The following is a 232,159-nucleotide window of genomic DNA, read 5'->3' as shown; positions in this document are numbered from 1 at the left end:
TGCCCCACACCCAGACAGGAGCAAGGGGCTCAGGGCCAGGACAGACCCCGGGCCCTCCTCGTCCCGGCCCAGAGGTGTTGCAGGCGGTTGGTGCAGTGCGCTGACCCGGCACACCATGCACCCAACAGCCCCATGGAGGTGCTGGCAGGGCAGGCTGGCTGCTCGCACTGTGCCAGATGAGGCACCGCCCGTCCCGCTGCGGCGGGCACACGGCCACCGCCAGCCTCGTGCCGGCAGCGAGCTGCTGGCTGCCTGCGGGGACACGGAGCCAGCGGCACCGGGGGGCTGAGCACAGAGCCCACGGCCCCGTGAGACAGGGGGATGGGGCCGCACAGGCACAGCGCCCTGCAGAGCGGGCAAAGCAGGGCTGTGCCACAGGGAAATAAATAAAATAAAATAAAATAAAATAAAATAATTTTAAACAAATCCCACAGGGGCGACCCTTGCAGCAGGGCCCTGTGATGTGTGACCCCGTCCCCGAGCGCGAGGCTCCGTTGCGGGCCCCGTGGCGGCGGCGGGGAGCGGGGGGCGGCCGGGCCAGGCCCACACCGAGCAGGGGGCCCCGGGGCAGCGCGGGCACGGGGCGGGGGCGGCACCGGGACGGGCACAGGGACCGGGGGGGCTTCACGGGGACAACACCGCCGAGCGGGCACGGCCCAGCCCGTGTGGACGCCCCAGTCCCGTTCCCGTTCCCGGTCCCGTTGCCGCCGCCTCAGGCCCGGTCCCGCTCCCGGCGCCGCCGCTTCCGCCCCGCGTCACGTGACGGGCGCCACCCGGCGCGACGCCGCCGCTCAGGGCCCGGGCGCCGCTTCGTGACGTCACCGCGCACGGCCCCGGCACCGCGCGCCGCCTCCGCGCCCCCTCCGCGCACGAAGTAGTCCCCGCCGCGCCCCCCCCATCCCGGGCCGCCGGGCGGCGCCGAGCGGGGCCGGGAGGCGGCGGCCGGGGCCGGGGCCGGGGCCGGGGCCGGGCCCGGGCTGAGCCGAGGGGCGCGGGGCCGCGGCGGCGAGCGTGAGGCGCGTGTGCGGGCCGGTAAGTAGTCCCGGCTCGGGGCGCGGCGCGGTGAGGCCGGGGGATGGCGGCCGGCGCGATGCCGGGCCCGGCGGGGGCGGCCCCGCGGCGGCGGCGGCGGCCGGGGCCGGGTGAGCGCGCGGGCGGGCGGCGGGGCGGCCCCGCGGCGGCGCCGGGAGCGGGACGGGCCCGGGCCCCCCCCCGCACGGCCCCTCCCCCGCCCGGGGCCTGGCGCCCGGCGCCCCGGGGCCGCCCCGCCGTGTGCGCGCGCGCGGAGGCGGCGGGGGGGGGGCGGGAAGATGGCGGCGGGGCCGCGGGGCGCGGCGGGGGCGGGGGCGCGGGGAACGGGACCCCCCGGGACCACCCCGGGGCACCCCCGGGACCCCCCGGCCCCCCCTGGTCCCCCCCGGTCTCCCCCGGGCCGGGCCGGGCCGTGGCGGGGTCCCGGGTCCGGTCCCGGGGGCTGACGGTGCCGTTCCCCCCGCAGGTCGGGCCTAGGCGCGGGGGCGATGGAGCAGCGCGAGGTGCCGAGCAGCAGCGACGCGGCCCCGCGGGCGGCGCGGGAGGAGCCGTCCGAGAGCGGGCTGGGCGTCGGCAGCTCGGAGGCCGTGTCCGCCGACAGCAGCGACGCCGCCGCCGCCCCCGGGCTCCTGTCCCGGGCCGACGACTCCGGCGTGGGGCAGAGCTCGGACAGCAGCGGCGGGGCCCTGGTAGGCGGCGGGGGCGGGCGGGGAGGGGGCCGGTGCCCGCCTGGATGGGCAGGGGGGGCTCTGCCCGGCAGCCCCGGGGCTCGGGGGCTCGGCAGGAGCTGCCCCGAGGCCGTCCCGGGGCTGTGCAGGGCCTCGCGCTGGCCCCCCCGGGAGCCCCCCCAGCAGAGGTCTCTTGGCTGATCTGTTCTGGCCTCGCTGTTGTCCTTGCCCAGGAAGAGGTGTCTGAGAGCAGCTCCAGCACAGATGCGATTCCCCGGATTTACCTGCCGGATTCGTCCTCCATTGCCCAGTCCACCTTGGTCTCCAGCGTCTCCACTGTGAGCCAGTCCATCATGGTGTCAGAGTCCCCGCAGGTCCTGGTCCACTCCAGCGTCATCACTGATGGGGCCACCATGGTGTCGGACTCCACCGCGTCCACCTCCTCGGACCTGGGTTCTGCCATAGACAAAATCATCGAGTCCACGATTGGGCCTGACATCATCCAGAGTGAGTGCGTGCTCCCAGCTGCTCGCGCTGGCGGCAGATCTGTCAGCTGTCCCTGCACGCAGGCGGGTTGGGGCCATGGGGCTGGGAGGGTGAGAAGAGCTGCTGCTGTGCCACACCTTGGGAAAACAGACATGGGAGGTGAGGGGAAATGTGTGTGTACGCACCTCATTCAGCGAGGGTCCCTTACCTCGCCTCGCCTCAGCAGCTGGCAGGTTTCTGAGTTGCTCCTGGCTGGGTGGCAGCGTTGCCTCTGGCTGACCTCCCTGCGCCGTTCCCATTCCTGTCTGAACTCGGGAGTGATGCCTGCCGTGTCAGCTCTGCAGCCCCACAGCCAGCAGCTGCCATCCTTTTATCCTTTCCTCTCCTTTCTACCCCCAGGCTGCATAGCTGTGACCAGTGCCGAGGATGGGGGAGCAGAGACGACCCAGTACCTCATTCTGCAAGGGCCTGACGATGGTAAGGGTGCATGCGGGGTATTCCAGTGGTGGATTTCTCTGCCTTTGAGCCTGTTCCCATTTTGGCAGTGGGTTCACAGTAATGAAGGAAAAAAGACAAACCATGGGGTATTTTTTGAGAAAGCGTGTGCTGCTGGGGGGATGCTCCCAGCGGGATGCGGGGCAGGGTTGGGGCCTGGAGAGGACACAGCCTCCATAGAGGCACCAAGGATGTGCTGACTGTTGGCAGCCTGTTACTGAGCTCACGATCTGCTCCGCGGCTGAGCTGGTTCTGGTGTTGCAGGTGCCCCCATGGTTTCCCAGATGGCCACCTCTGCTCTGGCCAGCAGCTTGGCAATCGAAGCTGTGGCCGACGGTCCGACCTCCACGTGCCTTGACCAGCCGGGCCCCTCGGAGCCGTCGGAAGCGCTGGAGCTGCGCATGCAGCCAGACCAGGTCCGAGAGGCAGACGGCGGCGAGGAGCTGGAGCAGCCGGACATGGAGACGCTGGAAGAGATGATGGAGGTGGTGGTGGTGCAGCAGTTCAAGTGCAAGATGTGTCAGTACAAGAGTGTCTCCAAGAAGACGCTGATCAACCACATGAAGGAGCGGCACTTCCAGCCAGGTGTGTGTAGTGCTGCCGCTGCTGAGGGCCGAGGGAAAATTATTGGGGAAAGAACTGAGAGGGGGAATACGAGTGCAGAGACCCGTGCTGTTACTCGGTCAGGTAGAGACTTCTCCTTCTGTTTTCTGTGGCAGTGGGTTCAGCTTTGGCTTTGAAGAAAGGACGTCCGCGAAAGGGAGGTTCTGCTGCAAAGACTGCGGAGGAGGAGGTCCCAGAGGAAGAAGAGGAAGATGACATCATGGATGCTGGAGCTATTGATGACCCCGAAGGTAGGACTCGTTCTCGCCATTTTTTACATAGCTTAGCTTTTCCCCTCATCTCTCTCTGATGTTTGGGGCCACTTGCTTCCAGAGGACAGTGACTATAACCCAGCCGAGGATGAGCCCCGCAGCCGACAGCCCAAGTACAGCCGCACCGTTCCCACCTCCAGCGAGGAGAGGCCGCGGCGGCGCCCAGGGAGACCCCGCAAGTTTCCTCGCCTGGAGGACGCGTCCCAGGACGTGCCTGAAGGTGAGCGGGAGGCAGCAGCCCTTTGCTGGGTCGGAGCAGAGGGTGGCGTGGAAGCTGCTGGGAGCCCACGGAGACGGTGTGTGACAGTTTTGCTGTGTCCTGTTGAGTAGGAGAGGAGGTGGAGCCCTTAGTGACGTCCCAAAGCACACCCGGCTGTGAGCTGCAGAATTCGGAAGCAGCCAGTTCCTCTGGCCTGGAGAACGGGACCAGTGAGAGCCTAGCAGAGCCCAGCATCAGCCAGTCTGACTCAGAGAACAAGGACCCTTCCTCCAACACTGGCCCCGAGGAGGCAGACGTCGTCCCCAGGAGGCGAGGCCGGCCCTCCCGACGCTTCCTGGGCAAGAAATACCGCAAGTACATGGGGCGCAGGTGAGGGGTGTGTGCCGAGCCAGTGCTGGGCCCTCTGGCCTGTGCCCAGGGCCGGTCCAGCCCTCGTTTGCCACCACAGCTCTGATCCCAGCCCCGTGTTCGCAGGTACTACTACAAGTCACCCAAGCCCTTGATGAGGCCCTACCTTTGCCGAATCTGTGGCTCCCGTTTCCTCACGCACGAAGATCTGCGTTTCCACGTCAACTCACATGAAGCCAACAACCCGCAGCTCTTCAAGTGTCTTCAGTGCAGCTACCGCTCCCGGCGCTGGTCCTCCCTCAAGGTGAGCACTGTCCTGTTCCCATGGCCGCAGAGGGAGGCTCATAGACACGGGTCTCACGGCACCCTCCCTGCTTCTTGCAGGAGCACATGTTCAACCACGTAGGCAGCAAGCCCTACAAGTGTGAGGAGTGCAATTACACCAGCGTGTACAAGAAGGATGTCATCCGACACTCCACAGTGCACAGTCGGGACAGGTAAGTGAAGTGAAGCCCTAAAGAGCACCTGGCAGCCTGGCCAAACAGCGCTAGTATTGCTCCTCCTGCCCTGGGGGTGCAGTCATGGCTGCCCTTTCCCCTGACCTCTGCCCCTTTCCAAAATTGGTACTTTTGGTGCTGAAGGTACAAGGGAGCTCAGACTCGGGATCTGGTTGATGAGGGGATTTTCTTCTTTCTTTTTCAGGAAAAAGAGAGCTGATCCGGTGAGTTTGAGTTCCCCGTTGGCACTGTTATGTGGGAAGAGGCATGTCTGGGTCTTCCACAAACTGGGTGCCTCGGTGAAGGCAGTGTTTCTGGATCAGCCGAGGAAAGGCAGCCCAGGTCCTGTGGTGGGGAGAGGGGCAAGGAAGTCAATGACCCCCCTTGGCCCTCATGAGCTCATCTTTGTGCTCTCCCTCAGCCCCCAAAGCTGAACTCCTTCCCGTGCCCCGTGTGCAACCGCATCTACCCCATGCAGAAGAGGCTCACGCAGCACATGAAGACGCACAGCACGGAGAAGCCACACATGTGTGACAAGGTGAGAGGGTGGCCCTGGGGGGGGCTGGCAGCGAGTGGGGCTGGGCAGGAGGTGGACGCTGCTTTGCTTTCTTCCACTGCAGTGCGGGAAGTCCTTTAAGAAGCGCTACACCTTCAAGATGCACCTGCTGACACACATCCAGGCCATCGCGAACCGCAGGTAGGAGCCTGGCCCCAGCTGCTGCAGGTCCTGGTACAGCCAGCACCCCGGGCTGCCCCACTGGGGGTGGGCAGGAGGGCCCTGCTGCCCGTGGGACAGACGGTGCTGTCCTGGCAGGTTCAAGTGTGAGTTCTGTGACTACGTCTGTGAGGACAAAAAAGTGCTGCTGAACCACCAGCTGTCGCACATGAACGACAAGCCCTACAAATGCAGCTTCTGCAAGTACTCCACCTTCCGGGAGGACTTCCTGGTCTCTCACATGGCTGTCAAGCACACGGGTGAGAAAAGCTGCCCCCTGCCCCCTGCCCTCCTCCACCCCTGCTTCTCCAGCATGTGGCCGGGAGCGTGCCTGCTCTCCTGCTGTCCTGTGGGGACCCCTCCTGAGCCCTGCCTCCCACAGGAGGGAAGCCGTTTGCCTGTGAGTTCTGTCACTTCACCACCAAGCACAAGAAGAACCTGCGCCTCCACGTGCACTGCCGCCACGCTGACTCCTTTGAGGAGTGGGCTCAGAGGCACCCTGAGGAGCCACCCTGCCGCCGTCGCCCCTTCTTCACCCTGCAGCAGATCGAGGAGCTGAAGCAGCAGCACAGCCAGGTGCAGGCCCCGGCTGAGCCTGAGGCCAGTCCGCCGGTGAGTGCCGCTGCCGTGCCCTGGCTCCCTCCCTGGGGCTCGCCTGCCCCGGCCGTGCTGCAGCGCTCTGCTCTCTCTTGCAGGTCCCTCTTGGCCCCATCACCTACCAGGCAGTTCAGGCTGTGCCTGGAGCAGAGCCGCCCATCCTTTCACAGGATTCCCTGGAGGGAGCCACCATCATCTACGAACAAGGTGAGCTCCCAGGGAAGGTGTGGGGATGAGGAGGAGGTGGGTGAACGCTGTGCCTGACCCTCACTCTTGTTTCTGACCTGCCAGGCGTGGCTGGATCGGCAGAACTTGCCACACAGACTGCCCTGGATCTTCTGCTGAACATGAGCACTCAGCGAGAGCTGGCCACAGGCTCGCTGCAGGTGAGGAGGGCTGAGGGAGGCCGTGCCTGCTGCAGGGCACACCACAGTCTGCAGTGCCCAGCTCCGCTGCCCTTCAGAGGAGCATCGTGCAGAGCCTTGTATTCATCTGACTGACTTGCTGTCCTCCCCCGCAGGTGGCAGTAGTGAAGCCAGATGACTCAGGAGAGGTGCAGACAACCTGTGAGCCACAGGCACAGGAGGAAGGGGCAGAGCTGGATTCCTCTGAGCAGCAGCAGAAGTTGGTGACGCTGCACATGGCAGAGCCTGGGGAGACATTGGTGCAGGAGGCTTATGAGGAGGCGACCCTGGGTGGCTCAGAGCTGCAGCAGATCACTATCCCCTTTGGTGGGACGACAGAGTACAGCATCATCACGCCCATTAGTGAGGAGATCCAGGCTCCAGGCACACTGTACAGGTCAGCTCTACAGGAGGAGCGGGGAGACAGAGGCACCTCTGACCTCGAATGAGGAGACCTCAAGTGGGGAGGGGGCTGAGGCAGACCCGCTCTGACCCTGTCGTCTGCCAGCGGTGAGGAGGAGAGCCCTGCAGAGACGTCCCGTGCAGTTGTGGTGAGCGAAGCTGTGATGACAGAGGCTCTGAAGGACCATAACAATCACTACATCATGTCACCTGGTGTCTCAGGGAGCCAGCTCCATCACATGGAGGTGAGGAGGGGGGGCTTTCTCTCCACTTTGGGCAGCAGCGTGAGCGGTTGTGACTGGTGTTTCTTTCGTAGCCCCTCAGTGGAGATGCTGCCTTTCCCTTGCCAGCAGAGGGCCAGGAGGCACAGGCAGCCAGCGTCAAGTGGCCCCTGGTGCAGTGTGTCACCAGGCAGCTCCAGAAGGACTCAGCTTTATCCCCGACCTCCGAAGGGCAGGAGGGCTCATCCCCAAAGGTCAAGTGGCCTGCACTCCAAGGCATGGCCAAGAAGCTCTCGTGCAAGGTTTCTACAGCCAAGAAGCTCTCGTGCAAGATTTCTACAGCCAAAAAGTTTTCATGCAAGATTTGCACAGCCATGTTCACAGGGAGAGCAGAAATGGAGAGTCACAAGAGAGCCCACATTGGGCCCAGCACCTTCAAGTGTCCCGACTGTCCGTTCACTGCAGCCCTCTGGCCGGAGGTCCGGGTAGGTACCCGGGGTGGGATGGAGCAGCCCTGGGAACAGGCGGTGTGGAGGAGCCGGGGCCTGACCGTGCCCTTCTCTCTCTGTCTCCAGAGCCACATGGTCCAGCATGCCAGCCTCCGGCCACATAAGTGCACCCACTGCAGCTTTGCCTCCAAGAACAAGAAAGACCTGCGCAGACACATGCTAACACACACCAACGAGAAGCCCTTTAGCTGCCAGATTTGTGGGCAGAGGTGGGTGAATGCCGCTGGGCTGTTGCTGCTTCTAGAGATCCAGTAGAGCTGAGGTTCGAGAGGAGTTGGGTGGGATATTAGCAAAGAGATGGCTGCACTGACCTTACCCCCAACATCCTGTTTGAGGAGGCTTGGCCCTTTGGGATCCTGCTGCAGGTGGTCCTGGTTTAGTCTCCAAGGAACTTCTGCATAGGGAGGTTTGGTACTTGGGGGGGCAATGGAAAAGCTTTAGGATCTGAGACAGGCCATTTCCTTGGACGTGTTTGTGGTACCTGTAGGCAGGTTCTTCTCAGCACAGAGGTCCTGCGCTGCCCGTGACAAACTCCCCCTCGCTTCCCTTTTCTCTGTAGGTTCAACCGTAACGGGCACCTCAAGTTCCACATGCAGCGTTTGCACAGCTCGGAGGGGAAGAGGACGGGGGCACCTGCGGCTGCTGCCCAGCAGACCATCATACTCAACAGTGACGAGGACACGCTGGCCACCCTGCAGAGTAAGATGTGTCCGTGCCCTGACCAGGGTGACCTGCAGGTTTCCTGCAGCCAGAGCCCTGGGTGGTGCTTCACCCAGCCTGTGGGCTCTGCAGGGCTGGAACTGGTCCGGGACAGGTTCCTGCTGAAGGTTAGGGTTGCCAGTGGCAGCAGGACCCGGTGGGTGCAGAGGCAGTGTCAGTGTGCTGTGGTCAGCCGCAGGGGCGCAGTGCTGGGAGCAGTCCCGCACAGGCAGTGCCTGCTGCCAGCCGAGGGGCCCGGTGTTTGCTGCACGTGGTCCTGAAGGGCTGGGTACGTGCAGGTAGCAGCGAGCGGTGCTGCCAACAGCTCACAGCTGGGCTGGGAAGTGGAGCTTAGAGGCTGGGGTGGAGGTCTGGGTTTTACCCATGGTGGCTTCTAGGTTCCTTCGTGTTGGGAGAGTTTCATTTGGCCTCTGCCCTCAGCGAGCAGAGCCGAGGGCCTGTGCTGTCCTCCTTGGGCTGGGCACTGGCAGGAGCCAGCAGTGTCCCACCAGCTTTCTCCCCGTTCCAGCGGCTCTGCAGTCGGGCCAGGCGGTGCTGGCTCCTGAGCGGCTGCAGCAGGCTCTGGGGCAGGAGCACATCATCGTGGCTCAGGAGCAGAGCATCACGAGCCAGGTGAGTCGTGGCCTCACCGCCCCGCGCTGCCCGGCCGCTGCCCGTGTGCTGTCTGGCTCCCTCCTGGCAGGGGGCCGGCCCGCACTGAGGCTGGGCTCACTGCCTGACAGGAGGAGGCGACGTATATCCAGGAGATCACAACCGCTGACGGCCAGACAGTGCAGCACTTAGTGACGTCTGACAACCAGGTGAGGGGGCTGCACGAGTCCCAGAGCACACGGAACCGAGATGTTCCACACCGCTGCAGCAGGGACAGAAACAGCAGAGAGACCTGGGGAGAGGTGGGGGGGAAAAGCCACAGAAGCCAGAGGAGAACCGGCCCTGTTGTGATGCATGCAGTGGGCAGTGGTGACCTGTTTGGTTCTGAACCCCTGTGCTTGCAGGTTCAATACATCATTGCCCAGGATGGTGTACAGCACTTGCTTCCCCACGAGTACGTTGTTGTCCCAGAGGGACATCACATCCAGGTAAGCTTCAGGCTGGCTGCTCCCTTGGCACAGTGCATGGGGCTGGTGAGGGACCCGTGCACAAGGCTGGGCCTCCTCCTCCTCCTCCCTCTGTGCCTTGCTGTGTTCAAGTCACAGCCCTGGGAGGCAGGGAAGCCTGCTATCCCCAACCCAGCCTTACCACAGCTCTCATCCTTAGGTACAGGACGGTCAGATCACCCACATTCAGTATGAACAAGGCAGCCAGTTCCTCCAGGAGCCACAGGTAAGGCAGGTTGCTGGAGCTGATGGGGTGCAGTGAGATGGGCTCTGAGCATGCAGCTGCAGAGGGAAGGATATGAAATAGAAGGTGCAGGATTAGTGGTTCGCTGCAGCAGCTGTGGCCAGGGCAGCACTCCAGGAGGGACACTGTGCAGTCCTGGACTCTCCTCTGTCTTCTCCCTGCAGATCCAGTACATGCCTGTCTCACCTGAGCAGCAGCTGGTCACCCAGGCTCAGCTGGAAGCAGCTGCACATTCAGCAGTCTCAGGTAGGACCAGGGTCCCAGGGACAATCTCTGGCTTTGCTCTTGCCCTCCTCTCTTCCCCATGTTCCCAGGGTGCCAGTCCTGCAGGGGGCTGGGTGTGCCCGAGGCTGCTCTCTCACTGTAGCTGGCAGGACCCCTGTGCCCTGGGATGGGGTTGGCTGGGTTGGATTGCCGTCCAGCTGCCTGTGTCCCTGTAATTCTGGGAAGCCCCTGGTGTTGGTTTCCGAGGGGAGACCTTTGCTGATACCAGCCCCCTTGCTCTGGGAGCAGGGTGCTGCGCTGGGTGGTGCAGCTTGTGTGTGTGCCCCTTCCCTGGAGGCAGGGGGTGAGCGTGGAGGGGGCCCCGGGCACTGCTCTGCCCTGCCCTGCCCTCGGGCACAGGGCGAGGAGCCGCTGACCCCCTCTCCTCTGCAGCAGTGGCTGATGCTGCCATGGCCCAGGCGCAGGGCGTGTTCACCACGGAGGCCACAGCCGAGCAGATTCAGCAGCTGCAGCAGGGAATCCACTACGATGTCATCACGCTGGCAGATTAACGCTGGGGACAGGCCTGGCCGACGCTCAGGGACAGCCGTGCTGAGCAGGACAGCGGCACCAGGCAGGAGCCTCTCCAGCCAGCAGTTGCCTTATCGCTTTGGGGCTATGAGGGACGTGCCTGAGTGCACGCCAGCAAGGGTGTGCAGCCACTCTGCTGCGTGCAGCCGGGGTCCTGCGCATTGTCCCTGGCCCAGGGAGCTGCCTTGAGCAGAGACTGCTGCAGCCACGGCACCGGGACGGGCTGAGCAGGGGCAGCGCTCCCGGGTAGCCGGTCTCTTTGCCTGTTGCACTTGATGGTCTGAAATCCCTTTCCCTGAATCATGTCTGTGTGGGCCAAACTCAAATCAGTGTCTGCCTGGACCCACGGATCCCGGGAGAGCTGTGGGGCTGAGCACAGCCACGCGGTACGGTGCGAGACGTGAGGCGTGTTCGGCCTCAGCCCGGTGCTCCCCCTCAGCAGCCTTGGCCGTGGGTCCTGGCACGAGGGCAGCCTTCCCTCCTTTGGCTCCTCCGGCCTGCAGGCAGGCGGCAGTAGGGCTTTGGACTGGAGGAACCCAAAATAGGAAGAGGCAGGGGTTGGAATATGTTCTATTTTTCTTCTGAAGAGGGTTGGACTCTGTTGCAGAGTTGGTTTGTTAGTGGTTACGGGAGGGGTTCGATTCTGATGTTCTTGAGTTTTGAATATGTTATGAATAAAAAGGGATTGGAACCTGTGTCTGTGCTGCCTTGGGGTCTGAGCCTGCCTTGGCCGGGGGGAGGCAGCAGCCTTGGTGCTGCTCTGGGGGCAGGTCCTGCCTGACGCAGCCCTGTGCTATCGCTTCTCCCCACCGCAGTGACCTTGACTCCTGGGAAGTGAGCTGGGCAGCTGGTACCAGGGTGGGCTCGGGGCCGGAGTCATGAAATTAATCGAGTGGTAAACAGCCTAAATCCCGTGTAACTCTGTCCCAAACTACAAACGCTGCCCCTCCCTGAGCGGATTGTCTGGAAGTATTTACATGTGATTATAACAGCTAATCTCAGAGTTTTAGTTCTATGCTTTTGCATTAAACTGATTATCTGCAGAGGGGAAAAAGGCCGGGAACCACCCAACTTCAGCAGGAGCTGCACTGCCTGAGCCCTGTGCCCGCTGTGCAAGGGACAGCAGAGCTGGGCTGTGAAGGGGGCCGCTGGCCCAGCACCAGGGCTCCCACTACACCCAGCCCCTGCAGTGCCTGGGCTCTGCTGCCCCTGCCAGCGGCGCTGCTCCCTGCTCATCCCCTGTCCCCGTCCCCCAGTACTGCGTGCTGTCCCTCCTGCCAAGCTGTGCAGCCAGGCTCCTGGTGGCCAGCAGCCCATGGGCTGGCAGTGCCCTGCCACGGCCCTGCCCTGTCCCAGCCGGGCAGTGTCCAGCTGTGCTCACATCCCCCTGCGGCCGTCCCTGTGAGCGCTGTTGCTCAGTTCAGACCTGGCCATGCCCGCCAGCTGTGCCTGGGGGCAGCCACAGCCCTCCCCGTCCAGCTGTGCCGCGCAGGGTTAACACCGCAGCAATCCACAGGCGCTTTCCTAGATTACAGCCCCATTATCTAATAAAGCGGATCCGCAGCGCCGCTGTGCTGATCAGGGCTGGCGGAGTCCCGTGGGGACAAGGTTACGGGGCTGTGGGGGCAGCGTGGGGCCCGGCGGGCTCCCCGTGCACCCCGGCTGTCCGGCCCCGCTGTCCCCTCCCGGCGGCGCAGGCGTCCTGGCGGCCGTGCCTGGGGCAGCCGGAGAGCACGGGGCACAGCCCGAGGTGGGGATGGGGCTGGGGCAGACGAGGCCAGGGCGCCAGGGCCCTGCTCGTGGGGGCTGCGGGTGCTGGGTGGGCTCAGCCACGGGGTGCAGTGGGGGCTCGGGGCCAGGGGTGGGCACTGGCTCGGGGCACCTCGGCCCCGTGGCTCCCGCTGTCACCGCAGGCCCGCGGGGAGCCCGGGGGTGCTGCGGGGCTCATTAGCCCCAGTGACCTTCTCCTTCCCGTCCCCAGCCAGCGCTAAGCGGGTTTGTTACATATTTAATATCCTGAGAGCGTTATTAGTCGGTATTTAACGACGGATACAACCTGTGGGATAATCCGTCTGGGCGGGTGGCGCGGAGCAGGAGTCGGGCGGCTCGGGGGGCTCCAGGGACCTGTGCTGCTGTCCCCCCCCGCCCCCCGGCCCCGGAGCCTGCGGGTCCCAACCAGACAAAGGGTCCTGGGGCAGCGGCAGGGCCCCTTCCCCTTCCCCTTCCCCTTCCCTTTTCGTCCCTCCCGACAGGATTCCAGCTGCGGCCTCCTGCCAGCGGTTGCCTCTTGCACAAGGCCCGAGGCGGCGTTAACCATTTCCTAACTCGGGGCTGGGAGCGCAGTGAGGGCGGCCAGCACCGAGCGAGGGCCCCGGGCCCAGCAGGGAGCAGGGCGATGGCTGCAGGGTGACGGAGCGGGGCGCAGGGCGGCCCCAGGGCAGCGGGGCTGGGGCTGCGCTGCCCCCTGCTCGCTGCTGACCCTGTGCCCGGCCCCGCAGGCCGAGCCGTGCCGAGTGCCGGGGACACGGCGCTGAGGTTGGGCGGCCCCCGAGCGTGGCAGCGCCGGACACGGTGGCTCTGTGCCAGGGCTCCCCAGCGGGGGCTGAGGCCCTCGGGGCTGTGCCCCCCCAGATCCTGGTGACGGACTTCAGCGCGGCGGTGAGCAGGGGGAGCAGGGCTGCAGGCACCCCACGGGCTGGGGCAGGGCTGTGAGGGCTGTGGCCGGGCTGTCCCTGGGGCTGTCTCTGGGGCTCCCCCCGCTCCCACGGCCACGCTGGGGCTGGGGGACGCCCACGCGGGCACAGCCCCTCACCGAGCCCCTGCTGTGCCTGGGCCAGAGCCCCGCGGGCTGGCACTGCCCTGACCCACAGCCGGAGCCGGGCGAGGAGGACGGTGAGCAGGACCCCCGGGAGGCATCCGAGGATGGGAGCAGCAGCGTGGGCGCCAGCCCCGTGGCCGTGAGTGCTGGGCTGGGCCTGGGGCTCGCCGGGGGCCCCGGGGAGCGGTGCTGAAGGTGTCCTGCAGCTGGACCCGGTGGAGAAGGAATGGCTGCAGGGAGCAGCCGGCGGGGACCTGCCCGTCCTGAGCCACCTCCTGCAGCAGGAGCCGGCCCTGGCCACCAAGAAGGTGAGTGTGGCACAGGGCCGGGCTGAGCTGGGCTGCAGGGCTGGGGCTGCGGGGCTGACCTGGCCTCCTGCCCCCCCCCCATCCTGCAGGACTTCACCTCGGTGAGTGCTGGGCCCCCAGCACGGCCCCAGAGCCCCCAGCTCCCGACCCCAGGGTTGGGGGGAGATGGGCGCCCGGGGGCACCGCAGCTGCCCCGGGATGGGGCAGGTTGTGCTGCACGGCATCGCGGCGCCCCATCCTGCCCCACCCCACCCCCTGCCGCCCCCCGGCACTGACCCCTGCCTCTCCCACCCGCTGTGCTGCGCCGCTGCCGCCATGGTGCCCAGGGGGTGAGTGGGGGCTCGGGGCTGCTGCGGGCATGGGGGAGATGCAGGAGGGGCCGGGGTGGTGGGACAAGGTCACGGGCAAGAGGACGGGGTCGGGAGGCACGAGGGGCCATGGAGGGAATGGGGCCGTGGGAGGGATGGGGGTGGGGGGTGGGGATGCTGTGGGGAGGGAGGGGGTCAGGAGGGGTTGGGGGCCGGGGTGCTAAGGGGCCAGGAGGGGCTGTGGGGCTGGCAGCGTGGTGGGGAGAGGGCAGAGTCCATGAGGGAAGGGGTATGGGAGGACAGGGGCTGTGGGGAGGGGACGGGGCACTGGGGGAGCCAGGGACTTGGGGGGGGGGCATGGGGCTGGGCGGGGAGGGTGCGTTTCCTTCAGTGGCTGCAGCCGATGTCCCTCTGCCCACCGCTGGCCCCTCCACTGTGGCTGCCGCCCTGCCCCACGCAGTTTGTAAGTCCCAGTCCTTCCTGGCCTCACGCTGCCCCCGAGCTGCCCCTGGTGGGGCTGAGCAGGCTGGGGGCGGACGGGGGAGCCCCCCCTCACCCATCCCATGTCCCCCATGCTGCTGCCCCTGGCCCTGCACCCCCACCCACCCCGCAGACCGCACTGCACTGGGCAGCGAAGCACGGCAAGGAGGACATGGCCACGATGCTCGTGGGTGCTGGGGCCGACATCAACATGCGAGCGGTGAGTGGGGCGCGAGGGGTCCCGGGCTGGGGCTGGCCCTGGGGCGGGGGCACCCCCGTGCTGACGGTGCTGACGGTGCTGACGGTGCCTCTCCTCCCCTGCCCCGGCCGTGCCGCATCCAGCACGTGAGTACAGGCCCCGGCCAGCGGTCGCTGCTGGGCCTGGGGGTGCCGAGCACTTCACACCTGGTGCCTGGCTCTGTGCCCACAGCCTCTCTCTCCCCCGGGCAGGGCGTGAGTATGCTCGGCTGGACGGACGGACGCGCTGCAGGACTGGCCAGGATGGGGGGCACGGGGGGTGGGAAGGGGCCGGGGTGTCCCCAGGGCGGTGGGAAGGGGTGACCCCGGCAGGGTGGTGGCAGCAGCAGGAGGTCCCCAGGAGGGTGTGGGGTGGGGGGGCTTTGGTCTCTCCTCCTGGGAGCAGGCGGTGCTGGGGGGCCACGGCACAGCCCCGTGCCCCCCCCCGGGGCCTGGTGTCCCCCAGGGTTACACCCCCCTGCACATCGCCGCGCTCCACGGCCATCGCCAGATCGTGGAGCTGCTCGTCGAGCGCTTTGGTGAGCGCCCTGCCTGAGCCCCCAGCCCACGCCCGGGGCTCTCGGCCCCCCCCAGGTCCCAGCAGGGTCACGGTGTCACCACAGCCCGGGTCCCTCTGGGACTGGCCTGAGTGGTGTCTCAGGGCATCAATCCCGCAGGGGCCAAGCAGAACCTGAGGGACTACAGCGGGCACCTGGCCGGGCACTACCTGGGCTCCGTGGGGACACTGGACGGGGACCCTGACACCCCCCGTAAGAGCCCGCCCGGCTGGTGGGGAGCCCCCCGGGGTGGGATGAGATGGGGGCATGGGGGCCATGGGGCAGGGGGGTCTGCGGTTGGGGGGGACAGGGGGAGGTGTTTGGGAACATGGGGGGCACACAGGTGGGGGTGCTGGGGGGCATGGGGGGAACACGGGCTGGGGTGTTTGGGGTCGCGGTGGGGGCACAGGCAGGGGGTTTGGGGCACTGGGGCGGGGGGGTGTGGTGAGGGGGGGGGGAATCCTGCAGATGCTGATGGGCTTGGCCCCAGAGCTGCCCTTGGGCCGGGGTGAGCGCGGCTGGAACCGGCGGCTGGGCTGCCTGCTGCTGCCCAAGGCCGGCGGGGCCGCGCGGCGCCGCTGGGGCTCGGCCGAGGACCTCGCGCAGCCGGAGGAAGAGCGAGCCCCAGCGCAGCTCCTCGCGCCCCCCGCGTCCTACCGGGCCGTCCGCAAGTTCTCCCGCTAGCACAGCCCCGGCCCCACGGTGCCGTGGGGGGCTCGGGGCCCAGGATCGAAGACGGGGCCGGGCGCTGCCTGGCTCTGCAGTAAAGCTCCGTGTGCACCGCGTCCCTGCTGCTGTCCCTGTGTGCGCCGTTCCCTTGGGGCCGTGGCCACGCGTGGGGCTGGGCAGCACGGCCCCACACAGCGCCCCTGCTCGTGGGGGCTCTGCACAGGGCTGGGGGGGTCCCGCTGTGGGTGCTGGGCACACCGCGGCTGTGCCGTGCCGGCCCCTGCCCCATGGGAGTTGGTGCGGGGGGTGAGGGGGGCACCAGCCACTGCCCCAGATCCGTGCTGCCGCTTTAACGGGCGCTGCCAGGGCGCTAATGCCCCCTAATCAGCTGTCCGTCACCGCAGCCCCCAGACCGATATAAAACGCCCCGCAGCAGCTCCCGGCTCTGCTCCCGCAGCATGGCAGCTCCTCAGGGACAGGGGAGCCCAGGCCAAGAGCCGGGGGGCTGCAGGGGGCCGTGGGGAGCCCTGCAGGGACCCCCACCAGCCCTGCTGCCCTGCCCCTACCCCCTGCTGGCCGGCTACAGCCTGCTGCCGCCCCCCCTGAGCCTCTTGGCGCCCTCGGTAAGTGATGCCCGGCAGCTCCCGGGGGACCCCTCCCCGGTGGGGGGCTGAGGCTGGGCCCCACCGCCCTGCTGGTGCCGCAGCCCCGCACCCTGCTGCCCCCGGCACCTTGGGGTGTGCAGTGCTGGGCAGGGGAGGGTGGGGAGGGATGCACGGGACCTGCCCCAGCCTGAGCGGGAAGGGCCAAAACCTCCACCCCGAGACCCCCACCTCTGTGCCTCCCCCTGCCACAACACCTCCGTGCCCCCAGGTCCCACCGGCCTGCGCCGTGCCCCCGGGGCTGCTGCCCGGCACCGGGCTCTGCCCCCCCTGCTGCCGGCAGCCCCTGCCCCTGGAGCCAGGGCGCGTGAAGGCGACCACGGCGCGGGAGAGCACCGGGGCGCTGAAGGCCTGGCTGGCCCAGCACCCCCGGAACCCCTACCCCAGCAAGGGCGAGAAGGTGATGCTGGCCATGGTGAGCCGGATGAGCCTCACGCAGGTCTCCACCTGGTTCGCCAACGCCCGGCGGCGCCTCAAGAAGGAGAACAAGGCGGGCTGGGCAGCGCGCAGCACCTCCGACGGCGAGGACAGCGAGGGCGAAGGGGCTCTGAGAGGGACCCCCCCCGGCTCCAGCCCCGGCCCCGCGCAGGATGGAGGTGGGAGCAGCCCCACTGCGGGGCCGGGCCCTGGGCAGGGCGAGCGGCTGCAGAAACCCAAAATCTGGAGCGTGGCGGCAATGGTGGCGTCTGGCCCTGGAGAGAGTGGGGGAACTGCGGCGCTGCCAGGGCAGGAGTAGGGGGGGCTCGGTCCCTCCTGCCCCTGGGGTCAGGCTGCAGCAGGGTGTGTGTTGCCAATGAATGTTCGTGCAGCTCGGACCCTGCCCCGGCCCCTCTGCCCCACACAGCCCCCCTGGAGCCTCCTGCACCCCAGCCCCTGGGGGAGGAAGAGCCCTGGCACCTCCCAGCACTTCAGTGCCTTCCTCCCCCATTCCAGGTGTCCTGGGACCACCGAGGGGCTGGGCTCAGGTGGGGGCTGTGGGGGCGGATGCACTGTGCCACAGAACGGGCACACGGGAACCACCGCGCACAGGGGATGCGGGAGGGAGCAGTGAGCACAGCCCCGTTGTGCACTGCGACAGCCTCACCCCATGGGGCTGCCCGGGGCCCTGCCCCATGGCAGCTGGGGGCAGCTCTGGGGGGGCCAGGTGGGGCTGGGGGGGCCTGGCTGGGGAGGGGAGACGGGAGAGGGGAGCGCAGGCCCTGGAGAGGCCCGGGCACGGGGCAGGGCTGCATGCTGGCTCTCACTGTTCCTAAGGACTGGGAAACGGAAATCAAAAATAGACTTTGCTCTTCTCGATAAAAGTAATAAAATGGTTAGCGGTGTTAAATTAATCCTTACAAAACAAAACCCAAGGAGGTTAAATACAGCCCGGAGGCTCCGCATAAAAACCACAACGACTACAAAACAGCTGCAAAGACGTCTTTACACACCAAAGAACTCCTCTCCTGCGCTCCTCTCCTACACGGTAACACAGCGGCGGCGAACACGGGACTCACACACGTGGAAAAGAAACGCGGGGGCGATGGGAGCAGCCCTGCCAGGAGCACGGGCGCCACGCACACTATTTACACTATGGACACGGAGCTGCGCTGGGGCCAGTCCGGCCGCGGGAGCCCCCGCGCTCTGCCCGCGCTCCTCCTGCCGGCGCCGGGGCCCCTCCGTGGCACGCCCGGCCCTCCGGCCGTCCCTCCGGCCGGCCTCCTGCTGCCCCTTCCTTCCTCGCTTCCCTCCGTGCTCGGGCGCTCGTCCTGCCGCCCACGCGTGGCTCCCTCGCCCCGCGGCGTGGCTGCAGCCCAGCTCCTCTCCCGGCCGGGGGCTCCGTGGCGCTGCCGGGCGCGGGCAGCGTGCAGTTCGCAGGGCGAGGCGGTGCCGTGGAGCCGCCGGGCAAGAGTCCCCCGGGCCGGTGCTGCGCAGCCAGCAGTCTCTCCGCCTGCCCTGGCGAGCCTCCTCGGGGCCGCCGGCGCCTCCCCTGCTGCCTCTCACCTCTGCACCTCAGTTGGCATTCGGCTCCCGGCTGCCGCTCTGCTCGCGGCCCAGCTCCCGCTCCTTGTCGCAGGAGGACGAGGACGACGAGGACGAGGAGCTGAGGGTGCGGCCCGAGTGCTTGTAGGCCGCAACGAGCTCCTGCAGCCGCTCCGGCGTGGGCTCCCACTTGGCAAAGCCTGCGCTGTTCTGCAGGAAGAGGACGGCGGTGTTGTGCACGGCCTTGTAGTACATCTCCTCCCTGTGAGGGGGACGGCAGCCGCCCGGCCTCTCCCGCTGGGGCCAGGCTCAGCTCCTCACTAGGCTCAGCACCCAGCTCTGGGCAGCTGCGGGGCGGCAGCAGCCGTGCCGAGGGACGATGCCCCAAGGTGCCCCGAGCAGCCTTGGCCCAGCCACGGGGCCCGGCCCCGCAGGGTCAGGACGAGGGGAAGGCAAAAACCTCGCGGCACAGGCACTGGCAGAGGCTGTAGGAGATGCAGAGGAGGAGGGAGGCGGGCAGGAGGCTGACCAGCGCGGCGCCCAGGCTGTGGTGCTCGGTGAGCAGGAGGTAGATGCCGAAGGGCAGGGAGCTGCAGTAGAGGAGGCAGAGCGTGCCCAGCAGGCAGCGGGGGGCTGCTCGCCACGTCCACGAGTGGCCCTTGGGCGCAGGGCCGCGGCTGGGCAGCGTGACCGGGCTGCTGGGGCCGTAGAGCTGGACCACGTCCAGCCCCCCCAGCCCCTCGGGCGGCACCACGTCCTCGGGCACCTCCAGGATGGTGACCACCAGGCAGTCGGAGCTGGGCGAGGGCTCCGCCAGGGGCTCCAGCACGCTGGGGCAGAGCAGGACCTCGGGCGTCGCGGGGGGGCCCCGCTTCTGGGCCCGCTCACGGCACGCCAGCCCCTCGCTGTCGTCCTGCAGCCACTGCGCGTCCCCGCCGGGCACCGGGCTGTGCCGGCGGCAGAAGGGGCAGCAGAGCCGGCGGGGGGACGCGTCCCCCAGCGCCACCATCTTGCGCAGGCACCTGGCGCACAGGCGGTGGCCGCAGCGGAGCAGTTTGGGTCTGCGGGCGCGGGCGTCGTAGCGGCTGTAGCAGATCTGGCACTCAGGCTCGTGGGCCGCCAGCGCCGGCGGCTGGGAGCTGCCCCGCGTGCCGTCCGCGTGGGTCATGGCTCCAGGGGGCTGGACGGGGGCTGTGGGGACAGGGGGGTCCCGTGAGCTGCACGCCGAGGGGGGTCCCCAGGCCCTGCCGCACCCATGGGCAGGGGCAGCTCAGCCCCTGGGGTCTGCAGCCGAGGGCACCAGCGGCAGCCCCTGCCCGGGGCCGGCTCGTCCCAGCTCTCCCCACAGCTGGTGCCGCCTGCGCGGGGGCTCGGCCCCTCTGCAGCCCCCGCGTCCAGACGGGGAGGAAGGGTCTGTGCCGGGGGCTGGGAGCTGCCTCTGGAGCCCCTCCGCAGCGCAGGGTGGGGTTCGGGGTCCTCAGTGCAGCTCAGCCTCCCCTCCCCCACAGGTCCCCCCCATCCCCTGAGCAGGGCTGGCCGCAGACGCTGCGCAGGGACCCCTGCCCCTCAGCCCCCCCACCCCCCCCGGGAGGCTCCGGTGCCCTCCCCTACCTGCGTCCTGTGCCGGGGCTCCCGGGGGGGATGCGGCCGGGTGCCGGGTGCTGGCGGCGCGCACCCCATGGAGAGGCGAGGGGCGCGCTGCCCGGCACGCTGCGGAGGCGGCCGCGGCGCAGGGACCGCCAGCACCCCCCGCATCCTCCGCAGCGTTGGCCTGGCAACAAGCAGCGGGAGGAGGATGCTCGGCGGGGCCGGCGCTGGGCTGGTGCTGAGCCCCCCCCCCCGGCCAGGGGGTCCCCGAGCCCCCCAGGGCCTCAGCAGGACCGGGAATGGGGCGTGCGGCTGCCGGCACCCCGCGGCTCCTTCCCCGCCGGGGCTGCCCCTGGGACCCTCAGCCCGCAGGAGAGCTGCTGCTAAGGGGGGGGGGGGTCCCCTGAGCCACCCCCGCTCAGCCCCGGCAGCCAGGAGGGGATGGCCACCGGTCACCGGCCACACCGGGCAGCGGCTGCAGCACACAGCAAGGGGCGAGCTGGGAACAAGCCCAGGCCCCGCGGGGGGCTCCGGCCTCTTCAGCGTCACGGTCACGCTGTGGTTGCTCTCAGCCTCCTCAGTGCTCAGGCTGGCCCGTCCAGGCTGGTTAGAGAGAAAAATATTTTATTTTCTCCACGCAAGGCTCTGCCTTTTCATTGTGCTCCTGGGAGCTGCCCGGGGAATCACCGCCCACGCCGCGGTGCTGGATCACCAGCACAAACTGCTGGGAGCAGCGCGCGGGGCTGGGAGGCAGCACTTGGCGAGGGCAGGTTCGGTTCAAGGGGCCAAAGTCTGGCACGGTTTGAAAGATCTTGGTTCAGGAGAACAGGACCATCCCCAGCTCAGCCTCCCTGGTCCTCCTCCAGCCTCCTGCCCCTTCCCAGCTGGGGCCTGGACCCATCACCGCAGCTCCCGCTCAGCCGCGGGCACGGCCTTGGCTCTGCCCAGCCCCAGGCTCCTGCTCTCTGTGCCCTTGCCGCAGGCCCGCTGGGTGCCGAGCAGTGGCAGGCGCTGCAGGACTCCCCCGGTGGGAAACGGGCCCCCTCCTGGCACCAGGGCTGCTCGGGGGGCCCAGCCCAGCTGGTGCTGCTGCCCCACGGGACGGGGTCAGCCCCACACCCTGCTGCTTGTCCTCGGCCCTGCAGCCGGGGGCTCCCCCAGCACCCTGCAGGCTCCCTGCAGCCCGGCTGCCCCCAGGCAGCTGCTGGAGGCCAGAGGTGCACAGGGAGGGCTCGCGGGGCTGAAGGGAAGGGGCAGGAGACAGAGCCCATGGGGCCAGCAGCAGTGCTCAGCCCTGCTGCTCCATTCTGAACCACATTTATTGAACGAGGTGTTCTGGAGGAAGCCACACAAGGTGAGGTGCCATGGCCACAAGTCGCTTGCAATTAAATACTTACTGATGTAATTGGCCACCACCTGGGGCAGGAAGACAAACGACTCCTCGTTCTGCACTGCTGGCATAGATGAAGAAGCCGCTGACACTTCCCAGCATCAGTGTGTGTCGCTGCTCACCTGCACGGCAGGAACAGCTCGCCTTGGGGCAATACAGTGAGTGAAAGGGGAAAATGCTTCACGAGCCGCTTCCTTCTGGGCTGCAGTTCCCAACCGCCCTGAGCAGCATTGCAGGAGGTCAGCGAGCTCAGCTGGAAGCGCCCCGGTGAGCCCTGAGGACGCCAGGGCTGAGCTGAGCAGTGAGTGCAGGGCCAGCCCTGGGCTGCTGCTGCCAGCTGGAGGGACACGGGCACGGTGCAGACCCCGCGTTCATGGCACTGCCTCATCTTGGCTTTAACAAACCGTGCTGTTTGACCCACGCGGAGGCCTACACGGGAGAAGGCAGTGCCAAGGGTACAGGGCTACACCACTCCCAGGCAGAGACAGCTCACCCCAGTGCCGTTTTCCTCTGGGAGCCCAAACCCACGCAGGGAGGATTGATGCTTACAGCCTGCACAAACACAGAGCCTCCAGGTATAAAGCTGTGTAAAGCTGCTCCTCCCAAGCCCCAGAACAGCTGGGTCAGAACCTCCACTGCCTTGAGCTGCCGGGGCCAGCCTGGCCGCAGGAGCCCCCAGGCTCTGCCTGAATTTCTCCTGAGCGAACCAGGCTCTGTCTGCCTGCTGAGGAGGCCGAGGGAGATGAGCAGCTGCTGGTCTCTTGGAGGGCTGATACACAAAAGGCAAAGCCAAACCCTTCACAGTGGCAGACAATGAATCAAGAGGGTAACAGGCAGACTTTTAGGAGACTCAGGCTGGCCCTTAGGAAAGAAAAGCCACCGAATGGCAGGGCAGCCCCGACCAGGTCACGCAGAGGCTGCGCCACCTCTGTCCTCGGGTGCTTTCAGCAGCCTGCTGGAACCGCAGCACCTGACCCAGTGCTGGTGGTGAACCCACGTGGGATGGCTGCACAGCAAACCTCGAGAGGTCCCCTTCCACCAGATCTCATGAGCAGCAGTGAGAACGGCTGATGACGGTGATCTGTCCTGAAGAGCTGCTCGTCTCTGGCCGGGTGTTTATGCTGTGTCTCCATTAGCTCGCTGGCTCAGGCGAGAACAATTTTTAAAGCTGTCTCCGTCCGGCGCCACCTCCCTCTGCTTCTGCCACCTCCCCCTGCCCCCCCCCTCGGGCCACCGTGGCCTTAAGCTGCTTTTATCAGGCCTTTGGCAGAGCCTCTCCTCTTCTCCGTGCCATCAGTCCCCTTCTCCAAGGCCTGAGGCTCCTCTACACCGCACAGGTCCTGCTGCCGTTCCTCCAGGTGGACAAAGGTATGAGAAGATGGCATCCCGGTTCTTCCAAGTCCTTGAAAACCTGCCTCCCTTCTGCTTGTGGGATCTGGAGCTGATCTCTGTTACAGACTTTCTGTGCCATCACAACACCCAGCGTAGTCTTCCCCTCATTGTGGCATTTGTTGTCTTAATATTTGGACAAAGCTACCCATATTTTCATGACCAGCAACCGTGTCTTATTAGTCAGAGTACCTTCTAACACTTAATGTTCTGGGTCTTACACATTTTCCAGTATTTTTCTAGTGTACTGTAATTGTATCAATTTGTCAGGGAGATTCAAAGGATGAGTTCTGCAAAAAAAAAAAAAAAAAAGAACCCAAAACATTTTTCCGTTGTTCAACCGGAGAGAGACTGAGGCAAGGGCCGGGGCTGACCACAGACCCACGGCTGACAGACGAGGAAAGCCACGGACACGGGGCAGAGCTGTATGCTGGTTTTAATGTTCCTAAGAACTAGGAAACGGAAATCAAAAATAGACTTTGCTCTTCTCGATAAAAGTAATAAAATGGTTAGCGGTGTTAAATTAATCCTTACAAAACAAAACCCAAGGAGGTTAAATACAGCCCGGAGGCTCCGCATAAAAACCACAACGACTACAAAACAGCTGCAAAGACGTCTTTACACACCAAAGAACTCCTCTCCTGCGCTCCTCTCCTACACGGTAACACAGCGGCGGCGAACACGGGACTCACACACGTGGAAAAGAAACGCGGGGGCGATGGGAGCAGCCCTGCCAGGAGCACGGGCGCCACGCACACTATTTACACTATGGACACGGAGCTGCGCTGGGGCCAGTCCGGCCGCGGGAGCCCCCGCGCTCTGCCCGCGCTCCTCCTGCCGGCGCCGGGGCCCCTCCGTGGCACGCCCGGCCCTCCGGCCGTCCCTCCGGCCGGCCTCCTGCTGCCCCTTCCTTCCTCGCTTCCCTCCGTGCTCGGGCGCTCGTCCTGCCGCCCACGCGTGGCTCCCTCGCCCCGCGGCGTGGCTGCAGCCCAGCTCCTCTCCCGGCCGGGGGCTCCGTGGCGCTGCCGGGCGCGGGCAGCGTGCAGTTCGCAGGGCGAGGCGGTGCCGTGGAGCCGCCGGGCAAGAGTCCCCCGGGCCGGTGCTGCGCAGCCAGCAGTCTCTCCGCCTGCCCTGGCGAGCCTCCTCGGGGCCGCCGGCGCCTCCCCTGCTGCCTCTCACCTCTGCACCTCAGTTGGCATTCGGCTCCCGGCTGCCGCTCTGCTCGCGGCCCAGCTCCCGCTCCTTGTCGCAGGAGGACGAGGACGACGAGGACGAGGAGCTGAGGGTGCGGCCCGAGTGCTTGTAGGCCGCAACGAGCTCCTGCAGCCGCTCTGGCGTGGGCTCCCACTTGGCAAAGCCTGCGCTGTTCTGCAGGAAGAGGACGGCGGTGTTGTGCACGGCCTTGTAGTACATCTCCTCCCTGTGAGGAAAGACAAGAGGCGCTCAGCACCTCCCCCTGGCCCACCAAGAAGGCACACAACTAAGGGGAACACCTTTCCTGGCACCTGCCTCTCCTCTTCCTGCGTGTCGTTCTTAGGACAATTTTTCCTCCCCGTCCTTCATTGTTATGAGAAAGGAGGAAGCAGACTGAATGAAGGCAGAGGCTCGCTGTGTTTCAGAGAAGCACTGAGCCAAGCAGCTCCCTGGCCAGCAGGTGCAGCAGGACACTGCTGTCCCTGAAGTACTCAGTGAGAGAATGCATCTCACAGCAACCCTGACCAGCTTCAGAAAACTTGGCATTCAAGCACTCGTTGCTTAAACCAGCCGTGCCTTGAACTTGTTGCTTAAGCAGCAGACCAAGGGCCACTTGCCCCACTGAGGGCCAAGATCCTGACTGCTCCCTCTGCTTCCTTCAGAGCGGTGCTGAATGACCGAAGCACTACGGCATGTGGGAGCCCAGGAAAGACTCCTCAGCTGTGGCTCACCAGAGTGGAGAGCTGGTAGAGGGACACAGGCGATCACCACAGCACCAGATGGGATGAACCGTTCAGGCTGGACCGAAGGAATACCTCACTCACGAATTTTTTAGTGAAATACCTCAGCAGTCATTAAATGTGTGCAAAAATCCACAACACTCTGGATTCCACAACTCCTCTCTTAAAAATGCAGGATGATTACGCATTGAATTTTTCCTTGCCTCTTCCCTACTTTGCACTGATTTCCACTTGGGCTAGGATGTTTCTGTCTCATGGCTCTCCTAAGAGGCTGCTCATCAGAAACGCATCCCCAGAAGGACCCCAGAGGAAAGCCTACTTTTTGCAGACGTGCTGAGACCCGCTGCGGTACTCGTGATCGAAGGCTGACAGGATGAGCTGGTGCCGCTTGAACTTGCTCTGCTCCATGCGGGTCAGGGCTGGTGTAGGAGGGTCCCTCCACTCAGGGATGAAGACAATGAAGGAAAGGGGCTCACTGGAACTCTCCAGCAGTTTCTAGTCCAACAAGAAAACAAAACCCCAGTTAAGCAGTGAAATGCCTAATGACTTCTACAAGAAACATTTCTGCTTCCAGAGCAGTGCAGCAGCAGTCACAATCCTCTGCCCTCCGAGTAACAGCCCTGTTATGAGGGTACAAGAGCAGTGGGGAGCAGAGGACGACTGCACAGCTCCGTTCAGAACATGGGTGAGCGAACATACCTCAAAGTGAGAGACCATGGCATCCATCAGCTCCTCACAGAATGGAGGATTTGCCTCAAAAGACCCACTTATAGGGAAGAAATCCAGGCACGGGCTAGAGGGAAAAGGCAAAGATCCCTGTCAGAGAGGCTAGAATTCTAACTTTCATACCTTAACAAGCAGCCATTTCATCAGAAAGGACACTCATGCTCTCAGAAGGCCTGAATTCCCAGCAGCATGAGGCCTGCCACTTGTGAATAACAGAACTGTCACTGGGGACATATTCCAGCTGCAGCTGCTGAGTGCTGACTGCTGATTCAAGCTGATTGCTTTGGGCTCAGTTCTCCCTTTCACCAGAATAAGGGCAAGCACTGACAGGCTCACAAAGTGCACCGTGTGGGGACGGGACACCTCCAACCAGACCAGCAGCACACTCCTGGCTGCCCCACTAGGTCCACTCGCTGCCTTTCAGCAGGCCCAGAGCACACAGCTTCCTGCACAGGCACCACTCAGCCTGCTACGGCCATAAGCTCCCAGAGCTGTCAGCCCTGTCCGGAGCCATCGCACCGCACACGCACCCACACAGACACGCAGAAAAGGGCACTGGAACGTAAGACTCACCCCCTGGATCCAAAATACCCGTCTGTATCCAAGAAGGCCGAACAGTACTGTTTAAAATAGCAATTCAGAGGCGAGGCAAAGCATTCAAAACTCACTCCAAAGAGCTTGTGGAGGGCTTCAAAGACGTGCACGGGCAGTGCCCCCTGCAGGCCAGTTCCTTCATACAGACCCACACCAAACATCATCTGAGGAGAGCAAATCCCGGTGAGAAGTGCCTGCCTGCACTTGCTGTGCCTTCTGTTCCCTTCACTGAACACAGACCAAGGGCCACATGTCCATGCACCCACTCCTCTAGGTATGCAGGGCCTCCTCATCCTTTCTCAAATTCGTGCAGGTCCCCTGCATGTACCCAAGAACGCTCTTTAGATACTTTCACTAACTCAGGCCCCACAAAGCAACTGTCAGTTTTTACAGACTCCCCACGAACCTTCAGTTAGCCCCCACGGCGATGCCATGAACTACTGAAGGTTTTTTGTAACGATTTATCTTCATCCCCACCAAGGTCTCCCCTCAAGATCACAACTGCTCCCCAGGCTACACTCCTACCTCAAAACAATGGGGGCAGACAACAGCCCCCACGGGAGCCGTTTTGTACCAGGCTCCCAGAGTTGTGGACCTCCCAGAATAATGACAGCCAAGTCCCCACTATTACTAGGGCTTTTTGACACACAACTGTGATGAGACAGTACCTGGTATCGACGGAGAAGGCACCAAACCCTGGGCAGAAACTTTTCAAAGCCAGAGTCATCAATGCAACTGTACCGATAGAGGAGCCACTGGAAGAGAAAGCCCAGCCATTAAAAAACAGCGGCACCCACAAAGGTCGGACAGGCAGCACACAGACACGTCATGGCATGAGAGACGGTGACGTACAGAGGAGCAGGTGGGGCTCTGCACAAAGGTTTTTCAGCACATCTGCTTTTACCACGTGAACGAACCACCAGCTATTTACTAGCATGCAGGAATGCAACACATCAGCAAGGGCCTCTCAGCAAGGGCAGCCTTCTTGTGAGTACAACCATTCTTGCTACACAGCACGCACCCAGAGCACACACACAGCGCCTTTTAAGTGCTCCCAGCAGAAGGCTGCCCCTGACTAAGAAGAAGGAAGCTGTGCTCGTGCCTGCTACTACTCGGGCAGTATCAGGCAGCCCCCCCCAGGTCAGCGCTCTGCCCTGCTGCACAGTCCCTCCACTCAGAGCAAAAGGAGAAACGGAAGCTCTCACCAAAGAGCGCTTTGCAACGACAGTCACGCAGGCCTGCAGCCAGCCCTTACCAGCTTGCTGAAGTAGTTGCGGCTCACTTTCACCATTTCCCCCTTGTACCGCACACATGCCACATTGTTTTCCATGTGCATTTCCACACTGGGGAGTGGAGGGGAGGGGATGGCCAGTCGCACTGGGTAACAGTACACAAGCCTGTCCTGGACTTCAGGAGCTTCTACCTCAGCTACAGAGAATAAAGATCAAGGCAGTCCGTTAGAATCCAAGGACATCTGGAACAGATCTTCCTTCCACCTCAAAACAAGTAGTGACAGGAGTAAGGCTAAAAGAGCAGAGTCCCCCCCAAAACGCAGCAGTGGCCCTTCACACACAGCATGCAGGCAGCCACCTAAGATCAGAGCTGATTCCCCAAATTAATCCTATCAAATGCTGCTGGAGCATGGAGAGGATCCATGTCCCAGTATTTCTCCATCTGTAACACAGGAGACCTGTAGACTGTACACAACCATGCCAGCATCATAAGGCATGTTCTGCATGAGTAAAACAATTTCCTTGTCATTACTGTTATTTCAGTTTGTCCCAAACTCATTCTAAAAACGGTAAACATTTCCAGGCTGTCAAGCGCAGGAGGCAAAGGAGCCTTTCTGCCACCTTGTGGTTAACTATTTTGGACAGCAACTTAGCCTCAGCTTTGGCAGAACAAAAAGAGCTCATGGAAAAGATCAGCTGGATGGAATCGCAATCAGGTGGGAAGACAGGCAGCAAGAACAAGCGGCAAAAGAAAGACACTGGGGTCTGGAAGGAGTGTGTCTGAGGAGAGCTAAGGCTCAAAGGCAAAAGGGAGGGTTAAAGAATGGTAGCGATGAAGGAAGCAAGGACCAAGGAGTAGGAGAAAGGTTTACTGTGTACCAGATATATTGTTCTCTTTGAGGATGGCAAGATGCTTCTCCCGGATGCGCTTGACGTATTCGAGGGATATGTAGTAAATCTTACTGCAGATGCCTTCCACAGAGTCCTTTGCTGCAGCAGACACGTGGGGCCCACACTGCTTGCGTAAGTGCTCCAGGCGGTCCTGCATAACCAGAAGAGCCCCTTGCACAAGGCACCTCCTCACTCTCCGGAGCTATGCAGAATGACCGTGCCTGTGCCACTTCCATGTCACAGACCAGAGGAAGGCAATCGCAGCCTTCTCAAGCTCCTCTGCCTGGCCCTGACCACCCCATCTGTCCCTCGGCTCACTGCGCTCAGCTGCACCGGAGGGATACTGACCATGTAATCCTCCTTCGAAGCAGAATGGTCCCGTCGCAGCCAGCTGAAGGTGTCCTCCACGTTCCATTTCACCACCTTCCTGCTGTCTGGTGATGCGCTCCTGCACAAAACAGACAAGTGCAACTTAACCCAGAGGGGCCCGGCGATATATCCAGACTACCACAGTGATCCATCAGTGGGGGAACACAGCTGCTGACACATCCTCAGGGCCCTCGCCTGTCACTCCCCTCCCATGATATACGTGGTGTAATAAAATACCATTCTAAGTTTGTTTCTCTTTACTATCAGGAGGGGCCCAAGCACTCCTGTATTATCTCAGGAATAAATGACAGAAGGCATTCCGTATTTAGTGTCACACAGCTTCTGGCTCATCTCTGCATACATTCACAGCTTCCCCATGTTTGATTTCATGACAACATCACTAGCAAAAGATGCCTCCACCACCACCGTTTTTCTTCCATGTGTTCTTAACCTTGCTTTTCCTCTGTAAGATAATGACCTATCCAGAATAGGGCGGGACACTGTAGCTCCTCCTAGAAGTTCCTATAAACTTTTTCCCATTTCTGAAAGTGACAGCACTGCGAGAGGAACTCCCACCTGGATTCAATAAGCCTTTTTGCAGCCTCAGCATACTTGAAGAGCAGTCTCTTGGCTTCCTCCCGGAACTTGATTCTGGATAGCCTGAGGCAAGTATAAATTCACACGCATCAGTTTCACGGCTGCCATGAAGACCCAATCCAGTTCACAAACTTTATATAAACAGCACCTTAACCACTTCGTCAGTGAAAGTGAAATACGAAAGCAGAAATCCGCAGCAGGTAAATCACTGGACTAGCCCAAGAAAAGAACAACCCAGAAAGTTGTCCTGTCTTTCAACAGTACCTGATGGGAATGTCATTCATGATTTCTCTGAACATGGAAGGTGACACTACTGGCTCGCAGTCACTCGGTAAAAGAGGGTCTGTCCCTTTATCAACCACCTTCCTCTCCAACATCCAGCGGTTAAAAGACTCCCTTGGGGGGTCAATCCCTGGAGAAGCATAGAAAAAGGGTCAAATCAATATGAAGAGATGCCCAGAAGCTCTGACAAGAATCAACACTGGAGGTCAGCTTAATGAGTTTACAGCCTTAAAACAACATCAAAGAGAATGTAACCATCACAAAAACAGGAGACCACAGGAAAGAGACAGATGCGAACCAGATGGAAGAACACCAAGGTACCGTAGGACTGAGAAGACAAATAAGGGGAGCACAGCAGGAACTTACCTTCTCGCTGCTGGCAGAGCTCACGATAGTGTTGCCGCAGCTTGAGAATGAGCTGGGATCGAAGCAGCTCCACCTCGGGGTGTGGAGAGAGCACTTCAGACGGTGCCCTCTGCTTAATCACTGCATTTGTCTGAATATCCAGGTCCCAGTATACTCTATGGCAGAAAAAAATGTCAACCTGATGGTCAGATCACTGGCTAATTATCAAATATTGCTTCTAAAGATGCTTCCTGGGGCTGTTTTACCAACCAGGAAATCAAACTATCAAGATTCCTTGCAAAGACACAGGAGACTTGTCACGTCCCTCAGGTTCTTCTTCAAAGGCATTTAGAAAATCAGCTGTCTCTAGCCTACTACCAAGAAAAGAACAGAAGACAAATGGACACAACTCACTCAGTTGGTCGTAGAAGAGCCGCCTGCTGTTTATCTTCAGGTGAAACACACCATGCCTTCAAAACAGAGGTTCCTGGAATACTGGGAGAGATGGGGACTGGCTGAGCGGCTGGGTTCCCCGGAACATCCACCTGGGCGTGTAGAAGATGAATTACTGCCCCACAGAGAAAGGCAAAAGGGAAGCGTCCCAGCATACCCAACAACACCTCTCAGGATACCCAGTTGTCCTGGCTTCAGTTAGAACAGAGTTAATTTTCTTCCTAGTAGCTGGTAGGGTGCTATGTTTTGGCTTAGGATGAGAAGAGTGCTGATAACACCCCGATGTTTTAATTGCTGCAGAGCAGTGCTTACACCAAGCCAAGGACGTCTCAGCTTCTTGCTCTGTCCTGCCAACTTGCAGGCTGGGGGTGCAGCTGGAGCTAGGAGGGGACAGACCCAGGACAGCTGACCCAAACTAGCCAAAGGGGTATTCCATACCATCTGATGTCATGCTAAACAATATATAGGGGGGGCTAGCCAGGGTGGGGGGCCGGACCACTCGGGCAATAGGCTGGGCATCAGTCAGCGGGTGGTGAGCAATTCCATTGGGCATCACTTGTTTGTACACACTATTATTAATAGCACTATTATCATCATTATTGTTATTATTATTGTTATAATTATTTTCCTGTCTTAATAAACTGTCTTTATCTCAACTCACAGGCTTCACTTTCTCATTTCTCTCCCCCATCCCAGAGAGGGAGGCTGTGTGGTGTTTAGCCGGGTTAAAGCACAACAGCAGTGAATTGGCAGGGCACGTTCTGCCTGCACTTAGCCGGAGTTACCAGGGACATACACGTTAGCAGGTTATGACTGAGAAACATGGTATCTCTCAACTCCCACACTCCACCTCAGGCTGTAAGATAAATGGCAAATGAGCAGGACCTGGGTCTGCTTCCACTTCTGTAACTCTGTAATTCTGGAGCGTGAACTGTTACAGCTTGAGTTATACCACAGTGGCCTGATCTCGCACAGTTCAAAACAACAGCTGCAACCTTAAACATCCATCCCACAACACCAGACCCACCTTGGGCTTTTTCACACTGTTGCCACTCGGGGCAACCTCCTCAGAGAATCTCCTCTTCCTTTGCTTGCTGTCCAGGGAGGTCTCTACCATTCCACCTTCCAGTGGCATAGGAGCCGCGTTCAGTCCCAGAGGGTCTGACTAAGAGTGTCCAAACAACAACAGCACTTATTAGTTCACCAGCTGCCACTGCAGAGTACCAAAGGCAATAAAACTTCTTAACTTCCCTTTTCACTGCCACCGGCTCCCAAGTGGACAGAAATAAGGATACCAATACACCTGCAGAAAGCTGAAAAATTCCCTTCTATGCTTCTGTCCGCATGGTTTATTTGGTTTGTTTTTTAGTTTGAGATTTAGGTGAGAAAAATACCACACAAGTCTCCCAGGTTGAGCATTCTTTGAGCAGTGTACTACACCTGCAACAGCACTATCAGAGCATTCACCTGGATGAGGAATGTTCCCTCAGAACCAAGTCAGATGCTGGACTTGGAGAAGAGCTCTGAAGGTAAAGAGGGCCCTCCCCTCCCACCCAGGTAATCTCAGATCCCAGCAGAACACCCACCCCAGTGTCAGCACAACCTCCTGAGGTACGCGGTTACTTACAATGACATCATGCTGTCCCAGAACAGGCATTTCCCACAGAGACTGGTTGGTGAAGCGATTGAAGTAGTAAGGGCGATTCTCCCGTTTGCTCCAGCACTTCTCCCAGCCAGCCTGCACCAGCTCATCTGAGAGGACAGGAGGAGTCAGGACAAGCCCAGTCCTGAGGAGCAGCCGCACTCCTCACGTCCCCGTCCCTATCACAGCACGCTCTGAAACATGCACCACTCCTAACGCTCTCGGCAGCCCCGTTCCACCTTCCCTCCCCTGCTACCCAGGCCCTGCAGAACTCCGTGCCCGGCCTTCGCAGAAGCAGAGCCAGTACCTGGGAGGTCCTGCACCAGTCGCATCGGTTTGGGGGAGCTGGGCTGGTTCTGGTTGGAAGTGCCAGGTGAGTGACTCATTAGAGATGCTTCTTCCGCGGGGCTTCCGTGATTCTCATTGGCCATCTCTCAGCAACCACACTAGAAAAAATACACAAAAAGTCCACGTTACAGCAGGAAAGAGCCCAGATTCACTTGGCCCACTCAGCTGTAACAGCCCAAGTTCATTCTCACGATAACACGACTTGAACCAGTGCAAACACTGAGGCCTGAGCAGTACCTGCTATACTGGGTACAGCTAGCTGTAAGGGATGCTGAGCCATGGATGCTCAGGGAGCTCTTATGGACAGCACTGAAAATGCTCCCCTTTTCCAGCCAGAGCTCTCCTAGACGTGCAGCATTTCATGCCATTCAGCAGGACTGAACACTTAAGAAATAAAAAACTCTTCTGAGAACATCTACTGCCTTCCACCATGCCAGCACTGCTATCCATACTGCTCTGTTATCCTTTGAGACAGTTAAAATCGGTATTTACACACAGGTAACTGCACGTAATTTAAGCAAAAGGCATTAATTAAAAAGCTTCTGCTATACAAAACAACCCCAGTGCTTCACTAATGACGACTGTGGTGGCTCACAGAACCACAGGCCAGGAGTGAGGAGCTCCTGAGTTATTTTCCTCGTTCTGTTCCAGCCCCAGACTGTCAGGCCTCAGCCAGGCTATTTCAGCCTTTGCTATTTTCTCATTTGCATAACAACAGCTATACAAAATAAACTCCGTTGAAACAGTAAAGCTTCTCTTCATCATCATTTAATGTTCCCAGCTGCAGAACAGCCAGGTTTCTCCTCTCGTATTCACCCCTCTTTCCCCAGGGAAGTTTCTGAAGCGGCACTGTTGAGTCAGTCGTTACAGACTGCTCCTCTCTGGCAACCCCAAACACGCTGGCAACAAACAGGGAACAAGGCTTCAAATACCTGCTAGCTCCGTGCTGTCACCCAGCTCTATCCCGGCCTTTGGAGGCCACCTGCACATCAGTCAGAGCTGCAGGAGCACAGTCGTGCATTAAGTGTTTCTAACGGGTCTGAGGAACAGCACCAGCAGGAGGCCTCCTTGTATTTCACCTCTTAAGTAAAAGTTCTGCTTTGTGCCCTGAATTATTTTGAATTTACCCATCCCTACTCCCCATCTCATCCAGAAAAACCCCACCAGCTGTTCCAGTAGTGCAGAACAGCAGGAGCTGACAACGATCAGCAATCAGCAGGGAGCTGGCAGGCTCTACAGCACTGACAGCGAGAGCAGCGCGATGCACAGCGGGGCTGAGGAACTCTAGGTCCTTGGAAGATATTTCCCTCTTCCTCAACGTCTCCATCCTGCCCTCAGCGGGAAGCAAGGCAAGGTGCAGGGCGTTGCAGAACCCTGGTGTGGCAGCCTCTGCTCACAACTATGGAGATAACAATGTCCAAGTCCACAGGGGAAAGCACCTGCTGCACAGCCCGTGCCCGATCGCGTTTAATCACCTCAGCTCTGGTGTTGCACAACGTTTGTTTACTGACACTTCCTCCTGAACTCCGGCCCTGCCGTGACCCTGCAGGCACCCTGCAGCTGGCTGCCACACGCAGCACGGCCACCCGAGACAAGGCCCAGAACACATCCCAGGCACTGGGTGCAGGACAGCTCAGCACAGACCGAGGGTCCCAGGCTGCACCTTGTGAGCCCCGTTGCGTGTTTCCCGTGCTTCAAACTTTTTAAAATGTGTTTAGCCCCTCCTCCTTAAAACCTATTGACACACGCAGCCGTCACCGTGTCTCGCACATCACAGACAGCCCGTTACAACGGATCCGTACTGACGGGGCCAGAACTCCCGGCATGAGCCACGCACGTTCTGTAGGAATTACACAGTGCTGGGTACTGAGATCTTCCCCGATGGGACAGCACCCGCCACGTGCAGCAACTTCCAGAGGTTCTTTACCACTGATAGCTCAAAGAGCTGACAGACAGGGCTCGTTGGGTTTGCCTTCTACCATTTGTGGATAAAGCAGAGGAGGGGAAGGGGACAAGAAGCTTTGTCACTGTATCAATTTTGATGAGCATTAAATGCAAGCATCCTTAAGCTCTGGGAAAAGGAATAAAGCCAAGGGACAGCATGCTGACAGGAGGAGCTCTGCTTTTACGCAGCTACCGTTGTGTCTTAGGCAGCGAGAGGGACTGGGCAATCACTCTGTGGTGGTTATGGCATTGTTTATACCCCGCAGCGAGGCACACAGCACTTCAAACAGCACGGCACCGGCCCTGCTCAGAGAGCTTACAGCCCAGGAGCAGCAGCACGGCCAGAGAGCACAGCCAGGCGGCAGACAACACAGAGCAGAGCCGTACAGCGGACAGGACCGTTCCTGGTACCCACTGCAGCAGGGCAGGACTTCAGGCAGGACGGGAGCAGCGCAGACAAAGGCGAGTGGTGGCAGCCAGCGGGGACGCAGCGGCTCCTGCCCTCAGCCCCGCTCCGAGGGGACAGGGACTGCTGCCTCCCGCCGGCACTGCTCCCTGCCCTAGTGCCGATCCCCGCGCCCGACTGCCCGGGGCCGAGGCAGTGAACGCACCGGGCACCGAGGGGCCGCTTGGGCCGGGCAGGAGGCGCTGCCGCAGCCCCGGGGCCGCCCCCCGGAGGCGCTGAGGGGCCGGGCCTGGTGAGCAGCCGCGGGGCCGAGCGGGAGGAGCGGGGCCGGGCGGCGCCCCAGAGGCCGGGCGGTACTTACGGGGCCGGGCTGCCTGCCGGGACGCGGGGCCGTCGCTCCGTGCTGGCCGCTGGCGCCTCGGGGCCGCATCCTCATAGCGGGGCGTCCCGCGCCTGGCCCGCGGGGGCCGCTGCGGAGACGGAAACAGAGACGGGGACGGGGACGGGGACGGGGACAGGAGGGCGCCGTTAGGGGGCGGGGGCGGGGCGGGGGCCGCCGGGGCGCGCAGGCGCGGCGGCAGCGGCGGGAGCCCCGCACCGGGCGGAGCGGAGGGGCCGGGAGGGGCCGGGCCGGGCCGGGCGGCGTCGGCCGCGCTCTAAGATGGCGGCCGCGGGCCCCGCGCCTCCCGCCCCGCCCGCCCCGCGCCGCCCCCCGCCGCTCCCCGCCCCCCGCCGGCCCCGCGGCGGCGCCGCTCACCTGGGCGTGAGGCCGGGGCCTGCAGGCTCCGCGCAGCGCCGCGCTCGCCGCCGCCGCCCCACCTCCGCCTCGCCCGCCCCGCCGCCGCCATCTTGCGCCGGGACCGCGGGCCGCCGCTGCGCAGGCGCGGAGCCGCCCCGCCCTCGGCACCGCGCAGGCGCCGCCGCCGGGACGCGGCCCCGCGCAGGCGCACGGCGCCCCCCGCGCCTCGGCCCCGCCGCACCGCGCCTGCGCAACGCGCGGCCCGCGCTCCGGCGGCCGGGGGCGGCGCGTGCGCAATGGGGCGGCGGCCCCGCCTGCCCCGGCGCCATCTTTACTGAGGGGCGGCGGCGCCCGCCCTGCGCTGGGCCGGGCCCGGCCGCTCCCGGGGCCGCCGCGTGGCGGGGCCGCCCCCAGCCCCCCCCCAGCCCCCAAAACCCCCCCCCGGCCGCAGGGCGAGGCCCCGGGGGCTGCCCCCGCCCCCCCCCGGTCCCGCCCCGCCCCCCCCGGGGCAGCCGCTCGGACCGAGCCCCGGGGGCTTCGTGACCCCCCCCCGGCACCGGGGGCTCTGAGCGGGGCCCCGCCTGGCCGGGAGGGGGCACCGGGAGCGGCCCGGACACGGACAGACACAGAGGGACAGTCAGACACAGACACAGACACGGACACACGGCCCCCACCCCCCCCACCCCGCAGCTCCCAGCCCCGGGCCCCCCCCGCTGCCCTTTGCCCCCGCTCCCCGGGGCTGTCCCCGGCCCTGCCCCGTGCCGGTCCCGCTGGCGCAGCAGTTCTGGGCCGTGCTGTGTCAGCAGCCCCCGGCCCGGCCGCAGGGGAGGGAGGAGGGGGAAGGGGGCACCGGGGGGGGGGCTGTGGGGGGCTCCGGGAGCACGGAGCCCACAGCCCGGTGCCTTGGAACCCAACGGGGTGTGCGGCAGGAGGAGGCTGTGCCCCCCCTGGGCCCGGAGCTGCTGCTGTGTCAGCCCCCCCGGCCGCCCCCACCCCAAGGACAGCGCCTGCTGGGTCAGGAGGGCAGCGGGGGGGCTGTGGGGGTCCTGCTTTGTGCCCCTCCCGGTGCCGAGCCCCCCCAGGCAGCCAGCAGCAAGCCCTGCAGCCCCCAGGCTGTGTCCCGGGAGCGGCTCCGAGGCTCTGGCAGCTGCTGCAGCCTCCCCGCTGGGCTCCCAGCACGGACGGGCACAAAGCAGCGTCCCCCAGCCCGGGGCCGAGGGTCCTGCCTTGCACTGCGGCCCGGGGCCGAGCCCACCGGGCAGCACCGGGGCTGGCAGGAGCCTGGCACCCATGGGGTGGGGGTGGCACTGCCCTGAGCTGCCCTGGCCAGGCCCCACGTGCGGGGCTTCACCACGCGGGGCCGAGCAGGGCCGGGATGCCCGGTGATGCTGAGGGACCTGGTGGTGGCTGCCCATACGGGACGGGGGCACACCGGGGGTGCTGTGTGCCTGGTGGGAGCGGGGCCTGGAGCTCAGCCCAGGCCCGGGGGGTCCGAGCCGCCCGCTGGCTGCGGGTGCTGGCAGGGACCCGCGCTGTGGGGCCGGCAGCCTCCCGTCCCGCTGTCTCCTCCCCGCTGCAGGCCCACAAGGGGTGGCGGCTGGTGGGCTGTATAAAGGCAGGGGAACCTCAGCCAGCTCAAAAGAAACTCCTGGAGCCACTGGTGCTCTCCCTCCCTCCCTCCCTTCACGTGATTCAGCTTCCCCACACCAGGGAAGCCGGGGACAAGTCACTGTAAGTACCCAAACCCAGCCGGCTTTGTGTCGGCCGGGCCCCCCCGGCCGTGCGTGGCCCTCGGGGGAGGATGGAGGCTCTGGACCCCGAGCAGGAGGGGGCTCGCCCTCCTCTGCCGTGCAGAGAACCAGGCAAAAACTCTGTGGGGAAACCCTGGACGGTCCCACAGCCCTGCAGCAGCCCTGCCTGCCGCTGCTGGACGGGGAGGCTCCAGCTCCCGTCCCGTCCCAGCCCGGCACCCACAGGGCTGTGGGCAGCAGCACATCTCCTGGGGGGCGGCCGGGGTCTGCCCGTGGCTGCTGGGGAGGCCCCAGGGCCAGGCTCCCTCCCTGCGCCGTGCTGGGCTCCCCGCTGCCCCACCACCCACGGGGCTCGTGCCTCGCCCTGTGGTTTGGGGCCGGGCGCTGCAGCCACCGCAGGAGCCGCCTGGAGCACGCCCTGGGGGTGGGCAAGCCCCTGGGTGCATGGGGGCGGCCGGGGGAGCACCCCGGGGAGGGGGCTGCTGGCCCGCGGGCACTGAGGTGATGGGGACCTGGGGGACCTGGGCAGCGCTGGGATTTCGGGGTGCGGGGTGCAGCGCAGCCCTGGGGTGGTCCTAGGGTCTGGGGTGCCCCCACGCCACGGGCAGGGCAGGCAGCAGCCACATTCCCCCCCGGGTGCTCTGTTCCCCCCGGGACCGGCCCACGCTGCCCCCTGCTCTGCCTCCAGGTGCGAGATGGCTGCCGGCAGCCTCCTCCTCCTCCTCCTCCTCCTCCTGCCCTGCCTGGCCACAGCCTCGCGCAGCCCCCCCGGCTGCAGGATCCGGATCACCTCCAAGGGGCTGGACCTGGGTAAGGGGCTGGCCGGGACCCCGCTCCCGGGGCCTGGGTGAGAGGCAGGTGTTGGGTGCCACCCCAGTGGGGGCAGCGGGTGAGGAGCCGGGGCGCGGCCGGGTGGGCGACGCTGCCGGGGCACGGCGCAGCCCCCCCCGTGCCAGCCCGGCCTCGCTCTGCGTTGCAGTGAAGCAGGAGGGGCTGCGCTTCGTGGAGCAGGAGCTGGAGAACATCACGGTGTCCGACCTGCACGGGCAGGAGGGGCAGTTCCACTACAACATCAGCCAGTGAGTGCCGCCCTCGCCCCCCGCGCGGCGCCCCCCGTGCCGGGCTCACCGCCCCCTCCCCGCAGGGTGAAGGTGCTGGACCTGCAGCTGCCCTTCTCCGAGCTGCGCTTCCAGCCGCGGCAGCACCTCGCCTTCGACATCAACAACGCCTCCATCAGCCTGCGCTTCCGCCGCCAGCTGCTCTACTGGTTCTTGTGAGTGCCCCCCCCTCCTGCCCGCCGGGCCACAGCCCCGGGGGGGCCAACAGGCACCTGGAGCTGCTCAGAGCTCCGTGCTCCTCCCGTCTCTTCCAGTTACGACATCGGGTCCATCAATGCCTCTGCTGATGGCGTCCACATCCACACGGTGCTGCGGCTGGCCAAGGACGAGGTCGGGCGCCTCAAGATCTCCAACATGACGTGCAATGCCTCCATCGCCAGGATGCACGCGGGCTTCTCTGGCACGCTCAGGTACCCCCGACCCCGCCGTGGCGGCCGTGTCCCTCTGCCGGGCACTGGGCTGGCTCTGCCTGCACCCAGCTCACCCCGTGCCAGCCCCCCGCGGCCAGGCCGTGCTCTCTTTGAGGCACAAGGGGTGGGGGGACAGGGCTGGAGGCTGCTGCAGAGCTGTTGTGTCCTGCAGGAAGGTCTACGAGTTCCTGAGCACCTTCATTGTCACGGGGATGCGCTTCCTCGTCAGCCAGCAGGTAGGGATCGAGCGGGGATGGGGCACGGAAGCGACGTGGGGCCCTCCCTGGTCCCGCAGCAGGAGGGGCTGCCCCCAGGGAAGGTGCAGGAGGGCCCCGGTCCCCAGCCACACCAGGAGCCCTGGCCCCACCGCCGTGGTTCCCCTCACCCCAGCCACGTCCCTTTCAGATCTGCCCGTCCCTGGAGCACGCCAGCCTGGTGCTGCTGAACTCGCTGCTGGACACGGTGCCAGGTGAGCGCTGTTCTGTGGGACGGGGGCGAGCCGAGCACAGCCCCGCGGGGTGTCCTGCAGGCTTTGCCGTGACAGAGCCTCTTCCTGGCAGTGAAGAACTACGTGGATGACCACATTGGGATCGACTACTCCCTCCTGCAGGATCCGTCCGTCTCCCTGGACACCCTTGACCTGGACTTTAAGGTGCGCACCAAGTCCTGCCCTGCCTCCCCCTGCTCCCCCCGAGCCGCCCCGTGCAGCACGGCACCGGGCTCGCTGCGCTACGGCTGCAGAAACCTCTGCTGCTCACACCCCAGGGCATGTTCTTCTACCGTGGGAGGGAGAGCCAGGAGCTGGAGAACCACGCGGTGGAGCCGGTGATCAAGGAGACCGAGCGCATGGTCTACGTCGCCTTCTCCGAGTACTTCTTCGACTCGGCCATGCACGCCTACTTCCAGGCGGGCGTCCTGGCCATAGAGCTCGAGGGGGAGAAGGTGCAGAGCGGGGGTCACCACTGGGCAGGGGCTGGGGAGGGGGGAAGCACCCAGCGGGAGGCAGGAGGTGCTGCCCGGGGAGCAGCTCTGCCGGGGGCAGCAGTAAGGGCTCTCAGCCAGAGGTTTCTGCTCCCTGCAGGTGCCCAAGGACCTGGAGGTTTTGCTGAGAGCCACCTTCTTCGGGACCATCTTCATGCTGGTGAGGGGAGCTCGCTCCCGGGGTGGGCAAGTCACGGGGGGGCCCTGGGTGTGTGGGGACACGGCCGTGCCCTGGCTCACCCGCTGCCTCCCCAGAACCCTGCCGTGGTGGATGCGCCCCTGCGCCTGGTGCTTCAGGTGTCGGCCCCTCCCCGCTGCGTGATCAAACCCTCGGGCACCTCCGTCTCCGTCTCTGCCTTCCTCAACATCTCGCTGGTGCCTGCGGGCCGCCCTGCTGTGCAGCTCTCCAGCATGGCCATGGTGAGCGCTGCCCCCCCCCCCCAGCACAGCCCCCGGCACACAGGGCAGGAGTGCTGCCCCCTCAGGAGGGCTGCGGGTCCCAAAGCAAGGGGACAGCAGGGCCCAGGGGCAGCAGGGCTCCCACGCTTCTCTCTCCCTAGGAAACGAAGCTGAGCGCCAAGGTGTTCCTGCAGGGGAAGGCGCTGCGCGTGCAGCTGGACCTGCGGCGGTAGGGCCCGCGCTGGGGTCCTGGGGGGGCTGCAGGGATGAGCCCCTTCTGCCCTGGCTCACAGCAGCTTTCCCTCCCGCAGGTTTCGCATCTACTCCAAGCAGTCAGCCCTGGAGTCGCTGGCGGTGAGCAGGGCTGGTGACAGCCCGGGGGGGTCCAACCTCCCTGAGCAGCCCCCAGCCACAGCTGGGAGCAGCAGGGGGGGAAGGGAGGGGAGCCCAGGCCCTGGGAAGCGCAGGCACAGCCTGTCCTGCCAGGCAGCCCCCCCGCTGGGTGCTCACCCTCCCTCCTGTCCTCTCCTCTCCCGCAGCTGTTCTCGCTGCAGGCCCCGCTGAAGACCCTGCTGCAGCTCACCATCATGCCCATCATCAATGGTAAGCAGCCCCCTGCCCGCAGCGGCTGGGCTGGGGCAGGGGCACGCTGCTCACTGCGCCTCCTCCCCGCAGAGAGGACGAGGAAGGGGGTGCAGATCCCGCTGCCGGAGGGCATGGACTTCACCAGGGAGGTGGTCACCAACCACGCGGTGCGTGAGTGCAACCGGGACATCCCGGACCTGCGGGAGGCACCGTGCCCGGTGGGGCGCAGGCACAGGCAGCCCCGGGCTGATCGGCTTCCCCTTCGCAGGGCTTCCTCACGGTGGGAGCCGATCTCCACTTCCAGAAGGGGCTGCGGGAAGTGATTGAGAAATACCGCGCCGTCCCCACGACCCCCGCAGCCCCCACCTCGCCCCCCGCAGCGCCCAGCGCAGGGCCCCGCCAGCCGTAGCTCCCCCTCGCTCCTTCACGCTGGACAGATCCCGGGCTGGACCCGAAGGCTGTAGGTAGGAAGCGGCCCCCCCAGCACCACCAGAACATCCCGCAGGGCCCCCGCGCCCTGGTGGGTGGCAGCAAGGCGGAGACAGCTGCTCTGGGAACCCCTGCTGCACCCCCTCGTTACACTAATAAACCACTCAACGCCAACCCGCGCTGCCTCGCTGCTTGGAGGATGAGCCCACGGCTGCCAGCCCTGGGGGAGAGCCGAGAGAGGCAGCGCTGCTCCCCCCAGGAGGCAACACAGCTGAGAGCAGCACCAGAGGGGTCTGGAGCCGCCGTGCGTTCCCTGCTCCTGGGGGTGGCCGAGTTCTGGGGAGCCCCAGTGCCCCTGCAGGGAGGGTGCAGAGCCCCAGGTCCCACAGAGCGCAGCAGCACCCGGCTCTGCTGGATGCTGGGCGAGGAGCAGAGCGCCTGAGAGAGCCAAGGAAAGCAAAGCGAAGGGGAGCAGAGAGGGGGGAGCAGCTGGTTAATGAGGAGCAGAACAACCTCGTTCAGAGAGTTTATTGTGAGGTCCCAAGAGCACTGCGTGCCCCAGGCAGGGGATTGTCTTCACTGTAAGTCACCTTCCGCTGAGATCTGAGAGTGGGTTCGGGGGGGGGGGGCAGGAAGCCCCTGGGGGGCAGCCCCCACCTGAACTGTGCTTAGCAGGGAGCAGCTGGCTCAGAGCCCGCCTGGGGCAACGTGCGTGCAGAGGCTGCAGTGCGGAGGGGAAGTGGCAGGGACTGCTCCCAGCCCAGAGGGAAGTGACTGCCTCCAGGGACAGACAGGAGGAGAGAGAGGAAGCCACAGAGAGAGGCAGCTGCAGGGCCCAGCAGGGAGGGAGCCCCGGGGACTCCTCTCCCCCCAGCCCGCAGGCAGCCCCCCTCCACGCCGCCTACCCCGGCTGCCGTCCTGCCAGGCTGAGCCGCGTCCCGCCAGCAGCCAGGGACTGGTTCTGTGGCACAGCCAAGCAGCAGCGAGGCCGAGCCATGCAGGAGGCAGCCGGCGCGTGCAGGCAGCTGGGAAGCACCACGCACAGCCGGGGCAGCTCCTAGAAAGGCTCATTCTTAATGAAGCGGCTGAACATGGTGAAGGCAGCGAGGGGCTGGTCCGTGGGCACCATGTGGCCGGCTCCCTGCAGGGAACAGGCAGGAGGAGGGGGGTGTCAGTGCCCCCCCCCAGCAGCGAGCGCCGCTCCCCCCCACCCTGCTGCCTGCCCGCAGCACGGCCAGCAGCCCCGTGCCCCCGCTCAGCAGCTCCTCGCAGCCCTACCTTGACGGTGAGGAAGGCGATGTTGGTGAACTCCTTCACAAAGCCCCCGATCTGGTTCTCGCCTCCTACGGTGTAGAGCCAGGGCCGGCGAGCCACCTGCACCTGGGGCCGGAGGCAGCAGCACCGTCAGCACCCGGCCCAGCGGCTCCCCCCGCTGCACTGGGCCCTGGGCAGCCCGGAGCTCCCCGGGGCTGGTGCCGAGGCTCAGCCCCTGCTCTGCCCGGTTACCTTCTGGCACAGGGAGTCCACAAACCACTCATCCCCCAGGAAGTTGCAGGCCATGTCGACGTCCCCGTTGTACACCAGGATGCGGTATTTCTGCGGAGCAGGAGGAGCTGAGCACCGCGCAGGGCAGCGGCCCCGGGCAGGCAGGAGGCCCCGTGGGGAGAGCTGCCCCCCCAGCACGTACCATGGCTCCGAGCAGCTTCAGGTACTGCTCGTTCATCTGCATGTAGAGGCGCTTGTAGCTGCGGTTCACCTCGAAGCTGGGGAAGAAGCGTCAGCACCAGGCAGCTCCTCGCCCTCCTGGCCCCATCCCGGCCCGCAGCTCGCTCACCTGCACACCTGCCACTCAGGGGCCTCAGGGGGGATGTGGAGAGCCTTCCGCACCTCCGGGGAGTTCAGGTACATGGTAGGGGCGGTGGAGTTGGTGCACGGCGGGTCCATGCGCACCTTCTTACGGGCTACAGGCATCCGGAACAGGTTCTGGAAGGGGCAGGAGAGGCCCTGCAGCAGCTGCAGCTCCGCGCTGCTCCTCAGGAGGGGCTGCTCTGCCCGCTCAGCCCCCAGGCAGCACGGCCAGGCAGAGGGTGTCACAGCCCCGTGTCACAGCCCCGTGTCACGGCACCAGGCTCACCTGCCGCCAGGAGAACTTCAGCGGCATCCGGATGAAGGAGTTTCCCAGGTCGTGGGTGACGAGGTAGTCGCCCTCGTACCTGCAGGCAGACCAAGCACGGAGTCAGGCTGAAAGCTCTGGAGCAATGAGGGGCTGGGGAACAACCTGGGGCCCCCCAGGGAAGAGGAGGCCCTGCCAGCAGGTCCCTGCCCGCCCCACCACGACCCTGCAGGCAGGGAGCCCGCACGCTGCAAACCAGTGCCCAAGGACTCGGCTCTGCTGCTGCGGCCGCTCTCACCTCATGCTCCCAGGGACACCGCCAGCACACGGGGCGTAGAGATTGTAGATGTTGAGGCCGGACTCCTCCACAATCTGGATCATCTCCTCCATCTGCAACGAGCCACAAGAAGGGCTTGGGACTGAGCAGGATGCTTGAGGGACAGGAGCCACTCACAGGCACTGGAGAGGGGCACACGCCCGGGGCTCTGGCTCCCCCACCTTGAGCGTGCAGTTCAGGTTGGAGTTGTCGTGGAAGTTGCACTTCCCCTGGGAGCAGCAGAAGGTCTGTAAGTCCTTCCACAGCCTGCGGGCAGAGACCAGAGAGCCTGCAGCAAGCTGCCAGAGCTAACACCAACACCAACCAGCAGCCACGGCCACGCTGCAGGACCTCTGCCTGCCCTGTGGGCTGGCAGAGCCCCGAACAACCACAGCCCTTGGGGCCATGCAGGACGAGGGGCCACCCCCACAGCCCAAGGATCAGCCCAAGCCAGGGATTGCCCAGAAGGCAGGGAGCCTGCCCGTCCCCCACACCGCTCACCCAGCCGGCCCTGCCCCACGCTGTGCCCCCCTCCTGCTCTCCCAGGGACAGAACCAGCGCCAGCGCTCCCCCAGCCCTTACTGGGTTCCCAGCAGGCCGTGGTAATAGGCGAAGTAAACCAGCGAGTTGTCATTGATCTCATAGGAGGAGAGGCCGTTTCCCACGGCGATTCCCTGCGAAGCAAGAAGGAAACAGCTCTGCGGCGTCCCGGCTCCCCGCAGGGCGGTCACAGCGGCCCCAGCGTCAGGCAGGAAGCAGATGTGGCCCCAGCTGTGTCTCTGTTTACTCCACGGTGGGGAACAGGAAAGGTTGCGGGTGCCCGAGCGCTGCCCCGGTCCCACGCAGCAGGGACACATCCGCCAGCGGCTGCTGCCAGCACCCCAGGGGAGATGAAAGGCAGCGGGGCCAGGCCCTGGAGCGGGCCCCACGCTGCAGCTGCCGGCCGGGCCCTGTGAGGCCGTGCCGAGCCCCCCGCCCCCAGCCCCACGCAGAGCGGTGCCGCTCACCTTCAGGTTGAGGCTGGGGTCCTGCATCACCCACTCGGCCAGCGTGGGGATGTAAACCCCCCCGTAGCTCTCCCCCGTGAGGAAGAGGTCGTTCTTGGAGTACTCGGGGAAGAGGCGGAAGAATTCCTTCAGCGCCAGGTAGTTGTTGTGAGCGACCTGCAGGCACAGGGGGTGAGCACAGCCCAGAGGGGCAGGCACAGGGCCGGGGGCTCCCAGCAGCCGGGGGCACTCGCCTCAGTGTCGTTGGTGGCGTACTTCTTGTCATCCGAGTACGAGAAGCCAACGCCAGCCGGGGACTCCAGGTAGAGCATGTTGGCAACCTGCGGGGACAGCGGGGAGCTGCGGGACAGGGGAAGCCCTCCCGGCTCCCGGGGCTGGGGCAGCGGGCTGCTGGCCTTCATCTACAGCCGTGTTTGTGTCTGCAGCACCAGTGCTGCACTGGGGGGCCGCGGGGCTGCCCCACTGGGAGCGGGTTTCAGAGCAGGGGGGGTCGGGCAGAGGGGGCTCAGCCCCGCCGGAGGGCGGCAGGAGCTGGCCCGGAGCCGCCCGCGCCCCTTGCAGGAAGCGGCTGTGACGGGGCCACTCCCTGCTGGTGCCCTGCCCGTACCTTGTTCCAGGCGTACTCGTTGTACTTCAGGCTCACCCCGTCGGGCTGCACCTGCGGGGGGGATGCAGCGGGGGCCGCCGGTCAGCGGGCACGGCAGGGCCGGAGCCCCCCCCCCCCCCAGCCCCCAACCACCAGCACTGACCAGGAAGGGGCCGTGCTCCTTCAGGAAGCCCTCCATGGAGCTGCAGCCGGGGCCGCCGTTCAGCCACAGCACCACGGGGCTGCCGCGGGGGTCGCTCTGCGCCTCCACGAACCTGCGGGAGAGCCCCGGGAGGGCACCGGGGAGGCACCGTGAGCCCCCGCACGGCCCCGGCCCTGCCCGGGGGGTGTCCACCGGTGGGTCCCGTCCCCCCCCCCCCCACGTACCAGTAGTGCAGGCGGGCGGTGGGCCCGGCGCGGAGGTGTCCCGAGAAGTGCCGGAACGCCGCCTGCTTCGGCAGCCCGGGCAGGGCGCGCACCTCGTGCTCGGGCGGCGCGGCCAGGCCCGGCCCCGGCCCCAGCGCCAGCAGCGCGCACAGCACGGGCACGGCCGGCAGCATCTGCGGGACGGGGACACGCGGCTGGGGGCGCGCACGGGGACCCCCCCAGGCCGCGGAGCCCCCCCCATGCCCCGGCCCCGCCGCCCCCCCCCCCCGCTCCCGGAGCCCCCCCCGGTCCCGGTGCCCCCCCGCTGACCCCGCTCCCGCAGCGGCTCCCGGCGGCGCAGCGCCGCGGGCACGTGACAGCCGCCCATATGACCCCCGCCGGTCACGTGCACGGGGAGTTGGGGCGGGGCTCCGAAGGGGGGCGGGGCTCGCGGCGGCCAATCAGCGCGCCGCCCACCCGCCTGGCCCCGCCCACCCCCACGCCGCGCGCGGGTCCCGAGCTCGTGGGCGCCGCGTGACGCGGGGGGGGCACCGGCACGGAGCGGGGGCGGCCCCGAACGGCACCGGCACCGGCACGGCACAGCAATGCACAACCCAGCACGGCAATGCACAGCCCCGCCCGGTCTCCCCGTGGCAGCCCCACGCGTGGGCTCCGCGCCGCGGGACCGGGCCCAACCCCCCCCGGGCCGGTGCCAGACCCCGGTGGTGCCGCGGCTCCGGGACCGCCGCCACAGCGCCCCGGGCAGCGGCGGGGCCGTGCGGCCATGCCCCGGGACAGGCGGCACCGGGGGCGGCAGGGCACGAGTGGGGGAGCACGGAGGGGTGGGGGGGGAGGGGGTGGGTTGGGGGGGGAGGGGGTGGGTTGGGGGGAGCACCCCCGGTCCTGCTCCCGGTCCCGGTCCCGGTCCCGGCCCCGCCGCCCCCCCCCCCGGCCCCGAGCACTAGGACCCCCCGGCCCCGGCCGGCAGCAGCTGCCCGGAGCCGCCCGGGCCGGGTAAAAATAGCGGCGGGGCCATGGCGGAGCCCGCGGCCCCGGGGCGCCCCCCCGCCCGCTTCCACCGCGTGCACGGCGCCAACGTCCGCATGGACGCCGCCCGCACCCGCGCCACGCGCGTGGAGAGCTTCGCCAACGCGCTCTGCTTCAGCCAGGAGCCGCTGGCGCCCGGCGAGATCTTCCTGGTGGAGATCGAGGAGAAGGAGCCGGGCTGGTGCGGGCACCTGCGCGTGGGGCTGACGGCCCACGACCCGCAGAGCCTGCCCGCGCTGCCCGAGTACTCGCTGCCCGACCTGGTGAGCCTGGGCGACTCCTGGGTGTTCGCCATCACCCGCAGCCACAACCGCGTGGCGCCGGACGGCGAGGAGGCGCCGCGGGAGCGGGGCCCGCTCTGGGCGCCCGAGCTGCTGATCGAGCGGCTGCGGATCCCCCGCGACAAGCTGGTGGGGCGCAGCCGGCCCGGCCGCTACAGCCACGTCCTGGACGAGCTGTACCGGACCAACGCGCTGCCCCCCACCGCCCGGCGCAGCCGCATCGGGGTGCTGTACGCCCCGCGGCCCGACGGCACCGCCGACATGCACATCGTCATCAACGGCGAGGACATGGGGCCCAGCGCCCGCGGGCTGCCCGCCGCCCGCCCGCTCTACGCCGTGGTCGACGTCTTCGCCTCCACCAAGAGCGTCCGGGTGATCCAGGTGGAATACGGCCGTGGGTATCTGCCCCCACGGGCACAGAAACCGGGGGGGGGGGAAGTGGTTACCCCACGGCCTCACGGGCAGTGTCTGAGCGGGGCACGGGGCGTGGGGCACAGGGAAGCAGGTGGGGGTCCCTGCAGAGCACAGGTGGGACCCCCGGGGACCACTCATGGGTAGCTTCCATGGGCTGTGCCGCACCGTGCTGGGGCTGGGGGCATGGGAGCAGCTCCCCCATGTGTGGGCATGGAGCTGGTGGCACTGGGGCAGAGCCAGCCTGAGGGTCCTGTCCCGTCCCGTCCCATCCCGTCCCATCCTGTCCCGTCTCGTCCTGTCCCACGGGCACGAGGCAGCCGGGGCCGGGGCCGTGCTGCTGTGGCACGTGAGCTGCCAGCCTGCGGTGCCGCCCGCACTTGGGCAATGTCCGGGCATTCCTGGTGGTGCCAGCAAAGGCATCCCAGGCAGGGTGGGGAGGGGAAGCCCAGCGCGGTCACTGGCTCCTGCGAGCACTCAGGTGCTAATTAGCACCACGCAGGAAAAGCCAGCACGTGCTCAGAATTACGTGAGACGTGAGCCAGAAGGAAACCAAGCTCCTGGCTGGGCCGCCCTCACGCTGCCTTCCCCCGGTGTTTTATATAACTGGGAGATAATCGGCTGCCTGCATCACAAGGCCAGAGACAGCTCAGCGAGACACCAGCCCCGGGGCAGGCGGCCTCCTGCACCCAGCACCTCTCCCACTGGCCCAAAGTTCAGCCGCTGCCATCCCAAGGCTGAACCCGGCTGCGCGGGGGGTGACCGGCACCCAGCTCCCTGCCGCAGGCTGCTGAGCTGGGCAGGCCGTGCTCCCTGCCCTGCGCAGATTTCGGCAGCTGCTGTTGCTGCAACACTTCCTCTGGGTTTACAAATCAGTTCGGGGGCAGACAGTGAAGTGAAACCCAGAGGGGAGCAGCCGGAGCGCAGCACTGCGAGGGGGCAGGGAGAAGGGAGAGGGCAGGGAGCTGCCGGGGCCCAGGGCGGCTGCAGCTTCTCACCGAGCACTCAGCGCGCCGCAGCCTCGTGGCCCTGGCACGCAGAGATAAAGATAAGCGCTGCCGACGTCCCAGAGCAGCACAAGGCCAGGAGCCGGCGCGGCGCAGCAGAGCTTGGCTTTGCCTGCTGCTGTCTCGAGGCCCCGGTGGCCACGTGAGAGCGAGGGCAGCGTGACGCCGTGGGCAGTGTGACACCGTGGGCTGTGCTCCTCCTCGTGAGGAACCACGACCCGCAGGCAGCGAGCCAGCTCCGGGCTGTGTCGGCGAGCGGGGGCCACCCCACACCCACACTGCTGGGGGCCGCCGCGAGCTCACAGAAGAGGAACGGCCGTGTCACAGCGCGGGGCAGGGGCCGAGCCCCGCGGGAAGGCAGGCGGCCCAGAGGCATCATGTGAGCCGTGCTGCGGGCAGGCTGCCGGAGAAGTTGCTCACGCAGTCTGGCAGGCGTGCAGGCCACCCGGGGGATGGGGATGAAAGGAAAACACCGCGCGAGCCTCGGGGGGCCCACGTGGCAGCCCGGAGAGAAAACAAATGCAAAACAGCCAGAGTCGGGCAGCAATTAGGGTCAGAACTGCGGAGCTCTCCAGCTCTGCCCCTGGCTGGAGCGCCCGGCACAGCCCGAAGCTCTGTGGGCGAGAGCTGCCCTGCGGCACGCAAACTCCCCAAATGCTGCCCGAAACCACGGGGGCAGCGGGGAGCCCCCCCCACAGCCCTCTCGGCACACGGCAGCCCCAGCCCCTGCCTCTTTGTGCTCTCTCGCAGTGCCCTCGCTGCAGACGCTGTGCCGCCTGGTCATCCAGAAGCACGTCGTGCACCGCCTGGCCATCGACGGCCTGGACCTGCCCCCGCCGCTGAAGCACTTCTGCAAACACGAGTGAGGCGCCCGCACCCCACGGGGACCTCCCCCCCCTCTCCGGGTACGGCTGCGCTCGGGGGCACCGCGGGGCAGAGCAATAAACACAACGCCTCCAGCCACCGCCCGAGCAGTGCTGGTGCGGGGGGCTGCGGAGGGGGAGCGGTGCCAGGGGGGGACCGGGCAGGGGGTGCGGGCGCTGTGTGCTCGAGCAGCTCCTCCTGGAGCCCTGAGCGGCTCCGAGCACTGCTGGGGGCCGGCACCAGTGGCCCCGGTGCGGGGTCCTGTGTCTGGTGAGACACTGCAGCGCGCACGGGGCTGCCCAGGAGGTGTGGGTGCTGCCGCAGGGTGTCCTGCCCGGCCCCGCTGCCTGGCCTCACGTGGAGGTAAATTACAGCCGGGCCCTGTCCCGGCCACGCAGTTTCGCTCTTGGGAAAGATGTTTACGCTGAGAAGGGGATGACTGATTTCCTGTGCTCCCCGTGAAGGGTGGGAGGGCCGGGCGCTGCCCCACGTGCAGGGAGCAGCCCCTCGGGCGCACGCCGTGGCCGTGCAGCTGCTCGCGGCGGGAGGTTGGTGCCCGCTGTGTCCCCAGCTGCTGGGTGCTCCGGGGGGAGCCCAGGGCCTGACCCCCATCCCAGTCCGCACCGCGGGCTCTGGCTGCGGGCCTGCACAGACCTTACAGGCAGCTCCCAACTGCAGCTGGTGCTGCCTGCACAGAGCCGCACGGAGCCATCCCCAAGGGCAGGGGGTGCGCAAGGCGGGCAGGGCGGCAGGCAGAGCCTCCCAGGCAGAGCCTCCCGGTGGAAACGCAGCTGTGAGCTTGGAGCAAGGTGTGTTAGGAAACACAGCGCTATGTTTAGACAGCCAGATTTGATATTATCAGATTCTGTTACAAAACCTCGTCTGGGAGGAAATCCCCGGCCACGCGGCACTTCCAGCGGGCCAGCCCTGAAGCCGAGGTGTTGGCGGGGCGCTGCTGGGGGCAGCACGGGGTGAGAGCCCCGCAGCACGGTGCCACTGCCCCCCGCTGCCACACAGACCCCACGGCCACGGGATGCCACCCACTGTGCCCACAGCCTCGGGATGGCTGCACCAGGGGGAACCGAGCTCCCCCGGCACAGGGCAGCTGCCTCGGGCCGGGCACAGCCCCGTGTGCTCTTTTTGGTGTTTTTTTGTCCCCCACCCCCATGTTCAAAGCTCTGCGCTTTGCCGTGGCTTTGTTTGCACGGCTGTGACCCCCAGCGGCTCCCTGCTTCCACCCAGCGCGGAGGCGGCCGTGGGAGGGAGGGCGGGTTCCATTCTGGTTCCATTTTCGGAGGAATTAAGAGCAGCTGCCACGGCCAGACAAACAACCTCCCCGCCCGGGCAGCGCTGCCAGCACCACACATTGCCACCCACAGGATCCCGGGCACAAGGGCTCACACCTAACTGCAGGGCAATGAAATTAAACGAGAGATGAAATTAGAGAGGCAGGAGGGGGTGTCAGAAACCCTGCCGCAGCCAGGAGAGGCCCGGCTGCCCCGCTGGCAGGGGAGGGGCGGCCGCAGGGACACGGCAGCTCCCGGGCCGGTTTATTGGCGTTGCACAACTCGCAGCTGGGTGCTGGGGGACCTGCGGGCGCTGGCCGCGGATCACTCAGCTCCATCACACGCTGTTATCCCCTCACCTCCTGCCCCGCGCCACCCCGGGCTCGCTGCCAGCCGCGTTTCCTGCTGTCGGGTCAGCGGCTCCGTCCCCGTTACGGCCCGGTCAGGGACTCGTGGAGCTCCTCAGGCTGATCCCTGCCGCGGGGAAGGACGCCGCCTTGTGCCGCCGCCTTGTGCCGCCGCCTGCCCGGCCCCTCTGGCTGCGAGGCGTTTCTCCCCGAGCCCAGCACAGCCGGGCCGTGCAGGCCGGGCCGCAGGAGCCCGGGCTGGGCCCGCCCCGTGGGCATCCCCAGGGACCCGCCCGGTGCCTGCCGGCTGCGCTGAGCCGCCGCGGGGCCCCCCCGGCTCGGTGCAGCCATCCCGGGCTGCCTGAGGAGCCCGTCAGCCCCTCGCTGCCTCCCCTCGTTGCCCCTCGGGGCGTTCCGCAGCCCCGCCCGGCTGCAGCCCCAAGGGCCCGGGAGCACCGAGCGCTCAGGGACCGGCCCTGGAGGAGCCCCCGGGAGCTGCAGCCGCGCCCCGAGCCCCCGCGGGACTCCCGGAGGCTGCGGGCGGGGCTGCAGAGCCCGGCACCGAGCCGCAGGGGGCGGCCCCGGGCCCCTCGGGCGGCCCCGTGCTGCCGGCGGGGCCCCGGAACCGGAACCGGAACCGCCCTGGCCGCGGCCGGAACCGGAACCAGAACCGGCACCGGTACCGGGTCCGCCGCGGGGGGGCCCTCTCCCCGCACGCCCCGCCCCCTCGCGGGGAAGCCGCCAATCACCGCCGGGCACGCCGTGACGTCACGACGCCGGCAGCGCCCCCCTCAGGCGCTCAGCAGAGCCCCGAGCACCGCCCCCGGTCCCAGTCCCGCCCCCCTCCCGCGGGCTGGCCAATCACAGCCGTGCTTTGCAGATTGGCAGCTCGTCCGCCAACCGGCACCACGCTTTCCTCCACCCTCCCGCCGACCGACAGCGCGACGGACCAATCACGCGCCGCCCCCGCCGCGTGGGCGGTGCCTCCCGCCGTGCCGGCCGTGCCGGTTCCGGGTGGCCGCGGGGATGGCGGAGGCGGGCGGGGACCTGCGGGGAGCGCTCAGCGACACCGTGCTGAGCCTGGAGCGCCTGGACACCGACCTGTTCCGGTGCGCGGGGCCGGGCCGCTCCCCCCCTGCCGCCCCCCCCCGGCCCCGCCGCCCCCCGCTGACGGCGCCGCCGCCGCTGTCCCCGCAGGGGCCGGCACCACTGGGTGCCCGCCACGCGCCGCCTGTTCGGGGGGCAGATCGTGGGGCAGGCCCTGGTGGCGGCCGCGCACGCCGTGAGCCGCGATGAGCAGGTGCACTCCCTGCACTGCTACTTCGTGAGGGCAGGTGGGAACGGGGGGCACCGGGGGAACGGGAGAGACACCGGGGGGACCGGGGCGGAATGGGGGGAACGGGGGGACCGGGGAGAAATGGGGGACACCGGGGGAACGGGGGGGCTGGGGGGCACTGGAGGGGAACGGGAGGGAACGAGGGAACCGGGGGGGCTGGGGGGGGTGGGGGGGACCGGGGGGCACCGGGAGGAACGGGGGGGCCGGGGGGGAAACGGGGGGGAACGAGGAAACCGGGGGGACCGGGGGAACGGGGGTGGAATGGGGGGAACGGCGGGCACCGGGAGGAATGGGGGGCACTGGGGGGGAACCGGGGGCAACAGGGGGAACGGAGAGCACCGGGGGGGGCCGGGGGGAAACGGGGAGGCCGGGGAGCACTGGGGGGAGCCGGGGGGGAACGAGGGAACTGGGGGGACCGAGAGGAATGGGGGGCACTGGGGGTGAACCGAGAGAGCCGGAAGGAACGGGGGCACCGGTGGGAACGGGGGAGGCCGGAGGGGCCAGGGCTGAGACCCCCCCAAGCGGTGCCGCTGCCCGGGGGGGGCCGTACCGGTTGGGGCACCCCGAGCTGCGGCCGCCGCACGGTGCCGGGGCTGTGCTGTGTGTGCCAGGGGACCCCGCGGTGCCGGTGCTGTACCAGGTGGAGCGGACCCGCAGCGGGAGGAGCTTCTCGGTGCGCTCCGTGAAGGCCGTCCAGCACGGGCAGCCCATCCTCATCTGCCAGGCGTCCTTCCAGCGGTCCCAGCACAGCCCCCTGCAGCACCAGTTCTCCATGCCCGCGGTGCCGCCGCCCGAGGAGCTGCTGACCCAGGAGGAGCTCATCGCCAGGTTCCTGCAGTGAGTGGGGTGCGGGGGGCGCGCGGTGCCTGCTGCTGGGCCTTGGGGAGGTGCGGGGGCAGAAGCGGAGGGGAGAGGATTGCGGTGACGGCCTGCGGAGTTCTCAAACGCACAGGATGGGGCCGGGACCGGGACCCTCCTGCCCCCCTGGGGGGCCCTGGGCTGAGTCCGCTGCTGTCAGCCCTGCCCTGGGCCTTCCCAGGACGCGGGGCACTGAGGTCACTTCTCCGTGTTGTCCGAAGGAATCCCAACTTGGCAGAGAAATACAGAAGGCGCCTCAACAAGATCCAAGCAGAAAATGTGCCGATTGATATCAAACCCGTCAACCCGCCGGATATATTCACCACGGAGCAGCAGGAGCCGAAGCAACTCTTCTGGGTGCGAGCCCGCGGCTACATAGGTGGGCACTGCCCTGAGGGGCTCCCAATGCTGCACGAGCCGGGGGCTGGGGCTGCGGCTGCACAGCACGCTTGTGACAGGGCTGGGGGGGTCGCGGATCCCCGCTGTGCCCCAGGGCTGCGGGAAGCCTGGGGATCTCGGGGCTGAAGCACCACGGGGCAGAGCCTGACACGGCGCCCGTTTGCCACATTGAGCCAGGGGCACAGCGAGGGCAGTGGGTATAAAGCTGCACGGTTCTGTTGGGTAACAGCCGGCCCTGGGGACACGGAGCTCAGAGCCACAGCTCCTGCCCAGGGCTGTCCCGCAGCACCGTGCTGGTTCCTTGCAGGAGATGCCGACATGAAGGCGCACTGCTGCGTGGCCGCCTACATCTCGGACTACGCCTTCCTGGGCACGGCCCTGCTGCCCCACCGGCAGTACAACGTCAAGTTCATGGTGTCCCTCGACCACTCCATGTGGTTCCACGCTCCCTTCCGCGCTGACCACTGGATGCTCTACGAGTGTGAGAGCCCCTGGGCGGGTGAGTCCTGCCCGGTTCCTGGGCACCGCGTGGCCGAGGCCGGCCCTGCCCCGGCGGGGACCCAAGGGCTCGCGGTCTGACGGGCGCTGCCTGCAGGTGGGTGCCGAGGGCTGGTGCACGGGCGCCTGTGGCGCAGGGACGGGGTCCTGGCTGTCACCTGCGCGCAGGAAGGAGTCATCCGGGTGGAGCAGAAACCGACCCAGAGTAAACTCTAGCCAAGGGCGCCGGCGGCAGCAGTGGCACCAAGCTCCCTGTGCCGGGGCTGAGGGCTGCGGAGGAGCCTGCACCAAACTGGCCGTGGGCGAAGGCGGAACCCCGGGCAGCAGAGGAGGGAGCAGCAGAGAATGGGCTGCGGAGCCCGGCCTGCCGGAGGGCTGGTGCCAGCACCTCGGTGCTGAGCTGGACCTGCACGGGCGGCACTTTCACCGCCTGTCAGCGTGTAACGTGAGCTCAGCCAGCCTTCACCCAGCGTAAATAAAGCCATCACGTGAACGGGCGAGCCGTCCCCTGGAGTTTGTCCCCTTGGCTCTGGGCGGCTGCGTGACTCCGAGGGAGCTTCTCGTGGCAGGGCAGCGTCAGGGCTCTGCGGGTGGCTGTGCCCCACGACGGATGGGGTCAGAGGAGGGGAAAGCGCAACCGTGACAATCGTTGGCTTCCCCTTCTCACTTCTGCTCACCTCCCCGTGCCCTCATGGATGAGCTGCTGCTGCTCCTGCTGCTGCACCTCGGCCTCCTCCTCAGGGCTGGGTGGGAGAGGGGCCCCAGCAGCCGCAGTGAAAGGGAACGAGGCCGTTCCCACCTCCTGGCCTGGGAGCCGTGAGAGCTTCCCACCGATGGGTGCCCCCGTGCCGTGCCGGAGGGGGAAGTGAAGCTGAGCAGACACAGCAGGAACCCCTGCTCTTTTTCCTACCAAGACTTTATTTAATAAAGTCCTTTTTATTATGTGTTACTGGAAGCTCCTGGCCAGAAGCCTTCCTGTCCCTTTTAACGTGCTGCCTGTGCGTGCCGGCTGAACCCCATCTACCTTGGGCAGCCCCCGCAGGGAGCAGCCGGCCCCCCGGCAGGTGGTGCGGGCAGCGAGCACCCAGCGCCGGAGGAACTGACACAGAAATGCATTTTCGAGGGGCAGCTCCCAGAGGGGCTGGCCCTGCTCCCAGCCACCACGCGTGGGTTGTGCCGACACCGCTCTGCCTCCGTGCCCCATCCTCACCCTCGCTGCCGTGGCTCCCACCCTGGTGCTGCCGCCGTGCTGCCCCCACGGACCCTGAGCCCGGTGCCGGCCGGGGCCTCACTCGAGAGGCTCCTTGATCAGACACTCCTTCAGGCTGGGCTGCTGCTGCAGGGGCAGCCCAGCCTCCTGCAGGCCCTGCAGCCGGGCCTCCGAGCGCCGCTTGTCCTTGCCCACCTTCCAGGCCAGGTGGACGTGAGCCTGGAGGAAGGGCCCCAGCAGCGGGTGGCTGTCCTGGGCCTCCAGCAGCTGCAGCGCCTGCTCGCAGCAGCCGTGCGCCTCGCCCAGCTGGTCCAGCTCCTGGTGGCACACGGCCAGCCCGGCCAGTGTCAGGAGGAAGCGGCCGGAGCCGCAGACCCCCAGCCGCTCCTGCAGCCGGCAGGCGTTGGCCCAGGTGGCCAGGGCCTCGCGGTACATGCCGGTGCAGGTCAGGCGCTGGGCGGCCCGCAGGTCCTGCAGAAAGAAGAACTCGAGGAACTCGGGGGAGCGGCGGATCTCGGCGATGGAGTGCAGGTGGGACAGGAACTGCTCGAAGGCTCGGCTGCGCTTGGCGATGGTCTCGGCCGTGAAGTTGCGCCGCAGCCTCTTCCTGGGGAAGGCGATGCCGGCCATGTCGCAGCCGAAGCGGCTGCGCAGGCGGCGGTTCAGCCGCTCGAAGTCCGAGTAGCGCCGGGCAATGGTGGCGGGCGCCTTGTCGAACTGGCCGGAGCGGATCAGGTAGATGGTGTAGAGCTGCAGGCAGGGAGCTGGGGGTCAGGGGGGCGCCGTGGAGGGGGACACGGCCTCCCGGTGGGGCCGGGACACAGCCAAGTGCACGCAGCAGAGGAGCCACTGGGACAGGGACAGGGACAGGGACAGGGATGCGGTGCCCCGCGCCGCCCTGCCCCGGGGCAGGGTTTGGCCCAGCAGAGCGAGCAGGCCCAGCCGGCTGTAGTTACCTGAGGCTCATCTGAGCCGCCAGCACCATCAGAGCAGCACAGGGAGAGACAGAGAGAAATCAGCGCCCACCCGCCCCGGGACGCCCGGCCGCAGGGGGCCCCGCGGCACGGCCCCGAGCGGGGCGCACTCACCACGTACTTGGAGGAGCGCTCGCTAACCACGCTGGCGCTGGTGACCTCGAAGAGCAGCCGCTGTGGTGCGAGGCTGCTCCGCGACTTCCTCCACAGCTCCTGCAGCTGGCGGGTCAGCAGGCTGCCGCCGGGGGGCTTCGCCGCCGCGTCCCACTCTGCGTGGGGACAGGGGCTCAGCGGGGGCACCGGGCCGCCCGTCCCCGTCCTGCCCGCAGGACACGGCCTCACCCCGGGGCTCCGCGTCCCGGCACCTGCCTCCGTCCTCTGCGCCCGCGGCCTCCCCCGTGGGCTCCGTTGGCTCCCCCGGCTCCTCGCCGGTGCCGTCCTCCTCGTCCTCGTCCTCGTCGCCGTCCTCGTCCTCGTGGCTGGCGAAGCTCAGGGTGCCGCTGAGGCGCGTGGACAGCCCCTCGGTGTCGTCCTCCAGCTCCGAGCTCTCGGGGCAGTCCTCGGCCTCGCCGCCGTCGTGTGCCCGCTCCTCCCTGGCGCCCTCAGCGCCCAGCGCGTGCCGCAGGCGGTGCAGGATGCGGGCGGCCATGCCCACGGCCGGGGGACGGCGACGACGGCTCGGCCCCGGCCGCCCTCGCCCGCCGGGACGGGCACCGGGCACGGGGCGGCTCCGGAGCGGCGGCGGGACCCGGCCCCGGCCCCCCCCCCCGCCTGCCCGGAGCCCCGCTCCCGGCGCGGTGCGGCCCCGGCCCCCCCCTCCCGGTGCTCCCGGTGCCCCCGGTGCCGGTGCCGGGGCCCCGCCGCCCTCCCCGCGCCGCGCCGGGCGGTGCCGAGCGATGGCCGCTCCGCCGCCCGTCCCGGGATCCTCCCTGCGCGGCTCCGCCTCCGCCGGGAACCCGGATCGCGGCGGGGCTGGCACGGCCCGGAACGGCCCCGAGCAGCACCGGGGCCCCGCTCCCCGCACCGCCACGAGCGGGGATCAGCTCCCCGGTACCCCAAATACCCCCGGTGCCACAGTGCCCGGTGCCCTCACACCCTCACACCCCAAATACCGCAGTGCCCCCGTGCCCCAAGTGCCCCCGTGCCCCGATCCCGGGTCCCTGTCCCGCGGTGCCGTGTCCCCAGCAGCCCCCGGGCAGCCCCGGCCCCGCTGCCCTTGGCCCCCGGCCGGGCTCGCCACGCGCCCCCACGGCTGGGCTGCAGCCACGGCCGGCGTCAGGCGCTCGCCCGGCCTTATTTAGGGCCATTCCTGCTCCCTCCTCGCCACTTTCTTGGGAACGTCTATTAATATCGAGGAACCGGCCCAGCTGCTGCCATCGCTCTGCGCCCAGCGCCAGCACCCCGCACCCTGCCCGGCTCTGCTGCAGGCCCGGGGTGCCCCAGGGCCGCCCCCGGTACCCCATGTCGAGGGGCGCACCGGGGGGCTCGGCTCCCGTGGGCAGCAGGGGGGTCCTGGCAGCCTCCCGCCCCTCCCCAGCACCGGGGAGCCCCCCGGGCCTGGTGCCGTGCTGCCTGCACTGCCCTGAGCCCTCCTGGAGCCCCACGGGGCGCGGGCCACTTGGCCAGCGCATCCCCCGAGCCGTTGGCCCTGGCAGCGGGACCCTGGCAGGGGCTGCGGCACTGGCGCCAGCTCCCTGGGCTGTGCTGGGAGCCTTCGAGGAGGCCCCGGGCAGGTTTCCACCCTGCCGACGGCACGCAGCGGCGCTGCCTTTTCCAGCCCCGTCTGTGATGAGGGAGGTGGGTGCCAGCAGTGCCAGCACCCACCGTGGGGGCCGGGTGCTCCTCGCCCACCCCGGGGCTGCACAGCCCTGCCATGGCCCAACCCTCATCGGGGGCTGGGGGCTGCAGGGGGCCTGCCCAGCACCAGAAACAGGGGTGAAGGGCAGGGGTGGGGGTGGCAGGCAGGGGTGGGCAGCCGGGGTGCTGCGGGGGGCGAGGGAGGGTACGGAGCCCGGCCCCTGAGCTGGCCGCCTGCCCCCAGCGGTGCCGCGGGCTTGGCGGGGGCACGTGTGGTGCCATCGGGCCGTGCCCATGGTGCCGGGTCCGGCACGGCCACGCCGGGGAAGCCCCAGCCCCGGTGTCGGGGGGATGCCCCCGCTTGGGGGCTATTTTTAACCCCCTCCTTGCTGAGCTGCCCCAGGGCGGGGGGGCTGAGCAGGGGACGGAGCCACGTTCCTGCCAAGGCTCCGGTGTCCCTCCCCGCAGGGCTTGAATTTCTATCCCGGCTTCAGACCCACGTTTAATCCCCAGCTCTTGGCCAATAACGCTTTGGCTAAATTAGGTAAAATGAGCCCGTTGCCAATGAGCGGGGCTGGATTTGCACCGGGGAGCTGATAGGCTGCCGGGCTGGGGGGCCAACGGCTGGGGGCACGGGGACACTACAAATTGGGGAGCCAGGGAGCTTCTGGGGGCTTCTGGTGCGTGCGGTGGTGACACCCTAGGGGAGGAGAGCAGCAGAGATGGCGTCAATGGTAAGAGCCTCGGTGGTGCCGCGTGCCGGGGCGAGCTGCAGCTGGGCCAGGGGCGCTGGGCACCGCAGGCACCGGGGGATGCGGGGCTGTGCCAGGGTGCCCCTGCGGGAAGGTCGGTGCCATGGGCTGCAGCTCCGGAGCTGGCCAAGGCGGGAGGTGGCAGGGGACATTGGGGCAGCGCAGGGCCCCTGCGGGACGTGCACTGGGGAGAAGAGGGCACTTGTTTGCCCAGGGAGCGAGTGGGTTCCTGGGGACATTGGAGCACCCCGGCCGGACCCGGGCTGTGCGAAGGCGCTGAAAGCTGAGCGCTGGGTCATGCGACACCGCCGCGGCCCCGCACCGCCCGCGCCTCCAGGAGAAACCCGATCCTGGGCCGACAGGTGCCCGTGGATGCAGGCTGCTGCTTCCTAAAAGGGGAGCCGAGGAGATCCCAAAAATAGTGCTGCGTGCCTGGGATGCCAAGGCAGCACGGGGGGGACGGTGGCCCCTGCGTCATGGAACCCCCAGCGAGCAGCCCTTGCGGTGGCTGCGTGGATGCTGGGCGGCAGCTGAGCCCTGGGGGCTGCCCGGGGCCATGGCTCACCGCGGGCATGGGCAGCACCATGCACACCACTCCCACCTCCATCCCAAATGTCGTAGGGTGATGCTGTGCGAGGGCTCCATGGGGAGGCCAGGGGGTCCAGGACCTGACCCTGGGCAGGGCCCCGCTGCAGAGCCCCTCGTCCTGCTGCCCCCAGGCAGGGGCGTGCGAGGCTGGCGCTGACCCCTTGGCCCCTTGTCTTGCAGACGGACCAGCAGGCGGAGGCCCGCGCCTTCCTCAGCGAGGAGATGATCGCTGGTGAGCGAGGGCAGCGCCAGGGAGCGGGCTGGGGCCCGGCGGATGCGCAGGGCCAGGGCCCACCCCGGTGCCCGAGGCCCCAGCCCCGACCCCCCCCATCCCCACAGAGTTCAAGGCTGCCTTCGACATGTTTGACGCGGACGGCGGCGGGGACATCAGCACCAAGGAGCTGGGCACGGTGATGAGGATGCTGGGCCAGAACCCCACCAAGGAGGAGCTGGATGCCATCATCGAGGAGGTGGACGAGGATGGTGAGCGGCGGGTGGCGGGTGCTGGGGTGGGTTCCAGGGCCGGTGCCCTGACCTGAGCCACGCTTCCTCCCCGCAGGCAGCGGCACCATCGACTTCGAGGAGTTCCTGGTGATGATGGTGCGCCAGATGAAAGAGGACGCCAAGGGCAAGTCCGAGGAGGAGCTGGCCAACTGCTTCCGCATCTTCGACAAGTGAGTGGGGCGGCGCTGCCCGCGGTGCCTGCCCGCGGCGGGCGAGCGGGGCCCATCCTGGCCGTGCTCTCCCGCAGGAACGCGGACGGCTTCATCGACATCGAGGAGCTGGGCGAGATCCTCAGGGCCACCGGCGAGCACGTCACTGAGGAGGACATAGAAGACCTGATGAAGGACTCAGACAAGAACAACGACGGCCGCATCGACTTTGATGGTGAGCGGTGGCCCTGGCTGCAGCGGGCTGTGCGTGCAGAGCTGCGGGGGCTGACGGCGCCGCTCTCTTGCAGAGTTCCTGAAGATGATGGAAGGCGTGCAGTAAGGGACCAGACATTCCTCGGGCCAGCCGCTGCGCCCAGCCCCGCTCCGCCGCCGGGGGAGCAGCCCCGCCGCAGCGCCTGGCCCCGGCCGCCCACACAGCGGGAGCCCTGCCCGCACCGGGGCCCTGCTCTCGCCCTGTGGCCAGCGGCTGAGCTTTTCCTCGACGCTGTCAGATGTGGTTTATGGTTGAGCCTCATTAAAAGGGGAAAGGCTGAGCTGCCGGTACAGGATCATGCTGGGTTTGCACAGGGAGGGTGCTGCGGTGCTGTCCCCAGGGCAGGGGGGCGCAGGGATCCTCACAGAGGGGTGCACCGTGCCACACCATGCCGTGCCGTGCCCCACACCACGCCGTGCAGTGCCCCACACCATGCCGTGCCGTGCCACACGGTGCCGCCTGGCTCACCACAAGGCCCTCACGCTGCAGGGCGGCGCGGGGCAGCGGTTCCCACGGGCTGCTGGGCAGGCGCCAGCGCTGAGCTCAGAGTTTCCATGCGGAGCAGCCGCTTCCCACAGCAGCGGGACGGGGAGCGCGGCCCCATTCCCACAGGCTGGGGGTCCCGGCCGGCAGCGCCTGTGGGGCTGCTCCTGCCCACTTCGTTGGGAGCATGGAGGATGCAGAGGGGGCAGCATCACCCCGGGGCCCTGTGGGCCTGCAGGGAAGGAGGTGTGGGAGCTGGTGATAAGGTGGGGGAGAGCAGCAGCCCCCCCAGCAGGGGTTAAGGCGATGCTGGAGCAGCTCCATCCAGGGAGCCCGAGCCAGCCCAGCCCATGCCAGAGCTCCCCGGGGACCTGCGGCCTCGCGCAGCCTCTGCAGCCGGGGAGGAGCGCAGCCATGGGGGCGCCAGGGGCGAGGGCAGAGCTCCCGGGTTCAGGAAGCGCCCAGTGCCCGTGGGGAGAGCGGGACCGGCCCCACACAGGGCCCTGCTGCAGAGCCCAGCACGTCCCCGCGGAGCCAGGGGCCACCACAGCCAGGCTGCATCCAGATCCCTCCCCTATGGCACCAGGACGAGGGGCTGCGTGCGGGGCACGGGGGGCAGTGGGGACTTGCGTGGCCGCCCAGGCTGCTCTCTGCAAGGCGGCGGCTGGGCACCGGCAGCTGGTGCTGCAGCTGGGGGGCAGCGCCGACGGCCCCCGGCTGCGCGAGGAGCGGCGCGGGAGGAGCGCGGAGGCGCGGGAGCTCAGCGCCGGTAAGGGACCCGCACGGCGGGCGGGGGGCACGCAGGGGGTGCCCCGGGTGGAGGGACAGGGACCCCCTCAGCGCCCCCCGTCCCACAGGGCTGCGGAGCGCGCTGCTGGCGGGGCTGCGGCAGGCGGCGAGCCCCGAGGAGCGGCGGGAGCTGGAGCGGCTGTGGGTGCTCTTCCTCTCCGCCCTGGAGCTGTTCCTGCAGGACCTGCGCCAGGCCCAGCGCCTCTGCCGCCTCTTCTCCCTGCAGGGGGGCGGCGCGGCCCTGCTGCGCACCGGGCTGGGGGGCCGGCGGGGGGGGGGCCCCGAGCAGCCCCCAGCCCCGCCGTGCCTGGAGGAGGAGATGGAGCAGGTGAGGGCCGTGCTGGTGGAGATGGAGAGCACGGCCAACATCCCCCTCTGGACGGTGGAGGCCACGCAGGCGGCAGGGCCGGGGGGGCCGGGCGCAGCCCCCACATCCCAGGGGCCGGGGCCTCGTGCAGGGCCCTGCTGCAGGGTCCTGTGAGCCGGGGCAGCAGGGCCAGCCCCCCACACTGGACCCCCGTATGTCCCCACCACCCCAGGAGCTGTCCTGGGGAGTGTTAATAAAGCCCCCCCGACCCCACAGGTGTCCACGTTCCTTCCTCTCCCCACCACGCTCGCAGGGGGGTGTGGGGCTGCTGCCTCGGGGATGGGGCAGCCCCCCCACAGCAGCCCCCGCCCCCAGCGCAGCTGCCCAGCACCGCGGGACCTCTGAACGCAGCAAAACCTTCAGGCAGACGGGGGAAGAGTTATAAACATGCGTTTATTTATACATTAACCGTAGCTCGGACTCCAAAATTAACTTAAAAACAGCCTATGATACAGAACAGCGGGGGGGGGGACGGGGACAGGGGGCGGTGCAGCAGGGGTCAGGTTTCCTTGCTCTTGGCCTGCTTGGCGTACGTCTCCCGCAGGTACTTCTTGAAGGCTGCGGAGAGAGAGGGCTGGGGGCTCAGGGCCGGGGGGGGGGCAGCAGGGCAGGGCCAGGGGCTGCGCCGCCGCCCCCGGGGGGCACTCACCCGCTTGGTTCTTCCACAGCTCGGCCGCGTGCGTGTTCAGGGGGCTCTCGATGTTGGGCTCTGTGGGACGAGGGCTGGGTGAGCGGGGTGCCCGTTGCGGGGGTCCCCGTCCCGCCCCGTCCCCGCCCCGTCCCCACCTGCCAGCAGGCTCTGGATGGACAGCAGGATGGTGCGCACGTCGTACAGCGCCGACCACTTGTCCTTCAGGATGTCCAGGCAGATGTTGCCCTGCGGGTCCACGTTGGGGTGGTAGCAGGGCGTGAGGAAGCGCACGGTGGGCGCGTTGTAGGGGTACCCGCTGGGGAACTCCAGGGACAGCTTGTAGCGAAGCTCCTCGTACACCTGGGGGCGGCACTTAGCGGGGGGGCGGGGGGGGACCGGGAGAGGGGAACCGGGGGGGAACGGGAGGGAACCGGGGGGGGTCCCGGGGGGTCCCGGGCTGCCGCTCACCGTGCCGGCCGCGCCGTCGATGGTGCCGATCCAGCGGAAGAGGTTGTCGGACTCGGGGAAGGCGGAGATGCCTTTGTCCCCGGACATCTGCGGGGCAGCGCCGTCAGCAACCGGCACCGGCACCGGGACCAGCCCCGAGCCCCGGCCCCGGCCCCCCACTCACCATCAGCGTCATCAGCTCCTGCTGCAGCCTGAGGGGGAAGCGGGCGGGTTACGGACACCGGCACCGGCACCGGGCGGGCAACCGCGACCGGCACCGGGCCGTTCCCGAGCCGTTACCGGTACCGGGCCGTTACCGGGCGGCCCCGGGCTCACCTCTTCCCCACCGAGCCGCGCGCAGCCGGGGGCCCGGCCTCGGCCCCTTTCCTGGCGGCGGCTCCGTGCGCGGCGGCGGGGTCCGCGTTCTGCGAGGCCATGGCGGCTCCGTGCGGCTCCGCTGCGGCCCCGCTGGGTGCCGGGCCCGGCCCCGCCCCCTTCCCGCGCCCGTTTGAATGTTTCAAACCGGCCCCGCGCGGACCAATCGGAGCGCGGCAGCTCCAGCGCCGGCCAATGGGCGCCCGCCGAGGACGCGGTTGCCGTGGAGACGGAGTGAGGCCCCGCCCCTCCCCGCGAGGCGCAGGCGCAGAGGCGCGGCGCAGTTCCCGCCCCCGCGAGCTCTTAAAGGGGCAGGCGCAGGAGGCGGGTGCGAAGCAGCGGCTTTATTGGGGGGGGGGGCTCAGGGCGCGGGGGGGCCGTCGGGGGGCGGCGGGGGGGGGTCGCCCCCCTCGCGCAGCGTCTCCATGTACTTCTGCATCTTCTCCGTCATCCACAGCGGCGGCACGAACGGCTTCAGCTCCTCCAGCCGCAGCTCGCCCGAGTCCCTGCGGGCACAGCACCGGGTCAGCGGGAACGGGGGGGGGCACCGGGGGGGGGGCACCGGGAGGGGGGCACTGGGGGGGGAACTAGGCTGGGGAGGGGGGTGGGCACCGGGCTGGGGGGGACACCGGGCCAAGGGGGGACACTGGGCCAGATGGGCACCGGGGGGGACACTGGGCTGGGGGGTATGGGGGTGAGCAGGCACCGGGGGAGACACCGGGGGGGGGGCACCGTTAGTGGGCACTGGTCATGGGGGGGGCTTAAGGGTGAGGGGGCACCGGGGGGGGCACAGGGCACTGGGGTGAGGGGGCAGCAGGAGGGACACCGGGATGGGGGGGACACCGGGGGGACACCAGGCCAGGGGGGGCACACTGGGCCAGAGGGGCACCGGGGGGGCACCGGGCTGGGGGAGGGCACCGGGGGGGCTCTGTGCCGGGGGTCCCCTCACCTGTAGTCGTCGCTGGCAGCCAGGTCGCGGATGTCCTCCTCCAGCAGCAGGTAGGCCTGCGCGGGGCGAGAGGGGCGCTGGGCACGGCGGGGCAGGGGGGGGGCAGCGGCACCGGGAGCGGCCCCCCACCTCCCCCCTGCCCCCCAGCAGCACACCCAGTGGGTGCCCGGGGTGCCGAGCACCCGGCAGCGCCCCTGCCCCTGCCCCTGCCTGTGCCTGTCCTGCCGGCGGCCTCCCGCGGCGCGCGGCCGGGCCGTACTCACCATCTTGCCCCCAGTGGCCCTCATGTGCTGCTGCTCTGCCAGCCAGTGCTTATCCTGCGGGTCGGCTGCGTACTGCAATAAAGCAGCGAGGGCCTGGCTGAGCGCGGGCGATGCTCCCCCCCCACCCAGCTCGGACCCCCCACCTCTTGCCGGGACGGAGCCCAGCCCGCGCTCGGGGGCTGGCGGAGGGGGGCACGGCCCTGCCTGGCCTCGCCCTGGCTGCGGGCGGTGGCTGTGTGGCCGTGTGCCCCGGCGGTGTGCCCTGAGACGAGACGGGGCCGTGGAGGAATCGCCGAGCGAGACAAAGCTCCCGGCTCCCATCACTGACGGCTGCCGAGAGAACCCCGAGGAGGAAGCGTCCCGCGGCAGAGCCTGACCTTAAAGAGGTGGGGATGCTTGATGTAGAGCCGCCCTCTTGTTCCTCCCATCCCGAGAGCTCTGAAAGAGGAACACGAGGGGGGCGTTAGAGCCGGGCGGAGGGGGGCTGCGCGGCACGGGGACACCTCCTCTCCTCCCCAGCCCTTCCTACTGCTTCCGAGGCAGAGAAGTGAAGTGACGGAGGAGTCTTACGGGCTCCTGCCTTGGAGACACCACCCTCCATCAACAGGGCCGTTCCTTACTTGTTTGCTCGAGATCCCAGCACAAAGGTTGTGGTTTCAGTCAGTCGGGATGGATCCCACTACAGAGCAATTGGAAAAGGGGCAGCATTAGAAATGAAGCTGGTGCCGGCCAGTGCTCCACGAGCCTCGGCGCTCAGACGGGGAACCTCAGAACCGCCCCTCGGCTTGGGAGGGAGCCACAGACCTCTGGATTGCCTCAGAGGAGGGAGCCTGCTGCTATCACCCTGCGCTGATCTAAGCGGTTTCCCCCAGGGGAAACACTTGTGGGATCCTCCTGGCTACTGCTACGGCTCGCCTGGGTCTGCTAACAGCTGCACACACCACAGAGCTACGGGCTACAGTGTCTGGAGGAGGCAAGAAAGGCTCCCAGGCACTTCTCTTCTCACTTCTCTCCCGGCACTGCAGCAGCCCGGCAGGGCACAGCCCCGGGCCTGTCCTGAGCTGCCACCAGGCAGGGCTCTGCGGGAGGAAGCGAAGGGGAGGAGAGGGTGAGCCCAGCGGCGTCGGCCAGCCAGTACCTTTGGTCCATCCCTTCTCACGGGCTCAGAGACTTTGAGCTTCCACCTACGGGGAAGGAAAACGAAGTAAGGGTGGGTCCCGGTGGGGCAACAAAGACACCGCAAGCTCCCAGCAGCAGGGATCTGAGCTCCAGCCCTTCCAGACCCCCTCCCACCTCCCTGCAGTGCCTGCCTCCGGACCCTCACCTCTGCTGCACATTCTCTCTCTCCCCCCAGCTGCCAGGGTCCCCCCATGACCCACCCATCTCACAGCCCCCTGAACCACCCATCTGGACCCGTCCCAAACTGCTTCCCGGCAGGGCAGGCCTCTGCCTCCTGCAGCTCTACCTCAGCCCCAACCTTGCCCTCTCACGCCTCCCGCACCTCCCCGTGGTGCCGGGCAGGAGCTCCGGGCAGAGTTTCCCTGCTCCCTGCCTCAGCCGGCCTCGCTCCCCCCCACCCCCTGCAGCTCGGGGCCGTACTCACGCAGCCATGCCCGAGACCCCGCGATCATTCGACAGGCTCTGTCCTGGAGGCCGTCCCTTTCTCTGCAGGGAATAAAGTCTCTCATCAGCACGAGGGGAGAGAACCCTTTCGTCTCTCTGTCCCCTCTTTGGGAAGCCGCTCTTTTAACTGTGTGCACTAATGCTGGCTGGCACTAGAGCAAGCTCCTCTGAGCCATCACAGAAGCTGCTCACATGCAGCGAGGAACAGCCAGGAGCAAGGCTCCAGCCTTCCCAAACATACAGTCCCTTGGGGAAAGCTCTCCTACCTTTTTGGGAACGGGGCTTCCGCGACGGTTCAACTCCTCATCCAACTGCCGGGCACGCTGGAAGAGGAATGTGATAACAGGGGCTGTGCCTGGGGGCTGCGGTGCTCTCTGGGCTCCCCCTCCCACCCCACCCAACGCTCCCAGCTGCAGCTCCTCGCAGCTGCTGGGCAGGGAGGTCTCGGTGACAGCCCCACTTTGCTGCCCTGCAGCTTTCTGACACAGTGCTGCGCAGCCCACCTAAAGCCCACCCCCACTCCTCTAATCTGACAAGGAACAGGCAGAGAACGGAGCAGTTCCAGCCCCTCCACCTGCTCCTCCCAGCTCCTACACATCACTGAATCTCTGGGAACGACGACTTTTACCTTTGGTCCTGCCTGCTCGTGGGGCAGCCTGGGCACAACCTTTTTGCCGTCAGAGAACAGCAGCTTGGCCTGCAGGAGGAGAAGGGGGGGGGGTTAGCTGGCTGTGGGGACCCGGCAGCACCCCCTGCTCTGCCCTGTGAAGGCGATCTGCGTGCAGAGGTCGCTCTGAGCAGAGGGTCCCAGCCAGGAGACGTTTCAAGGCTGTGGCTGGGGATCTCACACCCGGCCCACCACAGGGTGGCCACCACAGAACCCAACGCCCCGGGGGTGGCTGCCCCAAGGCTCCCCCCACCCTGTTCTCAGCGCGTTGCCTCGCTCGCTGCGCCCACCTGCTCCAGGCAGCTCCGGCACGTCTCCTGGATGAGCTGCTCGGGGTCCACCTCCTCCCCGACGTTATCGCGCACGTTGGCAGCGGCCTTCTGGAAGAACTGGGGGGGCGGCACGGGGTGGGTGGTGGTGGTGGGGGGGTGAGCACCCAGCGGCCCGGCCGGGCCAGCAGCACGCAGCCCCCCGCGGCTCTCACCTTCATGTACTTGTTGAAGACCCCCCGGATCTCCTCGTTGATGCTGGGCTGCAGCACGGCCCGCAGCAGCTCCATGGACACGGCCGGGTCGGTGAAGCTGCGGGCGGAGTGGGGGGGTCAGGAAAAGGGGGGCGGGGTGGGAGGGGGCGCGGGGCCCGGCCGGGCCGCCCCCCCCTGGCCCCCCGGTGCCGGTCCCCCGGTGCCGGTGCCGTACCTGGTGGTCATCTGCGAGCGCCGGCCGCGCCGCTGGACCTGCCGGTGCTTGATCATGATGTTCCAGGGGCTCTGCGGGACATCGCCGTCAGCCGCCCGCCCGCCGCCTCCGCCGCCGCCGCCCCGCCGCACCCCAGCGCCCCCCGCCCGCCTCACCGAGCCCCCCGGCTGCTCCTCCGCCTCCCCCGGGCCCTCCTCGCCCGGCGGCCCCGGCTGCTGCTCCGCGTCGCGGGCGGCGCCCATCGCGCCCCGCTCCCGGCCCGCGGCCGCGCGGCACCCGGAAGGCCCCGGCCCCGCCTCGGGACGTCATCGGGCGGCGACGGGCGGAAGCGGCGTTGCCATGGCAACGGCACCGGAACCGCCACCGCCACCGGGCCCGGCCTCGGCCCCGGCCCCGGCAGCCGCTGGGTGCGGCTGAGCCTGCTGCCGGGACAGGCAGAGTGCTCGGCGGGCGTGGTGGTGGCAGCAGGGTGGCTTGGGGCTTCCGAGAAAAAGAAAATAAATAAAATAAAATAAAAAAATAAAATCAATAAAATAAATAAATAAAATAAATCAGATAAAGAGACTCAGAGACACAACATTGAGGCCCTCTCGCCGTGTGCCCAGGGGCTGCTGCAGGGCTGGTGAAGCCCCGGCTGTGTTTTGGTGCTGCCACTTCCAGAGAATCAGCCCCAGACCCCCAGCCATGCACCTCCCCTGCCTGCACCTGCCTGCGGCGTCCCCCCTGCCTGTGCAGTCAGACTGCTGCACCCGGTGAGGTTGGGCGGCACAATCTGCCCCTGCCGTGTGGCCGTGCCAGTCACCGTGCTGCCGCAGCTTCATTTTGTCAGTATCGGGCTTTTTACACACAATCCTGGTTGCTCCAAGTTATTAGCAACTTTATTTGCACAATCAGGGAATGCACAGAAGATTCTGTTCTTCCCGAGTACCTCCTGAGCTGGTTGGCTCTCGCTCGGTAGTTTGTGCTTTGTTCCTTTTTTTTCTTTATTTATTTTTCCCTGCAGTAGATGAGCAGCAGTGGATTTGTAAAGGAGCAAGGACAGTGCCCGTCGAAGCAGTGCCCCTGGGAGCCCTCCTCAGGGAGCTGCCGCTCAGGTCACACCGAGAGTCCCGGCTGCTCGCACCGGCCGGGTTTCACCCCGCGCCTTAGTCATTATTTGAGGTAGGGAGGAAGTAGATAGGAATCTGTGGCTAAGGAGTAATGGAGATAATTGCAGAGTTGTCATTACCGGCCCCTGCAACGTCTCATCCGGGGTGCTCGGGGCCGGTGTGTGTCAGTGCCGGCTGCGGCCGGTGCCACCGCTGGGTGCTCGGGTCCGGCAGCGTGCCAGGAGGAGACCGGGGAGCTGCAGCCACCGAGGGGCTGCGCAGGGGCTGATCCAGTGCTCTGGAGGCTGGGGAGGGGCTTTGGGAGGCAAATCTGGCACACTGTGTGTAACCTGGCTGTGGAACTACTGCAGCGAGACCTGCAAAAGGGGCCTGGGGATTTTTGGGGATGGATTTTCCAAGGCTCCCCGCGGCACCTGAGCCATGCTGGGGGTCCCTTGGCAGCACCACGTGCCCGAGGGTGGTGTGGGAGGCAGCAGGGCGCAGGGGTGGCACGGCACAAGGCCCTGCTCAGCACCGCCGGCTGCAGCAATGGGGGCACCTGCCTGGGTAGGGCCTGGGGCTGTGACACACGGAGTGCGGGAACGTGGCAGACACGGGAAGTTTGCGGGGAAATAGCACGGGAATTGAGTCACGGCCACAAGGAGAGGAGGAAACCTGCACTTAGAGCAGGGAGCCGTCCTCCCACGCAGGTTGGGCAGCACGGGCCCTGCACCTGCCCACTTCCAGGCATGCAGTCCCCGCACTGCCCCGCACGTCACCTTCTGCAACTGGCCGTGCTGCGGCACAGTGCTCTGTCTGACAAGAGAACTTCTTCCAGCTGTTTGTAAAGTATAAAAAATCACAAAGCCAACAGTGCAAATGTGTGTGCATGGAGCGCTGAGCTCCTTGGGGCGATGGGACGCTGCTTCACGCCTTCCAGGGCACTGCCTGGAGCCGGGAAAGTGCCCCAGGGGGAAAGCACTTTTGGCATCACAAACACCCGCAGAGGGGAAGACGCCTGCGAAGAACAAAGAACGGACCAAAGTGAGCCTCGAGGGAGAGCCAGCTCACAGCCTCGAGCAGCAGTAAAGCCTCCAGGGGCTGCCTGCAGCGTGCAGCTGTGCTGCCCAGCATCCTCTCCCACTGCTCCGTGGCAGTGCAGCCGGGTGCCGCTGGTGTCCTGAGTGTCTCCGCAGTGAGCGGCGGTGTTGTGACGGGACGTGGGACGTGGGAGGTTCCCGGGGCCGCCTCCTCGGCCCTCGCCGCCTCTCCCGGGGGGGAACCTTAAATCCCCGCCCGGCGCCACCCGGGCACTCGAGCTGGCAGCATGTGGGCGAGCGGCAGCCTCCTGCTGGGGCTCCTGGCCCTGAGCACCCCGCTGCGCGCCGCGCCCGCCGCAGGTGAGCACCGCACGCCCCGAGGAGACAGCCTGGGTCTTGGGAGTTGTGTGCCTTGGTGTCTGCTTTAACCCCGGTGTTCAGGAGAGCTTTCTGCCGAGGCTTGCAGCCCTTGTGAGGTTTAACCCTTGCTTACGGCTTGGGATCTTTGAGTTCTGCCAGGTGTTAAAAGCCGGCCAAATCCTGCTAAGGGTGCCTGCTGCGCTCCAGCCAAGGCTCCTCTCGCATTCTCTGACATCCTCCTGAGGCTGCTCCTGGTGCCATCGGCTGGGATGGGTACCGTGCTGAGCACCAGGAGGGTGCAGCCTGGCGCTGCCCAGCCCCAGCAGCTGTGGGGCTGGGGGCTGCTGGCACCGGGGGTCTCTTTTTTGGGGAGTGCCCAGATGGGGGATGGAGCCTGCAGCCACGGTGGTGCTGGGGAGCTGCTCCCCGTGTCTCGCCGGGCAGAAGCAGCTCCCGTGGCAGAGCCCAGGGCTGCCGTGGGCTGGACCAAGCCAGAGGCAGGAGCGAGACGAGACCTTGGCTGGGCAGAGGGTGGCTGAGGGGGCTGTCACCCGCGGGGGCCACAGCCACGACTGCTTTGCTCTGGGCATTTCTGCATCCGAATGGAAGCAGGCAGCTGCTAGAGCCTGCGCGGGGCAAGTGCTGTGTCCACACATGGGGGTGTCCCCGCGCACTGGCTGCACCTTGGCTGCCCGCTCCCTGCTCGTGGCACGCTGCAGGCACGGTCACAGCCACCCCCCGAGGGGAGCACGCATCTGTAAGGGGAAATTCCCTCAGAACAATTATTTTTCATTCCCCCCCCCCCCTTTTTTTTTTCCTTTTTCTTTTTTGTCTCTTCCCCTCGGGAGTAATGGCGAACTTCCAAAGAAATGAAAATTGCATTTCTTCCTGAGTGAACAGTGAGCTGATTTTTAGAGCAGTGTTTAAAATTCCGCTGAGCCTTTTCTTCCAGCATGCTCCCGTGCTTGCTGCCACTTGGGCTGTTTTATTTTAAAGCTTAAAGTACCGGGCAATAACGGCTCAGCGTGGGCCAGATGTGCTGCTGCTCTGCGATGAGGTGCTGGGGCCATTGCACTCTAATGGAAACACGTCTGCAGAAATGTCTCCATCGTTTTCTGAACGTTCTTCTCTAGAAACCCAAATTTCTTTTGGTCTCAGTTACAGGCTGTTTTAAAACTCATGCTATAGATTACCTTTTTTCCAGCAAGCCAGTGGTTTTGATGCCTTCATCCTAATACTTTGGTCCCGTTCCCTGTTTTAGAGATCTGCCAGGTGATGCACGGCAGCAGCGAGTTGTGCGCTGCAGCTCCGTTTCTGGGCTGGCTTGTTGCTGCTCAGCAGGAAGGTGCCCGTGCTTCAGAAGCACACTTAGGAACGTGCCCGTGCCCTGGCTGAGCACCTCACCCCCTCACTCTGTGTCTCTGTGTTGCTGCTGTCCGCATCTCACCCCCCTCCCGTTTCCTCCACCCCTCCTGCAGGGGATGCCCAGGTGGCTCCTGCTGGCACCTGGGGGCTCTCCGGGTGCTGACGGCCCCGTTCTCTTCCCACCCAGGGGTGCCCGGAGCAGCCTCCGCCGTCCCCGCGACTCGGCCGTGTCCGGAGGACGCCCTGCACCGGGAGGAGCCCGGCCCCGCAGCCGGGGGGCTGCAGCCGGGGGCAGAGCGGGGCAGCGCGGAGCAGCCCCCGCACGGGGCATGGTTGGGGACCGGAGCTGAGAGTGGAGGGAAGCCCACGCCGGGGAGCAAACCTCTGCTGCGGGAGAAGCCAGAGACCGGGAGGAAACCCGGTGCGGGGAAGAAGCCGGCGTGCGGGGGGAAGGCGGAGGCTGGGGAAAAGCCAAAGACTGAGTCAAAGCCAGGGGCAGGGGGGGGAACGCAGAGCGCGGGGAAAACGGAGAGCAGGGAAAAGCCGGAGGCTGGGGGGAAGCCGGAGGGTGGGGAGACAGCTGTGGTGGCAGAGAAACCAGAGGTGGCAGGGAAACCAGAGGCTGGGGGGAAGCCGGAGAGTGGGGAGAAGCCCGAGGCGGGGGAGAAGCCCGAGTCTGACCACGGAGACAGCGAGGAGGGCGACGACAGCGACGACGACGATGATGATGATGACGACGATGAGGAGGAGGAAGAGGAAAAGAGGCATGAACATGAGGGTGAGGATGATGATGGCTACGATGATGATGATGATGACTACGATGACGATGATGATGAAGATGAAGGCGAGGGTGGCAATCGCTATAGAGAGGATGACAGATACAGTGACGATGATGATGGTGAAGAATATGGTGGGGGTGACGGCAGTGACGACGCTTGGTGACCGATGCTGCAAGGCCAGGAGCACCTGTGCCGGGTGGGCGTGTGGGGCAGCAGCCCCCTGCCCCCTGCCTTCGCCTCTGCCTCGCTCTGCCAGGGCTGGTCCTGGGCACCAGCGTCGCCTTGGGCAGGACCTTCTTGTTCCTAATAAACCCCCCTTGGGCCACTGGCTCAGTACCTCAAGCTGTCCCTTGTCACAGTGCCTGCATGGCACGGCCACCTGGGGCAGCCCCAGCCCTGCCCAGGAGATGCCGGAGCTCCCATGCCGGGGCTCCTTCACGGAGACGTGATTCGGACACCGAGGCAGAGCCCCAGGGGCAGCGCAGCCCAGGCTCACGTCTGGGACCAGCAGAGCTTCCCCGGGCCAGGACAGCCCCCTGTGGGGTCCCCACAGCCCCCTGAGGATTCCTGGCCCCAGGGCACCTCCCAAAGCAGCCGTGCTGGCAGGGCTCAGCCAGGTCCTGGGCACAAGCCCGTGTGTCCCTTGGAGCCTCGCTGTGCCCGCAGCACCATGACCACAACTCGCAGCGGGGTCAGGAGCTGGGAGAGCACCGTTCACAGCGCTCAGGTGCGGCTCCAACACAGCCCCTGGTGCCCGGAGGCTCTGGGGTCCTGCCTGCAGCAGCTGGAAGCCGGCTGGTGCTGCGAGAGGAGCCGTTCCCAGCTGCATCCGTGCAGACACAGAAACACCCCGACATTTCACAGCCTGGGCAAGCAGCAGAGCTGAACCGGGGAGAGGTTGGAGCTGGTCGTGCCCCCTGGGGCCACCCAGGGCCCGGGACAAGCTCCAGGGACAAGGCCGAGTCCTCTGTGGGGACACAGTGGGGTCCTGCCGGGCGTCTGCTCCAGGGGGGGCTCTGGGAACAGAAACGAGACTGACACAGCAGGAGCCACCAGTGCTCATTGCGGACTGGGTTTACTGGAAAGGAAGAGGCAAAGGAACAGCCGTGCCTGGTGCTGAGCTGAGCGCGGCGGGAGGGGATGGGGGTGTGGGGTGCTCGTCCTGCAGCCCAAGGATGCCTCCGTGTCCAGCTGTCCGGCTGTCCGTGTGTCTGTCTGTCCGGCTGTCCGGTGCCAAGCGGCTGCACAAGCGGGGTCCTCAGGGGGGGTCCAGGTGGGATCTAGGTGAAACCTGGGGAGAGGCAGGAGTGTCCCAGCCCTGCGGCATGCCGGGGCCCTGGAGGGCCCGAGCCTGCTGGGCTGTGAGGTTTGGGGTCACGCAGGGGGGCACAGCTGCGCTCAGCCCTCTGCGTGGGCACCCCCCACGGACCTGTCCCCCACTCACCTGAAGCCACCAGCCGGGCCCAGAGGCAGCAGAGCCCCAGGAGCAGGAGCAGCGACAGCACCCGCATGGCGCACGGGGCTGGCAGCGCCAGGCTGCTGCGAGGTGCAGGCAGGGCTTTAAATCCTCCCCGGGACGGAGGTTGGTCCCCGTGACCCCGTCTCTGCCCCAGCTCCATCTGAGCGTGACCCCCCCGTCCCCTCCCTCCTGTGCCGGTGCTGCTGGACGAGGCTCAGAGCTGGGACCACGGCGCAGCTGCGTGCCCCCGGTGCTTGGCAGGGGGCTCTGAGCGGCCCCAGGGGCTGTGCTGTGCTGAGCTGAGCCGAGCCGTGCTGCAGCACCCACAGCACCCACGGGCACCGGCACAGCCGTGAGGGTGGCTGGGGGACAGGACAGGGCTGGGGGGACAGCGAGGGCTGGGGGGACCCCACTGCGAGGCAGCTGGAGGTGGCTCCCAGGCCAGGCGGTGTGGAGCGGCCCGTGGTGCCCTGGCAGCTCTCCGGGCATTGTTCTGCCACCGGGAACAATCGCTGGCTCCCGAGGGACGTCCTGTGACTGGACATGGTCCACAGCCCCACAGCCTGCATCCGTGTCTGGGGACTGAGCCTGGCCCAGGAGGGACAGTGGCCACCAGCCCCACACCTCGGTGGGGCAGTGGGGGCGCAGAGCAGGGAGCTGGAGGCTGCGTGGGGACAGGGGCTCTGCCTGGGCACCGGTCCTTGCCTGAGTCCCCATCACGGTGCCCGAGCTGCCTCTCGCCTCCCGCTCCCGTCCATGGGATCCCGGGATCGGCCACAGCTCAGCCACCCGGTGCTGCTGTCCCCGGGGTCCCAGTGAGCGTGGGGCTGCGAGCAGCCTGGTGGAGCAGCCCTCACCGTGTGCGTGCCCACGTGCCCAAAACCGAGGCTGTCCGGGATGTGCCGCGCTGGGGCTCTGCCCTTGGCTCTGCCAGCCCCATCCTGCCTCGTGCCCGGGCCAGGCAGCGGCAGCACCACTGGGTGGCACAGCCCCAGCACCGCCGGGTGGCACGGCCCCAGCCCCAGGCCCTCCCCGGGAGGTGCCGCATTCCTGGGTGCTCCCCGTGCCGCCCGGTCGCTGTTGCTGCCGGGGCGGAGGTCCGGCCACGCTCACCCCGCGCTGCCGCCCGTGACTCAGGCTGCGCGTCCCCAGGGCCAGGGCAGGACGGGGCCCTCCACGCGGCTCCGTGGTGCCGGGCCTTTGGCTGTGTGGTTCCCCCACATCTCCCCCAGGCTGACCCCCGCCGTGTGCCCCAGATCCTCCGAGCATCGCCGCTGCTCGGCCCCGGCTCCATCACCCCCCAGGGGCTGCAGTGCAGCACGATCCCAGCCGGAGCAGTCATCACCTGGCTGGAGGAGATACCGCGGGGAGATAGCAGCAGGAAAAATGTAGCCTGGTGGATTTTGGCTTCGTGACCCTGCCCTGCTGCTGGGCGTGGGGCTGGGGGTTTCTGTGCAGCCGGGGCATTTCCTGGGCAGCTCGGGGCTGAGAGACGTGGGGAGGGCAGCACCGAGCTGCAGCCCTGCCAGCACCAAGCTGGGGGCCGGCACGTCCCCACTCGTGTCCCCCATCCCTGGGCTGGGGCCGTGGTGAGGCTGGGCTGGGCTCCAGCCCCGCTCGGGCTTTGCCACGTCTCTGGTGTCTGAAGCCTGGGACACTGTGGGGGGGTCTCTGTCCCTGGGGTCTGGGGGGATGTTACTGAAAAGCTGCGGGGGGGAGGTGAGGGCAGGTCGGGGGCACCTCCCTCCGCACCCCACCCGGCTCCAACTTTCCTGCCTCTCCCTGCAGAGCTTTCCTCTCTCTCTGCTTCCCCGTGGGACAGTAATTACAGCAGCAATTAGGAAGACAATTATTCCTGCTGAATGGGAAGAGCTTAATCTGCTTCTCTCTCACTTTGCTGGTTTCACCCCACGCCCGCCCACGTGCGCTGGGTGCTGGGGGCCCGCCTGCCCCGTGCCCCACGAGCCCGGTGCCCTGGGCAGCAGCCACCCCGCCGCCAGCACCGCACCCGGCTGCGGGGCCGGGGGAGAAGGAGGGGACCCGAGGCCCGGAGGGGCCCATCCCCGGCTGACGGCTGTCCCAGGGCCGCGAGGGGCTGCGTGCGGGCACCGCGTGTCCCCAGCCTGGCCCTGGCGCCCCGGGGCCGGGTGCCCGGCGGGCTGCAGCCTTCCCGTCCTACCGGTCCCCCCGGCTCCAGGGCTGCGGCCGGGATGCTGCTGGGGAGGCTGGGCCCTGCCTGGGTGCGGCTCGTTACCCAGGGCAGGAATTAGCAGGGCTCGGGCGCCTGCCCTGCTCCCTCCACCCTGCCGGCACACCTTAAATCCCAGCCTGACGCAGCCGGGGCCCAGAGCCGGCCACGCAGGGCACCATGGCGCGGCGAGCCTGCCTCCTCCTCCTCCTCCTCCTCGCGGCCCTCATCCCCCTGATGGCACGGGCCGGCCCGACCCCGCGTGTGCCTGGAAGATCGGAGCCGGCGATGGGGATGGGTGAGTGCTGGGGCACGTCCCGGGGGCAGGGATGCTCGGGGTGCCGCTGCTCCCCACTGCCCAGGGCGACCACGGGGCTGGGGCCATTGGGGTCCTGCTGGGGTCCCGGGGGGCTGCTCGGCCCCTGCTCCCTGCCCCTCCCCAGCATCCCGGCCGCTGTGTCCCGCAGAAAAGCCTGGGTACTGCTACCACATCCCCGAGGTGGAGGACCTTCTGGACAAGGACTGCAGCTCCTGCCGCCAGGACACCTCGTGCTCCCACTGTGCCGGTGACGCCGACTGCCCCGGTGCCACCAAGTGCTGCCCCAGCAAGTGCGGCTACACGTGCCAGGAGCCGGTGCTCGGTGAGGGCTCAGCAGCGTGGGGCGGGCGGGGGGCTGGTGCCGAGCCCAGCAGGGTGGGAAGGGCTCCCCGGTGAGCGGGGCTCGCACAGCCCTCCCCGAGGGCTGCCCCTGAGCGGGTTGGGGGATGCGGATCCCTGGGGAGGGTGGGCGCGGACCTGGCTCTGGGAGGGGATCGGTGCCGGGTGGGGTGGGACCCCCGCACAGATCACTCTGCCGGGCTCCTGGGGGCTCGGAGCAGACCCTGCCCCGTTGGGCAGCGCTGAGCCTGGCGGGGTCCCCGTCCTCACCTCACCTCGGCCCCTGCGACCATGCAGATTTCTGCTACCTGCCCTCCGTCTGCGGGAACTGCAAGGCGCTCTTCATCCGCTTCTTCTACAACGCCTCCAGCCAGCGCTGCGAGGAGTTCATCTACGGCGGCTGCGGCGGCAACAGGAACAACTTCGAGACCAAGCGGGAGTGCTTCCAGGCCTGCTCCCACATCAGGAACCGGCCGCACCGGCAGAGCCCCCCCCGGGCTGCGGGGCCGCTGCTGCCCCCCAGGGCGATGCTGGGCCCGGCCCCGCTGCTGACCCCGCGCCTTTCAGCCCCCGGTGCCCGGTAGCACCTCCTCGCCCGCACCCGGCCCCTGCCAGGCAGACACCACTGCCTGTGGGCACGGCCCCATCCCCGTCCCCATCCCCGCAGGGAGCTGTTCCCCATGGGGCTGGTGGCAGCGGGTGCTGCTGCCCGTGGTGGCTGTGCTGGGGACCGTGGCCTGCCCGGGGACAGCTGCCTGCCCGAGGGCAGGGCCGTGGTGCGTGCAGCAGCCTGGCTGTCCCCTCCTGTGCCACCGTCATCGTCGTCGTCATCATCATGTCCTGCCTGGAGCCCAGCCCGTCGCCCGGGGCTGTGGAGCTGTCAATACAAGGACAGGTCCTTTGATGAGCAGGTCTGGGTCTTGTCCTTCCTGCCGCAGGTCTCGGACCCAGCTACCCCAGCACAGCTCCTAAATTGGTTTCCGCTCCCAGTTGTGCCCTCAAGCTGCAGATGTGACCCGGCTGGGCCCTACAGCAAGCAAATGGTGGAGAAACCTCCCCACCTCGCTGCGGGGTGGTCCCTGTGCTGCCCCCAGCTCCGGGGCTGGCCGGGCAGGGCTGTGCCCACGGTGCATCACCGAGCTCCTGCGGCCCCAGGGGGTCGCACAGTGTCCCCTGCCCTGGGTGCGCCCCAGCACCAGGAGGGGAGAGCCCCAGCCCGTGCCCCTCCGTGGCAATGCGGGGGCTGTGCTGGGGGCTGCCCCGGGCCAGGCTTGCAACGCGGAGACGTGGAAGCAGCCGGAGATGGTGAGCACGAGCTTTATTGCTGGCAGCGGCAGGAAGGGGACAGGCCAGTTTGGGGCTGTGGCCACCCAGTGTCCCGGAACAATGGCACCTTCCTGCCACGGGGCTGCTGCTCTCCCGTCACACAGCATCTGGAGGGGAGGATGTGTTTTGGGGAGCCCTGAGGCTGCAGGGGCGAGAATCAGCAGCCAGGGTCATAGCCCCATGGGGTCTGGGCATGGCCAAGAGAGCTCCCTCCTGCTCCACGTCCCTTTGGGTCCCCAGGCCCCAAAGGAGCGCTGCTGCCCGGAGCTGGCTCTTGCTGCCCCCACGGTGACACTGAGCTCGGCCCCCCAGCGCTGTGGCCCTTTCTGCCTCCCCCCGGGGCCGATGTCCCGCTGTGCCTCCTGGTGACGGCACCTGCACTGCAGCCTCCTCACTGTCAGGAACCCGCTGCAGACACAGCCGCAGCCGTTGCTGCAGCACTTGTGGCCCCAGGGACACTCCTCGTCAAAGCTGCACAGGTCCCAGCACGTCCCACCTCCCCTGGGGATGGGGCACGCTCCCACCCTCCCTGCAGGGCAGAGTGCCTGCCGTGGGGCACCCCTCAATGTTGGGGCACCCATCTGTGGGGCACGGCACTGCGGCCCCCAGGGCTGCCAGCTAGCACCCACCTCCAGGGACGTCCCTGCAGACACGGCCACAGCCGGTGCTGGTGCACCTCTGCCCCTGGGGGCACTGCAGGTCGGTGTCACACTCCTGCACGCACTGCCCGGGGGCTCCGTCCTGGCTCTCTGCGGGCACAGCCGCCTGCGGTCACCCCCAGCTGGCTGTGGGGCCGGTGTGTCGCTGCCCAGCAGGCAGAGTGCTCCCCGCTACCTCCGGGCACGGCCACGGCCACGCACGCCCAGGCGCAGCCGGAGCTGCAGCACTTCTGGTCCCGCCGGCAGGCGCTGTCGTCCAGGCACTGGCTCCTGTGCCTGTGCCGAGGGTCCCCGCACGGCTCAGCCTGGGGGCACTCCCCGGGGTGCTCTGTGGGAGGGGGGCAGGGTGAGGGCAGCCCCCCCGGCTCCAGAATTGCTCACGCTGCTGCCCCGTGCCCTGTGCCCGGTGCGGAGCCGGGGGCTGCTGGTGGTTACCCCTGGCAGGGCGCGTGCAGCGCATGGCGCAGCCGCCGAAGCAGCATTTCTCCTGCCGGGGACAGTCCCTGTCGTGGCCACAGGCGTCCTCCTCTGTGCACGGCTCCGGTGCCTGCCGTGGCCTCACCTTTGGGCACTGGCCGGGTTTGTCTGAAAGAGAGGTGGGAAGGGGGCAGCGGAGCCACGGGAAGCTCTCCCATGGGGAGCGGGCTTGGATGTCGCTGTCCCGGCCCCGTGGGGCCCCTCCGATGGCCGCAGCCCCACACACCGTGCCCTGGGGAGGTTCGAGCTGGGCCCAGGCTCCCCACGTGCTGCAGGGGCTGGGCAGAGCCTGGGCCCCGCACCCGGCCCCGTGGCCGTCCCCTCACCTCGTTCAGGAGCCAGGCAGACCCGGCCACATCGGCGGCTGCTGCAGCACTTCTCGTCCCCCGGGCACTGCCCGTCCTCTGCACAGGAGGCCTGGCACGGGGCCTGGGTCCACGGTGCCGCCTCGGTCAGGGGGCAGATCCCCGGCTTCTCTGCAAGGCAGGAGGCAGTGCGGCTGGGGGGGCCTGGGGGCCGTGATGGGGGCCCAGCAGGGTGCCTGGCGGCTCCAACCTCGGGCTGGGCGCAGGCACATGGAGTCACAGCCGCGCAGGCAGCATTTCTCCGCACCGGGGCAGTCGGCGTCTCGCTGGCACCGTTCCCTGCAGTCGTAGCTGGGGAACAGCCCCGCGCTGGCCGGGCAGAAGCCGGCCTTCCCTGCAGGGCAAGGAACGGGCTGGCAGCGGCACAGGGTCCTGTCCTGACCCATCCCATCCCATCCCACCCCATCCCATCCCATCCCATCCCATCCCATCCCATCCCACCCCATCCCATCCCATCCCATCCCATCCCATCCCATCCCATCCCATCCCACCCCATCCCATCCCCGTCCCATCCCATCCCATCCCATCCCATCCCACCCCATCCCATCCCCGTCCCATCCCATCCCATCCCATCCCATCCCATCCCATCCCATCCCGTCCCATCCCGTCTCACTGGCCGGGGCTGGGGGCAGACACTGGTTCCCACAGCTGCTGTTGCAGCACTTCTGTGAGCCGGGGCAGTCGCTGTCACCTCCGCACTCCTCCTGGCACGGCCCCAGTAGCCCCGGCAGCCCCGCCGGGCACTCCCCAGGTTTGGGTTTCTCTGGCAGAGCAGAGCGGGTGTGAGGCTTCGGCACCCCTGGGTGCTGGCAGGACACAACCCACTGCCCTGCCCTGCCCCGGGGTTCTCCAGCCACACACCGCCGTCCCCCCCCTGTCCCGTCCTGCAGCCCCCAGCCCCACCATGCCCCACGGAGCCCAGGGCTCCCCGGCCCCTCACCGTGTCCCAGGCACGCCTGGTGGCATGCTGCCCGCGTCCCGAAGTTGTTGGGGTTGCCCCCGCAGCCGCCGTAGGGGAACGTCCCGCAGCGCCCGGAGGTGACGTTGTAGAAGAAGCGCAGCTCGTGGCCACCGCAGGGTCCCGGTGCAGCGGGGAGGTGACACGTGTCTGCGGCACCGCGCCCTGAGCCATGCCCGGGACCCCCGGGCAGTGCTGGGAAACCTGCCTGGGCCAGACCCCCCCCGGGCCGTGCCCTGGACCCCTCCTCGTGCCTCATCCCAGCCCCCCCCCCCAAGCTGCTCCCTCCTGGTGCTGGGGGCCATGGGCAGGGGGCTGCCTGCGGGGCGTGGGGAGCTGCGGGGACGGGGCAGGGACAGGGACAGGGATGGGGCTGGGGGCCAAAAGGGGCCAAAACTTCATCAGCAGGACGCTGGGGGCTGTGCCGGGGATGTACCTTCTGCAGGAGGGGTGCAGCGCAACCGGCACCCATGGGGGCAGCACTTGTGCCAGCCGGGGCACAGCGAGTCGTTGGTGCACAGGGGGGGCTCCAGGTGGAGGCAGTGCCTGAAGTCCTGGGGGCACGTCCCCGGCTTCTGTGGCTCCCCTGCAGCAGGACAGGGGGTGTCGGGGCAGCACCAGCTGGCTGCAGCCCCCTCAACCCCGCTCTGCTGCGGGGTGGGCACTGGGTCCCCTCCATGGGGGACTGGGGAGGGGAGCGCAGCCCGGGGGGGGGGGCTGCAAGGGCGCTGCTGCAGCTCAGCCTCTCAGGGGTGGCAGCCGAGCTCAGGGGAGGCTCTGCACGGGCTCCATGCAGTGGGGCCCCTCCAGGTGACAGTGAGGGACATCCCTGAGCACCCCAACCGCCACGTGCACCCCTCCCCTGCCGCCTCTCCTTCCCACGGGACAGCCCCCATCAGAAGGGCTCTGAGCCACCCATGGTGCACAAGGGGCCAGGGACCCCCAGCACTCCCCCCTTGTCACCTCGGTGCGTCTCCTCCGCCTGGCTGAGGCTCCAGTCCACCTCCCCGGGGGGGGCGAAGTCGCTGCTGCCGCTCCCCAGCGGCGTCACGCAGCCGAGGCCGCAGCCGGTGAAGCAGCATTTCTGCTCCGGGGGGCACCCTCTGTCATCGCTGCAGGCGTTGGGGCACGGCACGCGGCGGGGCCCGGCCGGGAACCGGGGACAGGCACCGGGGTGGGCTGGGGAGAGGGGCAGCCTCAGCGGGGGGGGGGCCGGGTGATGCCGACCCCCCCCGGCCGGCTGCGGAGCCGGGCACCGTGCCTGGGTGCTGGGTGCCGGGTGCTGGGGCACGGCCACGGGCTCGGGGCACCCTGCGCTCCCCTTGGCTGTGCCGGGAAAGCCCCTGCCCTTGGCCACGGCTGCCCACGCCTGTGCAGGGCTCCTGCCCGCTGTGCGGGGGCTGCCTGGGGGGGCAGCAGTTTTTGCAAACATCCCTCGGCTGCTCCTGGCAGCGCTGCGCTGTTTGGGCTGCAAACAGAGACGCTGCTGGGAGGTTTCACTGCAAACAGCAGCTGCTGGGCCCAAACAAAGGAAACCTCCCCTTGTCAGGAGGCGTCAGGAGAGCGCTGCACTGGGCTGCTCTGCCCCTGCTTCGTCCCCCGCAGGGCAGGACGGGGGCACCTGGGGGGGCTGCGTCCACCACGAGCTACCTGCAGGGCTCCCCGAGGCAGCGGGGCCGTGGGGTGGGCTCTGCAGCCTCCTGGGCACAGGGACCCCCTCCCCACGCTGTCGGGATGAGGGCTCACGGCAGCACGAGGCGAGGAGGGACCCAGGGGGCAGGGGGCAAGGGGAGCTGGGGTGCGAGGAGCCAGCCCCGGGTTGCCCCTGCCCAGCTGCTGCTGGGTTTGCCCACGGGTACTCACCTCCCTCCTGCCCTGCTGCGGTGCCCGGCTCTGCCCTGAGGATGAGGAGGCCCAGGAGGAGGCAGAGCCCCGGGCTCATGGTGCCGCCGGGCGCTGGCACAGGGCTGGGTTTAACGTCTGTGGCCGCGGTGCTGGGGTGCAGGGTGGCTGCCCCGGGGAGGAGGGAGGCTCCCAGAAGCCGGGCGCCCTGCCAGCCGGGACGCTTATCTCCAGCTGCACCACGCTTTGGGGTCGGGATGACCCCAGGGACAGGGCAGGGACAGGACCCGGGTGGCTGAGGTCGTGCGGGTGCTGCCCCACGGCGCAGTGCCCTGTCCTGGGGTCTCCTGCAGCCCCCCTTGCCCCTCACCCCCTGAGGGTGGGGGCCATGGGTGGACCCCAGGGCTCAGCCCCCGCTCAGCCCCTGCGGTGCCGCCCCGCAGCCCGGCTCTGCCTCCCTGCACGGAGCTGCTCGGGGCCAGGGGAGCCCTGGGGAGGTGTCAGGGTGATGGGTTGGGCTGGGACCAGGGGGGAGCAGGGCCTGCGGGGCCCTGGCACGTGGGGGCTGCTCCCTGCCCCTCTCCATGCTGGGCACTTCGTCTGCCCTGCCTGCATTTCCAAGCAGGCTTTCACACTCCGGGATGTAAATGAAGCTCGGTGCAAGGAATCCGAGTCAACAGGTTTCTGGCACTCCTGTCCCTGACTGCCGGGACGGCCGCGATGTGTCCTGGGACCCGCCGGGACGGTCACGGGGGGTGGGGGTGCCCGGGAGGCACCCACGTGGGAGCGGAGCCTCTCCCTGCCCCGCGGCTGCTGGAGCTGGGCACCCAGCACGGCACCTGCCTGCACCCCCTGCCTGCACCCCCTGCCTGCACCACGTCCCCCCAGCAAACCACGGGGACTGCCCACAGCCGGGCTGCCAGGAGCTGCTTTATTCGGTCTCGGTGCTTCCAAGCGGAGCGGGGGCACCTGCGCCTGGCATGGGCCGGGCAGGCGCAGCGGGAGCAGGACACGGGGCTTCACCTCGCACCTCGGGCTCGTCATGGAGACGCGATGGCACGGGCTGGGAACGGCCCCAAAATGACAGCTCCCGGTGCCGCCCTCCCCAGCCAGGGCTAGGCTGTGCCTGGAAGGGACGCACGCAGTGGTCAGTGCAGGATGAGCACCCCTGTCCCCTGCGCAGGGGGAGCACGCTGCCTCCCCTCTGCCCCCCCAGGCTGAATCTCTGCAGCCTGGCCCCCCGCACGGTGCCGGGCTGCTGGGGCCACACCATGCCTTCCCCTGCGGGCAGGGTTTGGGGCTGGCCTTACCCTGCAGCGGGGGGACGCACGCCCGGCCGCAGTCCCGCAGGCAGCACTTGTGGCTGGGGGGGCAGTCCTCGTCCTGCAGGCACAGCGTGAGGCACTCGCCTGCTCCGACACCGGCGGCTGCGGGGGGGCAGAGCCCCGGCCGGGCTGGGGGCACGCAGAGGGAGCGGGTGAGGGAGCTGCCCTGCCCAACGGGGTGAGCCCCTCGCCCCCAGGAGGGGCAGGGTGAGGGGCAGGGTGAGGGGCAGCTCCCAGAGTTCTGGGAGGGTGAAAGGGGAGCAGGGAGGGCGTCAGCGTGGCAGGGGACAGGATGGGGACGTGGCAGGGTCTTGCCCCCCCCGTGGCACTGGTGGCTTTACCCTCGGTGGGTGCTTTGCAGACGTGTCCGCAGCCGGTGGAGCAGCATTTCCTCGCCCCCGGGCAGTCGCCGTCGGTGTCGCACAGCTCCTGGCAGGGCCCCAGGGAGCCCCGCAGCACCACGGGGCACGCACCGGGCTTTGCTGCAAGACAGCGGCCCCGAGCACCGTGCCCAGCCGTGCCCATGATGGGGCCACAGCCTCGGGGTCCATCCAGCCCCCCCATCCTGCCCCCCATCCCAGCCCGGTGCCAGCCCTGCCCTCTGCTGTCCCGTGGGTCTGCTCCTGGGGGGCACGGAGGGTTGGGGCCGTACCCGGGCAGAGGCACCGCCTGGGTACGCTGTGGCACTGGGGAGGAGCCGCGCACCCCCTGCCCGCAACCAGGGGGCTGCAGGGTCTGCGGGGGGGTGCACAGGTGTGCACGGAGCGTTCACACCGAGCAGGGGGTCTGGGGGGGTACCTGTGTGCGGGGAGGTGCAGGCCAGGCCGCAGCCGGAGAAGCAGCACTTGTGGTCCCCGGGGCAGTCCCTGTCGTCAGCGCAGCGGCTGGGGCACGCTGCTGTGCCGCGCCGCGCTCGCTTCCGAGGGCAGAGGCCGGGTTTGGCTGCAGGGGGGCAGAGGCTCAGGGAGCAGCTTGGAACCCGCTGCCCCCCCAGCACCCCCGTGTCCCTGCACAGCGATGGGGGGCTGTGGACCCGTGGGTTTGCCACACGGCATTTGCAGCCCAGGCTCAGGCAGGGACAGCTCCGCCGGCCACCATCCATCCCCCTGCCCCGCAGGGTGCCCGCGGTGTCCCCGGGGGCCAAGGGGCCGGTGCCTCACCTGGCTGTGCGGGCAGGCAGCGTGCGCAGCAGCTGTGGGTGCAGCACTTCTCCGCAGGGCCGCAGGCGGTGTCGTTGCTGCAGCTCGCCCCGCAGCTCGCCCCGCTGGGGCCGGCACGGGGGCAGTAGCCTGGGCTCTCTGCAGGGGGAGACGCTCGGTGCACGGCGTGCCGGGGAGTGGGGGTCCCCTGGGCACCCCACCGGCTCCTGCAGCCGGCAGCCCCCCGCACCCCATCGCTCGTGTCTGGCCGTACCTGTGGCGGGGAGGAGGCAGGCGCGGACGTCCCCGCGGCGGCAGCACTTCTCAGCCCCGGGGCAGCTGTGGTCGGAGAGGCAGTACAGCCTGCTGGGGCGCGGGGGGCTGCTCCCCGCTGCCGGGCACTCGCCTGCTTTGCCCGGGGCTGGCGGGGTGGCTGGCAGCCTGCGGCCCCGCGGGGCACGGCGCGGCAGGGGGCCGGCAGTGGGGGCAGCGCCATGGTCCCCTGCTCGGGGCTGCTGGGCTGGGGAGGGGGGAAGCTCCACGCACAGGGCCAGGAGCACCAGCACCAGGGTGCCAGCACCTGGCATCATGATGCTGGGGGGAGCTGTGCTGCTGCGCCCCGCCAACCGGGATTTAAACCCTGCTGGGTGGGGGCTGGCCAAGATGCTCCGTCCTGTGGGAGTGCCGGGTGGGAACAACCTGGCCTGGGGGAGATCCCAGGGCAGTGCCGGGCTCCTGGCCTGCAGCCGGCGCATCCTCCGTGCGCCCTTTCCAGGTCACTGGTGACCCGCGAGCAGCCGGGCTGGGGGGTGTGGGAGGCGCTCCCCAAACCCTGCTCCCTGCAGAGCCCCAGCGTGGGAACGGGACGTGGGAGAGCTGGGGGAGGCTGTGCCTGCGGTCCCCACCGTGCCCACCTGATCCTGGGGGGCCGTTTGGGCTGGTCTGGGGGCTCCTCAGCTCCTGCTGGCTCAGGGAGCTGGAGCAGGGTGGCTGTGAGAGGGGCAGGAAGCCAGGGCTCCTGCGGGGAGCCTTGATGTGCACGGGAGAGCAGGGCAGGAGCAGAAGGGACCAGGTCTGAGCAGGCTGGGGGCGGATGGGGCAGGGGCAGGGGCAGCACAAGGGCAGGGTCAGGCAGAGATGGGGCAGGGACGTGTGGGGTTCCCTGCTCGTGGCTCCCTTGGGCTCCTGCCATGGGCAGAGTCCTGCTGCAGGGCTGGGAGCGCGTGGAGCAGGCCTGGGGGATGCTCGTGCCATTGTGAGCACCAGCAGCACCCGGGACCCCCTGCCACACATTCCCACCTCCCCGAGCCACTGCAGAGCAGAGATTAGCTCTGCTCCGCTGCACCTCATGGCCCTGTCTGAGCACGTCTGCTAACAGCCGGGGGGGATGTCAGAGAGGCTGGGGCTGGGGGCAGCCCTGGGCAGGGGCACAGGCTGGGGAGCCTTGGAGAAATGGGGCCTGGGCTGGCCCAGAGCCCTGGGCTGCAGGAACAGTGCTGGCTTGGGGTGGGCGATTGGCTGCTGAGACCCCTCCAGAAGCCACCTCTGCCAGGAGCCAGCAGCAGCTGTGCCGATTTGGGCACATTTGGGCAGGATGAGGCCAGGAGCAGTGGAGCTGCTGCCTGGCCAGGAGCGCAGCGGGATGGAGACGCGGCCACGAGTGCAGCAGGGAGAGGCTGCTTTATTGGTCAGGGCACGGGGGGCTGCGGCGCGCCCCGAGCCGGGCCCCAGGGAGGAAGCTGAGGCTGAAGGCTCTGAGCTGGGAGCCCAGCCAGGGGGCAGGAGGGCGCGGGGGGCCTGGACGTGCGGGCATCGCGTCGGGCAGCAGCTTCCCTGTGGCTGGGCTGGCAGCAGGAGGCTGTGCCTGCAAAGGGAGCAGAGGGCTGTCAGGGGGCTGGGGGAGCGGGTCCCGTGCCACAGGAGCCCCGGGGCTGAGCGGGTGCCCGACTGACCTCAGTAGTGGGGAGTCACGCAGGAGACCTTGCCGCAGCCGTTCCTGCAGCACTTGAGGCTCCCGGGGCAGTTGGAGTCCGTCTTGCACTGGTTAGCGCAGAGCCCCAGCATGGGGATCCCTGGCTTCACGGGCGGGCAGGTGCCGGGCTTCTCTGCAATGGGAAGGGCGCAGCGTGAGACCCAGCGGCCGCAGCAGGGGCAGGGCTGGGCGCTGCAGCTCCCGGAGCCACGGGCACGGCCCCGACCCTGCCCACTGGCACCTGCAGCAGGGGGACCCCAGCACAGGCTGAGGGCTCTCCCAGCCCGCAGCTCTGCCCCTTGGTGCTGCCGCCAGCCTGGGACCCCTGGGGACGCACAGAGTCGCCCCCCGGTGTGGCGGGCCCCACGCTCAGCCCGTCCTCGGGGGCGCTCGGCTGGCACAGAGCATGGAGCCACGGCACGGGGCCCCGGTGGTGCCTCAGCCCCACTGTCCCCTGCTTTTGCCACAGAGAGCCCCAGCCAGGCTCTCGTGGTGCATGGCCTCAGCGGGGGCACGTGTCCCACGGGCAGCCTGCCCCGTGTGGGGCTCCTGCCGTGCCGCCCCCTGCCTGCTGCTGCCTGCTGCAGGCTCTCAGCTCCGCACGGTGCTGTCCTGTGCTGCGGCACGGCTCAGCCAGCTCCGTCCCTGCAGGAGGCGATGGAGGTGCCACAGCCCCTGGTTCACGTCCGAGCCCTCGCATCACATCATCATCATCATCACATCACATCACATCACATCACCACATCACATCGTCATCGCGCCCCAGCTCCTGTGTCCGTCTGCCCAGGCTGCTCTCGGGCACGGTGAGCGCACCCCAGCAGGTGGCTGCAGGGCTGGGGATGGTGCCGCTGGGAGACGCTCCCCAGGCTGAGGGTCGGGAGGTGGAATAGTGCAACGTCCTGGGCTGACGTGGCTGAGCAGCCAGCGGTCCCCGAGGGAACCCCCCGTGCTGCTGGGAGGAGGAAGGGGCGAGCGTGGCCAGCACCAGCCAGGGCAGGGGGTGCACTGTGCCAGGCGGCCGCCCCGCCAGAGCACACCCTGACCCCGCAGGGCCCCGCAGCCGTGCTGCAGCCAGACACAACAGGAGCCCAGGCCCCACGCTGCTGCCAAGCCCCGGGAGCCCCGGTGCTGTCAGCTGCCGGGAGCAGGGCTTGCAGCAGCCCCGGGGCCGGGGCGGGGGACCGTTACCGTCGGGCTCCTGGCAGGCCGTGCCACAGGCCGCCGGGCAGCACTTGAGGGTGCTCTCGCAGTCGCCATCGGACTGGCACCCCACTGTGCAGTTGGCTTCCTCTGTCGCTGGGTCCGGGCACACGCCGGCTTTCGCTGAAAGGCAAAGGCACACGGTGTGGGTGGGCACGGGGCTGCTGGCCCTGCAGCGGGGCAAGGGCTGCCGGCTGGAGGAGGGAGATGCTGCTTCCAGCCCCTGGGCTGGCGCCAGGGATGCTGCTGAGCACGGCCCTGCCGGGCGCTGGCTGGGGTCTCCGGCCCTGGCCCCCATCTCCAGCAAGGCCCTGGGGCTGGGAGCGATGCCGGCTGCTCGCACGGGGCCGGGCCGGGCGCTCATACTCACTCGTGACATTCTGGGCGGATGCTGGCGGCAGCTCTGCCCAGAGAACCAGGAGCCCTGCGAGGACGAGCACGCTGCTGGCCTTGGGCATGGTGCAGGGGAGCCGGCTCTGCGCGTGCAGGGCCACCCCGCTGGGCTTTAAGCTCCTCTCCAGGTGGGGCCGGCCAGGCGGGAGGGGACTGCCTTCCGGGTGGCTCATAAGGAACTGGCCTGGCCAGGCTCCCCCTTCGAGCCGTTGCACAATCCCCAAGTATCAGGTATCTGCTCGCTCCTGGCTGCCGACCAGGAAGTGGAAGCCTCGAGCAGAGCAGGCGTCTGGCCGAAAACTTGCCCGGCAGGAACAGCCGCCAAGCGCCACCGCTGCATCGCCCGCTGCGGCACACAGGGAGCCCCCGGCCGCCCCCAGCCCTGGTCCTGGGGGGTGCTGAGCGGTGGTGACCCCGCTCCGGGGTGCTGCTGGTCCTGCAGCATGCAGCTGGGCTGTGCTGGTAGCAGCAGCAGGTGTGGGGCACGCGGTGCCCACGCTCCGTCCCGTCCCATCAGCGCCCCAGCAGCAGCCGCACGCTCGGGTGCAGCCCCCGGCTGGGCTGCGGCTGCCCTGCAGCACGGGGAGCTGGCAGCTTGCTCGGGGCTGTGGCTCTGCTGCCCCTGCAGCCCCCCCGGCTGCTGCTCCAGCCTCTTGTTTTTGCACAGCTTTTCGCTACTTGACTGAAGAGCCCTTCAGGCTGCCCTGCACCTCCTCGGGAAGGCGCCTGGCACGTGGGGCTCGCTCGTGCCCCTCCTGCAGCTCCGTCCCACCCCAACGCAGCCCTGTCCTGCAGCTCCCCGCTGCGCCCATGGCCTCCTGCAGCCCCGGGGAGTCAGCCTGGCCTGGCGGCAGCACTGCTGGGGGTGGCAGGGAGCGGGCCCCCCGTGTGCACGGTGCTGCAGGCACAGCGGTGCAGGGGCTGAGCAGCCCCAGCCCCCTCTGCCGCACACCTCCTGCAGCCCACACGCCGGCTGTCGGCTGGCAGTGCCGGGCAGCACCAAGCCAGGCTCTATTTGAGCAGGCCCAGCGAGCCAAGCAATCGAAATCACCCCGCGTGGCTGCCCGGCCCTCATCAGCGTTTGCTGCTCAGCCACTTCGTGGTCATCTCCAAGAGCAGTGGGTTTAATTCCCTCGGGGTCTGGCACTGTGCTGGGGGCCCCAGGGACCCTCAGACCCTTTGCTCACAGCTTCCAGTTTGGGCTCAGAGCGTTTGGCTCAGTCACAGGTACGAGGTGAGGCCCCTGCACGGTGCCAGTGCTGCCTGGCTGCAGGGCTGGGGCTCTGCTGCTCTGCCGGGGGGGCACCCAGAGCCTCCCCGGCCCTGTCCTGGGCACAGCCCCAGCCTCTCCTCCACAGGGTGGGGGGTGAGTGGGGTCCTCCTGCAGGGATGTGCCCTCAGCACCGCATCTGCACCGCGGGCAGCCCCAGCTCTGGGCTGGAGCATCCTGGAGCCCCGTGCAGGCGCAGGGCCGTGAGGGCTCAGGTGGTCCCTGCTGCAAGGTCACGAGCTGTTTGTCTCGACCAGTGTCTGTTTCCAAGTAATTTAACCCCACAGTCAACAATGCGGCAAGGTGTGGAGCTACAGTAAATCAGTAACTGTTTGCGTTTGCCTGCGGTCCCCTCCCCAGCGGGGGTGTTTATGCAGTAACAGGAGCCGGTGCTGACACCAGAGCCACGCTGCCTGCAGGATGCTTGCAGCGGGGGCAGCCCTGGGGCACAGCAGGGACAGGGCCACGGCCGTCAGCCTGTGTCCACCAGCCTGCACCCTCCGGGCCCTCCTGGGGCTGGGCACAGCGGGGCCGGGCAGGGGCAGGGCGCTGCTGCAGGTCCAGTGCTGCCCACCCAGCAGCTCCAGGGCCCCACCGCTATCCACGCTGCTGCACCTGTGCTGGAGCTGCCAGCAGCGCCTGCCTTTGAGGTTTATCACCCTGTTCAGTTGGCTGATCCTATAATTGCTCTTATCGTTCCCTTTGGCTCGTAAAGTCTGCGGAGCGCAGGATTTCCCGGGTACTGGTGGTGAGCGAGGTGGAGCTGGAGGGCTGCGAACGTGCAGATGCCAGCAGACAAACTGCAGCACAGCAGCCACCACCGTGGAGGACAGGAGCAGGCGGGAGCCCAGAAATGCGCTTGTGGCAGGGGACAAGGGGACAAGGACTTGTGGCAGGGGACAAGGAAGAAACCGTGGAGGGAGCCGTGGGGAGCAGGGCGAGGTGCCTGCAGGGCTGCCTGGAGGCAATACCTTGACCCCCGCGGGACTCTGTGGAGTGCCCGCTCCGGCTGGATCTGCCTGCAGCCAGCAGCAGCAGCTGGAGGGGGGCTGAGCGTGCTGCTGTGGGGCTGGGCGGCAGGGCCAGCAGCTGCGCTGGCTCCAGCCCACGCAGTCGGCATCGTGTTCCGGGAGATAGAAATACTTCGGCTCCCACCGCCCACGCACCACATTCGGGATGCTGCCGTCCTCACCCCTGCTCTGCCAGGAGCTTCCTCGACAGAGGCTGAGGACAGCCCCGATGGTTCAGGGGGCTCCTGAGGCTCTGGCAGGGAGCCCTGTGCCGAGGCACGTCCCGGGCAGGATCCTGGCAGAGGGCTCAGAGGCAGCAGCCCTGCGCCCCAACCAGCACACGGCGTTTCCCACAGCAGCGGGTGGCAGTGCCCTCGGTGCAGACCCCACCACACACCGTGCCCAAGCCCCTGGGTGCCTGCAGCCACTCTGCGGGTGGCAGGGAAGGTGCCCAGGTCTCCTCCCTTGTGGGAGCACGGTGAACAATTAAAGGGGAGCGTTGCTGCACCAAGCAGGGTGCCCCAGGGTGGGCAGGGGCACGGCGTGGCTGCACGGCAGCTGCCTGGCTTCCCCACACCAACACAGGGGGACAGGGCGAAACGCAGACACCCCCTCCTCTGGGCTCTGGCCCGGAGCTTCCTTAGTGGAGGACAGCTGCATTCACGGGGATGCCTGGGGAATTCTCTGCCCCTCTGGGGCCGCCTGTCCCACCATCGAGGTGCAGCCACGGGCAGGAGGGCTCCCTCGGTGCTCCCGCGGTCACCAAGCCCTCCTCGCCCCTGCGCTGCCCGCACGGCACAGACCTTGGTGGTCCCCTCAGGGCTGCGGAGCCCGCAGGCAGTGCCTGGCCCCAGCCTGTTGTGGGCTCTGCACCACCACGATGGTGCCACCTGCTCACCCAGCCCTCAGCCTGGTGTGGGAGCCCAGCCTGTGCCAGCCCCGCTCTGCGGCACCCCGAGGACCCCCGCACTCACCCATGTACTCGGTGGCTGTGGCAGCCGGCTGCAGCTGCGTGCACAGGGCAAGGATACCCACGAGCAAAATGCTGGTGGCTTTCATGGTGCTCCCCGAGGACGCCGACGGCTGGCGCGGGTCAGCAGGGGTTTATATCTGTGTGGGGTTGGGGAGGGGCTGCCACACACATAACCTTTGGGTACTGAACCTCTCCGTGCGTTCTGCAGCTGTGCCCGAGGCAGCAGCAGCTCTGCGTCGTGCTATTACCTGAGAAATCATTTACTATGGCCCCATCCCAGCCCCAGCAGCCAGGCTGCAGCCAGGGTGGGGACACGAGCACCCAACAGGCATCCTGCCCTGGGGGGGGAAACATGGGCCATGAGCCAGGGCCCTGGGAAGCCCGGACGGAGGGGCTGGAGCTCTCCAGTTTGGAGAAGAGGTGACAGAGGGGACAGGAGGGCAGCCAACAAAGAGCAGTCTCCTTGCCAGAGCTGTGGGACTCATCATGCAGATGTCAAATGTTGCCCAGGTCTGGAAAGAGCTGAGACAAGTTTATGGGGCAGGGACCTGGTGTGGGACTGTAGGAGGACACGCACCCCGAGGTGGTGCCATGCTGGCTGCATGGCACAGGGGCGTTTTGGGACAGAGAGGCTGGGGGTCTGCCCCGGGCTGTGCCCACCCTGCAGAACCAGTGCCTGCGTGCCCCAGCCCGGTCCTTTTCCCCCATCCAGCCACATCCACCTGCAGAGCCACGGGTGACCGACACCTCATCGCTGAGCGTGGCCCCAGGGGGAGGACAGCGTGGGAAGCCGGTGTGACGTGCGAGGCTGGGAGCACCCACTCACCCTGTGCCATGCACCCTGTGCACCATTCCTGCGCGGGAACAGGCAGCTGGGTGCCGTCACGCCGGCGGGCTGGGCGCGGGCAGCGGCAGGGCCACGTCCCGGCAGACGGCGCGGCTGGGTGCTGCGGCGGGGTCACCACCGGGGCTGCCGCTCACCCGGCCGTGCTTGGGGACGGGAGGAGTGGGGCAGGCAGGGAGGCTCGCGGGTGCCAAGGCGGATGCCGGCTGCAGGGGCTGCCCCAGGGCGCGTACTGCTGCCTCCAGACACCTGCGACAGGGAGGGGACGCCCAAGGGTAACGGCGCAGGGAGATTACAGGGAGCCCGGCGCAGCCAAGCGTGCAAAGGGTGAGCAGCACCAAGGACGAGGTGTGCTCCATGCCTGCTGGGCCCTGCGGCACTGTGGCTGCTGTCTCTGTGGTGGGAGATGCTGCCGAGGGTGCGCAGACCCACGCAGGGACCTTCGTGTCCCTGCCAGGCGCTGCACGTGGTGCCACGGCCGATCCGCCCCCAGGCTCCTCTTGCTGGTGGTGGCAGGGCTTGCCCGTGGGCAGAGGCACTTGGCTCACTGGGCTCGGCAAGCAGGAGCTGTGCAGGGGCTGGGAAACGAGGCACACACACCGAGAGCAGTGCCCCCAGCATGGCAGTGCACGGGGCTGCAGGTGGCACCTCCGGCCGCGGGGCTGGGTGCAGGTTTGGGGGCGCAGGTTTGGGGGCGCAGCTGGGCAGGTGGGGCTGTAACGAGGCACTGGGGGGGCAGCCTGAGGCTGCGGTGGATGGAGAGGGGCAGGACCCGGCTATGGCCAGGCGCACAGGGCTCTGGTGGAAGGGGCTTGTTCCCTGCCCCGGGTGTGCCAGGGGAGCGGTGCTGGGCACGGGGAGCGAGGCCTCGGCTGGGGACCAGGTGCGTGGGGTGGGGGGGAAGCGCTCCCTGCCTGGGCTCTTCGCAGCCCACCTGAAAAGAGGCATCTTTGTGCTGGGGCCGAGATGATCTCTGCTGTCTCCCGGGAGGGTTACACCTTCCCGATCGCATTTCCCTGCTGGGAAATTCCTGTCCTCAGGCTCCGAGCAGCCAAATGCGCTCGTTGCTGGAGGGACTGGGTCTGGCACAAAGGACCCCCGGAGCAAGGACCCCGCGGCCGGCAGCGCAGCCCCAGCCCCGTCCCTGCGCACAGCCCCGCGCTGCCTCCGGGGGCTGCGGGGCCGGGGCCGCCGTTCCCGGGGCGTGCGGCTACCGGGGGCGCTTCGCAGCGTGCCCGAGCCCCGCAGCTCGCGGTGCCGGGAGGCTCCTGCGGGTCCCCCGGGCCGTGGGGCCCCCCCGCTGCCCTGCCCCGGCCGTACCGAGCCGTGCCCCGGTGCTGCTCGCCCGCGCCCCGCTGTGCAGCCGCCAGGTGAGGCTGTTGCTCCGCCAAAGCGGGCGCGGGGGCGGCGGGGGCGCTGCTCGGCTCTGCCCGCCCGTGCTGGGCCGTGCCACGGGCTGTGTCCCGGGCCGGGCTGGGCCGAGGCGTGCCCCGTGTCCATGTCCCACGTCCCATGTCCCGTGTCGCGCCGTGCCCCGTGCCCGGCCGTGCCCCGTGTCCCTTGTTCCGTGTCCCGTGTCGTGTCACATCCCGTGTCGTGCCGTGTCCCGTGTCGTGCTGTGCCCGTGCCGGGCCGTGCCCCGTGTCCCGTGTCCCACATCCCGTGTCGTGACACATCCCGTGTCGTGCCATGCCCCGTGCCGTCCCGTGCCGGTCCGTGCCGTGCCCGGTGCTGTCCCGTGCCGGGGAGGGGCAGGACCCGGTGCGCGTTGCGCAAGGCCCGGGGCAGGGCTCGGGGCTCTACAAAAGCTCCGCGGGGCGCGGGTGTTGCGAGGGTAGCGCCATGAAGCCGGGGTCGCTGCTGTCGCTGCTGTTGCTGGTGCTGCTGGTGGCCCTCCTGGCCCCGCTGGGCGAGTGCCGGTTGGACCCGGAGCTCGTCCTGGCAGGTGAGCCCGCGGGGCTGTGCGGTGGGGACATGGCCACAAGGAGCAGGCGGTCCCCGAGGTCTTCTCCAACCCCAACGACTCGGTCATCGTGTGGCCCCTCTGCCCCTCGCCCCCCGCTCAGGGCGAGGCCGTGGGGTCAGAGCTGGGGACACTGCGTCCAGCCCGGGCTGTCCCCACTGCTGGCACAAGGGGAAAACCTGCTCTAGACCCCAAAGCCAGCACGTAGGGCAGGTGCTGCAGTGCTGGAATACGGGGGGGTGGCGGGTTTGGAGCACCTCCAGTGGCTCCCAGAGCAGCGGCGTTTCCAGCGGGCGCCTTGCATCACCTCGTGTACCCGCACTGCTGCTGGGCACAGGGTGCCAAGGGCAGCACGAGATCTGCTCTGTGAGCTGCTGCTGGCTGCAGGGGCCAGCCTGGGGGGCTGTGCCTGGGCTGGGGGCTCTGCCTGCCTGCTGTAACCGCCCCCCCTCACCCTCCCAGGGAAGTTTGGCGAGTGCCCTGCGCCCAGGAGGACCTCCAGCACCAAGTGCGGCAAATTCTGCTCTACGAATGAGAACTGCCCGGGCAGCGAACTCTGCTGCAGCAATGGCTGTGGAATGGAGTGCAGGATGCCCATTGGAGGTGAGGGGGTCCCGTCCCCTTGCAGCCCCCTGTGGCCCTGAGGGAGCCCGTGCTCTGCTCTCTGGGTGGGGGTGAGCCGGGTGCTGCCAGCCCCTGCACCCCGTCCTGGCACGGGGCTGGGATGCGCTGGTCTGGGCTCCTCCGAGCTCTGCCTGCGGGGGCATCCCCCACGAGGGCTGGTGTGCGGCCCCTGCACCCCATCTCCCCCACTCTCAGCCCCTCTGGTGGGGGGGACCCAGGGGTGCCCGCTGCTCCCTGCCTGCAGAACCTGGGGCTGGGTTGGGCTGGGTGTGGGTGCGGGCGGGGAGGGGCTGGCAGGGCCCTGACCCCACCGGGCACCCCCAGCCAAGGCAGGTTTCTGCCCACGGGTGAACTCCGACATGATGAGCATCTGCCTGGTGCAGTGCAGCAGCGACAGCGACTGCGAGGGCAACGGCAAGTGCTGCAGCATGGCCTGCCACGTCCACTGCACAAGCCCGGTGCCAGGTAAGGGTGGCCAGGAGCCTGGCGGGAGGGGTCCGTGGCCCGGACAGACCCCGTGGACACAAAAGTCTTTCTCCTTCCCCGCAGCCAAACCAGGAGTGTGCCCCAAGAGAAGGTTGCGGTACACCTTACTCCCTTGCAACAGCACCTGCAGCGACGACAGCGACTGTCCCGGCAGAGACAAGTGCTGCTTCACGGGCTGCAGCCTCGGCTGCATGGCCCCGGCCAGACAGAGGGGCTACAGCCCCGCTGCCTCCCTGCTGGGCTGGGGCTGGGGCTGCCGCCAGTGTCCTGCTCTCATCTCCAGCCCCGTGCTCCGAAGTGACATCTGCCACTTGCCCCCGGAGCACGGCCCGTGCAGGGGCCTCTTCTATCGCTACGCCTACAGCCCTGCCACGGGGACGTGCCGGCTGTTCCTCTACGGCGGCTGCAGGGGGAACGCCAACAACTTCGAGACCCTGGGGGAGTGCCAGCGGGTCTGCCAGCGGGGTGAGAGGAGGGCGCTGGGCTGGGCTGGACTGGGCTGAACTGGGCTGCCCCTGCCCAGGGGCTGGTGGCAGGGTGGGAGCGTGGAGCCGCGTTGCTGCGCAGCCAGCTCCAGGGAGGTGTGGGTGGGGGCCAAGCAGCAGTCCTGAAGGATGTGAAGGGCAACGGAGCGTGCAGGCGGCTGCTGCTGAGAGCTGCTCTGCACGACCCCACTGAAAGCACCCCCACAGGTCCTGGCACTGCGGTGGTCCTGGGGCCACCCACCCCTCCCTGTGCCCTGCTGCTCCCTGGGCCGCTGGTGCCTGGGGTCAGCTCTCCCCAGGGGTCTCAGCCTCGAGCCTGCGGGCGCTGGGCAGCCCCGAGCCCCTTCCCGCCCCCCACCCGCCTGCTGCAGCCGGGCTGTGCCGTGGTGGGACCCCCCCTGCCCGCAGCAGGGAGGCAGTGGCTGCGCACTCAGGGACCCCTGTGCCTTTCTGCTGGGTGATTTCCATCAGCACGCAGCCCCGTCCTGGGAGCTGGGCTTGTCTCTGGTGAGAACTGGGCGATACTGTTAGTAATAATAATTTCGCAGCCTGATTATCAAAATTAAACCTGCCAATCCACGGCTCTCCGCCTGCACAGGAGGGGCGGAAAAAAGGCGCCCTCCTTGCAGGTTGCCTTCCCCTTTCTGTGCCCAACGCTTCTGGCGCGAGGCGTGCACCGGGGGGGGTCTGGAGGGGGAGGCAGCACCCTGTGGGTGCTCGCTGGGTTGTGACACTTGTTTCCTAGCACAGCCACGGGCGGTTGGGGCTGTTGGTGGTTGAACGGCAGCCGTGGCCGCTCCCTTCCCCTGGCACCGTGGGGTTCCGGGGAGGCTGTGGCACAACAGCGGGACCAGGAGATGCTGCTGCCTCCTCGGGGCACCCGCTCCATGTCCCTGGTGGGCTGGGGGCTGGAGAAGGGGCAGCCCCGGGGTCACTGTGCTGGGGGGGAGCTGTGCTGCAGCCTGGGGCTGGCAGCAGCCCCCACAGCCCCTCAGCCCTGCCCTCACGCCCTGCTCACTGCCCTTCCTTTCTTCCCAGGGAGAGCCAACGAGTGACCCCGAGGGACACACAGCCCGGCCATGCCTGCAGCGGGGTCAGCCCCTGCCCCCTGCCCTCTCAATAAAGCCGCCAGGACTCCTGGCTTGCAGCATCATTGCCATCTCTCTCTTGCCTTCCCACTGCGTCCAGGGGCCACCAGTGGCACCACCTGGCCCCGTGCTCCCCAGCGCCGTCCTGCTCCCCCTACACCCTGGGGAGGCTGTGGGGATGGGATTCAGCCCCCCGAGCCCACCACAGCGCAGGGCTGGCGGTGCTGTGCTGGCACGGAGGCTGCTCTCCAGGCAGGCGAGCTGCTGGGGTGGGGGGCCACGGCCACGGAGTGGCATGGGAGGGACGAGCATTGCTCACGGACACCAGGGGCTGGTGCCAAACAGGGGGGCAATGCCCAGGGCTGGGCACAGGGATTGCCTCGGGGAGGTGCATTTGGGGGTGCAGGGGGTGGGCTTGTGCTGTGTCAGCCCCACAGCACACAGACACGGCTGGGCCTGTGCCCTCCCCACGCCACGCCAGCTGTGACCACCAGCAAGCTCTGCACACAGAGATGGTGAGGAACTCGAAGCAGAAAAGACGAAAACCTCCTGGAAGTGCCCATTCATTACCCAGCTCCCTCTCTCCTGGCTCCTGCTCAGCCCCAGCCTGGGCTGTGGTTGCTCCTTGGTACGGGGCTGGTAGCCCGGGGACAGCTCCTGGTGTCCCAGTGCCAGCTCCTGGTGTCCCAGTGCCAGCTCCCAGTATCCCAGTGCCAGCCCCAGGCTGTGGGCGCAGCGCAGGGATCCCAGCCTGCACACTTGGCGCTGCGTTTCCAAGGCACAGGGAAGGAAAATGAGAAGGGACCACCCGGGGCTCCAGGGCCAACTCGTCGTGGTGCTGTCATTGAGCCCCGCGTGGTGCCAGGGGGCTGTGGGGGGGCTGCTGGCACCCCGTGCTCGGCGCCCCCCCTCAGTGCGGCTCCAGGGGGTTTGATGGCAGCGGCTGCCCGGCCGCCTGCGCAGCGCGGTGCTCGATAGCAGCTCTAATAGCTGCCATCCGTAATGGGGGCTTGGGGCCGGGCAGGGGGGGCCGCGGCGGGCGCTGGCTGCCCGCGGGCTGGTGGCAGCCCTGGCCCCGTGCCACGCGGCGCGGCCCCGGCCAGCGGTGTGGCCACGCGTGGCGTGCCGGCTGGCGGCGCGGGGAAGGCGGCCTCCCAAAATGGGGTTTTTATTACAGCCATACATCACCGCGGCGGCCTGATGTGGGCAGACGGCGGTGATTTTTCTTCATGGTTTACAGACAAATGAGGGGAAGGAAAATTGATGTGAACTTTGCTATAGTGAGAGGTCGGCTGTGCGGGCAGGGAGCCGGCGGCGCTCGGGCTGGGGGCTGCGGGGGCCACTTGCCAGCCCCCCCCCAGCTCAGTGGCTCTGCCTGCAGGACAGACGGACGGGAGCACCGGCAGGACCGGGAGGCACCGTGTCCAGGCTGGGCACCGTGCTCGTTCCATCCACACGTGCGGGGTGTGCGGGAGAGGCTCCACCATTGAGCCCCCGGCCCAGGGGGTGGCTCCCCCCCACCGCTGGGGGCTGGAGGGTGACCGGGACCCCAACGTCCCCGGCCCCATCGACTTCAGGGAGGTGTCTGGGGGCGACGGGCGGGCAGGGTTATTAATTCCAGCGGACGTTCATTATCACTGCAGACGTGGCTTTGATGTGCAGCCCCGGGCTGGCTGTTGTCACAGGCTTTGGGTGAGATCTTGATTGCCCTCACCACAATTAAAGTCGCCTCCAAACACCGCGGTCCTGCCTGGCATAAGATAACAGTTAATACCCGCAAATAGTGACTATCAGCTTCTCCATAAGGCCCATAAATATTAATACAATTCTAATTAGTTCCTTTAAATACATTGCCTAAATTAAGCATTTCCTCAGCAATAAATCAGCGGAGCTTTGGCATTCTGCTCGTGCACACTCAGCAGATCGCAGGCTCGCCCCAGGTCCACACTGGCCCCCGTGGCCGACCCCTGCGTGCCAGGGCTCGGACTCTGCAGTGACCAGGGGCTGTGCGTGGTGGTGCTGAGCTGAGCCGTGCTGAGCCGTGCCGTGCTGAGCTGTGCCACACCAAGCCGTGCCGTGCCGTGCTCAGGAGGAGCTGCCGTCCCCCTGCAGCGTCACCCAGAGCCCCCCAGGCTGGGCGGTGCCGCAGGGGTCCCGCTGATGCCTCTGGCAGGATCCTGAGGCAGCGAGCAGGGGAGCCCCGTGCTTCAGCCTGGGCTTTGTCAAGTGATTGCGAGAGAGGATTTTCAAATATAAAGTATCTCCTAAGGACTCCAAAGTCACTGCTATAAAAATAAACCAACGATTAGATTCAGAAGAGGAAAGGGAGCCCAGGCTTCGCTGTACAAGCAAGAAGTGCCCTGTGACCTTAATCAGGAGTAATATTATTAATACATTTTCCCCCAGGTGCACCCGAAGATTTGCATTTCCAGCAATTTGCACAATAATGAGGCGAGCTGACCACGCTTCACCTCTGCAGCAATCACCTCCAAATCAGTGGCAGCGAGCCGCCGAGCTCATTTGGAGGCTCGCGGGCTGCAGCCGCAGCTGTGCCTGGCGTCCCCAGCGCGTCCCTTCCTCCTGCCGCGGCTGGAAGCGCCACGCGTCCCCCCCCCGCTCTCTGGTGCTGGTGGCACTAGAACAGAGCAGACACCAAACCTGTTTGCTCCGGGAGAAATTAATACAGTGTGAAGCCTGTGGTGGGTGATTTAAGAACTGAATTTAAAATCTCAACACAAAGAGATTTTTTTATAAGGTCAGAAGAGAGATTAAATGCTACAGACAAGCACGGCGCCTACCACTTCAAGCATTGCTTTCACCATAAATATTTGGGGCTGGTGCCGTGTCCCCACGCTGCCCGCATGGCTCAGAGCCCCCTGCCCCAGATGGGGCCGTCCTGGGGCAGCGGGGGGACACGTTGCTGCGAGTGCAGGCAGTGAGTGATGCGATGGCAGCCCTCCCTGTGCTGATGTCCTCGTGGGCACGTCCTGAGACGAGGCACAGCCGGCCCGAGGAGGGTGAGCACAAAGCGCTTCTGTGCGCTCTGGTGAGGAGCTGGAGGCACCAGTGTGAGCTGGGGCTGGGGGGGCTGCACTCCCTGGGTGCGGAGAACGGGGTCAGCTGTGGGTGCCGGGGAGGCCCTGCCCGCTGTGCCCCCAGGGCTGGTGCCCACCCGGCCTTCCCGGTGGTGCCAGCTCCCCACGGCAGGGCCCGGGATTGATGGCGAGAGATCTGGAAGGCTCCAAACGCGGAGGTTATATGGCTGCGACACCCCCATCCATCACGAGGCGCTCATTATTAAGTAACACCCTGCACGCCGGGCTGATTTCACACCTTATCTGAACCCAGCAGCTGTGCCCTAAATCCTCAGCGCCGCGACTGTCTGGAGGAATTCGGTTGCCTGTGTTTAAAATTAGTGTTAGCATCTATCATTTCCCCACACCAAATGGCTTCTGTGTCGGCGCTTGGCAGCACTAATCTGTCACCGGGCTCTGTGCTGCCCAGCTCCGTACCCTCTCCGTCACTGTCACAGGACCCCTCATTGGCAAAATGTCACCCAAAGGACAAGTGCCACAGCTTGGCCTCTCCCTCCGCCCCTCTGCTCCTCCGTGCCCATCACCGCGGCCGCCTGGCAGGGCTGCCTCAGGCTCCAGGCTCCCCGGCACCGGTGGTGCCCCCCCTGGACAGCCCCTCCGTGAGTGTCTGGGGCTGCCCCTGCTGCTGCCCCAGCTCGGTGGGGGGCTGTGGCAGAGCCCCCGTCTGTCCCCAGCTCCCGCCGCCTCCCTGGGCCCCCCAGGCTGGGCAGCTCCAGCGCAGGGTGCGGGATGCAGGGGGGGTCCTGAGCCGGGGTGCGAGGTCTGGCAGCGGGGGCTGCCGAGCTCCTGCAGCAGCAGGGAAGTGCCATAAATAACCTCCCATTAGCGCGGCGGCGCTGTGCTGAGTGACTGATTTTGCTGGCTACATTACGGGCTTCATAAACACAGTCGTTTATTCCCAGCCTTTGCTCCACCGCCTCCGGCACCGGGAGCTGCGCTCGCCTCTGCTCGGGCAGCGTCCGCAGCCCCGGTGCCGTGCTGGAGCCAGCTCCTCGTGGGGCACAGCACACGGCCCCCGGAGCAGCACTGCCGGGGCTTGCCGACACCGTGGGTGAGAGCCGTGACTGCTCCCTGCGGTGTGGGCACCCCGGCAGGAGCCAGGTCCTCGCCCAGAGGGATGGAGATGGAGTCAGGCAGCGCCGTCCCTCGCCAGCTGCTCCAGCCCTGCCGCAGCCGGGCACACGGTGCAGGCACAGCCTGCCAGCCCTGCCCTGGGCCCTGCAGCTTCTCAGCCCCTCACTCCAGCTCGCCGCCTCCCGTGGGGGCCGTGGTGCCGCGGTGCCGGCCCCAGCCATGTGGCCGGGCCCCTCCTGGCCGCTGCTGCCGGCGCCTGGCGAGGAGCCGCTGCCAGGCAGGTGATGCTGGAGCTGTCGGCGTGATGAAAAGCCTCCTGCAGCAATGCAGATAACATACAAGCACAGGTCAGGCGAGGCCCGTGTAGCCCATCCATCAGGCCCAGCAGCTACAGGCGCTCCCCGTGCCACCATCTGATGCATGTTATCTGGCACAAATGCGTTCCTTCCCCCAAGGTTAAACGGATGAGTGAGGTTCAGGCAATGACAGCTCTGCTTGCCCTGCAGAGGCGATAAACGAGCTGGAAGAACCAGAGGGGAAAAAAAAAAGGTTTGTGTGCTGTCAAATGCTCCTTTTGATGGTGCCAGCCCGGGCACTCTCCTGCAGGGTGCTGGCACAGGGCTGGCGGCAGCACGGAGCCGTGCACAAGGATGGGGACCCACGATGGGGACCCACGATGGGGACCCGCTCCCAGCGATGAGGACCGTCACAGTGCGGCCGTGTCGCTGCCGTGTGATGGGCAGGTGAGCGTGTGGACGTTTTGGCTGAGCCCCCTGCCCCGTGCAGGCAGCGCTGCAGGCACAGATGGGTGGGACACGGTGTGAACGTGGTGAGGTGGAACCGCTGGGGAGGGGGCCCCAAGGTCTGAGAGCTGGAACCCCAGGAGAGCCAAGGGTGGGGTCTCTAAACACAGCCTGGCGCTGGGTTTCCCCCACCCGGCTCTTTTTGGCTGCTGGCAGTTTTGCAGCGAGCTGCTGGAGCCCCACTGGGGGGTGGTGGTGGCCCCGTGCTGCTGGAGCCCCCATGCCCGGGGCATTTTTGCCAGCTGCAGCACAGCCGCCGAGGTGCGTGCGGGGGGTGCCTCCCGCGCGGCATCGCCCCGTCGGGTGCCACTGCCCTCGCTCAATGTCACACTTGGAGCCTGTCAACGTGAAAAAAGGTTTGCATCCGATAAGCGATCGGGCTGTCAGCTGCGGAGTGCTGCTCGCTTGTGATTTACTGCAGCGTCGCTAACGGAGCACAGATTTTTCTTAATCTAAATTGAAAACTACTCAAGTAGAAAAATAATTTCATTGCTTCATCTCGGAGGGGCGGGGGGAAGGCAGAAGTGTTGTGCCGGGGCTGGCTGGCCCGGGCCGGCTGCTCTGTGCTCGTGGCTTGGCTCCCGCGCCCTGCGCTCCGGTTTGGCCCCGTGCCGTGAGCCCCCGGCACCAGGAGGAGCAGCAGCTGCGTGGGCTGCGGCAGTGAAGCCCCCTGCGAGCCCCCACCTCAGCCTGGGAACTGCTGGCACCCCCGGGCGAGGGGCTGCAGGGGTCGTGTCCCTGCCGATGGGGCGTGGGGGAGGCCCTGGGGCTGCCCCGTGGGGACACAGGAGGGGGCACGTCCCCGTTGTGGCATGGAGGTGGCGCGGAGCCACGGCGCCTGGCCGTGCCGTAGGGCTCACCGTGCTGCAGGGCTGGGGAGCAGTGTGGGGAGGCCGAGTCCCGGGCATGCAGCTGCCTCTGATCTGCCCACGCAGGGCAAACATCGGCCCCAGCAGGAGGGTGAACCGTGCACGGCAGCGTCATGGGGCCCCCGGGCAGCACCGTCCCCACCACGGGCTGTGGCAGAGCCAGTGCCTGAGCTGCGGCCAGGGTCTTGCTTTCACCAGCGTTAGAGTCCGTGTGCTTTGCTGGCACAGAAAGTGTGTCTGTCTGCACCCTGCTCCCTCCCAGCCCCTCATTAGGGGCTAACAGTCGTTAGCAGCGAGCGTGGGCAGGCAGACGCACACATGCCCGACCAGGCTGCCACACGTGGCCCCCCCGGTCCATTTTAATTTGCAGCACTAAATGCCAGGAGGGGCCGCGGGCAGGGCTGGGGCTCGGCTGCAGCACCTGGGCAGGGCTGGCCCTGGGCAGGAGCGAGATTTGGCCGCTGTGCTGTGGGGGGAGCCGGGAGGGGCTGGGGGCACAGCCAGGTGCACGCAGGCGCAGCCCAGGCAGGCGCTGCCTCGCCGGGAGATCGGCAATTTGGAGCGTGAGCGAATTCTGGGAGCGTTTGCTGAGCTGGATAATAACGTGCCCAGTGAGCTGCATCCCAAGCACGCCGCCAAATTAAAGAATTTTTTTTTCCCCTTTAATTTAAAAGTCACCGTTGGGAAATCTCCGTCGGCCTCACCAGTGATTTCCCCCCAGGCTGGCTTTCTGGAGAAATCTTTAATTTTGATTGTCACACTTTCTGGAGTTTAACTCGGGGAAGCAGAGCCATAAATAAGGTGCCACTTCGGCGCCAGGCTCCAGCTGTGCCGGGACAGCGAGCGGCACCGGCGCGGGCAGGCAGCAGCCGCGGGCAGGGCAGGCAGCCCGGCCGTGGTACCGGCATCCCCAGCCCCCCTCCCCGGCACCTCGCCCCCGGCCCCCTGCCCGCTGGCCAGCCCCGCACACCCCAGCCTGATTTCACAGGTCGCTGCCCCTTAATTAGCTGGGCCCTGTTACCCCCCTACTGCCTGCAAAACCGCAGGTTGATGAATTTCTCATTAGCCTCAATTCCACAGCTGGCTTCTCCCGCCTGCACCGGCACATCCACATCGCCCTGCGGTGCTGGTGGGCTTGGGGCGTGCTCTGCCCGGTGCCCGGCACCCCACGGGCACGGTGCCCGGCTGTGCTGCGCCACGCTGTGTGCCCGCACCGTGCCACTGGGCTCTGAGGCTGGCACACCGGGCACAGTGGGGTCTCTCCATTTGCTGCAGTGCGTGCGGTGGGGCCGCGGCTCTCTGTGAGAGCAGCCGGAGGCACAGCCGGATCCTACAAACCAGACGTGGTGCGGGCACAGGGCGGCGAGTACGTGCGAAGGCTGCTTCCCAGCCTGGCTCCGTGTGCCGCTGCTCCCCGGGGCTGCCCCAGCCCCATCGTGGTGGGGCCGGCCCGAGGGGGCTGCGAGGAGCCCCCCACAGCCCCTCTCCTCTCTCTGTGTGGGTGAAAGCTGCTGGCGGCCACAGGCAGGGTTTTTCCTCTCCCGTAACGAGGCCTTGGAAAGGACTCGCACAGCTCTACGGGCAATTAAGAGAAAGGGAAAAAAACACAAGCGCCTCCCTTTCGGCACAGAGCCGCACGCGGTGGTGCTGGGGTGAGCTCCGGAAAGGTTACAGCCCATTTGCATTTTACCCTTCAGTAATTTCAACACTTACGGGTGCAATTAAGAGGCAAGTCTGGAGTTATGAAGCTATCAGTGCGGAGAGACCTGAATACTAACAAACTCCTGTACGCGCTCACCATCCCGGGCCGGCTGATTTATCCGTGATAAAGCTGCTATAGTGCCAGCAGATTTCCATCGGCCGCAGTAATGGGCCTTGACTACATTAAAGGCACATCTTTTAGCTTGTCGGAGAGCCCAGCCCTCCCGAAGCCGTCGGCGCGATGGGCTTAGTGCTCCTCAGGGGCCGCAGCAGCTCCGGCTCTGCCGGGCCCATGGGCACCAAATCGAGAAGTTTTGGTCCAGTTTTGACTTTTGGAGGAACGGCACCGGGATGGGACCGTTCCTCTCACTGAAATGAGAGGCTCCATCTCCTGCGGCAGCGCAGCCCGGGGCAGGGGGCAGCTTTGCCATGGTCCCCCCACACCCCCCTGCCTGGGGGACACGGCCCCTGCCGAAACCCGGGGCCTCCTCCCGGCTGTGCACAGCGGCGGGCTCGGAGCCCCGCGGCCTTCCCCTTTAAGCTTCATCCCCATTTAATTGGATACTTTTGAGCCCAGGCTCATGATTTCTGCAGCAATTTGGTGTGAGATTTCTTTCTTTCCCTCCATTATCCACTCTGATTAACTCAGCTGCACCTGTCAGCTTTTATTCTGCAGCGCGGGGAGCGCTTGCGAGGCCCTGTTAAAATGCATGAGTTTTATCACATTCACTCCTCCCCGGCCAGCGATGCTGAACCGGCGGCTGGGGGGGGCTGCGGTGGGGCTGCGCTCAGGCCTGGATGAAGCCGGTGCCGGGGGGCAAAAGCTCGAGGGCCGAGTCCCTGCTCCCCACACCCGGCCGTGGTGCTGCGAGGGGAGCCTGGGGCAGTGGGACCCCCCCCAGGACAGCAGCGGGCAGGGGCCTGGCCCCGCAGAGCCCCCGGCCCTGCAGAGCCCCCGGCCCCACCGCCACCACCCAGGGGTTGCTCAAGGGCTGCGGATTTTCTGCTTGGGAAATGCTAATTTAACATTCCAGTTATAACTTGTTCCCTTTTTCTCATTTTAATAAAACCGAAAGCATCCGGAAACACCGCTGCACCCACGAAAGAGCAAGATCTGACATAATTAAAAACTGGCTTCAATCAGGCTGTTTTCCTAATGGTTTGTCACAGCAGCCCCCGCCGCCCCGCGCCCCCCCGCGCCGCCAGCCCCCTGAGGCATCATTTACATTTCTTAATAACCCCTCATTAATATGCACGGCGCGGGGAGGGCCCTAACGGCTGAGCGCACAGCACTAATTCAATTTCAGCGGGCCGCGGTGTGTTTAGCTAATCACCGGGGGACCGGGGGCACATGGATTTATTCGGAATTGGGGCTCGGGGTGCAGAGCTGGGGGGGGGCTGCTTCACTGAGGGGTCGGGGCTCTGTGGGGGTGTCCTGGGACCCCGTGGGGTGTCCCCGTGCCCTGTGCCCGCACCCCCGGAGCCTGTGGGGCAGCTGCTGCCGCCCCCCGGCCCCGGGCTCGGTTTCGTGTTTTTATTTCACCGTTTGCCCCCCACGCCCCCGGCCCCCCGCGGGACCAGGCGCCCTGACACGGCTCCGGGGCTGTGGTACCGGGCAGCACCGGGCCTCCGCGCCCTGCCCTAAGCCCTGCGGGTACGGGGCAGCCGCACCGAGACCGCGGGGACACGGAGAGGGGCCGGGGGGGGTGGGCACAGCACCGGGACCTGCTCGTGCTAGGGGTGGGGGGCGCCGCTTTGCGACAGTGTGGCTGTTTTGCGACAGTGTGGAGCCGCTTTCCGGCAGTGTGGCGCCGCCCTCGCTTTCCGGCAGTGCGGTTCCACTCTCGCTTTGCGGCAGCGTGGCACCACTTTGCGGCAGTGTGGCGCCGCTTTGCGGCAGCGCCCTTCCCGCCTCGCTTTCCGGCGGAGCGGCGCCCCGGCAGCGCGCCTGCGCCGCTCGCTTTCCGGCGCGGTGTCGCGCGGCCCCGGGGCTTGGCGACAGTTGGGCGGCGGCGGCGGCGGCGGGGCCCGGCCGGAGCCATGGACGTGGGGGAGCTGCTCAGCTACCAGGTACCGGCACCGGGCACCGGCACCGGGCTGCGGGGAGTCCTGTGGGTGCAGCTCCCTCAGTACGGGCAGGCTCCGGCCTGTGCGCGGTGCCCAGCGACGGGGCCGGGCTGAGGCGGGGGAGGCGCGGGCTGGCCCTCAGGACGGGGCCCCTCACACCGGGCCTGGCTGCGTGGCACTGGCAGCACAGCGCGGCCCTGCTGCCCGCAGCTCGGCTCTGCCTTCACAGCTCTCCACACGCGATTTTCCTGTGGGCTTTTCATTATGACATTAGAATGATGGCTTTTCATGTTCCTTTACCTGAGGTGAAGAACACTGAAGAGTTGTTGTTAATGGTGCTGTCACTTACTTGCTTTGCAGCACAATTTATACCTCAGCCCTGTAAAGGTAAATCTCTGTTGAACTTCTGTTGTTGATGTTTCAATTTGCAGTCAGGTTCCAGGTTGGGTTTCTGCTTGTTTTTCTCTTGTTCTGCAAATGTGAAGCTTGCAGGATTCCCTTTGCTGAGAAGGGAGGCACACCGGCAGGCTTTGGTCGTGCTGGTTTCTGTGCAGCCCTCTGCCAGGGGAGCTGCTCGTGGCACCACGGGGCTGTGCCCTGCGGAAGCTGCAGGTAGAGATCTGCTGCCAGGTAGTGCAGCGCTGCCTTTTCTTGCTGCTGAGCTTGTTCAGGAGCTGTGGGGCAAAACATTGTGTGGGTTTCAGCTGAGTATTGAAGATGCTGTCCTGGCTGTGTGCGCTCCCACCTGACAGCAAACAGAGATCGTTTCACATCAGCAGAGGGGAAAATGCTGCAGGTTAAACGTCAGACGTCAGGCGCCGCAGGGTTCAGGCTTCCAGAGTCAGGCAGAACGGTGAAAGGAGTGGAGAGACAGGAGGCAGGCGAATCTGTCTGTCAGGATCTCTGATCCTGCAATAATGCGACCCCTTTCTGTGGAGCTGGAACGTAGAAGCAGGAGGTGGACACCGCAGGTTTCACCAGCGCCCGCGCAGTGAGGGGCCTGGGGGCTTATGAGCCAGCTCCTGACTGCTCCAGTTTTGTCTGTTCTAAGGTTAGCTGCAGCCGAGCTCCAGTTCTCTCCCCTCAGCTGGAGACGTGTGAGGGTTTGGGACGTCTGCATCTGTCCTTGCTGCGGGGAGGCAGCGGCTGGCAGAGGGGCTGGGCGCTGGGCGCTGCCTGATTTTAGTCTCTTGCTGCAAATGAGTTGGCCTTCTCGGCTTCCCTCAGCAAAAAGCAACCCAAACCCCTCCTTTATCTTGTATTGCTTCAAGTCTGTGTCCTCTGAATGCCCAATCTGTGCCCTTGCCTGGTCAAAAAGCTGTTCTGCCCCGGTGCCAACCCCGGGAGACCTCGGGCACCGTGCCGCGGGCTGGCACCAAGCGGCTGTCGGAGCAGGGAAGGAGCCTCCTGCAGCGAGGAGCTACAGAGCAGCAGGGTCCTGCACCTGGCAGCTCGTGCAAAGCTCAGGAAGCCATAAACTTTATGTGGAGCTGCAAAACACTCGCAGATGGCCTAAACTGCTGGTTAAATCCTGCTGCTGCTCTGCCCAGAGAGACCGTGCCCAGATCCCCGGGCCTGGTTTCTGATTCCAGCAGGTGGCTCGGGATAAAGCCAGCTCCGGCTGCTTTCAGACCTCTCCCTCAATTCTCTGGGGAGGGGGTAAAGGGAACGATTTCAGCTCTCCTTGCCGTTATGTACGGCTTTGGTTCTGATTTTGGTGTGGTAACTTTGATGTGGGATGGGGAGAGGAAGCTTCAGGCTTTGCTTTCCTGCCTTTTCCCGAGCCGTGGGCTTCTCCGGGTGGCAGGCTGCCTCGAGGAGCTGTGCCCGCAGCCTGGGGGGAGGAAAGGGATTAGTTCTCCTCCAGGAATAACCTGTGCCGTGCGGGTGCAGCCTGCGCAGGCTCTCGTTGCCGTTGCCCTCAGTGGTGTGATGGGATGTGCTCGGGCTCCCGGAGGCCCCCGGCTGTTCCTCCAGCCGCTCCTGCAGCTGGCAGTGGGCCGGGCAGGTGCCGTGCTCCAGGAGCAGAGACTAGAAGACTTGGTGGGAGCTGGATTTGTCACAAGTGCTGCAAACAAAATCAAGCAGTCCGTGAGGATCCCTCTGGAGATCTGGGGCTTGCTTTCGGGTCCCTGAACTGGCAGCTAGCGGGCGGTTTTCTGCAGCGGCTCTGCTGGGCAGCTTGCAGCTGGCTGAGACACGGCCTCGGGAGGAGCTGCATCACTGAAGATTGATTTCAGATTTCATTAACAAATAATTTCAGAGCTCTGCAGTAACGAGGTTACTTACAAAACAGATGTCCCAGTAACGTGAAGCTCCTTTTGTGAGACTTCTCTGAAGCTTCCTGATGATGAAGGCTGGGTCTGAACAGTGCTTCCACCTTCCCAAGGGCGTTTTGTCTTGGTGCTGCTGCGTTATCACTGCTGTGGGGAAGACGAGGCAGGGCCCTGAATTGGTTTAGGGCACGATTCTTGTCCCCTGCTCAGCCCGCCAGGGGAGCACTCGTGTTCCTGCTGCTCGAGCCCCGTACCAGTGGGGACAAGGGCTCTGCCACCTGGGGCTCCCAACCCTGGGCTGTGACGGAGGGTTGGGACACCTCACTTAATCCCCAGAACAACTGCAGCTGGGGGACAGTGGAGGGACAGATTTCTTCTTTACCAATCAACAGATTTTAATTTATTGCATTTTATGAATATTAGTCGTTGTTTTTTTAAACCCTTTCCTATTTTTTTTTTGGTGTGTGTGTGGTGGGAGCAGTGTCAGATCTAACTGGAAATGTCTCTGAAATTTCTGTGGATGGGCTACATTCAATAAGAACAAAATTAAGCTTAACTAATAATGCAATTTAAAAATGCTTTCCTTGTGCACTTCGTAATGAATTCCAGCTTCTTGCCAAATGCACCTTAGCACAGCGCAGTAACACAAGCCCTCCTTTTATTTATTAAACAATTAACTTGCCCTGCTCTGCCACAAAACCAAAACTGAAGTAGATGTGTGCGAAGCTATGAAATTATTTAAACAAATGTGTTCAGACACCAAGAATGGGACTGCTTAACAACGCGCGCCTGTCGGAGCCCAGCTATGGATGGCTGTGGTCGCTGACAGTCCTGCGGGGTACGAATGCAAGGAGCAGAAGTGTGATGCTTGTCCTAAATCTGCGGCGGGTGGCTGAGCTCTCCTGTGACGGGAGCAGGACCACTGGTGTCTCACTGAGCCGTGACTTCTTGGTTTTACCGGTGCGGGGTGGAAGCTGCAATATTCTCAGCAAGGTTTAGCAAAACATCAATAACAAAAGGAAGAACCTTAATGCCTTAATAATGCTTGCCTGGGAATTCAATTACTGCCTCTTGCCAATCCGTCGGCAGCGCTAATGGCTGCGTGCTGGGCGCTGCCATAACGCATCCTAACGACTGCTGGGGCGTGCTACGGAAGATCCCTCTCCCCAGCAACGCATAAATACAAAAAAGGATAAAATAATTGAGACGGAGACAGGACGTAACTGCTGCTGCTGTGGGCTTGTGTACTGAGAGGAAATGGGCTTGGTTTCATGATGGAGTTTTAATTTAGGTTTTGTTCTGGTGATAGAGTCCCTGGCCATGCTACATTGCTTTGTGTCTGACAAACCACCAGCTCCTGTGGGCCTTCACTGCAGTCACAGTCTTATCTTATCTGTGGGTTTTTTTGGTTCTTTTTTAATGCTTAGAAATGAGAGCAAGGAATGATTTTCTGAGACTTTAAATGAGGAACATCCAAGGCAAATGTTGCAAGGTTTCTTCCTGTAAATGCCAGGACTTAGGTCGCTAATTTCTGTGTGTGGTTGTAATGTTAACCTGTCAGAGCAAGTTCAGAATGAATTGGGTGCTACTGAGCAGGAAGCAGAAGGACAGAAACCTGTGTGCTGCTGAGGGCATGGAGTAAGGAATATCTGTTTACTGAAGATTTTTCCTTAGATGATGTCATTTAGAAGCATCTCTTTCTTTTTTTCTTTCCTTTAATGGGGTTGCTAATTGCTTGGGAATGGTTTAAAGTATTGGGTTTTGGCAGTGATATATTTGTTTCGAAATTGATCTATGTGAAATTATATTTTAATGTGCCCAGAAGATAAGTAACGGGAATGTGCTTAAGGAAAAAAACCCACACTCCAAGCAAATAACTTTTTCATTTTGAAGGATCTCCAGGCGTGCTGCTGCTTCACAGCTATTGAATTATGAGCTCGGTAACTGCTTTAAGAGTGCACGGGAGCGCTGCAGGAGAGCTTAAGTCAGGAGCATATCGTCTGTGATGGAAACAGCAGAGCAGCTGCAGGGAGAAAGCAGATAACCACCGGGTTTGAGGAGGTCTGGCTGGGAGCAGGCACCTGGCTCCGGCTGGACGCTGCCCCCTGAGCTTCTGTGAGCCTGACTTTGGGGAGCACTGGTTCGGCACCTTGCCCAAAGGTGACAGCAGGGACACCCCCAGAACACGCCGTGCTCTGTCTGTCTGGCTCGCCTGCTCCCTCTGCGCTTTGTTCTTAGGTTCTCTTGGATTCTTCCTGACTTCGGGTCAGTCTCAGTGGAAAACAGACCCCGTGGTCATCAAACATGGTGTGACTCGTGTGATTTTAGGCAAAGGGGGCCCTGAAGCAGAGGAGCTGGCTCTTTGTGCCAGACAATGCATGCTGAAATGGGCTGGACAAGTGTTAGAGCTAATAAAACGGGAAATCATCTTCCAGGCAACTCGAGCGGCTGATAAGAAGCACAAATGTTTTTACTTTCTGTTTTCCGTGTTTAACACAGACTTGTTAAACAATAATGAATTAAGCTCTCCTTTCCTGTAGCTACAGAGCATAGAATGCTGCTATTCCTGCCTGGTTGTCCTTCAAAAAAATGTGAGCAAGACCAAATTTAATCATTTCGTTGATTTTGAAGTTTTTCCTGCTATTTCAAATGCTTTCATCCCCTTTTGGCTGAATTAAAACATGGGACTAGAGTTAATGGACTTTTTCTTGTCCCTGGGGAATTATGTTTAATTTTGTCTATTAAGTGGAAATTATAGGATAAAATAATAGGTTGTTCCAAGCAAATCGCTGCTTTATCTGGTGCCAAACCCCTGCAGAACTGCAGCAGCAACAACACTCCTGACTCGCGTGTGTTACAATGGGCTTTGATTCCGCATTCACTGTTGGCAACCCTTAGACACGGGGATGGGGGGAGCCAAGGGGAATTAGGAGGCGTGCATGAGTTCAGCATAAGCTCGTGTACTATTGGGGAGAAAAATCCTCTTTCACTGCTGTATGCATGAGCATGTTGGTCTTGTCTGTAAAACGTGAGATTGTCTCAGCTGATTGATTCTGGACCCTTAGGGCTGTCCCTGTGCCACCACTGAGCAGTTCAGTCTGACCACTTCTTGCCTGTGGAGTACTGACCTGTTCCATGCCGACACCTTCCCACGAATCGTGTCCATAGAGCAAACACGGGAGGATGTTGACATAGCTGCTGGCAGAGATTCACCTCATCACGTGCTGTTACACCTCGCTAAATTAATTTCCTCTCCACTTTTCAGAGTTAAGCATTGTGTAAGCAAATGTTTCAAATAACTTGTTAGAATTTCCTCAGTGTTCTGGTAGTATTGCTGTTCTGGTTTGTCAGGGTCGCAGGAGGCTTGTGTTCATTCACCTCGTTTCTCGTTTCTCTGCCTTCAGCCTAACCGAGGGACAAAAAGGCCCCGTGATGAGGAGGAGGAAGAAATCAAAGCACGTCGGAAACAGGCTAGCGCACGAGAGCACGGCCGTCACAGGGAGGAGGAGTCCGCGGCGCTGGAAGAAACAGATGATGAGAAGAAGAAGCTTCTTCAGATAATCGAGAGGGATGGGGAAGAGGAAGAGGAGGAGGTAAAGCGCTAGAGTCCTACGGGAAATAGGCAGAAGCTGTGACCCTTTGCCGTGACCTCCGCTTCATGCCATGGCGCATGCCATGTGTAACTGAAGGAGGTGGTTTTGCTTTCACAGATGGCCTCTGAAGGTCTAAAGAAGGTGACTGGGGGGGATAATAATAATAATAAATTTTTAAAAAAGCTTTCAATTCTTTTCTGTTTTAGGTTAGGAATACACAATTCACCTTTTAAATTATATATTTAGGAAATAGTTTCTAACTCCGTTATTTTTTATCAGTACCCCCAGCCATGTAGCTTCTCTCCCTCTCCCCTTCTATCCAGCTCTGCTGCAGCAGCAAATAAACGTTCTCCTACATGAGAAAGGTCTTGGGTCAGAGGAGGGGGGTAGCAGCTGTCAAGGGTAAATGATTTCAAGCCTTGGAGACAGAAATCCAATGCAGCACTGGCCTTTCTGCCAAGGGCCAGGGAAAAGATCACTTTATAAATGTGACACATGGATTGGTATAAATCTAGGAGATATTTGTTTCCTGCTGCCTGTGTCCTGTTTGATTTAAAAATAAAAAAGTGTACTCACCACTGCAGAATCATGTAGCTCTGTAAAATATCCCTGTCCTTTGCGTACAGCATTGCTAGCGTTCATCTCTGAAAATCTCCCTTGTTTGTTTTTGTTCTGGTGAGCTATTGCCATTACAGTTGCTGCTGCTACTTGAGAAAGATAACGCAGGATTTCTGTAGCGTTTGAGCTGCAGGATGAACGGATGCAGCCAAGAGTCCTGCTGCCTGGCTAGAGTCTTCTGGTGTCCTGCCGTGTGCAAGTCTTTGTCAAGTGAAGTTCTCCCATCCAGGCATCTGAAGGGCTGGGGTCCGAGGTTTCTTTGGAACCCGAATCTCTTGCTTATTATCTTGGAACACCGTTAGTCCATGTGCCATCAGAATATTCTTTTTCAGTAAAATTGATGGAAGGAGGCTAATCTGTAGGACACTAACATGGAATGCTTAAAAAGCAGATCCTAATGGAGATGTTACACTGATATATATTAAAAAAAAAAAAGAGTCAAATAAAATAGAGAGAAGCAATGTCAGCGTCTGCAACAGTCCCTTGGTGGATTGAAATACCCCTGAAGGAGGAATATGGGTTGGGTGCTGTAGCACTGATTACTTGAACAGGATGGTGAGGTGAGCTGTGAAGTGCTGAGGCAGGCTGAACGTGAGGAAGTAGGAAATCCCAATTAATAATGGAAGTCTTTAATGATCATTGCATGGACAGCTGTTGTTATTGGAATGCAGTTTGCTAAAGAAGTTGGTACTTTTTTGATCTCACAGAAGATTGCTGCTTCAAGTCACTGCGTAAAGAATCCTTAATACCAGAAACAACTCGATTTAACAGCGAGCAGGGCACGCAGCTTGGCATAAGGTGTGAATAGGCCTGGTTTGTTTTCTGTTTTGAGAAATTCTCTGTGGTAGTGGTTATAAAATAGTTGAAAAGAGAAGAAGGAAGAGCTTACACAAGAAAATCTAGGATAGCAATATTTAATTAGAAGTAGGACATTAAAAGCAGGAAAGAAAGTAACAGGGAGGTAGCTAAGGGTGTGCTAGTAATGTACAGTAAATGTATAATGCCAGCTGAGAAATGCTTTAGAAGATTTTCCAAAATAAAAAGAAAGTACTAGAGTAAAATATTGATTTTTTTTTTCTTTAGAAAAAGACTTTAAAATAGAAGTGAAAGCTTATCCGAGTGAGAAAAATACAAAAGATCATAAATTCCGGACAGTTAAATGTAGACCTACAAAAAGAAAAGGCACAATGGACTTCTGAAAGGAAACTACCTGTGGGCTTAAGCTGTTAATGGAAATTTACTGTAATATGTCAGAAGCAGAAAGCTTCACGAGGCAGTGGTGGCGCCGCGTAAGGTCACAGCAAAACACTGCTTTTGTTCACTGATGCTTGGATTCAGAACATGTCGGGAAGCTCTTCTGGTTCTTCTGGCAAAAAAGCCTCCTGGTAAACCTCTGGTTTATTAAACCCCAATTTACAAGGGTTTGCTCTGCAGAGCTTGCTTAGGTCAAAGCTGCAGCGAGTCGATAAATGAATAGCGATGGTGTGAGTTCTGCCAGCTTTCTGCAGCGAGGTGGCCAGCGCTCGGGGTTTGTTGCTCGCTGCACCCAAAGCGTCGGGGCCTGACTGCGGTCCCACCGCAGCTGCTGCACTCCCGTTTGCTGCATGCCAGGTAATTGTTCCTTCCATCCAAGTGTTAAGTTCTGGTTTCTGCCCTTTCAATTTTGTTAGGAGGAACCTTTGGATGAGAGTTCAGTGAAAAAGATGATTCTCACCTTTGAGAAGCGATCTTACAAAAACCAGGAGCTGCGGATCAAGTTTCCGGACAATCCAGAGAAGTAAGATCATGCTTGGCCCCTCTGTGTTACCATTTGTTGCCTTTGCTTTTACGTTTCAGCCCTAAATTAATTTATTGAAAATACAGATGTTTTCAGTTCCATATGACTTACATAATAGCTGTTATTGCCATGTTGTTCTTATAAATTATATTTGAAACTAACTTTATTAATTAAAAATGACATTATTGAGGCTTCTGGTAGAGACAGGTATATGGTTTAAAAAAATCACTTGCAGTTGTGGCATAAAGAAAATAAATAGCAATAAGGGGAGAAGATTTAGCTTATTAAACTCCTATTGTTAATATGAAAGCCTGTGAAATTTCAGTCCTAAAATTCTAGGTTATGCTGGTTTTGTTTTGGGAGTACAAACGTTAAATAAGGTTTTGTGATTTTTTTTTTTTCCTTTTAGGTATCTAAATAAGTTGCTTTGTTTTCAAAAGTGTAAGCTGACGCCAGTCTTATTAGCAGTTGGCATCAGAGAATCATCGGCCGTGCTCCAAGTCTCTCCTTTTTCAGGGGGCTTCCTCCTTCACGCTGCTTTGAGCAGTGCTGCTTTTTCTCGCTGGCAGGCAGGTGGTAGATACCGGGGGCTGGGCTGAAAGCTTGATCCCGGGGCTGTGAGTTCTGCTTTCCAAATTAAGCAGGGTGTCACGTCATCATTTCGTGTGCTGATTTGGCTGGGAAGGCGCGGTGCTTCTGTGTGCAGGCAGCGCTCCGTGTGCGGAGGGGACTGGTTTGTACTGACGGAGCTCTCCAATGCCATGGGCCAGGTGGGCTCTGAAAGCCAGAGGCTCTTCAGGATGCTCCTTGCCACACCTGCACTGCCAGCGAGCCTCTTCTTCTGTTATTCATGCTAAATGAATTTCTGCCTACACTTGAATGCCAGTATTTTTTTGTCCAGTGTAGTGTTCTTTCCTTTGTCTAAATTCTTTTTATGGTCTTCACTTAAGAATAAGACAACGCACGTGTCAGTATGGAGTAGGTAGGGGAGGTGCATCGCTGGAGTATGTATGTCATATGCAAGGTTTTCTTCATGTGTAGTTATAATCTCTATGGTTCTGTAACTGATTTACAGAATTGGAACAAATCTTCTCGTTTTACTATGTAAATGATATAGTAGGAAGGTTTATCCTGCTACCTGATTAAACTAAAGGGGCAGATGTAGGACAGGGTGGGGCACCAGCTGCTTGTAGGAAGTCTGGATTCAGTCATTTGATGCGATGATGGAGCATCAGATGCTGGGGCCATGTGCAGCTGGGGTGACTCAGTCTTACCTGGGACCTTGGGGAAGGCGTTGTTCTCCCTGGTGAAGGGCTGTGTCCGCTGACCACAATTCGTGTGCTTTTTATTTTTTGTCTTGCCTCAGGTTCATGGAATCGGAATTGGATTTAAATGACATCATTCAGGAAATGCATGTGATCGCGACGATGCCGGACCTGTACCACCTGCTGGTGGAGCTGAATGCTGTGCAGTCTCTTCTCGGGCTGCTTGGACACGACAACACAGATATCCTTCAGTGGTTACAGCAGCTCTCTCGTGAGAGGCTTTCAGCAGACTTTTCTGTCATCTCATATCCTGCTTTCACAGACTACATGTTTTTCTCTTTTTTTTCCCCCGCTGCACCGAGTTTGTGCCTTTTTTTAAGTGAAAAGCACTGTTAGTTTTAAAAATCCTTGTGCTTGGCTATTTTAACTTGTATTTAGCTTAACCTTGATGTGGTAGTATATTGTCCATGCAAAACAGCAAATACCACTGCTTTCTTTATCTCTGATCTGTAATGAAAATCACTCTCAAGTTGATGGTTGTTAACAATTTACTCTTGTACATGGGAAATGCCTGTGATGCGTAACCAGTTCCGTGGGCACCAGAGTTTCATTACTCTTACTTTTTTGCTGGACACCGCAGGCTTTTTGTGAACTATGTGCACAGTTTTAACAGGTTATCTTTGAATTTCTCATTCACAAAGAAGTGATTTTTGCCTGCGTTAGCTGGGCTGATTTGTATCTGGAGTGCACAGGAATACAACTTCGTCCTTTTTTTATGAGAAGTTGTGTCCTAGAGTCACAGCTGGAGGTGAGGACTTGTCTGTTTTTCCACCAAACTTTTTTTTAAACTTGATTCGCAACTTGTCTGTCTGTTAGGTTAGGGCCTGTGGATTGCAATTTTGGGAGAAAACTGAATTCTTATAAAGCTGCTGAAGTGTTTTCAGATCTGTAGGAAGCAGGACACAGGCTGTAGTAATGCCTCTTCCCTGTGCTGCTGCCTGTATAGAGAAGAGAAACACTTAAATTGAAGCATCTAGATGTGTAATGAAATTGGTACAGCTCAAGTTTTCTAATGACTTTGTTAAAACAAATTGAAAAAGATTCTTCAGGAGAGCTCTAAGCAAATGGCTCTTCAGACGTGATTTAAATGTAGTGTCTAGAGGAACTAATGCAAAGAGAAAAACAGTGTCCAAGGGAGAGTAGAAATGACCTGCTGAATCAGAGATTCAGCTAGTTTCACGCAAAGCGTGTGAATGGAAGGTGGTCACTGACAAGATTTAATTAAAGACAGGAAAGCTTGAAACAAAGTTGTTTTTCCATCTCCTAAATTACATAGGACAGCCGATGTTCTCATGGGAAGCCTCCACAGAAGCTCCCTAGATGGGAATGCCCTCTGAGGTGTGGGTGCATCTGTTTGAAACATGGTAGAATCGTGGAGTAATGTAAACTGGAAGGGGCAATAGGAGGTTTCTGGCCCAACCCTCTTTTAGCAGGACCAGCTTTTAAGCTAGATCAGGTTCTTGTTAAGTTGAATTTTAATTCTCTCTAAAGATGGAGATTCCACTGCATCTCTGGATATGCTTCTTCAGAAGACTTTGAAAATCTAGTTTGAATTTCTTTTGCTATAACTTTGATTCTTTGCTGCTCACCATCAGAAAAATCTGGCTCAGTCTTCCGTGTAGCACCTAATAGGAAGCAGTAGCCTTTATGATTCAGTTAGATCCTACCTTATCTCTGACATGGGTTGAACAAACCCCATTCCCTCAGTTGCCTCGTGTGCCATATGCTAATCCCCTGACCATTGTAGGGGGTCCTGTGCTCTAATGAGCCCAGTACTGTACTGGGGGTGCCCACAGCTGAACAAAACATTCAGGATGTTGCTCCATGAGTGCCAAGCAGCAGGTAAGAGAAGGTCCTTCTATTGGTCTGCTGATTTTGTTCATGAGGATGCAGTGCAGCCTGCGATTAGCTGTTGCTGCTGCATTGGCATGCTGCTGCTGACTCACCTTCTCCAGAACTTCCAGATTCTTTTCTGCAGAGCTGTCACCCCCATGGACAGCCCCAGTGCATGGCTTTGCTCCATCCCAGAGTCAGGGCTTGGACTTGTCCTACTTCACGAGGTTCCTACTGGCCTGTTCCTCCAGCTTTTGTTGCTTAATAATTGATTCCTTGCAGCATAAAAGCAAGGCAGGTTATTTTCTCTTAACCTGCTTATTGAGTTGTGCTCCACACTGCCTTCCAAACTTGTGCCCTGGTTCCCCTGACAATGTTTTTATACAAGCACGAGTGGCTGCCTGCCCAGTACGGCATGACATCCTTCTGGTTGAGTTCCTGATGGCATTTGCAACTGTAAGTGACATCTACCTGTCCTGAAAATGTACAGGTAGCTTTGGCTCGGTTAAGGATTGCTGTAAAGTGTGATGAAAGCAGCAGTCATACTAATAAACATCGTCAGCAGAGCTGTACATAGGTTAACTTGGGACTGGAACAGGCAGCTCTCTGACAGTCTTTCCTGAGACTAGATAAGTTGCAACTATCACCCTGCTAAGGACAGATGTGTACAAATCCTTTTCCTACTGCTCCGTGTGTGCCTGAGCAAACGCACAAATAGGAGAGCTGGGAGGCTGGTTTGTTAGCCTGTGAATTTTAAAGAGATTCATCACAAAGTTGTTATATAGGACATGCAGGAAAAGCTGCATACCCTGTTCTGCCCCGGTGGGAATTGGGCAAGATTGATCAGAGTGTCTGAGAGAATAGGGAAGTGGCTCTAATGAGGTGGAATACATCTCGTTGTACCAGAGAGCTGTGTAGCAGTCAGGGGAACCGTGTGTTATGCAGCCCAGTGTTAATGAGTGAAAATTGGGCTGGCAGAAACGATGCTGCTCCTGTGAGGGACGTGGTTAGAGGAGCACGCTGCCTTAATTGGGCCAGGCAGGAGGGGGTTATTGCTGCTGCTCCACGCGGTGGCCTTGGCCTCGTTAGGCGTGTGCTGTCAGGTTAGCAGGGGGATCACTGAGAGAATAACACCCAAATCAGATTATAATAATGCATTTCTCTTTTGTTGTGTTCAATCCTGACAATGAAAGATGATGCCTCGTTATGCCAACTATAGAAGTTTTGATTTAAAAATTAAAAGTGTCATCAAGCCACAGTGAAATTGCCTAGCACAGGAGGCACACGGTGGTGATTGTTTCTGTCGTTCCCAGCTGTCAGGATTCCCTGAATCTGGTGTTCATGAAGACTGCTGAAGTAGTCTCTGTACCCTTGGGTCCAGTGTTCCTGTGCCCTAACGAGCTGCCAGTTCTGGGTCCCGTCAGGAGCTCACTAGCCTAGGAGCAATGCTCTTTTGCTACTGCGTGTCTGCTGCCCTCCTGGTTGTCCTTAACATCCAGCACATGTTTCCATAGCTGTGGTAGACTTGCTTCAAGAACTGACCGATATAGATACTCTCCATGAGAGTGAAGAAGGAGCTGAAGTCCTCATCGATGCTCTGGTGAGTAGTAAGCTCCACGTGATTTTCCTGGCTGAACACCTGCCGTATACAGCACAGCACTGGATGCTCCGAGCTCCCCTGTTTTCTGCAGCTGTGCTTATTTATGTTGCTCTTACTTCAAAACTTGTGTAGGCTGGGAGATTTTTTCGTGCAGGGAGGAAGGATGGAGTGACTTGGGCAGCTTTTATTGAAATGTTTGTGACTTGGACAGCCACTTACTGAATCTGCGGCTTGATCTGTGTTTTTCTTCTTTCTTGCGGGAAGGGTGATCTGTGTTTACCCGGGAATTTATGACTTCAGATTGTTGTATGAAGGACAGCAGGGCCATTGTGACCCTTCTATCTGACCTCTTGCTTAGACCAGTATGCTATGACCCAGTAACTCCTGTTTCAAGCCCGATTATTTGTTTTTGAAACGTAGAATGTCCCTATAGTGAGGTTATGCTTTTTTTTTTTTAAAGCTTGGAAGTTTTCATGTAATAGAGCTAATGCATTTTAAGGGTGGTGGAGAGTTTACATTTAATGATCTTTGTGCCACAGAGATGAAGTGACCCTATACACTGATCTATGTGCAGCAGCAGATACGTCGCTTGGTCTTAAATGCTCTCTACCTGATTAACTCCCTTGGGTGCCTCTCATCTTCTGTGTCGGTGCAGTTCCTGGTCTCTTGGCATTTGTGCTGCATGCCTCCTGCTCCTCAGCTGCAGGAGGGTGCCAAACTGAGCAGAAACACTCTTCAGAGAAGGGATGTCCAGCAGAACTTAGGTCTCAAAGTCTGTTCTACCTCCAGGCAGCTTCTGTTGGTGAATTGCTGCGCTTGTGAAACATTGTGGCTGTCTTGTCCTGTAACTGCTGTGTTGAAATTGAACGAGGGAGAATTATTGTTTTCCTGTTGTTTGGCTGCCGTGCTTTCTCCTGCAATCCCTCTCGTCCAGCCGCTGTTACCTCCAAAGGTTAATGACAGTGGCCGGGAGCTCGGTTCCTCCAGCTGGCCTCTTGGCTGCTCTTAATTACTCTGCCTTCACGGAAGGCTTGCTGGATGAATGAAGTGGCAGAGAGGACTGGTAGGGAAGATGTTTTCTGTGGTAAATCAAGCGAAGTTCTTTCTCTGTTTGCTTTGTCACCAACTCACTGATAATAGCCAAGTTTTATATGTTTTATTGTTCTCTCTGGAAGAAACAAGTCTGGCATATCCTGGGAGACAAGTTGGGATATCTGCTTTTTAGATTACTTTAAAAAAAGTCAGTGTAATGTGTGAGCTTATCTGACAAGATTGCTGCGCTGCCTTTCCCAGAAGCTGATGTTTGTATTTTTTTCCCTGGCTTCACTGAGCGCAGAACTAGTTAAGAGTTTTGAATTGCAAATCTTATTTTGTTCAACTCTTCCAAGCTTAGCTCCACAATAGGGGGTGAGCTGAAGTCAAGCTGGACTCTGTCCAATTCCAGCTTTAAGAGCAGACTTCTTGTGGCGAGAGGGCTGCAACCTCTGCTGCCCATGTAGGTTCCTGCTCTTGCTCTTGCTTTGCTGTCGGGGTTTTGTTAGCTCTCTGGAGGCAACGTGGCGCCTTCATTTTCCTAAGCTTTGAATCTGCATGCGTGAGCATTGTGCCTTCAGCTTTTTGTACCTATTAAGGTGGAGGGTATAACAAACATGTAGACAGGCCAGTGGTAAGATGTGGAAAGTGGAACTGCTCGCAGAGCTGAGAGCTAGCTAGAGTGAGGTGCTTTGTGGTGCCTGGCATTTCAGAACTCTGTGGGATTATAAATCAATCAGGGTTGATGCGGGAAATAAATCTGCAACAAGGTTTGTTTTTTCCTCCAGATGTTTTTCTGTTCAATCTGAAACCTAAAAGTTGTTTAATTAAGACCAGCATAGTGGCAGATTTGTTTGGTGAATCCTTTGCTACTTCTGAGATTTTAGAGCAAGGTTGTTAGTATCTCCTGATCAGAATCATGTCTAGCAGGATGTTCCAGTAGGGCTTATTGATTATTTTTTGTTTTAAACCCTCCTCCCTCCACTTTTTCCTCTCTTTTCCTTTTTTCAGTCTTCTCTCATGTTTTTCTCTCCCATGACCATGGTGATTTAGGTGGAGGGCCAAGTTGTGGCGTTGCTGGTCCAGAATTTAGAGCGCCTGGATGAAAGTGTGAAGGAGGAAGCTGATGGTGTCCACAACACGCTAGGTAAGTGGCTGCTGCACAGCCTCTCGCTTCTTTGCCCCTCTTGAACAAAGTGGGGAGGGAGGGCTATCCCACCCCCTCCTTTCCTTTTTACCTGCTCTGCCCTTGAGCTGCCAACACTGAGGTAGAGACCCTAGTGCAGGATTCATTCAAGCACAGTTGTAACTCAGGGTGAAGTCTGACCTCTTCAGCTAGCATTTGTTGCACGAGCACTGGTGAGGTGCCTCTTCCCAGAGCCGTTATGTTAATGTGTACATCCACAGATGAAATTCTGTGTACTGGACTAGAACGGATGCTCTACTGACCACGTATTTTCTGTGTACTTGTCTGTGAGCTCTGCTCAGTTGTGTGTGCTGTTTCTTACCAATATATTTAACTTTCAGGTAGTAAAACAGTTATATTTCATACAGTTACATCATTATTACCCCTCTGTTCCTCAGTCTTTGCACAGCACAGTAACTGTTTTGCAACGGGTTTCGTTTATTAACACTGAGACCATCATCCCCACCTTTCAGTCATTCAGGACAGTAATCCCTATGAATCTTTGTCCTTCCCAGGGACTGGAAGAATGAGGCAGACTGGAAACTAGTTTTGGACTTTTGTTCCTGCACAGCAGCAGTAAAATCTTGTGTTAGTTTTTTGTGCAGTGAGCATTGTTACTTCATTAAATGCCAGGAATCCTAGGCTGCTTCCAGCAAGAGCTGGTGTCACGCTGCCCAAAACAGTGAGACAGTGTCACACACCCCAGCTGAAGTCTCACTGAAAAAATAGAGCGTTGCAAATAGGATGCAACTTTAACAAGAACAGTGCGGCCCTAGAAAGGACCTGGCAAAGCTGTGTTGATACAGGTGCAAGCTGAACTGTGGATGGGGGCAATGCATGCTTTCTGTGCCTTTCTTCTCAGCAATCGTGGAGAACATGGCAGAGTTCCGACCAGAGATGTGCACAGAAGCTGCGCAGCAGGGCCTCATGCAGTGGTTGCTCAAGAGGCTGAAGGTGAGCTTTTTTTTCTGTTAACGTTTGGGAGTTAGCACAATAAAAACTGACAAACCACTGGTCTGGAAGCTGCTGTGCTTGAGGTAGCATTCCATCTAACTTGCTGTATATTCCATCTAACTTGTTGTAAGCTAGCAAAATTGGAAGAGCTGGCTTTATGTGTAAGGAGCTCTACGTGTTGTGGTGTGTCCCTGAGCAGAAGGTGTCTCATTTCTGTAGTGTTTGCCTGGGAAATTACCTGTAATGTGTCCTCTTGAACATCTTTGGTTTTTGTTTGTTTCTGGGGAGTTCTTTGTTAACGTGTCCTTGATCCTGCCACAAGAGCTATGGTCTTCCCTTTATTGCAGTGTCAGAGACTTCACAGCAGCACAAAACAGTATGTGGGCTACAACCACTGATCTGGCTACCCGAGTAGCTGTATTACCTTAGCATTCCCTGCTCAGGCATCAGCAGAGTACTGCCAGTGCCTGCCTTCTGTAAGCCACTTAGTGTGAACTTTAAACATTGCTTAAAATGAGCCAAGTTTGCACGTGCGCTTGTGTGTGTGGTGGGGAAGCTGTTAGGCACAAAAATCAAGTTAGAATTCAGGGCTTGCGTTTTCTGCATTTTTAGTTTAAATGGATGTACTTGTGTCTTGTCATTATATTGTAAGCTTCGTACAGCAGAGCGTGTCTGTTCTCTGTTTGTATGATTCCTGTAGAGTAGATTTCTGGTCCATGGCTAAAACCAGCAGGAATGTAAAAAGCTGATCAGTAAGCAGGGAAGCTTACGTATTTTATGGATTTGTTTGCTACATCTCAAATACATTTTTGATTTCTAGAGGTGTCTCTAACTGGTGGTGGCTTTTTCTTGGAGCTCATGTAATTGCCTTTTGATTTCACATTTCCTTCACAGAATCACAGAATTTCTAGGTTGGAAGAGACCTCAAGATCATCGAGTCCAACCTCTAACCTAACACTAACAGTCCCCACTAAACCATATCCCTAAGCTCTACATCTAAACGTCTTTTGAAGACTTCCAGGGATGGTGACTCCACCACCTCCCTGGGCAGCCCGTTCCAGTGCCTCACAACCCTTTCAGTAAAGAAATTCTTCCTAACATCTAACCTAAAACTCCCCTGGCGTAACTTTAGCCCATTCCCCCTCGTCCTGTCACCAGGCACATGGGAGAACAGGCCAACCCCCACCTCGCTACAGCCTCCTTTAATGTACTTATACATAGCAATAAGGTCACCCCTGAGCCTCCTCTTCTCTAGGCTGAACAAGCCCAGCTCCTTCAGCCGCTCCTCATAGGACTTGCTCTCCAGGCCCCTCACCAGCTTCGTCGCCCTTCTTTGGACCCGCTCAAGCACCTCCTTGTTAATATTTTGAGCAGCTGTGGCAGTGAGTTGCACTGTTTAACTCTGTCTTTTGTGTAAAGATGCCTAAACATTCCCTGGAAAAATATTCTAGGGAATGAATTGATAGTGCAGCTCGCTTACAGAGCTAGTGAAGGAAATTTAGAGAACGGATCCTGGGCTTTCTTTCTCCTGACTTGTTTAGTAAGGCATTAGCACCTCCACATTTAAATGTCTGTACAGTTACTGTGACCTCTGAGTCACAAAAATACTCTAACAGCTTTGTAATCATGCAGATACTCCTCTGTGCCCCTCACATACTTGTTAGCAGAAATAACCTATAATTTCTCACTACAGGTAGTAACATAATTATATTCCTTCCGCTTAAATACAAAAAGTGAAGTTAATTTTATTCCAGGCAGGTATGTACTGAGTGTAGGTCTGCTGTCTGCTTTATAATTACTCTTGCAGCTGAAAGACTTAGAAACTTGGGAAAGCAAAATAATCACAACTTGGATTGCCCCGCTTGGTGCAGCAGAACATGAATGTTAAAGGCTTGTGAATGTGTGTGCTTCCTTTGCTCTGGCATGTGTTAACTCCCTCTGGGTTTGGGGAAGTGTGATCAGGCAGTGCTTTTTTTTTTGCTTACAAGCTGTCATGGTGGGGAGATGCACGCTAATAAAATCCTTGCCCAGGAGCTTTTGCTATTGGCAGCACTTGGTCTGGAATCTCTCGCCCTGACAGATGTGTTTAGGATTAAAGCGGTATCTCAGCATCTGCGTAGAGTGCTCTGCTGCTGAAGACCATCTTTAGGATGATTTTTAAAATCAGGTTTCTGTCTAGGAGTTGGTGAGGACATCTGGCACATGGCACGGTGTGAATTTCTGTTCTCTGACTGCATTTCAGGTTGCATAATTGCATTCTGACTGTCAGAATTGCCTGAGAAAGCTCAGATGGGGAAGCTTAATAGCTCCTTTCTCCAAACACAAGCAGGGTTTGGTGTTTTGTGCAGCCTTGAAAGAACAGGACGTTATTTCCTAACGCTTGTACAACAGCAGTCGGTATGTGCTGTGATGGTAGCAGGTAGGGTTGTGTAGCACCAGGCACCTGCCTACATCCCCCTTTCATGCCAGTGAGACGTGGTTGCTATAAACACCATCATCTACAGAGTGCTTGGGGATTGTTCTCAATGCAAAGCTTTATTTAAAGTCAATACTCGTGGCATTTGGGATCTTCCTGCTTTTCATGTTTTTGTTGCAGGATACTTGTGTACTGTGACCTTTGGGTAGCTGGCTGAGATAATTGGCCCACACATAGCCTGGCGCAGCCAGGTTTGCTCAATCAAGCTGCAGGTACTTGTGTATTAGAGGGAAAAAATGGGGGTGACAAATAGGATGTGGTAAGCCCAGCGCTTACTACTTTGTACTTTCTTTTTTCCTTGAAGAGCGGAATACGAACGGCTAGGTACTGATGATTTTTAAGATTTTTCTTTTTTTTTTTTATAGTAACTGCAAACCAGTTTCTGTTATCTGAGAGGGAATGTATGAAAGGAATGTTATGTGACTGTGCAGGCTAAAGCCAATTGCAGCGTTTGGTCCTCATCAAACTTTGCTACTGTTCGATGTTACCGTGCTGTGTTTTCTGAAATTCCATTTTTGGTGGCAGGTGCGGCCTTTCAGAATAGGGATGAGCCGATGCATATGCATACTACATACAATATCATGGAAAACTTCTCGGAAGGCGACAGCTGGAGTCTGTTGTGAGGTTTTTTGAGTCAACTTGGGCAATTGTAATTATGTAGGATAACGCAAAGGAGCAGAGTTGGTTTTTGGCATATGCATGTGGACACGTGTACACACTCTCACCCCTGAATCAGGAAGAATTATTATTATTTGGTCATTGAGTCATACTGCAGAATTGCTGCTGCTGTGTTTTGCTTAAAGTGTTGCTTATATGTTCAGTGATTTGATCAGTGCATTCTTCAGATTCAGTGAAACACGGAGCAGTGCCCTGATGGGTCTTTGTTTTGTTCCTTCCACCAACAGGCTAAGATGCCGTTTGATGCCAACAAACTGTACTGCAGTGAGGTGCTGGCTATTTTGCTTCAGAATAATGATGGTGAGACGTGCCTCTGGTATTGATATTCTGTTAGGATAAGCCCCAGGCTTGTTTCAGATCATGACTGCACTCTTTTGCCTTTGGCTCCCCTTTGCCTGTGCTCGCTCTCCTGTGTATGCTCTCTCCTGTACGCATGCACCCTCTTTTTTTCTGCAGCTTTTGTACTCTGTCAAGCCATATTGATTTTGCTTGCTGATGTATCAGTGTTAGATGGCAGTAAAATCTGACAGTTAGCTTCATTTTTCTCTCTGTTTTCCCCCTTCCCCCCACTCCCGTCTAGACAACAGAGAATTGCTCGGGGAGCTGGATGGGATCGATGTGCTGCTTCAGCAGTTATCTGTGAGTAATTCACATACATCCTCAACCGTCGGGAGACTCGCAGGCTGGTTGTGAGCAAGTGGAACGGATCCTGGGTGTAGTGCTGTCCTAGGAATCTGCAGATACCGAAATGTGATAATGCTTAACGTTTAGTGGTGGCATAGGCCCCCAGTAACTTCCACTCACAAGTATTGTCTGTGCTAAGTGATTTTATTCCCTTTTTAACAGATGTTAACATCGAGGTACACAAAAGTTAAATTATTTTGTTATACTTGTGTGGAGGGTTGGAGAGAAGGTTAGAATTTGTCCATCTTTAGTATTTTCCACTCCAAGCACTGTGCAGGATTACTTCTGCTATTGAGCTGGCTGAAGGTAAAATGTTCTTTGTTCACTTACATTTCTTGAATAGGTGATAGCAGCGTCCGTACATTAGGGTGCTGCGGAGCAGATCATTCAGGTGTGCATTATGCCTGGGTGTTCTCTTGTAGCAAGCTTATCCGCATAGTTCTGTGAATTGTGTAATCAGTGAATTTACCTTTCCCTTTGGAGGCCCTGCATTATCTTTCTAGTCATGCGTTAGGCTGCTGCACAGCTGTTGGGATACGGTCAGGACAGCAAAAAGGGCAGCACAGCTACAAGAGAGAATGCATCGGTGATGTGTGATTGCTGCTCTGATGGCTGCAGGCTTCCGCGTGTCAGGTGTTGAAGGTTGTGATGCAAAACATTCATACATATTCTGCAACAGTGTGGATCAAACCGGGCCCTCCATTTTGGGGAAATTTTGTGTTCTTTGTCCTGCAGGTGTTTAAACGACACAACCCTAGTACAGCAGAAGAACAGGAAATGATGGAGAACCTGTTTGACTCTCTTTGCTCCTGCCTGATGCTCAGCTCCAATCGTGATCGTTTCTTGAAAGGCGAGGGCCTACAGCTGATGAATCTGATGCTTAGGTACTCATAACTGTGACTTCCTTGCATGCCTTTCAGCTACCAGCACACATTCTAGCAAGGTGTTTGTATTTTTCTGTTTATACAATTCATATGCTAGCATGGTTTTCTCTTTTCAGCGTGCTACTTTGATGGTTTCAGACATACAAACTCCACTTCTCTCATTTTCCTAAGAAATGGTGTTACTGTAGTAACCCCATTATTGGGTCAGGCCAATATACATGTATAATAATCCCAACATATAATAACCCTAATAAGTCAGGCCACTAATTCTCTAAGGATTGAAAAGACCCCTATGAAGGTAAGAGAGAACTTCTGGATCTCCGCAAGGAGAATGTTTTTTTCCTTTGGTTCTTGCATTCAGGTTTCACTGGGTTGTGTCTTCTGAGCTGTGAGTTTTTGTGGATGTTGGTACAAAATTTCCTTTTGTGAAATAGGCATAAGTATGCATTTCTACTTGTGATATCTTTTGTCACACCACGAATCTCCAGGGCTTCTCTGCTGTGTTCCCTTTGGCTTCCTAGACGGGTACTGGATTGCAGCTTCTGAGAGGAGACTTCCTCAGGACCCGGCACAGTGGGGCTCTGTCTCGCTTTCCCTGGTGTGCTAAGCTGCATGCGGTGGCTGCTTAGCAAACACCAACAAGAAATGATGTATTCCTGCAGCGCATGGCTGGGTAATGTGCAGCAGCAGGGAACTGAATAAATAACTGAATGTGGATTATTCAAATAGGAACACTGGGTTTTCTTGAAGCTAATTAAAGAAAAGCTCCAAAACTAAGGACGAGAGGGGAAGCCTCCCTCTGCCTCGAGAACTAAGCTGCTAAGCTATCCTTGCAGAACTAATTACTTGGAATTCTTGTGCCATGTGGGTGGGACTTAGCATTTGTGGTTTTTAATAGAGTCCAAAAATGAGGGAAAAGCTAATGTTTACTGTTCTCTGTATCAGGATCCCAGCTGGAAAATTTCTTCCTGAGTGTGTGTTGTTTTGTTGTTGTTTTTTTTTTTTTAATTATTTAAAAAAAACAATTGAATTGTCCCACGCTGCAAATCCGATCTAGAGAGATCAGTGCCTAGTTGGACAGAGTAAACTTCTTGCTCCTTGCTCTTGAACAGCACGGCCATAGTACCTGCAGGCTGGCATTGCAAATAAGATGTGCAGTCTGACTGGTATCTAGAGAACAGCACAGGAGCATTACGCTTTTGTATCTTTATACCTTGATGGTAAACAGCAACGAATAGAAACGTCACTCAGTCGTGATTGACCTCCTTACCCACAAACAGGGCAGATTATTTTTCTCTCCTGTCCATGTCCTCTGAAAACCGGGGGGAGAGATCTGCAGGTTTCTGTATTTACTTTGAAGGTGGTTAATCATTGCACCATCGTCTGTGGAGATGAAAGGACGAATAAGCAAAGTTGAAAGTTTATTGACGTGCGAGATAGATAAGCTGTGCAAGAATAAAGATATCAGGCTTGAATCTCCAGTACTGTCTTAGTGAACATAGGATTCTGTATCTAGTGCTACCAAACGCATCCAGCCAAGTTGTTCTTTTAATGGTGGCGCACCCAGGGCTGCGGGGAAGCAGAGCATCTTTCAGCTGAACATTTAGCATGCTCGGGAGATTCCTACAGACAGTAATGAAAACAGCCTCCTTCCCATTTTGCTGAGACTTGAGACGTGTGGCCATCAGCAAAAGATGCTGCTGCCGTGCGTGAGCTCCTCGTTTCTGGATGGAAGTGGCAGTGTCTGAAATGAGTGTGGGGTGCCTGATGCTCTTCACACCGATGACTGTAGCAGGCCGTGTGCTGGATGCGGTGCACAGGACCCGGACTTACAGTGTTGAGGGGAATTTGGGAGGGCTATCGAGCATGGAGCTTCAGCAGAGGGGGCTGGGAGAAGAGCAGTCCTGAAGGACAGAGCGTGTGGCAGCAGGAATGAAGCTGTCAGTTTGGGATTAGGATGGGAGCAACGATATATACAATTATTTGACTTGCATCTCTGCAGCAGTAGGGGCGTATGGATTTTATGTATTGTTTTTATCAAAAATAAGATAGTTCAGCAGGTTGGTAGCCACCAGTGGAAAGTTTATCAATGTCATAAAGAATTAAATTCAATTTTTTTTTTAGGTCAGGAAGCACTTTGCAGTACACAGGCCCTCAGCCTTGCCTTAGTAACCTAAATGCAGTTTGCCTTATAAAGCCCAAAGAGAGAAGAGCAGGCTTTTAATGTCAGTTCTCCTGCAAGTGCTGACAGGAAGCTTATTGCTTTCACTGTAAAATTGTGTTAGGGTTTGGAGGGGATGCAGCCACTGGTTTCCCAGGGGATGTGTCAAGAACATTCTCTCTTGCATAGGAAAAATGATGTGTGGCTTTCCCAGTTATTAACCGAAAGTGCATCTGTATGCACATAGATAAATGCAGCAAAGGGAGCTCATGGAAAAGTGCATCGCTTGGGCAACGTGACCTCCTGCTCTGAAGCTGTTCAGTCACTTTTCCTGGCCCTCACAAAAACATTTGCTACTGTATAGAAAAATCAAGGTGAAAATGGACAACTCTGTGCTGTTCCCCAAAGCTTGACTCCAGCTATGTCAGGGTATGTTTTTTATGATTATTAAAATCCTTTTATGGTTTCTTGTCCTGCTGTTCCTAATGACCCCGTGGAAACTTAGACCATCTCTTTACTAAATCTTCTGGTTAATTAAACAGAACCATTTTATGCAGCGCTTTCCATGAAGTCTGGTATTTTTTGTTTTGCTAGTATTTGGAAAAGTAAAGGTGGTGTTATGCTAGTGTGGGAAGTCCAAATAATGTTTGCACCTTTCTTTTTAGAATAATAAATGTACCAGAAGAGTTTTATGAGACACAAGGGTATTAAAAGGAGGAAACAATGGTTAGTAAATAAAGTTGTGATTCGGAGTTCTCCATTAAGACTGAGGTCACTCCGTTTGGTGTTACTCGCATATGCTTGTCTTTGAATTAGTGTTCAGCTAAAAGTTTCTTCAATAAACCCAGATAAGACTAAGATAAACTACTTGGCCTCCAGCAGAATAAATATTTCAAATAAAATCAACTCTAGACAGTCCAGTCAAGCAGCTATTGATCCCTAAAAGCCTGAACTTAAACCCAATGAATATTCCAGAGATCAGCTCTGTGCAACCTTCCTAAATGCTGATCAATATGCAATTACTTCCCCTGAAAACATTTCTTATATTGTCTAGCCTGAGAAGTACTTTATTTTTAGCTTCCTCTACAGGGAAGGAGGTGGTGCTGAGCCTCCTGCTCGCACCGCTCCTTGCTGCAGGGTCGCGCTCGCTGCTGTGCCGCTGCGGAACCACTGCCCGGCGTGTGCTGAGCGCGGCTGTGGTTGTGCTGAGCAAAGGAAATTGCTTTTGGGCTAGCGTGTTGATACATCTCTGGTTTAGTCTGCATATTGTTACGGGTTCGGGCAGCTAGGTCTCTAAAGGAAAGGCATCTTCTGCAGCTCGCTGAGCTTGGGCCTCGCAGCACTGGAGGAGACGTGCCGGCGGCTGGCTGTGTGAGGCGGGGGGGTGGCTGTGCTTCTGTCTGTCTTGGGGCAGAGCATGGCTTGTTTCTGTGGGGATTTATTTGTAAATGTGCACACAGTTATATAGCTGTTAGAGAACAAATCCCCTTCCAAAGAGAAAAGGAAGGGGTTGCTGTGCAGCTGTGGGCAAGCAGGCTGCAGGCAGGCTCTGCTGGTCTGCGCTGGGCTCCTGGCATCCGCCTGGCCCGCAGCGCATCGGCACCTGCTGCCTCGGGTCAAGGTTCTCAAGGTTTTGTGGTTTGTTATAAAAACTTTATAAGTTCTTTTGTTTCTGGTTTGGGAGGTACAGAATTCTTAGCTTGTGTGTTAGCCGTCCCAGTTAGCAGCGTCAGCGCTCTGATACGCATTGAACAGAACAGCTGAGGTCTGTCTGCCTCCCTCCGAACATGCGTTTGGGAGGGTTTTCTTCAGTGCAGTTGACCTCGAATCTTTGCTTACCAAACACACTCCTGTATTACAGTGAATTATTGCTAAATCTATGCCCTGATCCTTCTGGTCTGACAGTATTTGTCTTGTGTACCCAACCCAGTCTCCTCTGCCTCTTTGCGCTAATGTTTGTAAGGAGGTGAAGAGATGAGAACTTCCTTAATAACTGAGAAATAAAAACACATATATAAATAATAAAATGGAAAATAAAAAGAAATAAAAATAATAAGAAATAGCAAAGCTAATAGTTTGTCTTCAACCACGGTCTTGAAAAGAGTATTTGTCAATATAATATTTTGGCTCCTTGAAGAAAATCTCGCTTGGAGCTTGCATTCAGGCTCTTTGCGACTTCGCTCGTCACTTCAGTTTCCCTTTTCATGCTGTGTCTTTGAAGTAGTGTAGTTCAAAGCTCCTTCTGTCCCTGAAAAGTTTTAAGTTGCAGCTTTCTCTTCGCAGAGAGAAGAAGATTTCCCGCAGCAGTGCCCTGAAGGTGCTGGATCATGCCATGATTGGACCCGAGGGCACAGACAACTGTCACAAATTTGTTGACATCCTTGGCCTGAGGACCATCTTCCCGCTCTTCATGAAATCGCCCAAGAAAATAAAGAAAGTTGGAACGACTGAAAAAGAGCACGAAGGTAGGCCTGTTCGTGGATCCTTCTCGTGGAGGAGGTGGATGAAGGCAGGTGTCCGTGCCTGCCAGGGAGGAGGCAAGGAGCGCTCGCTGGTCTTCCCTTCCCATTGCTCTTCCTGCAGCTTTCAAGCCCAGAGCAGCCTGCCATTCAGTGCTGCAGCGCTGGCTGGTGATGACACACTTGCCCTGCTTGTTTTGGTATCAGCAGTTCCTGGCGATTCCATTTCATGTGCTGTTAATAAGTTATTTTACTCCTGTAGGGTTTGTTGTTTGAAGCTCTGACTCTTTGATGCAAAACTCTTTTGAAAAGAGTAATGAGGCAACTACAAATGTCACCTCAAAAGCAGTGTTTTCATGGCTCTGGGCACTGAAGTGTGACTCAATGAACATCAGGCATTACAGAAATAACTGCACACTTTTGAAGTTGTTTTTTTCTATTTTCTTCCCCTCTCCCCTGGAAAACTCCGTTTTAATAGCAATCTGTGGTGGAGTGTTATTGCAGGACCCTATGCTGAACTGAATCTAGGGTCAGTCCATGCCTAGTCCAGTTCCTTTTTCATTTTGCTAATACTTGACTACTTGGAAGAAACTTTAAATACTGCCAGTGATGCTTGAGATCTTGTTCATTACTCATCTCAGTTCTATAAGGGATGAATACGTTGAAAAGCTGAAGAGGTGTGAGCTTGTGGGCATCGTGGACCATGCACATGTGATGCTTGAGGGCATCGTGCATGGTCCTGGCTACTGTGAGGGTTAGCTGGCTGTTTGAAAAGCCAGCAAAGGGTCAGCTTCCGAACTGTTTTGGGGATGGGGGGAAGGCAAATCTGCCCTCAGCAAAATGGAGCTATCTGTGCAAACGGTCTTCGTGTGATATCTCCATCTCATTAATATTCAGAAGAAATGGAGGACATTAACAGGAGTCCAGAAATCTGTTTTATTAAAGTAAACTCAGATGCTGTGGCAGTAGGTCCAATTTTCTGTGCTTTGCATCACTGGGCAGGTGAGTTACTGGCTTTCCGACGGTGGGAGTTAATTGAGACGTGGAACAGGGCTCCCCTGGAGCCTGTCACGGGCATCGTCCTGTCGCGTGTAAGCAGCATACTATATGTTTTTACTTTGCCACTCGCAATGCAATAATTTCTCTGTGCTTGGGGGCACTGCTGCTTGGCAGTTGGATGTTGCGAGCCACTGCTGAACAGCAACGCTGGAAAGAACTGGTGGTGCCCGCTGGGTATAGAGGAAATTGTACAAGCCTCGTGTGACTGGGAGTTGTTGCCTTCTGGGCTGGGGTGGCCCTGGGGACACATTTCTTTCTGCATATCTCCTTAGCAAAAAGGATGCGGGTAGTCAGTCTGCTCTTGTTACCGTTTCCCATAAAAACTTCAGCCTGTGTTCTGACTGTTGGAAAAAGAACAAAAATGACCAATGCTCGTTTTCTAGGAGAGTTTTCACGTCTACATCAAACGGAGGAATGCATTCCGTTAAAGGTTTGGCTACAATAGCTTTGTAGCAAAGGCTTCAGTATTTATTAAAAAGAAATTCTAAGGAATTTGTGCTCGCTGTAATGCTGTCGAGAGCGTCGGGATAGACGCTTAGGGATTGTGTCTGATGATGGGAGGAAAACATTCCCCTTGTTTTTATTCTGTAGTGATGTTGCTTTTTACATTGGAGATCGTGTCAGAAATAATGCTTCCTTTATTGTCTTGAAGGTGGTGTTTCAGATGTGTGAAAATATTATATACCCTACCAAAAAAAACTCAATGTGGCTTGCTGAGCTTTTGTTTATTATGAAAATTTATAATCCAAATTAAATTTGATTAAAAAAATAACTTTTCTGTAATGTGTTTCTATTTTTTAAAGCTAACATAAAGATGCCAGTGCTGGATAACCACATCTCAAACACTGCTGGTGTTGAAAAATCATTTTACTCTAGGGAAACTCGGGATGGTTTAAATCCAAACTGCAGGTATTTATGCTTCTATGTACATGACGTAATTAAGAAAAAAGAAAGGGAAATTTTTCTAACAGTCTTTAGCAGGCTTTTGGTGGTGGTTGTCTCTGCGATGGTGTAACGATGGTGTAACGATGGTGTAACATCGCCTGCCTGTACAGAGCAGCGGTCGGAAGGCAGGGGCCCAGCTGTGGCGAGGAGTTTGCCCATGGTGGGTGTGAGGTAGGCAGCACTGCGCCCTGCCGGGGGTCCTGCCCTACTGAGCAGAGCAGCCTGGCACGCTCCTGGCCAAGCTGTGAAGGCAGAGCCAGCAAGGAGGTGAGTGCAGGGATAAAAGTGCTACTGGCTCTGGGTAACTGTGTAAATCTGGGGCAAGATTTGAAGTAATGCTTCTGTGTTGCATGTTTGGAAATGCAGCTGATGCTGTATGGATGGCTGTGTTCCAAAGCCTCCATCCCAGCGCCGTGTCTTAGCTGGCCATAAAGGTACCAGGATCTGCAGCCCTGGACTTCCTCAGCAGCAGTCGAACTGAAGTATTGGGTACTAACCTGAAATTCCTGAATGGACTCAGCCAGCTGCAAATGGAGAGAGCACAAATTCCTCCCGAGTTAGCGGGGCTGTGGTGCAGCCATCAGAACTGGTGTGATAGGCTGGGTGTCCTGCTCCTCGTACAGCCATTTGCCAGCTAGTTGTGCTCACTTGGAGAGTCTAATGAACTATAAAAGGATGTTTGTTCAATTCATCTTCATTTAAATGCCTTCTCTTGTCCTAGATGTCAGTTTTACTTAGGAATGCTTAATTTGATAACCTGAGAATTAGTTCAGCCAATTTCCAAATGAGAATTCCTATCTTTGTTTTTTTTTTTTTTTGCCTGTTCACCCTCCAGCAAAAAGGAAGCCTTCTTTGGAGCTAGTCAGCTGTATGCGTTAAAAACCAACAGCAGCAAAATCTGTTTCTTAGTAAATACGATTTTACTCCTCTGTGACCCGCACTGAAAGGTAGCAAAGCCCCTTGGAATGAATACTTGCTGCAGAAATAAGTTCCCCTGACATGGAGAAGTGAAAAGGCAGCACAGACAAATGACCCGAGAGCGAGTGTCTTTATTGAGAGACCTTCTGGCAGCCAGCAGGCGCTGTTCTTTCATCTGGTGGTCAGCCGAAATGAATGCCTAGCAGAGGCATCGCTCTGTGTGAACAGAACTGCTCAGCTGCATTCGGACGGCCAGGGAAGGAGCAGGCTGCTGAACTGGAAGCGAAGGTCAGCCCTTGGTGTAATTACCAGTGAAGCCAGGCCTCTGCCCTGGGGGGCAGCGCGGCGGGCAGGTAACCCTCCTGCAGACAGACCCGAGCTCCTCGCTGCTGGGGCTGCCCCCATCTCACTGTCAGCACGAGTGTTGGCCGTGGGCTGTGGCTCTGTGCCCGGCAGAGCTGTTGGCGGCATGGGGCTGGCCCTGGCGTGCTCCAGGTTCTTCCTGCAGCTTTTCCCTGCAAACCCACCTGCAGCCACAGCCTCTGCGCAGTGCGTGCAGGCTGGGAGCTTCGGAAGGAGGCGGCTGCTTTATTCTTGTGCTTTTCTGCTTCGAGTGAGGAACCTCAGTTTATCCCAGGAGGCCTTCACAAGACAGAAGGTTCTTAGAGAGATCCTGGTGGGGTCATCAGAACACCAGGGTCACACATCTTGTCCACCCAGAGACTGCTGCTGCCCTGCAGCCCCGAGCGCTGCTCCTGCCCCAGGATCCTGCACTGGGGAGCAGAGGGAGGGCTGCCTCCCCTGCAAGGCAGGCATCCCTCCGAACCGGGTGTGAAAACCAAAAAACACAGGGAGCTTTGGGGGTGGTAAAGGCAGAGGAGTGTAATGTTATGGCTTGATTTGACAGGACCTCCTGCTGCTGCAGCTGCCAGTGCCAGCCATGGAATAGATTAATCTGTATTCCAACACGCTGCAGCTGAAGTCAAGATCGATCTAATTAGGGTGTTTTAAACACTGCTTGCATTCTGAAGTCTTCGTGCCTGTCTGGAGAGGGAAAGGCTCCCGAGAGCCCGGGGTGCTGCTGGTGTAAGGAGAGCTGGCACAGACGGGTGAGCACACACGGGTTGAGAGCTGAGAGCAGGCGGTGGCCGTGTGCGCGCTGCACCGAGGGGCCGGTGCCGCGGAGAGTTTGGGTACACGCAGCTGAACTGGTGCGGGGGGGGAAGATGATGGCCTTGCCTGCTAATAAAAAAGCAACTTTGTTTTGGTAAGCGTTGTTCATAATGTTTGCTGGCTGCCGGTGGTAAGTTAGTGCTGGTGGAGGAATCGGTGGTGGTGCTGAGCGGGACTTCTTGGTGGTGTTTTACAGGAGAAATGCATTTAGTTCTTAGAAATTGGGGCTGGACAGCAGCGTTTTCCTCTGGCCTTGTCTGTTCCCCTCCATGAAAAAGACCTCATTTGTGTGAGTGCTGTGGACTGGGGCTGGGTGCTGGCGTGTTTGGTTCTTTGGAAGTTGCCCAAACACAGAGTCTGTGGGGCCGAGGCGCTGCCTTGGGAGCTGTGCTCGGGGCCTGTCCTTAGCTGAGATCCCAGCAGGGAGCTGCGGGCTTGGCTTTCTGAGGGCTCGGAGCAGCACCAGCCACTAATCCACTTCCAGAGAAGATCCTACCGAGAGCACACGCAGATTATGCACTCCTACAAATTTGCAGAGGCGTGGTGAGCAGCAGCGCAGTCTGTGGGAGCGTGGCAAGGTCCCCGTGCCTACAGACACGTGTTTCCAGCGAACGCCTCTCCTGTCTGCAGTGTAGCTGGATGTTTAATCCCCTGAAAATGGGCTCAGCCGCTTCTCCCATAGCACTTCTCTTACCCCAGGCCTTGCCCTGGTTTTGGCTCCTGCAGTGGATGCCAACGCTCACTGGGCCAGCTGTGTGCAGCACAACTGCGATTTGGGGGTCGGCACGGAACCACACCGGGGAGTTTTCAAGAAGCTGATCGAGAAAAAGGCATTTTCCTGATCAGTCAGCTGAGGAATATTTCTGCGCAACGTTTTTGGAACATTTTGACCAGGAAATAGATGTTTTCTGGGCTTTGTGTGATGCTGTGTGTAAAGAATAACCTCATTCTTAGAAAACCTGCATCGCTTTGTTTAGATTTCTCAGTAGCTTCTAAGATTTTATCAGTATAATAAATAACCTTCTGCACGTGGGCTCCAAAGCAAAAACAATGGCTGAAATGCATTTCCTAGTGCAGGAATATTGAAATATATATTATATTTATATATATATAAATACTGTCAACACTTCTAAACACTTCAAAAAAAAAAAAAAAGGCTAAACAGTGTGAAATACAGGATTCTGCCTTCTTTCTGTAACAGCAGAGTATCTGTTGGGATTTATTTTAAAAAGTCTTCATTATATCTTTTTTTAATACTTAAGGAAATAGGAGCCAGCAAGTACTTTGGAGGCTCTCGCAGTGTTTTTTAATGAAGACACTTAATTCAGAGCTGTTTGTGTGGAATAACTGTTTCTCTGCAGCAAGAGCATGCAGTGCCGGAGCCGGAGCCATCCTTCACCTCCATGTTAGCCTGTCGAAATGACAGAGCAGCCGAGCGGTGCCGGCCACCAGATAAACCTGTTATCTCCCCTGCTCCTCCTGCCAGCAGCTCTCCCAATCTCTTTGGTACATGAAAAATTGACACCACCTCAGGCAGAAATCTGTTTCTAAGGAAGCTGCGTTTGTAAGTAGCTAATGAAATGGGGGGGTGGGCGCGTGTGGACGCGTGTCTCTCCTCTTCTGTCGCTGCCCTTCTGTAGTGTGCAGATAACCTGTGCTGCCGGGAGGGCAGACCCACGGCTTGGACAAGCAGCCCCTGTGCCTTCAGCCCTTCAGTGGAAGTGTTTGCTGATCTGTTAGTGCAACAGATCCATACGAACACGTAGATGTCACTTGTTCTTGTAGGCTGATGCAATTGATCTAGGCTTCTCGTGGCTCCGGGCTAGGCAGCACTGTGGAAATGCACGCTAAATGGTTTGATGGCAGAGATGATCCCTTTCCTCCGTGCGTTGTATTTTCCTCTCAAAAACATAAAATCCTGACACTGCTCTCCCCTCCCCGTCACTGTAGGTGAGGAAATTTTTATGTCCATTATTCTTCATCAGTCTTAATCATCAAGATTAAAGCGAGGGAAAGGAGAGAAGTTACAATTTAAAATACATTTCAATATCTATAATGTAAGGTCTATATTTAACGCAGACCTGCAGGCAGGAAGCAACACCAAAAGATTCGGCAAGGGAGAGAAACCCGTGCCTCTGTCATTGCCTTGTGCTTTGCTGCTGGGTTTTATTTCCCATTAGTAGAGCCGTATACTCCTTGATGCTCTGCCTTGTTTCTGATGTTGGCGTTCATTTTGCAAATGGTTTACAGCTCTGCGTCTCCTATGCCCATGCAGGAGCGATGTGGGGTGCAGGTGAGTGCTGGTTGTAGTCTTTCCTCCTCCCGGAGGGCAGGAGGCAGGCGGACGCCCTTCTTTGGGCTCCTTCCCCGGACTCCTCTGGTTTCCAGAAGTGCTCGGTTCCTTCTCCTGCCCGGGAAGTTGCTCGCTGGCAAAACGAAACGGAGCTGATGTGTGGGAGTTGTAACTGGAGAACTTGATGAGAAATGTTTCAAAACCGAGTGTGTGTTTTGTATAAGATGCACATAAAACTGGTGAATCCTCCTGAGGAAATGACCCAAGGAGAAGCACTTTCTTCTGTACTTCATTGCAGCCAGGGAAAGCCAAATATTTGTGCTTAAGGAAGCACATTGCACCCTCTGTGTGTAAAAGGGGAGTTCTAGAGAAGATCGGTTTGTTTCCTTTGCCTCGGGGAGCAGAGAGCTTGGGCCATGTTACAGAACAGCCCGAACTCCACTTGGGTGTGCTGGGTGCTCCGCGGGGCTGGCCCCTGCTTGAGACCACAAAGAGCAGCGTGCTGCTGGGGCGCCTGCAAGCCCGGCGAGTTGAATTAAAGCAGAATTCGTGCTTTATGTAAGTTGGGTCAGTGTAGCAGGAGTAGTGCAGGAGGTCTGGGGAGGCCTCCCTGGCCTGGTTGTGGTGGGAGAGGAGCTGCCTGTGCTCCCTGCAGCCACAGCTTGCTGCTTCTGCTGCTGTTCTGCCTGCACTCGCTGGTGCTGGCAGGAACCTGGGTTCTGCTATCGGCAGCTACGTGCCGGAGTGGTGGTAGTAAATTTAATGGCATGTTACAGAGAGTATAAGCTCCTGTTTCTGATCTCAGCGTGCAATTTTCATTCTGTTTCTCTAGAACATGTCTGTTCCATCCTGGCCTCCCTTCTGCGAAACCTGAGAGGGCAGCAGAGGACACGGTTGCTGAATAAATTCACAGAGAATGACAGTGAGAAGGTGAGTGTGCGGAATGTGTGTCTGCAGTCTCTGGGCTGCTGGACTCAGAGGACGCTTGATGATGGCAGGGTGCCTGCGTGCATTTACTGAGTTCCTAAAAAGCAGCTCCTGTGCCTGTCTGTAGGGACCTGCACACTCACACCATCCTTCTCTCATTCCTGTTGTTGTTTACGCACTGGAGGGCTGGTGGTGCCTTTAGTGCTTGGCCTCCTCCGTCGTATGCCCTCTTGTTTTCTGGTGCTCTCGCACAGCTGGTAGTCCTGGGTTGTGCCTCACTGCTGAGGGCTGATCGTGTACCACATATTGCTGGCTCTGCGGGACCAGGGAAGCATGGAAAGGTGCCAGTCTGTTCTAGTGAAGCTCTTTTGCAGAAATTGTAGGAGTTGGATTAGTACACACTCAACGTTCCCCATTCCTCTCCTACAATGCGTCACTTCAGTGGTGCTTGGTCTGGGAATTTATTTCCAAAATATTTACATGGTGGTGGGTAGATCAAACAGCTGTGAAAAAGAAGCAGCAGCTTTTGCAAACCAATAATTCCCAGGGGATTTGTAAATTCCACCACTTGAGAAATACAGAGGAACCAGTATTTCTCATTAGTATGTTTTAAAGGTGTTTTTCATAACCTGATCTAACAATTGGAGAAAATTTCCCATTACTAGAAAGGGTTTAAGTTGTCAGGGTTCTCCTGCTCTCCACTGTGTATTAGACGTGTCTGTTAAATGTAGCAGAAGCTTGGCTACATTCAGCACAGAAAAGTCCATTTAAGAAACCAGGAGAACTGGAGAGCCACAACACAGGAGAACAAGTGGGCTGGGGATAGGTCTCTGTTTCCTTTTAGCTGGAGCTGATGAGACCATCTTGTGACATGGGATTACATTCGGATGCTCGCAGACTGAGCATGCTCATCTGTCCAACACTTGTACCATCGTTCTAATGCATTCCTTCCTGGGAGTGACAGAACTGCCTGGTATTTTGCATAGACTGCAGCTGGAGGAAAAACAGCATAACATGAAGGATTAAAGATGATGGCATTGTTCTTTTTCTCTTGCTTAGGTCTCTCTCTTCTGTCCTTGCAGGTTGATAGGCTGATGGAACTGTATTTTAAGTATCTGGATGCAATGCAGGCAGCTGATAAGAAGATCGATGGAGAGAAACATGTATGTATTGCTGAAGTTGTACTAGCCCGTGTCTGTGATGCTTCTGCACAGGCATGGCATCTGCACAAAGCTTCTGGCTCAGCCAGGTCGCTGTTCTGAGCCAAGCCTTCGTACCTGTGCTGACTTCTCTCTCAGCTTTTGTTGCCCCACTCTCCATCTTCTGGTACCTTAGATAAGATGGGATGAGAACTTATTTACATTAAGTGCTTCTGGACATCTCTTAGGGAATCCTATGAAGAGGGCCTCAGTCGGGTTACCTTCATTTTTACTTGTCTGAAATTTTGTTTGGTTTGGTGGATGGAGAGAAGCGAAATGCAGATAATTACATGGTAATGTGTGAGGCCTCCTGCCCTGGTCTGTAGAGTTCTGATTACCCATGAGAAAACTTCTATTTTGATTAGACAGATGAGGCTGCAGCCCAAGTCTGTGTGCTTTCTGCACACCAGCAGTGAACGTTTCGAATGACATGAGCATGGGTACCACCTAGTACTTTCTTGGAACTGAAGCTGGAACAGACTTCTTGAAAGAGAATGAGCTGTCGGAGTCAGGAAGCAGCTTGCAGAGCTGTTAGCGAGCTTGGCCCGCTTCCCACAAGATTATCTGTATCAGCGCTGAAGAGGGGCTGAGATTGATTAGCACTGACGGAGAGTAATCGCTGCAGCCGCCGTCCCCGCACGCGGGTGAGCTCAGCGTGCCCGGGCTGCAGCCCCCTGCCGGGCTCCGACAAACAGCTGTCCCCTTGCTGCCAAGGCTGTTTCTCCAGGCGCTGCCAAACATTTTGGGGGCATCAGAGCTCAGCGGTGATGCTGCTGCTCAAAAAGGCAAAAGGCTGAGTGATGAATGGAACTGCTTTTGCTGCCAGCATCCAGACTCCATATGGACAGCTGCAGCTTCACAAATGAACAGTGGCCCGAAGAAAAACAGCCTTTACCCTTTCCTGCTATCCCTCCACGCTCCAGTCATCCACCTCGAAACAGAACAAGAAATTATTTATTCTCTAGGTTTCGGTGTTGGTGTGTGGGTGTTAGAAATCAAAAAGTAGAGCTGATTTTTCTGGCTGAAATCTCGGTGTATGGGCAGCTGCTGTATAGAGCCCTTACCTGAAATGAGCAGAACTACTGTATGCATGTGCCCTTTATCAAAAAGGTCTTGAAGTTGGCTCTAAATATTATTAACACCTGTAGCAAACAGCCAACAGAGCAGGGGTGAAGGGAGTTGGAGTGTGAAGAAGCTTGTGTAGAAGCAATTTAATTAATTACAACCCATTCATGTTTACTGATAAACCAGAAGAGAAAGCACAAGAACTCAGACTTTCCTCCTGCCTCCAGAAGGCCAGTGTGCTTTTGCCCCAGTGCAGTGCTCTGTAGGCTGGAAGGGCTGGAATAAACGGATCTCAGTGCTTCCTCCTATTAGTGCTAATAATAGGATTTGGCAGAAACATCCCATATGTGCTTTGACCTTCTGCAATATATTTCAACAGAAAATATCAAAGCATTTCTCTGAGATTTGCTCATGTCACCTCTGAGAAGCAGATTTGTACTTTGCATGTGAAGGACATTGGTTTTTCAAAGCAGAGCTGTTCCGAGCCTGGTAGTAAAGATTAGGAGGTTAGAAATCTGGACAGGGCTGGACTAGAAATTTGTCCAATTGCATTCCCGATCATCTCGAGGCACTGCAAATGATATTAAGCGTGTCACCGTGCTACTACTTCTTGCTTTATCTCCCAGCAGGTTAGAGCATTGGGCACAGTGTACGAAATACGACATTCCAAGCAAGGAACAAACCTCAACACTTCTGGAGTTACTGATTGCTTTGCTTTTTAGCATCCTAAAATGGTCAATGGGAAACGGTCTGCTGAGATCTGAAGTGGCTCAAGCGGTTTCCTCACGGAGAAGTAGGCAAAAGCCATCGTTGTGCCTGTCAGGTCAGGGAATTACCTAGCTTTGACAGGATCTATGGCTGCTTTAACGTTTGTAGTTGTTGCACATGAATCATTGAAGTGGATGGTTTGAACGCTTGGTCCTTTAGAAGCTGAGCTTTGTCACCCGGGGGGTTTTGACCTTCCTCTTGCAGTGGAGGGCACAGTACCCAAAAAAATCTGGAATACGAATCCTTTCCTTTCTCCCTGCCCCAAAGGAAAAAAAGATGCCTGATGAATTTGTACACGTTCAGCCTATACTGAAAAGAGAGATTCAAGTCTGATGGACAGAGTATCCTGGTGTAAGTCTGGCATTACAAGAAGTGGAAACATGATTACACAAAGAATGATTGAAGGTATCATACCTGAAGTTTTATCTTTAGTAGTGCAGCTGGCATAAGAAGCTCCTGCTCTTGCTGTTCTTTTCCTTTTTTTTTTTTTTTTTTTTTTTCTTTTAGCTTAGCTTATTTTTGTGATCTGGTTTGTAGCTCAGCCCTTCAGACTGTGGCAGTGAAGGCGTGGAAATAGTTGAGAACAGAAGGGAAGGGAGGAATTTCTTAAGCCAGCTGTTTCTGAAGAAGAACAATTATTATGAAGCTGCACCATGAATCTGGACAATGAAAGAGGGTACGGTCCAGAGGGAGAGCCTCCCTTCTTCTCAGCGTTAACCAGCCATTTGCTGCTGTGGGATCTGTTCAGAAGTGATCAGAGGTGATAACTTCATGATTACCCTGATTGCTACCTGAAACCCAGGAGCAAAGTCCATGAGCATTTGTCTCTAACACCTGGTGCCTGTCTTAGCACTTTTCTCAGAGTTTTTAGGTAATGAAACCCAGTAAGGATCTTGTCCCTGTCTCAAATTCTTTATTCTTTTCTGTAGGAAAAGGTGCAAAACTGTGGCTTTCAACTCCCTCTAAAATGAGGCATAATTATAGGCGGCAGCAATAGCCTTAGCGATCCCTAAAAATGGCAGGAGCAGACGAGGATGGTTTAATATTTTTATAGTTCAGTGGAAAATGATGCTCACGGGTTTATTCAGTAAAATATTCTCAGCAGATACTTTGCGCTATAATGACTTACAAATTACATGCTAATTGTGCTACAGTTAAGTGATTCCATCCTTGAAAGGGAGAGGTGGAACTCCTAGCGGCTCCTGGCTGGTATTAGCCCAGCGTTCAAGTCCAGGTCAGAATGACAGATAAATTGCCTGGACCTGTGCTGAAAACAGGAGCTGGTGGTGGCCGGGGAGGTGTCAGTGCCCCGTGGAAAGAGCACACCAAAAGAGCACACCGGAGGTCACGGGAGCGCGTGCAGATTTTTCAGTGTGGCTGAGTTCAGGCTGCCTGCGCTTGGAGCTTTCCTGGGAAATGGCCAGCAGGCTGGGGTGAGCTTCCAACTTTCCTGCTAGAAGCACTGCCTCGCTGGGCTTTGCTGGGAGAGGTGAATAAGATGTAAGGAAGGAGGATGCAGGGAATCTTCTGGGCCCCAGTCCGGTGGCTGTGGAGCAGATGTGGTCTCTGGCACAGATCGGCAGATCCGTTGTATCTCTAGGTTTAGGTCTTTGCTTGACACCTTGAGGCCTGTCAGTCCTGCCTCATTAGTGTGAGAGAAGCTCATTTTAGCTTCACAGAAGCCCATCTCATTGCTGTCTTCTCCCATCAGCAAGGGGCATCTCAGCACATATTGTTGGCAGATTAGAAATGGCATCTGAGTGCTCATTTGGAGGTTAGCAACTTGACAGCTTTGAAAGAGAGACAAAGTGGAAAGGTGGCTGCTTGGTACTGTACTGGGAGGCAGATTAGCATTTAAAGTTTGGTTCTCTTTTTTTTTAAAAAAAAAAAAAAAAAAAAAAAGAGGGCTGTGAAAAGGTACCTAAGACTGTATTTGTCTTCTAATTTGTATCTGCTTAATTCACTGGTGCAAAATAATCTTGCTTCTGTGCCGAGAGGGGCTGTTGTAACTGCTGCCTTCGCTGTGTAATCAAGACGACAGTTGCCTGGATCCTGCTCCTGTGATCACCGTGCTTGGATCAGAATACAGAACAGGAATGGTCTTTGTTTCCTGCTCTGGCGATTCAAAATCCTTGCCTGTTGATATTTTTCTGTTCAGGAATTTAGCACTGAGTTTTGGGAATTGAGTGACTTGTCTTTTTTTCTCACATGGGGTTTTTGGCTGTTTCAGTGAGTAGCTGCCTATCTCTGGCTTGCCAGGTGCAATGGTTGGTTTTAGAGACCAGATTTGACCAGATTCATTTAATTTGGCATTGATGTAGGTGGGGAATGTTGCTCCTTGCACAAAATTGGATTTCTTTTTACTGGCAGGAGCTTGCACGCAAGCTTTGTGCAGTCATGCCTGTGCCCATGATTTTGGAAGCATGGAGTAAATCACAGTTTGCAAATACTGGAGCCTAAAGGATCTGATGCTAAAGCACCCTGCAGGGTAGCCAATGTGGTTGTCTTATGACATTGGTAATTAGGCATTGCTTTTTAAACTTGTTCTTTCATTGGCAAGCTAGATTCCTAGGAGGAAAGGAAAAATATTTCATTACATGTGCTTTCTTCTCTGACTTTTGGGAGGCAGCAATAAACAGCTGCATTTCTAAGTCACTTAATCAGATTTCCGTATAGTGAGCATTTATTGCACTCTCCAGTGAGAAGTGTACAGGATTAGTTTTCCTTCTTGTGCCTAAAATACTCCACCTATAATTAGATGAAAGGCTGTGGCTTGATAAAACAGGAAAATGTGGTAGCTTAAATCAGCTTTGGTGCTGGTCACCTTGTGTGTGTTCACTTAGAGCATGTGCATGTGGAGAAAGTGCTCGGTGAGCGTTACGGGTACCGTGCTCGCTGGTGATGGCTCTAATGAGAAAATATTGCTCTGCTGGTGTGTGCCCACCTGCCACACTGCTGCATAATGAGTAACCCGAGCTGCAGCAAGCTAGCAGCGTCTGACAAGCTGTTTCCTTGATTTAAAAACAAAACCAAAAAACAAACCCCCAAAACACAAAAGGTCATGCATGACATCAGTTATTCTGGTCTGTTGGTCTCTGTGAAGAGTACGGGTGGGTTCACTCTGGGTGGAGTGGGCCTTTCCCCAGACAAAACTGATCAGAATTTATTGCCAGGCTGTTCTTGCCAGTGCTGTGAACAAAATGCTCTGTCCGAACCAGAAGGGTGGAGTGGCCTCTTGCATTCTGCCTTTGGGCTCCGTTTGGGCAGGTCTCTCTGGTGAAACACCATTCTGAGAAAGTTCTGGCAGTGTTTGGAGAAGCAGCGAGAGCCCTCAGCCATTGCCCCAGGAACCAGAGCTCTCCTGGCAGCGTGCTGCAGCTGGAGGCTTGGCCCTCTCAGGCTTCCTGCCAAATGCTGTTGGAAGGTCAGGGCTGGGAATGGTAAAATTTCACTTGTGCAGAATTTTGAGACCTGGTTTCTCATTCGTCAGCTGGTGATGGAGTTGGAAGCCTGGTAGGTCTTTGAGCTGGCTGGAGTCGTGTTCTGCACTGCTTACCAGCACCCTCAGATGGCCAGTAGGAGAACATGGGGTTTTGTTCCGTTTTGACAGAACTTGCAAGTAGTAAAACACTGGTTTGTTTCACATTCACGGGCTGTAATCACTCAGTTTAGGAGTGCAGTTTGTATGTTTACATTAATATTTACATTTGCAGGTGGACACACTTCACAACCAGCAACAGCAAAACCTTGCTCAAAATTGAATGAAATGTTTTGTGAATTTAAATGAATTATTAAAAGTAGTATTTCTTTGGTGAGAAATGGATGGATGTTCATATTTTGGGGGAGCAAAGCGTTTAAGAAACCACAATTATCACCAGTGTTTTGCCACTACTAATGGGAAGTACTTTGAGAGCCAGTCTCGACACCCTTTTCTTTGCACTGCTTTACAGGACATGGTACGTCGCGGAGAGATAATAGATGATGACATGGAAGATGAATTCTATCTTCGTCGCCTGGATGCTGGTCTCTTTGTTCTACAGCTCATTTGTTACATCATGGCAGAGATCTGTAATGCCAATGTTCCCCAGGTAAAGCTATATCCAAGGTTGGCAGATCACCTGTGTTTCCATCCATGATACAAACAAGGCAATAAATCCTTGCAGATATTACCTCTTAATCCTCTCTTTCTGTAATTCCTTTTCTGGGAGGAAACTTACTGTGCTTGTGTCCATGCAACTTCGTGAACTTGTAGCAGTTGGGAGGGCAACGGTAGGTACAGAAGCTGATGGTTACCACTGAGCTCACACAGCCTGCCATAAGCAAGGTCACAGCTTGAAATGGAAAGGCTCTGTTTGTACCACTGCTGAGAGCAGCAGAAGAGGATGTTCTCTCAGAAGGCTTCTCGAAAGCACAGGCTGCAGCAGGTGACTTTTCCTGAACTAAGCAAAATACTGCTCCTCTGCTGTCACCAACGCATTTGTGACTTTATGTGGTGACTTGTACCTGTGCCACGTCTTCCTGAAGGCTTTTAAGTGGGTGCTCTGGGACTGTGGGCTAGCAAGGCTGAGTTGGGTTTTGTGGTACTTGGGGTTTCTGCTTGCACCTCAAAGAAAGTTGCAAAAAGTGGGGTTGTGCATGGCTTTCTGTTGTTGAAGATTACTTTCTTCTGTTTCCTGTCCCTGATCAGATTCGTCAAAGAGTTCATCAGATTCTGAACATGAGGGGCAGCTCCATTAAAATTGTTCGACATATTCTGAAGGGTGAGTTCAGCTATTCCTACGCGTGTCTCGTTCTTTACCAGGATCAGCATGGTCATCACTTGGTAGGATGAGCCTTTGCATGTAATTCTCCTTGAGTTCATGAGCAGCTTCATGCAGCAGTTATGTTCTGAGGTCTGGGCAGGGCTGGAATCACTGGGATAAGAGGCGTGCCTCACCTTGGGGTGAGGATGCTCGCTGTTGGCTGCTGTCACGTAACACCATCAGCTGCAGACTGGCTGGGACTTGCTGCTGACTTTAACACTAGAGTAAATATTTAAGGGAAGTGCATGTGCATGCTAGAGGGAGGAACAGTGGAGTCTCATCTTTCATTAACATGGTCCTGTACTTTACCATCTGCACCGTATTAGTATCCACGGTGTATTTGTCTTGCTCTTAGTGTCAGATTAATATGGATTATAGCATTAAAGTATCCTCTGTAGCTTTAAAACGTAGCTGTTGTGATTTGCAATCCTGGTTCTAAAGTACTGCTTGTTATTTTGAATGCTTATGTTGAATTAGAGCAGTGCTTATTTGAACTGTGGCTCTCATCTGGAGCCTGCTGTCCTTCAGCAGAAGCAGCCATTGGACAGGGGAAGGGGAGGACAGGGCTCAGGACTCCCCCCGCAGCCCCCCCGAGCTGTGAGACGTGGCTGGAGCAGCGCTGATCTGCTGCCCTGGGAGAAGCCTCTCCTGTTTTAGCAGAGGGTTGTGTGGGGCCGTGTCTGCTCTTGAGAGGCTGTGCTGCTCTCGGTGAAGAGTAAGGAGCTCTCTCTTCTGAAGAGGAAGGAAAGTCAGCTGCATCTCTGGGGTGCTGGGCTCTGGGTTGCGTTGTTTTGATGTCTCCGCTTTCCTAGGGAATAACAATGATGTGCTCCTGGCCTTTTCTTTTTTCCCTTCAGCAGTGGGAGGTAGAGGCAGCCTTTTTTCCCTTGCAGATCCTGTTGTTTTTCTCCCTTCACATATGCAGGAAAGAGAGGAGATGAGAAAGATAGCTGGTATAAAAAATAGGAGTGATTTTCTGACACCGAGACAACCTGCGGCTATCGGCGATCTTTGGCCCTTGTCCTTTCCCAGCAAGTTCAAGCTGATGCCTGCTGATGAACGGGGAGGGGAGTGGGACTGGATAGGATGTCTTTTCTGCTTTCAATTATGATACTTAACAATTCCTGCCTCCAAACTGCCCACTTGCAGCTTAGGACGTGACACACAACCGTGTTCAGATTCCCACACCTGACCTGGGCCCCAGGTACCCAGGAGATTTGTCTGCACGCACGCCTCATGTTCGCTCCCGTGGCGTGTTGATTTACATACTGAGCTTCCCTTCCTGAACTGAAGGGCAGCTGCATTAAAATTTCATCTGATTTTTTTGTCACAGACAGTGACTTGCATTGTGAAACTTTCTCTATGGCTTTATCATGTCTTGCAAGCTGCTTATGGAAAGTGCAGATTGTACAGCAATTTCAGGAGTCCCAGCAGGGATACGTGCACTTCCTAAGGAGACCTTAAATGGCATGTTAATAATACAGGTGATGGATACAGTATTTGGGGCTGTCTTTCAGCTCTTCCCCGGCTGTCACACTTGTCAGTTTTAGGGACTTGTGCCTTCACAGCTGTCAATAGCTTCAGAAATGAATTTGTTGGTGGGCCCTCATGAAGCACTGGAACGGGGAGCCAAAAGGTTCCTGGCAGGTAGGACTAGTACAGAGCTCACCTGCAGTCTGTGCTGCTGACATTTAGTCTTGGTTAGGACTTACACCCTTATGTTCCAGTATCTCCTCAGCGTGGATCCACCAGCTTTTATCAAGTTACACCGCAGGTAAGCATTTGCCTCTCCAGAAGAGCTGTTCCATTGCCTGTCTGAAGTACTGGCTTGGTGTTGGACCCTGGAAGCCTGCCTGTAGGCTGTAGGCCACTGGGGGATTTCTGAAATTACCTGGCTTGCGGAGCGTAGGAGATTATATTCAGAAAGACTGAGGTGTTGGGAGCCTTCAGCACTGAACCATTCCTAATCCAGCTTCCGGCTGCTCTCAGGACAGTTGAGGGCTGCTTGATTTTTACTTTTTTTTTTTTTCAGTGTTTTGCTCTTGTTCAGTTTTTATTTTCTATTTTCGCATACTAATTAGGTGCTTGTTTTTTTAGTTAGGTTTTTATGGCCTACATATTCTCCATGTTTCTCTGGCAACCTGACAGCTGATGGATCCCTTGGGGTTGCTCAGAATCATTTCTGATGCAAGTGCGGAAGCAGGACTGCTTCCTTACGGCAGGACTTTCGGGGGGGAGGAGTGGGCAGGGAATAACCAAAGGCTCATTAAATGCATTTCTGCAGGCTGACCAGTCCTCCCCCAGTTCCTCTTCCTTGCAGATCAGGCGCTGCTTGCAGTGGGACGGTTGGCTTGTTTTTAGGAAGAACACGGCTGAGCGCTGTGCGCTGGCTGGGAGGGCGCTTTGCAGGGAGGCTGCTCCCATCAGGGGACGTTTGGTCTGCGTCTCCCCCAGCCGAAGGAGCGAGGCACACACCTCCCCAGGCAGTGCTGCTCGGTGCAGGCCTTGGAGGTGTGTGGGTGGCTCTGAGGCTCCTCGCCTGGCACGGGCACCCAAGGCCTGGTTAAGCCTTGGGCTTAGGTCAGGTAGCGGGCACGTCAGGGAGGTGCTGGGTGGGATACCCACCGAAATCCGACCCAAACCCGTTAGCATGTGTAATCACAAAGGGAAGGTAAGTGTGTTTTAAGGACGATGCTAAATTTGGCGTTTGTGGTCCCTTGGTATGTGCAGGCTTTATGGCTTCCAATATCCATTACAAGCTTCAATATTTCCCTATTGATTTTTACTGTTCTGTAACCATTGTATTTTGTCTAATGAAGCAGAAACCAATCTTAGGTCCCTTCCCTTTGTGTAGCTACAGAGACGTGTAAGCTCTGTTTAACTGTTGGCAGAGGGAGCCTACGTTTGATTTTTGCTGTCTCACTGAAGCGGTAGAATTTTAAATAAGAAAGTAAATATGTAAAATCTCATTGGATGATTTTTTCTTAAACCTGGTTCTGGGGGCTTTATGTGGTCTTTTCAAATTACCAACTGTTGGTAGCCCAGTAAACAGTCTGCCGTGGGAGTCGTGGGGTTTTTAGTATTAAGAAACCTAAATATTTAGGAGGAAAAATGCTGAGCTTTTGCAAAAGATGGGAGGAATTCCTCGTGGCTTGTTTTTGCTGTCTTACTGGGACAATAGAGGGGCAGTGGCGTTAGTGGCAGCTCCACCGCTTGTGCTGTGGTTCAGTGCCTGGTGGGCAAACAGCACGGCTGGGCCACCAGCCCCCTGCCTGCGGCCACCCTGCAGAGCCCTGCCCGCCGGGTGCACCCCCGGGGCCCTCGGGGCTGTGCCAGCAGGCAGCCAGCTGGAGGAGTCCCTCCTCTCCTTTCCTTTCCTTTCGCTTGGGTGCTCGGAGCTGTCAGGATGTAGCGGCAGCCAGGAAAGCGTTGCCCTTGGGCTGCAATAAACAAAGGCAGTTGCAGTCGCTGCATCTGTTTCAGAGGCACTTAGTCTGACAAAGCACAGGAAAGGTCTCGTTTGGGGACAGAGCCTGCTCCTCGCCGTGCTCCCCGGGGGGGCCGATGCTGTTCGACAGAAAGTGCTCTGATACTGCCCGAAGGGGACAGGAGAACCTGAGCTAAACGCCTGGGCTCTGCAGCTTGTTCTCCTGGGAGAGCAACCCTGTGTCTGCCGCGCTGCGTTCCTCCTCCAGCACAGGAGGACACAGGTTACGGTCCCTGCCATGCAGCCCTTCGCCCCCGGGGCCCTGCCCTTCTGCAGCTGGCTGCTGTGCAGGTGGCTCACCGAGTGCTCCAGCAGCTGCAATGAGCAGCTCCACGAGCTCGCTGCCTGCGATCCGTGTGGGGGAGAAGCTTTTCCGCCCTCTGAAGGCAGAATTCCCTGCGCTCGTCCCCCTTCTCCAGGACTGAGAGGCAGACAGGTTGACTTGCAGCAAACCTTGGTGTTTTCCACCTGCTCTTGTTACAGGTACTGTAGCAGTTCATAAATATTAAAAGGATTTCTCCCAGAGGCCTTGGCAAAGAATTCTGCTTTTTGTACATGGAGAGAGAGAGAGAGAGAGAGAGTACACACATGGGGGGAGACTCCCACATCAGCTAACTTCTCCCTGTCCTCACTCCTTTCAGTGCTCTTATAATAAAGGCTTTGATGGAGCTCAGAGGCATGTAGCAGTGCTGAACGTATAAATATTAAAGCAAACTTTCTACAGCAAGTTACTATTCAGATGCTGAATACAAGCTGTTCTGTTTGTTTAGGAAGAAGGGAAAGAATGAGAGAAGGCGGAGGCTGGAAAGCAGTGTCTAACCAAGCAGTCTGCTCCTGATTTACTAAGATTTGTTCAGGTCCTTGCTTTTGCAGCTCAGAATCTGCTTTTTAGTTTTTCTTTTTAAGCCATCTTTGAATATGTAGGTTCTGTTAGCAGGAAGGAGCAGGGTTGCAAGGGAATGAGAGCTGCCAGCTTGAAACGAATGTCAGGAAGGAGAGGTGCAGAGGGAACCTCTGCTGTGCAGTGTTTGGCCATGTGCATGGGTAAGCAAGACCTTGATTGGGGTCTGGTTGAAGACAGGGAGTTTGCTTTGTAGTGAAATCTTAATTGGTGTGTTTCCTTCCATATGAATTAAAAGCACTCGTAGATTCAGGAATGATCTCCACTTTACTAGTTTTACAAAAATCCCAGTTCAGGGTGCTTGGGAAACAGACACGTTAAACCTGAAGTTAGGGAAGTGTAACAGCTGTGTACTGGCTCCCGCCTGACCTTCCTGGTCCTGATGATGCATGGTGTTAAAGGAGACCTGGAAAGCTACTGATACCCAGAGCTGTTCCGAGTTTCTTGGTCTGAAAGTGGTGAGCGCTCCAGCTCTCCAGTCTAAACAGCTGCCAGGGGGCTCCTCCTGTGCAGGGGTTGGGAAGAACGCCGTCAGCTCTCGTCGTGGTCAGACTCTGGGGAAAGGGTAACATTGGTGAGCGTCTGCTTGCTTCTCGTGGTGCTTCATGATGAGAGCAGCATGTTTTTGCTGTAGTCTGTTTGCTGCAAAATGTTAATGAGGGGTCAGTAGGTGTTTATTATGCAAAGCTTTAACCCTGGAGACTGGGGGAAAAAATCCATCAGTGCTCCTTACATAAATTCCCATGCAGTTGCTGGCAGTGGACACAGATTTAGATTCTGCTGTGGTACCTCTGTAAGAGAAGTTGGCCATTGGTCATTAGTGTCTTACTCAACGTCTGTTTTTCTGTCTGCTTTCTCTCCCACAGAGTATGCAGAGAACATTGGGGATGGGAAGAACCAGGAGTTCCGGGAGAGTGAGCAGAAGCGGATCATGGACCTGCTGGAGAATTTCTGAGGACCTGGCGGCTGAATTCTGTATTTCCCTAGGAGGATGCAGCGTCTGGCTCTCTTCTTTTGCTGCCCTCTTCCAGCCCTGATTGCACGATAAAAAACAATGTTTCTATGAAACTATTCTAAATGGGATTTTGGAGATATTAAATATAGTTTGCTTTTTTTTTTTAATTCTTTGTTTGTTATTTAAGTCCTACTATGAGTGTGACTATAGGTGCTTACCTTGCAGTAGGGTATCTCAAAGATGTTTCCATTTTTTTCCCAAAGTCCAACAGCAGTGATCAGAGCACAAAACAATATGACAGTATGATGCTTAGAAGCAGGGTAAAGAGGAAGCACAGATAGCTCAAGACGACCATAGTATGTTACTCCAGCCCAGTGCACGAAGGAGAACATACAGCCCACTTCGTGGGGAGGTTGAGGAGTTGGGTTAGGGTGTGTCCAGTTCAGCTGTTCTTCAGCGGGTTGTTGGTCTCTGCCAGAGCACAAACCAGGAACTACAACCACTTTAACCATTCCTGCTAAATCTTCCCCAGGGTGAGTCAGAAGCAAAGGCAAGTTTTGGCACAGGTTGGTCAGCTCTCACCCCTCCTGAAGGGGACATCGGGGAGGTTCTGTCCAGGTTCCACTCAAAATGAGTGGGGAAGGTAAATGGTCAATAAAACACCCAAATGCCATCAACTTTTCTTTTCACGGTCTGCTTCAGGACTTGGCTGTACATGCTCTGCAGAAAATCAGTATTCTGAGTCTTGAACTGGGAGTCTGGCTTTTATAGCAGCACTAAGTCCACCAATAGAAAGGGGAGAGCCCCACTAATGCCAGCTCTTCCAGGTGCAGAAAGCTGCAGAAAGACCAAGTGATTTGCCTCTGGCTGACTTATTGATCGCAATGAAACAGGCCACAGCTCATTTTTCTGTTGCCCTTCTGCACTTGCAGATTTCAGATGCCAGCCTGCCGAATCTCACAGCTTCCCCGAGCAGGGACTCCCAGCTGGGACGGGAGGTGGCTCAGACGATTTTCCTGCATCCTTTTTTCTTCTGCTAAAGTTAATGATTGTCATCACAAAACATCACAGCTCCAGTAAGCTGGGCCCTGCCTAATTTAGAGAGATTTGCATGCTGGCAGCATTCATTTTTTATCTCCAAGAAAAATGCATTGTCAGGGAAGCTTAAAGGCTGCCTTCAATCATGACTGCAGCAGGCGCTGCTGGCCTGGGTGGCATCAAATGCAGTTTGGGGGATCGGCGTGGAAGTTGTGGTTTCAGCAGCCAAAGGAACGTGCGAAAACACTTTTTCAAGCTTTGTTTGAATTCCTCATTTCTTTTCTTAAATTATTTTCACCACCTACCCCCTTCTCCATTCCCCCATCCCTTTTAGTTTTTGACTTTACACGAATCTTGGACTTCTTCCCTTCCACACCACGGGCAGTGCACTTGGACTCAAAGCTGGTCTTTGGGTCTTCCTCCTGGCAAGTTCCTTGTCCCACTGCACACCTGCATTTGAAAAGCAGAGGAGAAAGGGAGGTGACACAAACAAGGAGTTTTGAGGCAGAATAGGAGGAGGAACTTAATGAACGTGAAGCAATTTTGTAAAGTAGGGGAGCACACATCGGAGGGGGGAGGTAGGGAAGGTTCTTGAAAATAGTAATAGAATCTACTTGAGTACAAGCTAAGGTTTTGCGTTATGCTTTTTGTTTTAAATCCAAATATGCCATCTTTTAACAGTTTGCTGTGTGTGTGCCCGGCTGCTGCACGCCGTGAGGTGCTGGCAGTCCTGGTGCTGTGCACGCTCAGCGCTGGGCTCTGCTCCCAGCGGACGGGGGCTCTCCAGCCGTGGCTCTGGCAGGAGTGAAAACGCCTCCCCCGTACTGCTCTGGCTGGAGTTTTGCTTTCTGGAAGTAAATTTCTCTTCCTTTAATATTTTCCATTCTAGATGTTGTAGCTGAATTACTAAATATGGAGACTGGGCTGAAAATAATTCCCTGCTCCAGTGGCTGGGCCGCCAGCTTCCCAGGAGCAGCGCTGCCGGAGGAAGCTTGGGCTGCTTGTAATGAATGTTCCTGCTTTAGGAGGCAGCTTTTCTTTGATTGTGGGTTTTTTTTTTTCCCCCTTTTGTAATTTGTGAGCTCTTCAAAGTGCTTCCCCAAAGCCTGTAAGTCTCTGGGTAGTTCACTGAAAGGATCGGTGCTGGAGCTGTGGTGGGTTCACTTGGCACCTCGGGGGAGCTGCCTGCGGGTGCAGGGGCTCAGCAGCGCCCTGGTGCTCCGAGACGATGGCTCTGGGTGTGCGGGGAGGCTCCCCCTGCCCTGGCAGCCCCGTCCTGCTGGCCCAGCAGTGCCCTTGTCCCTTCCCTGGGGTTGGCTCAGCCGGCTCCCAGCAGCACGGGCCCGCTGTCAGGGTGCTTTCTGTAGCTCTTTTTCTCCCTGAGCTGCCGGAGAGACGTTGGAGGGGATTATGAAAAACCAAAATGCCAGTGCTTACCTGAGCACGACGCAGTCTTTGTGTCTCTCTCCTGATAGATAAGGATGTTCCAGATGTTGCTGAGGAATTAGCACAGAGCTTGTTATTACAAGTCAGGCTTTTACAAGACAGATGATGAATTCTCTCCTCCTAATCTCCTAAGGATTTCAGAAGCCAGGAGCCCCGCTGCACACACGTTAGGATCCTGGTGATCTCTGCGTGCCACAGGGTCTGGAGGCAGCGCCCTGCCCGGGACGTGTGAAACCCCCATAAACCCCCCCAGCAAAGCAGGGCAGCCTTGCAGTGCCCCCTGCGCAGTGCCTGGGGCAGGGAGCTCACCTCCATCCCCTGCTGCAGGGCGGTGGCAGGGGCTGGGGCTGCCACGCTCGTGCCCTGGGCACAGCCCTGCTGCGAGGAGCCGGGTCCTCTGGCTTGGTGTTCGGATGGGCTGGGTGCCCACCTGGGCCCTCTGTTATTAATTAAGATAATTATTCAGCTAAATGTGCTGCTGCTGCTGCAGGCCAGCTCATTTTTGCTGCCATGTTGAGCAGCACAGAGACGCCTCGGAGGTATGAAGACCGGCACCGGGAGCCTGAGCAGCTGTGAAAAATGCGGTTATTGGAATTGGGGGAGGATTAAAGGGTTGAGCCAATAACAGGTTTTCTTATCGGTGGGTTGTACAATGTCGGGTTTGTTCCCTGGCTTAGCTTCTGATATTTTGGACCAGGGGTTGAAGTTCGGGGGCAGCATCGTGGTTGTTGGCTTTGGGTTTGGATGTGCTTACAGGGAGGGGGGGAGGCTGAGCAGCCCCCGAGCTGCTGGAGGTGGCCCCAAGCACGTCCCCACTGCAGCGATGGGAGGTGGCCCCGAACGTGTCCCCACCAGGCAGCTTTATCTGCACCCAGGCAGGCGCATGGAGCCCCCGTGTCCCCCTTGGGGCCTGGGGCTGGGCACTGGGGCTTGCGTTTTGCTGGGGTCCCCTGGCGCAGGGACGCTGTGGTGGGCAGCCTTGGTTGGGGATGGGCTCGGGCCCTGAGCTGGACCCCGCTGGGCGCTGCGGGGCCGCGGTGCGGGGGCAGCCGAGCGCGAGGGGGGAGGAAGCGATCCGCATGGCACGGCGCGGGGCTGGGGTTTCTTGTCTCTGATTGTAAACAGATTTGACTAAAGAGGTAAATTAGAAGTTAATTAGAAGGAACGTGATTGATGAGGCACTCTGGTGATGGGGAGGCAGGAAACTCGCAGCCCGAATGGAAGGGGAGGGTGGGCGCTCTGCGGCAGCAGCTCCGCACCCCCCATCCCCGCAGCCCCTGCGGGAGGGGTGCTGAGCGCCCAGCGCTGCGTGGGCAGGGGCAGGGGCTGGGGCTGGGGCTGGGGGTGGGCGAGCGAGCAGGAGGCAACGGGGGGCAGCTGGCTGGGAAGAGCCCCTGGGTGCCGGCTCCATGGCCATGATGGGGCTGCAGCCCCTGATGGTGGCACCAGGGGGGGGTCCAAGCCCCAGCTGCAGAGCCCGTGGCTTCCCTGGGGGGGGGCAGCAGGAGCTGGCAGGGGCCCCGCGGCGCGGCTGGATCCATCTTCAGCCCCGCTCCCACCTGAGCTGCTCTAAACGGGGAGAGACGAGCTCAAATCACGGCTGAGGAATCTCTCCTGACATCCTGGTGGAGAGACCCAGGTGACACTAAATAGGAAGAGACACTGTCAAAATTGGGAAACAAACCTTCCGCAGCACAAATAAGTCACTAAAGTTATTGATTTTTTAAAATTTTTTATGAGACCTGGATTTCAGGAACTGCTGTTCTCTTATAACAGTCAATAATAAGGAGGGGGAAAGGGGTGTTTTGTTTTTCCCTTCACCTTTTTTTTTTTTTTTTGGTCCTTTAAACAATGGTTTGGGGACAGGGAACCATTGCAGAAATGATTGACAGCTGTGACAGCGCTCCTCTCCATTGGGAAACTGATGGTGGGTTTTGCAGAGGAGGAAGGAGTTAATGGGCTGGAAACGAGCATGAATTGTTCTCTAAAGTAATAATTCTTTCCAAGTAATTTTCTCCTGAATTTTATACTTTGGGTAATCCTGCCTAGCGTGGGGGCAGCTCTGGGCAGAGATCTGTGACTCCCTGCAGCCCTTGCTTGGTGCTGCTGCTTGCTGCCGGCTCGGTGCCGTGGGGATGCTCGCCTGCTGTGGGGCAGGACACGGGGGCAGCGGCAGCACCGGATCCCAGCCCCCCCTCACCTTCCTGGGTGCCCCCCCCCCCGACCCCCTGGGGCTGCTGCTTACAGGCGCTGGCCCTGCCCTGCCCTCCTCCCCTCGCTCCTTTTTAACATCTGCCCGCTCCAAACGCGCGCTGTCTCCCTGGCTTATTGCCTCGTGGATGATTTGTGGAGGAGCAGGTTGTAATTTCGGATGTTGGTAGCATTGTTTTCCTGCAGCGCAGGCAGACCTTTGCAAATAATCTAATAATGCAGGAATGTCAAACTTCAGCTGTGGAAGGAAATCCTTTTATACAGGGATTGTCAAGTCTCTAAGCAGGTATCAGGACGGAGCTGGCTCTCAGTGTGCAGGGCATTTACTCTGCCCGTCAGAGAGACGAGCAGCCCGCTGCGTTCCCCGGAGTGCAGGGTGCGAGGCAGCCGCTGGCACACAGGCTTGCCCCCCCCTGCAGGGCTGTGCCTGCCTTCGCCCCCAGCTCTCCTGGACGTGCTGGGTGCTCGCAGGACCCCTGGCACAAGGAGCAAAACAGGAGGGTGCCGAGGGGCTGGGGCAGCTGCCCCCTGCCTCCAGGATCCCTGCCTCGCTTAGTGCCCGTCGGGTGCCACCCAGTTCCCACTAATGGCACCTCTCTGTCCTCTTCCTCTCGGCCAGCTCTGAGTCTGGACTTCAGAATAATTCACGAGGTGACTCCCAGCACCCCAGCAGCTGATCTGTTATATTTTGGATGCTGTAAGCAGAAGGTGCAGTTGCTGGGTTGCCCCCTCAGTGCCCGCTGGGTGTCCTCCCAGGGGAGCACCCTGTGCACGTGCACCAGGCGTCCCCTCCCTGCCCTGTGCCCCCGGGGGCTGCCCAGAGCTCTGGAGGTGCTGCAGTGCAGCTGCTGAGGGTGCTGGGCCCTGGGCACCTCCTGCCCGGCCCCTTGCAAAGCTTCATTTCAACCTGAGCACACGTGGTCAGGGGAAATGCACACGCCTGTCCCAGGGGTGCAGGAGCCGTGTTCCCAGGTGGGTCTGCACCCCGCTGCTCTGGAAGCGGTCACTGCATCTCCTGTTGCAGGTGCCCACCGAGCAGGATGGGTGGCGCATGTGAAATTAAATAGCAGGCAGCAAACCTGGCATGAATGGAGATAAGGAATGCTTCATCCTTGAGAGCAAGTCCCTGGGCAGGTTCCCCTGGAACAGGAACCCTGCAAGGGAGTTGTGAGCTATTTTAGAGAAACAGCAGACATGCAGATAACAGACTGATTCATGCAGCGACCGCCAGCATCCAGAGAGCCAGGGAGCCGCTGGCTCTGCTCTCGTTCAGCCTGTGAGTGCCCTTCCCTCCTCTCCGTTTCAGACACTCGGGCTCATCAGGGCTGTGTGGCTGCAATAGCAGACAGCATCTGGTCTGGTCCTTCTCACTGATGAATTAAAATTGAGGAGGAAAATGAAATCTTCCAAGTGTGCACAAGATGCGAGGACGCTTGGCTCTCCCCTTTCCTCCTTCTGCTGGGCCAGTGCACAGAAGACTTATTGTCAGTTCATCATCCTGCTGTGGCGGCAGAAAATCAGCTGGAAATGGAACTTAATTCCGGCTCTGCAGCTGGAGATGTTCCCAGCTCCGAGAGAAATTTATGTTCTCCTTGCTTCCTCGTGGTGTGATTTAAATGTATTTGATTATACGAGGGAAGAACCCTGGCAGGTTCAGCACCAAGGTGTAGCTGTGCACCCTCAGCACAGGGGGGGACCAGGGACCCCCGGGACAGGCGCTCCCTCTGTGTGGGGCTGGCCCCGTGCCCGTGGTTATTTCCTGCTCCCATGACCGCAGCGGCTTGGTGCTTGGGGAAATCTTGGTGTCGGCTCCCTGTGTTACGGGGGCACTGTGCGGATGGAGCTTGGCAGGGTTCTGTTGGGGTCCCCTAGCGGGCTGCTGATGGGAAGGAAGGTGAGCAGGGACCCTGGGCCGTGAGCTCGTGTTGTCTGACCCCCAGGGACTCGCTGCCTGCTTGGCCTTCGCTGCTTCGTCCTCCTGCACTCGACTCTGGGCCTGAGGGACCCTGCTGCTGCCCACCCCCCCCAGGGAGATGGGGCTGGTGGCAGGGGTTGGCTGCTCTCCCCCTGAACATGGCCTTGGAGGGGACAAGCGGCCCCCCAGCCCCTCCTGCCATCGGCCGCAGCCCCCTCCCAGCATAGCAGGGGCTGCCTGGAGCTTTTTTGGGGGGAAGCCCCGAGCCCCCTGGTGCCCCTGCACTTGGGGTGTCACCAGCTGGGACCCTCGGAGCCGCCGGCTGCGTGGTGCCAGCAGCCCCGGCTCATCCAGCACCGCGCCCGCGCTCTCCTTCCCCCCGCTTTTAACTCTAGAGGGAGTAATGAACTTGAGCAGAGATCAATGCTCTCTGGTCTGCTCTTATGTGGGTTGGATTTTGACATGCGGAAAACGCTGCACACGTAGAACTCCTTTAAAACTATTGATTTGCGGCCAGCCCCCGGCAGCGCAGCCCCCGCCGTGGGGCGCCCACCTCCTCCCACGCCGACCCCGCAGCCCCCGCCCGCCGGGGCCCTGATGTGCAAAACGCTGCTGGAGGAACCCCGCTGGGGGCAGGGAGAAGAAAAACCGTCGGGGTTTTCAGGTCCAATTTGAAGAATCTCTTTGTAGCCAGCGTCTGTCTCCTTGTGGCAGGAAACACCCGAAATAATCTGATTTTGGCTGTTTATCTGGACAGCAAATTCCCCTCCCATGGCCGTGCGGTGCGCAGATAACATCGTGCGGGGGGGGGGGGGGCTGCGGCTCTGCCTCCCTGCCGGCGGTGCGGCTCCGTGCCCAGGCAGAGGGGCGCTGCCTGCGGGCTCCTCCTCCCGTTCCGTGCTTTTTGCCCCAGGGGGGGGCATTGCAGGGGGCGCGGCCCCCCCGGCCTGGGCCTGATTCGGATCTGCCACAGGCGGGGGGCGGCGCCCGTGGGCTCGGGGGGGGGGGGGTTTGGCCTCAGGTCTGCAGGGCTCAGAAGTTCGGGGTCGTCCCTGGTGGGGGCGAGGCTGCCGGGGGCACCCCGGGAACGTGGCTGCGCCCCCGGCCCCATTCCCCACCCGGGGGCGGCTCCGCGTGGGGGGGAGGCCGGGCTGCGGGACGCGACCCCCCCGCGCGTGGGGGCAGCTCCGTGCCGGGGGGGGGGGCTCCGGGCCGGGCCCCGCTCCTGCTCTGTGCCGGGAGCCGCCCGCGGGGGGGGGGGGGTGCGGGGGGGGCGCGGGGAAGCCCCCGCGGGGCCGCGCGTGGGGCGCGTGGGGCCCGGCCCCGCCCCGCGCACTTTAAGAATGGAGCGTGGGAAAAAACTTTGGGGGTGTGCGCGGGGCCGGGATCCCTCCGCCGGGCGGGGGAGGCTCCGGGCGAGCCGCGGCACCGCCTCGCCGCGCGGCGCCCTCCGCGCGAGGGAAGAGCTCCGCAGCGCGGCGGCGCCGGGACCGCGGCGCAGCCCCGGGGACAGGGCTCGGCCCGGCGGCGCCGCCGCCCCCGGGACGGACGCGCCCGCGGCAAGATGGGGGCCCTGGCGCTGGCCCTGGGGATTTTCCACTACCTGGGGCTCTACCTGCAGCTCGGCGCCGCCTCCCGGCACCCCCCGTGGGACGCCCCGGCGGCGGGCAGCGGTGAGCGCGGGCGGCGGGCACCGGGCACCGGGTGGTGGGCACCGGGTGGCGGCTGCCCGGGGGGGGGCCGGCGGGCACGGAGCGCTCCCGGGGTCGGTGCCCGGCGGTGCCGGTCCCCGGGGCTCGGTCCCCGCGGTGTCGGCCCGGGGCCGGTGGCGGGGCGGGGCGGGTCCTGCCCGGGCTGCGGGACGGGGCCGGGGGCCGGGGGCCGGGGGCCGGTGCCGGGCTCCGCCACCGCGGGCAGCGCCGCGTCGCGCTCCGTCGCGCCGGCGGCTCCGCGGAGCCGGGAGCTGCGGGCGGCCCGGCCGAGCCGGGGCTGGGCTCCGCCGCTCCGCTCCCCGGCACCCGGGGGCGGCCCCGGCCCCTGCCCCTGCCCCTGCCCCTGGCCATGGGCGGCGGAGCCCGGGGGCTCGGCACGGCGCGGCCCCGCGCACGGCGCCGGGTAAGTGCGCACCCCCGGGCATCCTCGTGCACATCCCAGTGCTCAGCTCCGTGCATCCTCGTGCACGGCGCCGTGCACCTCCCGCTCGGCCTCGTGCGCCCTCGCAGCAGGAGCGGCTCCGCTGCTGGCTCTGGCCGGGGGGAGCCCCTTCCTGCAGCCCCCGAAGTCCGCTCTAGCGCGGGGGCACCCCCAGCTCCGGGGTGCAGGGCAGGTGACGGGGACACCTCTGAGGACGGTGCCGGGACCTGCCTTCCTCCCGCCGTGCTGAGGGTTTAACCCGAGCCCCGGCGCTGTGACCGTGGGCTCTCTGCGGGAGCTCCGCTGCGGGGTCGCCACCAGCCCCACGGCGCGGCTCTGGAGCAGGAGGCGCACGGGAGCTGCTCCCTGCCCCGAGGAGCCTCCAGGCAGCCCCGGCCCCGCGGTGGCTGCGCCGTGCCGGGGCTGCGGGGACGCCGCGTCCTGCAGCAGTGCGGTACGTGGGCCGGCAGTCACCTGCCTGTGCCGTGCGGGAGGTTTGCCGTTTGCCTTTGCACCGGTGGGGTAAAGGCAGGAGGATTTCCGGACCCACCAGCCCGGCATGCCGGAAGGAGATGTGGGCGAACAGCCTCCATTATCCTCTGCTGCTCCCCTCAGAAATTCAGCAATAGGCGAATAAATAGTGAAATGGTCGCTGCGAGGAAGAAGGGAGCAAAGGAGAAAAATATTCTGGTAGGGTAAGTGCACTTTGGAGCCACATTACAGCTTTCAACTACGAGCAGTTCTGCAGCAACTCACTTAATCACAACAGAAACCTTTATTAACGATACTGAAAAGCAGTGAGTAAGTGGGTCATGTATAATAAGCCGTTTGTGTTCAGTAGGTGAATACCAATTTGATAAAAGCTGTGTGCTGAAAACCTGTATAAATTGCTGTTTAGCAGATTGCAGATTGATCATCGCGTTGCTCGCCAGTGCAGCTTTCCCTGGCGGCGGGGCCGGGGTGCGGAGGGGCTGCATGGGGCCGGGCAGAGCGGGGCTGCCGGGGCCGGGCAGCTCCTGCCGGGCTCTGCTGCAGCCGCCCCAGCTGCCTGCCACCATCTCACGGAGCCTCTCCCGTGTGCGGCCCAGCCGGGAGCGCGCTCGCTGTTACCTTTCCCTTGGCCCCAGATGCGGGGAGGGAACCGAACGGAAACTCGGTGGGCATCGGGGGCCGCTACGGAGACCTGCGCCCCGCAGGTGAGGCCGACTCCTCCACCCGACGTCCCCGCAAGCACGAGCGATGCGTTTCCAGCTCACATGGCAGCGAGAGCTGCCCTGGGAGGGAAAGGAAGTCTCCGTCAAAGAAAGTCCTTTCCCCGTCCCCACGGCAAGGGCTCTGCCCGCAGCCAGCGCCGGGCCCCGAGGTGCAGCTCTGCCGCCAGCCCCGCGGCCCCCAGGAGAGCGGTGGGCAGCAGCGCAGCTCCCCGCCGCCCCCGCGAGCCGCGCTCCTCTCCTCGGGCTGGCTCCTTCAATTATTCATGCACCCCGGCGCAGACAGCGTGTGCGCGCTGGGCTGGCGCCATCGGCTTTCAAACCTGCGCCGGCTGGGAAGCGCCAGCCTCCTTCCCAGCCTGTCTGCTCCTGGAGCGGGCAGGGAGCCGCTTGGTAAGCAGCTTGCATTGCCGGGGAGGAGGATCCTGTCTCCTTCCTTGCATCATTTGCAAGTGCGAGTGTCTCACCATCAATAACGCTGCTAGTTGAATGGCTGAAGGCTGGAGGGAGCCGTGCCCCGACTCCCCGGGGTGCTGCCCTTCTCCTTTGTCTCACACACCAGTGATTATTCTATCAATTACTTTCATAAACACTTTGCATTGTGCTGGATTTTTTCATGCTTCCTGGTGGGAATACTCCATCCGCTGTGTTTTTCCTGCTGCTGTTCGTGCAGTCACTCAACGCAATTACTTCTGACACCTCTCCTCATCAAATGTCTGCGCTTTCTTTTCCCTTGAAGAAGGCTGACAGACGATGGGCCAGACACTGGGAATTATTACGTTAGGACGGTGACAGCCAATTTTAATCATAACGCTCCCCGGGAGCGAGGCAGCACACCAGAGCGAGCAGCCGGTGCGTTCGGCAGCAGCGCTGGGGCCGTGGGCAGGGCAGTGGGGCCGGGGCGCAGGGGTGGGGGCACGGAGCTGGAGGCTCCGCTTTGGCCCCCTCCTGGCACCTGCTGGGGTTGGAGCTCTCCCACCCGGGGACCACCTTGGGCACTGCTTTGGGTGCTCTCCGTGGCAGCTGCGTGGGGTTGCGGTTCATGGCACAAGGGCTCGGGGGCAGTCGCTGTTCCCCAGCCCGTTGGTGCAGGGCCCTGGCTGTGTCCTGCACCCTTTTCCGTGGCCGTTTGCCTCGGCTCAGGTTTGGCTCCCACCTGGCTGCCCACACGTGGTGGGACACGGGCGGCTCTGCCACGTGTCTGGGGGTGCCGGGCGTGAGGCCTCGTGTGCTGGGGCTCCAGCTGCGCCCAGCTCTGCCCGCCTGCTCCCAGTTAGCGCACAGCAGCCGGTGCCTTGCCCCGCTGGAGATCTCCCCCCAGCAGATGAGCACCACGAGCAGGTGATGTCTGAAGGACAGGCTGCCAAACGCCGCCTGGGGTCCCTCGGGGAGCCATAGTAACAGGCCAAGCCTTTTTTTTTTTTTTTTTTTTTTTGCCACTTATGCTATCAAATAACTGCTCCTCCTCATTCCCTTTGGGAGCGAATTGTCTGAGAAACATTACTCCACTCAGCAATCCGAGAGCAGAAAGTCCCCTGCCTGCACACGGCACTTGCCCAGCGCCGGGGCGAGCGGGGCTCTTGCTGTCGGCCCCTCCTGTGCTGCAGGAATGGGGGCTGCGGGCTGCAGCCCAGCCCCAGGTTGTCAAATATTAGAAATACTCGCAGGTTTCAAGGTTAATTCAAACTCCCTGGCAAGGTGAGCTCTGGCCTGATCACAATCACAAAATTAGTTGGATTTTTTTGTTGTTTTTAATTTACGCTGCAAAATTGAGGTAATTCTGCTGCTAATATGACAGTAAATAGCGGCAGAGAAATGGCTCTGCTGTGCCCACGAGCACGAGCCCTCCCTGTCCCCAGGCAGTGTCTGTGGGGCTCCAACCTGAGCTCCCTTGTAGAGGGGCAGGTGCAGAACCGCCGGAGCCGCGGCTGCGTCCTTTGTGCTACAGCGGGACCTTGGGGGGGGAAAGCTGGCCCCGGGCTGGGGGTCGGTGTTGCTCTCCCTGCAGCCTCGGGGCAGGTTTCAGATCTGCAGCCAGAGCCAAGGCTGGGGGGGAGCTCCGGGGGTCTGCAGGAAGGGGGGGGGGGGCGTCCGTGCTGGCTGCAGCCAGAGCTGCTGGCCCTGCGCTCGCCGCTGACACCGGCCATCACACCGCTGTTTGTGCACTGTTGTTTTTTTTTTTCTGTGATCTGGTTTTTGACCAGGGGCCAGCATCCCTGCGCGCGGGCTTATTAGGAGGAGATTCATTCATAGATCTGAATGGGCAGATGGGAACAGGAGGGCGATTTTCGGTCCAATCTGCATAGAACAAGCCAGAAACCCGGTGTCCCTGGGGGCACGGCGCGGCGAGGGCATGGAGCAGGGCATGGAGCAGGGCATGCAGCAGCATCTGTCCGCCTGCAGGGCAGTGTGCAGGGACATCCTGGTCCCCCCTGACCCCTGCACAGGCAGCCTGCAGCGGGGGTCGGGAGGCCCCCTGGCACCGCGTGGTGGCTGTCGGTGACAGTGACACGAGGTGGGCCAGGAGGGACGCGGTGACCTGGGGACCGGGCAGTGCCCGTGGGCTGCTGTTGGCTCTGTGCAGCCGCTCCTCCTGCAGCCCTGCAAATGGGGCATGGGGCAAAGCCAGCCCCTGGAGCAGGTCTGGGGAGCTGGCTGGGCTCAGGGTGGGGTTTGGCACTGGCGTGGCAGCGGGCAGCATCCCTGGGGAGGGCTGAGTGCCCAGGGTTGCTGTGGCCAAGCCTGGGGCCAGTTTCCTCCCAGTTCCTCCCAGTCCCGGCCCCTCAGGGCGCTCCTGCTGCAGGGGCGCGAGGAGGGGGCGGTGGGGGGCGAGGATTATCGGGAGAGCGCGGCTGAGCTGGCAATTAGTGCTCCGAGTGTCTTGACTCACCGAACCATAATAAACCATGAATTATGACTCGGAGCTTTGTGAAGAGAAAGAATAAGCCACACTTGATCGCAGCCCAAAACACAATAGCGGCAGTCCGGGGGAGGGGGCGGGGGCAGTAGCAGTGGCTCTCGCAGCGGTCCCGCGCCCCCCGCACCCGGTCCCGCGCCCCCCACACCTCCCACATCCTCCCCTCCCTGGGGGCTGTGGTTCCCCAGCCTCATCCCCCAGCCCCTTTCCCTCTGCTTCTCCCTCCCACGTCTGCCGTGCCGTGGCAGGATTTGGGGCCGATGCTGCCCAGACCCCCAGAGGTGGGGGGCTCGGGTGCTGAGCTCGGGTGCTGAGGGATGGGGCCGGCTGCTGGTGCTGGTTGTGCTCCCCCCGCCTGCAGCCCCAGCCCAGCTCCTGCTCAATCCCTTGGCCCCAAATCTTCATCGCTCAGCCCCGAGGTGGCTCCTGCAGAGTTTAGGCACAGAGTTTTCTCTGTCCCCCCCCCTCCTTCCTTTTCCTTGTCTCCTGCAGAGCTGCCCCCCCCCCCCAGGTCCCCCCCTTTCTGCTCCTGCCCCCCTCGCCCAGGGATGCCCCTGCCTGCTCCGCACCCGTCTGTTCGGCGAGGCGTTACGGAGTGACCCCAGCAGGCTCGTGCAGCGCTTGCCAACCTGCAGGTGCCCCCAGGTTATTCCCCCCCCTCCCTCCATTGCCCTCCCTTATCTCTGCGATGCTCCCACTGCCCCCGGGTGCTCTGCCCCCCGGCAGCCCCCACCCGCCCCCAAAGCCAGGTGCCCGGGGCTGGGAAAGCCACAAAACCCATGGGCATCTGGGGGGTCCCCGTGGAGCAGAGAGCACCAGGGCGAGGGGGGCGCAGGGTCCCACGGTCACTTCCAGGCACCCAGCACGGCCGTGGCCTTGCGGCAGGGGCCCCATCCTCAATCCCCCCTCCCATGGAGGCGGCCACGGGGCCGGATCCTGCCCCCGCGGGGAGGGAGCCGGGCAGCTGCCATAGCTCCGGTTTATGAGAGCACCAAGCTGTCCCAGCAGGCGTTTTCAATTCCGTTTATCTGTGTTTCCCCATTGAGTTCATTTTATTTCCCCTGATTTTTGTTTCCTGGAAGATTTATTGATCCTGATTTTCTCAGTTTATGACAGGTAGCAGGCCATAAACCACGCGGAGCCGTGAGCCCATTGCAGTCCCCCTCCCTTTGTCTGGGAGGACGCGGCGCCAGCGCCAGCGGAGGGGAGAGGGACGGGGCTGGGGGCTGGGGGCTGGGGAGGGGGCAGGGGGCTGGCGGGGGCCGCAGCGCTCACAGCCCTGTGTGCGTGGAGCAGATCTCTGCTTGTCCCTGCTGTGCCGGGGCTGTGGGGCCGAGGGGAAGGAAGGAGGGTTCGGTGTGGGGCTGCCCCATTGCACAGCCCCCCAGTGCTGGGGGCTCCTGTGCCTGGGCCCCTGCAGGGGGGGCAGCGCTGGGGCTGGTGCGAGCCCCACGGAGCCACGTCCGCACCACCACAGGGGGTGGTTTTGGTCACAGTGCTCTGTGGGGGCACTCGGGCACCGGGTGTGCTGAGATGCAGGAGCCCTGCTCCTTGCAGGGGCACGGCACAGGCTGGGGGAGGCTCTGTGCCGCCGTGGCCACCCTGCTCCATCCGCTCCCTGCCACCAGCTCCACCGTGACGGCCCCGTCACTGCTCGCCTCGGAGGGTCCCCAAAATGTTCATCACTTTCCTAGGCCATTGAGAAGCGCAGGAGCCAGCTGCCAATTCACTGCCTAATCAGAAGGCCCGATGGTGAGGCTCAAAAACCCCCAGAGCAGTGGATCCAAGGAGATGTCTGCTCCCAGGCAGGGCTGCGACCTGCTGGCCTGAGCCCCCAGCACTGCCTCTGCTCCCCGGGGTGTCCCTGGAGATGGGAGACCCCCGGGGGCTCTGCCTGCTTCACGGGGCTTTGCTGTGGCACTGCAGGGGGGGGATGAGGGGCTGGGATGTGCGGGGAGGTGTCCTCACCTCCCCTCGTGCTGTCAGACATTATTTGTGTCCTGCTTCTGCTCCCGCTGCCGTCGCTGGGTGCTTTGTGAGCTGTGTGCTGCGAGCCCCCAGCTGCTGCTCACGGGGTGCATGGGGTGGGGGGGGAAGGCTCCATCCCCCAGCTGGTGTTCCTCCTGCTCGTGGACCAGGGGCATCCCTGCAGGAACCAGGGGACCCCCAGCACTCGGTGAGGATGGGGCTGTGCTCGGTCTCAGCTTTGGTCCCAAATCCATGCCAGTCCGTTCTGCTCTGTGGGTTTTTAGGGTTAGGGCAGAGATGGGGGGCTGGCCGAGGGGTGCAGCCAGCCTGCCCGCTGCATGGGGCCTGCTGGAGCCCAGCTCTGCCCTGGCAAAGCAGGGCCCCGGCCCCTCCTGGTGGCAGCAGGAGGGGTCCTGGGGCAGGGGCTGGAGCCCTGGGGTGGGGGCAAACACCTTGGGCAGGGGGCCCTGGCAGCGCCCGCCTGGGTGTGGATGCGCTTTGGGGAGGCCGAGCCCTGAAGTTAATGAATACGTAGCTTCCCAATTAAAATCTGAAAGAAGGAAGGTGCATGATTCCATCAAGCCTTTTCTCCGCTCGCTGCCAAATTCCCGTCCGTGGGAGCTGATTTTAATTGTGTTCCGAGTAATTCAGCCGTGGGCTGCAGACCTGGGGCCGCCCAGCACAAAGCCAGCCCCTCAGCCTGCAATTAATGCCCTGCAGGATGCCTCCATGCGCAGCCGGGGAGATGCAGCGGGGGGAGGAGGGCGCACGGTGCCTGTTGGGGCTGCTGCGGGGGTCAGGGGGTGTCTGTGGGACCCCGGCGCTGGGGAGGGGGCTGGGGGGTCAGGCAGATGCAGCACCTGTGGGGTCAGCTCCTTGCTGTGCCGCGCAGTGTTTAAATAAAGCCATAGCTGGGGGTCAGGGAAAGCCTCTGCCACCACCGTGTAGGGACGATGTGACCATGGGGTGACCACGGCACAACCACGGGGTGACCATGGCACAACCATGGGGTGACCACGGCACAGCCACAGCCGGCGGTGGGGCCTGGCCCAGGGGAGGGGTCCCACGGAGGGCTCTGGTCCCGGTGGGCTCTGTTCCGAGGCGGGTTCCTTGCCTCGTGCCGGCCGTGCCACGTGTCGCTGTGCAGCCAGCACCGGGCCCTCGTGCTCTGTGTGCGACCCCAGACCCCGGGACCGCGTCCCCAGCTCCTTCCTCCTGCAGGCCCTCCTGCACGGCGCCCGTGCGTCTCCTGGGGCCAGGTCCTGTGCGAGCGGGGGCAGCGGGAGCAGTGCCGGGAATTCAGCTGGGAGAGCGGGACGCTCGTTAAGCCCCTTATGCTGTGTATTTTCCTCCGTTCCCCCGCTAAGATGGATTAAAGGAAAGCGATAAGTGTAAGGGATTTCCATGCGTCCAGGGGGACGGAGAGATATTAAAGGTATTAACTTTTCTGTCTAGGCTGATAATAATTCGTTTTCAGGCGGGATCGGGACTCGGTGAGAAGCCCCGGGGAGCTGTGCGCCGCTCCCCCAGGGGTGGGTGCCCTCTGGGCACACCCAAGGGACCCGTGCGGCAGCTGGGAGCTGGCAGCACTGGCAGCACGTGGCACGGGGAGGGACAGATCCTGCTCGGGGCTGGGTGGGGGCACGGTGCTGCCCCCTCCACGTGCACTTGCCGACAGGGATCCTGGGGACGTGGGCGCCTGCATCCTCCCTGCATCCAGCCCCTCTCCGGAGCCATTTCCAGTGGGACTGGGGCCACCCCAGGGCAGTGTGTGGGGGGGCTGGCAGCCCCGGGTCCGGCTGTGCCAGCTCTGGGGGCTCAGCCCCCATCCCCACACTGTGCCGGGGAGAAGACGCCGTGAGAGGCACCGCAGATTGTGACAATAACATTTCCTAGTGACCTGCACGCTGGGGCCGCCTTTACAGAGGAACAATAATCTCTCCAGAGAAGATGAAAAGAATTCTAATTACATCTCCGAACAATATTTGTTTTGAGAGAGGAAAGCAAACCATATGGCATGTGGGAGACTGTTTGGGGGCCGCATTAAACAAGGATTTGTTTTTCATTTATGCTCTGATTTAAGCGGAGATGCGCTCACGCTTTATTTATTTACTACCTCTTGCAGGCGCGTGGGGTCCCGCGCCCGCTCCATGGCAGGAGGGCACTGCGGGCATGGGGTCACCCGGGGGGGCTCCCGCTGCCCTGGGCTGCCCTGGGCTGCTTCGTGCAGTGCCGTGGGGCTGGGCTGCTCGTGGTGGGGGAGATGGGGACGGCAGCGGCCACCCCTGCATGGCAGGGACGGGTCCAGCGAGGAGCTTGGTGGGGCCGTCCCCTCGCCACTCGGTGGCACCGTGCCCGCAGGCACCCACCCCCCCGCTGTGCCCCCTGCAGCCCTGTTCACCGAGACCCCGCACGACATGACGGCCCAGGCCGGCGAGGACGTGGAGATGGCGTGCTCCTTCCGAGGCAGCGGCTCCCCGTCCTACTCCCTTGAGATCCAGTGGTGGTACGTCCGCAACCACAAGGACTGGACGGACAAACAGACGTGGGCTTCCAGCCAGGTAATCCCCCAGCCTGCCTCTCCCTCCCGCTGCGCACCACAGCCCTTCCCCACGCTGTCCGCAGGGGTTGCCCAGTGTCCTGTACTGGTGTCCCCAGTGCCTCCCCAGTCTGCACAGCACCGGGGCACCTCCTGCAGGGGGTGCACAGCCCCCATGCTGAGGGTGCTCCGCAGTGGGAGCGGGGCAGGGCTGTCCTGGTGTCCTGCCCCAGCAGCCGTGGGGCCAGATGGCACGGCCCCGGGGATCTGACATGGGGTGGGGGGTAGAGGGGTGGTGTTTGTGCTTCTGCCTTCGCCCATCTCATCTCAAACTTGTTCTGTCGTATCCATCCCTGCATCATCCCCCACCCGCCTTGTTTTCCCCCATTTCCATGTATATCGGTCTTGGCAAACAGCTGTCTCTTTATTTCTCTTTCTGTTCACACAGAGATAAGGGCCAAATAATGGAAAGGCAGCTTTAGGTATTTTAATGAGCCTTTATTATTGTGCCTTTGGCAGAGCTGCTGCCGGCATTACCATAAATCGAGAGGCACGGGGCAGGGGCAGTGGGCGTGGGGCCGGGGGGGGGGGCAGCGTGGTGGGACCCCAACTCCTGCACCCTGCTCGCTGCTGCCAGCTCGGGGCTCCCCTGGGAGCGCTCATGGCAATTCGGGCAGGCGCTGGGCTGTGCAGGAGGGGGATTTTGGGGAGAGGCCCCCCCGCAGTGGTGATGCTGCAGCAGGCAGGGCTCCGGCCCCTGCCTCGGGTGGGCTCGTGGCCACTGCTGGAGCTGGGCTGTGGTGGGGGCAAGCAGCCCGACCTCCCCGTGCCCCCACACCCCTGCCCTCCCAGTTTGGCCCGTGCTGCCCACACGGCTCCATCTGCCCGGGTTCTGCCCAGACTCCCCTCGCCCTCCTCCTCCTCCTCGCTCGGGGCTGTGCAGCCGCCGCTCGCCCACCTCGGCCCCTTCCTGGCCCAGCCTTTGAAGCTGGGCTCCTGGCGGAGGTGGGAATTGCTCTGATGGCTTTTCTCCCTCCTTCCAGCTCAACTAATGCTTTTTCTCCCCCTCTCCGGTCTCCCTCCCCCATCCCTCTCTTCCCAGCAGCTAAAAGCATCGCAGCAGGAGGAGGCTGGGAAGGACGCGACAAAAATAAGCGTGAGTTTTGATAATGATTCTTGCAAGGACTTTAATCGAGGGCACAGCTGTAACTTTTCCCCAGAATGCTGGTGCTCAGAATTGCACAGACCTGCTGGGGGTGGGGGGGCCGGGGGCTGGTTTCTTTGGGGGTTTTGTCTCTCTCTTTGCAAGGGCCAAGCTGCCAGAACGGTGTGCTGGGGGCACTGGAACAGCCTGGGCTGGGTCCTGGGGCGTCCTTCGGATGCAATTCCTGTAGGCATCCGAGGAGCAGGTTTACACTCAGGAGAAAATAATCTGATTTACTCCCCGGATTAGCATTCCAAAGCCATTTAGGCTCATGTGAACAGAATGAGAAGACACTAATTAGTTAAATAAAATAAATGCTCTCGGCCCCTTTGCTGTTGCACATGCGCCCTCGCTGGCCGCGGCTGCCCTGGCCGGGTGGTGCGGTGCCATCCTCGCCACGGGGCAGGGGCAGGGACAGAGCTCATGGCCAGCGTCCTGCTGGTTCCCCTCTGCCCCTGCCCCATGGGCGAGGAGGGGCGGCTGCAACAGGCACCCCACGGCCAGCATCAGCCCCTCTGCCCCGGTGCTCGTCCCAGGGCAAGGACAGAAAGTGCCAGGGCAAGTAGAATGCCAAAAAGCTTCGTGATTTAGGGCATTGCCTCTCATTTCTCATCTGTGGGGATTAGCACATGTAAATTCTATTGCCGGTAATGAATTCCCCAGGGAGACAATATCCCCTTTGATCTATTTTCTTCATTGCTTCCCGAGGTTTGAGCCCCCATTTGTCACTTTTCTCATGATGGGCAATGTAACGCTCCCAGAATTAATGTCTAAAGCCCAGCAGGTGCCTTCAAAATCCCTCCCTGGGATTCTCTGGCTTGCTCTCGTGCGCAGCTGAGTGCTGATTGCGACCAGGAGCAGCAGTTCAGCCCCTTTTTGAAATGAAAATCTTCCAGCCGGACCCGAGGTGGCCGCCCAGCTCCTGGGCTGGATCTGGCCCCGCCGTGGAGCTGCGCACACCGACCCCTTGTGCCGTGGGGTGCCAGGGAGCTGGGGCTGCCCTCTGCCCTGAGCATCCCCAGCAGGTGTTGGGAGCAGAAAGCTTTGCTAAAAACGTCTGCACCACATGGGAGAGCAGCTCTTGGTCCTCCTGCACGTGCTGCCCTGCTCCCACGTGGGTCCTTCTGCTCCTCCGGGTGGGAATTTCGGGCTGCCCCATAGCTTGTCCACCCCACACATCCCGGGCAGAGCAGCCATGGGCAGAGCGACCTGTCCGGGCACGGGAGGGGAACAGGGCCAGGGCTCCTGCTCAACTCCACCGTCGCATTTTTTCAGCATAATTAGGCAGTTAATTACATGCGGGAATGTAATCAATGCATGTGCGTGTGCAGCTATGATTTATTTCGAAGCGCAATGGGTGTGATGCTTCTGCTGTTTCCTTCCAGATCAAGCCACCAGGGAGAGGCTTGAGATTTAAACTATTCTTTTGGTTATTTTAAAAGTCCTTGATTATTAAATGTTTACAGAATAAGGAAGATAAATGAACAAAGGCAAGACAACACCACAACTGGTTCTGATAAAATGCGCACGACAGACAAAGAGGCAATTGACTGAAAACAAACGGCAGCGTAGTAAAACAATGCGAAACAATGTAGATCCCATGCAGAAACCATCACACTAGGCAGCCCTTGGCTATCTTTTAGCCACCAAAACATACTCAGCGGGGTGTCAGACAGCCTGTTACCAGCTCACCTCACAGCATCAGGGATGGGACAGCACGTGCTGCCCTGCAGGACGGTGCCGTGGGACATCCCTGCGGGGTTTGAAGCAAGCCCACCCTGCTGTGGAGCTGCATTTCCAGAGCCCGAGGTTCTGCTGCCCCAGAGGCATTTTGAGGGGCTGGAGCAGCCGTTTGCTGCACAGGAGCAAACACGCAGTCCTGGCTTTGTCGTTTTTCTCCCTTTCAGTCCTTTACAGAACAGCCTGATGTTTGGCCAGTCGTTCACTGGGGCTGCAGGGAGCGGCCGTGTGTCCGTCCTGGCCCTGCTGTGGAGCACGGGTCGTGTTGCTCTGCTCACAGCCAGTGGAGCTGGGAACATTACAGGCAGCCATAAAATTATCCAGCCCGTTATGATTCAGCCACAGGACGAGGCTCGCTGACCTGCCAGGGCAGTGGTTGTGCTGGCCGACTGCAGTGCCAGCAAATGGGGGGGGCTCTTTTATTAGTTCCAGGTTTCCCAGCCATTAACTTCTAAGTGACTCCTTGTTCTGCTAACACAAAGGTTTTTCTTGAAGGTCCTCTCGCATTACGTCCTTGGTTCTCTCGCATGCTCTGTACCACGGCCTTGTCACCCCGGTGCCCTCATGGGGCCGGTGCTGCTGCTCCTGCCCCGGTGCTCCCCCCTCTGCCTCCTCAGCCAGGAGTTTGTGACTCTTTGGTTGCGTCTCCCAGCCCAATTTCTAAACACCATAAAATCTTCAGCTAACAAATGCGGTGGCAAGTAGAAAAATGGCCTTTGCCATCCAGTGTGATTATAGGGAACAGAGCCAGGGGCCTCAGGGCGGGTTATAAATCTGATTTATTGACCTAACCCAATAGCAGCCGCAGCTCTGGCTAGTGAGTAAGTCTTAAATTTCATTGGGTGATAAATACTGAGAGCGAATCAATTTGGTAGAAAAGCTAATTAGCCGGCGTGGTTCCGCATCGATCTTCAAGCCCCGCTCACCCGGGCGCACGCTGGGGATTTCATCCTATTGTGACCGAGGGCTGGGGCTGGGGGGGAGCCCCTTCGGCTGTCTGTGCTCACCCAGAGGGACCCAGCACACGGCGTCACGGCACAGGTGGGGGCTGGCACCGCGGGGCCAGGGGCACCCAGGGGCACAGGGGCTGCCTGACCCCTGTCTGCTCCGCCACAGGTGGTGAAGGTGGTCGGCAGCAACATCTCCCACAAGCTGCGGCTGTCCCGGGTGAAGCCGGCGGACGAGGGGACGTACGAGTGCCGGGTGATCGACTCCAGCGATGGCAAGGCGCGGCACCACAAGGTGAAGGCGTACCTGCGGGTGGAGGAGGCGGGGGGCCTGGGGCACCCCCAGGACACCCAGCTGCGGGGCGCCCCGCTCCCGGACCCCGCCATGCCAGGCTCAGCCCATGCGCACCACCACCACCACCACCACAAAGCCGGGAAGGAGCTGAAGAAGCGCTCGGTGGACGCCTCCTGCGTGCTGTAGGCAGGCGGTGCCGGGGGGGACGCCGGAGCCCCCCAGCCCCCGGACTCAGCGGAGCCATCGAGGGTCCTGTGCCGCTACCAGAGACTGGCCCCACCGCCCCGCATCGCCCGCTGCCCCCCGGGCCCCCTCCTCCCATCGCCACCGCGGTTTTTTCCCCCACCCCGTGGTGCAGCGGTGCCAGGGCTGGAGTACGGGAGCGGGACGGGCACACCGGGGCCCCCAGCTCACCACCGGGGCTGGGACCAGTGCCAGGGCCATGCGCCCACACGTGGCAATCCCTGTCCCCGCTGGCCCCACGCGGGGCAGCCCCCCTGCTGCTTGCTGCCGCCCGCTGCACTGCACGCCCCGGCTTTCTGTCCCTGCCCGCAGGAATCCTCCACTCACCCCCTTGTGCTTTGCAGAGCGAACCCCATCCGTTTCCCCGTAGGACGCCCAGTTTAGTTGCTCTTTTCCAGCCCCACAGCACATCTATAAGTTAGGGCATCCATTCTTAGGGACTGTATATAGCGCCTCTCCCTCCCCTGCCTGTCCCAAAGCTGCCCCAGCACGTCGAGGCCTGAGCTCAGCGGAGGAAGGACGGCACGGCACGCTCCCGGCACGCTCCCGGCACGCTCCTGGCATGCTCAGCCGTTGGCCGTGGGGCTCGGGGAGTCCTGGGGCCGGAGCTGGCCCACCCCCGTGCATTGCTGCCCCCTGCCCTCCGCATTTCCTGGGGGAAGCGGGGGCTCACAGCCAGCCCCGGCTGCCGCTGCTCCATCCCTGGGGCTGCTGCCGCCTGTGCCCCCATTCCTGTCCATGCTCCCCTCCCACCGCGCTGCCCCGTGCCCCTCACCCGGCTCGGGGGCAGGTGGCAGAGTCCGGCCCCCATGGGCAAGTTCTGCCACTGGGGAGGGGGCCGTGGAGGGGAGAGGGCTGGGGGCTCCCTGCTGCCCTCGCCCCCAGCCTGCACCCCCAGCTCCCTGCAGCTAATAAAGCTCCTTAACAAACCCTGCCTGGGTCTCTGTCCTTGGGGGGGCAGGGGGCGGTGGTCCTGGCACTGTCTTGGGGAAAAAAAAAGGGGCCCAGCTGGGGCTGCCCTCGCGCTGCGCCCAGGTGGAGCCGAGCATCAGGCACGCAGCTGGGGCTCGGTGTTAAAGGGAGGCTGAGCTGCAGCAGGGCGGTGCTGGGCTGCGTACGGGATGTGGCTCTGGTGAGTGGGGGCTGTGCTCGGGGTGGGTGCAGTGGGGCCAGGCTCTGCCCCGTCAGTTGGAGAGGAGCTCCTAGGGCTTCAGCAGTGCCGTCCCCCGGCTCCTCTGGTTTATGGAGCTGTGGAGCTCCGTTGCGCTCGCCTCTCGGTGTGCTGATATTAAGCAATTTGTCATGCATTAGAGTAACAAAAGCAAAAGCTGCTGGCCTGGTGTCAGCCGGTGCCGGAGGCAGAGGAAGGGCACGGCCGGGGGCGGCCACGAGAGCTGCTCTCGCCTTTGCCGCCTGCTGCGGGTTTCATTTGCAGGAGCCATGATCACACGGGAGGAAACCGCACAGGAGCCTATAAATACACCGGATACTTTGTCAGGAGAGAAATATTAACCGGCTCCGGGGAAAGGGGGCTTTTGTTGGAAATTCTGCTTTGCCACAAGCAATAACAGTGGCGGCTCTGTAGATCTCTCCCTGACGGAGCTGCTCGTGCTTGTGTTGCACTCTGATGCTTCTTGTCAGGGAAATGTATCTCTGGGGTGGGAGGAGAAGGGATGGGAGGAATCAGCCACCACCGCAATAAAAACAGTCTACAGGGGAGGAAAAGGAAGAGCTGGAGCTGCTTTGAGGAGGGTGAAAGGCTGCAAATCACCTCAAATGGCGAGCAAACAAATTGCTGTTTGGTGTAGTAATTTGCAAAACCTAGAGGCAAGCTTTTAAAAATAACAGGTTTTATTGGAAGAGATTCATTTTGCTGAGTTTATGGGAGATGTTGGGAGCAGGAGCGGAACGGGCCCCCGGGGGGCTGCGTGCCTGCCCGGGGCTGTGCCCCCATCCTTCACCAGCCCCGGGGTGCGGAGCTGCTCCCAGTCAGCTGCTCCCAATGGAGGTGGCTGGGACGGAGCTGGCCCTGTCCCCCCCCACCCATGGGTGCTGTTGTGCCCCCACTGGCCCTGCTGGAGCCCGGCAGCCCTCGGTCCGACAGGGCCAGGCGGGCTGAGCTTAGTATGCAAGTCACTGCCGGGGAGGAGCCGAGCCTGGTGGAAATGCCATCTCCACACAGGCACTCTTCTGACCATTATCCTGCTTCAGACAAAAGCAATTTACTCTGCCTGTAATAAAGCAGGGGTGATAACGAAGCTGGGAAGAGCTGTGACAGGCGGCCGTGTGGCGGAGCGGGCCAGCCCCTCTCCCTGCTGGCTTGCAGGATGGCCGGGACGCTGGGGATGGCAGCGCCGGGGGTCTCGGCACCACCACTCGTGCCAGAGGGTGGCTGGCAGGATGGGACAATGGCACATAGTGTGGTGACCCAGCACCCCAACCTGCTCAACAGCATGGAGCCCAGGCCCCACCGTGTGCCCCCTGCCTCTGGGGGTGACCCCCTGCCTCTGGCCATGGGGTTGGGGGGCAGCAGCAGTGAACCCAGCCCGGCCCCCCCAGCTCGGTGGGCTCTCTGCGAGCGTACCCAGCCCAGGAACCGGGCTGCTGCTTTACTGGGCCAGCAGGAAGCCCGGGATGAAATGACAGCCCGAGGGCCCCTTCCTGATTGATGCAGCCGCTTCCAGTTGTTCCCCTGCCACCAGCTCTGCCACATGGGGAAGTTTGTAATTAGAACTTCGCTCGTTCCTCTCCCGTTGCTGCAGCCCTCCTGCTGGTTGTGCCATCCTGCCGAGAAAAGGCAGCCGCTGCCTCCTTCACCCAGCCCACGGTTGGGGAGGGATGTCGGGGTGGTGGGACCCCAGAATCGGGGCCCGGTCCCTCTGGTAGCCTTGAGCAGTGGTTCCCCACCGGGCGAGGAGTTTAGGGATGGCTGCAGGGCCCAGGGCCTGCCTTGGGGGGGGCTCAGAGCACCACAGGAGGTGTGGTGGCTTCCTGAGGTGCAGGAACACCTCCTGGGACGCTGTGTGTGGAAGCTGTGGTGCCACCGCCCCTCTGCTCCTGCAGTCATCTGTGCTGGGTCCTGAGCAGCAGCGGTGCTGTGGGACCGTTCCCTTCCACAGCCAGGGCCTGAGCCTCAGCCCTTCCCTGGCGTCCCCTCCATGGGTGCTTGTCCCTGAGCCGGGTCCCTCCAGCACCTCACGGTGGGCCTGGTGGGGAGACTCAGAGATGCTCCAGGTCACTCGTGTGAGGGAAAGGGCAGGATCTGAAGGTGCTGATATCCAGGAATGGGAACTGGCATGCTTGTGGCCGCAGGGGAATGCGGAGCAGCTGGTGTGAGGCCCAGGCTTTTATGCTACAAAATGCTCAAAGAAAGGGTACTGGTTTTTCTTTTCAGCTTGCCTTGTGTCTCAGCTGAGGTGACTCCAGCAAGGCTGGGGTACTTCTGCTTCCCAGAGGTGACAAATCCAAATGTGGCCAAGCATGCGCTGATGGATCGTTCAACTGCAGCCTGAGACGAGCTGGTGAAGGCCGGTAATGGGCAGGGTGCTCCTCACCGGGCTGGCTGGGGGCTGCAGAATGGCACGGGTTTCCCACAGCAATGTTTAACTTGTACCTCTCTGGCAAGAGGCACAGCCTGTGACAAGCCCGTGACAGCCCCATACTGCTGGCTACAGCGAGGGCAGGGAGAAGCAGTGGGTGGAGAGACCGAACAGATGGCTCGGGCAGCAGCAGCGAGTGCCACCGCCGTGCTGCTGATTCGTCTGATGCCGGGCTGATGCAACGCCTGCACCTGACAGAGGAATTTTATAAAGTGCTACAACGTTCTAGAAATTTCTGCAGCAACCCCGGGAGTGCTTTGGAGACCAAAGGTAATATTTCACCTGCCTGCTTCTCCCATCTTCCCGTCAGATCAGCTCTGAGTGGCTCCTATGAAATGCAGCCCAATGTGAAGCACTGAGTATCTATTTTCAAAAGCATAAGGGGTGAAAGCTGAACTGCAGCCTTGTCCTACTTGGAACGAAGCCACCAGGCTGTGTCTTCCTGGGAAAAACAACCAGGAATAAAGTCTAAATAAGAACAGGAAGATGAGGGGAAACCATCTCCAATGAGGGGTGTGCACAGGCAGCAGCAGCAGCCCCCTCGCGCCCAACAGCTGAGATGCCTTCTGGATCCCCAACAGAAACACACACAGCCTGTTCCCTTTAACAATCAGTTTATTGCACTGTTTTTATTCAATTTATTTTTTTTATATTTCTCAGCTTGCTTCCAAATTCATTGTTAAGATCTGTCTTTTCACTTCACTAGCATAAAACTTCCACAAGCATCTGTCTGAAAGTAGCCAGTTGGCCCTGGCTGAGGCTGACGAATCCAGCACATGGCGTGGTCTGAGAGCAAACAAAGCACTTGCAGACAGCCTCGTGGGAAGGAGCCCCAAGGACGTGGGGCTGGGGGGTGCCCCAGTGCAGCTTCCAGGTGAGCAAGCGGTGAGGCTGTGCTGTGGTTCTGGAAGTCTTGGCAGGGGCAAAGCAGGACTTGCAGATTCATCTGCTCCCCCACTGGCTGCACAGCACTGCACAGCACCAAGGTGCTCACACCAAGTGTCACCATCTGAGCTGGTAGGCACCCAGCAGGTAAGCTGTCCTGGGGCAGGGGCAGACGCTTCATCTAGTCCTTGGGGCGGGTGTTAAAAATCTGGCAGGTCTGGAAACAGCCTGCACAGAATAGCTGCAATCTGGGCTTATTCCCAGATTCTTAAATCACTTAAATAACTAAACCAAGGCTGGCTGTTTTCTTAAAAACACTCTCACGGCTCAACAGTGAGAATTAAGTGGCACAATTCATTTGGCCAGTTTTTGCAAACTGTAAGGGAAGAGCCTTGGTATTTCTATGGGGATATGGGGATGCCATTCTTGTCAACAATACTGGTGAGGAATTACTGGAAATGCATTTAACTCTTGTTTTTAGTATCAGTTAGTATCGGACAAAGATTTCTGATGTACCCAAAACTAATGCCTCTCCTGGAAGGTTAAGGCCAGAGAAGAACTTTCATTTCAGGCTGGGAGATGACTTTCCAGGTGTGAACTGGACAGAGCACTGCAGTTGTGTGGGGAGTCAGAAGTGTGCATGTCAGGTGCTGAAAGGGCATCACCCAACAAGCAAGTGCTGGGAAGGAGTTTCTGGAAAAACACTTTGTATGGAAGAAACAAATGTGCTGTGACCCTTGGATTTCCTCCAACACCATGTGCAGAGAAGTACAAGCCTGAAGGAATCAGGGTAAGGGTAAGGTACCCACCTCATTTTCATACACTTTAAAAAAAAAAAAGGGAAAAAAAACTTTTGCCCATGGGCAAGGTGTCTCAGCCAGTACCCCAGCCCACGCAATGGTTTTCCCTGGAATTAATCAGGGCCTAAATGTCAGGATTTCAGTAAGTGAGAACTATCCTGGTGGTTCTCTTTCCTCTGCCAGCTGCTGTGCAGGTCTGTCAAGCAGGAGATGCCTCTTGTGTGCCAGCCTGCAGCACTCTGCTCTCCTGGTGCTGCAGCTTCTCCAGCAGGAGCAGGACGTTGTCAGTGAACTCATTCCGCGGCCTCCCCATCCCACGAAGCTTCACAGGCTGCAAGCTGGCGTGGGGAGGCTCGTACAGCTGAGGGCAGCAGACCTCGTTCAGGAGGAGCCAGGTGCTGTCAGGGTCCACATGCATTAAGTGGAGGAAAACACTTCAGAAAACAAGGGGAAGAAAGGAAAGAGTAAGGAGAAGCCCTTTTGATTTGCGCCCAAGAGGGTCATTATAGGCAGCTACGCAAAGCTTTGGCATTGTCTGCAGCCTCTGACAATTGATAGATTTGGAGGCTCATTAGACAGAGTCATTAAGATGGTTCCTGTGCCCAAGAGACAGCTCAGTGGTTTCAATCCACCACTGAGTGACAGGAAATAGTTCTTATGCTGCACAGCACATTATTGGCCTCAATACAAAGCTGGTGAATAACTGACCCGGGCTTTGGTCTCAGCATCACGCGAGGGGGTGCTAAACTCAGAGGGTCACATCTTCTGTGGGTGAGACTTGTGCTTGCAGAGCCTGCCTGTCATTTCCAGAGGAATACAACCTGAACGTGCTCCAACGTGATCGCTGTGTTTGGCAACAGCATAAAACGCCTTCTTTGTGGTGCACAGCCAGGCCCAGGTGAGCTGAAGGGTCTCTCTATTCCCCTAGCTCTCTGATACTGCAGCTATGCTGTCTGGGCAGGGAGAACAGGTCTGCCCCAAGTGCCAGCCTCCCGGGGCTGCCAGGCTGAGCAGGAGCATGGGCAGCCTTGCCAGGGCAGGCTCTGGAGCTGCCACCTGCTGAGAGCCCTGTGCTGCTCTCCAAGCCTCAGCAGCTGCCAGCGCTCTCCCGGTGCTCATTTGGCCGTGGCGGTGGGAGCAGCAGGTCCCTGGTGGTGTCCCCTGGCTTGTGATGGGCACAGGGATCAGCCTCGTTCCTTATGGCTGGGGATAGTCCTGGGTGAGACAGATGAATGGGAAGGGAATGGGGAATGGCATTCAGCTGGCGTTGGCTTTTCCAGCACATACACAGCTTTAACTCTTACATTCACAGCGGAAACGCCCTGGTCTTCAGCCTCGTCTCAGTCTGGAGAGAGCAACCCTCGAGAGATTAGCTGCTCGCTGGAGAACCCCACGGCCCCTTGTGCCCATAACGGCCTGAGGTGTGTGATTATCTCCCGCTAACCCGGAGAGCTATGCAGCTTAGAGAGCAACTTGACTTTAACATTTCCAAACTAACTCTTGGACAGTTCCTAAGCAACCTGTTTCCATGGCAAAGAAACCTGGGGTTAATCCAGGTTTGTTTTCTGTTTTGGCTTTTTTTTTTTTTTACTTAAATATAATTTTATTGAGTTTTGCCTTGTGCAGGTGGCTGTTTTAGTGTACCTCAGCCCAGCTTGCAAATGACAGCTGTCAATAAGTATCCAATAAGCTACACAGTCAAACCAAAAGAGGTCTAATGCTGTGTAATCAAATTTGGTATCTAAAAAGATCCCAAAATAGCTCATATTTGTTCCAGTTGTGCTAAACAACTTGTTCTACTGGCACAAAGCAGAGTTAGGCTATTCTGGTGCCTTGTATTTTCCCAAGCTCTAAGTAAAGCCACGGCACAGTGTGAACAGGCTGGCAAAAGGACAACTCTTTCTGGCTTCTGCAGCTATGTTGGATATTTAACTAAATACAGCTCACCACAGACTTCAGTAAGAAGTGGAGAAATTATTTCTGCATCCTAGAAAAAACATTCCTATTCAGAACACTGACTGAAAGGTCAAATGGTAAACTTCACAGACTGTAAACATTTATTGAAAAGGAGTGTAAATTTCAAAACAGTCACTTCAAACTGGAAAAAATGTAGAGCTATTTGTAAAGTGTTGACATAGGCCAATGACAATTTCTTAATCTCTTTTCCTTCAAAGTTTTTTTTTTTTTCTTCCCCTAAAGTGAGAAGCTTGTCAGAGATGTTGCCACTTAATAAATTGATCAGAAGCTCAGTTTTACACAATGTGACTTCCAGTTAACACCATTTCCGTAACGTTGTTCCCAGGCTGTGTCCCTACAACACCACCCCTTAGCTGCTCAAGTGTTTCTGGTCACTTTACCCAGGGGTACACTGGTTTATTTTCAATAAAAGCAAAGATGTATCTAGTATTCCCTGGCATTCCCGAACTCCTCCTTTTTATTTTTTAAATTTAAACAATATTTTGGTAATATTTCTCTTCTGGAATACTACCAGCAGTCACAGTAAAGCCTACTGTCCCGTCCCATTTTCTCTTTCTCAGAGATGCTGGGGTTCATTTTTTATTCCCATCATCTATTTTTGCCTCTTGAGTATTGCACAAAGTTGCATTTACCAAATTCACTTATTCCCACTGCTTCACCTAATAAAACTACAGGATCCCATAAATGGGATTAAATAGCCTCCCTGGAGCACGAGAACATTCCTGGAAGACAGACAACCCTCCACACCCTGTGCTTTTTTTTTTTTTTGTGACACCAGCACCTTGGCCCAAAATTCCTGCTCAGTCCTTTGCATACCCAGAGAATCTTCACTTTAAAATCAAAGTCAATGCAGGGAGTTACTGCAGCTATAACTGACTTTGTAAGAGCCAACCTTCCTCCTGGCAGGTCACAGCTCGTGAGTTGTGTAAGAATCCAAAAAGGTGAGCAAAGGCCACTCAGTATAAATCAATATGGCAAGCTGATTCCAAGCATCCTTTTACTTCGTATGATTTCTGTAGTGATAAAGCTGAGTTATGTGATGTACGTTGGCACTCAGGCTGTGGCTAAGATTAGTTCTGTTCTATCTGCTTTTAGAAGCATTTAAAATGCAGAAAATTTCATGGAGCAGGCTGATAATTTGCCCTTGCCTCAATGCAAAGGGCCATACATGTGACAGTCTAAGTCAGTTTGCAGGATTACTTTCAGACACACGGAGAGCAAAGAAAAGGACTGGAGCTTACAGGAACCTGGAGGTTAAGCAGCCTAAGAAAGGAAGCCAAAGCATGGCTGAGAAGTGATTCTTATCCTGCTGCTAGTTGACTGTTACAGTGCAAACTAATTTTGACTTTTCCAAACTGAAACCTCCTATCAGTCATGCACACTGTAGGTAAAAGTGACTGTGACATGTTTAACGCTGATCCAGCCTGGCTCCAAGACCAGGGGTTAGATAGGACTAAAATAATAATAAATAAAAAAAAGGGTGTCAAGGACTGTAGGGAAATTGTAAAAACTGCAATTGTTACCATATGCACGGTTAATATCAGGCCAGACATGATGCATGCATGTGTCTGGCCAACAAAGATAATTAATCACACAATATGTCATGTATGGTGCCTCAAAGGCATGGGGGGAGCAATGTAATGCGGCATTTTTCTCTTAAAAACATATCTATATATCAGAAACCTGTCTTTGCTGACAGCTTTGCTCCCCTTTCTCCACCAGCAGTGAGCTTGCTTCATTACACACCTTCTAATAACCCTACTGCATCGGAGGGCCAATTCCGTATTCACTCCCCACCCGTCGTGTGGGGGGTGGAAATTACACAGCTCTTCAGTCTGCTTTGTTAATGATTTAAAAGCTTAAGTTTCCAAATAGATAAATCCCGGTGTTCTGTTTCCCATGCCAGCATTGCTTACACAGATGCACGTTATATTCTATCAAGGGTATGCAAGCCTACAGCAAAGAACCCCTTTGCAGAACAAATGCTGCTGAAGCCTGCAGCGATGCAATAAAAGCCACTAAGGTAAAAATAAACCGACTCTCACCAACTCAGGAATACAAACAAAGGTACAGCTACAGCTTCTGAGAGCTCCCTCTGTCTAAGCTGCTGCCCAGCCACACAAAAGCTCCTCACACCTCGCACACCCCTGGGAGGCCTGCACTCAGGTGAAAGGGAGCTGACAGCTTTTCCCTTTTTAACATTCTGCCCTCTGAAATCCGCGGTGCCTGCTGAACCTGCTCACAGCTGGCTGCCTCTCCCATTAGGGAGGGACGGTGGGCCACAGGGAGAGAGTGGCTCTTCCTTGTCCTTCAGCAGAAACGGAGATGCGTGGCTTTCCTATTCATTTTCTGCATTCTGTAACTGGACTCATTTTGTCTGGTGAAATGTCTGCCCTTGTTTCCAGGTGACAACATATGGCAGCAGCGATCTCTTATCCTGACAGCAGGAACATGTTGAGCAGGATTTCGAACACCAACTAGTCAAGTATGTCTGTCAACACCTCACAGGGCAAATGCATGCTCACCTGAACTGTTTATGCTCTTTTAACCTCTCGCAGCCTTCTCAGAGCAAGGGCTAACCTCTATGAGAGACCCTGTTCTACAGGACACAGATGTGCTGGAGGAAGGAATGAGAAAGGGGCAAAAGGAAAGGCGTTATCTTTCTCCCCCTCTTCCCACAGTACTTGTACACCAGATAGACCTGCATTTAAAAGACATTACCTTTGGGCAGCTTCTTGCAACTTCATGGGTTGCTTGGCGCTGAGGTAAATCAGGCAAGCATCTGCCACTTTATTCAGGTCGCTCTCACCTGCAGAACAGAACAGAAAAGAAGGGTAGGAGGTAACCTACTCAGCTGCTGCCACCTAATTGAATCTGCTCTAAATTGGCAGCAAGTGGCTTCTGAGCCTTTGAACCGCCTGACCCAGAGCTCTACTGATCTCCCCTCTGGAAAATCTTGCAGTAGAGCTAGGAAAGCAATCAAGGGCCTTGAGAGAGGAAAACAGCAACTAGCCAGCAAACCCTATTCCTCATCAAAGTCAGCTCCAGAAATTTAACCTAGAAGAATTTCAGAGTTTCATTCCATAGAAGAGCAGGACATGCTGCATGTAAAAGGTCATCCAGAGAGATGCTCCAGCATGGAACCAGACAGCTTAGCCAGCAGTCTCATCTGGTTTCCAGTTCTTTCATTAATTACGAACAAAGCTTGACCCAACGGATCTGGCTGCAGCAACTCAAGCACTCGACTTTGTACCCACTTCTCATGCACAAACGAGATGAGCAGTCAGGTTCTGCACGGTACTGGGAAGCTCTCTCCCCATTTGTGTCTTGGGGAGTAAGGAGTGAGTAGCCTCTCTTTACAGAGCTCTGAGAGAGGACAGATTAAGGCCAAGCAGGGCCTGAGCGGGACGAGGCTGGAGAAGATCCGGAAACCAGTCCCATGGGGCAGCAGCAGGATGAGAAACCAGGATAGGCCTGGTCAACCAAGATGAAGAGAGAAGTCACGTTGGGCAGAGACCTCGTACAGCCTGCACTTCCCCTGGTACTCACCCATGTCCAGCTTCTCACACAGAGACCCCAGTCCCTGCAGCACAGCCAGCTGTAACTTGAAGGCAAGTGTGTGACTGTACACAGGCCCGGCTCTGGCACTTGCTGGGGCCTGGCTGAGGAGGGAACTGGTCAGCTTAGGCAGGACGTCTTTGGAGAATCTCTGTCTCAAGAAGTCCCCACACTTTTGAGCCAGGGTACACAGCACCTGGGGGAGAAACATCAGTTACTGGAGGATGTGTGCCTACAGGTCTGTGAGCAGGCTCCTCCAGAATATTGTTCTCAGCAACACTGGGGGATAAAGCAGCTCCTTTGATAATTTCTTACAGTTGAAAGCGATGTGATCTCACTGCCTCCACTTCCCACAGCAAGCAGAAGGCAAATGCTTGATGGTGAGGCTGACTGAGCTGCTCCTTGCTCTTCTGTTTCACCTTGTTAACCCCCTGGGACTGCCTTTCTTTCCTCAGCACGGTAAAAGTATGACTGACTCGTGAAGGCCTATTTAGAAGTGCTGAAGGAGCCTGATGGAAGATGCTATTAACATATAAATCACCTGTGTGGTGGCAACAGCCCATCAGTACCAGGCCATGTAACAGGAAGGCCAATACACTACAGCATGGGGCACCCAGCACTATTGGTGTGCACTCAGGATAAAATCCAAACAGGCCTAGAGAATGGCCTTAAATGGGTATGAAAATGAAGGGGGGGGATCTTCAGGGCTTACCCAAGTGGCCAGAACATGGCTCTCCCTTGGAATTTCACTGAAATTCCACTAAGTGGTCTTAGTGGGCTGGACTGAGCACCGGTTATGTTGTGTTTGGCTTACACTGACACTAAATTTACTGTCCTCAGATGTAGAAAGGTAACACTCACATGGGACTTCTCACAACAAAACCCAAATGCAATGTTAACTGTAATTATCCTTTGAACTTTCCAGTACTTAGTTTTTATTCAGTGATCTCATCCTTTTTAGGGCAGGCACACTGAAATTCTAGTGCCTGGCTTCTTGAATTTGGGGAATCAAAACTTTCCTTTTATTCACACTGAAGGATTTGAAAATGAATTTCATTCTGCACAGCACAGGAAGCCCTGTGAAACTCTGGGGCTGTCAACCTTGGGCATCACGTTTTATTGTTTAACTTGTGATTCAGGACGAGAATGCCGTCAGAAGACATGGCCAGGAACTCTTAAAGTGCTATTATGAGGCTAAGTCTTTGCTTAACCTCTCCCCTCCCCTGCCAATGCCTCAATTGCTAAACGTTCCCCTCCCTTCAGTCTAAGCCTTCCAAAGGGGGTTACTGAGACTGGAGCTCCAGCAAGGGCAAGCTGTACTACGCACTGCCTCTGACAGTCAGCTGCTTAGGTGGCAAAAGAACCACTTTCCTCTTCCCTGCAGTAACTACGAACACTGCTGTTTCCCCCAGGAACAGTGTCAAGGTTTTATCTGTGGACACGCTGTGGTTAAGAGCGGTACAAGCCCACCCAGTGCAGGGTGGTGACCCTGTGATCTGAACAACATAAAAAAAAACACTCCCCAAACTCAGCGCTCCTCTCACTGGCCACCGCAGTGCCTGAGCTGCTTGCCTTGGAAGCAGCAGCTTGAAGGCTGCTGGCAAAGACTCACTGCTGTACCTTGAAGGCTCTCAGCACTGCCAGAGGGTCATCGCTGATCAACCGGGTGACGAGAGCTGGCCAGACACGATGAGCCATGGGAAGCAGATGGTTTCTGTGAGGATGTAGCACAGTTACACAGAGCTCCAGCACGTCCAGGACCTGTGTACGAGGGGCAGAGGACAGACTTTCAGAGTGCTGCAGTGCCAGCAGCAGGCATTCATGTGGGGGCCCAGCATCACAGCAGGGAGCAAGGAAAAAGAAGGGATCTGATCCAAGAGGGTCCCGTTTCACCTCAGCATGAGCTGGGATAACTGAACAGAGCACAGAGCTCAGGCCTGCTCTGAAAGCACCGAGCAGCCCAGGGACATAACCTGGCCATGCTATGGGGCCAGGCTGGAACACAACACAATTTCCAGGCAGGCTCTGCAGGCTGGGCTGTGCACTAGGACCCTACTGTTCCTGTTGCACAGCAGCAAGATCACCTTGTAGGACTGGGGCTGCTGCGCTGAGAATCTGGGTTATGCCTCACTGCTGCATTTTCTGTCTTGCTTTGCAGTTTAAAAGGAGGACACCTTCAAAGGATTTTCATAATTTGAAAAAAAAAAAAAAAAAAAAAAAAAAGAGACAGGCTTTTAGCCATGCTTATCATAAGCCCAGCACTTCTGAAACATTCGTTAGTCTGTGCACTACAGTCTGAGTGAGGAAGGAGGATGGGAGGAAGATGCCTCTCCTTCCTTCACCTCAGGCTGGGGCACGAAACCTGATGGTTGTGTGTGCCAAGGAAAGGTGCCCGCCGTGAAGCCATCCTCAGGATCAGCCTGGCTGCCGTTCCTGACACTGCCTGCAGGAAGCTGCCTGCAGGAAGCTGCCTCCCTTCTTCTTGCCAACACTTGGCGGGGCTGTCCTGATCAGGCATATGGCAGCGCTGCCCTCGCTGCAGCAGGAGGCCCGACGTGCACCATGTACACGTTGAGGAGCTACCAGCCCCCTCCACGGGCACCACCTGTCCCCTCAAAGCCGGCGGTTACTCACCTTCAGCCGCACACGGAGGCTCCTGTCAGACAGCAAGTGGATGCACCTTCCCATCACATCTTTGGCCAGCTGAGCGTGGCTTGGCAGAGGAGTTTCTCCTTCTGTGTCAGAGTTGCTTGACTCAAGTTTAGCAACAGGGGGAACCTCATCTGGAAGACAAAACTGTTACTGAAGCCATGAAAAGGACTTGGAGATTCTGGGAGATCACAACACGCACACAAAACTGCTCCACAAATTCCTAGTTGAGACCTTTGGCATTTTTGAGCATGCTTAGGTATAAATAGATATATTAGATATAAATATGCCTGAGCTCTGAGTTCAGTGGCAGATTCAGACTGTGGGACTGGGGAAGTTTTGCTTTCTGTACTGGACAATGCAATTGGTGTGACATTTGCAGTCTCTCTTCACCCCAGAGTTCTTTATCTCCCATTGATTTTTACTGAAAGTGAAAAGCCAGGATATTTAGAGATGAGGTATTTAAAGGTCAGGATTTCGGCACAGCCCAGTAAAGGCTAAAAAGTTCCCTTTATGAATGCCTGCAGGGCCTTTCAAGGCAAGGTGGGAAGGAAGCAGCAGCATTATTAGCCAGGAGAAAATGGTACAGAGATTCCCAAGAGAGGCTGAGGAAGATGCAGTAGGAGTCTGGAAAGAGGCAAGTTTGGGTCCTGAACCCGCAAACATTTTACTTTTTTTTTTTCCTTCTTTTTTTGGTTTTTTTTTTTTTTCCCCCTGAGCACAAAGCAAGAACACCAAGCAGCACCTCACATGAGCTACAGTTGGCTCAAAGCAGATCTGAGACTAGTGTGAGCATGTCAGTCTTTCAACCCAGTTCTACCCCCAGCATCTGCCAAGAGGAAGCCTCCCAGGTCACCGTCCTCTAAGCTGCAGACAGTCAGTCAGTCACGCACAGTACTGACCTGCCTCCTCATCACCAGAGTCAGAAAGGTTGCCCTCTGCAACCTGCTTCTGTCTGACATAGTCGAGGAAGAATTGCTCCACTTCTTGCCCTGTTATCGCCGCCTGCACCTGGCCCAAAGTCCCGCTCTGCCTCTCAGCAGCCTGCCTCCGTTGGGGCTCCTCGCTGCGGGACGGCCCGAACCACTTGACTGCAAAAGAGGAACTGAGATGTCACCGAGCATTCGCGGGCCCTTCCTGCAGGTCAGCAAGCTACCACGGGTTCCTTGGGAGAAGAATGACTCTTGAGCCTCGTGGCATTGAGCTACAGAGCAGGCACCAGCTGTCACATCACTGTGCCCTCCCTGATGGTGCACACCTCTGACAGCCCTGAAGGATGCAGCCAAACGCCCCGAGCGCTTCTATGGGGTGTGTGTGGGATGAGCACACCTGTCCTGTCTGAGCCTACAGGCCACGTCCCTGCAGCTCTGCAGGCCAAACACAGCCTGGCTGCGGAGAGCTGATGCTACTGGCAAGCTTTGCATTAGCACTGGCCACAAGCAAGGCCAAGCTGTCATCCTGCTGTACCCTCCGCCACACTGACACTGAGCTGTGCAAAGCAAGCGTCGCTCGGGTACCTAGAGCTGCCACGAGCGAGTGGAGGACCCCGAGGAAGGTGGAAGCCTGGTGATTGTACGACTGATCTAGCGTCGACAGGACGTCTTGGATGACGTCTTCTACCAGCGGCAGCAAGCTGGCATCCGAGTGCCTCAGCATGGTGTCCAGCACCTGGGACGCGTGCGGCCGATGTGCCACGTGGCGCAAATTCAGGGAAATCCCGTTCACCAGGTAGTCAGAGTTCTCATTAATCAAGCACTGCACAGAGTCATAACTGCAGGCCTCGCAGATGTCCACCAGCGTTCCCATCGCCGTCTCACTGATGAGCAGAGTCTTGTCTCCGGCCTTTTCCAGCACTGGGTAGAGAGCTGACAGCAGAAGCAACCGGAATTCTTTGCCGAGGACTGTGGCGAAGCAGCCGACCCCTTCCAGCTGGATGCAGATCTGCCAGATGTTGCTGTTCATGGTGCGGGTTGTTACACACGGGTCTGGGGGTGGCAGAACGCTGCCGCACGCAGCCCCTGGGAGGGCAGCAAGTCCTGAGGGATTCACAGAGAGCTCCTGGCTGGCTTCTTCCGCATCAATGCTGGTGACTAAGTACCAGTTTGCCTGGTCTGTGTACTCATCAAGAACGGACGTTATGGCCCCTTTGATATCATCCCCATCCAGTGGAACTTCCCTTTGCTGAAGCACATCCACCCCCACGCCAGCAGCTCCTGCAATCAGCTCGTTGAGGACCATTGCAGCCTGCTTTCGGTACAGGGCAGACTCGCTGTACAGCCCCAGGAAATGATCCACCAGCAGGTAGAGGTTTCCATAGTAGCCAAGAACACGGCAAACTTGCTGAAGGAGCTGGAAAACTTTTTCCTCCGTGAAGAAGCGGAAATATTTCTTCTGGCACCTGCCCTTCTGCACACCATGCTGCAAGGAGCCCTCGTACCCGCTCCCAGAGCCCCAGCGCCTGTCTTCCACTATCTTCACATCCGTCACGTCCAGCTCCAGAACTTGCATCAGTGCTTTGGACAGCCGGTGGAGGTGGGATGCGGAGTTGAGGACAATGTTAACCTTGGGGCCCAGCAGCTTCAGGTAGCCAAGCAATAAGCTCAGAGTGGCAAACTTGCCCGTGTCGTCCTGAGAGTTCATCAGGCGAGGCAGAGCTGTGGCCAGGGAATGGAGGTTCTCCGAGAGAACATCAGCAAGAGCCCTGTTGTGTGCTACCAGCTGCTGCTCCGCAATGTGCTGCAGAACCTCGTTACATCTGCTCTGGACTTCGCTGTTTTCGTCGTTAACCAGCCCAACTACGGCCTTTAGAAGATGAGTGAAGGAGTCCACCAGTGACTGCCTGCAGTTCCTCACTAAGTGATGGACGAGTTCCACCAGCTCCAGTCTCACTTTCCAGTGCGAGTGAACTGAAGATCGTTCAACAATTTTATGCAAGAGGAGAGAGAGTTTTTCTGCGGTATTTTTACTCCAGTCAGGTCCTCTGTGGACCACCAGTTTCGATACTCCACTTTGTTCCCCTGACGGCTTCTCTTTATTCTCTGGGATCCTGGCAAGCTGCTCATCAGCCATAACCAAGCCAACAACCTGGTAGAACACTCTGAGTGCAGCCACGGTGGTTGCGTGCCCTTGTTTGATGTCCGCGGTAATAACTCGGGACAGCGCCAGAACCACGCCAGGCAGAAACGAGGCGAACGTATCCCCACATTGCTGCTCCTCGTCCTCACGGAGCTGCCTGTGCTGCTGACACTCGCACCGCAGGACGAGGGCCTGCAGGCACTTCAGCGCGGAGATCTTCAGCTGCCTCGCTCTTTCCCGCTCCGCCAGGCCCAGCAGCAGCGACACGGTGAAGCCCAGGAGGTGCAGGGCCGGCGGCTGGTACAGCGACAGGATAACGTCCCCGTCAGCCGAATGGATCAGGGCGTGCAGCGCCTCCACCACGGCCAGCTTCAGCTCCTCCGAGGCGGGTCCTGCTCCCGGTGCGGGTCCCGGTCCCGGTGCGGGTCCCGGTGCCGGGGGGGTGCCGAGGCAGGCGCAGAGCTCGGCCAGGAGCTCCCTCAGCAGCTCGGGGCCCCGCAGCCGGGTGGCTCCCAGCACGGCGGCCAGGCCCCGCGCCGCGCTCTGCACCAGCCGCTCCCGGCGGGGTCCCGGTGAGGTGAGGGCGAGGCGCAGCGGGTACAGGACGTACTCCTGCAGCTCCTGCAGCGCCGCCGCGCCCACCGCCGCCAGCCGGGCCCGCAGCAGCGCCACGTTCTCGGCGGTCTGAGCCTGGGTCAGCCGCACGCAGGCGGGCCGCAGGGCGCCGAAGGCCTCGCGGGGGGTGTCGAACACGGCCATGGCGGGGCCGGCAGCGGGGCCAGGCCCCGGGTCCAGGCCCAGGCCCAGGCCCGCGGGTGCCGCCGCCGCCGCCGCCCCGGGCCCCGCCGGGCGCTTCCCCGCTGCCGGAAGTGACGCAGGGAAGCCCCAGGCCCGCAGCGCCACAAAGCGCCCGAAGGGGCCGTGCGGGGCCAGGGCCGCCAGAAAAGTCGCGGCCGCTCGCACTGCGCATGCGCCGCGTGTCACAGCAGGATTCAGGGGCCAGCCGGAGAGGCCGCGCATGCGCCGTGCTTCTCCCCCCTGCCCTCGCGGCGCGCCGTAGCCCCGCGCCCTCCGACCCGCCGGGGAGGGGCCGCGCCGCCATCTTGTGGCGGCGCTGAGGGGCTCGGTGAGGCCGCGTCGCGCCCCCCGGGCCCAGCAGCCCCGCGCGGGGCCGGCCGCCGCCGCCACCACCATCATCATCACCATCATGTCGTCCTTCTCCGAGTCGGCGCTGGAGAAGAAGCTGTCGGAGCTGAGCAACTCGCAGCAGAGCGTGCAGACGCTGTCGCTGTGGCTCATCCACCACCGCAAGCACGCCGGGCCCATCGTCTCCGTCTGGCACCGGGAGCTCCGCAAAGGTGGGCGGGGGGCGGGCAGCGGGGAGCGGGGCTGGGCCTGGCCGGGCAGCGCGAGGGGAACCGGGGCTGAGGCCGGGGCCTGCCCCGAGGGCTGCGCGGTGCCCTCGGGTGAAACACCCCCGTGTTTGGGTGGTGGGTCAGCCTTTGGATCCATTTTTCTTTAAATTTATGTTATTTAGCCACTGGAGAGCTCTGTCAACCAGGTCAGGGTTAAGCCAAGTAAACGCGGTCGGCGGGGAGCGCTCAGGGCTGGTGGTGGCGCCCAGAAGCGCTCTGAGGCTCAGCCCCGTGCCCCCCTCAGGGCTGGGGGCTCCCCGGGGGGGCTGTGACACGAGCTCGGGCACCGCTCATGGCAGCCGGCAGCGTTAACCCTGTGCCCACAGCTGCTCACGGCGCTGTGCGAGGCTCAGGTCGGGCTCGTTTCCATGTATTTATTAATTGGGGCCACTTAAGTCATTTTGAAGGGTCTCGGTGGGGCCTGCTGTGGAGTTAAGGGCTTGTATTTGCTCTCAGGGTGCGTGTTCCTGGCCATTGTGCTCTGGAGAAGGGTGTGAGAAGGGGGTCTCCCGGGGCTTCTGCCCATGGGGAAATAGGGTCTGGTGGTGGGAAGGTGAGGGAGGGAAGTTAGGGCATGAGGAGAAGTGGGATGCTGGAGCTGCACGGCGCTGTCTGGAAAAAACAATTTGAGTCTCTGCAATAGCATTTTCATGCAATTTCATTTTGTTCTGAATTAAGCAATTCTATACTTTTTTCCCCCCCCTGGAGCAAAGTAATAAAAAATGTCTGTTGTGTTGATTTGTTGGTAGGTTAGAGCAGCTCATTTTAATCTTTATGTGTTTAAAGTCTAATTCTTGCAGTTTTCTTTGAAGTTGAGGTGTTGCATCCGAAAAGCGTTAAGCTCATCTTTATTTTATAAATTTTTTAGGGAAAAAAGGCAGCAGAAGTTAAGAGATCAAGAGCTACTTGAAAACCTCTGACCTGCCGTAGTAAAATGGAAATATTTTGACCTTTGTTTTTTAGGATAAAACCCTATAAGCAACTTCGAAAATCATGTTAATGACTTCAGGTAAAAGTGAGAAGTAAAAGGAATCTCTTTTTTCTTTTTTTTTTTTCCCCAGCAAAATCGAGTAGGAAACTTACTTTCCTATATCTAGCAAATGATGTCATCCAGAACAGTAAGAGGAAGGGTCCCGAATTTACAAGGGAATTTGAATCTGTTCTTGTGGATGCTTTTTCTCACGTTGCCAGGTATGTGGTTGTGTTACGTATTTATTCAGCTTTTTTCTCTAGAGGTTTGCATTCTTGTTACGCAAAGTTTAATGCAACTGTCTTCTTAAATATCAGGGGTGTTCTTAAATATCAGGAGTGATTAAACCTTGTCTCTAGTAGAGACGAGGTTCAGGCTGCTTTGCACCTAGGGCTGCGTGGCGGTAATATTTATCTTTGGGGAAACTTGTCAAGCTGTGAGGCACTGATTGACACGCAGACATTCTTTGCGTGCAACTTCTGTGCACTTTATTTTAATTGTTGCCAAAAGATCTAGCAGCTCTGTGCATGGGTAGTGAAACTGAATGGTTGCATCTGTTTTTTGAAGCGCCTCAATGAATGAATGCCCCGTTGTTGGAAGACTTTAAAAACAGAGCTGGTATTTTAGGTCACAGCATCCTCCTCAGTATTTGGGCTCGAGCATAGTTTCGTTTTTGTATGACTTGTTTTAATGGTTATCTGATCACTGGCCTCCTTGTTAGGGGAAGGAAGAATTTTATCCCTAAAAGGGAAGCAGGGACGCAGCTAACCTGTCAAACATCAGTTAAGATGTTCTCTAAATAGCATGATAATTCTTATTATCCCAACTAAACAACTTTACTGTTCTGTGTGTTTAGTGGTACCCTGCTCTGGATGGCTGTCTGACGTTCGGTGTGCATTTAGGTGCCTAATGATCCAAACAACCTGCCTTTTAATTGGGATGTTACTGACTGAAACAACTGTTTAAAGTTTAATACTCTGAATCGTAAATGTGCCAACTTGGAGATGTTTTATAACTCTTCTTGCAGGCCTGAAAGATAGCAAATTTCTTCCTTTAAAACTTCTGCCCACGCGTTGGGGAGGGAAAGTGAGGCACGTTCAGGCTGCCTTTGGTTCCAGTAAGGGGGAAGCTGGTCACAAGTGTGTTTTACACAGTTTGTCTCAAACAATGAGAGAATCTCTCATACTGCAAACGCTGCAGTGGATGCAGATGCTAGCTTGGAAGATGCTCTCTTAAAAATACTCTGTATGTTTCTCAGCTGAACTATAATTACTTTTTAAATTTTTGAACAGAGAAGCAGATGAGGGCTGCAAAAAGCCCTTGGAACGATTGCTTAACATTTGGCAAGAAAGGAGTGTGTATGGCAGCGAGTTCATACAACAACTGAAGCTTTCTATGGAAGACTCCAATAGCCCCCAAACTAAAGGTAAACATGTACTGTTTTTGTTGAGTATTTTACTGTTTATTATATTTTTATTTTTTCTTTAATTGGTATATGCTTTACTGAAAGAGTAGCAGTGAGGTATTAAGCTCTGGGCTGCTGTAGTTGAGTTATTGGCAGAGCTGGTCATGGAGATCCTTCAGGATTGTCTGAGAGAAGCCTGGTTTTGTCAGGCTCGTTGTTCCAGCTTGCAGGTGTGTTGGCTGGTGACTGGCAGCAAGCTTAATTAACACCAGGTAACTTCTGCCTCTGCACGTGTACAAGCGTATGACAGACAGAATACGCCAGGGCTGTCTTTTGATGTGAAAAGAAGTAGGTAGGTTGTGCAGAACTGTTGTGTCTACCCTGAGAGTTAATGTTCTGTTCTAAGTGTCTGGGAGTAGTCAGCGGGGTTATTATACTGGCTTATTCAATATTGTTAGTGCTTTCATTCTTATATTAATTTTTAATTTCACGTAGTTTTATTAAAAAGCCCTTGCTGAATTATAATAAAATACATGAAAGCTGGAATATATGCCCAGAAGCTTGTCAGGTCTCTTGTTCTTTTACGAGCTGAAGTCATTTGGAGGAAACGTAATATTTTTTCATCATTTAACATCGTTAGAACATTGTGGTTATACCCTTATTATTCAGGTTCTCATATCTGTCTCCTGCAATGCAAACTTCTTGTGGTTACTATACTTTCATACTTCTATAGCACTGACAATATTTAATGGGTAGTACCCTAAGGACAAGCAGGGAGCAGCAGCGTGGTGCCTAAACTGTGGAAGGTGAGGGTCATTAAAAGCTAAGTGTTCTGGTCAAGAGAGTATTTGTCTACTCTGCAGCTAAGGATGGTGTCAATGTCTTCATGTTAGCCAGAATCAGGCTGTTGCTTTGACCAGACTCTGCTCAGCTCCACGTAGGGTACTGTACTTGGTGAGACAGTTATTGGTGAACTACTCCTAGGCTGTTCTTGGTGAAAATGAGGAAGATGAGTGTGAGCCTTTTGCTGAGGTTGGTAATAATGCAGACTGAATATAGAGACATACATCTAAGGCTGCAGTTGTTTTTTTTTTTTTTTTAGCATGTTTCTTGAGGCAAAATTACTGAATGGGTGCTTTAGCAGCTTACAACACAGACCTGCCAACTTAATGTAATTTAAGTGTTGCATTCAGAAAGCGTTGCCTCCTTTTTCTCACGTGCTGGGAGGACTGGCTGACCCGATCGAAGGGGTTGTCCCTTTGGTGTCAGGACAGTGGGGCTGTCCTGGTGGTGGGAGAGGGGCAGCGTTTTCTGGAGGGCTGGGCCGTGCCTGGGCTGTGAGTGAGGTAGGTCAGGTTGTGTCTTTTGCTGTTGTCTGAGTGCAATGCATAAGACAGCTGGTTGTTGTGGAAGGACAGAGCTCAGGTTCCAGAATTCTTTTTAAACTGATTGTGAGGGTTTGAAACCCTTGATTTATTAAGGTACCTAGGTAAATTGCACTTTTTTAATTTAAATAACATGATATGTGTCCAAGAAGCACAGCTGCGACCGCCGGGTGAGTTGGCAATGAGCTGCTGCTCAGTGTCATCGGCTGCTGGGCTGATGGCATCAGTCAGCCCCGCACTGTTAGCTTCAGAACTTAAAGCTGTTTATGCAAAATCAGGCTCACACCAAGTGTAACGGAACTTTGGGGGAAACAATGAAAATGCATAACTGCTTTGTGCACACTTAGACTTGGCAAGGATCTTAGGTTTTTGTCTGGGTAATTGGAGACATTAATGTACTGTGTTCTACTTGAGAGACCAGCTCTGGCTTCTCAGCAGTGTGAATATTGCAGTCTTCTTGTCAATTCATTGTTTAAAAAAAACCAAACCTTCAAATTTTTTTCTTAATTTAGAAGCTTGGGGTTCTCCTGACTTTTTCTTTGCTTTGACTGACGTGTTTTCAAGTTAGCTTCATAATCGTAAGATCTATTTTCATAAGGGATTTTTATGGCTTTCTAAGATGAACTGGTTTTTGTCTGGTGGTCAGCTGCCTGTGTTGCAACAGGCTTTGTGGTTACTCTATTCTGTTTTCAAACAGGCGAAGGTGAGTGAGATGGACAATAACGTCTTGTTTTACAGACATAATGTGTGTCATAAAAGTGGAAAATGGTGGTGTACCACTCCTCCAAAACCCTTCTCACTTTGTCTTTTTATGTTCGTCCATGGAGATGTCGCTTAGAAATATGTAGCATTAGTAATTTTAGATTGGTGCAAGGCTATGCTGTTAAAATTTTGAAGCATCTTAAGAGTATCTGGTGTTATGAGGGAGCATTCTCTTCTCCAGCCTGACGCGTGGCAACAAGCGTGTGCAGCTAGTTCTGTGTTTTTGTTTCATGCTGCAGTGTCTTACGTGACTGGGTTGCCAGCTGCTGCTTTCGGACGAGGATGGCTCTGCTTTGCTTCCAGAGCACCAGTTACACATGGGGTTATAACTTGCCAAACTAAAGCAGAGTCCTGAATCAGTGAGGAAAGACATCCTTAACGCTTGTTGGTGCATGTTTGGATGGTGCAACCCACTGCTTGCTTGAGGAGTAGCAGATAAATGTGTGTCTGGTGTCAGTTGGAGGCACTTGCTGGATACCTGCCGCAGAACAGAATTGATTTAATAAATGATGAAGCTGGCTGTTGAGAGAGGTGGAGAGCTGAGAGTATTGGCTCTTTCTAATCATTTTATTCCCGTTTTTAATTTTTCATTGGTACAGCTTACTACCATTCTGCAGTCCTTCAGGTTACTTAAGGAAATGTGCATAGACATGGAGATGAACTTTCTGAATATTGATATCTTGTTTTCAATTGAGCGCGTTCATCAAGCTTGAATTTGCTTTCTCATTAATCTTATTTTTATTGGAATGTTTCCTTTTTACAAGGAGTAGGGAAGAGAAGAACCCGTTTATCTTAAAGCATGGGAAAGCTAGGTCTCTAGAGGTTTGATGCAAAATCCTTTAGGTAATATCTATACAGCTGATGTTTTCTTGTCATTGTAATAGGCAGCTGAAGGAAGTCCTTGAATGTGCTCTGTTGTAGGAATGCCACCGTGTAACACAGAACTGCACTGCTACCCATCGGGGATGTCTGCGCTTGTATTGCAAATTCAAGCATAGGAAGTAAGAGCCATGCTAAAATATGGAGAGAAGCATCAGAGGGGAGCCAGCAGTGATGTTTGCAAGGGAAAAAAAAAAAAGGGTTAGAATAGTTGGAAGGTACAGTGGACCATTAGGTTTCTTTTGTATCTTCTGGTGTTCTGTGATGGTCTGCTGTTTTCTGCAGTTGTATTTGATGTTCTGTCCTAAATTGCTTTCCAAAAGCGTGTCTTTCATATACATGTAAGGTTTCTTGGATCTCGCCTGAGTTTCCAAATTCCTGGAATTTAGAACCTAAAGGCTACAAAAGTTTTGTTTTAGTTACAGTTTTAGGAGTGTTTTTTTGGTTATGCAGGTTGAGGATGGTGGCTCTGCAAAACACACAAACAAAGCTGTTGAAAGGCAGAAGGGCTGAATTGAAGTAAAGTTACCTACAGAACTTTGGAAGTAGAGCCCTAGAGCCCTCCCGTCGTACAGGTTTGCCTGTTCTAGGAACAGCGTGTCTGATGTAGTGGGGTCACTGCGTTTGCCTGTAGACAATTTTCTGCTCATGCAGCTCGCCACATAGCTCTATGCATCACTGTCAGAAAAGTCACACGGTGTAACTGAGGCGGATAAGTCATGTAAATTAAGGGCCGCTTGACTTTTTTTAGAACCCCTTGTGTAGTTCTCTCCAGTGAAATGCACAGCTTGCATCAGGAGTTCCTTACAGGTGGTTTGGCTGCTTCTTGAATGAGGAAATGAACTTAACCAAGTGCTCATGAGTAAAGACAATGTGTTCCTTTTATATTACCTTGAGATTAAAAAAAAGCCCAAACAAACGTAATGTTAATGTTTTTATTAGAACAAAGTTTCAACTTCCTAGTTCTCCTTTTGAATATGTGTATACAGATTGCACAGTCAGTTCCTCTTTACCGTGAATTTGATCCTGCAGTCAAATCAAAGCAGCTTCTTTACAGCTAAAAGTAGTGGCAAGAAATGAAAGCGCGGTGAAGACCCTAGGTAAGAAGATCTCCCCCTTTGCAGCTTACAGGAAAATTCACTTTGTCACTAACGTATTTGACACTATGAGCTTTCTCAAGCCACCAGATATAGTTTGAAGACTGAAAAATGAGTTGGTGGAGAAATTCCCGTACGATTCTCTCTGGATGCTCCTGACACCATAGCGGCAACAAGATCAACAACAACCTGGCATTGCACTGCAGAGCTGTTATGTCAGCACTTGTCAGTTACTGTGGAGAAAAAAGGTGCTTCACTCTTTGAAGGCTTTTAGGGAGCAGTTCAGTTTCTGAGCTGTGAAGAAGACCCCAAAGGAAGCAGGAGAGCTGACTTCTACTCCAGTAGTGGCTTCTTTATCTTCTTTGTGTCGGGAGTGTTCTCTTGATTTTCCTGGAAGAAGCTGTCTGTCTTCTCCAAGGGTGTTTTGATTGTTTCAGAAGCTGTTATATACCACTGAATTCTGATCAGTTTTAGATGCTCTTAATGTTTCTTTCCTCTTCTCTTGCTGGATTTGACAGGCTCTTTCAGATGTGTAGCAGCAGTTAAATTACTTCTGGCTAGTAGACTTTTGACTGCCACCCAGGCAGGGTATGTTAGAACAGGATGCCGGTGTAAATTATATTTCAGTGGTGCCTTTCTGTCGTGTGCTCTTGAGTTTGAAAATTGATTTTTTTTTTCCCTTATTTTTATGAGATAGAGATGGTGTTCGCAGGATTCTTCAGTGAGGTCTTCTGCTGCCCATGTTTACCAGTGCCAGGGTGACACAGTCCACGTTGGCCTCATTCGACTCGTGCCCCAGAGCTGCCTGCTCGCTCTGTGCTCCTGGTTCCTCTGACCGCATGCTTGGTGCCAGGCTGCTTTTTGGGCACTCTGGCTGCTGGCACATAGGAGTGCAGGTGCTCGTGCACCTCCCTTCTGCTGCAAGGCCTTTCCAATTCAGCTCGTTGGATCTCATTGAGACGGGGAATTCAGCAGACTGCCTGATCCTCTGTTAGTCATAAGCGAGCATCAAGTTGTGTCTCGTGGTAGGACAGCTGGCAGCACAGCAGGAACAGTTCTTCAGCAATTTGAATCCCAATTCTCATTCATGTTTTCTCTTCTGTACTCTCTGTGGTCATGCGTTCCTATATTGGTTATCGTGTGTTTATCTTCTGTTGGTTAATTACTCTGTGCTAAGTGCATACAAGTGCACTTATAAGTGTGTGTAAGTACTGATGGCACATGGCACTGGGTTGTGGAACTTCATGCGCTCTGTTTGCCCATTTTGCTGTCTGCACATCTTCCTTCCAGCTCTGTACCTCTGTCCAACGGCCATTTCTCTTGTTAATCCGATGTCCTGTTTGTTGGCCACGTTACGAAGCACTCCTCATCAGCTGGATGCATGCAGTAGTTAGACTGTTGGTTTTCCTAGCCTTGGCAGCTTTGCTCTAGTGTACGTTAAAAACTATTTTGGTTGAAGATAACTGTTTTCTGTGGTTCTTTGCCTTCCAATGAGTTAATACATTCTCTCATGGATGCATTTATATTTGTCTCATGAAGGTCATTCACCTTTTTCACATGTGAGCAGGATTTCCTTTGACTTCCCCTCCATTAAAATAATGTTTTTCAGATGTGTCCCACCTGACAAGGCACACAAAATTTGTCATTAAAGACACCTTTCTATGCTTCCTTATTATCTAGGCAGACTGATTTTGTGTTGAATTAAGTGATCTTGGATTTTCCTGTGGTTCAAAGTGTATACAGATTATTTCTCTTTAACTCCACGATTATCCTGGTGAGATCTGATTCCATTCGAGAGATGTTCTCAGGACTCTGTCCTCAGCTTTTTTTTTTTTTTTTTTTTTTTTTTTTCAATTTATCCCAAGTCTTACAAATTGTGGTGGCAAGTCTGGAGAATGGTTTGTCTTCTGCAGGCTCTGTAACTGGATCAAGGGCTGTGTTAAGACTTCTGACTCATTAAATGAACTGTCTTCTCTTTCACGCTAAGATATGGTATACCAGGGTTCATTCATACTTTGTCTTGCTTTATGGAATTTATTTCTGAAGTGTTAGAGGTTGCCTTGGAGATTGGTTCATGCTCAGCCCATAACTGCTGTTGCTGTCACACCGTGCTACAGAGCTTTAGTTTGACAAAGCTCTTCTGAAGTCTGTTTTGATGGAAGAGCAAAAGGGTGAATAACCAGCAGCTATTCAGTTGATTGTGGGACTGCAGCGAGCATATGCTTGGTGCAAAAAACAACCTGAAATTCTTCTGTCCATATGTATCCTAGGTCCTTGCTTCATTTCTACTGGTAGAAAATCCTTTCCTGCATGCATGGTATTAACCAGGGAATCCGAGCAGCGTTGAAGGCCTGCCTTTTACTGACAAGCTAGGGCATTTCCGTGGCTTCCCTACTTCCACTGTAGAAGACACAAAGCTGTGTACAGTGCATACTGATACTAAGACTGTATCCTTGTAGTTAGAGTACATGCATGCACAGAGATACCCGTGTGGGCAAAATCAACCCTTTCTTGCAGTTTTTTATTTGATTATTGGGAGTATGACGCCAATGTTAGAGTCCATCTGTGGTCATCTTTCACTTTAGAGAAGCCTTATCATCAGAGCACCTGGTACATTTTGTTGGAAGCAGGGATGGTTATGGTGGGCAGATTTGGTATCCAAAAGAGTTGCTTATGTGTGTCTTCAGTTGCAGAGGAGAAGAAGTCTTTAAAGCGGACTTTTCAGCAAATACAAGAGGAGGAAGATGACGACTACCCTGGGAGCTACTCACCCCAAGACCCTAGTGCTGGGCCACTGCTGGTACGTGGGGTGGGTGGAGAGTAGGAGTTCTGAAAGCCACCTCCTGTGTGGTACCACCACAAGGTGGAGCTGCCAACAAGTGAAATGTTTAATGGAGAAGTTCAGTTGGGGGTTAAGGCAACAGTGTGACATGGAACAGATTCTTTTTTCATGTTGAAACTGCCAATTCTGAGTGATTTCATGTAGTCCCAACTAAGGTCTGAATATTGCTACCAGTAAAGAATCTCAAAGGACTGCTAGAAGAACAAACTATATTTTTAATTATTTCTAATATCAGAGTGTAATCTCTCAAAGCCAAAGCCGTAATACAGAACATTTTTTTTTTTTGGGAGGGGTGGGTAGAACATATCTCTCCAGGTGAGAGCTCAGAGCTCAACCTTTGATAGATTTTTATGGAGGTTGGTTAGGAAAATCAGTTTTGAAGACTTTTTTGAGGCTGAGTGGTGTAGAAATAATAGGAATGAGAGGATTATTCTGACCATTTAAGGCTGCAAAATGAACATATGTTAAATCATTGTCTATTTGAGAAGGATGCAAGAAATTACACAATCCATCTGGTAGACTGTGAACTTTGAAAAATAAAAATAAATCATGGTTGTCAAAAAAATGAGCAAATTTTTTGTTGTTTTTTACCTCCAGATGCATTACAGCTTATGGTTTCTTTCAATGATAAACATTGTATTTGTTACCGCTGGAAAGCATTAGTAGTTTGCAAATTAGTAGCAACTATTAGGCAATGGGCCCTAATGTTCAGATAAAACTAAGACTCCTGTAAATATTTATTTGATTTTTTTTCAGTGTTTTTATTAGTTTTTCAAACTAACTACTGAAATGCTGTTTAAACGACAGTGTTGTTTACAGGGCAAGCATTCCAAATACAAAAACCTTCTGTTAAACGAAGAAATGGAGTGTTTTTTATTTCTGCTTATGGAGTCTCCCCTCACAAATCCAGAGCATAGAGGAAATGTGTTGGGTCGGGGGAGGTGCTCTTAATGCTGTCCTCATCCATGTTCTTTTAAACTAGGATATTTTTTGAGTGTATTCATTTAAGCTGACAATGCATTAAAACATTTGAGAACTGAAATTGAGGGGATACAGTGGAGTGTAGTTTAATTGTAGTGTGCTTCCAATGACCCAGCTCTGCTAAAAGAGGATAGTGATGTCTCTGCAAAACCAGGGCAGTATAAAGTGTGCTTTAACAGCGACATCTTTCATTGTAGCCATAGTTCTGGTTGGTAACCAGTTACGAAATCCTAAAACTTGTAGCAGTAGACATTTGACACAGTTTTACTTGGACTGATACAAAGCTGTTTTTTTCCAAGTTGTAATGCACCTGTGGGAACTAACAACAGGGTGCATTTCTGCAAAAAGATGACTGGCTAACAGAAAAAGTCCCCATTTTGTGCTACACGAAAATCAGGTGGTTGTGCCTCAGACTGGCCTGGTGGTGTAGTGTACTTCTAGGCTTTGTCTTGAATGGTCACTTCAATAGAATGAGAGGTTTTTCACTGCAGATTCTCGAAAAAGGTGGTCCTACTCCAATTATGCATAAGTCACCAAACACTAGAATATTGTCAACTAAGTGAATATCCTCTGTGTAAGGAAGCATCTGTTGAAAAGTCACTTGCAAAAAAATATTCTGAAAATGGTTGGTTTTAAAAATAGGTGACTTCACATGGAGTGGCTGCATCCACAGGAAATGGCAGAGCAGTAACCTGGTTTTAATGTTAGCTAACTTGCCTTGTAGACTGAGGATTTGATCAAAGCCCTACAAGACTTGGAAAATGCAGCATCAGGAGACGCAACAGTGCGGCAAAAAATTGCTTCCCTGCCTCAGGAAGTTCAAGACGTTTCATTACTGGAGAAAATTACAGGTATGAAACTGGAAGAGAAATGGGTCCAAAGAATAACCATAAGACAATCTGTGATTTCTAGAGAACTACAGTATACAGGGAGCAAACTTCTGCTTTTATGTCCTTGCTTTGTAGTTCTGGGCTAATTAATAGATATTGATTTTACTTCATAGGATTTTAAATTAAGCTTATCTACATTTTTTTTCCTGCATGTACCAAGATTTTTGTGCTCAGATAATGTCAACAGCATTTTGCAAGAATGTAAGGGCAATATGGCCAGAGTTCTCAAATGGATGTGTTTGATTTTGAACACCTTGACTGTTAAATATTCTTGAGTGTTATCAGACTATCCTAGTGCACACATACTCGTTGATTGTTACGGAAAAGGAAACTCACTACTCCCATAAGTCTTTATTTAGTCAGTCTTTATTTAAACTGAGTTTTGCAATTTTGTTTGAAAAGTAATCTTGAACTGATTTGACTTTTATTCCTAGAAGTAGTTTAATTCAGAACACATTATGATGTGTCACTTTTTTCAGTCCTTTATATTATAATCTTACTGTGTCCAACTGTGAAGAGTGGTGTGCAATTCATATGTTTGCTTGTATTGATTCATTCTGAGTTATTCAGAGAAAAGGGGAATTAGGATGTGCATACCATCTGATGTAATTTCCAGAAGTACAGTCTGAAGTGTTTAATTAACCTGGTTATAGAGAATAACTTCATAGCTTTTCCCCACCCCATACCATTGACATCTCTGTAAGAAAAAGACACACCTGATTGCGTCAGTGTCTGAAACCCACCAGTCTTGAGTTTCTGGTCCTGCCCATTTCCTTTATATCCCCTGTGATTAGAACTCTTATTTTCCTATCAAGCCAGAAGTGTATTTGAATGCAATGTTAATGCACGCGTTGTTGGTGAATTGTGGCCTTTCTTCCAAAGACAGAAGGTTTTAAACTTTGTCCTCTAAATTACCAACCACTTTTTCATGTAGACAAAGAGGCAGCCGAACGTCTTTCGAAGACTGTGGATGAAGCATGCCTGTTGCTAGCGGAGTACAATGGCCGGCTGGCAGCAGAGCTGGAGGACCGGCGCCAGCTGGCACGCATGCTGATCGAGTACACGCAGAATCAGAAGGATGTGTTGACGGAGAAGGAGAAGAAACTAGAAGTGAGTACTGATGACACCAGTGCTGGCAAGCCGATTGTCTCACCAAATACTCCCAGTTGACTCCAAATGTATGTGTGTATCTAAAAGATGATAATTGTAGGTGTTATGTTTCCATTTGGAGTAAAACTGGGAGGAAAGTGGTGTAAAAGCTTTGAAGAAAACGTTGGTTCTGATGTTCACACTATTAATGTTTTACTACACATCAACTTTGGAAGGCCCAGAACTTTAAAAACCTATCAAGAAAAATAGGCTCATATAACGATGCTTTTCTTTCAGATCTACTAATTTTTTAATGAAATCCCCATTTCCAAATGAAACCCCCATTCCCAAGAAGCCAAGATCTTTGCCGTAATCAGCTGTTTTTTTGGTTGGTGTGTTGTTTTTTTTCCTTATGACTGCATGCTCTTCATCTGCCTTCCTAGCCTCTACTTGATAAAAGCAATGCAGTTTAAGCAAGCTCTCCCAGCCTTTAACAGACACTTTTACCTACAGCTTCGATGGTAGAATATAAATTGGGCTGATACCAAAGGATGATGACTTGCATTTCCTGCCATAGTTCCCTTGAGTAAAGAGGGCATGAAACTAAAAATGGGACTAAAAATGGCTGGAGCTGACCATCAGCTACAAGCCCTAGCGTGAGCGTGCACAGGCTGCAGCTGACAGACATTTATCTGAACGGTCTTTCTCAGAGGAAGTTCTTTCAGCACTGCGCCCTGGGACTAGTATGGAAGTTTAATTAATGATTTTGGTTGTATGTCACTCTGCCATCTGTTAAACTGCCCCTTGGCGACACATTAAGGGCTTCCTCTACACTGTCGGCTGCTGATTATTATGAACAGCTGTTGCTGGGTGGGACATGAGTTGCTGTAGAGGACAAAGTCTTCTGGAAGGAGACTGTGTGTAGCAATTGCAAGTTCTGTTTACTGTCATGACAAACCTAATTCTCCAACAGCTAGGCAACATTGTTCCGAGGCAAACTTCATTTTGAATGTATTCTTTGTCATATGTGGTTATACTGGAGTTTCTGAATGTCTTCTGACTGTGAACATTGCTTTTCCAGAGCAACATTTTTTCCAAATCAGCCAAACAAGTGCTGATGCTGTATTCAGAATTAGAGTTGATGGTTAATAATTCTGTTAGCTTGGTTAGCTTGAATTTCTTTGACTGTAGCATCTGTCTTATGATTGAGACATTAAAAGGCACTTTCAGACACAGATGAGAAGGATGCCATAAAAACATACTTTTTGGCACAGATTCACTGAAGACTAGTGGAAATCTTGGGTCAGTTTTATTTCCTTGCTGAAAGGAGGACACCTGGCTAATAGAAACTTTTTTATTTCTATATACATAAATGAAAATGTGATACGTAGTGCTGTTTATTTTTTAGAGGCTAATGGCAACCTAATGCACAGCAATGTTTTCAAAAGTCCTAAACAATCCATCTATACATTTGAGTTGGCTTGGTACAATGTTAAACTCTCTAGTGCACAACCTGAAACTGGTTTTTGTTTGTTTTTGAAAACGTGCTGTTGGTAAGTTGGTACTGTTGTTACTTGAAAACTGTAACTCTGGCAGAGACAGAAATGGAATCCTGAAAATCTAGCAGTTCCCTGAGCAAGCTGCTTTGTTGATAGGAATAACCCTGTGGGTGCTAACATGATGGGTTGCTTGTACCCTTCTGAGTAAAAACAATAAAAAATGTTGGAAACTAAAGACTGATTTTATTAAATCGTTAAGATAGTCTATCATTCTGCTGAAACAAGGTGGTCTTAGTACTGTAGAAGTCTAAAATCATTTTCAGGAAATGCAACTCCAGTATTTATTCAGCATGAAGGCACAACTCATATTCATGTCAAATCTCACACCTTAGCTGAGGGATATTGCCTGAGTAAAGCGCTCCGTTGTTCTTGAGTGGTGGAGGGTTAGTAAATAACGGGAAGTGTTGGTTACCGATGGGGCAGGCCGTATCTACTTTTCAGTTTTGTTGGATGTTCTCATGGAAACACAATTGATAAGGGCCTGGATTTTTCTTCGTAGCACTAATAAGCATTTTAATAGAGGTATCAAAATTCTTGCAGCAATTAGGGAGTGTATTAAAACCCCAAACATTTTTTTAAGGAAATAATTTTAAACATTCTAATTTTAAATATCTTCCTACTGAGTGGCTTGCTCTCTCAAGATATCTTTCCCTGAATCTTTGGTGCTATTGACTGCAAGTGTGCAGAGAACACCCAGACAGTGGTGTGCTGCAGTTCGTGGGACTGCACTGCCTGATTAAGGTGGTGAGGAGTGACTCAGGGTATAGCTGTACTCCCAGCTGTGAGCCTCAGTCATGCCTGTGGGCGTGGGGTGAGGAGGACGGCAGGCGGTTTCCTAGCATCCAAACTCTGCCTGAGGACCTTGGGCTCTGGATCAGACCTCAGATGTGTCTCATCTTTCACTTCTGTGCGGTTGGGTTTGGATAGAAATCAGCAAGTTTGTGGGTAATTCATGTTTTGTTTCCTGTTCTCTTCTCTTGATTTTTGTGTAAATGCTTGTCAGCTGCCTTCTTTTGACTGAGACTGCTCCTGCCCCTAGGATTGTAGGGTTTCCTTACAAGGCAAAGTGGTGTCTCCTCTCTTTGCAGACAGGCCCTTTAAAACTTGCGTTCTATGAGGTTTGGTTGGTTATAACTGACGTGGAGAATGCTGGTGGTTTTTTTTTTTCCTGTCATGTTGACATCAGCCAGTTTTATAGCGTTCTAGTGAGGTGGCTTTTCAATGAAACGCTTCCATCAGGTTCATTCAGGGGTGTTTAATTCTGATTTTGTTTGTTTCAAGGACTGAGCATCTAATTCACTTGGACAGTGGGTATGTAGAATCCAGCAGACTGAGAGGGAACGTTGATTAGTGAAGGCATTCATGTGGCACAGTGCCAATTTTTCTGTATCAAAGTCCTGCTTACAGCAAAGATCTCATTATTTTGCCTAAAAAAGGCAAATAGCATCCAAATACCATTAATCTTAATAAAAGCCTACTATGCAGCAAGGCAATTAGCTAGACTCGTGGAGGACAAACTAAGACCTCAGAAAGCAGTGATTTCTTCTAAGTGCACTTCATTTTTGGGTGGGGTTTATAGGCTAGGTGGACTTCATGCAGAAATCTGCAAAATCTGCAGTGTGCAGTTTCAAAGCCTGTCACGTAAGGCAGTTAATGACAAACTTGCTTCCAGAGTCTGTGTTGCAGAATTGGCCACAGCTTGGGTTGTGGAAAAAGAAAAGCCCCTGAGCCTGAAAGGAGGTTGCGTGTCCCTGCTCCTTACGCGTGCTCCTGAAGATGACAAATGGCAAATCCAGATGAGCGTGCCTTGCTGTGCCTGTGCAGGTAACAGGATCCAGGGGAACGCCTTGCTGGTAGCATTTCTTCCATGTCGCAGAGGGACCTCAGTGGGCAGCAGCCTGGCAGCAGTGGCTGTGTCTGGGCTCTGTGGCTGACACCCTGCCTTCAGCTCTCTGCCTTGTGCCTGCTCTGTGCCCCCCAGGGGCTTCAGCTCCGCCAGCAGCCCCTGGCCCAGTGGTGCTGCCCAGCCTCTCCTTTGCTGCTCTGCGGTTGTCAGCACGTTTCAGCACCAGAGCAGGTGGAAAGTGTTAAGCACAAAGGAGACAGCTCTCCACCACAGTCTGGGTTGTGTATCAGATCTGTCCAGCAAGCATTCATCTCTTCTAGGAAATCTTGATTCCTGGATTACTCCCTTAGAACATTGTTTCCATTCCTGAATATAGTGACCTTTTTCTGAGCCAGTGTTTAATGTATTGGAGGCTGGTGCTACTTTGTTGTGATTTTTTTTTTTCTTGAAAGGATTTAGGCCTTCCTGCTTTAACCAAAACTTTTGTGTAGACTAGTTAATGCCTTCATTAACCAACTAGTAAGGCAGAATTGCTTAGAATTGCACAGATGTGGTTTTCGCGGTGACTTGAATTTTTTGTCGTCATATGTACAAAAGACTGTTCAAAGTATGAAGGTATTTCTGGTAGGACATAAGTTTGAAATAGGCCGTTAAAAGATATTCTTATCTGGGGCTAGCTGGGAATTTACAGCATGCATTTACATAGCCATTCCAGGTGTATTCTGAGTTGTTGCAATCAGTTTTGCTTCTCACTATTCTAATTCAAAGTAATGAAACAAAGAGAATGTAAACTCATTGCTTGTAACCCTGCAGGATCTGCTCGCTTTGATATTTGGGAGAAGGTGAAGAGAATTTCCATCACTGAGAAGGTTAGAAAGATTGGATTAAAGTTGTAAACCCTTCAGAAAGACATTTTGATTAAATGTGCACCCAGTTTTATTTGATCTTCAAAGATGAAATTCTGTTCTCTGGTAAACGGTCTTCTCTTTGCCAGATAACTAAGAAATAAAGTATGTTAATGCTACAACTGGCTTTATGGAAACATTTTATGTACTTTTTTTTTTCTTAGTTTCATTGTTTACTGCATTCTGGGGATGCCCCCTGCCAAATGACATGCCTAATTAAGTAAAAGGTGGTGCATTTGAGAAGAAATGATGTAATACTGTTTGTATAATGATTTAAACAGCTGGTTTTGTGATTCCAAACACTTACATAACTCAAAATATTTCAGAACGTTGAAAATCATACAAATCTAAATCTTTAATTGAGATTCTGTATTAGATAACTTGAGTACGTGTTTGCCTGTTCTTAAACTGCCTTTAAACATAATTTAACAAGGTAACGTACTTTCTTTCATTTTCAGGATCCAAATTCTTCCTCTATCTTCTCATTATGAAGCACAGATCACTGTTACCTGGTTTCTTTTAGATTGTAGAGGCTTCTGAGAAGGGGTAGAAATGTCATAGAACCATAGAATTATCTGGAGTTGGAACAGACCCCCCAGGATCACCAGGTCCCACTCCTGGCTCCGCACAGGACCACCCAAACCTAGACCCCGTGTCTGAGCGGTGTCCCAATGCTCCTTGAACTCCAGCAGCTTGCTGCTGTGACCTGGGGAGCTTGTTCAGTGCCCAACCACCTCCGGGTGCAGAACCTTCCCCTAACACCCACCTGACCCTCCCCTGCCGCAGTTCCATGCTGTTCCCTCGGGTCCTGTCACTCTCTGACAGCTTTGTCTTTGTCCCGGGGTGCCACTCCTGCAGCTCGCTGCCCGATGGAGCCCCAAATCCCTTTCCATGGGGCTGTTTTCTTGCCTCTTGTTCCCCAGTGTGAGCATAGACCCGGGGCTGTCCCGTCCCAGGTGCAGAATCCACCACTTGCTCTGGTTGAACTTCTGCAGCTGGTGATTGCCCGGCATTCTAATCTGTTAAGATCTCTCTGCAAGGCCTCTCAAGGGAGTCAACAGCTCCTCCTCATTTAGCATCATCTGCAAACTTGCTTAGTGTGCATTTGGGTCCTGTGTCCAGATTGGTTATAAAAACAGTGAGGAGAACTGGTTGTATAACGGGAGTTTGAGTGTTCAATCCAAATGTCATTTGTGGGGAAAAAAATACTTGCAAGTTTCGTTAGGGGTCTTTAACTTACTGCTTTTCTCTCTTTGTAGTAGAATTCTGAAAACATTGAGTGTATTTTGTTTGGTTTTAACCTAGTGTGCACATACCTTTCTCTGATCTACGTTTAGTGATCACACACTTATTGCTGTGTTTGCTAACGTGCCAGCCTAATGCTAGAGCCGTTGTGGGTGCTAACGTGAGTCTTCTGTCTGATGGCAAGAAGAGACCGTATTTCGCAACAAACATTTGTTTTAGATTTAATGACTGAAAAGGGAATATCTGGTTATCTGAATATTCAGAATTCCTCAAGCTGGAGGGGGGAGCATTTCAGCAAAGTAGTAATACCTCTGGTATTCCTCATCCTGCTGCCTTCGTCAGTGGGATGGATCTGAACAGCGGTGTGTCAGTGTTCCTCCGTTGGCTGTGGGCAAAAGTCAGTTGTCAGGGAAGAACATAGGAACAGAGCAGCTATATAGTGGCAGTTTTATCAAATATTGTACCAGGCCCCAGTGGGTGCAAATTTTTGAGCCTTTACGTGCTTTCTGTTGAAGTAACACATCGAGAATAAGGGTTCTAGGATGCCAAAGCTTGTGGACTTCCCACTGATAGGTTATGAATTTGGGTGCAGATGCCAGGTGTGCCATGCCAGCAGTGGCTCAGAGGAAGCCAGTACCTTGCTACCTTTTTCTCAGAATTCTCACCTAGAAAATCTTAGCTAAAAGCACTGTAAATTAACTTGTTTTTAATTTTTGGTCTCTTCTCTCTTCTTTTCCTTAGGAATATAAACAGAAGCTTGCTCGGGTAACCCAGGTCCGCAAGGAGCTGAAGTCCCACATCCAGAGCCTTCCAGATCTGTCACTGCTGCCCAATGTCACAGGAGGTCTGGCACCTCTGCCATCTGCTGGTGACCTGTTTTCAACAGACTAGAACAAATGATGTCCCCCAGTTTCCATTATTACCAGCAAAAGTAAGAAGACTGGTGTTGGCTTGAAATCCAGTCTTCCAAGATCTACCGTAGGAAGGAACTTGCAGACCCTGCTTTGAACCTCTTGGCTGCTCATGCTCACACTCTCTCTGTGTACACTGGCTCACACTGAGGGGAGGATGAAGAGTGAGTTTTTGTGAGCTCTGAAGGGAGTGGGGATAGTCCATGTAATAGGCAAACTTTTTTTTCATATTTTTCCATACTCTTTAGTTTGTTTGCTCTTAGCACTTGTTACCCCCACAAAAGTCATGGGAATCATGTACGTATGTATCTGGAAAGTTTTCAAAGAAGTGTTGACCATATAACATTTTCCTCTGTAAAAGTATTGTATTATTTCTGAATGTCTTGTCTGTTTTAGTTGGGTTTCTGAACCTCATATCTGAAAACAGTAGAGTGGCTAGTGGGCTTCATAGGGGTGCGTGTGTGTGTGTGTGCAGGTACTGTACCGTGTCAGTGAAAGATGAAGGCATCTACTGAACAATAGCACAAATATTTTTTCTTAAATCTACAGTTCCTCATACTGTTTTAGGCCTGACATAAAAGATAGTTCCTATTTGGCATGAACATAAATTGAAACTCACCACAGGCAATAAAAATAAACAGCTTTTCTTTGTGAATTAGAGAGCTCCGTAATTTATACTCTGCTGAGCAATGCAGAACTGGATATTACCTAAACAAGAGTGGAAGTAAATTTTGTTCTCGCTACCTTAGATTTATACCACATTTTTCTTCTTCATTATACAAACGTAAATGGTCACAGAAGCTTTGGTTTACCTGAGAGCTTGGAATGGTGGACTGCAACTGGTGCTATCCCAGTGCCAGGCACTGTCTGCTCTCTGTAGCTTTAGTGATTTTATTTGATGAGCAGAAGTTAAATGTGTTATAAATATTTATATAGAAGACAGACCCACATGTATGCACATACCCTGCATGCACATGTGCCATGTCCATGCATGTAGATATTAGGATGTACTTAATTTTGTGTCACAGATTATTGTGAGTTGATTTAAATATTAGGGGGAAAAGAAAATTTAAAATACTCTTAATTCCATTAATTTGCTAGCTAATGTTTTAGCTGCCGTGGATGTAGTTAAATTTCGGTTTGTGTGTTAGGTCTATCAAGCTGGATTCTGATCACTGAAAAGCATTCCAATTTGGATAACAATTCTGCTTAAATTTATCTGTCACTCTAAAACACCTTAAGTTTCTGGAAACACTTGATCTGACAACACAGGCTCCGTAACACAGAGGCTGAAATTAGTCAAAGTGCTGTGCTGTGCTTGTGCCTCCCTATAGTCTTAAGCTGCTGTTCTCAAAGACATGAGAGGAAACCTACAGAAATGCAAATCTTGTTCTGTGTTCGCATTAATTTATTTTACAGGGTATTCAGTAGCCTATTCAGCATTCAGTTAAAGCAAATCATACATTTTTGATCATTTAATTGTTAAAAAGCTCATGTGCTTTTTCTTACTGACACTTCACTGTCCCTTTTTTTTTTTTTTTTTAAAAAGAAACTTCTTGCATCCTTACTGCCCAGCCAAGAAACGTGCTTTTCTTTCCTTTTTAGTTTACAGGAAATTTTCTAGTGGCAAAACTATTTTTTCCATGAATTGGTTTGATCATACAACCATTTATGGTCCAAACGATATTTAGATGAAGCACTGTACATTCTTTTTGCTTTTGCCAAAAAACAACCCCCCTCCCCACCCCCCACCCCCCCCCCAAATCAAACCCAAACAAAAAGATTAATTTCTGTCCTGTATCAACTCATGGAGTTACCCTGAGGTGGTTTTAACCAGTTATTGTTTTGACTATGGATTGAATGTGTATCCATAAGACAGAAAAAAAAAAAAGCTGTTATAAAAAATGTGGATGTGTTGACATCTCATGCTGTTGTTCTGGGCAGATCTCGTGTGAGAAAGTTGTATGTCTTTTTTCTTTTTTAATTGAAATGTTTTGATTTTTTTTTCCAAATATATGTGTGTGTTTTATTTTGCTTAATTTAAAAGAAGTCTCATGGTTTTTAATTTTATTTGTTTTACTTTTGGGGCAAAGGGCCTCTGGTGAAGTGGGTTAACATTCTCTCAAGGTTAAAACAGATTTCCCTGAGGTGCGTCCTTTTTTAACAAAAGATTAAATCTGTATATTAATTGATTTAGGAATTTAGACATATAGGCTGCTATTTGTGACAGCAGTATATTCTGAAATGTCTCATAGATATATATTTTTGAATAAAGAGGGTGTCGTTGAATAGTAGTGGTTTTACTTTTTTTATTCACGATGCAGGTGTTGCTCTGGCACACTGGGTTTTGCTGTTGTTTTTTTTTTTTTGTTTTTTAACAATAAAGAGGGTAGTGACTGCCGAACAGACCTTATTAATATTTGTAGCTGTAGATTATTGTTTAAGTTTGTCAAATGAGTAGTTGCATTTTCTAACAGCATATAAACCAAATCAATGTACAACTTCCTCAGGTCATTTCTGCAACAAAAATAAAATGTTCCCCTGGACTAACCTCAGATGTGAGGGGCACAAGATATAGAAGACTAGTTTCTTGTGTTTGCTTTTTTTTTTTTTTTTTTTTTTTTTGTAAATGAATTTAGGTTGTATGGAGGACAAGTAAATAATTAGTCTTGTAATGGTCAAACAGATGCCAAACCTAGAAGCCAGGAAGCTGGCTTTCCTGTGCAAGCATCAAGGGCTGCTTTTACAGCAGCATTTCTGATGCTGTATAATCAAAGTGTTTCTGCTTTTGTGTACAAGGATCTTTGCATCTTATGTATTAATTCTACTAGAGGTTTTTTGGGGGGTGGGGAGGGAGGGCAGGGCTTATGAGTTCTTTGCTGCAATTAATTGCTACACAATAGTCTCTGGGCGAACTTGGTAATTGTTTCTTATGCCCTGGAGAGTGTCAGTAAAGCTGTGTACATTTTCATAGCAATTTACAAATCCTCCATTACAGCGGCTATATTTAGTGCTACTTTTGCAAGAAGCTTGCGGGAAGTTTGACCTACAGCGTTCTGTGAGTAGGAGGGAGCCTGATGCAATGCCTTCCAGTGAAAAACTTTTGTATGGGGTTTGTAGGTTTTCTGATGACCTAGAATGTGACAAGTTACTGGATGTCCTTTCCTGCCTTTGAGATTTTTTTTTCCCAGGACCGAAACAAATTCCTCCAAAATGATCTGCCTATTTTCCAGCTTTAAATGCAGTTCCCTACTTCAGTGCATTGAGGTATTCCCTTCACTCTGCGTACTCACGAGGCATTTCTGTGCAATGAATTAATGGCAGCTTACACATCTGTAGAAGGTGAAAACTTGATCCTAGTTAACTAATGCTCAAGTCTGTGGGATGACAGGTTATAATGAGGACAAAGCAAGGCTGGTAGAGCCCGTGCCACTCTGCAAACCAGCCTTCTGTGAAAACTGACTGCAGAGAGTGTGAGGGAAGATCTTCGGATTTGGGCTTGTCTGCAATACAGCTGAAGCAACATCTTAGTTTTCAGGGGATGAAGGAAAGACTAACATGAAACAGAGGTGAAAAAATAAAGCAATCATCAGAGGGAATGGAAGTTGTAATTTTAGATTGCATTAAAAACAACCAAAACAACTCCTGGGGATAACTGCAAGCTTTGACCCTTGTGTATTAAAGGGTTGAAATTAATCTCGTTATGAACAGCAGCATGGGGTAAATCAACAATCTGTGCTGAGAGAAATGAATGCTGTGACACCAAAAGGAAGGTGAGTGCTGCTGCCAGGTGTCTGCAAGGGGAGAATCACGGAGACAGGCAGTTCTCTGGAAGCTGGAGGCCAAGAAAATGCCCTAAATACTTTACAAGGTTGGTAACGTATCAACAGGTCTCATACCTCGGGCAACGTTTTATAGGTCAGAGCCTGTCCAGAGCTGTAGAAATAGCTTCAGAAGAAAGCCGGTGAGGGGTGGCGAGGCATGCAGTGCCTGTGCCTGTCACCGTGTGCTCCCTGTCCCCTTGCGGGGCCGAGCTGTGCGCTGCCTGCCCCGGGCACCAGGGCTGCAGCCTCCTCCCAGCCCCTCGCTTGGGCCGGCTGCTGATGGTCACTGGTCAGTTCTGCAGCCTGTGGATGTTGGTCTTTAAGACTAGATGCAAAAAGTATAAAACGTACCTCATGCCATCAAAAAAAAAAAAAAAAAAAGCCTCATGAACCACTTGAGTGAAACATCACGTGAGTGTTTTGATGGCCTCTTAAGAGGAGTGGGGCCGGGATAAGCATTTTCCAGTAATTCCACCTGCCTTCAGGGAAGTGCCAGAGCCATCAGCTGCTTTTTTCCCACCTGAACTTTGCTATCACCTGCAAGTTTGGGACCCACCAAATTTCTTGGGGCTTGTTAGCTGGCAATTTTTGGATAAACAAGGAAGGAGAGCGAGCTGTATCCAGCAGAACAGGGAAGCTGGAAGAACAGGAGGCTGTTTCACTGCAACACAAAGATATACGAATTCGTGTTAGCACTGAATACGTTATCTTTGTATCATCTTAGAAAGCAAGTTCTTGTCTGAATAGCCGAATAAAATGGAATCAGATCTTCACAGAGAAGGATTAGAATGTTCCTCCTCAAATATGGCAAGTAAAGAGTTCCAGATTGCCAGCTTTGCGATGCAGGAAATACCAGAGGTGGTTTCACAATGCAGAAGGCAGTTTGATGGATGGCTGGGAGTGAAGGAATCTGGCTCTGATGAGTGGCACCTGATTTGGGATGCAACAATCACGGTCTGAGCTTCTGCATACCTGCAGGCCTGCATTTGGGGGATTTTCTGTGCTGCGGGGAGAGCCGCTGTGCCTGCCCGCAGGCTGAGCCACGGCGAGTCCTGGTGAGGCAGCTAAGTTAGGGCCCCTCGAGGGTGTCCGAGAAGCAAGAAAGCTTCTTGCAGGGATTATTCTGTGGAGAGCGATCATCTGTGGAAAGAGGATTGAAAGGGAAGGGGTGCAAATTATAACATACATGCTTCTGTGTCTCGTCGAGAGCTGCTGCAGTTCCCAGTTCCCTGCGCCTTTCCTCTCTTTCCACTTCATGTGAAACGGCTGCTGCAGGCAGTAAATTGTTTCTTTATTTGCATTTTCAGCCGGAGCTTCGCACAGCACCGCTAAGTGACAGGCTTAATGAAGGCTGACACCACACCCAGCCTCTCCTCGGCGTATGCCGGAGCAGATGAAACATCGAGGCCGTGCTGCAGCAGAACGCGGGGCACTGCCAGCGGTGTCCGTGCGGAGGGGACGGGGCTGGAGGCCACAGGAGCCCTGCAGATCCCAGCCTTGTGTGGCACTGAGAGAACACCCGAGTCCTGACTGCCTGCCCCTGCTCCCCCTGCCCCTGCTCCCCCTGCCCCTGCTCCCCCTGCCCCTGCTCCCCCTGCCCCTGCTCCCCCTGCCCCTGCTCCCCCTGCCCCTGCTCCCCCTGCCCCTGCTCCCCCTGCCCCTGCTCCTGAGCAGGCTTCTTGCTGTGTGAATCAGTGGCGTGGCCGTTCCAGCGAGGCGGTGGGACATCTGCCACCCTAATTGCTACAGCAGCTGACAGTCATCTACTCTGCTGCAGTAGTCAAACAGGGTTTTACAGACAGTTTGCGTGCTGTCCAGGGAGCTGGGGGGAAAGCATGTGTCGGTACAGGACACCCACATTGCGCTGCCCCGCATCTGCCTTGTGTATAATTTGGCACAGGCTGTGAAATGGTTTTCTTCACCTGATGTTAAGTGTTTTAGTTTCTGTGATGCTCTGGGGCTAGGGAAGATTAACGTTTGTTCTGGGACTTGGATGGCTTTGGATAGGTCTCCTGTTTTCTTTTGGATTAGCTCTACTGCCAGCAGCCTTGGAGGGGAACAAAACCCACACCTGGCTCCTGCCTGGTTGCAGAGGAGGTGCTGGGGAGGAACCTGGCCAGATAGAGCCCCGCAGCCACTGCTCGGCACTGCTGTGGCAGCAGCACAGGCGGCTCGAGATGGCCAACATGTCCAGCAACACAGTGCTCTGGGGCCTACAGGCCTCTTGGAGCCTTGCGCGGTCACTGGTGAGCAGAGGCCTCCTTCGGCCTCCTGGGCTCTGCGGCCTCCCCATGCCCACCGGGCTTCTGGCAGCAATGCCAGAAAAAAAACCCTCTGCCCGCAGAGGTTCATGTGGGGGAGCAAGAGCTTTGTGCATCTAAATGGTGCCCAGCACATGCTGGTCTGACCGCAGGTGTTCCACAGCCTCAGCTGGAGCCCGAAGCCCTGAAAATGATTGTAAATGCACCTCTGAGTTTTCCTCTGCTCGTGTAATTAACGTGGCGCTGCAGCCTGGCCAGCTCGTTATAGTCAAGCTGCAGTGGGTCGGTGTGGGAGCTGACAATCAATTGTAAGCTGATTTGGGGCTGTCTCTCTCTGGGGACAAACGAGTGGCCGATGGGAGACACCTGCCTCGTCTGGGGGTGCTGGGTGGCTCCCACAGGGCCCTCGCTGGTTTGGGGCTGAATCCAGCTCTGTGAGAGCAGCACTGCCTGCAGCACCGTGAGCGGTGCCACAGCCCTGGCACTGCCGTGTTGGCTTCTGCCTCCTGGGGCCACGCACAGCGGGCACAGCGGGCACCGGGCCGTGTGTCCCCATTGTCACCCAGCTGCTTGGCTCCTGTGAACGCAGGCCGGATTCCTGAGGAGCTCTCACCAGCTGCGGCTTCTTGTTTGCTGCTGTCTCGCCCCTGCCAGGCCCCAGGTACCGGCTTGTTCGGGGAATGTAGGAATGCACCCGTGTTTGCCGAGGGGGGAGAGCTTTGGGGAGACTTGAAAATCCCACAGAAGTGCGTGCATCTGTGCTCTTATTTATGGTAGGCTTTTCCTAGTCTCGGTCCATCAGCAAAGGTAAATTGGAGGTCCTCAAGTCTAAAATGAGTTTACAGTTGTTTCTTGGTAAGTCAGCATCTCCAGCCAGCTGAGATGTATTAATAACCTCTCCTCCCCATGTAAACAGTCTCGCCTTGCTTTGGAACTTGGGCTAATGCTGAATTATATTTTTTCCATGCAATGAGTGCTTTAAATGTTCATTTCATAATTTATTGCTTGCATGGCAGGAGTGCCTGGCAAAGAGTCTCAGGGCTGCAGCCCCGTCCCCAGGAGGTGCTGAGGGGAGCTCAGGCAGGCGCCTGCGGCTCCCTCAGCAGTGCTGCAGGGCCGGTCGTGGTGTTCTCAGTCCGTGGAAAAAATCTTAGGAAGTGTGTGGGGCAAACACCCGCAGGCTCGGAGGTGCCTTAAGTGATTCATTGGGCTCTGCAAATAGCGTGGAAGGAGGGGTGGGTGGGGGTTAATGTGGGAGAAACCAGCCTTGGAGAGAGCCAAACCCCAGAGCCAGACCATAAATGCAGCATTTGGTGTCTGTCATACGAGCTTTGCTCCTTGTCAGAGCAGCCTTGCTCCGCCATGCTTCAGATGGATAGGAGTGACCTTCAGAAATAGCTGTGCTAATGTTTATTTTATCAGGACCCAGCTTCGAACCAGAGGAGCTGGTTATTTTTAAACCAGGCATTGAGCAGCTTGAAGCCTGGCTCAGCAGAGCTCTGTGTAACAAATGCTCTTTAAAGTAAGGCCGTGCATCATCCCTGGCTCTGAGCAATATTCCTGACAAGGGAAAGCAGCGTGGGGCTGCTGCCTGTTAACCCCTGTGTGGCACCGCTGCTCCTTGAGCCGTGCTCTGCAGCTCCTGGCCCAGAGGCTCCGCGGTGCTGGGCTCCAGCAGGGCACGGAGCTTGGCTGCTGCCCCTGCAGCACAGTGCAAGGCCTGGCCTGGCTGAGAGCTGTACCCTGCAGAAGGTATTGCTGTAATTTCCTGTAATTTTGTGTGGGATTTTCTCTGCTGCAGTTTACCCCTGCGGTGGGTGCTGCTGGGAGCCACGCGATGGCTGCAGGGCCCTGGCCATGGTGCAGCCCCACTGGCCCTGGGACCAGGGGAAGGCACCGTGCAGCAAAGCTCCAAACTGCACCCCCTGCATCAGCACCGGGCTGGACACGGATGCAGAGAAGCCTGGCGGAGGTCAGGGCTTCACCCACACCTGCCCCAGCGAGGAGCTGCTGGGTGCTCCCCTGGGGAAGGATGCTCGAGAGCCAGGTCTGGGTTTAGAAGTGAAAAATAGAGTTTTTATTCAGTGCTTGCATAGTTAGTTCATGTAAAGGTAACGTCCCATTCCTCGCCACACGGGCTCTACAGTGACAGGAACGGTCGTTAAAGCAAATAACCTGCTTTACCTATGCAGTAGGGCTCTATGCAGTAGGTATTCATGTAGCCATAAATAGGTTTATGCTATATGTCTATATAGCATACAAGCAGCCTCGTGCTCACAGTATACAATCTTTTCTCTACCAAATTGCATTCAGAGAGTTTTAACTGGCAGGAGTGAACGCCGCTGCTGCGCGATCAGTGCTGGAGAGGATTGTCTTCCTATTGTTTGCTTTATAAAACGTGCTCTGCGTCCCAGGGGTATGTTTAGAGCTGCAGAAAAAGGAGCGAGCCTCGCTGCCGCCTGCCCGCTGCGGGAGGGGGCCCTGGGGCTCCCCTGCACCCCAAGCAGGGCCGGGTGGATGGGGCCACGCTTCCACCTCCACGTGGGGAGCTCAGCCCCTGCTCCCCAAGGAACGCAGCCAGGGGGTTATCACTGTCACCCTGCCCGGGCTGTGTGGATGCCTGCCTGCCCCTTCCCCACGGTGCGGGGTTGGCAGCACTGGTCGAGGCCAGGGGCTGGAGAGGGGCGCGGTGGGCAGCAGGTGGGCGGCTGCTGCAGGAGCCCCTGGCCCCCTCTCTCCTGCCCCCCTCCTGCTGCCTCCCCCCAGCACTGAGTGCTCGGCACCGCAGCCTCGGGGTGGCTCAGGCAGGGTTTTGCAGTCGTTCTGTGGGTCTGCAGCATCGTCCTGGGCTGAAGGGAGGGGGGCCGGCCAGCCCTCGCTGCAGCAGGGAGGCAGGGGCTCGGTGTGAGGGGCAGCGGCGGCCTGGGGGGGGGACAGGACCCCTCACTTGGGCAGGGGTGCGATGATGACGTTGCGGTAGCCCTTCACCCCCGTCAGCTTGTCGCTCTCGAAGTCCACCATCAGCTTGCGCAGACCCGACTGGTGCGGCACGAAATCCAGCCTGAACTTGGCCTCGGCCTGGGGCTCGACAGGGTCCTCCCTGCGGGACAGGCGGGGGTCAGCAGGACACGGACCCCCCCGTGCCACCACCTGCCCCGTGCTGGTGCTGACAGGGGGCAGTGACGGTGCTGTGGGACCCATGGGACCCCCTGCGGCACGGCTGAGCCCCCATGCCCCCCAACCAGCTCAGCACCCCCCTCCCACCATGTCCGTGTGGAGCTGGGCCCCAGGCAGCCTCTCCCCCAGCCCCTTCCCCACTGCCCGGATGGGGAATGTGAGGGAAAGGCTCTTACAGCTCCTTGATCCTCTGCCCTTCGGTGAGGCCAGCTCCCTCCACCACGAACACGCAGTTGTGCAGCGGGACCGCGAGGGGGTTCACCAGCGTGATCTCTGCCACCAGCTTCCGATTCTGCATCGGCTCCCCTAAAACCTGCGAGCAAAGGGCACTGAGACACCCCGAAGTGCTGCCCCCAGCATCAGCTCGCTGGGACTGCCCCAGCCCCACTCCCTGGGGCTGATTCTCCCGGGGCTGAGCCCTCACCCTGATCTTGATCTCCGGATTCTGGATGTAGACGTCCCTGATGGCCAGCACAACGTCACCCGTCTCGTACTCGGTCAGGAGGGCCACCACCTTGATGATGTTGTCCTGGGTCAGGCACGGGCCGTACTTCTCGTAGAGGATGCGCAAGGGCACGCTCTGCACTGGGAGGCGAAGCAGAGCAGGGTCAGCGCCTCCCCCCTGAGCCCAGCACACACCGGGGAAGGTTGGATCAAGGCTTTCGCGCACTGCTCCCATCCAGCCCAGGCAGCAGGCTCGGGAGCAGCTTTGCAGGCACCCAGAGGAGCTGTGAAGTGCCCAGCGCTGGCACTGGGGGAGGTTTTGCAAGCGTGAAGTGTCTGCAGGGCAAAGGCAGCGCCCCGCTTCCCTTGGCCAGGGAGAGCAGCCCCGTCCCTTGTTCGCTTAACAAACAGCACGCAGCCGACTGCTGCATTTGTTATGGGCCCCATTAGCAGAGCTTGGCTCAGGCTAAAAATAAGTCTGTTCCAGCACATCAGCTGTACTACATCTCCAGGCCCTGAAGGTTTGTAGAAAAATGATCTAAATCTAAACTGTTTAATTACCAGGCAGCGATGTTAATTTGTAACAACCGCAAACCAAGGTTCAGGGTTTTGTGCGCTGGGCTGGGGCCAGGACAGCTCAGTGGCCAAAATAACGCGAGGATGGGAGCGGCCGTGCCGTGCCCAGGAGGAGGGCTGGGGATGTCAGCGCTGTGGGTAATTGCGGCGCTGGGCACGGGGCCCCCCAGCCCTGGGGACGGCAGTAACAGAGCCGGCCAGGGCCAGGCACAGCCATCCCTGGGGGAATCCTGCACAGCCTTAGGGGAGAAGCCGTGGCCTCCACCCTGCAATCTCACACCAAGCGGTGCGAGGGGGACGTGATGAGCGCGGTGCAGCCCTGGGAGGAGAGCCCTGCCTGTAGCACAGCTTGCTGCCTCCGCATAAAGCATGCAAGAGCAGTAACTTTTGTCCTGCTCTAAATGCATTTCCAGCCCCCTGCCTGAGTAATGTTCTTCATCCTTTCATCAAAGATTAAAAATCCACGGTGGTAAATAAATAAGGACAAAACCCCCGAAGGAGGCATCGATCACCGCGCAGCCGTGTGACAGCGCTGCCACTCGCACAGGCTCCCGTGTGCGGTGCACTTTGCACTGGGAGGTGCCGTGGGTGAGCGCACCACGGGATGCCCATGGGATATCTGCCCCCCAGTCTGCCAGCCGGTCCCAAGCAGGGCCTTAACGCTGCCCTGATAACACGGGGTCAAACAAAGCCCAACACGCTGCGCTGTGCCAGCCGGGCTGTGTGGAGATGGTGACCTTCTGGGCAGTTTTATAACGTGGGTGGGTACAACGTCTGCAGGGTCAGGCAGCTCTCAGCAGGCTGGAAAAGCTGGGAGGGGGGGAGCTGAAAGCAAAGCCCTGCCTGTGGCTCACGCTCCGTGTGTCAGGGGCTAGCGCAGGCGCCCAGGGCCCCATAGCGGCTCGGTGCCGTGCACGTGCCTGCAGCGGTTTCTGTTTGTCCCGCTGTGCCCTGGCCTGGGTCCAGGGACGAGGTTTGCACAGGCATTATTTCTGCTCAAGCCATTGTGTGCACAAAGCGTGCGGTTGGCAGCTGGGGTGAAGAATTTCCTCTTTGGGAAGCCGCCAGCGTGGACTCGGAGCTGGCAGCTCCCTCCAGCAGGGTGTGAGCGCTGCGGGCACGGCGAGGCTCTGCTGGGTGGCACAGCCACCCCTGCCCCGCACCGCTGCCTCACCGCAGCCCTGCGGCCCTATCTGAGCCCAGGAACACTGCCGAGCTTGGTGCCATCATTGCTCTTACCCGTGCGGGGCCCGAGGGTGAGGTTGAGCAGGTCCTTCATGCCGCACTCAGGGCCCACCGTGCCGTTGTAGCTGGCGGTGCGAGCGCACAGCATGAGCCTGCACACGCGCTCCGTGTCCGTGTCGTTGCTGATGACGGCGAAGACGTCGAAGTCGGAGCCGTTGTTCGCGCCCTCCGACAGCTTGATCTTGACGTGCAGCCCCTCCTCGCCCTCGCTGAGGGACCTCTTCTCGTGCTCTGCCTTGGAAAACACCTCTCTCTCCTTTTCAGACCCTGGGGGTGCAAGAAATACATCCTGTTAGCGGGGAGGCAGCGGGGCCGGCTCTGGCTGGTGCTCACCCTCCTTGCTGGAGCCGTTTTGGTGCAGCTGCTGCGCTAATGAAATGCGCCCCTGACCCCCAACGGCTGCCCCCTCCCTCCTGGCTGCCCCCAGGCTCTCGTACCCTCCGGGTACTTGTAGTTGTGGGTGATGTCCTCGCGGCTGTCCCTGCCCACGCTCTTGGTGCTGATGTTCTTCCCCACCACCGAGGAGTGCGTGCTCTTCCTCTGCGAGCCGTCGCGCTGCACGATCCAGTACACCACGTCGGCGTTCACCTCCGCGAAGATGAAGGGGATGTCGTACTTCAGCTGCAGGTCGCCCTCCTTGATGGCCTTGACGGGGGCCGGCCCGCAGCAGTAAACCCCTGCGGGGAGCGGGGTCGCTGCTATTGCCTGGGACCCAGAGGGGTGACCCTGCTGGCCCCCGCTGAGCACAGGGCATGGGGAGGGCAGGGAGGGCGCGTGGCCGTGTCGCACCTTCGCTCTTTTCCTGGGGGGTCGGGTCCAGCGCCTGCCACCCGTCGTAGCCAGGTGCCAGGTCCGGCCGAGCCATCCAGGATTCGACCCAGCAGTGGAAGTTCCTGCAAGGGAAGCGCAGGCACAGGGCTGAGCAGCTCCGGCCCTGCAGAGCTGGTGGCTGGGGACGCTGTGGGGTTAGGGCGTGCTGGGGGGCTGCGGTCCCCGCTGCCGCTCACCATATCATGTCCTTGGAGCGCCTCTCCTCCACCCCCGTCTCGTTCATGTAGCGGTCGATGACCAGGTTGCCGTTGGTGTCGTGGGCTGAGTTGTAGTTGGTCACCACCCGGCTGGGGACGCCCAGGCAGCGCATGACTGTGGGGAAGCGGGGCAGGGTCGGCTGCGGGTCCCCGGGGCACTGCCCCTGCCCCTGCCCCTTCCCAGCCCTTCGGCAGCGCCAGCCCCGGGACCCTGCAAGACGCTGCCAGTCTCGGCGAGCCACGGGCGAGCTGGGTGGTGCACTGACAGTCAGTTTGATGTTGCAGTAGCAAAAGGCACAAAAGAGGCTGGAAGTGCTTTTAAGGGAGTGCACAGCCAGGCAGCGCGCAGCAGCCTCGTATTTAATCTCAGAGCTGCCTTTTACTGCGAGCGGGGCACCCTGGGGAGCAGGGAGGCAGTTATAATGTTTCAAAGGAAGGCTATAAACTTCTGTGATTCGCAGAAAATCCACTTAAGTTCTCTGCTATTTCTCTCCTCTAAAAAGAGCCTCATACACATGAAATATATAAATGGAGGCGCTCACTCTCCTGCAACCCAGAGAACAAGGCCAAGCGTTGTGCTCAGGGCGAAACATCGCAAGCACGCACGTGTGTCTGTGCACTCCTTAACAGAGGATAGCCTTGAATTTTTCTTCGCTTTTGCCCCAGATTGACTGCCTTGGTGGCACTGAAATTATTTTGATCTGAGCGGATTCATTACTTCATTGCAAACTTGACCTTAAAGCCACTTTCCTTCTCCCGAGCCGTGAATTCAGCCCCTCCCTCCTGGCCGGGCTGTCCCTGCCAGGGCACGGAGAGCTAATTGAAAAGCCAGAGAGGTTCTTTATCATTTTTTCCCTCCATTTCCTGACAAATTGGAATAACAGAGCCTTAATTGCTAAGCATTCATTGCAGCCAGCCCAGGCGGCTCCCCCACTGCAGCACGAGGCCGGGGTCAGGGGGCTGCCCCCTCCCACGGGTGGGAGACGGGATCCAGGGGCCGGGGGGGCCGGGGGGAATCCTGCTCTCACCGGTACACGCCACAGCAGCGAAGACCCAGCACTGGCCGTACTTGACTGGCTGGCACCCAAAATTCTTCCACCGCTTCAGGATGTCCACGCTGCCGATCCAGGCCATCGGGCTCATCCCGTCCTCGTAACGATCGTCCCAGCGTCCCAGCAGCACCCCGCGGTCCTCATCGTTACAATTAACCTGCGGTGAGACAGGGGGGGCTGCGACAGGAGGAAGTGCCACCGGACAGCCCTGGGTGGCCTGGCACAAAGGGACAAAGCCCCAGGGGCAGGAGCAGGCTGCGGAGGCAGGGGAAGGAATGGTTCCTCCAGCTCATGCAGGCTGCCACCCTCAGGGATGCAAGAGCTGCACCGGGATGCACGTGGCCACGGTGCCGGTGCTGCAGCGGCACACACGGGCACACCGGGGTGCTTGGGCATAACGGAGTGTGCACAATTCATTCATCACCGTGAGCTTGTGCATCACGGAGGCAGTGGAGGGGCTGTTTGGTGGCCAGCCTGGGGGGGCCGTGCTGGCCAGAGCCCCGTGGGACTCACCATGGCGCTCACCACCCTGCCGATATAAACAGGGTCATTGCGGCGGGAGCAGTCCCGGTTCTGGTCCCTCAGGAACTTGGGGTTTGTGTCCAGCAGGTTGAGGCAGATGGCCAAGATGTCTTCTTCAAACTGGTGCAGAGGGAGGGGAGAAAACACGCGTGAGGTGGTGCAGCCGTGGTGGGGGCAGTGTGGCAGCGACCAGATGGCTTTGTCCCTTTTGGGGCACCACGATAAGGGGCTGGGGCTGATGCCAGCAGGAGGCTCGGCTCAGGAGCAAGCTCCCGCCCTCGTGCTGGGGCTGGATCCTGCCTCCTGCAGCTGCTGCTGCACAGAGGTCAGGCATAGGCAGAAAATAAATCTCTGGGGGAAAACCACCTATTTCCCCACCATCCGATGAGTCAGGGCTTCCCTGAATTGAGACGTGGATCTCCCGAGAGCCACCAGCCCCCTGCCCCCACAGCTCATGGGGGCGTTGCATAGAGCCCCAGATGGAGCTTGGGGGGCAGCTGGGCTCCCCCCAGCAGCCGGGGCCCCCAGCTTGGCTCTGGGTGCTGCAGCTCAGGGCACAGACGCTGCCTTATCGGCGCAGCCGGCACGGCTCTGGGGAGCACATTATCGAGCAGCAGCTCCCCGACGGCACCGATTAGAAGTGTGAGGCCCCAAGCCGGGCAGCAACGCTCCCCCTGTGCTTCCAGGCTTTGAAGTTGGCACATTCCCGCTTGGAAATGAGATTTTCATGTGTTTGCTCTGTGGGCACACAGTGGCACCTCCTCCTCCCCACGTGCTGGCTGCGTTTGGGGTGCAGGGTGTGTGCCGTCTGGGGGGCACGTGTGGCTCCCTCGCCCTGTGAAGCTGAGGGCTGTGGCACCCGGGGTCCTGGGGGGCTGTGCCCCACACACCTGGCCAAAGTTCCAGGGGGTGGAGGTGATGTAGTCCCGGGCACCCTGGTAGATGAGCCCCTGCTGAGACAGCACGTACTCGCGGCGCTCGTCCTCGTCTCGGAGGTAGACCGTGTCCTCTGCAGGGGGAAAAACAGATGGCACGGGGATGGGGACTCTGCCACACACCTCCCGGTGCCCCCCACTCAGCTCCCCCCAGGACAGGCCATGGGCAGCCACTGAGACAGAGCTGGTGGGGAAGGAAGCTACAGGGGCTGGGGCTGGAGCTGCTCCTGCCTGAAGAGCTTTTGACCCATTTAGATCTGAGCAGATGGGAAAATTTCAGTGGGCTTGTTTTCCTTTTTCATTCTTATAACTCTTTTATTTCCATCCCCTTTGTTTTATGTAGTGGGTTTTCTTTTTCCCAGGAGTGGAAATCTCCCTGGCCTGAGAAATGAGCAGTGGGAACTGGGAGTGCTGGCTGAGGTCACGGCTCACATAGAAACTACTGCTGGAAAAAATGCTCTTTACTGGAAATGTTTTCAGGGATCAAAACTATACATCTCCAGCATCAGCATTCAGCACAGCCCGGGTATGTGAAGCTTCCTAAAAGCCCTTATCTCTGGAGCCAGCACAAAGCGTTTGGGATTCAGGAAATCACTTGTTTTAGCCAAGGTCTTGGGAGCAGGACAGCAATGGGGCTGCTCCTCAGGGCAGAGGAAGGACGTGAACAGATGAGAATCTCAACTGTTGTTTGCCCAGCTGTAATTAAACACAGCAGCACACGTCCTCCCCTCTGTGTCCTGCCACCCGAACTTCACCTGGACAATAGCATCTGTGAGCCCCAGCCTGCTCAGCAGGCACCAGCCCAGGAGGTGCAGGGTGGGGGGAGCTGGGGGCTTCTCCCCGGCTGGGAGCTGCTCTCAGGGGCTGCCCTGAGGGGGCACTGGGTGTTCGGGGTGCTGGTCAGAGGAGCTGTGTGTCCTGGGGCAGGGGATGGGGCTCGCAGCCTGCTGCAGGGTCCCACAGAGCAAGGAAACTCAGCTCTGGAAGCCCCGGTGTCGGAAAGGTGAAAGCCTCACCTGGGTGCCAGGCGTTGAAGAGCAGAACGAAGTCCCCGATGTGGAAGGTGGAGCCCTGGTAGTCGGTGGAGGCCTCCAGCGTCAGGCTGTAGCGGCCGACGCAGGCGGTGGCGGGGGAGCAGAGCGAGACGCAGAGCGCGGCCCCGTCCTGCTGCTGCACCACCGCGCTCCACGTCCCCTCCTCGGGGAAGTCGGTCAGGGCAAAGTGGGACCTGGTTCCCGACGTCTCGACGGGGCAGGGCCCTGCCAAGCAAGGAGACACCAGCTCAACACAGGCTCTGGCTTCCCACGCAGAGGGGTGCGCGGTGCCCTGCTTGGTAAAGCCCAGGGGTGGCTCCGTCCCTGTTTGGGAGGGGACAGGGACTCACCCCATCGGGTCCCTGGGGGCCAGGACGGTGGCAGAGATGCTCACCCAAGGGTGATGCCCTGCCGAGCTGGGCAAGTGTTAAAAACACACAGCAGCCACCTGAGCTGGGATGCTTTGGGGTGGAGGGGGCCCTGCTCCATCCTGGCACAGACGGGTTTTGTTTCAGGGGGCACGTGTGCAGCCGGGGAGGAGAGGAGGGCGAGGTTTTGCTGGGCTTCTCCTCCCCAGCCGAGCAGCCAGCTCCCGGTGCGAGCACGGGTCCTGCCACAGCCCCCAGGAGCTCCGCCAAGCGCGTGCAGCCCCAGGCGCGGCTCCAAGCGCCGCAGTGAGCCGTTACATCAGCGGCTGCGGCGCTCGAGCCGAGGACAGAGCGATCTGCACCGGCCCCACGAGCCCTCGGCTGCGTGGGGCCACGAGCCTTCGCGCTCGTGTCCAAGCCACCTGTGCCGAGGCCGGCTCCAAACGCTGCTCCCCTGGGAGCGGGGACGCCCGGCCCTGCTGGTGATGCCGGTGGTGCCGGTGGCTGCGTGGGGTGGGCTGGCAGCCAGGCAGTGCCGCCGGTGCCGCCTGCTCCTCCCCGGGGAGCGGCCGCGTGCTGGGCCCCTGCCAGCCCGCGCCCACAGCGAGGGCGGGACAGCAGGCGAGCCACCAAAAATACTCATGAACTCATGAGAGTGACACAGCTTCTCCTCCGTGTCCTTTAGGGAAGGTCGGGCTGAGCGAGCCGTGTCCTTTTGGCAAGGCCCCTGCTGGGAGCCGCCTCCACCTCCTCCCCGCTCTGAAACCTGCTGTCCTGCAGCAGCATCCCTGCGCCCCAGGGGCTGGGGCAGGGCTCTTCAAATGCAGCTACTCTAAAAATACAGGCTCTATTTTTGCACCGAGCCATTCCCCTCTCTCCTGCAGGAGGTGGCACAGCAGGTGGCACGTGTCCGCGGGCGGTTTCGCTGTCCCATGGGGATGGGTCAGGCCTGGCAGCTCCTGCTCCCCGCTCCTCTCCAGCCCCATGGGGCTGGGGGTCCAGCTCCTGGTGAGGGTCCTGGCTGGGGCTGCTGCCAGCAGGGCCGTGAGGCCGTGCCTTGGCTGGAGCTGAAGCTCCTTTGCCCTTTTTTTGGGAGCGCTGCAGCTGCGCTCCGTCCTGCCTGCAGCCAGCTCCGCCAGCCTGCACCAGTGCACCAGGATCGGTGCGGGAGCTGGGGGTCCTGGCCTCACAGCCTCCCTCACCCCAAGGGAGGAGCTCAGCCTCCTGGAAAAATAATGCTGAACCCCGTGGGGAACCCCTGGTGCAGTTTCGCTTTGAATTCTGGCCTGGTTGACTCAGCAGGATACGGACTCCCTAAAATAGCTCTTGTCCAAGAAAGAGTTTCCTCTTTGTTTGCCCGTGGCTGGCCTAACCCCTGGGCAGGATGCTTGTACCCAGCTGGGGGCCATGGGAGTGGTGTCCCCGTCCCTGTCCCCTGCTGCCCTGAGCAGGCTCTCGCTGGAGCTAAAAGCAGCGGTGGGAAACTCCCCTGACCCCAGGGTGATGGAGGGGGGCAGCGTAAGAAGATCATCAGCCTGAGGGGGGGGTCCCACCCCGACCCTCTTCTTTCTTTATTTCCCTGCCACCTCTTTTCAGCTCCCTTCATGGAGCCTCTACCTTCTCCCACAGTCTCAGCGTAGACATCAGCCATCCCGGGAGGCAGCGGGGGGAGGCTCAGGCAGAAGCCCCCCCTTTGGGCTGTGTGCAGCTGGGGGTTCTCCCACGGGGCGCAGCGGCACTCACCCGTCTCGACGTTGAAGGCCAGTTTGTCCACCCCCTCCTCGTAGCCCCTGCCGGAGAAGTGCAGGGTGATGGTGAAGGGCTGCCCGCGCCGCACCACCAGCTGCTGGCCGCCCATCTCCGCCGTCCGGTGCTCGCGGCCGTTGCTCTCGCACTGCAGGTCCCACGTCTCCAGCACCAGCTCTGCAGAGGCAGCAGTGGGTGAAGCTCTCCCCCCTGCAGCGCCTTCCCTTGCAGGGAGAGAGATCCCGGCCCCGGGACGTGGACGTGCCCCACGCATCGCCCTGCGCTCAGTCTGGGAGTGATTTCACATTAACCTCACCCTGAGCCTTGATGGGGCTTCAGCAGCCTCCTCCACCCAGCCCCGTGCCCCCCAGCGTGCCCAGCACATCCATGCCCAAGCTACAAGCACCCCTCTGGAGGGCTGCACTGGACGGAGTGGGATCGCCACTGGGAGCGAGCTGGGATGGGGGCAGAAGCCCTGCAGCCAGCCGAGCTCCCAGTGGAGCGCTGCTCTGCTGGCCCAGGTCTGTGCCCCATTTCTCACACCACGGTGCTGCCATGAGTGCTGTCAGCATGGAGGAGGAGCAGCACCCAGTGCCAGAGCAAAGCCCAGTGCCCATTTTCACATTCTGGGAGGCTTCAGGCCTGTGTGCTGGGGTTTGCTGTGTCCCCTCCAAACCCCTCGGAAGAGGAACATTGCTGAGCTTGGGGAATGCCAGCGATGTCTGTGTGCCTCAGCAAGGCGCCGGGCAGCTTTCCTGCTCTGTGATCGCTGAGAAATCGGAGAGACCAAGCATAAATTCAGCGACAGAGGCAGCGTTCGATTCCCTGCCCTCGGGCGCTCAGCTCGGCTCTGCCTCCCAGCCCAGACGCTGATGCAGGCAGGGCTCCGTGCCGGAGGGCCCGCGGCCGCAGCCCCAGGCAGCACGCTGCAGCAATGCAATATCCTTCATCATCGCTCAAGACCAGTGACCCCTGAATGCTCTGGCGGCAGACTGATTAGTTGCCAGAATAAATGAAAGCATTTCACGTTGGAGAGCACAGTGCAAGCTCAGCACCAGCCAGGAACCGCGGGGCGGGCGGCTGGGGCGATGCTGGGCTTGCTGCAGCCCTGCCTGGCTGTGCCCTTCCCACCGCCCGTGTGCTGGGAGCGGTGCTCTCGAGCCCTCCTTGGGCCAGTGCTGGATGCAAAGAGCTGCCCCTGAGCCCTGCATTCCTGGAGTGAAATGCAATCCCCACGCCTGCTCCTCCGGGCACAGGCAGCCCGCAGCGCACGCTCCTGTGCAGATGCGGAGCTGGGGCTGCCTGCCTGTAAATGCGGGCAAGGCTCACCCAGCTGGCCCCCTGGGACCCTGCAGTGGGGACAGGGCACGGAAAGGACCTCGTCCTTGTCACCTCCAGCCTGGTGAGCAGAAGCACTGCTCGGTGCAATGCCATGCAAGCTGTGAGTGCGAGCCTTGCTGACACCGAGCTACGTGAAAAGTTGTGTTTGGGACTTTGGAGATGAGCTGGGTGTGGGAGCAGCACCTCAGGTCCCCCCCGGAGCTCCGTGAGGATTACCATCCTCGGCGGTCCTAGCAAAAAGCGGGGACTCTTCCAAAGTGGAGGCATCTCCTCCCCTGGTCAGGAGGGCGGTGGGATGCCTGCGGTGCCCGGCTCAGCTCTCCGCGGGGCCTCCGCTCGCGGGGGCACTGCCGGGGGCTCCCCGTGGGTCAGCGCCCTACCCCTGCCCCCCGCCCACCCCGAGCAGCCCCCCGAGGGGCATCTCCGAGGCAAGGGATGCTCACCGCCTCGGCTTCCAGGAGCCCTCGCAGCGGGGCGAGGAGGGGGCGCACGCTGCCCCCAGCCCCCCGAGCTGCCCCCAGCCCCCCGGGCTGCCCCCCCCACCCCCTCCAGCCTTCGTCTCGCTCCCAGCTTCGGGGCTCTTACCTTCGGCCATGGTGCCGGTGCCGGTGCCGACGAAGCGCCCACCCCCGCCCGGCCCCGCCGCTCGCTCTCTTTATAGAGCGGGCGCAGCGTCCCCCCCCCCCCGCGGCAGGGGCCGGCTGGGGGGGAAAGAAAGGAAAAACAAAGTTTCCAGGAAACGGGGCAGTTCTGGTCCCACCTAGTTTAAACAACAACCGAAAAATAAATAATTAAAAAAAAAAATATTCCGCGGGGGCAGCAGCGGGGCTGGGCCCGGCACCTGCGGCCGCAGCCCCCCCCCCCCCCCCCGCCCCGTGCCCTCCCCCCCCGAGCAGCCTCCGGGGAGCGGCGGCGCTGGGTCGGGAGCGAAAAAGCGGGGGGGGAGAGGAGGGGAGGGGAGGGGAGGGGAGGGGTCCGCGCGGTTCCCACCGAGATGCCAGGACTTTGAGGGATGTTTTCTCCTTATAAAGTTTTCTTCCCCCTTCCCTTATCTCCGGCCGCGGCCGTTTCTGGCAAGGGCCGTGGCTGGCTCGGGGCCGCAGCCGCCAGCCCCCTTCCCGTAAGCGCATCCCCCGGCACTGCCCCGGCCAGAGGCAAACCCGCTGGCAGCCTGCTGCCTGCCCCCCCCCCCCCACACACACACCCCCGGACCACTGCCCGTGCCCCTCAGCCCTTGTCCCGCTCTGCCAGCCGGGCCGGGGGGGGGGGGGGCTGCCCGCCCCCGGAGCCTTCCCTCCTGCCCCTTCCAGAGTGCCCGGGGCTGGGAGCTCGCCGCGTCTCGGCAGCTGCTGGGGGTACGAGGACTCCCCGGGGGTGGCGGTGTCCCGAGAGCTGCCGGGCTCCGTCACTTGGGGAGCCCCGGGGCTCCCGCTGGGTCCCGCGGTGCTGAGCCCCCCCCCCCCCGGGGCAGCCGGATCGGGCCCGGCACTGGGGCGCTGCTGGAGAGGGGCCCCTGGCAGCGGGTGGTGTTTGTGCTGGGAAGGGTTGCAATGAACCGTGCAGCCTCGGCCAGCTCCACCAAGAGCCTTTATTTTATTTTATTTTATTTTTTTAAATTTTTTTTTTTGGGGGGGCAGAGCAGATTGAGAAAACCCCCAGGAGCCAGAGCCCGACGGTGTGGCTGGACCCGGCCACGCTGCGGGGCTCCAGGGGCTCGGGGTCGGTTCTGCAGCAGCTGCCCTGCACTGCCCTGCACTGCCCCGCAATGCCCTGCAATGCCCTGCACTGCCCTGCACTGCCCTGCACTGCCCCACATGCAGGAGCTGGCCCCATGCTGGTGGCCCAGGGACCCCCATGCAGCAGGTGGTTCCTGCTGGCCCTGCTCCCAGCTCTGCCTCCGGGGCACCGGAGCCTTTGCCACCGGCGGCAACAATTGAAAACGTGTCTGGACTCACACTGGGGGTGCCGGGCTC

General features: G+C 58.7%; 23 protein-coding genes and 5 long non-coding RNA genes across 46 annotated transcripts; 15 read left to right on the top strand and 13 right to left on the bottom strand.

Annotated features, from left to right (window-relative positions):
* The first annotated feature begins 910 nt into the window (after positions 1 to 910).
* Positions 911 to 11,020, top strand: ZNF335 (zinc finger protein 335). Of its 4 annotated transcripts, none has more exons than XM_072026344.1 (28): positions 911 to 1,032; positions 1,499 to 1,721; positions 1,934 to 2,207; positions 2,586 to 2,663; positions 2,946 to 3,266; positions 3,401 to 3,535; positions 3,618 to 3,776; positions 3,887 to 4,145; positions 4,251 to 4,428; positions 4,509 to 4,621; positions 4,827 to 4,845; positions 5,043 to 5,159; positions 5,242 to 5,318; positions 5,436 to 5,596; positions 5,719 to 5,948; positions 6,032 to 6,140; positions 6,225 to 6,319; positions 6,454 to 6,734; positions 6,846 to 6,984; positions 7,056 to 7,445; positions 7,536 to 7,678; positions 8,029 to 8,168; positions 8,698 to 8,801; positions 8,912 to 8,989; positions 9,185 to 9,268; positions 9,447 to 9,512; positions 9,695 to 9,776; positions 10,188 to 11,020. In XM_072026344.1, the coding sequence occupies exons 2-28, from the start codon at positions 1,521 to 1,523 to the stop codon at positions 10,304 to 10,306; spliced, it is 4,152 nt and encodes a 1,383-aa protein (XP_071882445.1). In that variant the 5' UTR covers positions 911 to 1,032; positions 1,499 to 1,520; the 3' UTR covers positions 10,307 to 11,020. The 4 variants fall into 4 exon arrangements, with proteins under 4 accessions (XP_071882445.1, XP_071882444.1, XP_071882446.1 ...); XM_072026343.1 differs by lacking the exon at positions 911 to 1,032 and adding an exon at positions 1,041 to 1,142; XM_072026345.1 differs by lacking the exon at positions 911 to 1,032 and having other exon boundaries at positions 1,347 to 1,721; positions 10,191 to 11,020.
* Positions 11,021 to 13,980: 2,960 nt separating this feature from the next.
* Positions 13,981 to 15,818, top strand: LOC113845729 (uncharacterized). The gene is made up of 5 exons (XM_072026351.1): positions 13,981 to 14,222; positions 14,373 to 14,459; positions 14,582 to 15,015; positions 15,165 to 15,246; positions 15,524 to 15,818. The coding sequence occupies exons 1-5, from the start codon at positions 14,051 to 14,053 to the stop codon at positions 15,715 to 15,717; spliced, it is 969 nt and encodes a 322-aa protein (XP_071882452.1). The 5' UTR covers positions 13,981 to 14,050; the 3' UTR covers positions 15,718 to 15,818.
* Positions 15,819 to 17,769: 1,951 nt separating this feature from the next.
* Positions 17,770 to 21,231, bottom strand: LOC139999191 (E3 ubiquitin-protein ligase RNF182-like). Its single transcript, XM_072026353.1, has 2 exons — positions 19,938 to 21,231; positions 17,770 to 19,517 (listed from the first exon to the last, which is right to left on the bottom strand). Exon 2 carries the CDS (start codon positions 19,492 to 19,494, stop codon positions 18,763 to 18,765), a length of 732 nt encoding a protein of 243 aa, XP_071882454.1. The 5' UTR covers positions 19,495 to 19,517; positions 19,938 to 21,231; the 3' UTR covers positions 17,770 to 18,762.
* A 1,879-nt stretch (positions 21,232 to 23,110) lies between these two features.
* On the bottom strand, positions 23,111 to 35,370 carry PCIF1 (phosphorylated CTD interacting factor 1). Its single transcript, XM_038166137.2, has 17 exons — positions 35,213 to 35,370; positions 34,817 to 34,925; positions 32,065 to 32,203; positions 31,743 to 31,867; positions 31,143 to 31,280; positions 30,077 to 30,207; positions 29,684 to 29,838; positions 29,300 to 29,447; positions 29,015 to 29,098; positions 28,418 to 28,517; positions 28,058 to 28,220; positions 27,202 to 27,374; positions 26,615 to 26,701; positions 25,926 to 26,110; positions 25,326 to 25,419; positions 24,946 to 25,121; positions 23,111 to 24,112 (listed from the first exon to the last, which is right to left on the bottom strand). The coding sequence occupies exons 3-17, from the start codon at positions 32,186 to 32,188 to the stop codon at positions 23,881 to 23,883; spliced, it is 2,115 nt and encodes a 704-aa protein (XP_038022065.1). The 5' UTR covers positions 32,189 to 32,203; positions 34,817 to 34,925; positions 35,213 to 35,370; the 3' UTR covers positions 23,111 to 23,880.
* Positions 35,371 to 36,586: 1,216 nt separating this feature from the next.
* Positions 36,587 to 41,041, top strand: PLTP (phospholipid transfer protein). 2 transcript variants are annotated; one of them, XM_027442898.3, is made up of 16 exons: positions 36,587 to 36,925; positions 37,634 to 37,755; positions 37,925 to 38,024; positions 38,090 to 38,218; positions 38,318 to 38,473; positions 38,646 to 38,709; positions 38,879 to 38,942; positions 39,034 to 39,125; positions 39,239 to 39,415; positions 39,555 to 39,614; positions 39,710 to 39,874; positions 40,015 to 40,082; positions 40,165 to 40,207; positions 40,393 to 40,456; positions 40,529 to 40,605; positions 40,707 to 41,041. In XM_027442898.3, the coding sequence occupies exons 2-16, from the start codon at positions 37,641 to 37,643 to the stop codon at positions 40,845 to 40,847; spliced, it is 1,515 nt and encodes a 504-aa protein (XP_027298699.3). In that variant the 5' UTR covers positions 36,587 to 36,925; positions 37,634 to 37,640; the 3' UTR covers positions 40,848 to 41,041. The 2 variants fall into 2 exon arrangements, with proteins under 2 accessions (XP_027298699.3, XP_071882449.1); XM_072026348.1 differs by lacking the exon at positions 36,587 to 36,925.
* Positions 41,042 to 41,380: 339 nt separating this feature from the next.
* CTSA (cathepsin A) lies at positions 41,381 to 45,701 on the bottom strand. Its single transcript, XM_027472775.3, has 15 exons — positions 45,586 to 45,701; positions 45,277 to 45,449; positions 45,053 to 45,164; positions 44,911 to 44,961; positions 44,537 to 44,623; positions 44,304 to 44,459; positions 43,879 to 43,970; positions 43,479 to 43,563; positions 43,279 to 43,370; positions 43,002 to 43,080; positions 42,702 to 42,850; positions 42,555 to 42,630; positions 42,374 to 42,463; positions 42,146 to 42,247; positions 41,381 to 42,008 (listed from the first exon to the last, which is right to left on the bottom strand). The coding sequence occupies exons 2-15, from the start codon at positions 45,447 to 45,449 to the stop codon at positions 41,925 to 41,927; spliced, it is 1,428 nt and encodes a 475-aa protein (XP_027328576.3). The 5' UTR covers positions 45,586 to 45,701; the 3' UTR covers positions 41,381 to 41,924.
* Positions 45,702 to 46,158: 457 nt separating this feature from the next.
* On the top strand, positions 46,159 to 48,965 carry NEURL2 (neuralized E3 ubiquitin protein ligase 2). 2 transcript variants are annotated; one of them, XM_027442897.3, is made up of 2 exons: positions 46,159 to 46,977; positions 48,752 to 48,965. In XM_027442897.3, exons 1-2 carry the CDS (start codon positions 46,290 to 46,292, stop codon positions 48,865 to 48,867), a joined length of 804 nt encoding a protein of 267 aa, XP_027298698.2. In that variant the 5' UTR covers positions 46,159 to 46,289; the 3' UTR covers positions 48,868 to 48,965. The 2 variants fall into 2 exon arrangements, 1 of the variants encoding a protein (XP_027298698.2); XR_011804406.1 differs by lacking the exon at positions 46,159 to 46,977 and adding an exon at positions 47,018 to 48,380.
* Positions 48,966 to 50,026: 1,061 nt separating this feature from the next.
* LOC139999192 (uncharacterized) lies at positions 50,027 to 51,339 on the bottom strand. Its single transcript, XR_011804407.1, has 2 exons — positions 50,511 to 51,339; positions 50,027 to 50,272 (listed from the first exon to the last, which is right to left on the bottom strand). It is a non-coding gene; the product is annotated as an uncharacterized lncRNA (long non-coding RNA).
* A 108-nt stretch (positions 51,340 to 51,447) lies between these two features.
* ACOT8 (acyl-CoA thioesterase 8) lies at positions 51,448 to 54,086 on the top strand. Its single transcript, XM_027472789.3, has 6 exons — positions 51,448 to 51,607; positions 51,696 to 51,832; positions 52,446 to 52,671; positions 52,914 to 53,071; positions 53,399 to 53,590; positions 53,687 to 54,086. Exons 1-6 carry the CDS (start codon positions 51,525 to 51,527, stop codon positions 53,803 to 53,805), a joined length of 915 nt encoding a protein of 304 aa, XP_027328590.3. The 5' UTR covers positions 51,448 to 51,524; the 3' UTR covers positions 53,806 to 54,086.
* Positions 54,087 to 54,487: 401 nt separating this feature from the next.
* On the bottom strand, positions 54,488 to 57,111 carry SNX21 (sorting nexin family member 21). 5 transcript variants are annotated; one of them, XM_038166139.2, is made up of 3 exons: positions 56,116 to 57,111; positions 55,888 to 56,042; positions 54,488 to 55,406 (listed from the first exon to the last, which is right to left on the bottom strand). In XM_038166139.2, the coding sequence occupies exons 1-3, from the start codon at positions 56,420 to 56,422 to the stop codon at positions 54,507 to 54,509; spliced, it is 1,362 nt and encodes a 453-aa protein (XP_038022067.2). In that variant the 5' UTR covers positions 56,423 to 57,111; the 3' UTR covers positions 54,488 to 54,506. The 5 variants fall into 5 exon arrangements, with proteins under 5 accessions (XP_038022067.2, XP_038022069.2, XP_038022070.2 ...); XM_038166141.2 differs by having other exon boundaries at positions 56,143 to 57,091; XM_038166142.2 differs by having other exon boundaries at positions 54,741 to 55,406; positions 55,895 to 56,042; positions 56,116 to 57,109.
* A 1,033-nt stretch (positions 57,112 to 58,144) lies between these two features.
* TNNC2 (troponin C2, fast skeletal type) lies at positions 58,145 to 60,117 on the top strand. Its single transcript, XM_027472811.3, has 6 exons — positions 58,145 to 58,304; positions 59,091 to 59,142; positions 59,250 to 59,393; positions 59,470 to 59,584; positions 59,662 to 59,798; positions 59,872 to 60,117. The coding sequence occupies exons 1-6, from the start codon at positions 58,293 to 58,295 to the stop codon at positions 59,901 to 59,903; spliced, it is 492 nt and encodes a 163-aa protein (XP_027328612.1). The 5' UTR covers positions 58,145 to 58,292; the 3' UTR covers positions 59,904 to 60,117.
* A 17-nt stretch (positions 60,118 to 60,134) lies between these two features.
* LOC113845719 (uncharacterized) lies at positions 60,135 to 61,687 on the top strand. The gene is made up of 2 exons (XM_027472790.3): positions 60,135 to 61,089; positions 61,178 to 61,687. The coding sequence occupies exons 1-2, from the start codon at positions 60,135 to 60,137 to the stop codon at positions 61,588 to 61,590; spliced, it is 1,368 nt and encodes a 455-aa protein (XP_027328591.2). The 3' UTR covers positions 61,591 to 61,687.
* Positions 61,688 to 61,850: 163 nt separating this feature from the next.
* On the bottom strand, positions 61,851 to 63,099 carry UBE2C (ubiquitin conjugating enzyme E2 C). Its single transcript, XM_027472810.3, has 6 exons — positions 62,891 to 63,099; positions 62,739 to 62,766; positions 62,576 to 62,662; positions 62,263 to 62,467; positions 62,126 to 62,185; positions 61,851 to 62,034 (listed from the first exon to the last, which is right to left on the bottom strand). Exons 1-6 carry the CDS (start codon positions 62,989 to 62,991, stop codon positions 61,976 to 61,978), a joined length of 540 nt encoding a protein of 179 aa, XP_027328611.3. The 5' UTR covers positions 62,992 to 63,099; the 3' UTR covers positions 61,851 to 61,975.
* A 154-nt stretch (positions 63,100 to 63,253) lies between these two features.
* On the bottom strand, positions 63,254 to 67,444 carry DNTTIP1 (deoxynucleotidyltransferase terminal interacting protein 1). 2 transcript variants are annotated; one of them, XM_038166143.2, is made up of 13 exons: positions 67,285 to 67,444; positions 67,130 to 67,200; positions 66,916 to 67,012; positions 66,722 to 66,820; positions 66,393 to 66,461; positions 66,031 to 66,087; positions 65,745 to 65,806; positions 65,280 to 65,325; positions 64,762 to 64,820; positions 64,519 to 64,579; positions 64,142 to 64,213; positions 63,879 to 63,934; positions 63,254 to 63,435 (listed from the first exon to the last, which is right to left on the bottom strand). In XM_038166143.2, exons 1-13 carry the CDS (start codon positions 67,369 to 67,371, stop codon positions 63,291 to 63,293), a joined length of 981 nt encoding a protein of 326 aa, XP_038022071.1. In that variant the 5' UTR covers positions 67,372 to 67,444; the 3' UTR covers positions 63,254 to 63,290. The 2 variants fall into 2 exon arrangements, with proteins under 2 accessions (XP_038022071.1, XP_038022072.1); XM_038166144.2 differs by lacking the exon at positions 64,142 to 64,213.
* On the top strand, positions 63,325 to 65,852 carry LOC119713332 (uncharacterized). The gene is made up of 2 exons (XR_011804408.1): positions 63,325 to 63,453; positions 64,271 to 65,852. It is a non-coding gene; the product is annotated as an uncharacterized lncRNA (long non-coding RNA).
* Positions 67,445 to 69,457: 2,013 nt separating the features above from the next.
* LOC113845720 (uncharacterized) lies at positions 69,458 to 72,103 on the top strand. The gene is made up of 2 exons (XM_027472791.3): positions 69,458 to 69,617; positions 71,170 to 72,103. The coding sequence occupies exons 1-2, from the start codon at positions 69,545 to 69,547 to the stop codon at positions 71,922 to 71,924; spliced, it is 828 nt and encodes a 275-aa protein (XP_027328592.3). The 5' UTR covers positions 69,458 to 69,544; the 3' UTR covers positions 71,925 to 72,103.
* A 714-nt stretch (positions 72,104 to 72,817) lies between these two features.
* LOC139999205 (uncharacterized) lies at positions 72,818 to 76,466 on the bottom strand. 2 transcript variants are annotated; one of them, XR_011804440.1, is made up of 2 exons: positions 76,337 to 76,466; positions 72,818 to 73,052 (listed from the first exon to the last, which is right to left on the bottom strand). It is a non-coding gene; the product is annotated as an uncharacterized lncRNA (long non-coding RNA). The 2 variants fall into 2 exon arrangements; XR_011804441.1 differs by having other exon boundaries at positions 76,342 to 76,464.
* LOC113845723 (uncharacterized) lies at positions 75,527 to 77,896 on the top strand. Of its 2 annotated transcripts, none has more exons than XM_072026446.1 (3): positions 75,527 to 75,706; positions 75,852 to 76,049; positions 76,364 to 77,896. In XM_072026446.1, exons 1-3 carry the CDS (start codon positions 75,589 to 75,591, stop codon positions 76,648 to 76,650), a joined length of 603 nt encoding a protein of 200 aa, XP_071882547.1. In that variant the 5' UTR covers positions 75,527 to 75,588; the 3' UTR covers positions 76,651 to 77,896. The 2 variants fall into 2 exon arrangements, with proteins under 2 accessions (XP_071882547.1, XP_027328610.3); XM_027472809.3 differs by having other exon boundaries at positions 75,876 to 76,049; positions 76,364 to 77,187.
* Positions 77,368 to 82,813, bottom strand: LOC113845712 (uncharacterized). Of its 2 annotated transcripts, XM_072026445.1 has the most exons (11): positions 81,715 to 82,813; positions 80,815 to 81,030; positions 80,288 to 80,437; positions 79,834 to 80,001; positions 79,507 to 79,656; positions 79,084 to 79,227; positions 78,855 to 79,004; positions 78,487 to 78,636; positions 78,227 to 78,379; positions 78,022 to 78,141; positions 77,368 to 77,499 (listed from the first exon to the last, which is right to left on the bottom strand). In XM_072026445.1, the coding sequence occupies exons 1-11, from the start codon at positions 81,791 to 81,793 to the stop codon at positions 77,489 to 77,491; spliced, it is 1,491 nt and encodes a 496-aa protein (XP_071882546.1). In that variant the 5' UTR covers positions 81,794 to 82,813; the 3' UTR covers positions 77,368 to 77,488. The 2 variants fall into 2 exon arrangements, with proteins under 2 accessions (XP_071882546.1, XP_071882545.1); XM_072026444.1 differs by lacking the exon at positions 81,715 to 82,813 and having other exon boundaries at positions 80,815 to 81,659.
* Positions 82,814 to 85,818: 3,005 nt separating this feature from the next.
* On the bottom strand, positions 85,819 to 91,124 carry LOC113845718 (WAP four-disulfide core domain protein 2). 2 transcript variants are annotated; one of them, XM_038166424.2, is made up of 4 exons: positions 90,977 to 91,124; positions 87,318 to 87,452; positions 86,110 to 86,262; positions 85,819 to 86,021 (listed from the first exon to the last, which is right to left on the bottom strand). In XM_038166424.2, exons 1-3 carry the CDS (start codon positions 91,059 to 91,061, stop codon positions 86,111 to 86,113), a joined length of 372 nt encoding a protein of 123 aa, XP_038022352.1. In that variant the 5' UTR covers positions 91,062 to 91,124; the 3' UTR covers positions 85,819 to 86,021; position 86,110. The 2 variants fall into 2 exon arrangements, with proteins under 2 accessions (XP_038022352.1, XP_027328589.2); XM_027472788.3 differs by lacking the exon at positions 90,977 to 91,124 and adding an exon at positions 87,700 to 88,191.
* Positions 91,125 to 93,589: 2,465 nt separating this feature from the next.
* Positions 93,590 to 96,530, top strand: LOC113845717 (uncharacterized). Its single transcript, XM_027472787.3, has 5 exons — positions 93,590 to 93,764; positions 94,245 to 94,385; positions 94,731 to 94,871; positions 94,956 to 95,357; positions 96,416 to 96,530. The coding sequence occupies exons 1-5, from the start codon at positions 93,662 to 93,664 to the stop codon at positions 96,430 to 96,432; spliced, it is 804 nt and encodes a 267-aa protein (XP_027328588.3). The 5' UTR covers positions 93,590 to 93,661; the 3' UTR covers positions 96,433 to 96,530.
* Positions 96,531 to 105,917: 9,387 nt separating this feature from the next.
* CTNNBL1 (catenin beta like 1) lies at positions 105,918 to 152,269 on the top strand. Its single transcript, XM_072026323.1, has 16 exons — positions 105,918 to 106,077; positions 111,755 to 111,943; positions 114,232 to 114,338; positions 115,705 to 115,846; positions 119,001 to 119,096; positions 121,182 to 121,275; positions 122,177 to 122,268; positions 125,650 to 125,722; positions 126,003 to 126,061; positions 126,842 to 126,990; positions 131,435 to 131,616; positions 138,831 to 138,928; positions 140,008 to 140,088; positions 145,908 to 146,045; positions 146,645 to 146,717; positions 152,014 to 152,269. Exons 1-16 carry the CDS (start codon positions 106,048 to 106,050, stop codon positions 152,100 to 152,102), a joined length of 1,692 nt encoding a protein of 563 aa, XP_071882424.1. The 5' UTR covers positions 105,918 to 106,047; the 3' UTR covers positions 152,103 to 152,269.
* A 1,187-nt stretch (positions 152,270 to 153,456) lies between these two features.
* LOC113845728 (uncharacterized) lies at positions 153,457 to 155,016 on the bottom strand. Its single transcript, XR_003501450.3, has 3 exons — positions 154,896 to 155,016; positions 154,578 to 154,636; positions 153,457 to 153,590 (listed from the first exon to the last, which is right to left on the bottom strand). It is a non-coding gene; the product is annotated as an uncharacterized lncRNA (long non-coding RNA).
* A 5,097-nt stretch (positions 155,017 to 160,113) lies between these two features.
* VSTM2L (V-set and transmembrane domain containing 2 like) lies at positions 160,114 to 174,839 on the top strand. 2 transcript variants are annotated; one of them, XM_027472804.3, is made up of 4 exons: positions 160,114 to 160,385; positions 169,333 to 169,502; positions 170,586 to 170,636; positions 173,541 to 174,839. In XM_027472804.3, exons 1-4 carry the CDS (start codon positions 160,277 to 160,279, stop codon positions 173,850 to 173,852), a joined length of 642 nt encoding a protein of 213 aa, XP_027328605.3. In that variant the 5' UTR covers positions 160,114 to 160,276; the 3' UTR covers positions 173,853 to 174,839. The 2 variants fall into 2 exon arrangements, with proteins under 2 accessions (XP_027328605.3, XP_027328606.3); XM_027472805.3 differs by having other exon boundaries at positions 160,116 to 160,385; positions 170,583 to 170,636.
* Positions 174,840 to 175,026: 187 nt separating this feature from the next.
* On the top strand, positions 175,027 to 180,754 carry LOC119713351 (uncharacterized). The gene is made up of 3 exons (XR_005260518.2): positions 175,027 to 175,041; positions 177,304 to 180,091; positions 180,506 to 180,754. It is a non-coding gene; the product is annotated as an uncharacterized lncRNA (long non-coding RNA).
* Positions 178,106 to 191,328, bottom strand: TTI1 (TELO2 interacting protein 1). 2 transcript variants are annotated; one of them, XM_027472732.3, is made up of 7 exons: positions 188,895 to 191,327; positions 188,280 to 188,468; positions 187,363 to 187,511; positions 186,349 to 186,489; positions 184,720 to 184,924; positions 183,892 to 183,979; positions 178,106 to 179,627 (listed from the first exon to the last, which is right to left on the bottom strand). In XM_027472732.3, exons 1-7 carry the CDS (start codon positions 191,209 to 191,211, stop codon positions 179,393 to 179,395), a joined length of 3,324 nt encoding a protein of 1,107 aa, XP_027328533.3. In that variant the 5' UTR covers positions 191,212 to 191,327; the 3' UTR covers positions 178,106 to 179,392. The 2 variants fall into 2 exon arrangements, with proteins under 2 accessions (XP_027328533.3, XP_027328534.3); XM_027472733.3 differs by lacking the exon at positions 178,106 to 179,627 and adding an exon at positions 180,769 to 183,787 and having other exon boundaries at positions 188,895 to 191,328.
* A 185-nt stretch (positions 191,329 to 191,513) lies between these two features.
* RPRD1B (regulation of nuclear pre-mRNA domain containing 1B) lies at positions 191,514 to 212,922 on the top strand. Of its 3 annotated transcripts, XM_027472786.3 has the most exons (8): positions 191,514 to 191,810; positions 192,929 to 193,058; positions 194,130 to 194,263; positions 201,053 to 201,165; positions 202,913 to 203,039; positions 204,013 to 204,188; positions 208,386 to 208,441; positions 210,464 to 210,601. In XM_027472786.3, exons 1-7 carry the CDS (start codon positions 191,660 to 191,662, stop codon positions 208,416 to 208,418), a joined length of 864 nt encoding a protein of 287 aa, XP_027328587.1. In that variant the 5' UTR covers positions 191,514 to 191,659; the 3' UTR covers positions 208,419 to 208,441; positions 210,464 to 210,601. The 3 variants fall into 3 exon arrangements, with proteins under 3 accessions (XP_027328587.1, XP_027328586.1, XP_027328585.1); XM_027472785.3 differs by lacking the exon at positions 208,386 to 208,441 and having other exon boundaries at positions 201,059 to 201,165; positions 210,464 to 212,922; XM_027472784.3 differs by lacking the exon at positions 208,386 to 208,441 and having other exon boundaries at positions 191,522 to 191,810; positions 210,464 to 212,922.
* Positions 212,923 to 218,768: 5,846 nt separating this feature from the next.
* TGM2 (transglutaminase 2) lies at positions 218,769 to 230,961 on the bottom strand. Its single transcript, XM_038166255.2, has 13 exons — positions 230,772 to 230,961; positions 228,843 to 229,022; positions 226,714 to 226,956; positions 225,653 to 225,771; positions 224,754 to 224,882; positions 224,217 to 224,397; positions 223,168 to 223,303; positions 222,950 to 223,053; positions 222,598 to 222,837; positions 222,155 to 222,427; positions 220,320 to 220,480; positions 220,072 to 220,208; positions 218,769 to 219,818 (listed from the first exon to the last, which is right to left on the bottom strand). Exons 1-13 carry the CDS (start codon positions 230,779 to 230,781, stop codon positions 219,662 to 219,664), a joined length of 2,070 nt encoding a protein of 689 aa, XP_038022183.1. The 5' UTR covers positions 230,782 to 230,961; the 3' UTR covers positions 218,769 to 219,661.
* Positions 230,962 to 232,159: the final 1,198 nt, after the last annotated feature.

The sequence above is a fragment of the Anas platyrhynchos genome, chromosome 21 (assembly GCF_047663525.1).
Source record: "Anas platyrhynchos isolate ZD024472 breed Pekin duck chromosome 21, IASCAAS_PekinDuck_T2T, whole genome shotgun sequence".
Taxonomy (NCBI): domain Eukaryota; kingdom Metazoa; phylum Chordata; class Aves; order Anseriformes; family Anatidae; genus Anas; species Anas platyrhynchos.
This window is presented reverse-complemented; position numbering and strand designations above follow the sequence as displayed.

Bases quoted from the DNA above. Each gene is read 5' to 3' on its own strand.
- ZNF335 (XM_072026344.1), top strand. From the start codon at position 1,521: ATGGAGCAGCGCGAGGTGCCGAGCAGCAGCGACGCGGCCCCGCGGGCG. The intron at 8,990-9,184 runs GTGAGGGGGCTG...CTGTGCTTGCAG, and splicing joins TAGTGACGTCTGACAACCAG to GTTCAATACATCATTGCCCA. The intron at 9,777-10,187 runs GTAGGACCAGGG...TCTCCTCTGCAG, and splicing joins TGCACATTCAGCAGTCTCAG to CAGTGGCTGATGCTGCCATG.
- LOC113845729 (XM_072026351.1), top strand. From the start codon at position 14,051: ATGGGAGGACAGGGGCTGTGGGGAGGGGACGGGGCACTGGGGGAGCCA. The intron at 14,223-14,372 runs GTAAGTCCCAGT...CCCACCCCGCAG, and splicing joins CGCCCTGCCCCACGCAGTTT to ACCGCACTGCACTGGGCAGC. The intron at 15,016-15,164 runs GTGAGCGCCCTG...GGGGCCAAGCAG, and splicing joins GCTGCTCGTCGAGCGCTTTG to AACCTGAGGGACTACAGCGG.
- LOC139999191 (XM_072026353.1), bottom strand. From the start codon at position 19,494: ATGACCCACGCGGACGGCACGCGGGGCAGCTCCCAGCCGCCGGCGCTG.
- PCIF1 (XM_038166137.2), bottom strand. From the start codon at position 32,188: ATGGCCAATGAGAATCACGGAAGCCCCGCGGAAGAAGCATCTCTAATG. The intron at 29,839-30,076 runs GTGAGTTGTGTC...TTTCTGCCATAG, and splicing joins GCTCTTCTACGACCAACTGA to AGTATACTGGGACCTGGATA. The intron at 29,099-29,299 runs GTACTGTTGAAA...TACTTGCCTCAG, and splicing joins ATGAATGACATTCCCATCAG to GCTATCCAGAATCAAGTTCC.
- PLTP (XM_027442898.3), top strand. From the start codon at position 37,641: ATGGCTGCCGGCAGCCTCCTCCTCCTCCTCCTCCTCCTCCTGCCCTGC. The intron at 38,943-39,033 runs GTGAGCGCTGTT...TCTTCCTGGCAG, and splicing joins GCTGCTGGACACGGTGCCAG to TGAAGAACTACGTGGATGAC. The intron at 39,126-39,238 runs GTGCGCACCAAG...CTCACACCCCAG, and splicing joins CCCTTGACCTGGACTTTAAG to GGCATGTTCTTCTACCGTGG.
- CTSA (XM_027472775.3), bottom strand. From the start codon at position 45,449: ATGCTGCCGGCCGTGCCCGTGCTGTGCGCGCTGCTGGCGCTGGGGCCG. The intron at 45,165-45,276 runs GTACGTGGGGGG...GCTCTCCCGCAG, and splicing joins ACCGCCCGCCTGCACTACTG to GTTCGTGGAGGCGCAGAGCG. The intron at 43,081-43,278 runs GTGAGAGCGGCC...GTCTGCCTGCAG, and splicing joins GGTGTCCCTGGGAGCATGAG to GTACGAGGGCGACTACCTCG.
- NEURL2 (XM_027442897.3), top strand. From the start codon at position 46,290: ATGGCGGAGCCCGCGGCCCCGGGGCGCCCCCCCGCCCGCTTCCACCGC. The intron at 46,978-48,751 runs GTGGGTATCTGC...GCTCTCTCGCAG, and splicing joins GATCCAGGTGGAATACGGCC to TGCCCTCGCTGCAGACGCTG.
- ACOT8 (XM_027472789.3), top strand. From the start codon at position 51,525: ATGGCGGAGGCGGGCGGGGACCTGCGGGGAGCGCTCAGCGACACCGTG. The intron at 51,608-51,695 runs GTGCGCGGGGCC...CTGTCCCCGCAG, and splicing joins CTGGACACCGACCTGTTCCG to GGGCCGGCACCACTGGGTGC. The intron at 51,833-52,445 runs GTGGGAACGGGG...TGTGTGTGCCAG, and splicing joins CTGCTACTTCGTGAGGGCAG to GGGACCCCGCGGTGCCGGTG.
- SNX21 (XM_038166139.2), bottom strand. From the start codon at position 56,422: ATGGCCGCCCGCATCCTGCACCGCCTGCGGCACGCGCTGGGCGCTGAG. The intron at 56,043-56,115 runs GTGAGGCCGTGT...GTCCCCACGCAG, and splicing joins CCGGGACGCGGAGCCCCGGG to AGTGGGACGCGGCGGCGAAG. The intron at 55,407-55,887 runs GTGAGTGCGCCC...CGCCTTCCCCAG, and splicing joins AGCGCTCCTCCAAGTACGTG to GAAGAGGCTGCGGCGCAACT.
- TNNC2 (XM_027472811.3), top strand. The intron at 59,394-59,469 runs GTGAGCGGCGGG...TCCTCCCCGCAG, and splicing joins CGAGGAGGTGGACGAGGATG to GCAGCGGCACCATCGACTTC. The intron at 59,585-59,661 runs GTGAGTGGGGCG...GCTCTCCCGCAG, and splicing joins TGCTTCCGCATCTTCGACAA to GAACGCGGACGGCTTCATCG.
- LOC113845719 (XM_027472790.3), top strand. From the start codon at position 60,135: ATGCTGGGTTTGCACAGGGAGGGTGCTGCGGTGCTGTCCCCAGGGCAG. The intron at 61,090-61,177 runs GTAAGGGACCCG...CCCGTCCCACAG, and splicing joins GGCGCGGGAGCTCAGCGCCG to GGCTGCGGAGCGCGCTGCTG.
- UBE2C (XM_027472810.3), bottom strand. From the start codon at position 62,991: ATGGCCTCGCAGAACGCGGACCCCGCCGCCGCGCACGGAGCCGCCGCC. The intron at 62,663-62,738 runs GTGAGTGGGGGG...GCTGCCCCGCAG, and splicing joins AGGAGCTGATGACGCTGATG to ATGTCCGGGGACAAAGGCAT. The intron at 62,035-62,125 runs GTGAGTGCCCCC...CTCTCTCCGCAG, and splicing joins GCTGTGGAAGAACCAAGCGG to CCTTCAAGAAGTACCTGCGG.
- DNTTIP1 (XM_038166143.2), bottom strand. From the start codon at position 67,371: ATGGGCGCCGCCCGCGACGCGGAGCAGCAGCCGGGGCCGCCGGGCGAG. The intron at 64,580-64,761 runs GTAAGGAACGGC...TTCCTCTTTCAG, and splicing joins CTGGGATCTCGAGCAAACAA to AGCTCTCGGGATGGGAGGAA. The intron at 63,436-63,878 runs GTGAGGGGACCC...CTGTGCCCGCAG, and splicing joins GCTGCCAGCGACGACTACAG to GGACTCGGGCGAGCTGCGGC.
- LOC113845720 (XM_027472791.3), top strand. From the start codon at position 69,545: ATGTGGGCGAGCGGCAGCCTCCTGCTGGGGCTCCTGGCCCTGAGCACC. The intron at 69,618-71,169 runs GTGAGCACCGCA...CTTCCCACCCAG, and splicing joins GCGCGCCGCGCCCGCCGCAG to GGGTGCCCGGAGCAGCCTCC.
- LOC113845723 (XM_072026446.1), top strand. From the start codon at position 75,589: ATGGCGCGGCGAGCCTGCCTCCTCCTCCTCCTCCTCCTCGCGGCCCTC. The intron at 75,707-75,851 runs GTGAGTGCTGGG...GCCCCTCCCCAG, and splicing joins GGAGCCGGCGATGGGGATGG to CATCCCGGCCGCTGTGTCCC. The intron at 76,050-76,363 runs GTGAGGGCTCAG...GCGACCATGCAG, and splicing joins GTGCCAGGAGCCGGTGCTCG to ATTTCTGCTACCTGCCCTCC.
- LOC113845712 (XM_072026444.1), bottom strand. From the start codon at position 81,283: ATGTTTGCAAAAACTGCTGCCCCCCCAGGCAGCCCCCGCACAGCGGGC. The intron at 80,438-80,814 runs GTGACAAGGGGG...GTCCTGCTGCAG, and splicing joins GGCGGAGGAGACGCACCGAG to GGGAGCCACAGAAGCCGGGG. The intron at 80,002-80,287 runs GTACATCCCCGG...GCGGTGCCGCAG, and splicing joins CTGCACCCCTCCTGCAGAAG to ACACGTGTCACCTCCCCGCT.
- LOC113845718 (XM_027472788.3), bottom strand. From the start codon at position 87,895: ATGAGCCACCCGGAAGGCAGTCCCCTCCCGCCTGGCCGGCCCCACCTG. The intron at 87,453-87,699 runs GTGAGTATGAGC...TTTGCCTTTCAG, and splicing joins ATCCGCCCAGAATGTCACGA to CGAAAGCCGGCGTGTGCCCG. The intron at 86,263-87,317 runs GTAACGGTCCCC...TTCCCATTGCAG, and splicing joins GGCCTGCCAGGAGCCCGACG to AGAAGCCCGGCACCTGCCCG.
- LOC113845717 (XM_027472787.3), top strand. From the start codon at position 93,662: ATGAAGCCGGGGTCGCTGCTGTCGCTGCTGTTGCTGGTGCTGCTGGTG. The intron at 93,765-94,244 runs GTGAGCCCGCGG...TCACCCTCCCAG, and splicing joins CCCGGAGCTCGTCCTGGCAG to GGAAGTTTGGCGAGTGCCCT. The intron at 94,386-94,730 runs GTGAGGGGGTCC...GGGCACCCCCAG, and splicing joins GTGCAGGATGCCCATTGGAG to CCAAGGCAGGTTTCTGCCCA.
- CTNNBL1 (XM_072026323.1), top strand. From the start codon at position 106,048: ATGGACGTGGGGGAGCTGCTCAGCTACCAG. The intron at 106,078-111,754 runs GTACCGGCACCG...CTCTGCCTTCAG, and splicing joins GGGAGCTGCTCAGCTACCAG to CCTAACCGAGGGACAAAAAG. The intron at 146,046-146,644 runs GTAAAGCTATAT...GTCCCTGATCAG, and splicing joins GTAATGCCAATGTTCCCCAG to ATTCGTCAAAGAGTTCATCA.
- VSTM2L (XM_027472805.3), top strand. From the start codon at position 160,277: ATGGGGGCCCTGGCGCTGGCCCTGGGGATTTTCCACTACCTGGGGCTC. The intron at 160,386-169,332 runs GTGAGCGCGGGC...TGCCCCCTGCAG, and splicing joins CGCCCCGGCGGCGGGCAGCG to CCCTGTTCACCGAGACCCCG. The intron at 170,637-173,540 runs GTGAGTTTTGAT...GCTCCGCCACAG, and splicing joins AGGACGCGACAAAAATAAGC to GTGGTGAAGGTGGTCGGCAG.
- TTI1 (XM_027472732.3), bottom strand. From the start codon at position 191,211: ATGGCCGTGTTCGACACCCCCCGCGAGGCCTTCGGCGCCCTGCGGCCC. The intron at 187,512-188,279 runs GTCAGTACTGTG...TTTGTCTTCCAG, and splicing joins CTCTGGTGATGAGGAGGCAG to ATGAGGTTCCCCCTGTTGCT. The intron at 183,980-184,719 runs GTGAGTACCAGG...TCTGTTCTGCAG, and splicing joins GTGTGAGAAGCTGGACATGG to GTGAGAGCGACCTGAATAAA.
- RPRD1B (XM_027472784.3), top strand. From the start codon at position 191,660: ATGTCGTCCTTCTCCGAGTCGGCGCTGGAGAAGAAGCTGTCGGAGCTG. The intron at 191,811-192,928 runs GTGGGCGGGGGG...TTTTTTCCCCAG, and splicing joins GCACCGGGAGCTCCGCAAAG to CAAAATCGAGTAGGAAACTT. The intron at 203,040-204,012 runs GTATGAAACTGG...TTTTTCATGTAG, and splicing joins ATTACTGGAGAAAATTACAG to ACAAAGAGGCAGCCGAACGT.
- TGM2 (XM_038166255.2), bottom strand. The intron at 224,398-224,753 runs GTGAGTCCCACG...GTCTCACCGCAG, and splicing joins GCAGGGTGGTGAGCGCCATG to GTTAATTGTAACGATGAGGA. The intron at 222,838-222,949 runs GTGCGACACGGC...CGCTCCCCGCAG, and splicing joins CCCCCAGGAAAAGAGCGAAG to GGGTTTACTGCTGCGGGCCG.